Genomic DNA, 286,974 nt, shown 5'->3' on the forward strand with positions numbered 1-286,974 from the left:
GGGAGTGCAGTCAGTTGTAGTGTTTCCCAGGAACTTTTATCAGGCTGCTCTGCTTCAATGTTATCATAGGCGATCCCAAAAAGGGTAGAAAATGATGTGAGAAAGCTTGCTGGTGAAAGGGAATTACTTGGTTATAAAATTGAAGGCTGACCTTTACTTCCAGAGCAGCAGAGGCTATCACAATACTCAGCTGGGTGAAAAGCAGCAAATAATGCATCAATAATGTAAATGATTTGCCTTGAGGAAAAGGTAGCCTTAATGGTTCATCCCAAACAGCAGGCTTCAGACCCTCTCTGCTATTCCTCCAGTTGTGGATGCGTAAAAAGAAAGTTCTGTGAAAATATAGGAAGTAGCAGAACGGATGGAACTGCTAGGAAAATGAGAGCACAAAACGCCACAAGGATTGGTATGGTTCTGTGTAAAGCCCTCGTGTACCTGCATCTCAAAAAGGCCACCAGATAAACAGTGGGCTGGCAGGTTCAGCAGTGTGTGGTGAGCACGGCTGTCTGTGTTTTGCTGGCTTGGCGTGTTCCAAGCTGGCTCTTCTAGGAAATTATCCAACCTTATGGGCTGGGTTGCAAGTCAGAGTTAAAATATAAGCTTAACTGCTCCGTGGGGAGAGATGTGGTAGGATCTGATGGATCCCAGAGTAAAGTTCAGCACACGCTTGTCACTTCCCTGTGTGTTGTGCAAAGTACAGGTCTGCTCCTACGGGTGAAAAGCGCTGTTACCTTGCATCATGAGTTGTACAAGCCAAAGGTCTTCATTTCCTTTTAGGCTTTTCAATTAGCGGTGCTTAGTTCCCGATGAATTTAATTACAGGCAAAATAATTAGTGCTATTAGCGAAACTTAGTGTTGAAAATACAAAATGCATAGCTGATGAGTTACCAGCTCTGGTAAGAAAATCTCAAGAGGAAGGGGGGCACTTCTCAGTGCAAGGAGGTGCAGCTGTGTCAGTAGGTGTGTGAGTCCACGAGAGTGTGTGTGACAGCAGGACTAAGTGTGCATGAGCAAACAGCCACGTGGGAGGTGTGTGTGAGGGTAGAGTCATCAGTACGAGTGCGTACTTGTGAGTGTAAGCATGCACGAGTGTGAGCCAACATGCAGGTGGGTGTGTATTTTAACAATATTTTTCAGGAAGTTGAAGATTTAAGTGAGAATTTATCACCTTTCCTTTTTGTGCTTTGCAGCCATGCTCGTGGAGAAGTAGCTGTCACTCCCCTGCATCCCCTGTGCATCCGCAGTCTGTTTTTTCCCCTGCTACCATTCCACGGGGAGTGTGTGGAGACTGAGCCTTCTCATGAAACCATCACAAGAACATTTCTGGTTTGGAGACTGTTTCCCTGATCTTTCTCGACATTCCACAGTGTGAAGCAATCCCCCTTTTGTCCATGCTGCTTCTGGTTACGCTGGAGTGAAACATGCATATTTGTCAGCGCTGCTCTACAGATGTCCACAGTATTTACAGGTTTGGAAGTCGGAAATAAAACAAGGGGATACATTGGTGTGCTCGTCAAAACAATCAGACGGGAGGTGTGTGTTTCCTCACACTGGAAAAAAGGAATGGTATTTAGCAAAAAGCATTACTGGTGTCTTTGTTGGACCCCTATATTATCCTGTTCCTGAAAAACTTGCTGAGGAAATGTGAATGTTACAATAAGGGGAGGATATGGCTTGTTCCATCCTGCATTGGTTTGGACCCTGGCCATCAGGAAACATTTTGTCTACATCAGAGATGAAACACTTACTCTTTAGTAGTAGCGTGAGCAAGAGGTGCAAATACTCTGGAGCAAGGGCACTTTATTACAGAACAGGAACCCATCCCAACTCTTCCTTTCTTTGAAGCTTTAAAAGGGGACTTCTGCAAGAGGTGTCAGAGGGAACTTGCATGTTTTGTATTGACCTGTATAAACCCTAGCTAAACATACAATAGTTTAGAAGTAGTTTCATGCTTTCCGTCACAGGTTGCACTTTATCAACCACAGTTCTTTATTCTTTGTCTTTTTTAATACTGCACTGCAAATATCTGTCCTTACCTCAAAAGCAAAGAAATGTCACAAAAATCAGACTGGGTAAGAACGTATGAAGGAGTGTTGCCTGTAATTTGCTTGTCTCTGCCAAGGTGGGTGTTTAGAAAATGAAAATGCAGACTTGTACCTACTGCAGAGGAATAGACATAAATCATAATTCAAGACTGTTCTAACGAAGTGAGCTGTCCTGGAGCAGGCCAGTTGCATAGCTTGAGCTTTATTTCAACAGACAATCTGTACAGACACGTGCTTTGATATCTAGCTGTTAATTTTATTGGATATCAGCTTTGGATGGGAAGTTGTAGTCGACCTCAATGGTCTGTTTCTTGAGATGCAGGAAATGTTGGGAGCAAGCACCATGCTGGAAACGAAAACCAGAAGCTTTCATTCTGAAATGGTTGGTACAGCTTGAAAGTGCAAAAACTGCACCGTGACCCAATGCCTTTGTGCTTCCTAGACTCGCTTAGCTGCAAGCTGCTTACCTTTCTGGTGTTTATGCTGGAATAAGAGGTACCTAATGCCATGTACCTCTGTGGGACTTGCTGCAGCTGCTGGAAATGTTTACAGAAAGGTGCAGGTGGGAGGGTTTGTCAGACAGACTGACCTGCAAAAATAGATCAGGACAGCAACATTTCTGGGCTTTATTTCACTTTCTCTTATTTCTCCTGACCTAACTTTCCCAGCATTGCCCTTCCAAATTCAAATGTTCCCCCAACAAAAATGTAAAACGCAACGTAGGAGATGTAAGAGCTTCTGTCAGCGTGTCTGAACGCTCCCCGCAGTTGTTCCTTGTCTCACAACGCCGCGGTTAGATAATGCCCATTTGGCAGGCTGGTGAGCCGAAGCCAAGGCAAACTGGTTTGCCTAAGCAAACCCTGTCTGTTGTAATACTGTTATCAAACTCTTTCAACAAGCCTGCTACTGCAAGGGTACAGCTTCATCTAGGAAATGGTTCAGGTTCAGTTGTCTCATTAGCAGAGGATGACAAGCCTTAAACAGCAACAATTCCTTTTCTTCTGTTCTTCTCTAGCTTGTCTGAGCCTTTCCTCAAAACTTCTCGTGCAAAGGGACATGTGCAGCCCCTGCCAGTCCCCCCCGAGAGACATCCTTCCCCCGGCTACAGCAAAGGACGTGGGTGCCATATATTGAGTGAAATTGCTGTCCTTGCAGAGATAGAAACACGTATTGCTGCTTATCTCCTCCCCATGGCAATAGTATTTCCTGAGGCTTTAAGGAGCTTTACCAATTGAAATGACCAGATAAAGGTGTTGGATTTATTTATTTATTTTTAAGATACTCGAATACAGCCTTCAGGCCTCATTGTAGCATCCTAAGGCAAAACTACTTAAATTAATGACTCTGGTCATCGGGTTCCTCACAGGACCCAAGTTCTAGGCAAGAACTGATGTTTTCCATGCATCAAAATGTTAGTAGTTAGTAGGGTTAGTAGTAACTGCCATCAGATTATTTAATTGTTTGAGGGTTTGCAAAGCCAGTAGAGATACTGGCACCAGATTTTTGCAAATCCTCTTTCACAGCAATAGCCCAAAGCTTTTATTCCTAGCGCTTAATGATTACAGGGCAGCGTACAGCTTAAGCATGGGCTTCATAAAATAAAAAAGCTTTCAATATAAGCTCCACCTCTGTCATTGCATCTGTCTGCCTTTTGCCATTAGGCAGGCACGGGGTTTGTCTGTCAAGCCCTTTATTTGCAAAGGTGCAAGCCATGCTCTAGCAGTGCCCTCAGGTTTCCATGTGTGGGCCATTCTGTGAGCACTTCGTTGAGAGCATAAGACAGCATCCGTTCTCTATTAACGAATTAATGGTTCCCAATGAGTTGCAGAGTTTTCATTGTTACAAAAGTGCATTTTGGCCCTTACTGACTTGGCCCAGGTCACTGGCTGCAATGTGAAGTGGTGAAATAACTGCATGCTTGTGTAAGGAGGGGGAAAAAAGGAAAAGAAATGCCACAGTGGAAAAATGGGTTTGGTGATTATGCTCAGAAAGGATCCTGCCTTCTTAAAAGTAGGGCGTTTGAAATGAGATTCAAAGGTGATGAGGATTTCTGAAGTCATTTAGGGCTCAGGGGGAGTTTCTGGAAGAGCTGGTGGGAAGCTGGATGCCCGTGCTCTGGTCTCAGCCACATGCTACCTACCGTGTGGGGTGCTTGTCAGAGGCTGGTTGAACTCTAGGGTTTGCTGCAAATCGCCTGTATGGAGGTGTGGGAAGAAGCCTTGTCAAACTGCATTACGATACGTGCTGTTACAGAAACAGCTTCAGCTTTTTGCTTTATGGTTCTTTATTTTTTTCCTATGAATCCAAGGTGATAATAACTTCTGAGACCACATGTAAGTGATTCCAGACTTTCAGGGAATGTTTTAGTTATCTGTGAGATCAACCCTGTTAATTTTGGTGCAAAGAGAAAGTGAGTAAAGCTTAATTTCCATTAAAATCAGATTAAAGAAGAATTCTTTAAATGCTTTCGGCTAAAGCCCTCTGCAGCTGTCAGGCTACATTGCCATTTTCCTTTGAAAGCTGTGTGGTGACTGCAGAGTTTATGAATCTGGTATTTAAATTTTTTTTCTAAGTTATACAGTTGAGACCAGGATTAGGTCTGACTATTCCAAAATCTGGAATTTGTGATAGCAATAATTTTAGGAAAGGGAAATAAAAATCTTGGCCTTTTAGTGAAAGCTGTAAGAACTTACTGAATACATACTCAAAGACATCCAAATAATTCTCTAAAAGCCTTGGAAGATGATAGCTGTTGTTTCCTGTATTTGTGGGGGAGGTGAAAAAAGTCCACTTCTGTCTTTTGAAGAAGCTACTAAAGTCTCTTAACCAAAGACAGAGATAGTGATGATCATTATTGCATGTTCTTTGCTGCTTTAGGAAGTGTAGTAGTCAGGAACTACATTTATAATACTTCATTGCATGGCTGGCCATTTTATAAGACTAGAGTATTAATCTTTATGCAGGTTTTGAATCTCAGGATATATTTTTTAAAGAAAAAAATACTTTTCTCACTTGCACCTTGCAGAATTTAAAAGGCTTTTAATATCAGATAGGAGATAGGCATTTTACTTCAAAATCTAATGACCAAGAATTATTGTCAGATTTGTTTCTAATTATGTGAGACTAGGAAGGACAGGATGACCTTGGTACCAGAGTACGAACAAATAGCTGGAGGAGCTACCTTTTCATTAGTTCGGTATTTAAATAAGTAGTTTCCCACAGGTCAAAGATTCAGCTAGGTACCTCTGGGGGTTGCCAAAATGTTGCAGGTGGAATCATCCATCGATTTTAGCTGAACAAAGCAAAGATAATTTTGTTCTTAGGCTCTGCTTTAAATGAAAGCAGAGAAAAATATCAAATACAAAAATATTATATACAAAATTAAGATCAGGCTTAATGCTACTGTGATGTGATTCCTGACTTGGGTGAGGAATTTCTGCTCTTCCAAAGGGCTATGCACTATGCTAATGGAAGTAGTATTTATACTATTTTTTTTTTCCCTGAAATGTTTGGGATTTAGTTAAAATACGTAGCGAAAATTTTTTCCACTTTATAGTGGAAAACTTTTTTTTTTATTACTTTTCCACTTTCCAAGCTTTAGAAAGCTTTAAGGAGTCACTAGACCACTCTGTACTTTCACCACACACAAGCATAAACTTAAATACTTGCTGCACTGTGTCACAGGTAGTGTGTCACAGGCAGAATTAGTCTTTGACACTCCACTGAAGTGCCAGGCTTTCACCCGTACGGTCTTCTGTATCTTTCAGCTACTCTACAGTGAGTTTCTGAAGCAAAGGCCTACTATTTCTTAATATTACATTTATAGTTAGAAAAAAAGTAATTAATGTTGATACTCCGTTTGCAAATGCTTCAACACTGCTTGAGCGATGCTTTTAATTAGGGTGAGTGCTGTAATTCTTTATCACCTGATGTGTCACTGCTTCATCGCAGAGGAATGACCGTGGATCCTGAGAAGCTTTGCTGACCAGGCGATTCCTCTGACACCTTGGAAGGTAAGTGGTGTTCATGATATATTCTGCATACACATGCTTGGGTGCATAAACCTGGCTCTGACAGAATTGCAGGTAGATTTGGTAGGATTCCTCTGGTGGGTGAGGAGTATCCGTGAAGACAGGGTTTGTAACGAGGCCAGGACTGCGTGGTGTGCTGATGAGTACTCCTCCCTGAAGCTTCCCAGGAGGTGTGTATGTGAACACACGCTACTTCTCTCCTCCCACACACACATGAACTCTATCTCCAGTTGTTCAGGTGCATTGCAACACGTATTAATGACGTTAGCTTCTTTTTGTTGGGTGCTGACTGCTGCTGTCTTACCTGAAAAGTCTTCCACTGACCTCGGAGATCACTTTTATTAAAACAATATTCAGTTTTGTCCTCCAGATGTAAAATAATAAACTAAATAATAAAATAACAAAGTAAATTGTGAAATAACAAAGTAAATAAGAAATGCAAGCAGTAAGTCCCTTCGAATAATGTGCCAGTACTCTGCTCTTCCATCACTGTCGTTCCTAAGCCTGAGATTTACCAACTAAAGCATCTTGGCAAGGATTTCAAGCATTTTAAATCAATTCTGCTGCTTCCAGAGCATCCATTAGTTAAAATCTTGAATTTGAATCATTGACCCTTAACCTGATAACCAGTTTTTCTAATGTCCTCCAGGAAACACATTGTGTGCTTAACTTCCCTTGTGGAAACTACAAAAAAAAAATGTGTACCAGAATACAAGGATTAAGGGCCAAGCCATGATAGAATTAGACTTGCACAGGGGCATGAAAACTGCCTCACTGAATGCATTTGGTTTGAGCATTGCTTCTCAGCATTGTGTACTGTGTGATTATGAACAAACGTATGACAGAAGAAATTGTTCCTTTTTCTTCAGGGTAGAGTATCTCCATTGACTTGCAACGCTTGGAGACCTGAGAAGCCACGTTGCTGATGAACCCGGGGTTACTACGAGACTACAGGAAGCCTCAGGCAGTTAGCTCATGCTGGAAAGGAATATCAGATTGTGCTGGTGAGGGCTGGGATTGTCCACAGGGCTGCAGGGTTTGGGGCAGCTGGGAGAAGTCCCTGTAGCCTTTTTCTCAACAACCTGATAAAGATCGCTGTGGAAGTCTCATACTGTATAGGATTGCTATGACTGTTTCTGGTTTTGTTTTCTTTTAATCCTTCAATAAAGGGCAATTCCGGTGAGCAGTCAATATGAAGATTTATCATCCTCTGTCTTTAGATGTCTGATTAAGCATGACTTGCTGTGATTGGGATTTCAAGCACCTAATTTGCCAGAAGTCTTCCCAATTACCTCAATTACCTTTACCCAAGGAATGATTGCTATTTCCAGGTACGCATCCTGTTGTCCACAGTTTCTCCCTCGGGTTTTTCTGGCATCGTTCTTACATTAATTGCCCTTACCAATGCATACTGTAGGCTATAAACTATCCCGTGGTGCCTCCCGATCATGTTGCAGCACTGACACACCTTCTGCTTGTGTTTTCTAACTTTTCTGCTTCTACTCCATTTGAGTGGAAGCTTCTTTTTATTTAAAGCCTTCAAATGACAAAAATCGTGCATGTCTTCAGTTGAGCACAGTCATTCCTATCCAAAACCATTTCATACAATTTCCTCTCTACGCAAGCAATCTATAAAAAGTTATACGGAAAAGAAAAATTATCACAATATTTACAGTAAAACCAGTAGTAAAATATATTCAATTGTTTATGTTCTTAGGTTTCCTGGTCCAACAGCTCTTCTAGACATAATTTGCTTGAAGAAAATTGGGGTAAATATAAGAAATTTTTTATGAATTTCAAATGTGTGCCCTGTCATGCTATGCCATAGAGATGTTATTTAAATTGTGCAGGGAATACCTAATTCTCTGTGCCAAGATCTGTAATAGTGTTTTGGCTTTTAGTGCCTAAATTCTCGCTTTCTGAAACAGGACCTGGGTCCTAAGAAATTAACCGAAGAGAAGATTTTACTTGCACTTGTACCTACTAGTGTTTTTTCTTTGTTCGTTGTTGGTTTTGGTTGTTGGCTTTTTTTTTTCTCTTTTGGTTTGCAAAGGGGAACTTTCTTATGTTTGAGCTTAAATGTAACTCATACGTAGCTGAAACTATTGTGTAGATTTTAAGAGCTATATATAAACCTCACCCAGTGAAAACACATGATCTATTGCATAACAGTGAAACAATAAAAACAACCATGGCCCATTTATCGTTTTCATTCATTACCAACACTGATATCCCATTTTTTCCTGAAAGAACTTCACAATGAATTATTAATAACAACATACTACTGAATAAACATCTGTAGATGTAAGCAGTTGGTATTTAAGCTTGAATAAACAGAGCAAGCAAAATGAGTATTAATAACAAAATTCAAAATTAACAAGAAAAGGCATTGTGAGACTAATGGAGGAAGTTGTAGTGAAAATTCAACTCGGCATGTTTTTGAGGAAATAAGACTTGTTTTGGAGTAAAAAAGAACCTGTCTCCCTCTGCTGGTTTTAGGGGGAAAAAATTTGTAAAACAAAACAAAACAAAACGAAGAAAACAACAAAGATAAAACTAGCTAAAACTTTGATGCAAATTACCAAAGCAACTTAAAACCGTTGCTTTTAAGTAAGTAATAGTCACCTCGAGAACATTAGATCTGTCTTGGTTACTGAAGACTGGTAGATCTGTGTAGCAGTCACTCTCTTAAACCTAATGGATTCTAAGTATATTTTAAAATTATAATTTAAGATTAATTTTAACTGTTTAGCTCCTAAGTCAAACATCACTGAATGCTATAGCTTTCCTGAAAAGCAGCCTAACATTGGAGTCATAAACATAGATGAATAACTTTCAATTCCTGCATAGTCTTAGTGTGTATCACAGTTAAGCTTTTTTCTTTCAAACTTGAGTTCCTAAGCTGCTCCATACGTGTAAGTCACAGGCCATAAGGCCTTTGAGGGCCACATTCCCGAGAACAGGTAGAGCCCCAAGCACAGCTTGCCAGCTATAACTGCATGGGGCTTCCTTGAATTGCACAAGCCCTGTGATGTTGAGGCTGGCAGCTTTGGGATGGGTGCTGGGCACCAGCCCCAAATGCATCTGTGGGGTCCCCCACTGCTCCAGCAGGCAGCAAGGAGCCCTGATGGAGTGAATTTCATGTTGCAGTCCCCACCCTGATGAACAAATGTTTGGGAATTTCCTTGGAATACATGTTTGGGGATTTCCTGCACAAAGTAAGCACCATATTCTGGTACTTGTCACCGTGTTTGCAAAGAGGTTTTTGTCCTTGGCATAACGTGCTCCATCTTCCTATTTTCAGAGGAAACATATTTGTCCTGCTAAAATCCCTGTGCTCTTACTAGCAATGTCTCATTCACAAAAAGGATGCTCTAACAATAGGCATCAAGTTTATTGCTTCCAATTAGTACAGGGCGAGTGGCAATTCCAGTAGTTAAATTAAGGCATTCATCTGTTAAATTTGGAAGGCTTACATAAAATGTGTTTCAGGCTGAGAGGAAAATTAAGGCATTTTTTCTTCTCAGAGTTTTTATTTTTAACTTCCAGATGTTACCTTCACCAAAACACTTATTTGTTGTTGCTTTTGGTTGGGTATAGCTGTGCTTTTAATCTGGGTCTACATCAAGCTTTCTTGTACCCTAAGTATTGTTTTAAAAGGCATCTGCCAGCTGCAGTTTATGAGATTGCCAGTTAATCCCAGTATTAGTATGGTTATTTACACAGGGTGATTTGTTTTTCTGCATGTGTTACATTGGAATTATTTTGTGAAGTTTGAGTATTAGCGGTACTGAGCACAGCACTTTGTCCAAACATTTAAACAAATTCTCTCATGTTTCTTCTGCCTCTAATTTACAATTTAAATGTCAGTAAAAACACTACTCCATAAAATTATATGGATTTCTTAGTGCTCATCCATCTTCAATACACTTTTTTTTTTTTTTTCCACGAGATGTATTTCTACAAGGTGTTTCCTGAGAACTCCTGGTGCAGTTGCAATGCTTGGTGGCTGTCTCAGCCACCACAGAGAGTAAGGAGGCAGCGAGGCTGCTGAGACACGCACCTCGCGCGCTGCTCTGACAGCAACACGTCAGTGACTTCCTGTGTAAGTCATATTTGGGAGCTGGCGTCATGTTTTCATGCGGTAATGTGTAACTTGTAATTACCCGTTCGTAAGGCAGTCTGCAGGCTATGTCATTGTTCCCTGTATTGACTCCGCTGGAGTCAGCGCCATTCTGCTCCGAAGCTGGGCTTTGATGCCAAGCAGTTCTCTCTTGAAGCAGAACCATTTTGGCTCCCCATTAGTAAAGGCTTGTTGGCATTGGGTATAGAGATGCTGTTTCCAAAAGCTGGGTGGTACTGCTTCTAGACCATACCTGGTAATTGGTGTACATTTAATGAGAATGTCACTGAGAAACTATGAAAGCAGAGGCAAGAATATTGGTGTTGCAGTTGCTCTTCAGTGCAAGGGGTGAAAGCTAAGGAAGGAATAGCATATTCAGTTTGAACTTAGTGTGATAAAAGGAAATTGGTGCCTATTTAACACGAAGTACCTTAAGAATATTTTGCAAGAATGACATCACTAAAAAGGGTGGGCTTAAATTATTAAAATCCATGCTAAATAGCAGGAAAAATTCCTGGCAAGAAGGAAATAATTTCTAAGGGAAAGTCCCAGAAGGTTCTAGTTATCATGGGACTTGTAGGCAAGCACGAAAATGGCCTTCTACGATTGTGCATTAATCAGCAGAACGAACCAAATCATCTTTCCTTTCTCAGCTTCTGGTTCACATTTGACCCGCTTGTGCTGTCACACATTGACCAATATTATGGTGGTGGTTGGTCAACCAAATAGTCATGGTCTCGTTGGAATTTGGGGGGACGATAGCTGTCTTTTATTCAAGCCAAGCAGATTAACACGCCTTTGTTTAGTGATGGGTGAAATATAGAAAAATGGTTGTGCCGGGACTAAACCCCGTGGCCAGTGACTAGGAAGTGAAATCCAGGGTGGTTTCCTTTTTGGAGAAGAAAGCAGCGAACACACCACAGGTTCTGCTTTGTACCAGGAGGTGCTGGCCCATCAGTAAGAAAGGCACTCATGCCCTAAAAAGTGACCTTCTAAATGTCATTTATTAGAGCCAACACTACACAGAAAGGGAGGATAGCATAATCTCACCTCCCTTTCGAAGGTGGAAAACCTCATTTGTGCAGCAGAATGAGCCCATGTGCAGCGTGCTGTGCAGACCCTCCTCACAGGAAAGGGTTTCCCATGTCAGTCTTTATAGGATTGTCTTACAAGAAAGCAACTTTTCAAGGACAGACCGCTGCCTAGCAGGAAATCTGCACCTTGGGAGCCAAGCAGATGTCTCCTGTTGGTGGTTTGGTGTTCGCAAAGCGGGATTTTGTGCTCATTGATAGCAAATAGCGGTCTGCTATTAGAAAGCGTCGGTTTCTTTTCTGAAGAACCGACAGCCTGAAACTTCCTCGATGGCTTAAATGGCAGTAAGAACTTCGTTAATCTGCCTAATTAAGGATTCACGGTATGATGCTCCTACAGGAACATCCTTTGAGTTAACACTTCCCAGTGCTGGCCTCGCAAGGGCTTTGCTGGTGCCCGGTCAGGATTTCCCCTACAGAAGATGCTTGGATTTGGAAGCGACAGGGTTTAACTATAATCGCGTGGAAAATGGCAGTCGGGGACGTGCTTGGGGCTCGGCCTCATCAATTCCTTTTCGGCTGCTGCTTCTGCTTTAGGCGCTGTTTGGCACCGTCTGCGGCTCGTCCCCACAGGGGACGAAATGGCGGGGGGGGGGAGGGAGGGAGGCGGCCCGGATGTGAGCGCATGGCGGGCGGGAGGGAAGGAGGGAGGAGCGGGGAATGGGGAGGGCCGCAGGGGAGGCAGGCAGGGAGCCGAGCAGGGAGGGAAGGAGCGGAGGAAGGAGCGGAGGGCGGCTGCGAGCCCGGCGGCGGGCGGCAGGAAGCGGAATGGCCGCGGCCGCGGGGCGGCGGCGCTGCGAGGTAGGCGCCGCGTGTGGGGACGGGGCCCCGCGGGGGTCGCGGCTCCCACACCCTCGGCCTCCGGGGAAGCTCCGGGACCCCTCCGGGAACCCTCCGGGGAGCCTCTGGGGAAGCCTCCGGGGAGCCTCCGGGGGAGGTGAAGGCGACGCCGCGGTGCCTCGGGGGGCTGCCGGGGGGGAGCCCCCCGCCTTCAGCCAAAAAGCCGAGGGAGGCTCGGGCAAATCTGCTGAGAATATGTGGAAGGTGGGAGGGAGCTGTGGAGAGGGTAAAGCCAAGGGGAGAAGGCGAATAAAGCCTTTGGAGGCAAGTGGCCTTGTGTTGAGAAGTCCATAAAGTGACCACAGCCTGTGCCTTCGCGGTGCTGCGCGCCCCTCGGTGATCTTTCACCTGAAGGTGGCTGTTGGTCTAAAAAAATACACATCCAAAGTCTCAAAAAGACTCGAAAACTTTCTTTCTTCCTGCTTGTTTATGGAAGTAAACTCCTCCTGCTTGATCACGGTTGTAGTAATCCCGCTTTGAAGACTTGAAGTTCCTCTTTCCTTGGGGAGCGTTGCTTGAGGCCAGCCAGGCTCCTCAGGACAGATGCACGAGTACGCGTTGGTGACCCCGATGCTCTTATTTATTTGTCCCTGCTGTGTAGCTGGAGAGACTTGAATTAAAACTTTGCTGACAAACATGAAAATGCTGAGATGGTGTTTTCTTGTTGCTGGTTTGTTTTGGTGTTGTTGGACCAAACCAGGCTAGAATAGGACTAGCTAGAAAAAACTAATCCCATGGAGAGCTTGAATTTGAGCAGAGCAGGGTTGCACATTGTGTGTTTTAAAAGTCGTGATCAATGTGAAGGGCGTCCTGTGGAAGCTTTAAGAAAGGAAAATGAAGTAGCATTGGTTGGTAGGGCACTGTGAGGATAACATGAGTAAAATTCATAACACAGCGTGTGTTTGGAGGTCAGCCGTGATGATGTTAAGATAGAGCTCTTTCACTTTTATTTTCAAGCACTGCATCTCAGTGTCTGCAGTTAGTGTAGAAATAACCGCGGGGTGGATTTGTTTATTTTTAGAGTAATGCAACCAATTGAAAAATGAATGAGAGCGGTACAAACGTAAATCGCTTGCTTCACAGGAACATAACTGTAAAAATGTTCGTGTGATGGGGATGTGACGTGTAATTACTTACCAGAAGCAGAGTTCAGTTTTTATCGGCCATGGTCAATAACATCAGTCATCTCCCGGAGCATTCATCCAGCCCTTTGTGCATGGAGAGGCTGCTGGGGTGTCGGTTTCTGCAGAAGAATGCAGAAGCTGTTTCCAGACTGGGCAAGTAAGTGAAGGAGGAAATGTTTTTAAGCACGCCAGTAATGGTGAACCTCATTTATTCTATAAGTGATTTTGAATAAAATGCTTTCCTCAAAGGTCACATTTAAAAAAAAAAAAAAAAAAAAAGTTATGAGAAGTGCTGCTTTGATCTCTACTTTTCAGTAGAAATGCAGTCTGCAGTTGTTTAGAGTAAATTCAGTTTGTTCCAAGTGGTGGTCACTCAGGAATGCTTTCATTCAGAAATTGAAGGAGAGAGAGAGATGCCTGCGCATATTGTGTACCTCCTAGTTTTTAGGTGCTTGGTGTTAAAATTCTGACACCCCTTTTGTCAATCCATTTAAAAAAATGAAAAATGGGACACTCGGGTGGTGTTGAGACTGTCGCTTGTTCTGATCTACAGGTTGGTTAGCACAGGATAACCTGGAAGAAACAACTTAGTCTGCACAGAGGTTGCAGTTGGTAGGTCTCAGTGCTGCTGGTGATGTTAGGAGTTGTCAAAGATGCATCAAGAACAGGTTGGTGATAGCTGATCTGCTCTCCTGCTCAGGTTGATGACAGTGTTGAGTTACAAGGTAGGTGGTCCGAGCCCGACGTGCAGTTGGACAAATTCCTGGAGGAAGAACCCATCACGGTTGTTAAATATTAGACAAGTTAACTGAGGAATTCCTTCAGCAGAGTATTAGTGGAGACTGGAGGAGGATTTTGAGGAAACGTCATTGCTTGCTTGTCCTGGTTTAACTTTTTTTCACCTATGCCCTTCTGAAACCACCCAGAGACAAGTTAAGGACGAGATGAACCTGTGGCCTGACCCAGTGTAGCCGTCCTGTTACTTTTCTACTAGTGCGCTGTAGTGGATTTTGTTTATTTTTTAAAAAGCTCTTTGCTTCAAATAATCTCATAAGCATTTTAATATGTAAAGCTAAGAGGTCCATGTAAACAGTGCATTTGTTTTGTCAGTAATTAACAAGTGTTTAATACTTCCATGCATACCAGGTTGGTGACTGAGAAGCATCTGCTGGTTGTAACTGAAACTGTGCAAGTTTCCTGCCCAAGGGGAGACTTGTCTGCTGGAGCAAGTGGTAGAAATAATTCGGCTACTGCAGCAGAATTGCATTTGTTAGGCCAGCAGGTTGGTGCTAGTACAGTGATGCAGAGGTAAGCCTAGGACAGAGCCGCGGTGACATGGGTTTCTCTCCATATTTTGTTAATGGTTTTGGTATGTTAAAGGAATATCCTGTGCACTGATGCAGAGCCAGCGAACAGAATAACAGGATAGGAACTTTGCAGGGGAGTTTTCTCCCTAAATAATAGCTACTGAACTTCGCATCGTGAACTTCCTGCATTTTGCTGCATTTTTGGATGTTTTGTGAAAGTAGGAGGATATTTGGAGGGCTTACTTCAGGCATATAAATTAAGAAACTTTTTTTTTTTTTTAACTCTGTGTTGTAAAGCTGTACGTGGCTCTATGGTGTTTGGGCATCTTTTTTCAAGTAATTGGATGGCACAAACATTTCTTTCCTCTTTTACCCTGTCCTTCCCACCCCTAGAGACTTTGTATAGAGGATATTTGGCTTCTTCAAACCACTGCTACGAGGGTTAGTGGAAGTGCTTCTACAGGTGGATGCTGGGGATGGTTTGTCGTGCCCCACTGTGAGCAGGCCTGTGCTTTATGAATAACTTAAACTTTGTGCTTCCTGAGCACTCTTCTCATAACTGACCCTATTTTGAGCAGGAGGTTGAGGTAGGGACCATCTGAGGCCCTCTGCAATCTGAATTGCTCTATGCTGCTTTGAAAGGGATGCTTTGAAGTAAAATTACTTTGCAAATCGTGGATTACTGGGCGAATTATTCAGGTGGGGAATCCAAGTATTTGGGGCGCTGGCATTGCTTAAAAGGAAGCTATACCTTAAACCAGCAGCTCATGCTGACTCCGTGTGGAGTATTTTGCATCATGTGTGGGTTTCCAGGTGTGCTTTGAAAAGAGAGACATGGAAAAGCGTGTGAAAAATATGGGTGAACTGGAGAAAAAAGTGCAACTTGGTTGAAAAGCAAAAGAGTCAGTAAAAAGTTTTTAAAAACAAACTTCTGAAATAAGCAGAGGGGGTGGGTATGAAAGCATTATTCTGCAAGGAGCAACATTGCAACAGAACCAAAATTCTTAGCCTTTGTCAAACAATGCTGGTAATAGGCTTGGCTGTGAGGGATGGAAAAAATCTTGGCCAAGTGCATCGGAGTGAAATCGCCTGGGATGCCATCGGTTTCATTACTGCTTTTTCTGGTATCTGCATTCAGCAAATGCTGTGCAGCAGGAGCGGGATTGCAGGTGTGGTGGCAGGGAGCTGGGAACGAAAATACGGAGATGTAGGAGGTGGTTCTACAGCCAGTGAAAGCAACGTCATGTTTCTTGTTGATTTGTGCCTTCAGCTGGCTGGCTTTAAGGGCATCTCGAGGTGATTTGAGTATTTATAAAGATTCTTCTGGTGATAAATCTTCCATGTCCCGTATCATGAGCTCACGCTGCCGTTGTCTCCAGCTGCAGCACCCACTGTTGGCTGCGTTGGGTGGCACGTTTTTATGTAACTTATGCACAATAATTGAATTCTCTTTAAGACCTGTAACTCTTCAACAGACAGCTGAAATGGTTATTGGGTTCAGAACTGGAAGGGAGGAGTGTGACAGCACAGACATTTACGGGAAGCTGGCAGATGTGCTGGACCCAATCTGCAGGTACCTACTGGTGGAGTGGGTTGCAGCGGCTGAGGGTGCAGGCCACTGGTTTGAGAAGGGGAAGAAAAACTTTGTGGCAGCAGAAAACCCGTGCAGGTAGCTACAGCTGCCTGAAATGTGCTGAAATTTGGCTGGACCACTGTGCTGGACTCTTTCTTGGAGCGCTGTCTGGGAAAGTTGATCCAAGATCAAGATTCTGCATTTAGAAAGTTTGCCCTATCGAGAGTCTTTGCACAGTGGCGTGGATGAAAATAGTTTGAAGTCGTGGAGTTCCTAAGTGTTCCTATAAACACTGAAGCAGCTGAGGCTGGGGTTTTTGGGAAACTTGTTGCCAGTACCAAAAGTCCTTGAAGTATTCCTGGAAGTTTCTGGTTCTGGTATTAGAAACACCCTATTCTTATCCAGCTCTCAAAATCAGAAGCTTTGTGATGAAATTGTACTTCCTGGATGTAAATGAGTTTTTAAAATCTCAGCTAAGAGGCGCAGTTGTTGGTCTCAGTACAGCTGGTGAGGTGTTTAGAGGCTCTCATGGACGACTCGAGTGAAATAGGAAAGTGCTGGGTCAGAGTTTGCATCCAATTAAACTTGTACCTTTATTTAAACTAGTGGAAGTGGCTTCAAAAATTCTATAGGTACGATCTGAACTGAGATGGATTTGACCTTTCAGTTAACTGTTAATCTCATCCATGAGGAGGTATCTTCTCATTTGGCTACGAGTGTGTTAAAGAAGCTGTTGAGTGTCAATGGAAAGGTAGCAGGATAGAAGAGTAGCTGAAACATGAACCTTTCGCTGCTTGTGCACACGTTATTGAACAGCTTGCAATCTAAATCTAAAAGTATTTAAAAAGAAAAAAAGGACTTACTGTCTGAAAGGATTGTTGTGGAACTTGCATGGCTGTCAGCAAATTCTTTACAATTTGTTTGCCATAATTTATTTGCATTTCTTAGCAGGTGTAGCTGCAGTCCATTAAGTTCTTCCAAATTGAAACAGAAAAGGTAAATGAGTGGATTGATGCTGGAAGCATTTTATGACTTTAAGCAGCTGCTGTTTATATATATATATGTAAAATTTATTTACTTATTCTGCAAGAAGATGGGTCTGATTATATCCTTATTGCTTAGGTTATTTGACCTTTCTAACAAGTAACTTGTTCCCGTACTGTGTGGAGAGTGATGATGTAAAAGGAAGGAGTATAAGCTCAGGGCAGGAGTGATAAACCACGTAATAGCAACGTTGTGCTCGGTGCACAGACCATCACGCAGCTGAAGAATCTGTTTATTTCCTAATTTACAAGATACCTGGGAATAATTATTTTATTAGATGCATGGAGGGGTAAACAGTCATACCCCAGCTTAATGCATATTCCAGAGTTAAAGTATCTGCTTCGTTGGTTGCTGCGTGAATGTGAATTAAAATAAAGCCTTTGTTCTCTCAAGCATTGCTGGGATGATTTCTCTGCTTCTTCTGTCTCTTCTGTTTTCACTTCATGCGTGGTGATGACATTGTCAGGATCTCTTCTCTGCTAACGTTTTGTCCTAGTTCCTTCGAGCCTCTTTCTGCCCCCCTCCGAAATGCACACACTGCCTTGGCAAGCCTGTAAGTAACCCATCTGACTTACTTGACGAAGTATGGGTGCAGTTTTCTCTCTTAGTAGCAATCTGAATGCACCTGGCAGGGAGGCTTTTGAATGACCAAGTTCCTGTGTGTTTTTTTTTCTTGCTAAGGAGTTTTCCTGCTGTGGCAAATGCCTGGCTATGAATTCCTTTCCAGCTGACTAGTACTTTCCGTAGTATATTACTCCTGTCTTATTTTGCAGAAGTTTCCCCTGCTATCCCACAAAACTGCTACCATCTCTGGTATGCAGGCAAGATAGGTTAATTTTTAAGTTAGCTGTTCTTCAGGATCAGGCAAATGCCTTACATCTATTTATTTATTTTTTTAACAGGGAGTCACTGTGAAAATTGGGCTTGTTTGGAGGAAGCTCTGCCTACAATATGTGAAGGCTTTACTTTATAAGGAATTTAGGAAATGGTCTGACATGTTATCGTTGCTTCTGTATTTAGTGCTGGAACTCCAGGGAGTTTTTGAACTGATTTGTGATGGCTATAAAGTGTCTCTTAAGGGTGAATTGCAAGTAGTATGAACTCTGTGCTTGTTTAGCACTAGAACAAATTACAAATAGCTTGCTAAAAACAAACAAACAAAACTTGATTGGCTTTCATTTGCTTTTTTTGTTTTTGAGGAGAAAATCGTTGTGCAACTCAGCTGAAGTAGAGGAGAATGTTAATGTGGGCAGGAGCAGATGGTGAGATTACCTCTGCTCCAGGTGCTGGGATTTGTCTCTAATGAAATGGTCCTTGCTTATTAAGGTAGGAAACTGAGTTAGACTCTCCGAGTCTCTCTCCTGGTGAAGTTGTGACATCCCCTACATCATTCTCATCATTTTTCTTACCAAAAAATCTTCAAATTCCTCATTAGAAAGACCTGCTTCCTGGTTCATTTTTGTACGTGTGCTGGAGTGGTCCGCAGGTAAATGTATTCTGTTTTTATGTAAGCCTCTGCAAGTGAGAATCTGCTCTAAAATTAATTTTCATCCCGTTCAGAGGCTTTGATATGAAGGAGATTGTCAGACGTCTGCTGCTGCTTGGCTCTTGTTTATGAAGTTTTGCTGCTGTACACTTGATAAGCGTTGTGCTGTTAAATAAGTTTGCATGGCAATAAACGGGTACATGGCTGAGCAAACGGACATTGCACTCTGAACACAAGCACTCAAAACTGCGACCGAGGAATTGTTGCTTTTAGGGAAACTCAGCCTGACGCGAGCCAGAGAAAGGCCTGTGGATTTCTGCTTTCCTGCAGCTGGTGGAAAACTTCCGGCAAATACTGCTTCGAGGTACCCTGTCTCTCTGCAAGAGAGGGATTTGCCTTCAGTCAGGAAGCCGTAAGAAGTCATAAATCAGCTGTTGAGGTTTTTAGACCTCCTTGTAAAGAGACATTGGAGCAGACAGTATTGATCAGTGACCACTAGGGCCAGGCAGGCGTGGTGATGTTACACAAAGTGTGGATGCGTGTGTTTTGCTGCAAATTTTGGGAAAAGCAAGGCGTGGAGGGGATTGTTTTATTGCTTTCAAACTTCCATTGGAATCCCTCCAGGCGTTCCTAGGTTTTTGGTTTAGTTTTGGGAAGCGTTTGACCCGTTCCTTAAGGATTTCGAAAGAGCATTGTGCCTTTGAAGGTGAGAACCTCTTTTTGCTTAGAACCTCTTTTCTTACCGTGGCTTAAAATAGAGCGTGCCGTAGTTGAGATGAGAACAATCTTGACTCTAAGGATTACTTTCAGGTCTTTCGATGCCTCCCAGTTGGTGCAAGCTCCCACGACTTCTCACAGCGTCGCTCAGGGATCCCTTTCCCACCTCTGGGATTTGAACCGAAACCTTCGGAGTGTCTGGGGAGTTCCTGCTGGTGGTGCGGGTGAAATTTGCCCTTCTCCTTTTAAGTGTTGGAGAAGTTTACATTTTGCTTTCTGTCTGCCTTTGAATTTACATGGCTGCAAATTCAGAAGTTCAAAGCGAAGCTCATCTTTTTATGGGAAAATGTTAACCGAGACGCCGTGTCATTAGCATTTAAAGTAGGCTTGCCTTTATTTTAATGATCCTCAAGTCTAGGGAGCTTTTCTTCTGATCTTTTATCATGTGATGAATTCACTGCTTAAAACCGGTGTGCAGGATCAGGTCTTGCTAAAACTCTTGCAGTGTTATCAGATGCTTTTAATTTTGAAGTGTTTGAAAGCTGCAGTCTGCTTATCGAGTGGGACAGAGATTTACACACCGGTTTGGTTAAGAATTGTCCTGAGGACAAGGCTCAAATAAAGTGATCAAACTCGAGGGTGTACGTGGTGGCAGAGTCTGCCTTGAAAAAATAAAAGCCCTGTGCAGATTTCTAGATAACAAGCGATGGTCCTAATCTTCAGATCAGCACTCCAGGTTCCTCCCGGTGCAGGCGTGCAATCAAACCGAGGGAAATGCAGCGCTGCCAAGTGAGCTTGTAAAAGAAACGAGCAGTTGTGGAGGGAGTGGGATTCCCTGGGTGTAGGGCGGCTGTGCTGCAGTCGCTGTGCGCCGAGGAATGCGTGTCCGTCTGCTCAAACACTGCCTCGTTGTGAAGGGGAGACGGCCTGGCGAGGAGGGAGATCAAAGCTGTCGAGTTCAGCAGAAAAATAAGGCTTCCTCCTTCGTCAGGAGCCAAAGCTACTGTTCCTGGGTTTATATATAGCTGCTTTGAAGGCCGTACGATCTCGGTGTTTTTTCTCCTTCGGAAAAACGACTCGCTGGTGCTGCTGCAGTTATCAGGCAGCACCAGAGCACGCTGATAATGTGCTGCCGGGTTGTTGCCCAAATAGCTCCCAGTAGGCCTGGAGGCTGCAGAAACTGCCCTTCGTGCTCCCGCTTCTTGCGAAAGCCAGGTAGGAACAGCTGGGGAAACTTCATGAATTGATCAGCACATCATTGTGCTGATTTTGAGCTACGTTGTACACGTTGGTCTTAACCATTTGTTCTGTTTGAGCCTTTCAGTGCTCAGCACCAAAATATTCCTCGTTTCTAGGGGACATCCCAGTGCTTGACCTAGGAGCGTGTTGTAGGCATTACAAATCCAAATGTCTCTCTTGTTTTCGTCACCTTTTTGGTACAGTTTATCTCTAGAGGGTGGTTAGAAGTGGTTTTTGAGGGGTTTGGCCTGAATCAGGCTTCGCTGAAATGTATGTAAGACCTTTTGTGAGGAGGTCTGTCCTTCACAGCACAAGCCACTGCAGTCAAGTAGATGAAACAAAAGCTTGGCCAGAGTCCTCAAGAATTTAAAGAATCTGTTAGAAATCTGCGAAGAGTCTCGCTGTCTGTGCGGCGGGTCGGCAGAAGTGCAGCGTTGTGGTTGAAGCACGTATCTCTGGCCTGATGCAAGGAGAAAAAACTTCTGATGGGTATGAACAGCAAGGGAGTACAATGGCAGCTTTTATCTGTCTTTGCTGCAAATAATTTATTTGTCTTTTACTTGTTTGATTTGCTTGTTGCCTGCCTTAAAGCCACGATGATTTACATTGAGAGGGCACATCTAGTTCAGCGAAACTGTGTTTTACTGAGGATTGCTGTTTGTGTAAGCCTCCTGGCAGAAACTCATTATTCATGATTTCTGTCTCGCTACTTGATATGCGTACGAGCTGCTGCTGGAAGACAGCTTATCTCGTGGAGTCAACGCTAAGCCGGCTGTGTGTGACAGCTGTAGAATACAGCAAAAATAAGAAGGGAAACGAACAAACTTCTTGTGATGGATCTGTTGTAAGGTTGTTTTAATACAGAGGCGTAGATATTGTGGTGGATATGGGGAGTAGTATCATGGTACCAAGCACTAGGGTGGAACTGGAGGAATGTTAGATGGCGTTTTCTTGGAGCTGGCCTTGAGCAAAAGTACCCTTCCAGAATTTCTTCCCTTACATAAGTGAATGACTCTTCCTTCAAGGGGCCATTAAAGCAATTACTTAATGAGCAGCTGCACTTAAATAATTTATCTTGCTTGTCCAAGGAATAGCACTTCATAAGTGCTGTTTGCAGGTTGAGGGGGTAAAGTACAACTCAGTTTTCCAAACGAAGTAAGGTCGTCGAGCATCGTAACCATAAGCATTGTATTCGTGGTACAGGGACCAGTTTGCCAATTCTGTTGTTGTGATACACTGAAATAAACTGGAAGTCCTCCAGATTGTGCTTTGTCACTACTAGCATCTCTGTGGTTTTCAGAACAATTCCTATTTTTCCGGGATTGAAGCTGGCTAAGGGAACAGAATTGCTTCAAATCTGAAGTCCGCTAGGTACCTGAATACGCCTTTTCCTTGTCTGAGGTTTAGTGGTGCAGAAAGAAACTAAGTAATTCTCTACCTACTGGGAAGAGCTAGTAAGAAAAACAGATGCGTCCTTCAAAATGCTAAGGCCGTGAGCTTAATTGTGTGGCTTCTCTTAACTTGGATCAAAAAATCTGTTCTCTTTCAAGATTTTCTGCTCTAGGTTTCTGAATTACATGTGCAACCTTGTAATTTGGTGGTGTATGGCTTAGTAGTTCTCTGCATATGATTTCTTGCATGGTTTTCTAATGTTTCATTTCCTTTGCAGAGCTGCTGAATCTATTCCGAAGCCAAGGGTAGCCGAGCAGTACAAGGGAAGTGTTGCTTCTTTCAATGGACATCTGCTCTCGCGGCATGGCCCAGATATCCAGCAGCAATGGATTTAAACAGCGCTCGTCACCTTCTTTGGCAACTGCAAGGTCAAAAGATGTGGACAAAGAGGAGGCGTTGCAGATGGAAGCTGAGGCATTAGCTAAGATGCAGAAGGAAAGAGGTATAGCTGGTAACAAACAAGCTTTTCATTCGGTAAGCAGCACCAGGCAAACAGCACAGACACACAGCAAACAGGACCACGATCTCATGGTGTTCCCAGAGTCTGATGCCAAGAGAATGGAAGATAAACTCAGTACCATTGACATAGAGAAGCTCACTCATGCAGAGCTAGAGAAACTGCTGCTGGATGACAGTTTTGAAGCTAGTAAAGCCCCCACGTTACCAGTAACTCCTATTTTGAGCCCATCGCTGTCTTCACAATTTTATCTTGGGCCTGCTGGTCAGCGAGGACAGTGGACGCCTGGGATACCAGCACCTGTGACATGCACTTTACCTCCTATTTACCCCTCAGCTTCTTACACAAAACAGACTGGTGTGTTTCAGAACGGATTCCATCCAAGTATGTCCTCCTATCACTCTAGAGAACCTCTTTATCTTGGTCTTCCAAGGCAGTCACAATACATTTCATATCCATTGGCAGCTACTACACCTTTCCATCCACAAGGAAGCCTACCTATATATCCTCCAGTACTTACACCAGAAATGGCAAAAGTGTTTGACAAAATTGCAAGCACCTCGGAGTTTCTGAAAAATGGGAAGTCAAGCACGGACTTAGAAATGACTGCTATAAAGTCTGCAGTTTCCGACCTCCCAGCCTCGGAAAGCTGCAGGGACATCAGTAAATTTGACTGGTTAGATTTGGATCCCCTAAGTAAACCAAAAGTGGACAGTGTAGAGACTTTATATAAGGCAGAGGATGATGGAGAGACGGCTTCAAGTTTGACAGCTGAAGATCCATGGGACGCTGTGTTATTGGAAGAAAAGTTGTTAGTAACGTGTCATCTGGAAAGAAAAATTAATGGGAAATCTGCTGGAGCAACAGTTACAAGGAGCCAGTCCTTAAACATGCGAACGACTCAGCTTGCAAAGTTACAGGGCCAAACATCACAGGTGAGTGAATCAGTGTTTTTAGGTAGTGGTATGATGTTAAATATTAATCACAGTACTTGAAGACACTTTAAGTTCTGTTGTTAAGTATTACTGGGCTTGTGTGTCCAAATAATGTGATGTTACATATGCATACGGATACTCAGAAAATTGAACGTTCCTACTGAACTAAATCCAAAAATAACTGGGATTGTGTGTAATCTTTCCAAATTTACCAGGGAAACTGCTGGTATTCAATGCACTACAGAAAAGAAATAGCCCGTAGAGCAAAGTATTTAAATTACATAAATTCTTAAATTCATGACTGAATCAGACAAGGCTATAAAATAAAGACAGTGAGCTAGATGTTGAGAGCTTTCATCTTGAGCAGGGTTTATCTTAAGGTTTGAATAGCAGGTTTTCCACCTTATATTTCACCTTATATTTGAAGCTGTGGGTTGTTTTTGTTTTTTTTTTTTCTTTTTTTTTCTGTTGTTAGCTTTGACTATACTGCCTTTGTTTTAAAACAGTTCTCTGCTCTCCCACTATGACTTGCAATCTTTCGCAGGACCAGTGTAATTCTCTTTTGTAGGCATAAATCTTTCCTTTCGTGCAGGAATGCTGGAGAGATGGTAACCAAACCTTTTGGATGTGCTGTTGTTGAAGGTGGGATGCCTGATGGGGGCTGTTGGGTCACAAACCCTGTAGCCCTGTGCTGGAAGAGGGAAGGCCTTCTTGGTGTGAGGTTGTTTGCCTTAAGCAGGGCAAAAAGGTCATCTCCGCTTTAGAATCGCGGTCATTTGCATTAAAATTTCAAGATAAAAGTGTCAACACTACCTTTGGTTGTAGTATTCTTCTTTTTGGACAAAGAGCACGTGCAGCTTCTATTTAAATTATATAGCAGTGATAAACAGTCCAGCGATCATAACTTTGTAGGTTGTATCTTCTGCTAATTTGTGCCCTCAAAAGTACGTCCTACCCTATCCCAGTAAGAGTCCAGTCAGTGGCTGCAGATTACTTCATTTTTCTACATTTTTTAATTCCTGTTTTTGCGATAATTCCACCATAAAATAGGATGTAGCTTTATAAAATATTAGTCACCTCACTAGAAAGTGAGTATGAATACTTGTGGGCATTTTTATTATTTTTTTTGGTAGAGAGAGTGCAGAGGCAGAAGGAGAAGTCTTCAGTGGAAAAGTCTACACCCTGGCAAGGGTGGTGGTGGCAGGAAAAATCCCGTTTGGAGAAACTGGCTGGAAGTGGGGGTGGGAGTAAAAGGTTTGTTTGCCTGGTAGATTCAGGCTTGCAGCTGTTTTGAATCTTACGTATTGTCTTTCTAAGTGTTTTTAGCAGACTGGGGGCAAGCTGGAAAACCAACTGCTGCCAGTCAAGGTCGTTTTCCAAATTGCTCCTTTATTTCCCACCCCTCCCACCCCAAACTGGGCCATTTCTTCCCCCCAGGAAAAGGAATATCCACTGGGCTGGAGCTTCATGTCTGAATTTCCATTGAGGTGAAATTGCTGGCTGCTGACTTGGAGTATTTCCTGTTTTTCTGGGCTAGTTGTCAGTGTTCTGGCAGGAGTCTAAGAGAGCCAGTGGAGAAAGACAAAAAAAAGAAAAATAAAAAACTAAACCTTTACTTTTTTTTTTTTCTTTCACATTTTTAAAATGATGTGTGTGAAGATCTCAGGTCTAAGTTTGTTTGTGCTTTTTTTTTTTTTTTTTTGTCTCCCCTCAGTGTTAAGCTTCAGGTGGTTGTCATGTAACTTCTGCCCAGATCGGTGCTTCTGAGGCGCTGTCTGTAGGAGGTAATATCGGAGTGATGGTTGCTGAATGAAATCTTTTTTTCTACCAATTCCCTTTCCCATAAATTCTTTCAAGAGTGTAGGATTTAAAAGGGTCTTCCCTGTTCATCAGGTCCAGTCCCATGCTGTTTACAAATATTATCCAGCTCATCAAATTCTCAAACATGTTTTATTTTCCTGCTGCTACTTCTGATTTAAAGGCTGTTCCAAGCCCTCACTGCTTTTTAGTCATCTGATTTTCATCAGAAAGACATTTATAACTAGTTCCTAGCAAATTTTCTTCTTAACAGGGTGGAACAGCAGCAACTTGAGATGAAGATCCATTTTGGTGTCAACCCTTGCCCCTCAATGTGTTATAAGAAATTTCTGACAGCTTTCAGTGCAGTCTCCTGTGTGGTAGCTTCTTTCCTGTTTTTTCCTTTTTGAAGATGGTTTGTGGGAATTTTAATTCTGTGTATGTACCTTAATGCCTTGTACAGTGGCATGAATAAATTCATCACTGGGAGAAGCATCCTGCTTCATATATTTATTGTGTTTGCTTTATTCATGATGGCATCACATGAGCATATATTGATCCTGTGGTCAGCTAATGTACCTGAATCTTGTTAAGCCAACGTTATGGTATAATATGCCAGTTCTAGTCTGTATTATAATGTTGGCTGGCAAACAAAGCTACAAATTACCAGCAGGGCTGTGTCTGTCTCATGTTTAATGACAAGCCCCTTGACCTGATATCCTTTCCACCTAACCTGTTGCTTTAGCTTGGCATGTGCATCGTCACTTTTTCCATTTTAAGTAACTTTCCTTCTGATGTAGTATGAAGCTGAGCTCTCTAGATAGCCCCTATTTTTGGCAATTCTCTTGTATTTTAACCCATTTCCTCCAGATATGTATTTCCTTCAAAGTACTTTTTGAAGTCTTGTATCCTAACTGAATCACTTTTTTCTTGCATCACCTCATAGTTTCACTGCTCCTTTAACCAAATCTACTAGTCAAAATTTCTAGTCATATATTTTGATTCCACTGTGTACTTAATATCCTAAACCAATAGAAGGATTTGAGTTTTGTTTCGTATTTGGTAAAGTGTCAATGTGCTTGGTATTTGCCCTTTAAATACTTCAGTGCTCATCTCTCTCCTTGCTGAAAGCAGAGGTGTTCTGTCCTAGTGTAGATGTTGTCTTCTCTACCATTCCTCTCCACAGAACCTTTAAGCTTTATATACTTGTGGGATCTAACTTAACTTGACTTTTGGCCATTTACTGAATGGTGGGATTATTTTTTGAATGCTAAGAGAAATTGTATTTGCAGAGCACTTCTATTTTTGCAGGCTGTGCTGATAAGAGGCCTCTGTGTCAGGTAGCTATTTGTTTAGCTTGGCCTGAAGTCCTACCTTCGGAGTTATTTCCTGGCTGCCTGATAGCTTTTGCACCTCTGAAATTTGCTCGTCTAGAACGTAAAGAAATTCACATCCTGCTGGTAGCCCAGGAACCTAGTCACCCACCTTGTGACTTCAGTGGGCTTTAACAAATTTTGTAGTTTACCAAAGCTTGTCTTCCTGACACTATTTTCCAAGAAAATGATCAAAATCAAGTATTGAAATTTAACTAAAGATGCAAGTAGGTATTTAATGTTCTCAAAGGTAAGTAGGAGGTCGTTCCCAACAAGGCCTGTCTGTGATAACTTCAGATCTTTCTCCTCATCCAGATGTGCCCCTGAGGTGAACTATGGATAACCAAATGAACTTTTTTTTCTCTTTGCTCATTATGTTTGAATTTCCTTTTTTTAAGGAATCTCTTTGTGTGGTGCTTTTGTACTCTGGTGTTGAGTTGTCAAGTGCTCTGGGTGCTTCCTTGGTATCCCTGAACTTCTCACAGAAAATCCAACGTTTGTAACAGAAAATGCACTGCTTGTATAGCAGCTGCTGGGTTTGGACCTGGGGAGCTTTGTGCTGAGTTCTGCCCAGCAGTTCCCTGGCTCTTTATCGAGGGTGTTTACCTTTGGCTTGGTGTGTTGGCTTCCTGTTTCCGTGTGGGGCTTTTTGTTGTTATTGTGCGATTGCATAAAGGATACGTGTGCTGAAAACAATAGCACAGGTTTGTCAGCGGTCTTACGCAGTTGGCCAGAAGTTATTTTTGTGTGCTACAACTCATCCATGATGTTAGGACGAAGCTTTCGAAACTTAAGGCCTGCTCCTGAATCTCTTTCCAGGCTTTGTAGCTTTCCTGCTCTTGTCACTTGCCACAGTCCGACTAATGCCCGCTCTCGCAGAATTGATCCTTTTGCTCATAAACCCAACATTTCAGCTGGAATAACAAGATGGAAATGCCATTCAGATGACACGTGTTGGTTGTGTACATGGTCATGTTTAAGTGAATGCTGTAATACGTAAACATGAAGTTGCTGAGCAAAACCCAGTCTACGGGTGGTCCAGGCGTGAGGCCTTACCTCAGCCTGACACGGCTCCGTCAGGTACCTGGTACAGTCTAATGAAATGAGATGCTAAGCTCATGGTGTCAGCTTGTAATAAATAACGCATGTACTGGTTAAGTAGTTGTTCACTATTTCAACTAGTTAATTCCCTTCTAGATGCGTTCTAGTTTGCACCTTTGGGAGCTGCTGGTGGCTCGTGGGGCATAAGGGATTAAAACAGCGCTAATTCGATACCCCTGGATGAGCCCTCAGTTTGTGTTCTGCATGCTGCTTCCCTCCAGGGTATGATTTATCTTTTCCTGCTTTGTAGGAGAAGGCGGTAGTAGTCAGAACTGGTGTGTAATGGTTCTTTGTGGGGCTCCTTGCTGAAGGCTGAATGGCAGAAGTGGAGGAAAAACGTTTGCCTTCCTCATCACGTCCAGCAAAGTGTGGCCAAGTGCCTGTTGTAATTGCTCGCTGCTGAGAGCTCAGGAGCTGTTTTGCTTGCAACTTACTCTTAACTAGTATTGATACTGTCACATAAATCAATTTCTTTAAGGAGCTCTTTAGTTCAGTGAATCTTTACTTTTCAAGTTGATAATGATGCATTTTTTTCACTATGTAAATAGACAAAACTAATAATAAACCCCAGGTATCTGAAATTCTGTCTGCTACATGTGACTTTGTAGGCTTTAGGAATATGTTAGCAGTTATTTAAACACTGTATTTTCTTTGACTTGCAGAAAGACAATGGGACCACTGGTTTGCTGACAGAAAATGCACTTCTCCAAGAAATTGAAGGGCAGAATGAAGAACTGTCAGCTTTCTCTCAAACAGTTACAAAGTAAGAAATTGCTGAAATTAAAGTAACTTTCAGAAGAAGAAAAAGAAGTTAAATAAATCATTATTACTTTTGTGTTGGAAAAATCAAATTCAGTCAGAAGTTTTCAGTTTGACAGGGTCAGTACCAGGTTTTGGGGTTATTTTTGCTTGATGAGGCAGGTTTTTGGTATGTGTTTTTTTTTCCCTCTGCTTGTTCCAGTTTCTCTGGTTTTTATCATGGTTTTCAAAAATGCAACAAAATTCTTAAGGTGTTCAGTAGTATGAAGTTTTCTTGAGTGATCCTGTCTCCTTTTTATTCTTTTGGTCCTATTATCTTCTACAGTTGTAGATTTTCCTCTCATTTTTTTCCTTGTTTTTATAATGCTTATTATTTTTACACTCAAAATATATATATATTTTTTGTATCTGCATAAATCTTTATATCCTTCTATATTACTGTTTTTCAATATAAGTTATTTGGAAAGAACTCTGTCTTTTTCTTTACTGATATACCTCAGCAAATCCTACAACTCAAATGGCTTTCTAAATCTTAAATACCCATTTTTGATTTATTTTTTTTTCTGTTTGGTTGGTTTGGTTTGTTTGTTTTGTTGTTGTTGTTGTTTTTTTGCTTCCACAAGTGGAGCTCTGTAAGAAAAATCTGACAACAACAAATACGAACCCTAAACTTGTTCGTGCTTTGATGGGGTAGTGGAATGTCTTAAATAAGATACCAGGGAAGATAAAAAGCAGTTATCACAGTACTGTCTATTCATTACTAGGTGAACATGTTTTATGTTGTTTGTGTCCTAAAGAACAGCCTTTCCCCTAATTTAAGCCTCTTTATCAAATTCTACGGTTTAATCTGAACTTCTGAGTAGTATTTAGACTTGGACAAATTTAACATGTAAAGAGTTCTTGTGGTCTTTTGTACGTGAAAGAAATTAGCCTTTTTTTTTTTTTAAACTCAGTTTTAGGCAAAAGTTGTAGATTAGCTTTTTCAAAACTGTTTTAGAGCTAAGCTTCTACAGAATCTGGGTATGTCCTGTAAGCGTTGACCTATTAAGTATTTTAAGCTATGTGAAAACCCTGCCTAATTAAAAACTATTTTTTTCCCCTCTAACCACTGACACATAATTATTGTGGGCAGTGTTCTGTTGGGAGTAGAAAAATTAAATGTTTTTGTATATACAGTTTAGGTAAGAGCAATAGGCATTCTTTACTGCTTTGGTTTGAGGTTATTATAATGTTCTTTTGCTTTAGTCATAAACCATTGCAATGCTTTATAAACTTTTTCTATTTACAGATTGAGGACCAAGTTTCCATATGCTGATCAGCAAACAAATCCAGGCTTTGTGCTCAGTCCAATCATGCTGCAAAGAAATATAAGTGGGGAGAGTGCCAGTATCAAGGTTTCTATAGAAATCCAAGGATTCCAGCAACCAGTAACTTTTACATGCGATGGTACGTTTCTACTTTCTGAACTGGAACTTGCTTGTAAGGCTCAGAATGGTGGGCTGAGACTGCACGCCCAGTCTAGGCTTTCAGTTTTTATAATCCCTAGGTCTCAGGTGCGTGGATTGTTTGTGGGGAATGTGGAAAAAGGTAATTGAAGAAAGAACCTACATGTGGGTCACTGCTTCCATCCATCAGAAGATATTTAGAAGCTGACAAAATGAAACGTTTTTTTTAAAAAAGTAAAACAGCCAAACAGGAGCACAGTTCTATCCAAAACGAGGAATATTAAAACCAGCTTTTCTAGGGTTTGACCTAACAAACCAAATTACCTACTTCATGGTAATTTGGGGGGCGGGCAGAGGGGAAATGAGCTGTTAAGTTTCATCAAGTTTGTATTGAAATGTATGCTGGAATGCTGGAATAAAGCTATGTCAGGTTATCTGGAAATTCAGACGAATGGCTGTTGGGAAATGAGAATAAACACTGAAATTATACTAGCTACCATGCGAGTTCAGTATGTACTTATGAACATAAATACTAAAGTAATACTAGCTTGTTGTGCTGCAACTAGCTGGCCAAGTTCCTGGGTAACCAGGCATATTATCTTGGAATGGAACTTTTAGGTTTGCTTTGTACAAAAATTCACATTCTCTGTGCAGTCAACACTGCGCGGCCTGTCTGTATTAAGGCTGTAACTCTGGATGCCATCAGCTTCGGGTAGCTCTTGATGATAACTGATACTGCTAAACAACAAAAAAAAAAACCACTGAGGATCCTGCTGAAAAAATAAAATGCCTCTGTATAGTGTTTTTAGGGAATATCAAAGCATTTAATATTGTTGGCAGATGATTTAAAGATGATCAGAAAGTAGGTAGGGAGGTGTAGGGAGCATTGTGCACTTAAACCTTCTGTGTTAAAACATACAACTTGATGAATAAGGCCATCTTATTAATAAAATAATGCACTTTTCTCATGTAAAAACTGCAAAGCATGTTGCAAATTAGCTGGTTTTGTACTTTTAGTCAAGTGACTACACTGTATCATAATAGGATTGATTCATTTCTGGCAGGCTTTAGAATATACCTTTGTTTGCAGTAAAACGTGAAGATTTCAAACGATGAAATTTAGGAGATTATAAAAGCATAAGTCTTCTATGAGTATAAAAATAAATTTAAATAACGAACAGCTACAACTTGTTGGTGAACTATGCTTAAATTCATTTGCAGTACACCTATATTTAACTTGTAGATGTAATTTCTTTGAACAGTGAGTTCCCCTGTTGAGCTTATAATAATGCAGGCACTTTGCTGGGTGCACGATGACTTGAGTGAAGTGGACATTGGCAGCTATATCCTGAAAGTCTGTGGCCAAGAAGAAGTCTTACAGAAGTAAGCAAACCCTTTTTCATTAATGTTTAACTTCGTACTTTTTCATGGCACAGTTATTGGCAAGTATATTTTTAATGATTAAATGTGTGAGAGCAGAAATCTTCAAAATGTTTTGCACAAAGATCAGAAGTCCTTAGAGTTGCTGTGGTATACAGCAAATTAGGTTCTTAACATCTTCCTAGAAGTCTATTCTAATCTGCCATCTGTTGTGTTGAACACAGTTGTTTTTTTCAGATGCAGATTTCTAGATCTTTTCTATAGATTAATGTTACAGTTTTCAGCTGCTCTTTAAATCCCAACAGTCAGGGGGAAAAAAATCTGCTGACAACTTCTAATCTGAAATAATCTGAATTCTTTCAAAACTAATGGCTTGCAAATCCCCATTGGTTTTCTGGATTTGAATATTTGCTTTCAATGTTAACCATAGTAGTTCAGACCTTTAGCAAAAATGTATTCTAGAACTTCCACAGAAGTGAAAAACTCTATGAAGAAGTATGATGTGGAGACTGATTTACCATTTTCTTATTGTGAGCCCAACAGGTGGCCTTAAATATTCCATGTCAGATCCCTGAGAAACAGTGAATATTTTTGGTGTAAATAACTATTGCTTTCATTTGTTTAACAGTAAGCACTGTGTAGGAAGCCATGAATATATTCAGAACTGTCGGAAGTGGGATACAGAAATTAAACTGCAGCTCGTGACTCACAGCGTAATGTGCAGGGGTCTGGCGCGAACAGTAAGTACCTCCTAAAATGCAGCAGCAGTATAAACCTTGAAGAGTATGGGAGTTTGTGTCAGAGTTGATGGATCCACTTTTCCCCCGTGTCGATGTGTACACCTTTCTTAGGCTACCAGCTAGTTATTTCTTTTTGTCTTTAAGAGACCACTTTGCATCCTTCCCCTTCTGCAGGTATTAGCAATGAGATTTCTAAAACAATGTTAGGAATTATAGGAAGTTGGGAACTGGACTGAATATCTAATATCTTACTGCAGGAAGAAGATGACAGAACACCCATACACCTAACCAAACACCTTTACAAAGTAGAAAAGCCTTTCAGAGAACCTATTATAAGGTAATAATATTATGTGTTTGTTTTTTTTCATTACCAAGCGCACTGCTGAATTTCTGTCTTGAGGTTATGTTACAGTCTTGCAGTGGTGTTCAACAATTATTATTTCTTGCAGGTGTTCTCTTGAAGAGCTTCTTGAAGTCTATCATAAGCAAACTGAAATAGCTCTTAAAAATGAGGTAAGTTCGTTTTAAATTATTGCTGAACCAAAAGTAGTGTGAGAACATTTACAGATAAGATAGTTGGAGGAAATAGACTTTCTTGTCTTGGGGAAACTGTAGACCTGAACAAGCTGTCAGAAATTTGGAATCAAGGATTTTTGCATTGCTTTTCAGTTTTCTTTCTAGCTTTTCTTGCAAAGTAATCATTACCTAATCATCACGACTATCAATGTGTCTTCCAAGTTCTGGAATGCAAAACCTTTTCCTCAAAAATGTTGGAAGAGATTAATTTAGGGAAAAAGGTCTGAATCTTGACTATCAGTTGTTATTCATGAAGGGTATATTGGTATCATAAAAATTTACACAAGTTAGCAGTAATGCTTGTGCACAATGGGAGTTAGAGGTGAAGCTTTTTTGGAACAGCGAAGTTGGTTATGCTTCACGTAAGACTATTGAGTTCATTTAAAATACAATGTCAAAATCAGCGGCTATTTCACTGTATCACAAGTAACCTAAAGCAAGTCAATGTGCAATAATTTGGAGTAATTTCCCAAATGCAAAAGGTAGCTGAAGATGATAACCTACTTTGCTCATTTCTGGAAGGACTGTCTTTGTTTAACTCCTGAGAGTAATGTAAATTGGAGACTGAAACCTCAGCTTCTATAAGAAGTATGTTTCTTAAATGGTTTCTGTAAGGAAGAGTCTTAAAATGAGTGCCTTGGTGGAAATGAAAAACATCGTGAGGAAGTCTGTTTTATTGCCTTTCCAGGAGTGCAGGTCTCAACAAGCTTTTGTCTGCTATTTACATATCCCCTTAATACCATTCAATCATAGGATTTTCTAATGCCTTTGATGATTCACCACATTTTCAGGGACAGTTCTGAACACAGTTTTGCTGTAGAATAATGAGATATTAGTGCTCCTTGAGGTGGTGGTGTTTTTGTTGCTTTGCTCTTGCAGCTGCCTCAGCTTGGTTGTTTAACTGCAATTTCACAGGCTGAGATGAGGAATGCAAAACATCACAATTCAGACTTAGTTTCTACTCTAACCACAAGGTAGTTCCGAAGGTGGGAGATGGATCTTGTAGGTGTTGACTAGGTCCAGATACCAGCAGTTACTGCATTTGATTTTAATACTTCCTGAAGTGAATTTATGTACGTAAATTGCTAATCAAAGAGAAGCAGGGTAAAAGTGATCTACAAATCCCTTGTATTTAGCCTTTGATTTCACATCTGTGGACATATTAAAAGTTAGCTACTGCATTTTTATGAATTTGAGATCCTGTGAGGAAGATAACAGTGGAGACTTCGCTTTTCATGTGCCAAACAGCCATTATCTTCAAAGTGTTAGTTTTCAAAGTAGGCTTAAATATTTGCATTGTTTTCCAACTTTCATGGTTATTTTCAAACCAGGACGAAGTTAATTGTTGCCAGGTAACTGCCAATCCCATTTTTTTTTAATTCAAATGGCTGCTTTGTTATCCATTTGCAGGAATGTTGGAGGAGAAAGTGTGTGTGGGGGGGGGTATAAGGAACCAGTTTACGTCTTAAGAAGAGAATATTACACTAACTGCTCAAAAGTGATTGTGGAAGGTGCCTATACCTTAAGCCTTTTAAAAGTAAAGAGATTTCATTCTGAAGACTTTGCTTATATTAAAAGAAAATCTAAGATTCTTTGGATTTAAATTAGGCATTTTTTATTCTCTCTGAAGAAGAGGAGGAAGGCGATATTAGGAGATTCCAGATAAGTGTACAATTGTGTACAATCTGCCTTCCTTTCCTTCTCCAGGATGGCAGTTTGCCATTGCTTCACCTGTAAGAACTATTTAAGCTTTGTGATATGCAAGGCAACAGTTGGAACAAACATTTTTCAAACAATGTGTTAAAATGAAGTCAAAAAGAGAAATGTTCCATTATGGAAGTTATACTGTAGTGTAAGTGTATCTTGAATCTACCTGGTTAAGAGGGCTGAAATTGAAAAGCTGCTGCTTTAGCATGATTCCTTCCTCACACTAATTGAATATTCTTAAACTATGCTTTTTTTAAACATCATGTGGGAATTTGAGCTTAGTATCTCATTAGACAATACTTACCTGCTTAGAACTTAATGGAAAAATGATTGGAAACCATATGTTTCTAGGGACACCATGCTGGAATCTGTACTAGTCCTGGTTTTATGGCACTGGTAACCGAGCTACAAGAAAATTTTCAGTACTGAGACTTTTTGTTTAACCACATTGTTACATCGTTTTATTTAATTGAGAAGTGGGTCTCATAATAAAATTGTCTTGGCAATTCATTCTAAAAAAAGAAGTTTAAAGAAACACTGGGTTGAACAATTGTGATCAGCTCAATCTGTTCTTTCATACGTTCCTTGTTAGAACCAGCATAAAGCAGTGGATCAATTAATTAAGACTGTCAGAAAAATCTGTTCCACATTGGATGGCGTAGAGACTCCTGCAATAACGGAATCAGTAAAGAAGCTAAGGAGGGCTGTTAATCTTCCAAGGACTAAAAACACCGAGGTAAACTTTTAACACTATAAATTGTGTTCTGAGGTATGCTTTCTAACAGCAATGAATATTACTTCATAATCTCCAGTAGCTGCAAATATTGACAACAGTTCAGTCAGGGTTATGTTTTTGTTTGTGTTTTTTATTTATTTCATTTGGTGACATCAATTTAATTTAACAATTTGCTATTAATGCATTAATCACCTGGTCTTGGAATCCCTTCTTGTTCCAAACAGCAACTTTAACCTAGTTTTACAGTCACAGCAGATGCTGTTAAATCTGACCAGGGAAACTGACAGCTAGCTCATGCTCTCTGAAATCAATGCAGTTACACTTAGATGAGGAATTCACATGTTGTACTTTTTCTGCAGTATTTATATGAATAGTAACAATGTCTTAAAACTCTAGCAGTCCATGTTCCTGCATTCCTGAGCATGTGGGCAAAAATGAAATTTCTCCAGTAGTGCAGAATGTGATAAAACTGGCTTACCACAAGCAGGTGATTTGAGCAGAATTGGCCTCACATCACTTTGCCATAAATTCACTAAAGCAAAAAGTATGCAAATAAAAAAGCTAAGTAGTCTTGTAATGCCATTTCTGCTCTCTTGTTGTCGTATTAGAGAGAGTGGTGATTCCTGTGCTGTTGTTTTTGCTTTTTTTGGCTTCGTCAGTGTAGTGATATATTTGGAATACTGAGCTGAATTTTTGCAAAATGCAGTCTGAATAAATATAGCTGTCACCAGCACTAAAATTCTTGCAGACGAACACAGGAAATTGGTGTAAAAGCCTAGGGAAATACAACATGTATTTCTCCAGTGTTTGTTTTTTTGATAGGAGAAAACTGTACAAATAACTAGACTGCATTGTAAAAATAACTTCCACAAGAAATGCTATCCCAACAGAATTTGAAAAAAGTACCTCTTTATCAGTAAAAACCTTCAATTTTCTTGTGATGAAAACTGGCTTGAATGGCAATGTATATGAAGGATTACTTTCAGAAACCTATCAAAACCTTTTGTAAGATACTGTTTGTGTGTGTTTTTTCTTTAGTAATTGGTTTGTGGGTCAATGTAGTGGCCAAAAATGTAAAAGAAAATAGTAGATTCTCAAGTAGAAAATGACATCTGTAGCACTGTTCCACCAGTGTTCAGCACCTTGCAAAGTACTTGGATTACTTCAAGTGTGGTGGAGACACAGCAGTTCTTCTGAGGGGGGGAAAAAGATGTGATCCCATTACCTCACACCTCTAGATTTATTTTTTTTATTTTAGCAAAATTTTTTGCCAGTTGAAACTTAATGTTGACAAGGTGCTCAGTTAATGCATGGAAGGTGTAAGGAGAGCTTTCATTCTGCAAGTCAAGGAATTCATTACGTTTTGCTTTTAAATCACCAGCTTAGTTTTCATTAAAAGTTTCAGTTGTATCAAAGTTGGGCTTGGCATGAAATCCTTTCTTATTTGAAGGGAGTAAGTTCCCATAATTTGTTTGTCAGCTGTAGACTGCAGTGTCCTTGCTGAGACTAGACACTGCTGTGATACCGTATCATGTTTAGACTTCATTTGAGCAGACCAAGAAGCAAACACGGCAGATAGGGGCAGTACTTACTCCTCGATTTCCTCAGGTTAACTTTCTTTTTAATTCAGAAAACTTACGGTAACTGTGCCTACAAAGATGCCTTAACAAATGCCACAAAACAGCTGTTAGACTTAAATTGTTGGTAATGGAGCTACCAGCTTCTGCTTTCATCTGCAACAGCCCCGAGTTTCCTCTTTACTCGGGGAAGATAGAGTATCCTGAGCAATATTCCAACGTGGCTTGTTTTTTTTTAAAGATCATAAGGGATGTCAGGATAGTTGTGACTTGACAAAACATATGCTTTTGAACTTAGTGTGTGGTTACTACATGATAGGGAAATTTTGACACTGCCAGTTAGCTCTTGAGGAACTGTAATTAAATAAAAGGTATGGTGCATAAACCCAGATATGGCCCTAATTTAGATGTTTTGTAATTTCTGGAGAAGATAGATTTAAGGGCAATGGCAAATGAGTATAGGCTTCTTGTTACTGAAATTTTCTCTAATTTACTGTGTAGGTATCCTTAACATGTGGCGATGACCCTAGCAAGAGTTCATCTGGTGAGTAAAGTTCTTTAATTTTATTTAAAAATTGCTCTAAGGTGGCTATTTTAGGCAGATACACATTGAAGGTAACTTATAAATTAGGTTCACTACAGCCTGAAAGCCCTCTGAAAGTGAGTATAGACCAGTTAACAAGAGCAGTTGAGGCCCTTCTGCAACTCCACATGAATTCGTGTAGCGGCAGTTCGGCAGCAATTTCTCCAAAAGATAAGAGTACGAAGGAAGCATGGACTGCCACGGAGCATCTCCAGTTCACAGTGTTTGCTGCACATGGAATTTTTCCTGGTTGGGTAGCAAAGTAAGTAATTCATTAGCTGTAAAATTCATCCTTTTTTTTTTAAATTTTGTGGAGTTACTTTTTGTTTACTTCTTGTTTATTTTCTTTTCCTTGTTCAGTTATGAAAAATACTACTTGATTTGTTCTCTGACACACAATGGAAAAGATCTGTTCAAACCTGTTCAGTCCAAGAAGGTTGGCACATACAAGAACTTCTTCTACTTGATTAAATGGGATGAACTGTAAGTGATTTTAGAATGCTAACCACCACTCCCTCCACAAAATACTTTGTTTTAGGTAATACCTACCTAGCTGGCTGCTGAGTATGCTAACTGAATCAGCTCTTGCTTCCAAAGTGTTGAAAGAACTATGTGTGAGACTTGAGAGCCAAATCAGAAATATTATTCTGAATGGTATTTTGCCTTGCGTTTTAAAACTGGGAATGGAAATTCTGGACAGGCGCCCCGTGCTAATTTATTTATAGTATACAACTATAATGAGTTGGGAAGGTCATAGCATTCTTTGTAATGGGAACAGCTTGCACTGCTTAAAGAAGGATGAATAAAGCTTGCTTTTAAGCAGTGCTCAGATTATCTAAATGGGGAGGGAAAGCAGCTGACTTTTATTGACATTAATGCTGAATAGTTTTTTGTTCCAAATATGTCACAACAACTTCGTATCTAATTAATAAATCTAATTGAGGATTGTTTCTATAAAGAGATCAGATGCATAAGTACTTAGAGCATCTGTCTATAGTTTATGAGAATGGCTGGATTGAGCTACTAAAGTTAGGGCTCTTTTTATGGGGCAGGGGAAAAGGGTAGGAAAGGAGGAAGCAGAAGGATGCAGAGAAAGAGGATGGCAGGTGATATCTGAGAGGGGAAAACACTTTTCATTATCTACACACAAGTTACTCTTTTTGACTTGGTAGTTACCAGGCAGTCTGCATAACTGAGGTGTCAGATGAGCTCCCATGTTTCCTTATTTCTCTTTCCCTGACTATATTTAAAGGTTAGAGATGGACTCCAATGAATACTCCAGAAGTCTACAGTGACAAATTATTTCAGGCCAGGAATGAAAGTTTCAGGTTCTGGAATACATGCCTCCAGAGAGTACTCTGGCCACTTTTTTTTTTCTTTTTTTTTTTTTTTCTGATACTGCAATGAATTAATTGTCAGGTCTTTTGCTGACAAGTGACAGTGTATTACAGGGAAAGATGTTAAACAGGCTGCTTATAAGGTGCTTAGTACAATTGTGGTCTTTTATATTGTAACTGGCTTAGTAGTGTGCTCTGATACCGCACCAAAATACAATTCAAAAAATTACAGAAAATCACAGAACGCTTTAAGCAGTGAAAACCCTGTAAACAAAAATCAAGTTGTCCAGTGGGGTGTGTGATCTTCAGCTGCTTTCGATGGGATTGCTGGGTTTGTTCTGGTGAATTTAAATTTCAGTAGTTCTTAAGAGGTTAATACATTGGGATGGGAAACTGTTGTCAGCTGCCTCTTCAGTAAGTTCTGAGAGATGAGGAGGCAGCTAACCTGGAATTGTGTGTCCTGGTAGTGAGTAGAGTGGGAAGACTGGTTATGCTGGACTGTGCAGTTCTGAGCAAGGAATGTGATTTAAGAGACAAAGATTAAAGAGGGTTGTTCTACTGCCAATTAAAAAGGGTTGTTCTAAATCTATCTCCAGTGCAGAATTGTAATTTAGTTTTTATAAACTATCGGTGTGGGAGATAGTGGAGTGAACTATAATTGCACGGAAACATTTGTCCTTCCATGTTAATTGCCTTTTTGAAAGCCAAAGGCAGCAACAGATTATATGGATGACAAGCCTGTAATTTACTAACAATTGTTTTTCCTTCTATGTCTGACTTACTTTAATACTTTTATTTTATAGAATAATTTTCCCCATCCAGATTTCACAACTGCCTTTGGAATCAGTCTTATGTCTGACTTTGTTTGGAATTCTGAATCAAAGCAGTGGAAGTTCGCCTGATTCAAATAAGCAGAGAAAGGGCCCAGAAATGTTGGGTCAGGTTTCTCTACCTCTTTTTGATTTTAGGCGGTAAGTATCCAAAATATGGGTAAGTTTGTTAACGTGATTTATTCTGTATAAAGTTTAGTACACCTAACTACAGAAACTGCTTCTCTGCTGCTGAATGTAGCAGGAAGTAACAAAGGTAAGAGTCTTCAACTGTATTGTTATGGAAATAATGCCTTCAGTTAAATTCATGGGGATGGCCCATGGTAGTGTAGGCCAAAAGAGATCAAGGGAGCGACAACAGTTTGTAAGTATGCAGCAGCTGAGGATGTAAGCGCAACACCACCACAAGTGGTCCTTTGAGGAATTAATTCACTGACATTTAGATCTGGATCTGTTGCTGCGGAAGTCAGATGCAGTTAAAGTATCTGCAGGTGTCACCGTCTGCTGAACTGAAAGCCTCCCTTCTGCACTGAGAGAGCCTGGTCTTGATGGGTGGCATCGCGTGAGTTCTGAAAGTGTATCATGTTGGCTAGAGATAGTTCAGTTGGCATTTGGGTATATTTTAGCACATGAAGTGCAGACAGCCGCTTCTCAGCCAATTCATGAGCTATGGTGATAGAGAATGCAATTTGCAAAAGAAAGAATTTGCAGCAAGTGATGGATTCAGCAGGAACAGTGTCTAGTGCAATACAAAAGAGAACTGAATCCTGACAGCAGGTGAATAATGTACTATCCTTCCATGCCACTAGCTAAGGGGGCCTTTTATATTAACACTGTATTAAGATAGGAAAGAATAACTCTTCATCCAGTTCTTTTTGTAGAGCTAAATATGCCAATGGCTCTATCTTGTAACTAAAACACCTTTAATTCAAAGTTTGCAGTATTTCTAAGTACTGTTATTCTTTAGAGGCATCTTTGCCTTGGCTGTAAAATAATCAATGCTGCGTGTTTCTTTAAGTTTACATATACAGCAGCAAAACTGGAGAATTAAATTTGATTAAATATCTTACCTTTTGCATGGATTGATTTTCCTTAATACTCTTAAATTTCTAAGCCCATTAATAGGGTGACAATAAATAAGCCAGCAAGAGAATGGAAATAGTGTTCTAAAATACATGTATCTTTTAAAATACATGTGTAGTTTCTTAGCAGAAATGGCTCATTTAGCCTATTAACCTGTTTGAGTAATAGAGATCACAGGATACTCTGAAGTATCCTTTTGATTCAAAGCTGGGTTTCTTTAAAAAATAAAAATTAAAAATTCTGTTTAATTCTGTTACGCTTCTGGAGTACTTCTAGTTTCAATTGATCTTTCTTCAAATACAGTTGCTGGATCCTGTTAAACTTATATGACTAAGAATGAGAAGCCTACTGTAATGTTCCTCAAATAATGTTCCTGCATTTTCCTGCTCCTTGAAACTTTCATCACTAGGTGATGAATATTCCAAAATGCTAATCATTCTGATGACGTGTGTTTGGAATGGCTTAAAATATCTTTGCTTTGTGGATGAGACAGGAGGCTATAGCAAGTATATTAAACTGGGAAACTATTGAAAAGAACAAGCTGTTCAGTTACACTTTGTGGCATGATCTAGTAATTTTTATTGGCACCACAAACTCCTAGTTAATCAATATTGACATAAATAAAGAACTGTTCTTTAAAACGTATGAATACTAAACCATTTCTTGAAATACACTGAAAGCTTGGCCGTTGAGCAGTCTTTTGAGAGATGTCATTTTCATTTTTAAAGGTGGACAGAAGTCTGCTGTGCTTAGGATTACAATGCTTCTTGCTTTATGAAATACCTTAGTTGTGACTCATTACAGTTGGAAACTACTAACATTGGAAATAAATGGGCAAATATCAATGTCACATGATATGCCCTAGCAGAACCTAGTAATGGGGAAAGTCCAGGCAAGTGATAATTTCTATAATATTCATACGCCTCTATCTTTCTTCTGAGAGGGTAAGGAGGTTCTTGTGTTTAGTTTATTCCTCAGAGGCAGAAGTATTTGTTTTTTCTTTGAGAAGTTGGGAACGCTTAATTTAGCTGGGTCAACCATGTCGGCACCGGATTTTACCTCTGCCTTTTTCAATAACAGCTGTATGCAGGCATACTAAGGGATTTTAAATATAAAACATGTCCAGTGAAAGTTAAAAATGGAAGTGACACTTGATGGACGTGATCCCCTTTTTTAAGCTGATGTTATTTTAATAACTAATACTCCGTTGAAGTAAACAGATTGTGACACTAACACCTGTACATGCTTTTTCTCTCAGATTGCTAACTTGTGGGACAAAGCTCTTGCAACTCTGGACCTCATCGCATCCAAATCATGCATCAGGGACGGCCAGTAAGAAGGGAAATATGGAAAGAATAGTATTGCAGGTTATATATATATGCTTCTGACTTAACCTGACTACATTTTGTGTGAATGTTGTGACTAACTCATACAAGAGTGGTAGTAGGTTGTTTTAGGGAGAGTGTAAATCTTTTCATATATGAAAGCCAGCATAGAATAGCAATTACTATCCTTTAAGGGCAAAGGATGGAAAGCTGTGTTAAATATATTAAACTCAGATACAGAATCACTGTGTTGAAATTGGAGACATTGGAAATGCCTTAATAATACGTGCTATCAGTACTGGGAGAGAAGACCTTTGAAAAGCAATCTGTAGAAACGTGTGCTGAAAGGGGAGTTGTCTAGACCCAAGTGATAGCAATTCCAGTTTCTTCACAGAACATGAATGCCTCTCATTCTCAATTCAATGTCCAAATTTTGGTCCCAAGGGGAGGTGCTTTGTTAGGCATGGCTTAGAAGTCCCAAAATATGGTTAGAGTTGATGGTTTGGTTGATACCACTGGATATGTTTTTTTAATAGTTCCGTGTTTAGGCTAAGCTCTGAGCATCCTCATTTCACTTCAAAGGAGTACTCCAACTACTGCTTTGTACATCACCACAGTTGTCCTACGGTTAAGGACAATTATTCTGTGGAATAATTGAGATGGGGCGGGCAATATTCTGGAAGCAATGCCTGAAAACCGTTACATGTATAGAACTGAAGAGTTTAGATGCCTAAACACTTGATGCTGCTGGAAAGGGGAGCCTCCTGCACAGTTCTTAAGAACTTTTTTTTTTTTTTAGGTTGACTTTCCATCCCATGCTTTTGATATTGAATATAAAATTCCTCAGGCTGCAAAGACTACTGTGCAACATTCCATAGAAACATTAGAGAAACCAATGAGAGAACGTCTCCTCGCCATTCTCGCTAAGGATAACACCATTGGGTATGTTCACCTCTTTGTAGCTATGATCTCTTTGTGCATGACAATTTCACAGCTAGGGTGTGGAATGTTAATTTATGCTTAAGCTTCTTTAATGTGCTTCTAGTGTATTTTGAAGACCTGTGGAGTTCTAGACGAGATTGAATGAAACCTGCAAAATAATGGTGCTGACTTAATAAATTCACTTGTGTTTTCTGTAGCCAGTGTCATAATATTCTCCTGTTAGAAAATTGCTACTCTGCCTGGCTGTTGTATATGCCTATTCCTGCTTGATATTTCTTCAGTTACAAGGGGCAGTGACAATTTCAGCAGTGTCTGTTTATATGCCATGAAAGCATTTCTGGCAGGCAATCCTAGTCATCTGCACCAAACTAGCATGAACGTTTTGGTTTATTTCAGATTGCACTAAAACCTATTCTTGTCCTCTTAAATTTATAACTTTGAACAACTGTTTCCATAACAGTTGAGTCTTGTTTTGCACCTGTTTTAGATTTTTATGGAGGAAATAGCCATTTTACATGTCATTCTATTTTGTGTGCAAGGTTATCTGTACATATACTATGACGAGTAGCACTGGGGATATGCGGGTGATGTTCTGTAACTTGCATTATGACCTAAAATGCTTTTGTCTGCAGGCTGTCAAAAGAAGATAAAGAATTTTTGTGGGAGAAGAGACATTATTGTCATACTCATACTAATAGCTTACCAAAAATACTGGCTAGTGCCCCTCACTGGGACTGGGCAAGTCTTCCAGAAATATATTCGTTACTTCAGCAGTGGCCTCCTTTATCACCCTTAGCTGCACTGGAACTACTTGATTCAAAGTAAGAAAACAAAATAAAGCTTTGTGTGTGTCACACAAATGACTTTTCTTCAGTAGAAGATAAGCTAAATAAAATTTCTCATACCTAACTTTATTCCGATAGGCTTAACCAAGTCATGTAGTCAAGACTAACAGTTACGGTTAGGATTCTGAAATCTAATTTGTAACAGAAAGCAAGGTATATAGCAAAGCTGTCAAGACTGAAATTTTGAGAAGTTGGTATGCTTGTCTTAAACACACCTGTTTGTATCTTACGTAATGCCTTTGAAGCATCTGAAACTTGTAGGCCCTTTGTCGAGCTGTTACAGACTTTATATTGATTCTTTTCTATCTAGCTAATTTTAAAAAAGGAAGTTAAGTCCTACACAAACAGAACAAACTTGATGTGGATTTGTGATGACTTTCTAGGTTTGCTGATCAGGAAGTGCGAAATACAGCTATGAATTGGATAGAGACATTAAGTGATGATGAATTAACAGACTTCCTCCCTCAATTTGTGCAGGTAAGATTTACTGTTTACGCTGAAGTTAGAATTTTTTGCTCTTGAAAATTTGAAGGAGTCCCTGACTACTTGTCATGGAAATGCAACTGCCTACCTCTATAGTTAATAACCTGAATTATTGCATCGGGTGGAAAACAGTTTAAGTAGGTAGCTGCTCTGTGACTGTCGTCTGGATTTGTAGTGGTTCTATAAGTGTGCCAGTCATAAAATGTCTTCATCTAGAAGTAAATCTATATCCCATTTATTTCATTTTCTTTGTATTTAGGCATTGAAATATGAAACTTACCTGGACAGTGCTCTTGTCCAATTTCTTTTGGCACGGGCATTGGGAAGTATCCGAATTGCACACTACCTTTACTGGTAAGATGTTCTCTGTTCCATTGTTCACATATGATGATTATAAGATTACTATTTCAAGAAAAAATGCTGTCTTAATAGCACAGTTCATAACAGTGTTACATCAGATGAAGAGGAGACAAAATCTACATCCTGCTTTTTTCTATGAAGAAACACAGTGCTTCTATGAGGCGCCAATTTCTTGCCTTTTAAAGCACGATACTGATCATATGGGTATATTATGTATATAAAAAGCATCTGTTCGCTAAAATATTTCTATGTTTGACTATTGAATTGTTCGCAGTATTTCCTTGATGAAAATTGAATTTAAATCTGTTATTTCAGGCTTCTTAAGGATACGCTCTATGATTCAAAGTTTGGTGTAAGATATGAGCAAATTCTTGGAGCCTTTTTTTCTGTCTGTGGAAAAGGGCTGAGGGAAGAGCTGGAGAAGCAGACCAGACTGGTTCAGCTTTTTGGAATGGTAGCAGAAAAAGTCAAGCAAACAAGTGTATCAGGTCGACAGGTGTGTAGATTAAATTTTTAATATGCTTTAAGAAGTTTACCTTCAAAGCAGTCCACTCAATTACCTTTTTAGTCTAAGTTCAATCAAATGATATACATATAGGAAGACTATGAATCTGTTGCTCTGCATTGTAGCAAGCTAATGACTTAAAGAAATCAATGTCTTTGTCAAATTTGTTGTCAACTGCAGCATGGCTTTGTGTGAGGTGATAAGGTAAGGAAGAGGGATGCTGTCTGTGTACAGTAAGGTTAGATTTAAATTTAGATTTAAAGCTATTACTGCTGAAGAATGATCCCCTTCTGCAAAAGAATGGGATATCGATGTGATAAGAATGTAAGAGTTTACAGTTTGATAGAGTGGGATGCTATTATCTGATTCAGTTAGAAAATTTTAACAAAAAGCAATATTAGTATCGTACTGCTAAGGATATGCAATTTTTTTAGTAGCCAAAACAATTGTTGGAACTTATATTTGGTATTCCTTTGACACTGGGGAGTTAAAGCAGTGGCTATGGTATATTTTGGGGTAACTTGGTCCAGAATTTTCCTGCAGATGCTCCAGTTAGGAGAATATCAGATGAACTTTTTTTGTCTCTCTCTCTCTCTCTGCAGGCTGCTTTACAAAGTGGTATGGAACGTGTGCAGTCATTTTTCTTGAAGAACAAGTGCCGTTTGCCTCTCAATCCCAGTCTTGTGGCAAAAGAACTGAATATTAAGGTACAGCACATTCATAGTTTGAGTCTTTTTGTCACAATGACACATAGGCAAAGCTTTTACAAATAGGAAAATCAAGTTCTTGAAAGCTCTTTGCACTAGTTGGGGAGGGTTTTATTAAAAATATAGATGGAAGGAGGGAGTAACTTTAGCTAAGAAAAGGCTAAAAGGAAAAAGTAGTAGTTTATTACTACTTCAGACCCTGTCTGCTTTGAGACCAGCAATTCTGGCTGTAGTAAAGTAGAGAAATACTCGAAGTACATGAAAAAAATCTTGTTTGCAGTGGTAATCAAAACAGAAAAGCGAACAATGCTTTTAAATCAATGAGTAACCACAGTGAAATCAGTGCAGCTACCTTTTACTGGTTATGTCCAAGAGATATATTAAATCAAGGAAGGCAAACAATAGCTTTATTTCATTATGAAGATCCAATGAATGATAGTGTAGGAGAAGCATTGTGCGTGACTAGGAACCTAAAGGTCTCTATCGCTGGATTTATTCCTATGTAGAGAGTTCCTTTGCTTTCCTTCTCTATTATATCTATTAATTAAATCAGAAGTATGAACTTGATAGCAGATAACTGAGAATATAGCAAGAGATGCAAATGACCACTTTTTATAATTCAAATTTAAAATACGATAAAATATTTATTCATATTTTACTCACTTTTCAAAATGTATAAAGCATTACTGTTTTGCACTGTCAGCTTTCATACAAGAACTAAACCAATATCAGCTGAAGAGGTCTTTATTCAAAAGAAGCACGTATTCCCCACAATCGCAATGTTAGAAATCTGAATTTTCACAGTGTGTCATTTGTGCTTGTTGTCAGAATGTCTTGTTTTCTGGGCTTGTGGGAGTAGTCCTTTTCGAGTATTAACACTAAATCTACTTGTAGGCGTGTTCTTTCTTCAGCTCTAATGCAGTACCACTGAAAGTTGCACTGATAAATGCAGACCCTCTGGGAGAAGAAATTAATGTGATGTTTAAGGTAGGCCTTATGTGTGTGGTGGAGAGAAAAATGTTAATTGATAACTGATACCATTGAAACAGTGATTAAATTTACTGTAGATCAGTAAGCTTAGTTACTTTGTGAGTTTGCTCCTGTGCATCTAGAAACCATCCCTTCAGCTTAACAATTAGGAACAGATGTCTGAAAATGGTTAATTTTCACTAAACAGCTCATTTTCACAATTGTAAAACTGGAAACTCTCCCCTTAGTGCTGGCGTGACACCATGTAAATGAACACCTCAGAATCTTGAAAGTATCCATGGAACTTCCCTGATAGGCAGGAGAGTATGTATATCACAGATGATATGCACATCTGACATAACTGCTACGAGCTTTCTAAAGCTGCATGGGATAACAGGTAGTGCTTGGAGTTACTGCACTCTTTCAAGGACAAATACAGTTTCCCTTGGAACAGCTATTCCCTAGCATCTTCTCAGAGACAGATCATAAAGCCTTAATGATAAAAAGGAATAAGAAAGGATGTAGTATTTTTGTAAAATTTCTCTAAATATTACAACTTCAAAAGTTAACCAATATTTGAACATGTGGTACAATCTGAAAGTCAGTCTACTGCATGCGAAAATGTTACGTGTAGTTTCTCTTATTAAATCTGTAGCTGTAAGGAAATAAGTAGCATAATGCATTCCTTACTAGAAATGTAAAGCAATCAAAATCTGAAACTTAGTTTTGCTGAAAGCATTTTATGTCTCCACTTAACATTTATATTTCCATTCAAGGTTGGAGAAGATCTGCGACAAGATATGTTGGCTTTACAAATGATTAAGATCATGGATAAGATCTGGCTGCAGGAGGGACTGGATCTACGGATGGTTATCTTCAAATGTCTCTCAACTGGAAAAGATCGAGGTGCAAAACCAGATGCTGTTTATGATCTATAATCCAGTTGTGTCTTCCCTCCTGCCTCTCTCTCCCCCCACACACAACTTTTTGTCATGCTCATAGAGAAAATTTCTACTCAAAGGCAGGCTCAAGAAACGGTGGAAAGCCAAAAGCCTTCTTTACAGGGAACTTCCATACTCAAAAGTAGAGAAAGTTGAATTGTTAGGAATTTCCTGGTGGCTGAGTTGCATTTCAGTTTGTTTCTTCTCTCGAGTCCTGAGGCTTATACATTCTGCTATTGATGAACTGTGATACAAATGAATAAATGTAACAATAAAAGCTTAATGCTTCTGGTGTTCGTACTGCAACACAGGAAACTAATGGTGCCTTGGCAGTCCTGATTCTGGAAGTTAGTTATGGTGAAAGAATGTATTCAAGTCCAAACTGACATTATAAGGTATTTGGAGTCTGCTGAAGTTGAGTCAAGGAGTATTGAAACATGCAAAAAGTAGAAAAATTAAACACTGCATTCATCTTCTAGCCCTCCTGGAATTATTGTGATATGCTTCTCCAAGTTCCTTGGGAATATGAGGCCTTTAGCTTTGAAACTTAAATCACAGACCTTTAAGATTGCCTTGCACCCTGAACGTGCCTTTTGCTAGTTTAGTTGCTAATTCTCTAGAGGTAGCCAGTAGGAAACATATCTTTAAGAGTATGTGTAGAAACATATTTTTTCAGCCAGACCCTAGAACAACGTGATGAAAACTCCCAAATAAAGAAAATAGAAATTCAGGTTTGCAAAACTAAGCAAGAAAGTTCAATTTTTGTAAGACTTTGCTTTTTTTTTCAAGAAACAGATGACATTTCTTCCTACTTTAAGCAATGACTTGATGGCATAGCATGTTACATTTTTGTTGCTGCTCATATTAGTATTCTTAAAGCACGTGAAGGATTAACGTGAAAAATAAAAAAGATGTAAGTTGCAGATTTCCCTGTAGTAGCTCTCACGAGGATAGAAGTAAAATTACTTTAATCACGTCAGTGTTTTCCTTTTATGATCTAGCTATACAAATATTTTTAGTAAATGGTGTCTCCAAAATAAGGCCATATGTAAATCCCACTCTGCCTTATTTCTGAAGCAATAGTCTGGTCTATTTTGATGCTCAACAGCCATTAAAAGTTGTTAGATTGTGTCTGAGAAATGTCAGTATCAACATATTTTACAGTTACAGACCAATACTAGTTTATGTAGTAGAAAGTAAATTACACAGTAATGCTTTCAGTCAGAAAATAATTTGTATGTGCATTGTAGCATCTGAAGCTAGTCGTAAAGCAAGGCTAACCTGGATCTCTACACATGCTTCGTGACATGCCTTGTAAGAAGTCCTTTTTAATTAGAAGTCAGTTTTGAAAGAAGCAAATCTGAACTTATAAAATTCATCACTGTTAAGAGACTTTCTACTAAATGGTGAAAACACGATACAATGTAAGGAGATAATAAATATATTCTGTTCTATTTTACATGAAGGCATGGTAGAACTCGTTCCTGCTTCAGAAACTCTTAGGAAAATTCAAGTGGAATATGGAGTGACGGGTTCTTTTAAAGACAAACCTCTGGCAGAATGGTTGCGGAAATATAATCCTACCGAGGAAGAATATGAAAAGGTAACTTTTTCAGTGTTCTTTTGAAGATCTTTTAAAAGGGATGTATGAATGCTGTTTTCCCATAAATACTTGTTCTCAATTGACTTTTTTTTCCTCTCTCCTTCCCAGGCTTCAGAAAACTTCATTTATTCTTGTGCAGGATGCTGTGTAGCTACTTATGTGTTGGGAATTTGTGACCGCCACAATGATAACATAATGCTTCGAAACACAGGGCATATGTTTCACATCGACTTCGGAAAATTTTTGGGTCACGCACAAATGTTTGGTAGCTTTAAAAGGTATTTTCTGTGGCTAAGCAATGTAGAGAATGAAGTGATTTTTTATAGTATATTTTTATAGGCTTTATAAGCATTAACATTTAAATTCCTGATGAGTGATGTTCTCAGGTAGAAGCCAGTATCTTCCACTTTAACCCCTAAGTTTCCAGAATGCATTCAAACTTGCTTGTAGAGAATGAATTCTGTGAAGTCTTCAGCTTTTTATTTCCATGTTCTACCTCTGGAACTGTTTTAAGCCGAAGCACATAGGTGTATCTTTCAAATAAAATGCTTATTATGTAAATTTTATCAATGAATGAATAATGGAGTGCCAGAAATGTTACATAATCCAAATACCTCTGAGTGTGGAACGAATGAAAACAAACCCTGGCTTCTAATGTAGCAAATGCCAACATTAGAGACAAGAGCGAGCAGCAAGTTCGTCTTTACTACTCCTCTGCATAGGGGAAGATGATTTATATCATCAGTTCAGGTGACAGTATATTCATTGCGTTTTTATCAGTGTGTTATGGTTTCTAGAAATGAGGGACAAAGGGCACTGTAAGGTAACCTGGCTTCCAAGTATTGCTCTGGGCAATCTGTCAGTCCGGTACCGTGTTCATGTGCTGGGAATCAAAGGTGGCAGTAAGCAACTGATTCCCCAACTAGAGGAGTAATGTGGTATTAATGGATTATTTGATACCGAATACCTGGGGGTGGAGGGAAGCAGGAGACAAAGTGAATGGACCTTATAATCAACATGGAAATTCTGTGCTTTTTGGACAGGGATCGGGCTCCTTTTGTGCTAACGTCAGATATGGCTTATGTCATTAACGGTGGTGAAAAACCGACTATTCGCTTCCAGTTGTTTGTGGATCTCTGTTGTCAAGCTTACAATTCAATAAGGAAACATGCAAACCTCTTCCTTAACCTACTTTCCCTGGTAAGCACTGTATCAAATTCAATTGAAACGTGATAGATCTATAATGTTGGCTCATATTACATTCTAAGCTTTTCATGGTGCCAGAACTCTTGCACGTCTTTAGAAACCAGAAATATCAGATGTACTTCTTGGGCAGGCTTTATGTGGTGAATTTCTTTAGGCTCCTTTTTAACTACTTACCTATTCCCTGAGAATTTAAAACTTCAGAAATACCATAAATTACACTGCAAAGCTCTGCTAGGTGCTTTTAACTTAGCAGAGGTAAGACAAGGGAGTAAATGCTGATTGGAAGCGATTGTTTGGCTATATCTGTTAGCATTTAGCAATTTATTGCAGCTTCACTGAAGTTTGAAGGTCTAAGAGTTTTAATTATTTCCACATTAAATTGTTTACTATATTAAAACTGCAAATGGAATTTCCTACAGATGCTTTCTTCTGGATTACCAGAACTAAGTAGTATTCAGGACTTGAAGTATGTCCAGGATGCACTCCAGCCCCAAACAACAGATGCAGAAGCCACCATTTTCTTTACAAGGTACTGGATAAGTGAAAGAACTGAAATAACCACCAGCATCATCCTTCTGATGGGAGCTTCCTGCTCTGGTGAAAATTTATTGAGGATGTTCACAAGCATGTCTGTAGAAGTTGAGTTAGTTGCATCGTACAATCGCAGGATGCCAATCAGTGGACCAGTGAACTGCATAAATAAGACCAGTTTCATACCTGATTAATGCTTGTGCTAAAATACTTGGCATTTATGAGTAACCTCGTGCAAAAGAATGGTTTGGAAGAGTGAGAGCAAGCAATTCTGTTCTGCTGCTTGAGACTTGCATTTTGAACACATCCAAGTTCCTTAATAGCAGCGTGTGTGTTGGGATCCTTGAAATGCGTGCAGTGTAAAGAAGCTTTCCAAAAAGTGCTTCTGTGTGCTGGGGAGGGAAGGATGACACTGCAATATAGCAAGTGGGTGCGTGCATGTAGTATAACTGAGTTGTTGTTTTGTGTTACAAAATGTGTTACTGGAATGTGTTTTAAATACATGGGGGGGAGAGGGGAACAGACTGCAGTAGTATGCACATATTTTTTGTATTTTTTAGCTCATCGGTCAATTTGAATTTAAAAACTCTGTTTCCCTGTCATTAAGAACTTGCTTTTTTATTTTTTCTTAAATACTTAAAATTTGTCTAATTCATTGATAGATCAATTTTGGTGTGTTCTGACATGCGCTTGAGTGTTTGAAGTTGTTTTTTTCTTCTGTAGGTTGATTGAATCCAGTCTAGGAAGCGTTGCCACAAAGTTTAACTTTTTCATTCACAACCTGGCTCAGCTGCGTTTCTCAGGCCTGCCATCCAATGATGAACCCATCCTCTCGTTTTCTGCCAAGACATACTCTCTGAAACAAGACGGCCGGATCAAACACGTGTCTGTGTTTACGTACCAGAAGAGGTATAATCCAGATAAACATTATGTAAGTATGTAGAATCCCTGTGTAGAACATAAAGTTAACTTTCCTTTCTTCATGGGAGCCCATCTGGTGCTGTTTTGGATTTATGGCCCTTGGTTTGGCTGTTGCTGAACACCTCTTGCCCAGTGTCAAGGCTTTCTCTTTTTGACCCTATCCTGCAGCTGCCTCTTGCAGGGAGTGGGCGAGGAGCTGGGAGGGGACACAGCAGCTGCCTGGAGCTGACCAGAGATGTTCCATACCCTGGAATATCATGCTTAGCTTAAAAAATAAAAGGGGAGAAGAGGGGCTGGGGGGTGGGAGAAGAAGTGGGTGGGAAATCATCTTCCAAGGAGGCTGTTGCTTGGAGACTGACTGGGTGTGGGTCTGCATATGGGAGGTGGTGAGAAACAGCATTTGCATCACCTCCTGCCTTTCCACCCCGAGGACTGTCTTTTTGTCTCAACCCGTGAGTCTTCGTACTTCGCTTTTATTCTCTCCCCTGTTCCCACAGTTGGAGTGTGGGAGTCAGCAAGCAGCGGTGTGACTGCTTAGCTGCTGGCCAGGCTAAACCCACAGCTTGGTTGCTAGAGTAGAGATGGGTATTTTTGACATCAAAGAATATTCTTCAAAATGAAGGCACGCCTTGAAAAACATCCAGAAAAAAGCATAAAGGGCAGAAGTAACAGCAAACAGTACAATTCAGGATTTTGATAGACCTGGGTTACACTTTAAGACTTTTATTGGTAATCATACCCCTATGGAGATGTGCAACAATGTTGTTTCCTTCCTTATTATCGTTATTTTTCTGTGGCTGTTTGCTGGCCTAGACTAGTTTAACCCAAATTACTTTTTCCTCAAATTGATTTTAAAAGTGCTGTGCTAATATGGTTACCTGTATCTGTTTCCAAGTTGCCATTCCAAGCTGTGAATGACTTAATCTCCTAGACACCACCTAGGTAAGTTAGAGTAAAGATAAATAATTCAGAGATGAAGAAAAGCTTTGCAGTGAATCACTGTATTACAAATGCATATGAATACTCCTGATCTAAGCCAAGGTAGCCTTTTATTTTCCAGGAAATTGCTAAGGTGATGTAATCTGCTTCTGTTAAAAACAAACAAACAAACAAAAAACCTCCTTTGAATTGGAGGCAGAAGTCATTAGGTTCCTCCATAGTCTGTATCTGTAAATTTTCACAGTAGTTCTGGCTGCATAGGTATATGGCTAGATAAAACCTTGCACTGATCTATTAAAAGTTCGTTCACCTGCTGTACGGTATGAACTTGGAATGAGGCTTCAAAGGGAGAATGCTGACAGCTGAGCTTTAACTACTTTTATCCCACTGTCAGATGTGGACCTACATTATGGGAAAATCACGCGATGTTACTTTGCCTTAGAGTAGGGCTATTAATGATTCTAACTTGAAAATTCAAACAGTGTTACTGAGAAATGTGTGCAGGAGAAAGACGACCATAGTTGGAGGAGTTAATTGTTAAAATACAATCACACAAAGTCAGTTCTGTAACATTACTCCTACTGTCTCTTTTTTTCTGTGTTTCTGACAGATATATGTAGTGAGAGTTTTGAGAGAAGGGCAAGCTGAGCCAACGTTTGTTTTCCGAACATTTGATGAGTTCCAGGAGCTCCACAACAAACTTGGCATTCTCTTTCCTCTCTGGAAGTTACCAGGGTATGTTCCTCACTCACTCATTGCTGTTAGAATGAGCAAAATATAATGCACGGTTTAATATAATACAATGCAGCAAAAAATGATTCCAACTGGGTGGAGGTAAAGATCGCTTCTCAGCAGTTTTGCCTCCGTTTCAAGCTAAGTAGACCTCAGAGATGGCAATTAAGGGAGAAAATTGTCATCTTGAAGTTTTACGGAGGAGAGCCAGAGGACCAACACGGTATCTGTAGTTTGTGATGTATCATTTGTAACAGTTACCTATAAATGTTTCTTTGCCTTTTTAAAACATCATTACCTATAAGCATGCTATGCTTCCACTCACTGTAAAAAGGGATGTTAATGCTTCAGGATGGAAACTGCAGTGACATTTTTACTGTACTAACCTCAAGGAAATTAACTAAAACCTTTATATTGTTCTTCCCGTACAGCTTTCCTAACAAAATGGTCCTGGGAAGAACACACATAAAAGATGTAGCTGCTAAAAGAAAAGTCGAGCTCAACAGCTACATCCAGAGTCTGATGAACAGTTCTTCAGAGGTGTCAGAAGTGAGTTCAAGTAACTTGAGCAAATCCAATGAAAGCTTTCAAATTTTAGTGCTCATTACCATTTAATCTAATATGTAACATTTCTTCCAAATCTAGTGTGATCTTGTCTATACATTTTTCCATCCACTGCTTCGTGATGACAAAGTGGAAGGAATAGACGGAATCGCCAGATCTACAGGTAGGTACTATTTTCAGGGCAGGAGTTGTGATATTTATAAATTGGGTGATGGTAGTATGACACCTTTTTCATGTGGTTTATAAGGAATCTTTTACAATTAACTGCAGTTTTGCCTCCTTGAGAATTTTGTGGAGTTTTCCTTCTTTACAGACGTGCTTGCGTACAGTTTCTAGGAAATGAGAAAGCATACCAAAAATTGCAACAGTATGTGTCATCACTTAGGCTTGCTTGTGGCTTGAATAAATTATTCAAGTTCTTACTCTAAACTTCCAGGTCGGTTCTTACTAGAGAATGCAAAAATCTTTTAAATAATTGGTAAATAATTAGTGTAAATAATTTATGTAGTACTGATGATGATATGCAAATATTACAAAGGGAATAATTATATTTTTTTTCAGATGCAAGTCCATCAAGTCCTACCTCAGGCAAAGTGGGAGGAGAAGTGAAGCTATCCATATCATACAGAAACAGCACCCTCTTCATCATGGTCATGCACATTAAAGATCTGGTAAGTAAGAGGAGATCAGCTCCCTGCCAAAAACTATTCTATTTATTTTTTGTCAGTTACCTTCTTGAACTGGATTGATGTAGAGATGATGGAAGTGTATCTCTTCCTACAAATTCTCCAACTGCTAACCTAAATCAGCTGCTGGTTTTGGCTAGGTTGATGGCTAAGACTAGCAATTTGAAAGTAATCAAATGGGCACGCACTACTTAGTTTTCTAACTTGACTTGGTTTTGGATTGTAGGTTACAGAAGATGGTGCAGATCCAAATCCCTATGTAAAAACTTACTTATTGCCAGACACGCACAAAACATCCAAACGCAAAACCAAAATTTCCCGGAAGACGAGAAATCCAACTTTCAACGAAATGGCAAGTTAAGATTTATGTAACATCTCCCTGTAGTTACAGTCTTCTATTCTAAGCAGTAATTAAAATAATGTCTAAATAAATTTGTGAAGATATATAAATTTGAAAGGAACTTGTTTCAAAAACTTCACCCTGTTTAAAAAATAAAATAAAGCAGAATAGGTAAATGTACTGTTAAAAATGAAATTTCTGACTCTGACTTTGAGGAGTGATGGAGAGAAGTAAAGGAATCTTAAACATTGTCTCCCACCCCTGATTCATTGATTCAGGATGAGGAAAAGAATCAGTTCAGAACTTTTGGCATGTAAAAAGTACTTGCATCTGAAAACGCTGGTCCTCTTAAACGCTTCAGAGCACAAAATAGAATATGCGTGTGCTTCAGCCTAGTCTCTGAGAAACAGACGTACTGCATGGTCATAATGTGCAGTTAAAATGTCAGTGGCTAGGCAGTCAGAAAAAAGGGAGTAATCAGTGTAATTTCATTTGGATAACCAAAACATTCTTGACTTCTTACCCTCTAGCTTGTGTACAGTGGATATAGCATGGAGACTCTGAAACAGAGAGAACTTCAGTTAAGTGTGCTCAGTGCGGAATCATTACGAGAGAACTTCTTCCTGGGTGGAATTACACTCTCTCTAAAGGACTTCAACTTGAGCAAGGAGACTGTTAACTGGTATCGACTAACTGCTGTACCCTATCTATGAACTTTTTCCAGCACCTGAGTAAGAACAGAACAGATGTATTCACTTGTGCTTTGTGCATCTTCCTACTTGAAAACGACTTGTACATGTTAAAACAAGAAACTCTGCATTTCAACAGACATGTTGGACCAACCTTCATGAAGCCTAATTTGAAGGATTTCTAGAAATCCATTGCTGGAATATTCTTATGCAATGTTATCAAAGCATTATTACAAGTCTTTCTTAAGAGCTGCAGGTAAAGGAAGGTGTTTTTAAACCATCCACAACAGTAAGATGAACAGTTTGACCATGCCGGCTGGTTAAACCATAACTTAATCGATAGGCTTGGGGATATAATGCATTTTTGCTTTATAATTTTTTTTGTAATCCGTTTTATGTCATTCACGGCATAATGCTGGAGGATATCAAAGAAACTATGTACGTTTAGGATTACACTCATGCTATTAACTAAACATCACAGAAGCAGTGACGGGTAAAATTTCTGTGGCTTCACACATGCCTGTAGAAATTAAGGTTGAAGGGCTGGAAAAATTCTTTAGCAATGCATTTATTTCCAGATGCATGCTTCTCAAAGATTTATTGGAGCGAGTGCCAATAATGGAAGTTGTAAATAATGGTGCCTTATAATTCAAATGCTTCTCTTTTACCTCATTCCTGGTATTTAAATATGTATACACGTTAACTTTCTGCTCCTTAAAGAGGGGTGACGTTCTCATATTTGATAACTTGCAGATTCTAGTAGAAGTCTTTTCCTGAGATGTGTTAATTACAGATAAAATCACTTATCTTCATAATTAGTGCCACCTAAAATGTTGTACCCCGTCTTCTAGCCATGATCTCCAAAGCCAGTGAAGATTGGCGGAAGATGATGCTGTAGGAAATGCATCCAGCTTCTCAGTGTTTTACAACACTGCAAAATTTCTAGAACTTAAATACAGCAGTGATTAAACGTATAACAGATTTGGACACTAAATTGAAGTGGCACTTGCACCTATGTTACCCGTACCTCCATGTAAATGGTGGCCTCTAGGTAAAAAGCACAACGGATGGGTATTTGCAGGCCAGAAATAAGCGGCATTAACAGAACTTCTTGAGAGGAATTTGGTTGCACTTTTTTTCTCTTTCCATTTGACGGCAACAGTGATTCTCATCCCTGGTAAGAATTCCACTAAAAATATATATATATATGTATAATTTCAAGCAGCCTTAGATCTGAAATATACTGTGATAGCAGAGTATAAATACGACTTACTGTCTCCTGTTAATACCACTGGTTACTTAATTAGGTAGTTTCTGCACTACAGCTATAGGGTTCTTGCTCACCTTACTCGGTGTTTAGGGTGATTGTTCTGTCTAGACAAAGCGATAGAGTAAAGTTGCACACTTTAATGGTAAATGTTGAAGCGTGTTTGAGAAAGGGTGACAGGCTCTCAGCGCTGAGTAGGACTGGAAATAAAACTTATGATGATGAATGAAGACTCGATGCAGGACACAGGACACTAAAAAGCTTGTTCAGAATCGGATTTTATTCCCCTGCTACTGACCAATCTCCCTCCAGTACAGAAGCAAGAAGTAAACTTGAATCTCTTGGTGCCTAAAATAGTCATGGTCCAATCTCTTAGGAGTTATTACAATTAAGAAACTAAGAATATCTTGAATGTTAGAAACTGGGTTGATGCTAATGGACACTAACACCTCCCAACTCCCAGTTTTATTAAGTATCTTCTGCGTATCCTTCATTTAGTACATAGCCTGTAAATAGTATTCTGTGTAACTGACTAGGTATATTATTTCCTGCTCACTTGATGCTTTTGAGACTTACTCCATTCCATCACTAGAATCACGAGTCACTTAAAAAAAAAAAAAACACAGGAAAGTAGACTACTGTTTTTGTGAAACGTTCCCTTGTGAAATACGCCGACAGCAATACGTACTGCCTTTTTCGCAGTGGGCTCCCGAGGAGAGAAAAAAAAAGAAAAAGAAAAAAAAAAAAAGCACAGCGTCTTAACAGCACAAAACACGAATAAACCGTAATTTTAAAACGCTTTATTTTATCGTCGTGTGCTCTCTGGGGGAGGAGCGGGATGGGGGGGGGGGCTGAGGCGGGCGCTGAGGCGGGCGCTGAGGCGGCTTCCGGCGGCCATCGGGCGGGAAGCGCCGCCCCCCCGCGCCGCTCCCTTCTCTTCCGCCGCCGCCATCATGGGTCGCATGCACGCTCCCGGGTGCGGGGCCGGGGTGGCGCTGAGGGGGGACACGGAGGGGCCGTGAGGGGACCGGGGGGGATGGGGAGGGCCGGTGGGGGGCTGCCGGGCGGCGCTGAGCCTGTGCTGTGCTTCCTCCCGCAGAAAGGGCCTGTCCCAGTCGGCGCTGCCCTACCGCCGCAGCGTGCCCACGGTAAGGAGCCCGCGGCTGAGGCGAGGTGGAGGGGTGGGGAGCCCGCCTGACTGATTTCGCTTGAAATTCAGGCTTATTAGCGCGCTGAACTAAAGCAGCGTGAACTTAACTCGCCTCGTTTTGCGAGACGGGGGTGGGGGACGGAAGGATCGGTCTGTGGGGTGTGGAGGGAGCCATGCGCTGAAAAATAGCTCAAAACAGCTCGTCAGAACCGTGAGGCTGGAGCACAGGGAGATAACCGAAAATAAAACACCGTGAAACTGCCTGAAGCAACATCAAGTTGCTTTTCAAGCGTTTGGGTAACGATTGGGATGCTCAGATGCTGTGTTAGCGAAGAACCCTGTGGGTTTTATTTGTTTTCTGAACCGTAATCAACAGCGTTTCCAAATCCATCTTTTCAGTTTCTATTTTATAACTTCACGATGTTAAAAAGGCAGGGGGGTGGAAGAAAAGCTCCTGGGAGCTGTTGTAGCTTGTGGAAGGAGCCGGGATTGCCGAGCTCATTGCTGTTTTTCCTCTAATAACCAGAGAGCAGTGGCTCCATTAGCACAATTTAATGCATAAAAGAATAGAAAAGACAGAGTTTTATCTGGGTAGATCAAGTTCTTTCATGTTCAATTAATTTGTGTACCTCGAATCTGACTTCCACTGATCTCTGTAGGTAGCACAGCAGGGAATGGATGGCTGAAGGGTCCTCAGCTTTGCCTTTCTGCCAAAGGCCCAGTTAAAGAATTCCTTCCTTAACTGGCAGCGATTTTCTCTGTAAATTTGTATTTATGGGTCAGATCTGGCAGCTAATGATAAAACTGCTGTTTGGAGGCAGCATGGGGTATTTTAAACAGTTCCTTTGTTCACCTCTGTCTTTCTCCACCATTTTGGCTAGCACTATGGACTCACAGAATCTAAATAAGTTTCTGTGTCATTAAAAGTGTAATTTCTCAGCTGTTTTCTCAAACATTACAAAATGGTTATTTCCATCACATATCATAGGCATTCATAGAAAGTCTGTGCCTCTGTGCTAATCAGCGTTCATCAGTTGTTGTTCGTTTTTTTCCTAATTTTCTTTAGTGGCTGAAACTTACTTCTGATGACGTGAAGGAGCAGATCTACAAGCTTGCAAAGAAAGGCCTGACTCCCTCACAAATTGGTAAGGTTCATGAATAGCAGCTAAATGTAGGCAAAACACATCTTTCTGACCATGAAAATGTAATAATTACCTCAACGTGGGTTAAATGTATTAAGAAAATACAGGTTTTCTTTGGTGTGTATGTATTCACTGTGTGGATACCTCTGGAAGTATGCAGCGTGTCTCTTTCTTGGAAGAAGCGTATTTGATGAAGCAGCTATTTTTTCAGTCAGAAACTGTGAGGTATCTTTTTAATTTTAGAACCTCTTTAAAAATACTGGTGTGTGCTGTTGGGAAGCTTAGTTTCTGCAGTTTCCCAGTTTCTATTTTGACTTTACTGTTAACTTTTAGCTTAGAGCTCCTGAGCAGAGCGTTCGAATAGAACACGCTTCCTGGCCTCCAGAGGTTTAATTCCAAAGTAGTCCCTGAAATCTTTGTTAACCCCAGAGCAAAGGGTGTTTGCATACCTTGCTTTTACAAGTTCTACTGAAGATCTCCGTGCAGTATTGTAGCACTTACTGTATTACCTGCCTGTGTGTAATGTGTGGATCAATTGCCTGTTACGTGCTCTCTGATAGCATTTCAGCTTCTGTGAGTAGTATTTTGCTCACTCTCTGTATACTGCTGTTCATGGTTTCTACCAGAAAGGTTTAACCGATATTTAGAGAGAACGTTTTTTTGGATGTCTGGTGAAATGGACCTTAAAGTAATAACATCCATTTGGGTAAGGTTTTTCTCTTCAGTGCAGTATGTAAATGTTTGTTTCAGGTGTGATCCTGAGGGATTCTCACGGTGTTGCCCAGGTTCGCTTTGTTACTGGCAACAAAATTTTGAGAATCCTTAAATCAAAGGGACTGGCCCCAGACCTCCCAGAGGATCTTTATCACTTGATCAAGAAAGCTGTTGCTGTTCGCAAGCATCTTGAGAGAAACAGAAAGGTGAGTGCTAATCAAAATAGGAACTCCACTTGTGTTTTGTTTTGTTTTGTTCAAATAATACAGGAGTTCCCTTATCGCTTCTTAGAACAGATTCTAAAACTTTATGCAACCCCGATCCTAGGCACCTAGGGAGAACCCCTCCGCTGTCCTATACCTTGGTTTGGATCACTTTCAACTCTCACATTTTCTGATTTTTCAGTATCACATTAAGCAGGGGTTTATGAATTTACCACACATGATTTTATTTTCTAGGATAAAGATGCCAAGTTCCGCCTGATTCTGATTGAAAGCAGAATCCATCGTCTGGCTCGCTACTACAAGACGAAGAGGGTGCTGCCACCCAACTGGAAGTAGTAAGTCCTCTATTTTATTTACAGTTTTCACTGCAGTCTTCTAGGTCTAGTAAGCAATGTGCTGGGTCTGTTATTGAAAGGATCAAATGCTTTGTAATCTGACATACAGGTAAATCAGCCTGCAAAGAACAGGTGTTTTCATATTTAATAATTGATAAACTCATGGAACTCATTGCTGGGTAAAACAACTGCCACCACACTTGGAAAAAGAATTGTCTCAACAAGCGAAGCCTCTGTGTACTAGACAACTTCTCTAACACTTTACACAAAGTGCACTCTGTTCTTACTGAGATACTTTTATAGTTCATGTTAGTCTGAAAATCTGTTGAGAAATGGATCCGTAGCTGTGGCAACAAGTGATAGTCATTTGTAGTTGTCGTTTCTCTAGGAAAAAATAGCCAACGTTGCAGAATTCTTGTAGAAGCCTTAGGTAAACTTTTCTTTCTGAAGAGGCTGAAGTGCAGCTAGCCAGGTTATTGAAAATGGGGTTTAGTTCTGTTGTCCTATTTGTATTTTAAGAGGAAGGGCAAAGTCTGTCTTTATCCTATATAGAATTTTAAAAGAAGTTGTGATTAAGCTCAGGGCTGGTAGTTAAAGCTTTGAACTGAAGTAGTGGTTTTTGGCGACTGGTTTGTAATAATTGTCCCTGCAATTAATATTTCTCTCTCTCTCTCTCCCCCTCTTTTTCTCTCTTTTTAGTGAATCATCGACAGCTTCTGCCCTGGTCGCATAAGAGCTGGCTATGACTTACTGAAAGAATAAATTCCCATTGACTACGTTTGTGCTGTGTCTCTAAGTGGTTGGTGTCTTACAAAGATGGGGCAGTTTCAGGAAGCTGGAAGTAAATGGGCAGTGCTCAGACTGAAGCACAAGTGTGGTGGTGGTTTCCACGGTGCTGTCCTACATTTGCAAATCTGGGTAGTGGCTGTTGCTGGTCTGGATTCGCCGTAGAGTTTGTGACTGCTAGAACTTGATTTTGGATCTGGTAGATTCAAGTTAGACAAGGAACCTAGCCATTCACAGCAAGTGCATTTTCTTAATATGGTGCCGTTCCTGTGTGTGCCCTGTAGGAAGAACTGGGGAAGGAACCAAGGACAGGAGGAAAAATTGGGAACTTAAAGGTGGAGAGGAAAGAATTGGGGTGATGGAGGGAAACAAAACTGGAAAGGTAGATGGGATCATCGTAGGTTAATGTGGATCCATTCCTCTTGAAGAATGGGTGCAGAAAGCTTAAACAGATGTGGAACAGTTCCTGACAGCTGGGGAAAGAGCGTGCCTCTGTGTGTGTGTCCATTTCAGGGCTCCTTGCCCCGTGGATGCCAGCAGGAACTCCTTTGTGGAATGCAGCTCCCTGGTCCTGGGGCTCCTGGTGCTTCCCTCTGTAGCTGCACTTGCAATAGTTCAGATGTTCTGGGTAACTGCTGGTGTCATTTGTAAGGGATTTTAAAAATCATCTTTGAGGTTTGGGTAAATAGAACCATTTTGCACTCCTCAGAGGTCATGGCTTTGCCGAGGCAGTTCCCCTAAACCCCAAGGGCAGTGGCTGCTCTACAGTCACTCTTACTGGAGTTGTGCCTCCAGGTTCGAGGTAGTTGTGACCCAAGGAGTCAGCTTGCTGCTAAAATGGAGAGGACAGGCTTTTGTCTTTCATAGGAGAAAATTTTAAATGGAGGTTTTACTGAGCTGTTGTGACGGGTACTTAAGTATTGGTGCACTACTTAAATTTTGCCATATTAAAAAGCATTTAAGTAAATTTAAAATAGACATAACATTTTTTTTAGGTGTAGTAACTACTTGCTAAGTTGTAAAAAATGGGGCCCAGTGTCTTTTTGATCCAGTTTCGCAGAAAGACAGGTTTCCTGTACTCTGATCACGAAGCTAAGCTTAATCCCATAGCATTTGGGATTAAGACAGTTTTAAAAGAAGAGCACTGCACTCCAGCTGAACTCTATGAAGCACTGCTGTCTGGTCCATCTTCAAGTTAGATTGCCAGCTTCCACGCTCTGTCAAGGTACCTGCTGTTCTTTCTGCATAACTCGAAATTGGTGAGCTGGAGAAGATCTCTCTGCTTGCAGCTGACATGGCAATACGGGTCAATCTTTTCCTTGCTGTTCATTAGTGGTAACGGCCAGCATTTAAAAAAAGTCCGTAAGCTTTCAGTCAGGTGTTTACAAGTGTGAATTTTTGCTTCAGTATTGTTTTAGAAACGAAAGAGGAGGCAGAGCTGGCAGCACACAAAGCGTCATTTTTCACTACAAGGCAGCACAAGAGCAGCTCTCGCAGAGCTTGGAAGCAGGCAACCTTCCACGAGTCCAAGTACAAACGGCTGTCAGATCCTATTAGTGTAGCAACAGCTTTTCCTAAGAGCCTTTGCTGGGGGTTTTCCTTCAGTGCTCCTGGTGTCTGCCTGCCAGGCTCTTGTAATTATCTCTTAAGTGTTCTGGGGTGTAGTTGCAATAAACTCTGAGAATAGCAAAAAAAAAACCCAAGTGCTGTGGGTCTTTGGGGCTGAGGTACAGCTAACTCCGTCTGCAGTCCCTTCCAGTTCTGACTCTGAACCAGCTCTGTGTAAATAGTTGGAGTACCAGCAGGTGGCACTTTGAAACGCCAGTTTTACAAAGTTTGGTGTTACGAACAGTGCCACCTAGAGATGCGGTGTGAAGGCCAGCAGTCTGCTCACACCGGTGAGCAGGTTGTATTTCATGGTGTAAATGCACACAGTGCCAGGTGACATCGTGGCTTTGAGGGAATGGCGGGGGGGGGTTGTGCCTCCCAGGAGCAGAGGAGAGGGGGAGCACTGTGTAAATGCTGTGCTGTAACATCAGGAGTGAAGTTATAAAGGGGCAGATCCTGGTCCTGCAGAAGATCAAATCCGGGTGTCCAGAATTTGGCATGGGGAGGAGGCAGTCCTGCAGCGTGCCTCCGGGGAGAGGAGCCTGGTGCTGTGGAAACACGAGGTGAGTTCTGAGTTGGGGCTGTCCCAGGGCTTGTGCTCCAGCTGCCAACGTGTCACACGGGTCATGGCTGCGTGGGGGGATGGTGGAGCCTCTCCTGCCCCTCTGGGTGAAGGTACTGTCGCCTCCCTGGGCTGGAGGGATGTAATAGCAGGAATAAACGCAGGTGAAATGCAACAAGCCATCTCTGTCCCGTGGTTAGCTCCAGGCACCTCTCTGGCCCACTCCTACGCAGCAGTCTGGAGTGTTCTGTGGGCTCTGGGCCACGCTGCGTTCTTGCTTCCTCTTGTCAAAAAAAATTGTCAAAAAACCTTCGTGGTTTCTTTTGGCTTGGCTTGAGTTTCACAAGCTGCGTTTGTTTCAGCCTCGTACCTGGCAGCTTTGCTGAATCTTCACCGGTCTTTGTGTCCTGCTGTCTTTTTGCTCTCCCAGCCAGTAGAAATCGGAGCAATTCTGGTTGTCTTCCCTATCCCAGAGTCATTTTTTTCCTGCGTTGTGGCAGCACTTGCCTCAGAAAGGAGCACTCTGTTCTTGTGGGCCTTGGCACACGGCTTGCCCAGCTGCCTTTGCCTCTCTGGTGCTGCGAGGCCTGTCCTCAGGAGAAACAGCTTGCCGGGCCGTGGCGTTTGTGACAGAGGCTGCTTTCCTTTGGCTCAGAAGCAACTGCTTTTGAAGCTTGGCTGCTGAGGCCCCCTGCCCTCTTCCAGAGCTGCTGGTAACTGGCATTATTCGCCATTCCCATGAGTTAGGGAATGGATGGTTTTCCTTCTGAAGCAATCTGTTTCTTCTAGGGGGCATGAAGTTCTTCCCTCTGGTGCCTTTCTTTGGCCTCAGCCTTTGCCTTTCTTTCAATTGTTCCAAGTTTCCGTGCATCGTCTGTGTTCGCCCTGATAATTCTGTAGTTTGTCCTGAAATGGTAAGTCCAGAAGGGTGAGTCTTTATTCCTGTTCTTAAAATAACGTGTGGTTGCCACACACAAATTCTACATTTGCTTTTAGAGAGATTGGGAGGTAACTGTTAAGGATGGGGAAGGGTTAACCCTGGCAGGAGCTTAAGGGAAAGCTTTGATTTGGCCACATCCAGAGGAGTCACTCAGAGCTAATTACTCATTCCTCATTGCGGATTTTGTGACTAGTTTCCTTGTGGATGCAAAAAAATAATAATAAAAATGTCTTACCTCTGTCACTTTTTCTAATCAATAGTTCTGTTTAAAAGTGTTTCTGTGAAAACTAGGCAGCTCTTCTTGTAATAATTTGTTTCAAGTAAGGAAAATTAAATACCGGTTATTCTGGTAAGTCCACTGCTGGAAATAGATTTCTGAACCTGAAAAGGGGGAAAAAAATAGTATCATCCAATACAATCATTACAAGAAAAAAAAATTGTATGGCTGCACGTATATGTTCTACTTTTTCTGGAAACCAGCTTTTCAAGTGTTTGAGTTTCTGCCTGTGAGATTTTTACAGCTTTCAACCCAAAATCACAGCGTGTGAGTTAATCCCAAATAGCCCGGTGTGGGTGAAACATATGTTCTGGTGCTTCTGTGCGAAGGGCTGTGCGTTAACTTTCTGCCACTGTTTTCAGTGTCACTTAAGTTCATGAAAAACAATGTAGTTAAAAAGCAGCGCACGTGTTTCTCCAAGCTCAGGGGCCTGTTTGTCTCCGTGTTCCCATTTAAATAACGAGCAGTAGGGCCCACTGAAATCCCCAAAGGCAGGCTCGGTGCTCCCCCAGCTCTGGGGTAGCTGGTGGTTCTGGTTGAAGCCAGTGTTGCTCCGTGTTCACGCGGTTGTTTTGTTTCCTTTTCAATGCTAGGATCAAGCTAGTGAAAAAATGCGCTCTGTTGCTGGGAAGTCCCTTCAATGCCCGCATCATTTGCATGACAATCGTCGAGCTCCTACCGTGGCAACAGGAAAGGGTTCAGCACTGGTCGCTGCACAAATAGGACGTCTGTGAATGTCCCTGCCTTGCTTCCCCAGGATTTCTAGACATGCTCGCAGCTGGATAAATGGCTTCCCTCAGTCCTCTCCACCGTCTCCTGCTTTTAGGATAATTTTTCCTTCTGGTTAGAAACCCGTAAGCCTTAATATGATCGGTGTTGCTGACTAGCACAAGTTCCTTCTGCCACCACAGTGTGTAGTGAAGACACTGATGGAATAACCAGAGCTGCATCGTTCCCAAGGTTAATGTTAGCAGCACAGCAGCGTGCTCTGGCTGTGAGGGTGAATGGTGGTGCTGTCCTGCAGGATGTGGTCGCTACAGGAGGAGTTGTGGTGGTTTTGGGAGCTCGCTCAGTACTGAGGACAAAAGGAGGCGAGGTACAGACTGTTTCAGCAACCTGCGAGCTGGAGCTAGTGTGGCAAGTAATTGCGTTGGCTGTGCCTGAGGCAAGTGGTGTTCCTACATTAAAAGATCACCTGAGTTTTCTAGTGAGTGCTGGTTTTACAGGCTGATATTTTATTCCCTTTGAGGCTGCTCGCTCAAGACCCCTTTTCAGGTCAGAATTCTCCTTCTTCAGAGCCAAGAAGGGGCTTTCAAGTTTAGTGCAGCTGTCAGGGATCAATCTCTTGTACAGCTCCTTCAAGTTCTTTCTGATGCAGATGAATAATTTCTGCAGATCCTGAGCCCTGTGTTATGCCAGAGCGGGAAGAGGGTGGCTGGCGTTTTGAACTGCAGAAGCTGCTGACTGACTGGGTGAAGTAACCAGTGACAGCCATTAAAAATTGATCAGGTTAAATGAACTTGGGAAGGATCCAAATCCCAGAGCATCAGTTCTGATGGTGAAGGCGTTTGAGATTTGCAGGGAAGAGGATGGAAACACATTTCTCAGTGTAACGTACGCTGTTGGATGCCAGGACACACCACATTCCTTGTGGTATTTCTTGTGGTTTTATTTTTTTTTTTTTAACAATGGAAGAATTGTAGCATCTTTTTCCTTGAAATCAAGCCCACCCCACCTTGCTCAGCTCTGACATTCTTGGAAAAACCAGGGCTCTAAATCAGTGACTCTTCAGATACTGCTAACGTAGCAGCACTTATTTTCTGTGTTGGGCGTTCCATTTAAAACTCAAACTCTTCCTACAGATAAGTCCTTGGGCTTCGCTTCAGTAGTGATTCCTGATAACTTTCTTTGGCAATGAAGTCAGATCTGGGTTCTCCTTGTTTTGGTATTTTGCCATTCAAATCCTTTGTATTCGGAAAGCACGATGAGACTGATATCTGAAATTTGGCTTTTGGTAGCTCCTGTCAACCATGGATCTCCAAAACCTGTATGATTTCCAAATACAGCTGACATCCTGGGATGCAGAGGGAGGTAACTCTGAGTGGTACCAAGTACTATGCTTACCCTATATCGTGTTGCGTAACGTCCAGGACAGCTTTTGGAGGAAGCATTTGGTTTTCTGCAGCTCCCCAGATGTGAGTGCAGCCTCAGTGCTGCTCTAACACCATTTTACCAGTGCCTAGCTCTTGCACCGTGTTTTTGACCCGTGCGTTTCGGTGCTTTGTGTGGGGATGGAGTACTGCTCGCCGTTCCTCACCCTTTGCAGTGAGACAGGCACTAAGCAGAGAAATAGCTTGCCTGGGGGGTCTCAGAACAAGCCATGACGTGGCTTAGTCCTTAGTCCTGCTGTACAGCTCTCTCTTAGCAAACCTCTTAGCAAACATCAGTACCTTCTGCAGCTGTGTAATAAAAATCTGAGGGCCGCAAACTGGTCTAGTGAGAGGCTCTATTTCAGGTAAGGGTACCCATCAGCCTTGCTTCTGATCCGAAGATCAAACTTAACAGGACTGAATACCCTCTTCCAGAAGGCAGCAGTGACAGCGGTGAGCATCAGACAAAACACCACCAATAAAGCAGAAGAGCTGGGGGGTTTCACAGACTTTACGTGGCTGGATTTGATTCAGCTACTGGACTCGGCATGGGAACTTTCACAAGAGCTGCTTCATGGATTGCGGAGTGCTGCATCTGAGCCTTCTGCTTAAGTTTGCATTTACTTCTCGTGGCCAGGAATCTTGTTCTGCTGTCAAACCAGAAACCACAAGCCATTTATCCATTTGGGGGTAGGACAAAATGACTGTCTGGCCAATCACTCAAGGAGCTGGTGAATGACGCTGGTGTAGATTGGTAGCTGGACTTGACTGAATCAGTGCAAACCTCTGTCATGCTGTAAGTTGCTGTCTGTGTTCAGTTCTTTCCCGGCAATCCTGATGTATTTTGCCCTTTCAGTACCTCCTGCCCTCCGTTTTTTTTTTTTCCCCACAAAAAGTCTGGTTCTCTCTGTGCTTTTCTTCAGCATCTCTAGGTGGCATGACCATGCTGCAAATGGAGTCGTGCCAGCAAGGAGTTCTGGTGGCGATGATTTAGCTCAGTGACGGTCCCACAGCCTGGGACCCTGGCAGGGAGCTCACTGCCTTCCTTTGCTGCTCCAGCTGTGGTCCCTCTGGATAAAGCAGATTCAAGCTAACCTTAACTATCACTGCCCATCTTAAATTGCAGGTATCTCTTTGTGGAGGAGGAAGGGGAATCATACTGCCTAGTTTTTTGTTTCCCAAACGCAGGAACGGGCTCTCTCCCAGCTACCAGCATCCAGGCTGGCTCCTGATGATGGGAGCCTTCACGGATCCCATGGCTCAGGAAGTTATTTTTTCAGGATAATTGATCAGTCATTGGTTCTGCTTTTATCTTTTCCCTTCCCTTTGTCTTTTAAATGCCTACCATACTGTTACAGCAGTGTTGTCATCTTTAAAATGATGTTTTTATGAACCACAGGTCTTTCAAAGTTCAAGCTTGCTACAAAAGTGAAATCCAAATGGCACTGTACTGCAGGGAGAATCACGAGCATGTTAGGTAAGGCTGGGGCTTCTGTTCTCACTGCAATAACTCCGGTCACAAGACCTCTCTCTCCAAAGCAGCATCCCTCGATTACCTTGTTGTTACTGCTTATGTTAATAATTCAGTGCGTGGAAGCAACGCCTTACGAGGGACATGGACGCTTTGTGTCCTGACAGGTGCGTTGGACGTGCTGATTTTCAGTTCCCTTGACAGTTCCCTCGAGCATTGAACCAGTTCAGCACTTCCCTCCCCACCTGGAGGAGCGCTATGGCTGGGAGCTTGCGATGGCCAGTGGCTGAAAGGAAGGCCTGAGCCCAGCGTTCCTGTTTGGTGCTTGGCCTCTGCCACACGGTTTTGCCTCGAGCTGGTTGTTTTCGTAGGGTATAAGCTAAGAGCATTTTGGCCCCTATTGTTTAGTTTGTCCTTGGGTTGGCCCGCTCCTAATTACCGCCTGGTTACTATTGCTATTATTCTTGTTTAATGAGATAACCCAAATAATCTCATTTCAGTTTTACAGATCATTAGATCCAGCACACTTATTAATAAGGCACTTGTGAGTTCTTTGCGTCCACTCAGCTGTTTTCAGCCCTCCTCTTACCCTTTGTAAGGAAGGGAAGAGATGTGCCGAGCACTTAGGAGTGGAATACGTTCCTTTAAACTATCAGCACCTGTCACTGCCCGTTGGTTAAACGCCAGCTTTACTTTGTCAGTGGAGGTAGGAAAAACATTTTGCATTGCTGCAGCCCCCTCCTGCTGAGCAGGGTCACCTTCCTCTGCAGACGGGATCGCGCAGCAGGTGCAGGGCCATTTGGCTCCACTGCCAGCAGGATGAGAGGGAGCAGGGACACTCTCGTGCCTGCTTTGCAATGACAATGAGAGGCAGGGAGACACGAGGGGCACCAGCCAGTTGGTTGCTTCCCCACCTTGTAAGCGTTTCGCGAGTCTCCCCAGGGCATGGCAGCCGCAGCTGTGTGCCCCATGCCTCATTTGCTGTTTGTAAGATCCTCGCTGGTGAGACGCGCCTCGGAAGCAGGGAGTGTGGGTCAGGCACAGCTGGCAGGATGGCAGGGAGCACAGGTGCGTGCCCTTGGTTAAAATATTTGCAGTCCTCTGTCACATTTCCCATTCAACGATAGACCCACGCCGTTGACTCAGAACAGCAACCAAGCAGTGAAATGACAAAAGGAGAAAGGTTGGAGAAATCAGCCCTGTTTCATGGTTAAATCAACTGGCACGGGCTGTCTGAGCAGCTGCGGGTGCTTTGATGAGTTGTACCGAGGCTTCTCCCTGCTGTGCGACCTGCGGGTGTCTGTGGCAGAAATGGAAAGAGCTGCTGGAAATGGCTGGGGGCTGGAGGCCTCCATTCACCTGCAGAAGTCTTCAGCTTGGTTAAGTGCTAGCTCTTCAAGGAAATGTTGCCTCGAGGCTTGCTTGATGTTGGGGATGCTTAAGCAGGATTTAGCAGTCTCTCGGCTCTTGTTCCTGTCTTTTCACCACCCTTTCTTTAGTGATGGCAAGGTTACTGATGCAGCAGGGTGCTTGGCTGGAGTGAGAACTCATCATCTGGGAAGAAAAAAAATCATTGTAAAACATGTTGGGGTCAATTCGGTGTGTTTCTCTTCTTCGGCACTCCAAAAAATAGCGTTGACAGAGAGCGGTGCGAAGGTAGGAGCAAATCCCTGCCCAAGGAGAGACGGGGATGGCGTGAGGTTGACTTTCCTGTTTGGTATGGGCATCTGTGTGAGAAGTCTCTTCTTTCCTCAAGATTTGCTACATTGCTGCACAGTTTTTTTTCTCTTAATTAATTTCTTTCAGCTCTGTCAGTGTACAGGATAATTAAATGCTTCAGTATCTTGTCATAAAAATGCCACTTTTCAGAGGAATTGTCTTAATGAGCCTGTTTTTCAGCCTAGCAGAAGCCCATTTATTAGCCCAGTGTGTATTTTTAGAGCGTGGCATTAGTCAGAAAAGCCCGTTAGATCGTTATACAAGTGGCTGAATCAGCAAACTGTATCTGCTGCTACCCTGTCAAAGCAATAACGTGAACATTATCAAAGTGATTAAAAGCCATTCATTCATTTTGCATTTGAGTTGACAAGTTCATTCCTGTCGAGGCACACAGTACGAAGCTGCAAGAAAGGCAATCTGAAAGCTCATCATATATCTCAACCTGAAGATCTACCGGCGTGTGACAGATGCAATCAAAATATGACAATTGAGTGAAATATCGGACGCCTCTGTTCTGCCGCGTGGCAGGTTGTCAGTGGCGGAGCAAAACCAGCCTTAGCCTGGGACACTTTTTTTGTTGAGGACGTGCGTCTTTATGCTGTGACTTTAAAAACAAAGTTGTGTGTGCTTGAATAGGGCTGAAAGTCACCAGCCTTCATCTCTGGGTCATCCTCCTGGAGCTCTGGAGCAGCAGCAGTGCCACTGGTCTTTCCTCGAGGGGTGCTACGGGGTGCATTTGGCTGGTGGGTTCCTCAGCTCCTCAGGCTCCCAGGGTGGCTGTTGAGGGCTGGGTGTTTTAGATGCAGTTCTCGGCCATGGCAGGGGGCTGTTGTTTGTCCAGGGTTGTTCATATTTAGAGGGGAAGGTACAGGAAGGATTGACACTGATGCCGTGACCTTTCTGAAAAAGCAGAGTGGGCAGAAAGGTTCAATTTCTAGGGAGACGGCTCAATTAACTTGTTTGTAACGGGTGCAGGATTTCATTTGCTAAAATGAGGAGGATGGGACCCGTTTGGAACCTCCTTTTCTGAAAAGAGCTCTAAACATTAAATCAAGACCCAGGAACCTCAAGGGCATTTTAATCAGTTTTTAAAGGGAATAGCTCAGCTTCTTTTGGCTAACCAAAAATTTTACAGTAGGAAGTAAAATGAAAAAGAAGTCACAAAACACCTACTGGCTGGAGTGGGAGATTTGCATGCAGCCGTCTGTTTTTCAGGAACAAATGTAAAGCAGCTTTGACTTCTGCAAGTCAAATTATGCCTCAAGGAGGGAAAAGGCAGCGGATGGGAAGCACAAGTCACTCCTTTGTAAAAATCCAACACCTGCTTTCACTGGTGGTCTCACCTACTTTGTGCTGATTGGGATACATGAAGGGATTGATGTCCCCAAGTCCTTTGACAATGATCCACCCAGCTATCGCAGCACCCGTTTGAAGGGTATTCGCCCTTTTAATGGTTATTGTGTGTGCTATGCACAATTGATTCTACCACGATGAAGAAAAAACATGATTTATTTTGGCATTTATAACAGGCAAAGAAAAAGCAGAAAACCTGCTGGTGGGTGTTTATCCAGGGACGAGGTTATCCAGTAGCTTTTCTAGCAGGGAACTGGTGGTGTTTTCAGAGCCCATGAAGATGATGCTCCACAGACACTGGTGGTGATTTAGACAAGTTAGGTACCCAACTGTGAATTGTACACTGGCAATCTCACATTTGTAGGCACATTTCTAGTCATTAGGTGGAGTCTTCCTGCTTAAATGTGTTTGTCCCCTCGTTGGCACTCTCCGAATCAAGAAAATGAATGCTTGAAGCTGTTTACTAAATTATCTTCACTAGCTTGCTAATCTGAATCATGCCTGGGATATGATCATTTGTACTGATTTTAAGGAAGAAAAGGAGGAAGTGGCTGATTTACAAATGAAGTGTAAATTCGAATGATGAGATAGCTGAGGCCTGACAGATAGAACTAAAGATAGTCCTTCATTTTGAGGAGCAAAATCTGAATTTCTGGAAGGCATTGGAAAACTCACAGGAAGACTGTAAGCCTTGGACTGATAAATGCATCCCAGAACATGCTGGAGAAGGGAATTGCAGTAGCACTGCACAAAATCTTGGCATTGATATAGGCATGGGGATGAACAGCTGAATGCTTTGCATCTGAGAAGGCAACGTCTAATGATCTGTCATTGCTTTTCATCTCTTATCTATCAAAAATCTGAGCATTCATTTCTATCGGTGATTTGTTATTGTCTGCACCCTTTGCCAACAGGACTGTGTTACAGCTAAATTGTGGTACGTGGAGCATCAATATTCACTTTAAGCATTTGCCACAAGAGAGCAGTGTTGGTGTGATGTGCTAGGGGAGCGTGAGCCTCTGCTAGCCTAATTCTTCCATCAAAATGTGCATTGAAGTAATGCTAGAGAAGTTCGTATACAGTACGGCAAATCTTCTGGGAGTTCAGCAGGGTTAAGGGATGAAAATGATGTCTGGTGCTTCATTTGAGGTGCTGAGTTTTTTAGAGACGTAATTGAAATGACTGTGGGATCTTTCTTTGTGGAATTTCGAGGAATTGATGTACATTTTTATCGCACTGTGCTGCTAATCCAGAGGTGTTTGCTCCTATGTTCACTGGTGCAAGTCAGTGCAATCAGTGCTGTTTCTATGCTCAGAGTATGATTGCTGATGCACACAGGTTTGTGTACTGTATAGCCAGTTCTTCAGACCCACAGACCTGCTTCTGCCGACTGCACTGCGAGGTTAGATTCCTCCTCCGTGGAACCGCAGAACAGGAGCTCTCTGTGCATACATCCTGGGCATCCATCAGCACCCAGACTTTGCCTCATTTACAGACACTGAAATGAATCAGCTGAACTGCGTGCTGCTGGGGAAACCCAAAACTACTGCTCCTCTGCAGGTGCCCAGGTGCCCCATACACAAACCATTACAGCTGTGCCAGCAGACTCGCTGCTCCCTGCCCCTTTCTGGCTGGGGACCAGAGCTGCAGCACTAACTTTACTGCCAACCTGCCCCATTTTCCAAATTTCTATCAACAGAACTCGATGCAAATTTTTGGAAGCGTGGATACTGCAGTTTCTGAGTTGAAAGCCCGGAGTCTGATTTTAAAACTACCACTGCGACTTGACTTGGAACTGCCAACGATCTAGCCCATGTGACAGAAAAGTTGCTGTCTAAAAATGACAAGGGAAGTATGTGTCAAAATGAGATCCGACTGAAGGTGGGCTGAGAAAGCAGGGAGGATTACCTGAGGATGACAGGTGCCTAATAGATAGATATCTATCTGCTGTCAGCAGATCTTGAAGTACCTCCTGTTGGATGTTGAGGAAAGGGAAATGGCAAATTTGGTTACTGTTCTCTTGCTTTACCTGTTAGTTTTCAGAAGACTGATGTGCAGAGGTAGTCACAGTATGTGCTAGCTTGTCAACAAGGATGAGAGCTGGCATAAAGTCTATCTGAACTGATTAGATGAATTAGTGCATTTCCTAAAGTAGCCAAAACTGAGCATCGTTTTGCCTAAAAATAGTTATCTTTCCTTATCTGAATGTCATGTATCTACTATGCCTTCCACTTCCGAAATGTTATCGCAGCTGCAGTGTCCTGCATCCTAAATTTAGAACCATTCATCCTACTGAATTTTCCACTACAGCACATGGATGCAGAACAGCAGCTTTTTTTAGACAATAAAAAAATAAAAACAAGGTAAGAATAATGTAATGCAGTGCTGCTAAACTGAACTGCCTCTAATTAACCTTCAGCAGCTGCCACTGGCTTGACTTCAGCCCTTCTATTAAGTAATGGCTATACAGAATGGGTAGGGATTTTCCTGGGTCTTGATTGTCAGTGGTGCTTCTGTTTATTTTTTTTTTCCTGGTGTACTTAGGAGTGTCCTTGCCAGCCCTTTTGTAAAACATCGGCTATAGCAAGCGAAGTCACACAGGACACAAACTGTGCTGGCTAACTGCACCTCTGCAGAAGAGGTCAGGCTGTGATGCTGCTTGTTGCTGCAGCTTTGATTTGAACGTGAAGTACACACCTAACATGCAGGGAGATGAGGCCAGGGGTTTCTAGAGCTTTATCAATTTATGGCATTTTATGAACCCTCAGAAGCAGAGGTATTTTTTTTCACCGGTACATGCAGAGGCAAGGACACAATCTACTTTCTTCTATTCATACAGAGTCGCCAGGACAATAGCCCCTGTAATACCTTACACCGATGTATTTTCATATTTTAGGACTTCCCAGAATACCTTTGACTAAGTCCAGGCTTAAATTAAGGGCATGTACTACTTCATAGCTTTCTGCTGTTAAATGCTTGTAAACTTCTCTTTTGTCTTCTGTCTAATCAAAACATCTCCCAGAGGCTGAACCATCTGTTGACAGAGCAGGTGAGTGAGCCTGTATGCTTGATGAGAAGGGTGCCCTTCTGCTGATAAAATGAGCACAGCACTTCATACATTCTGAATTGCTGTCGGGTCCAGCAAATGTTGATTTTGTTGAAAGGTTTTGCTAGTTCTTTTCTGATTACCAGCTAAAGAAAATGGTTTAAAAAAATAAAAACTGTAAAAAATGTGTTATGTAAAGTGTGAATTTATAGAACAAAGTTGCTTTTTCATTCCTGACAAAGGATGCAGAAATCTCAAGGGGCCTGTAGATTAACAGAAAAGTGTTTCTCTGTAATCTTCACCTCTGATTTTCTTTGCAAACTCTGTAAACTCCAGTGACGGCAAGAATCAAGTTCTTTGGCTGGATTCTTCAGGTGACATTGATGGAACACAAAAATCCTATGAATGATGGGAAAAAGAAGGGAAAAAAAAAAGTTATTTCCTGACATTTTGAACATCAGAATGCAGCTCCTCACAGTGGCCAAGCCGAAGCAGCCTTTAGACGCAGCTCTGCAGGGTGAGCAGTGCTCAAAGTGGATTTCATGCTCACGCGTCCTCCTTTGTGTGGCTGAAAAGAGCGGCTCCTGCCCAGCGCGGGGCTCGGATGCCATTCCCAAAGCAGGCTGGCTGCGGGGCCACCCTTCTCCCTGCGCTGCCTGCTCCCAGAGAGACACAATTTTGTAGTCAGCTACAGTTTCAGCGCTGCAAATCCCTTGTTAGAAGAGTTGTCAGAAGTCGGTTTTACAGGGACTGGCCGTAAGAGCTTGCAGGCGCGCTGCGGTTTTGGTTTGCAGGGACTGAATGAGGCTCCCACCCCAGCTGGTTTGTTTGTGCATTCTTTTTAGAATTCAGAATTTGATGTTATTTTTTAAACGTTTCTTCTTATCTTTCAGAAGAAATAGAGAGAGAGAGGTGGATTTGTGCATCTTCCCTCAGAAGCAGTGCAAATTTTGCCTGAAGCCAAACTGTTCTCATCAAAAATGGATTTAATGGTGATCTGCTTTCTGCGGGACCAAATCAGCCTGATGTGTATCTGAGCTCTCTCATTACCTTCTACACCTCCAGACATCACCTCTGACCCTTCTGCTATGTGTCTCTTCACTGACAAACCTGCAATCTCAGCTCTCAGCTTCCTCACCCAAGCTGTGTTCGGTTCTCGTCCCCTAGCTTTTGGGATAAGCCAGTAAAGCCTAGGTCCACGCTGCTGTTTTCGGTTGAGAAGGGCACGGTGCCACTGCTCGACGATTTGGCATTCTTGCAGAGCTCTCTTTTGTAATCATCCAGGGTAACTGTCTGGAAAACAGACTTAGTCATTTCTTACTTAAAAAGCAGCTCAGTCCCTTAACACAGCTACCTCAAACGGTCCTGTGGCAGTTTTGCAGTTAGGGCAATCAGTGGGAATGTTCATTATTTCGTCCTTTATCGTGGTTATGTTTAGTCAGACACTAAATACATACCACGCACTGCAGCTCTGTGGCTCTCTTTGTGCATTGTGTGACCCCATACCTGGACCTTTAATCAGCCTGTGGGAGTGCTCGTGTATCGCACTTCCTGAGATTAAGAACGGGTTTCTGTAAGAGAAAGTGACTCAGGATCAAAGATTAATAATCACCCTTTTGTTACTTTTGCCTTTTGTCCATTTCAGAATAAAAGGCATAGGATACAAGGGGAGGGAAGGTGGAATTTCAGGCAGCACGGTTTATTCCTACTGTATTTTTAGGTTGCTTTAAGTATTTTAGTCAAAAAGCTGAAGGCTGGTGGAAGAAGGACTGCGGGATGCCTGCTTATGACTGGCTCCAAGGGAGGAGTCCAGTTACAACAGAAATGTTCCTGTTCCTAAAGGCAGATCCAGATCTGAACTTCTGCAAAGCTCTGAGATGGGCTTCGGTTCAGGTTTCTCCCCAGTTGTTATTTGCTCTCACAGTGCCTGAGGGCTCCTGGTGAGATCAGGACTTCCTTTCGCTGAATGGTTTATAAGAGAGAGGTTCGCGAGATGAAGAAAAAGGACAGAACCAGCGCGCAGGAGAGGAAACATTATTTTCCTTTGTATATTTGTAAGATGACAACTGAGTCACAGGGTCCCTCTGAAAGTCTATGAAATATTTGGGAACTGAGCTCGGGTGTCCCCAGGTCAGCGTTCCAACACAAGATATCCTTCCTCTGTTTTTCATGGTTGTCGCATGGTTGGGATGAGAGTAGAGCGCAACAAACTCTTGGGAGCTACTCGGGAGCGTTTGGCAGCACTTCCCTGAGCTTCCTTCGGTACGTGTTTTTCTTTGCCCTTAGTCCCTGTTCCCATACGTTGAAATTTCACTGCAGCAAAATTTCAGTGCTCCAATAAGAAAGACATTCTGAAAAATGACAAAGCACAGGCCTCTGCCCGGCCTTTCACCCTGCCAGAATTCATCGGTTTTGTCCTTAGGTAAAGCGCAAACCTGTGAGCTTTTATCAGACAGTGTGCTCTGCTGTGTTGGAGCAGCTCCTAGCAGAAGAATGCTTTTGGCTGTTAGCTTTATCAAATATAATCCTGAATTGAGCATCACTAATTTTCGTGCTTTATTATGCACTTCACAGTTGTTGTTTTTTGTTTTTTGTTTTTTTGAGGCCTTCAGTCATGTTATTTGAAGGTGTAAAGCTTCCAGTTCTTACTGGGGTGGGTGGGGCCTCAAGCGTGTGAACCTGGGGTTTAGAAAACAGCAAGCAAACACAGGCTTCTTTATTAATATTATTTAATCAAAAGCTTCCTGAACTATTGTTGTTTTTTAAGGTCTGACTCAGGCTTGACAGCACGGGGCTGGCAATGCTGTGTTGGATGTCGCTGTGGGAATCGGGGTATGGATCACACTGCAGATATCAGTGGGAATTATGTCCGTGCATCAGAGGGAAAACTTCAAAATGCTAGCAACAGGGACGTTGGTGATCTCCAGTACGTAAAAGGTGCATTGTGTTTCCTTTAAGTGTTCATCTCGCATCGCCCTCGCATCCTCCCAGCCTCAGTGAGGGACAAACTCTCCTTTCCCATAGACCAGAGTAAAGTCAGAGGAGCTGTGCTGAATGTGCATGGAACTTGACCTAGAATACCTGCCAGCATCGTGTCTCCATTAGCACAAGCTATCATCTGAGTGCTGTGTGTGACAGGAACCGTGGGGTTACAGCCTTGCGACAGGGGAACTTTGCATAGAAAAGTTTTAAATAGCGCTAGCCTTTTTTTCCTGCTGCTCCAAACTTTCCCTGGGGCTATTATCATGGATTGTTAGAGCACAATGAATTTGTGTCACGTGTGCCAGCAGGTAAACCTGCTTCATTTCAACAAATTGGCTTCGATGAGCAGCAGTAGCAGGCAGTATCCTTTGCTAACCTTGGAGCTGATGACTATGGAAGCTGTGTGTTCATCTCAGAAGGTGCCTGATAACTCCAAAAGAAGTCATGCCAGCGCCATTAAGCAGAAAGTAAGATCCTGAAGAGACGTTCTGGGAGAGTCATGGGTAGGATCGCTCAGCCCCGCCATCAGTTGTCCCTCCAGTTTTATGTACACGCACCAAAAAGCTCCACGTTACCTCTTCCTCTGACTTGGTGGTGTGGCCATTCAGTCAGCACGTGGCAATGACATCTCCTGACCAGGACAACAGCAGGCCCTGCTCCTTCCCCCAGGGTTTGGAGGAGAGTTTTGTGCTCTCCCCTCCCCAGCACTCACTGACGGAGCCGGCGATGCTCTGATCCTGCTGCCTCTGGAGCTGGGATGCTCTGGGACTTGCCAGAGGTGAGAGCTGGTAGGAGGCTGAGTGCTGCACGGGGGGAAGACTTCAGCAGAGGGCACAATAAATCCACACAGCGAAGTCATCTCATCCAGACGCCAAGTTTTTTCACATAAAACCACTTTCCGTGGACTTGTGAGAAGCTGTACTTCACAACCTCCTTGTTTAGGCAAAGAGGATATAAAAACTAAAGCGAGGAGCGGACCCGGCTCTCCGGACTCTGCTCTGTGAGGATCAGTGTGTTCCTTTAAACACAGATATTGTGAACTCAGGGCATAGGAAACTGGGAAAGCTGCCAGCGCAGGATAGAATGAAGATTAATGCAGGCAGGTCGTAGGCAAGTTTTCCACATTTCCTTCACAGGATGTCAATACATTAAGATTATTTATGAATTTATATAGGATATGATTATAAAGGCTGCCAATAAAAGGCCCTCCTTCCTTGCCTGAGCTGTAGCACTTCTTCTGTTCAGTCTGTGGCTTCTCCTGTACAAAGCTGCTACTGTGCCGAGCCGTGTGCGTTGGGGGAGAATACATTTCTGAAGGGATTATGTTGAAACCGCCCAACTTGTTTCCATTTAGGCTTAGGCTAGATTTAAATTTTGGCTTCTGGATGTGAATAACAAACGCATTGATTTGTGGAATTGCTTCCCGTTCCCAGGAAACGCTTCCAAAAAGTCAAGATGAGATTCTCCTGATTTTTTTTTCTTACACCCTTAATATAGGAGTGAACTCCAGATCTGTCCAGAGACAAACCTGCCCCATTAGGATCAATATTAGCACCTCACGCAGACCATGTCCCAGTTTCTTGTGGATGCTCCAGTTTTACAGTGGTAGCCAATTATGTCGGAGCTGAGCGGTTTGTCCCAGTTTCCCTAAAATAACACGTTGCATTGACAAAGTGCCTATTATCTCAAGTTATTGCAGCATTTTACCAATGACAAAAATATCTCTTAATACCTGTACAAGCCTCTGGGAGGTGGAGGTGGCAATTGGAAAAGGAATAACAGCGACAATATTAACAAGAGACTGAACAGCAAAGCATCATGCTTCGAATTCTTAGAATTAAGAAGTTGGAAGCTATTTGCATTTTTGCAGTGTCCAAAATCAAATGCTGAATCAAAGTCTAGGAGAGCAGAAAATGTTAAGATCCTTTCTTTACATTTGTCAGAAATACCTTAGATTTCAGCACAAAACCCCTCGTGAGCGTTGCCAGGATTCCCTGTGGATTTCTATGACGTCTCCTAGTAAAAAATCCGTTGTTGAGATGCTTTTTAGCTATGGGATTGCTTCACTTTTGGTCGATTTTTACCAGCTTAATAAAAAAGCTACTGTTCTGTCTTGATTTGGAGGACTGTGTCTGCCAAAAGAAAGTTCCTCACAAATTAATTAAAGATTATTTCCTGCTTTGCCTGGCATTCCTCAGTAATAATGCCAGTTTTTTCTTTTTCTTTCCCCAGAGTTCATGCATGACCTTCTCAGTGAAGCTCTGTTGGGGAGGGGGGCGAGGGTCACAAAACAAAACAACCACAATAAGCTCGTCAGAAGTGTATCTTTGACTCAGTGCTGTTCACCATAACGCAGTCCCGGTTTCTTATTTTCTTTCTTCATCGGCGAGACAGGATTACACCCAATCCTCTCCACAGCCTCCCAGTTGCGATGTGCTGGCGTCTCTCCTCTGTATTGTGTTCTGGCAATTATTAGAGGCTGTTAGAGAGATGTGTGTAAGACATTTCAAGTTGTTGAGCTGGCAAATGTTTATTCGAAGTGGCTTTTGATTCCTGAGGAAATTCCAAGGGGGGGTGGATTAGTCCTTTGCTGTTTGCCTTGTGTGTTAATTTTCTGGGGTGATTTTTTTTTTTTTGGGGGGGGGGGAGTGCTGAATATTTATGTCAATGAAACCGTTAGGTTTAAAATGCCACCAAATGTAAATCAAAATGTTTTATGAGGCATGCCGAGTAAACCACGGGCAGCCTTGATAAATAATCCACAGTGCGACCATTCTTGTAGCTAAATTTCCCTCTTGCCCACGCAGGAATTGTGTTATCCCACTTCAGAGATGCTAGCCATTGGAAAAAATTCTTCATTGTTCCACGTCTGCCTCTGGCTCCTGATACCCACCAAGCTCAGTCGGAGTGGGCTTCCACTGGATGGGGTTTGGCCTGAAGATCTGGAGGTAGGAGGCAGGCAAGTGAGATGGGAGTTGTTGAGCAGACGGGGCACTGGCCTCACACTCAGGAGACGGCTTGCCTCTTAAAGTCTGTGACTTTAGCTAAGTTTTGCCACGTCTTCTCTTGCCTTGCTTTTTGTCTTTTTAAAGGCATTACTCTCCTGAGCAGGAAGGCTCTCTTAGCACACGTTTGCATGGCACGGCGTAGAGGCACCTTGGTTCTGGTTAAGGTCTCTAGTGCCACCACAGTTTCTTTCTTGCTTTGTGTTTGCTTCTCTTCCGAGGCGCAGGAGCTTTTGGGTGGCCGGGGCTGTGCCAGCCCTGCTGGGTCATGCGCTCCTCTCTGGGAGGCTCAGCACCCCGGCCATGGAAGCCACACCGAAGCACGTATGTTAGCTAATGTGTAACTAGCTCCTTTTTATTGCTGGTCTTTTTTTTTTTTTCCTTTTCTCCTGCCAGCACTTCAGTGTTTTCGTTTTCTTCTTTGTGCAGAAATACTGGACTTCTTGGATCATTGGATCCAGCCTACTGTTATCACGGGTAGAACAGCATTCAGTCCCTTTCCAAAATCTGACAAGCTCTGTCTTAAAAACAGTTAAAAATATTCCCACTGGAAGGCTGTTTTAAAACCTGCACCTTTCACACTTGTAAGTATGATTTGAGTCTGTGCTTGCGCACCCAGGATGGCAGAGTCCCATACTTGAAGAGGCACCGTGTGACGGAGGGAAGTTTTCCTGCTGGATTTATTTCCCCCCTTTCCTGAAAGCGACACAGCAAAGCAACAAAATATTCTGCAGTTTTTCCAGTTTTATAGCATAGACCAAGCCTTATCTGCAGGTTTCATATCTTGTCCCCGTCGCTACGCTGCTGGCGTGGGCACGTTGACCAGATGAGACCAGCACCAGGCTGTAGCTGTGTGCTCATGGCTTGCCTCAGATGAAGATTGCTTTGCTGTCATAACCGGATCCTGCTCGGTCGTGTGCCTTTGCTCTTGGTCAAAAAAACACATCTGTTTTTTTTTTCTGACTGTCTTAAATAATCTGACATGGCCCTCACAAGAGGAGGGTAACGCTGCTCCAAAGACGTTGCTAAACGCATTTAGTTGCATTGACAATTTATGTGAATAGAAGCCTTAGTAACATTTTACGTTTAAAAAAGAAAAAAAAAAAAAGCCCGTGACCTTTGGTTTGGTATGCATCTGATTTTTCTTGTCCCTTGAAGAAGCCTTTCAGTGCTCGTTGCTTCAGGGAATGGGAAAGCAGGAAGCTGATCCACAGCAGCTTTCCAACAGTGATTTGCTGCCTCTTTAGATGACGGCAGCTTTCACTGAGAGACTTTCCTGCAGGAGCTCAAAATTAGGTTCTGGGAATGACATTTCTACTTAAGCAAATAACGAGACGAGAGGATTTTCAAATTGCAAAACAAATTCATGACACGTAAAACCAGCAAAAATCAAGGAACACCAAAAAGCTGCCTAAATCCCTGCAGTGTTAGGCAGGAGCTACCTTTCTTGTCCTGCTCCCCCATGCCTGTCTGAAAGAGCTTTCCTCATTTCTCGCTCTGTACCTGCTCTTTGCTCTCGGGTCATGAGGCACCCCTGGGGAGACATGATTACAAATATTTGCGCTCACTGTATACTGACATACATTGCACCGGTCGCTTCAGACAGCTCGGCTTGGGTATGAATTTGAGGAGGCTGCATCCCAGCCTCCTAGGAGAGTGGGAAGTCCTAGTGCCCTTTTTTTATGTCCTTACTAGGGAGACAATGGAGAGGGAGACACGGGTGCTGGAGGCACCTCTAGGCCCCTGTGCTGGCAGGGTGACTCAATAACTTCAGTGGCTGTAGGTACGTAAGTTCAAGATGCACTTAAATGTCTGCAGGACTGGCTGTAATTTTAGTTGTCCTGACAATAAATTTGGAAGGACTGGGTCATGCTGGGTGTTGAGACGACAGATAACTCCCTTTGGTCCAATCTCTCCATGTGCTTGGGTCACTAACGTGATGAATTACTATTATTTAGAAGAGTTTGAGATTTACTGTTGGAACGTGCTGCGTGTTACGTGCTCCTGCTACTGGCAGTATTGGGTACAGGCACGTTCTGGAGATCCATGCCAAATCATTGCCTTTTATTTAAGCAGCCAAATTGATCTTATCTTTGTCTCCCTGCCTATCTGTTTAATCACGCTGATGTTCTTCACAGTTTCTGCATGTTTCCAAAATATTTTAAAGGATGGGATATTGAGATACTTCCGTCACAGCGGTCATGGTGTTCCCGCCCCTCAAGGAATTAAAATGAAGGTGGTGATTATTTTTTAATTCGTGTCTCCTTCATCTAGAGCACTTTGAATACAAGTCTCTGAAAATGCCATGCATACTTTAATATGCATTTACAGTGTAATTCAACAGTAAGTACTCACAAGAAATTGTATGTCTGTCACAGCTGTGGTGCAATTGAGAATTGTATTGGGCTGTTTACGGCAATTTATCCTGCATACTGGGAATGCTGGAGTGTACTGGTTGTCTGCATGCCTGGCTTTTATTCTGGGCTGATGCAGAATTAATTACAGCTGCTGACTATCTATGTGAAGTTGTCATCCCTTGAGAATACGAGAATCACACTGGGGCAAAAACTTAAAATGAAGACTGAAAGGTCAAGGTGTTGGCACTGGAGTTTGCAACAATCTGCGTAACTCTGCGGGTAGAATCAAAACCTTCAGTGATCCAAGTGCAAAAACCAGTGACTCCCAAAGAAAATCGTTAGACATAGTCTTCTTGCAAACTGGAATTGATAAAATGTAATCTTAGGCTACCACACATTTTAATTAATGCCTCTGTCAGATGGATGGTGTGGTGGTTTCTATAAATCCTATTTGCATATACAGCACTGCCAGAGGAGTTGGTGTCATCGAGAATTCCGGTCATCTTTCTCCTTCCCAGCAGAACAGTCTTCACAGTGACCCCTAATATTCAGATTATATTTCAGCCAAACTACTTTCCATGCTTGGCTAATGACAAAAAATGATATTTGACTTTAAAGTTGGCTATTTAAAAAAAAAAAAAAAAAGAGTTTTATATTTGTATTTACCCATGCGGCTAAGATACAGCAGGAACTATGTATGAGGGAAGTCAGAGCAGCTATAAAAAATTCACCATTTACAGGTGTAAGAAAGACAAATTAATATTCAGAAAAGTAAAATTATAGCCAAAGTTTTGCCTTTCCTGAGTTCTCATTTACTGTCCAGAGCACAAATTCCCATAATGTAGAAAAAAAATGCTTGAGAAATAGATGGTTAATGTGGGAAGAAAGACTACTTAATTCCACACTGTTTATTGTACCTGATGTACCTCTTTTTGTACTAAAACCTGCTCTTACAAAGTCTTAGTCTGCCTCTACAATTAATGGAACTATTCATCATCATAATTACCATTATGTCAACTTTTATTACCGGGAATAATATGTAATTATCACAGTGTACGGATAACGTTAAAAAAAAAGTTTAAGAGAATTACTATTTTGGAAGTCTTCATTTCTCCAGCAGACATACAAGTGCTTAAAATTGCCCAGAGCATCTTTAGCAGACGCAGCGGTACTGCAACAGTGGGCAAGAGAACTGCATCTTCGTACAGGTCCTGCCTGGAAATGAGAGCATCTTGTTTGCCATTTCTGCAGACAGAAGTCGGTGGCATGTAATGCACTTTCAGAAGTGTCTGTTTCAGAAAGCTGGTCTCCTAAGGAGAGCCATGGCTGGGCAAGAATCGGCAGCTGACTTCGTTAGTGTGCCAAGGTGGGCCGAAAGAGCTCAGCTGTCCTGGTGTGCCAGCGCTCTTCTCTTAATGTCATTGATAGTGATAAAAGTGCTGAAATTCACAAAGCATTGAGAAGAGCTCCAGGCCATATCAGTAAGACAGTTACTGTCTTTAGAAATGAAGGAAAGCTGTTCCCAAAGGCAGTGATAGAGCTGTTTAACCTCGTTGGTAATTCTCACAGCTGTTCTTTAAGACATGCCATGGCATTGCCCCCGATGGGGAAAATAAGGGTGGAATGGGATGAAAATAAGAAAAGAGACCACGTTACCCAACCTCTTTCTCTGTGCACTTCAGAGAGGACTCGGTTGGAAGGAAGCACACGTAGCCTTTCAGGCGGATGGGATGGTAGCAGAGGGCTTTCCTCGCCTGTGAAGTAAAATACCCTTCAAATGCACATGCTCACGAGCTTCGGTGGCTTTTCTGAACCAGTAATCTACCCTCCTTCATTCATTGTAAAGGCTGTAATGTTTTGCATTTAGAGAGTGCATTTCAGCCAGAGCTTTACAAATAGTTGTTAAGCCCTGAAACACTGCTCTGGAATAGATGAATAAATTATATGGGGAAAGGAATCATTAGAAACCAGTGTTGTTTTGTCAAATGGTGTACAGTTTTCATGTAACCAAGGACTTAAGTGCAGCAAGTCCTTGACACCTATTTTCACTTTCCTATATGAATATTCATTTGGCCTAAGTTAACATTTCATCCCCGCATCTTACCAGGATTCAAATTCATCCTCCTCTAATGGAAGCTGTGCTGTTGCACTGCTGCAGACAATGGTTGGCATCAAATAAAATTGCTCTTTGTTCCACAACCATGGTTAGGATTCAGTGGTTAATCAGATGCTGACAGCAAACACTCAGGGCTTCCTTTACATCCACGTGACGATACAAAAGACAATTGATATGTGGCTAACATGAGACTAACTCTTGACATTCCAGGCAAAGTGGGTTTTGTCAATATACCAATACACAGCTTGTCATTACACGTCTCCTTATTTTGAGCTGTATTTCTTTCCCCTGGTGTGAAACTGTTGTGTACTGAATGCTTGTACAGATACATCTTACATTCTGCAAGTAGTCTTATGCTTGGCAAGTGCTACAGTTGATTCTCAACATCTTTCCAGGATGTTAAAACCCATAGAAAGGATGCTTCCAGGGACATATGGTGGGCTTTTAAAGAGTTTCTCCTACATATCCACCCCAAATCTGACCCACTTTGTTAATCGCCAGGTGCTTCCCATTACATTAGCATCGACTTGAATGAAAAAAGTTGAGTCGGGGTGCTAGTGCCCTTTTTGCTAGTCTTGTCACCAAAGCTGATGTTTGAAGGACTGGAGCTGGAGCTGTACTTGATGCTGCCTGGTCTCAGATGCTTGCTGAGCCCAGGGTAAAAGCCTGAAACATCCTAACTCTCCTTGTGACTGCTTTATGTGAGGTAGGATACCTTTTGTTCCTGAGCCTGATTTACAATCTCAGAACCATCTTAGAAAAACACTCTCAAAATAACAACTGGAAACAATAAAGCTGATTTCCCATGCACCAAACTTTGATTATTTTCAAGAGTTTATAGGACAGCACCTTCATTAACAGCGGCTGTTTGTCTGCAGTCCTGGTGGAGGTAATGCTGATAAAAAATAGGATTTTTAATGTTTTTATCTGATTTGCTTTAGCAGCAACAACAGCTTCAAAAGCAGGGTTAATTGTAAGAATGACCTTCAGTTGAGGCATTTCTTTGGAAATTAGTCTGAAAGTGGAGAGAATGGCCTGAAGTGAAAATGTTAGCTTGTTTTGTCTCTGGAAATACCTCAGCCTGCTGCTGCCGTTACTGCAGCAAAGCTGTACCCTCCGCTTGGGAATCAGCATGTCCCTGACAGATTTGCATACAGTGGAAGAGTGGTTGTGATGTTTTCTCAAAAAAGTCTTTGTTTTCACCATGCCTTTGCCAAATCTGAGCCAGACACGTGTCATGTGAGGACTCATTTATGTATTTAAGAAGAGTGCTGCTTTTACACTGTTGCCATGGGACAGCTATGGCAGGAAAGGAGCAAAACACCCACGTAATTATTGTTGACAGAATACAGTTCCAATTTTATCAAGTGTAACCCCTGTGTGGTATGTTGTTAAGGCAGCCATCAACGTCTCAGTGAATGAAATACTCATTTGCAGAGTATGCAGTGCCCAAAAGAAGCGTACAGTGGTTATGCTTGAAAAACAGAACGTGTGAAAGACATCAGCTTGACTGAGATGACAGGGGAGTAATTATTGCTAAATCTCTGAAGAACAATTAGAGTTGTTCTTTTTATTAAATTTTTTGTAATGATTGACATAGAAACTGAATGAATCAATATGCAAATCCAGATTACGCTGACCTGAGAAGATGCTGCAGAAGATGATACTTTGCAAAATCATCTGTGGAAAAATTACAGAGCTGAGCCAAAAGCCTAAATTTATCATTTTGTGAACTGCTTTTTTTTTTTTTTTTGTATTTAATCTGCTTAGCTACTATTTAAATTAGATTTCAGGGGACTGTGTAATTAAGAAGTGGGATATAATTCATCATTTGTAGAGATTACATCCGTCAGATATCTAAATAATAGAGGTTATTTATAACGGTGTCTTATAACAGCCAGAGAGGTTTTTAGCTATTATTCGATAACAATGGGAAGATGTCAAAGTATAAAACTGATTCAGGTATAACAATATTCCAGTTGTTAGGATGTAACTTGCTGAAACACCTAATTCTTTCTCCTTAATTGCATGGTAACTTACTTCGGTGATTAAAAGGAAATCTATTTCGGGTGGGTTTTATTGAAAATACATGTACGAGCACATTTATGTGTATTTCATAGATGTATGGAACAATCTTAGTCCCTCAGAAAGGGAATATCAAATAAAAATGAATAATTTGTTGAAAGGTGACACAGCAGTAAATAAAAAAACATTAAATTACTTGTAATTTGTGTAAAATATGGAGTTCACTAAACATCTTTTTTGTTCGAATTGAGCCTGCATTGCTTATCTCTTTCCACAGGTATATTTTAAAAAGAGAGAATGGAAAGGTGTGACATGTACAAATGCAGTAAATTACTGAACAGCGTTTTGCAGCCTGCTGACCTGTAAAGCACTGAGGCACCAGGTCTATTTTGGTCCTTTCTGCGGAAGGCCACCTACACAGGCTCTAGAGGAGTGGAGAAGGTATGAGTGCTGAAAAAAGCACCTTTTCTTTAATACCTTGATTGGTGGAGGTTCAGGAGCTCTTCTCAAAAACTCACAGAAAGCTTTTCTGGTTTAAAAGTTACTGTTTTAAGCGATTTCTATTTAAAAATTTTGAATTCTCTGAAACTGTGCTGTGTCACCAGCATCAGCAGGCAGCCTTCCTACTTTGGGATGCAAACAGATGTCTCCAGACAGAGCAGCACCACTGTGCTGTGGAAAACGTCCTCTCCCAAACCCAGGTTAACCTCCCAGCCTCCTCCTGGGACTCCCTGGTGAGGCCATTGCCCTTAAACTAGGGGGGAGAAAAGTTTTATTTCTGTCTCACCCTGTTTTGGGCTAGGGAGGAGATAACGGTTAAGGAAAGATACGTAGGAGTCGATTTAGGGAACCCTGCAATATTTGGGGTAGGGGGAAGATGGGAGACCTCTCCTGGATTTTATTTCTGGTTCATTTGTGTTTAAACTATGCTTTTCTGTTACTATAGCTACTGGCTCTGTCATGCTCACACAGAGATGCTTTATCACATTGCCTTTAGAAACTGACCAATTGCTGTTCCAAACCATCAAAGCCCGGGGTGAAGGGGATCTAGCTGCTTAGCAGAGAACTGGAAAACCACGGAAGGACCAGAGTCCAGCATAGGGAGAGAAAAAAAAAAAATGGGTGCAGAGGATTGGCAAAAAGTCATGGTTGCTAGGCTTGTAACAGAAAGATGGAAGAAACAGAAAAGAAGTAGGGTATTGGGAAATCTGTGATGGAGTATTTACAAGGTGAGAAAAATCATGAACTGGGAGATCTCAGCGAGAAGAGATTCTCTGCCAGGCAAAACTCATTTAGAAAGAGGGCTGAGACCTCGGTGAGTTATGAGCCTGCTGAGAAAAGAACATTTCTGGAAAGATTGGGCAGAAGACACTAAAACTGAATTTTGTCCGGAGATTTGTGTGGGGTTTGTTATTGAGGGGACTCCAGGGAGGGGTCTTGAGTCTTACAGCGCAGATGAGAAACAAACTTCAGGAAGGAGCCTGGATATTGAATTTGGTGACGTTTAGTTTCTTTAGAAAACAAGTCAGAATGAAGACTGCAAAAAGGCAAATACGGTAATGGCAGCTGCCAGAGGTCCTGGAAAAGGGTAATGCCAGCCAGGAGCTATTACACAGGGTGGAGGGCTTGAAGCTGGGAAAAAAGCTTTGACCAAGAAGAGAAAAGAGAGGTCACTAATTCTGGGGAAAGGAGCAGGAGGAAAGTGCATAGTCAGTGAGGAAATTTGAGAAAATTCAATAGTTGGATTTCAAATTCTAAGCTCTTACTCTTAGATGGTGAGTTAGAGATGTCCATCTTCTATTTCATCCCATTTCTTACAAAAGGATCTCCTCTTCACACCCATGTGCACATGGCTGTGGGATGACACATGTGAAACCGGCTTCAGGTCTCTGCTTTGAAAAAAAAAAAAACAAACGTTGACAGACACAGACGTGTAAATGTTGAACTGAGTGTTTCTCAGCGTTGTCAGGCCTACAGCACCCTTTGCCAAAGAAAGTAAGAAAAAGACCCTGAACTGCTCATTATAAATCTTGTTTAAATCTCTGGAAATGATCCTGTACTTTGACATGTAATTGTTCTTTCGTGTTTTTAATGTATTTCTCCCTTCTACAAATAACTCGAACACTGTGCACCCTGATAGCTATAGGCACCTGTGCTATTTTGGAATGATATGTAGACAAAACTCTGACTGTTTTTAGTTTAATTATTGATTATGAAATATAACTTATTAGTTCAAGGATTCTAGGCATGAGGTATGTAAATTATTGGGACTTCGGGAATTGAAAAAGAGAAAAATATTGAAGAGAACTGATAGGACCGCGTTAAATATAGTAACTATAAAAGTTTGTGTGACAGAAAACTGTAAATTGACATAGTCATTAGGCAATGTATTCATTCATTTTTGCTTTCACATGCATTTCTGTGCATTTCAGGGGACAAGCTTAACTTGGTTCCTGAAATAAAAATCTTCTAGGCAATAGGGTATTCAGCAGAGTAAAGTAATTGGATATATATTCAGATATTAGCGTCTAAAAGGTAAATCAGCTGGATAAAAATGAAGATTTGTATGGGAAACACAAACAGGTAGAATTATTTTGAAGTTACCTTCTGGATTCCACAAAGGTGCTTTTAGCATGAACACAATTCTAAACACTGACAGTACTTGGGAATGGAAAACCATCTGACTAAAAACAGTTACCTTGTTTTTTGATGTTTTGTTTTACTCCTGGGAATGTTCAGCATGTTTTGGAAGGAGAAGTTCGGATTTGTTATGCAGCACGAGTGTTGCCTTCTCAATGTCATTTTCCCATCTGTCTTGCTCAGCAGTGTTACAGACTCAGCTGATCCGTGTGTGCAGTCATCAGTCAGCTCATACTGCGTAGAGATACAGTAAGCCTGAATAATACCCTTGTGCAACGCCTGTCGTGCTCCATAATGTTCTCAAAGGAAACGCAGTTACAATCTGAGCTTGTTTATATTCTTTCCAGTGGCCAGGAAAATGAATAATTCCTTTTTCCGTATTTGGAATTCCCTCAATAATAGATTTTACATTATTTAATCTTCTTTGCTTTATGAGCTCTATTTATCTTCTGGCACTCTTGCCTGACACTAGTCCCATGGAAATTTAGGGTAACCTCTTAATCTATTGCAAGGGAAGCAGGCTCTAAAAATCTTCCCTTTGCTAATATTTGCCATCACTTTCCCCATGGCATAAATTGCACTGTCCACAAAGTGCAAAAGATCTGTTTCATTTAATATCAGTGATCACAAAAAGATGAAATGCAATCCATCGGTGACAATACCTTTCTGTTTCTCTTCAACATTTATTTGGAATTGCAATTATTAATATCTTTTTGAAACGGAGTGCTTTCTAATATCCTTCATGAAAAGGCCACCATTATCATTTTGCTTTGGATAGTGGTTTTGGATATATATTAATCCTGTCCTGAAAAATACTTAGGCTGGAAACAGGCAACATCTTGCAGATGTTCTGCCTGACTTTCGTCCATACCTTCTGACTCTTGCCACCCCTTCCTTGTGTCCAGCTCTTTTATTTTCTGTGGATCATGTGGTTACCACATGTTCTTTCTGTAAGCTCGGAAGCCACTTGATAACAATGCTCTTCAGTAGGCAGCAGGTGATGAAAATTTTTTTACGTCCACTTATTTCTAAAAAACTTCTCATTTTGAATCAGCTTCTGTTTTCCTGGAAAGGTAGGCTAAGAGGGATCTTGTGAGATCATCTGCTCATCCTGATCTGGAAAACAACAACAACAAACAATAATACTTAGAATCTCTCTGACAGAAATTTTGTCTGGACCAGCCTTTAAAAACTGGTGCTAAAGGGAATATCATGACATATTCCTACTTAATCTGTTTTATTGAAAACTACATTTGGGAAATTTTCTTTGTAGTACCTATCTTCAAATTTATCCTCGTATAAATCAAGATAATTAATTTTCACCCCGAAATGGGTCAACAGGGAATACAATTGAATGATATGTATTTAAAAAAAAATTACTATATTTTTATTTTGGAAAAAAAAGGTATTTTTGTTTTCTTATTTGCTTCTCATACCTAATAGGGTAGTATTTTGTCTGTGTTTAATGTAAATATTTTTTAATTGGCCATCTTCTTGATGAAAACAATTTTTGTATCTCGGACTTGAAAAAATAAACAAACTGTCAGCATGCTTGATCTTTTTCTTTATGGTATTCTGTAGTCATATGGCATGGCATGGGTTCTAACTTTGCATGACCTTTTTTGATTTTTCGGGTTATTGAAGAGCCCCATTGATGTCACTACTATTTTTATTCTGCACTGAGATACCAACATTAGGTAATCAGTGGCAAACGTTCTCCTTTTTTCTTTATAATTCTTTTTGAAGAGACCCTACCAGGAAGTGCCTTTAAGTGTTTGAAGCCTACCATTTCTGTGGGTTCCAACTTGTAATAATCAGGGACCTCAGCATGTTTCCTTGAGCTGCCTAGAGATAGGCAAAGCTGGTATTCTTATTGTGCTATTTTTGGGATCATTAATGCTGTTATCAGGGATGACTTTCCCGTGCTGTTTGAGAGTTTAACAGTGAAGTTGTTTTCCTTAATTTGAATGAACAAACCTGATCTGTTCCTTAGTGAAGTTCCTCCATCAGCTGACACAGTGTTGCAATGTTGGCAAAACAGTATCAGAAATGTTCCTGGAGTACCAGTTTGCCAAAATTCCTCCAAGATCTTTCACATTTTCCCTATTGTCTGATTAACATATTCTTCTACCTGTAAGAACTTAGGTTTTGATTTCTGGTCTCTTAAGCAATTGTCACCTCTGGATGGAAATTTCGCTGCACAATCTTGAAGAACAATTCACTTGCACACCCTATATTTGAGTGTAATGAGAAAAAGAATTGGGCATGCTGCTCCAAAATGGTCTTCCAAATTAATCTTTATCACTACGTAACTTATTGTCATTTTAATTCTCAGCTGTCATGAGCAGAGCTGGCAAATCATGCTAAAAGGCACGTTATACATTTTACAACACGGGTCGTGAGCTTTCTTAATCGGAATTCATTAATTTGAATTCATTGCTTCTCAAATGCTCTGCTTCTGTCTGGCCTCTCACCTTTCAGAGGTTGTCTTTGTCCTTTAAAAAATGTTCAGACCATGAAAAAGCCTGAAAAAGCCATAACTAGAAGGTTTTTCTATGTATTTTAGCTCACTTCAGTTAAGTTTTCCCAAAACAGCAGCAGCTCTTGACCTCTAAGACCATTCAATTATGCTCAATTTTTAGAAAAAATAGAAAATAGATCATTAGAGTACACAGCCAACTGTGTGAAATCCAGCTGTGATTCTATAACCTCCTAGACACTGGATCTAACCGTGACTGATGGAAATCATACTTCCAGATTTTTTTGGTTGGAGATTCTTGCAAAAAGCATTTCCAGTGTTATTTCTAGAATTGTCTGTATATTTTGTTGAGAAGTTATATGAAGGGTTGAAAAAGTGCAGGAAAATATGCTGACCTCAGTGGGACAGGGGAAATAATATAGAACTGGGAAAAAAACAAAACAGAAATGAGAGTGAGATATTGGTGATCAGTAAAGGTGGATTGTAAAGCAAAGGGCTGAAAAGAAAGGAAAAGGATGCTCATATTTGGTTGTTTGATTTTATCCTGGAAGTAGCAAAGTGTAGATAAAGATTTTGGTGCACCTTTTTTAAATATATTACTGTCCTCCCTAGGCAAAAGAAACTTAACAAAAACCGAGAAAGTTTTTCTTAGGATGCAGACAAAACAAATAACCTAGTAATGCGTTCAGATGGAGCTGCCAAATGTGGGTTCAAACCCACAGTACTTGGGGACATGAACTCCTTTGGTTATCCAGTTATCAACAAAGGGAACCTAGAAACTTAACTTTTATTAGACTCTAGATCTTGTTGAATAGCACATTTCATTCCCATTACCTGAATTCCTGATACTGTGGCCTGAAACTCCTGATTTAACTCTGAATAACTTATTCCAGACAAGATACAAGAGCAATAAATGATATGTAAAAGAAAATAAAAGTGGCTGAGGTCAGCCAGGGACAACTGAAACTAGAGCTTTAGCACCAGCTATAAACAGGAAAAACAGTCAAAAAAAAAATAATCAGATGAATTTGATAAACTTATTAATGAATGATGGAGGCATTCTTTCTCCACTGCTCTAAGTCATAAACCTGTCTCCTGATGATGAACGAAATGCAGGTTAGCTTGCGAACTTTTATAAATTTAGATTGTTTTCATCTTGATCTTAATTTTAGAATAGAGCTCTGCATGTTACTACAATAGAACACAGCTTTTAGACGCTGCATTTATCTGAAATTAACTGAGGTATGTATTCTAATGCTGCAGGCACTATGATAGATCAGCTCAAGATTTGGTAATATGACAAGGGTCACAAATTGATAAAAGGGAGCTTTGAACTTGATGCAAAGAAAGAATCTGCTAAATTTAATGTTGGCCCTGCATAAATTGGACTCTTCCATTGTCAGCACTGAGGGGAATCAATGAAATCGGAGCTGGGTTCAAAGCAACCAAAAGGAGGCGATTCTGCATACACACTTCAGGTAAGGTGAGCATCGGGAAGAGTTCGCCACTGGCTGTTTTGGATGTGGGCTCTAGGGTAGTCTGGACACATTCACAGGAGAGATCCATTTGGCCAAAGGGTGGTGGAATTACCTGCTAACTTTAATGAGTTCACACAGCTGACAGAGAATGAAATACTTGCTCCATGGCATCAGGATACATTAATCTCTCCAGAGCAGGAGATTCTTCTCTCTTCTGTGCAGATTTCGCATGTAATGACGCTAAGCAGCTAGTATTTGATTTACTGTATAATTGCATGAGAACCCAACTTACCGCAGGTACTTTGTGATGTGATAATTCACTTCTAATATCATGGGGCTTCAAGGAAAAGCAGCACAGAAGCTTTAGTTTTGGAAGCTGCGATCAAAACCGTGACGGGGTAAGGGGCCAGAAGTCATCCTCTGCTGCTTTGTGGTCAGGCAGGAGCAGTGGGAATTCTGTCAATTGTTGGAAGACGGGAAAATTGAGAAAGAGTTAGATGATAGCGTAACGTCAAGGAAGTTACTAGGATAGCGTGATGTCTGTAGAGGTTAGAAACACTTCAGCAGCTGCGAAACCCTGCTAGATTTCCACAAAATCCCCACCAAACCCGCGAGGCGGGGCGCAGCCCCCCCTCCCCGCATTGCTGCCGCTTTCCACACCTCCCTTTAACGCTTTTTGGCTCTTTAGGAGCCGAAAAAGCTCCTGCGCGTTGCTGAAACCAGCACTTTCCCCCTTGTTTCTTGACACCTCACCCGGCTTCCCCCTCACAGCCGCCGGGCGCGGCGCTGACCGCGGCCACTTCCCCAGCCACCTGCGCGCCGCTCCCTGCCGCCCCTCACGCCTCGCAGGCGCTCCCCTCAGCCCTTCATCCCCTCAGGGTGGCCCTTCTCCTCCTCCTCCTCCTCCTGCTGCTGCTGCCGGGGCCGGGCCGTGCCTCCGGCGGCCGCGGGGGCGCTGCCGGGCGCTGCGCGTCCCGCACCCCCTCCTCTCCTCTCCTCTCCCCTCCTCCTGGCCGGCCGGCGAAGATGGCGGCGGCGGTGGGGCGGGAGGCGCTGCCCCAGCACTGGTCCTACGGCGTCTGCAGGGACGGCCGCGTCTTCTTCATCGAGTGAGGGGGCGGCGGGAGGGAGGGACAGGGACGGGGATGGGAACGGGGACGGGGAGAAGGCGGGGAGGAGCAGCCCGCTGCTAACAGGTGCGTCTTGTCCGCTTCTCCCCCCCCCCTTTCCCTTCCCCGCAGCGACCTGACCCGCAGCACCACCTGGCTGCACCCGCGCACCGGGGAGCCCGTCAACTCCGGACACATGATCCGCTCAGGTGGGTCCTTCCTCCTCCTCCTCCTCCTCCTCCTCCTCTGCTTCCCACTGCGAGGAGCCCAGCCCTCACCCCTCTTCCCTTTTTTATTTATTTATTTTTTTTTCTCTCGCTGCCTCCCGCAGACCTGCCCCGCGGCTGGGAGGAGGGCTTCTCTGAGGAGGGCGCCAGCTACTTCATCGAGTGAGTGAGGCGGCGGGGGCGCGACCCTCCCCTCCCCACCCCATCGCATCCGCCCCATAACGTCCCAACCCAGCCCAACTCACCCCATCCCCACCCGGGGGGCTCTCCTCAGCCCTCAGGGGGCGACCCGAGCCCGGCACTGAGCGGCAACAGGTTGTGTGTGTGTGTGTGTGTGTGTGTGTCCCGCTGCCCGCCCGGGGCTTTGTTCGCTGAGATCTGCTGTAGGAAACGGGGTGCTGCAGGGAGCCTCCTTGGGAAAGGCAAACGCCACCTTACAAGTGCGTGTGCTGAGGTGAAAGTCGGGGTTTTTGGTCAAGTTGAAGTAAAACGCGGAGGCGCTGTGGGGAAGCGGGTGTGTGGCACCTGCGGTGCCTCAGCGTCTCCCTTGGGAAGGCTCAAAGGGAGAGGAGCTCCAGGAAACTGGCCCGAACGGGCTGGAAAATGCTCGGAGAGCCTCGCTGCTTCGCTAATCCAGGCCACCCGTGTGGCAGAGGTTTGGTTGTGATAAGCCAGAGCGTGCCCCGAAAGCCGTGACAAGCCCGTGGCTTACAGCGAAGGTCAAACTTCGAAACCGCCCTGTGCCGGGAGCAGGAGGGGTTGGCCGACCAAAAGCACCTGGAATACCTCCAGTGGTGGGATGTTTGTCAAACAGCAGCCCGGGGGATCCAAAAACACTCATCCACGAAGCAGGAAAGCGCCGGGCAGCGCCTGTGTGGCTGCCCCGAGGAGCCCTCAGGGTGGCGGGTGGTTAGGTTTGCCCTCAGCTTGTGCATGTGAGATAGCAGCACGGCACCGGGGCGGCCGCTCTTACCCTGCAGGCAATGCCTGGTGCCTCGAAAGCAACGAATTAAAAGTCCTCCTGGTCCCACAGGTGGCCGGTGGAACCCTAAATCACGGTACCTGTCCAGGCTGTCAGTGCAGTGTAAACACATCCTTCACTTCAAATACAGAAGCACAAGCTCCTGCTTCTCAGGAATACGCCCATTTGTTTCTCTGTCCCGTCCAAAAGTTTACTCAGGCAATTTTTAGATCGGCTTATGGTTCCTTTTCCCAGCTGCTCTGTTTGGAAGAGTGTTCTTGTATCTTGTTTGTCAGGCAATTACAAAACTTTTAATTTCGGATCCATTAAATTATGCTCACGTGCAGTCGTTGTCGTAACTTGCGCTAATAGCATTCTTTAGCTTGAGGAGGAATCGCTGCGGGTAATGAAATAGGGAAAGGAGCGTGTATTTTAGAGATAAATGAAAGCTGAAGTTGGTCCTCTGCAGTCAAGAAAATGTTTTGTGAGGGGCAGTAGCAATTTTTGGCAGAAATGAGTGCATCGCTGCTATTTCAGACCAACGATTCACCTGACGCAGTATCCTTGTCAGCAGTGATACTTCCCCCAGGACAGCTCCAGCCTCTCTGTTTCCATCTCAGAGTGGAATTTCTCTGGATTTTTTTTTTTACGTGGACGTGTTGAGTTCCTCTTTTGCTTGTGTAAGCATCAGCATCCTTATACAGGGATTTCCACAGTTCATTGCTCTGTGCGTTCCTACTATGTTGCTTCCAGGTGATGAGTTCTCAGCTTACAGAAAAGGTTACTGGTCCCTAAACGCATGATTTCACATCATGCTATTATCCCATTTCCTGGCATTCCAGTCCACAAAACCCACGGGCTCTTCTTTATCCAGTTCTCTGTATCCTGATAGTTTGCAGTTTGGTGTCATCCACAGAAATTTCATGAGCACGTACTTAACTCTCACTCCTTGATTACTAATTAAATGAATGGGTCTAGGAGGAGTGCTACAAGTAACCACTCTCTCCCGTGACAGTTTCCACTTCGGTGCAACTTGTTGTAACTTCCTCATTGATCCATTCCTGTTTTGAACGATTTCCTGTGGGACGTGTTGCTAAACATTTAAATACACGTAGGCTAACTTCACTTTTATAACTAATTCCTGGCGCATTAGTAGTCAAAATGCCAGACAAACTGTTGGATGTGAGCTGTCTTTCATTTTAAAAATCAACAATTTCTGCGTCCGTTTACTTCCACGTGTTTCTTCTTTCCTTCAGTACTCTGGACAGTCTCAAAACATCACGTAGTAAAACAAAGGCTTATAATTATAAGCTGGTCAAGTTTAATGAAACCAGTTAAGCTGCTTCTCCCCTTTCCCCATGCTGGGAGCTCTGAAATTTCCAGAACTCCACTTCTGATGGGTAGGAGCTTTCTGAATCGATGTGCTCTGGTTTATAATCTGTTTTTTGTTTGTTTTGTACCAGTGCTGTTTGATAGTTTAGCAGCTGTCCTGTACATTGGGGTGGGGGAAAGGGGGCTGTTTTCCCTTTGGTTATTTATAGAAGATGTTTGTATGAAACTGCATGCCTTCTTAGCCTTGTTTTGCTCATCTAAGCACGCCAGGTTCTTTGTCCAGTCCCCTAAAAAGGGCTCTCCGTCTGGTGAATTAGCTGTGGTCCTTCTCTTGTGGTGTGAAGTCATCCTTGCTGCATGTGCGTGAGCTGAGTTGTATACCGGAATGAGCTTTTGTGAGTCTCAAACAACAAAAGTGCTTTCTTGGCTTTACAAATTTCTCAGCTTTCTGTGTTTGAGCTTGCTTGCCTTTTCGGGGCAGACACCCACACTGACAGCACATATGAATGCTGCCAACTGACTGATGCATCTAGAGCCTTCCTTTCCTTTTCTGCTTTTACTTTTAGGACTGTAATTTCTGTTGGGAAGTCATGTATGAAGCTTCATGCTAGTTCTTCCCGGAGCTGCACATCCAGGTCTTCCTGAATGCCTGTACTGAGTGTTTTCCAGGTTTTCTTGATAGTGGCAAGCCCTGTCGGGGTAGTCCTGCCTTTTATATTGGAATCACTAAATCATCAAATAAATGACGTGTACACTGATCTTTCTGAATCTCCATGTGGTAGTTTCAGTAAAATCACACTTTTGCAGTTTATTTGCAACTTTTACAGCTTGCCCTAAGGAGAAAATGGGATAACTTTATGCAGCTTTGTGTCTTTCTGTATACATCACCTCAATGTCTTTGCTAATCAAATAGTCATGGCATGCTCAGCTCTGCTCAGTACAGGTACCTGTTATGAAAGTTGGCAATTTTGTCACCTTTGCCTGAACTGTGAGACTTTTTTTTTGTCTGCATGACTTATTTCCTCTTTCCTTTGGATGGCAAGAATGTATGAAAAACAACAATTTAACTTTTTTTTTAATTTTATTTTTAACCCCAGAACCAGAGTATTCAATTTGCTTGGCTTGCATTACTTTTTCACCTCTCTCTTTGTCCTGTTTTGTTTTCTCTGCTGGTGTTTCTGAAATATGTTGTGCGTGTTGGGCAACTGCTTTATGCTGGAGTTGCTACAGAAAGAACACTGTTGAATATAAATGGGATTGAATGACGATTTACAACCCTTGCTAGGGTTGTTTCAGGTGGCTGGGTTGCTGATGTGAAGCATGGCCAGCAGGTGCTTTTGGGGAAGGAGTTGTGACATGCAGGGAAAAATATAGGTGATAGAAACGCAGCACATGTATGCATTATAGTTCAAGCTTTTGTTTCAATTTGCTTGTTGTCTTTTTCTGATCACCCAAAAGACTTTGGGAAGTTGAGAAGCACTGAAAATCTAGAATCCCTTTTTGTTACTTTCTTACAGTTTTGAAAGATTGAGATGTCTATGGATGGAACAGGATCTGCCACTGTTAATAGCTAGCAGACTTGTATTAAAATATGTTTAAAAAGCATACTGCAAGCTGTGGAGGTTGTTCTAGGCTGCTAAAATAATACTGCATGTCACAAAGGTAATACTGCATTCAAAGCGTAGCTTGAAGTTAGGCACAAGCACGTGGAAATCAGCACTTAAATAACCGAAGTTAGCCCTTTGACTGCTGAAATCAGTTTTGAGGTGTATCCAATTTGGGATCTTCCTCAGGTAGCAGTGGATGTACAAGAGACAAAAATTTTAAGGGCCATTGTTCATAGCAGAAGTCTGTAACTGTTTGCATAATGAGCCTCTTTTTTTTTTTTTTTTTTTTTTTTAAGCTTTTATCGTGTATAGAAAGGTACCCGGTATGTGGTTTCAAGCATTTGGACGTATTAAAAAGGGGAATTGGTGAGCACCCAGCTGAAGCCTGTGTTTGTAGCTGTGGTTCTGTTCTCCAAACGCATCCGTTCAGGTACCTTGTCACTGGAAACCGTCCCGGAGCCTGGGTTTGCTTCATGTGGGCTGTAGATGATACCCAGGTGATGATTATTTAATCGTAGAAGGCGGGAGGGGAAGAGACCATCTGGAGGGAGTTCAGCCGTTGTGATTATCTGAGAAGATTGTTTTATAAGCTCATTAATAAATGCACCCAACGTGTTTCTTTTGCCCTACAGAAGTTGATGTCTTCCCAGTTCCTAGCAGAATGTCAAAGGCTGCTGCTTTTTAGGGGCTGTCTAGGTGGGCTAAGGCGCTACTTACTGCACGGATGCCATGGCCAGCTCTAAATGCGTTTGTTTGTTTTTTTTCTTACCATGTTTCCTGTGGTGGCTATTGCTATTGAAGTAGAAGGTCCTGGGGCACTTAACTCCTGTGCGGAGGAGCAGTGACATCCCTCGTGATGAGATCTTTGAAACAGAAGATGTTCTTTGTGGTTTGTGGACCCGTGCTTACGTTAAAGGTTTTAATTAGCATGTAAGTACAGAGCGGTGTGAAATCCACCTGCGAGGAGCTGGCCAGGGTGAAGCACCTCGCTCTGTCCTTGCTCTGCGTTGCCAGTTTGAGTTGCGTGGAGCTCCTGGAGTGGACTGGGAATGCTGTAGCTGGGACCCCCTGCTCACTTACCCAACCAAAGCGTGAGTTGCCACCACCATTAGAGCATTGGAGGGTAGGCTCTGGCAAAGCGAAGGGGCTGTGCGTGTTCTGAAGTGTTGTGGAGAAGCTTTTGTGGAAGGAAAAGTCTGGTTCCACATCACCAGCTGAGGCTCTGGTTCGGATAAACCTTGGTAAGGAGTGTGTGCAGCTCTCTGTAGGTCACGAGCAGCTCCTAGAGCTCAGAGTTGCTCTTGAGGGGACTGGACCTCATTGGAGTAATTTGTATATGGGAGGAGAAACAGAGCATAAATTTACAAGTGGAAGAAAAAAGCTAGAACTGGGTTTTGCTGTGGAATGTGAGGGTAGGAAAAGCTGTCCCATCCTGCACCTCTGCAGGAGCAGAGACGGTCTTCAGCGGCCTCTGCTGGCTCACTGGCAGGGAAAACTTCCAGGTGAGGGTGGACCCGTGGTGGCTTTTGTGATATTTTTGTTTTGTTTTAAATTTATGATTGGAAAAGTGATCTGTTCGGACAGTGAGGCAAAAAAAGACCTGTATAAAAAAGGAAATTGTATTGCTTGCAACTGTTCCTCTGTATCCTGTTGTCCTTTGCTCTCCAGCTCCCAGCTTGATCATGCAGCTAGTTTTATTAAACTGTGTTCTCCTGGGTGGGGAACAAGACAAAGGACTGCTGGACCTGCTGGGTGTTCCCAGAGGAACATCGTGTGCGTTCCTGGGGGGGCAAGGAGTGGACGGGGGAGGCCCCAGGGTTTGTTTGTTTTTAAACAAGGCTGCACCAGAGCTGCCTGGCTGGGTTTGGCCAGCACCGTTTGCCCTTCTTCCAAAAGCCACGCTCAGTTGTGGGGAAAACTGAATGTTGGCTACCTGAGGACACCAGCAAGACCTCCTTTAAATGACATTTCCAGCGTAATTCCCACTTAGCCAAGATGTTGTTTTGGGGTAGAGTGCTTCTGACAGGTAAAGTTTGTCTAGGAAGCAGAGGGATGTTCTTTTGTCCTGGTTGGGGTTGTTTGACTGATTGTTGTAGCTCAGAAAGCAGGTTAAGATTTGGCTCTCCAGAGCTGCTGGCATCCTCATTACTTGTGAAATCATTCTTCTAAAATCCCTGCCTATTTTGGCACGCGTTCAGCTCCTTTAGCATGAATCTGTCAAAACCAAACTTGAATCATTCAGCCTGATTCCTGCATCAGGATCCACTTCTGCACTTGCTGAGCCTGTGGGCACCTGAAGACGTGCATGTGTTTGAGGTAGGTTGCAGGGAGGCTTTCAGTGCTTCAGAAAGTCTCACTAAAACCTAAAGACTAAAAATAAACACAATTGTAACATGTAGGTTTAGCTTTAGCCTTAAAAAACATGTTTTTGTCATCTTGTGCTACATTTTAGACTGCTGTTAGAAGGGTGTAGTATGTCTGCTGCATCGGGCGAGGAAATAGGGGATCTATCCAACGCTTCTAATTTTGTTCAGTTACTCAGTTTGCCATCATCTCAAACATTTCCATTTCATTGGTGCAGACTAAGTGTACTGCTTTAGCATTGTTATGCTGCATCCCCGTGAGGACCAGCTGGAGTGATGTAGTGTCAGGTGTCCTTACCATCATGCCTGATGCTCTCCAATATGACTCTACGTTCAAATTCACTGCTAAATCTAATTTGCTTTGACTCTGCCTTCCAGATGTGCTTTTTAATTTCTTTTATGACCTTGGCTTGGATAATGATAAAAGATGGGGCTACAACCTCATTTTATTTGTAGCTTAATTGTCTTTTCCTGCAGCATTGTTAGACAGTTCTAAACCTTCTGCTTTGAGACATTGTCCTGAGAAGCAAATTTCTAATTAAAGAAGTTAGAAACCAAAAAGAATCTGGTTAAGCTCCCAACCCATCTTTTTTTGGGTATCTGCCACGTAGTACTTGGCAAGAACATCACTGACTTGCCTAGACAGGTGCAAAAGCTTGTTGCCAGTAGGTAGTAGCTAGGTGCTTTTCTTCCTGAAGGTTTCTTCCTTTACGCCTTTGTTTTCCTTGTTGCCTATCTGTATCTGATGGATTTATCTGTAGCTTTTGAAAAAAATACAACCACAAATGCCAAAAAGTTTTGAATGAGTTTTGGATACACTGCTGAAACGAAGGCTTTGAGTAATACTAAATCATATTTACAATGCTGTGTCAAGCCAAGACATTCATCATTACTCTGTATTCACTTCCTAGAGGCCAAATATCCTGACCTGAGAAGAGAGCACTGAGCACTCCCTAAACATGCATCGGTGTTGCAACACGCAGGTGATTTACCAGCAGCTCTGTTTAGACCGGGACTGTCAAATATGACTAAGCAGCAAAGCTGCCCATAAGTTTCTGCTTTATTTTATCAGAAAAAAATGTAGGGCTACCGGCTTTTTGCGAGCCACATATTTCTTTCAAAGTGTCATGGTTTCACAGCAGGCTCCAAACTGGCCAAATGCTTGAGCAGGAACTTGCTTTTCACTGCAGTGTTTCTCTGCCCTTTTTCTGGGTGGAAGGCTGACTCATTTTGGTGACTTCAGATGTTGGTGTTAACATCACAGAGAGCACAGAAAAGCTGGAGGGACTGTCTGTTTATCAGCCTGTGTAGATCAGAAGTCAAAAGGCCAATGTATTATTATTATTATTTTTTTTAATAGGTATTAAAAGGTGCTTTTTTAAGGTGTTTTAGATGTGGGCTCTGCGGGTTAATTTCGTAGTGCTCAAGTCCAATGCCTACTTTGGATCAAAGGGAAGGAAAATGGGACTTATCCAAATACTTAGAATAAGAATTTTTCTATTTTATCAGTGCCTGCACTAACTGTACTACTGAGTGTGGCTCACTATATGTCGTTTTCACCGACTGGGAAAGCAGCATTAATATTTTCTTCATATTTTTCTGACTGGGAGTCATAACATCAGCTGTTTGTATGGGGAGATGAGACTAACAAAATCTTGTCATAAAGAGTTGTTCCGCAGTGGATGTGGTGGTTCAAAATCTTGTTGAATTGCCTACACTGAATTAAAATTAAAAGCTGCAAAATAGCAAAACCCACTTTTATTAGCTGACAGGTCCCAGTTAGTTGGTACTCATTGTTGCCATGTCAGAATATCAGCCCTTGTAAACATCACTGATTTTTTTTAACTGTTCTTAAGGATTTTTTTTTTTAATTTTGTAAAAAGAGTTTCTATTATCTATATCCCATTTTTATGTGTTTTTTTTGTTTTTTTTTTTTTGTTTTTTTTTTTTTGCTTGTTTTCCAGTTAAAATGTTCTTCCAGTTAGGACAATGGTCTTGTCAAGTGGCTTAGGACAAAGTTTTGTTATCCTTCCTTGCAAATCTTTGGAGATGAAGCTCTTTAAGTGCTACTTTTGTGCTTTTCTTTTTTATCATGGGAGTCCTTGAATATCTGAAACTTTTTCAGGGAGTGATGAGACTTATTCCTTCAACACTGTGCGTGTTGTCTCAGTGTTTAGTTTTGAGTAGGCTGATCCCCTTCCTTTTGCTGATCCAGTTAGTTGTGGAGTGAGTCTCAGTTCAAGTTCATTTATATTATATATTTATATTTTTATATTTATATATATATTTATAAATAAATTTTTTAAAGACCAGTGACTTATTTTTACTTGTCTCGTGTGAAATCACCCTATGAAACTATTTTAATAAATAGGTTACAGGCATCAAATCAGGCTTTGATGCACTTGTTTGACAGTGTACTCAGTTCTCAGTTAAAATGCGAAGTGGTTCATCTTTACTCATCAAGTGTTAATATCAAAGGTTTACTCTTTAGGGTCTCTACCTTGTTTGTTTTGCTCTTAAAGCTGAGTTGAGTGGGGGAAAGACAAGTGAATTACTGAGCTGTCTGGCAGTGCCATGTGATGAAGCCAGTACTCGTGTATTTGACCATCACGTTTGTGGCATGTTCTTCAGTTCTTCTTTAAAGTGGCTTCAGGGAAAAAAAAGACAAAACAGCCATCACCTAAGCAACTTTCTGCAGCTTTTGCTGCATCAGTATTGCTTGTAAGGAATCCCAGTGGTTTATTGTTTCTGTAGATGCAGCAGGCAGCTCTTGTGCTTGGCATGCTCGTCGTTTCACTGGTCACATCTGTGGTTCTGGTAGCTTGAGAACAAATTCTTGCCTGGTGGACAGGATGCGAAATGGAATGGTGTGAGAGGGTTGGAAAGCTTTCTTTTGCAATAGCTGCAAATAACCAGTTCTATGGTATTGATAAATAAAGAGGGCTGAAGAGAGAAACCACGGGGGAAGTTGAAGTTTCTTTATGAGAATAACGTGACTTTTCTATTCCCTCACAACAAAAGCAGCAGTCACAGGGAAAGGATCTACAGATGCCAACAGGAGTCCAATTTTTACAGCTCGTCTTCCTTGACAGACCTAATTAGGGAACTGCAGTTAGCACTTTAAGGGGTGTCTGATTACCAGCGTGCTCCTCCTGTGGCTCTGTGGTAGGAAGACAGCAGAAGTTCAAGAAGAAGGTGATGTAGAAGTTGAATTAAGCGCTGCCTGAAACCTTTTTTTAAAAAAAGCAGATGCAGATTGTGTTTTTAAGTGATGTAAGGAATAAAGCAACAAGACTTTTTTGAATTATTAATGTACAGAAGAGAATTTTGTTTGTGTAGGGAGATGAGAAGGCTTGGAGATTTGTTGAGGCTGTCACACAGCTCTTTCCAGAGTGGTTTCTGTAACTATGATGAGGTACGTTGTAAATAAGCCTATTACATTTTTATGTGGGCGTAGGAAAAAATACATTTTTATTGTTAATGGCCTGTTAGCGAGTATTATGTTTGTTTCCTGTAGAAAGAAATTTTCAGATGGCTTATTCTTGATGAATTTTCAAGATTTACATGATTAGAAGCACAATAGGAAGCTCTATTAATGGGCTGAATAAACTGTGATGACTCCAAAACTGGGCAATGCAGACAGTCAGATTAGGAATAAAGTTCAATGTGGACAATTGTTTTTTTTTTGTTTTTTTTTTTTTTAAGTTAATGCTAAATTAACCTTTTGTCATTTCATCTCACCTTTAGGAGTTGTGGTACTGATAACGAACATGTTTTCCACCTGTTATCAGGTCTGCTTAATGGTTTTGGGTGAAACCAATTGAGACAAACATGCTGAGAATGCTGTTCTTAGGGAATTTCAGCATTTTGTAAAACACATAGGTGAAAAGATAAAATAAGGACAATTTTATGCTTGATTAATTTAACCAAGTTCTTCAGTATTCTGTCACAAGGTTTCTTGGTTCTGCAGATACGTAGAAATCTGCCGACCTGTGCAAATATATCAAAACTTACACTTCTGTTGTATTACTTATTTCGGTGTTTTGTTCACTCAGCTCAGCAGCTTCCATGCCAATTAACTTGACGTCCCATTTACTTGGGCTGCTGAAGTTTGCAGCGAAAATGCTAAATTGGTGTACGAGGCTTGTTTACCAGGGAGGTGACTGGAATTTGGAAGAAGGTAGGAATTCGGAGTGCCAGTCTGTGAAGAGTGCCCATGTGAAGATTTAGAGTAGAACAGCAGTGTTAAAAAAAAGCCTTTGTGTTGCCAGCTGGTTTGAAGGTAGTTAACCTGTTCTTCCAAAGTTTTGGGGTCGAGCCCTGTTCAAAAGGTATGAAATAAATGGTTAGGAAAGATTCGGACCTGCCATGTAGGAATGGATTTGTGTACAAGCAACCAACCTGCCTGGAAGCTTTTAACTGCTTGTGAGGTAGACAAAAACAGTTTCTGTCTAATAATCAAAGAAACTTCTTTTTTGTGCAAAGTGGGGTCTAACATGTAGCATTAGGTGCAACTTCTGACTTCAGAAGTGAAATTACTTCCAGCTGTTATCCTTACCCTTCTTAACAACTGGAGTAGCTTTCTTTATTTGTAGTTGTTTGTGTGTCACATTTTGGATTTTTCTGAATATAGTATAAGAAATCTTTCAGAGGTTATTTCATGCTGCACCCGTGTTTCCAGAAATGAATGTTTGGTGATCTGGAGTAGAGGTCCCAAAACAGCTTAAGTCATGGCAACAGATATGTGGGTCCCACTTGAATTTCATTTCTGAGTTGAGCCGAAATAAATCGTTTCTTATGGCTACATTACAGAAATAGGCTTGGGAATTTCTTGATCGACTCTTTATGAATGCCTCAGATCACGGTAAGCAGTAGATCTTGATGTCATGTTCTAATTTCAGACTGCTTTTAATCTCAGTCTGTGAATTTGTTCTTCTGTTCCTACCTGGTAATAAATTGCAAAAAGAACAGGAATGGAATTGTTTTCCCATAGTTTTTCTCAGCTTCTGCCATAGCTGTTGACTAAATTAGCTGAATAAGAAGAGGAAATATTTTCTCTGTGCCTGCCAGGAAACTAAAGCATTAAACAAACTTTGCAAAGTAGCACAGAGGTACAAGAATTATTTTATCACCATGTGTTATGGGCAAGTTAAATTAACTCATTAAAATGTGAAGTTTCTGATAGTGTAGGAAAGATTTGTGCAGTATTGTTGTGCTTAAAGAATCCTAACTGCATACATTTTGGACAGCTCTTGATCACATCAGGCTCTTGAAAGCAAGCCTTTGTGCTTCGTTTGCTATTAGGGGAAAAAAAACAACAACACAAAACCAACCAAACACAAACCCAGAATTTTAAATTCTGCATGTATGAAAACTAAAAATCATGTGACTTATTTTTTTCTTCATGTTATTCCATCTAAGATAGCAAATGCATTTATAATGGCTTCCGTTCTTTAAGAAAGATGCAGAGCTCTGATCTTGGAAAATTTAAACAGTGAAATTATTTTCACTACCTAATCAGGTGGTGTTTAAATGTGGTTATGTTAAAATACATTTATGACGATGTACTTAACCTCCTCCTCATCCTTTAAAGAAAGTATTCTTCAGAAAGCTCAAGCAGGTCCAAGACTCTAAGGATTTGTGTAGTGAAAGCTTTTTTTGTATCTCATACTAGGAAAATCTTCTGAGAAGTGAGTGCTTGCCATCTTTGTAGAACAAGATCATCAAAAAACACCGCTTATTGAGACAAACGGGTTTAAGGAAATGTTTGTGTTTTGGGTATTTTTCTTGATGCTGATGAAAAAAAAAAAAGATCCCAAAGCTTTGGTAAACCGTAGGAAGAATTCTGTCTGTCTTATCTTTTTTCCTATTTCAGCTGTTAGAAGGTCAGTAAACTTCTAGCTTGTAGAGTTGTCCTGTAAATTTTCCTTTGTTGTTCACCAACCTGATATTCACATAGACTCGGGCAACTCTTGGAGCATTTATTTAAGCTGATAAACCATGAGGATGGATACTTGCTTCTCAACAGGTGGTTAGAGGGGAAGGAGTTTACACCCAATCTGAAATGCCAGGGCAGAGGAATGGCCTTTTAAGTTTTCTAGCTCTAGATTGTCCCTCCGCCCTGCCTTCCCCAGAGGTGTTAAGAAGCAGTTTCTACAGGGCATGAAAAACAGGTTTATATTTAGGTAATGCTTCTCTTTTTTAAAAAAAAAAAAAAGAGGTAAAAAATAAGATAAATCAAGCAGCGCGGTGCTGAGCTGATGGGTGGTATGGGCTGAATGCTTGTTGCCGGATGTACCAGGAAAACTGCTTGAAGAGGAAGCCGTGCGAAGCTGCAGCACCACGGATCAGAGTCTGAGGTGTGGCTTCACAGCTGTTTCGAGGCAATAAGGAAACTCGGTGATTTCTTTTTCTCTTCTTTCCTGACCCAGACCACTCCTTTTATATGGGCGTGCGTGCGTGTGCGTGAGTTCCTTACATTCCGCAAGCAATGAAGGGGAGAGAGCTAAAACTGTATGAAAGGCTTTGGCTTTGGTAGCTTGGGGTTTTGACCAGGTAACTGTTTTTTTTCCTATGGGATGGTTTTACTCAGTGTCTGGTTGTTAACACTTCCTTTCAGGTAGCAGGACTGCGATGTAGAAAACAGACACAAGCTAGGATAGCTGTGAAAGAGAATATTGGTTTATTGATTTCAAAAGGGTGGAAAAAATCGATTAATCTCGGAAACAAAAGAGCTGTTGAACTTGTACACCTAGAAGAGCGCGGCTTCGTGATTCTTGATCCTTGTCTCTTTGAGAATCTTTCCCAAAAATGCAGCATGAGCACAGTGATCAGAACCACCCTGAGACCTTCAGATCCCCGGTGTGGGCGTGCTGGGTTGGTACGTGGTCTCCCCATTCTCCTGCAGAGCTCCTGACCCCTCGGAGGAGCTTTGCAGTGTGCTCAGCGGGCTTTGTGCCCCGGAACCTGCTTGTGTGCTCCGTGTCAGCCGTGTGCGTTTGTGTGTTTCCATGACCACTGCTTCAGTGGATCTGTGATTTGGGCTGGGAGGCGCTCCCGGGCTGCAGCAGGACACGAGGCAGCCCGCTGAACAGTGCACGCATCCCGCTCCTTGCACCACAGCTCCACACAAACCAGCTCAAAGAAAATGCTTGGTGATGCTTGTCCAATTGCTTTTTTTTTTTTAATTTTTTTATTTTTACGTCCATGGTCTACTAAAGTAACAAAGTAATTTTGCTGATGTTTAAGTAAAAACTTTATTACAAACATTTTTTAATAAGTATTTTTAGAAGGGGTTTTCCCCTCTCAGGCTTGCCCCTTCGCTCATCCTTTCCACTGAGCAGTGCTGCGTGTGGCTTCTCGAGGGTGGTCGGGGGAAATACGACCATGGTCTGAGTTGTCACAAATTCCCTGGCAGCTGAAATCTGGTGCTCCTGTGCTGACGAGCAGGGAGGAACAGAGCAGCACCTTTGGCAGCTGACTGCCCCCATAGGAGCAGGGCTGTGGAAAGGGGCTGCTGGTGACTTCTCTCAGCAATAATCCGGCGTGCTGCCAAGCGTGGGAGGACAGGAGGAGACCCCTCTTCAGATAAAGGACCTGAGGCCTGCCCGGTCACTCCTGTCTTGCAGAGAAGCCAGTTTCCTTTCAGGAATCCGTCAAAGGAGCAGTGCTCAGCTCCCAGAGCAGCTTTCCCAAGGAGTTTGGTTATCCTTAGATTTACAGGAGGGACCAGATGCTCCTGCTACTTACAGTAACATTCTAAAGAACCATGTAGAGAAACCAAGTTCAACCATTTCTTCAGACTCTAGACAATGTCTGCAGTTGAAGCTGAGTTTTTTACATGCTTTCCTATTTCATTTTAGCTTCAAAACAAGACCTGAGAAATACGTGCTCGTTTTAAACTGTTCTTTGCAAGAATCGAGTACAAACTCTGCAGGCTTCTGCTGGGCCACAAGAGGGCATTTTTGGTGCCAACGCTGCTGCTGCTAAGGAATAAATGTGCTTTTAAATGTCTCACTTTGGGTGGATTCTAGAAAAATAGAATTGACACGATGCTGCTTTTCTCCAGGCTTCTTAGTTTCTTAACTAAAAAGGAATAGTTCGAGGTCTTTGTACTCCTAGTTAGCGTTGAATTGGTCAGTGCTTTTTGTAATTACATCAAGCCTAAGTATTCAGAGGAGGTTCTTTTAGATTCTGTCTTCTGTGCCCGGTTAATAAATAAGTGATTAAATAAATGATCTGCCAGGTGGCGATGACAAAGAATTAAATGGGACGTGGAGAAAATAGGATGCTGTGGGTCTTTCTGCAACAAGTAACTTCAGTAAGGTGATTCAGTGTGGACAATTGTGCTCAATCTGAGTTGGAGAGCTTATCCAACGTGAAACCCCTTGGGTTCTGTGCATCCCTTAGGAAATATGGCAGTGAGGAAGGGCGCAGAAGGCAGATGAATTGTTCTGGCGGGTTGGATTTGTTATGCCAGCACAACTAATCTGCAGGGGCTTTCCGATCTCACTGAGCATAATTGTGGTAGGATTTAGCTTGTTTGTTTTTTTTAAATGTGTTGATTTAAGCCTTGCAAACCATTGCTCATGCTCTGGGGCTGGTGGGAAGGCATTTACAAATACTACAAAAACAACAGCGGAAATGTGAGGCAACAAGTCTGTCTGCAGCTAAACACAGATAGGTTTAACAGAGCTTTTGCTCAACCAAATTCACAAGGGAAGTGAAACAAACAAACAACGCCCCTCCTATGCATCAACCCATGCATTATTAGTCTCAAAGCTTTAAAGTGTTCTACAGGCAGACGTGATATTTATTTTCAATGTCCATGAAAATTAAGTTACAGGAAGACCTTCAGCTATCGCTGGCGTTTTTTACTGTTGAGCTGGCATTCTGAAATACACAGGGTCACGAACCCAATTCATTCTGAAGTTGTGCCTCCAAAAGTCAGTGGTCAACCTGGACAGACCGGAGAGCTGGGCGATCACCAACCACATGAAGTTTAACAAAGGCAAGTGCTGGGTCCTGCATTTGGGATGGGGCAGCCCTGGCTGTACGCACAGGTTGGGCGATGAGACGCTGGAGAGCAGCCCCGCAGAGAGGGGCTGAATGAAGCTTCTGAATGCTTCTTCTGGAGGGGTCCATTGGCACTAATAATTTTCTTCCATCAGCTGAATAACACGGTTGCTAACTTTTAATAACGCTATTCTGTAAGATTTGCCATGGTCCATTATGAAAAGCATTCGTTCTCCTGCTGATGTGGTTCTCTCTTGGGATTTTATTTTATCGCGCTGTATATTTTTCCTGAAATTTATGTGCTTTTGCACTCGGCGTGCCTGCTTTTGTAGCTTGCTTGCATATAATGAGATTATTTCTTTGCTTGTTTTATTCCTAAGAAAACCTACTTTATTGGCTTAAAAAAAAAAAAAGAAGTATGTGAAAACACTGTTGTAATGTACGTGCTTTGCAAAAAGAAATAGCAAACTGGATGCGTGCTGAGAGCAAGGCTGTCCTGAACAGCATGTTCAGCCGGACCGTGCCTTCTGACAGCTCCACTCGGAGGCTGCTGCGGGATGTTAATCCCCTTGGAACGAGCAAGTGCGTGTGCTGGTGTGGCTCGCCGTGTTTACTCCCTGGGAACAATGTTGTAGTCATTAGGAAGAATTTATTAATGCTAGAGTGGTGATTGCAAACATTTGGTGTATTCCTCGTTTCCCGGTTTTGGATCTTTTTGCCTTGGTTCTGCACAGAGGTGCAAAAAGAGCCGGTTCTGAATTAACGCTGGGTTCTTTGCACAGTGTTAGGGGCAACGATAGGAAACACAGAAAGCTGCTGCAGATTGGGGTTTGCCACGTGCTTTTAAAGAAAATGTGTCTGAATAAAAGTGAGTAAAGGCTAATCAGTGCTTGGCTTCCTGGATTCTTAAAGCGTGTTCGTGGAAGAAGTGCTGTCGTAATTGGCACCGAGTAATTATCATTTTGACAGTGTTAATTGAGGCTTTGCTTGCATTACTCACAGAATCTGTGTTGTCCCCCTGTACAAATTCTGCTAGAAACTGGTGCTAAACTGCAGGGGAGGTTGGTGGAGGTCCAGAGCCGTACACCTCTGCAACAGATGTCCGTGCCCACACACAGACGCGTGGCTCGGATCTCAGGCTGCCAATGAAGCTCTCCGTCAGCAGCCCTTCTGCTCTCAGTCTCGGGCTGGGAACGATGACAAGTTGTGCTCGCTGTATTTAAAAACAAACATACCTTCCCTCTTCCCACACACGTGCGTGTGGGAATGACAGGGCTTCCCATCAGCATCGGCGTAGAACTAGAGGATTTGTATCCGTACACGTGAGGAAAAACCACGTGGGGTTTGTAGAAAGTGAGGCACCTTCCCTTCTGGGATTACTGTATCACTTCTGGTGGGAAATAAAATAGGGGAGCCACCAAAATAATCAATATGGCCTTACAGGACATAACAAGCACGCCTGCTTTGTGGTTTAAAGCCAGGGCCAGGTCCTGGGCACGTTCATTCGGCCATGATGTACGTGTTGCTACTTGCGGTGCTCTTCAATATATCATGTGCTGCTCTTTTATTGCAGACAAAATTGTTCGGTGTACAGAGCAGAGTGCCTCACCAAAGGCATTGTACTTTAATAAAATCCTCTATATGTGACATTCCAGGGTTTTGAGAAGGAGGAAGCAGGGGAAAATAATTGTATTTGCCCTGGACAAAAATAGCCTTTTGACTTGAGTTCCGTGTCTTTATTCCTTACAATGTATCAGTGGCTTCCAATTCCTGCGCTTAGAGTAGCTGAACAATTAATAACAGCATGTATATCAAAGCTTTGCTTGTTTACAAAGTCTCTCCTACAAATATTTAATAAACAGAATAAGGAAATGTTTAACACCATATTATTTATGATATTTGGCACAAAATAAGGTGTCTGTGCTGTCTGTACACGAGGTGTATGTACGGTGACAGATAAGGGCAGTTGCATTTGCTGGCCTATTTCCTTGATGGTTGCAGTGGGGTGTGCTGCTATCTTCGACTATAATGGCTGGTGTCTTGGTTCGTTAATGAATATCAACATTTTTTGGTGGTGATTCAGCTGACGAGATGACCTCAGCGGTGCCTTTTTAGAAAATGGAATTTTTTCATCAGTTAATGTTCAAACTTGTCGTGTGTTTTCTGGCACTTCTTTAGGCCTCTTGTAGCAGACTTGTTGCTTTGGGCACGAGGCTTTGCCAGGTCTGCACGGCTGTTACTGTAGCTGAGATGTTGTGTGCCCACAGCTTCAGCTGCATCACGTCAATGTAATTAACTCTCATTATGCGTGCCTCGTAAGTTCCATTCAGTTATCCGAGCTGTAATCATCTGAAAAAGCAGGGGAGATGCTGTTGTGTTCTGCAGCCACGCAGAAGAAACGCAGGAATGTGTAAACAGCGCTCTGGTTTGTGCTGGGCAGTGCTGGAGCTCGGCAGGCAGCACGGCAGCCTCCAGGACAAGGACACCGAGAGTCTTGCAACGAAGACAAAGGTGTTGGTAAGCCACAAGAGTATTGACCATGGCCACATGTAGAAGGAAACACAGAGGGAAGTGCTTCACAGTAGAGGAACTGAAGGTACTGGATTGTTTTATATTAATTCTGTAGATAGAGGTGCATCCGTTGCTCCTACAGTGATTGCCGAAACAGCCCTCTCTTGAACCAGAAGTCAAAGTTGGCAGTTCAAGAGCTCTGTGTGTTGCCTGTAAGCAAGGTACTGATCTTGAAACGATGCTCTTCAGACCCCACCACCCTTCTCACCAGCGTTGCAAAGCCGGTGAGTTCTCCATGCCTACAATGTTTATCCAGGATGTGTGTGTCATCCTTTCGGATATTTCTGACCCAGTACACGTCAGTAGTGAGTACTAGTGACTATATGGACAGAAAGAAGGAAAAAATGGCGTGGGAAACAGAGCAAAACTTTTAAGAAGTATATGTTTGTTTGCTTGCACACTAGAGATTAGCATACTTGAATGAAGTGCTGAATAAAAATTAAAGGTTTTATTCTGTTATTTTCTATCCCATGCCTTGACTTTTTCTAGAAACTGTTTCCATTCTCTGAGGCAAGCCCACAATCTCTCTCCCTTTTCCTTTTAACGAGCTTTTAGTTATATTCTTCAAAGTAAGCTGAGCGTGCTGATGGTTGTGAGAATTCCTAAGTGAAGTTTTAAGCAGTGGAGAGTGAGGAAGGACAAACAATGTTCTGCTGAAGTGAAAAAACTAAATTTATTGAAAATTAATGTATTTATAATTGCATAAACATCAGGCATGTTGCAGATTCATTTCTGTGCGTTGTCACACTCTTGACATGCATTTCTACTGCAGTTTAACTCTTGAGGTGTTTGAAGGAATGTATTAAAACTGGGAAAACTCGACTCTCAGAGTTCTATATTTTAAAATTGAATGTTTTTATGAAGGAAACATCATTTCTGCCTGTACAGAAAATATCTTATCTTAACATAGACAAGCATTTAGTAAAAGAGTTATGTTTTTAGGCTCTGTGGAAGTTGTAGCAAGTCCTTTGAGTGCCAGTGTACAGCTTTGGATTTCTGTAAAAGTCCTTAATGAATGGAATAAGTGACAAAAGTTGTTTTTAAGACAGTTGTCCACATAGCTTTCTGTCCATTTTTAACTAAGCTTTGAAAAAATGTTATTTGTGCTTGTTAAGATGTTTTTATGCATCTCTGAAAATGGGAAACTAAAGTGAAAAGCAGTTTGTAAGGTAATGTTTATTATCAGATGGAGTACTTGTTACTCTCTGTGTTGCTTCCCCCTGTCACAGCCTACAGATTTCTCTTCTCCATCCCCAGTATTTTGATTAGTAATGTTTTAAAATTGTCACTCTGAAGAGCTAGTTATGGTTGGTGATGCTTTCCCTTCATGTGGTGACTAAGTAATTTTTTTTCAACTTTGGAGTACGAGTACGACCAACTACTTTAAATGGTCTGGGTGATTTTGTTACAGATAGAATCAAGTAGTCAAATTACTACTCAGTGTATTCTCCCCATGTATGTGTGTGTGGGAGTTGTATACTGTCTAATGCCTTCCTTTTTAAAATGATTTCCATATCTAATCTAGCGCGAGCTGCAGTCCTGCCTTAGAAAATGGTTCAGTGCTTCTTTGCTAGGCGTTCTTCTGATATTAATTCAACCTTTTAAATGAGCTTTGAGATTTGGCAGAGCTTAGTGTTCAGTGTCTCCTTCCTTCCTTTATGTTGCTGGCTATTCCCAACGTAATCGGATCCTGAAGGTAACTGGCCGATCTCACTTACACTCTCCAGTATCTCTATAACCCTCCTCAACAGCATCATTTGGTTGGCAAAGTAGTCTGCTGCAGCATTTCCTCAGTTGCATTTAATCTACAGACGTGCACATTTATTTATTTTCAAATGTTTATACCGTATATATAGCTGTTGATTTAATAACTCATTAAGTTTAAATGAATAATTAAAAGCGGGCAAGTTTTAGAAGAGAGAAGCTTCCCGGTGCTGAGTGAATGCTGTGTGGCTGTATCTGTCAGAATAAACACTGCGCGACCTGAGGGGACTCAACAGTACGCTGGTCTTGGCTGAAGAGCATTTGGCTGTTGATTTAATAAATTATTTTGGTATTTAATATTTCAGCTTATACATCTCTTCATTGCAGTCTGAGAATAAACAACTTTGGTAGAATACTTATTTATGTTTGTTTCTGCATTTCAGGACAGGTTTGCATACATGTGTATGTATATAAAGCCTGTTAGTACAGATAGATTAAAAATGTAAATGGAGAAGGTTAAGGATAAATTTGATCCAGTCTTGAAGCCATGAGCTAGAAATCGTGCACTTTTTCTCTTTTTGTCCAGCTGTAGACATCTGTAGCATAGAGATGGTCGCTTTCAGGTTCATTTGTGGGCAGCAGAAGAAAGGCATTTCTGGGGCAAGTTCGTCTGTCTTAAAGTGTCTACTCTATAAAATAGATAAATTGTTCTTCCCAATTCCCTTTCCTCCCTCTGTGAAGTGCAGTGCATGAGTGGCTCAGCTACTGACGTGCAGAGCTGTACAGGTAAATCCCCTGCTCTGTCTTAGGTGAAAACTGAAGGTGCAGCTGCTTTCTACCAACTTCTGCAGCCAGTGCAGGTACAGGGCTAGCAAAGTCACGTACTGCTCTCACTGTTCTGGGTAAACAGCTTTTCTTTCCCAAATGCTTTCAACGAACCTCCTAAAATTGGTACCCACTCGTCAATTCTGGGGCTTGTTGAGTTGGGTCCGGAGAGGAGACCTTCATCCTTGTTTTAGCCAGTGCTTGCAGCTTCCCCTTGCCATGGGACTGATGGAGGAACGAGTATTTATGAAAGAACATAGTAGTGTTGGCCATTTACAATTCATGTTATTCTTTCAAAGCAAGTGTTTGCTTCTGTGTTGTAACATTTCCTATTCTTTTCTTATTCAGCTAAGATACTCTCTGGGATTAATCAAAGTTTTGATTCTAAACAGATTGAGATATCTTGCTGGTTTTCAGTGGTTGGGTTGGCTCTAAAATGCATTTTGCCTGCATACAATTAGGCTCTTCAATGAAGTCCCCGCTTTTGCTTCTCATTTATGATAATAGCTGTTGTGACCTTTCAAATTCCAAAGCAGTGGCAAAATACTGTCAGCACAGCGAAGTGAAAGATGAGGAACAAGAGTGACTGCGGTCAGAAAATCCATGAAGAAAGCATTGGGAGTAGTACAGTACCTATTTTGAAAGCAAGATGATGATAAAGCTCTTTTGTAAAGCATATGGGGAGAAGAAACAAGGCTTTTGGAAACAACTGCCCTTGAGTTGTTTTATACTTTTGGTTTCTCTTCTTGCTAAGCCTGCTCTCCTCATCCCACCAGAAGCGTGTGCGTGGTGTTTTATGAGGAGCTTTAAATGGTGCCCTGAAAAAAAATCTTGTTGCTTCTAAAAACTTGGCAGGAATTTCTTTCTTGTGGTGCTGTTTTTATTAAGGGGATGCTATGTGCTTGGGCCACCAGACAGAGGGCTATTTATATCCAGCACGTGGAAGTGTCAAAGGAATTAATATGCTCCAGTTTCTCAGCATTCCTATAGAAGCAAAGGACAAAAATAGTAAATGACGTGCTTTTGCCACTCCAGGTCATTAAAGGTACAATCTCAAGCTTGCTGACTTTGGTGGGCTTTGGAGTATTGTATGACTGAGTTATGGACGCCGATTAATTCAACTTCTCCACCATCATTAGAGGAGAAAGGTGTGAAGTCCCATCCTGGCTGCTGTGGGTGAGAAGAAGGCAGACAAGCTAGCAAGTCTCAGGACGGACTCAAACTGGTCTAAAACTGAGCTGTCAGTGAAGGGGATGCTAACGTTTCCTTTACAGCCTGATGCTCCAGCTCACTTCTTTGATCTAGGTGAAAACTAAATCCTCTGAGAGGTGAGTTTCAGCCGAATCATTTGCTCCTCACCTCACTGGAGAGCTGCACAAGCCCCAGTGGGGGTGCTGAGCAAGCACTGGAGGCAGGACCGCTCTTTTCAGTAGCGATGGGACCTTTGGTGGACTCGAGCCCTTCACAAAATGCCCATTTAGTGCGAGTGCACGGCAGGTGAGAATTAAGTAGCAGAGATTTAGAGTACCCAAGAGACTAGGCGTTCCTTGAGGTTTGGCAGCTGTCCTTGAACAGCTGCTTTATATACTTCCCATTTGAAGCCATTAATTTGATTATCTTTTTACACTCGTTTTCTGAAATATCTCTTGCCTAACCATAGCTTTTTACACCTGTCGCATCACTGAGCCAAACTGAAATAGTTTCAAGTAAATAAAAACAATGTAGAAGTAAAACAAAATAGTTTACCTGTGAAAGCCTACCTTGGTTTTCATGTGAGCTTTGAAATTAATTTGGTATGGCAAAAATCCTCTGACAGATATAGGAAAAATTAACCATTTTTTAAGTGACATTTATGTTTATGAGAAGAGCTTTAAGCTCTTGAGTGTTTTTTTGTGTTGTTTTTTTTTTTTTTTTTTTAATAAATGGGCACTTTACAAATGCTTTCAGTTAATGGATTCCTTGTGCAGTTTTGAATACAGATATGCATGGTTTCAAAATAGCTTAGGCTTTAAAGTACCATTTACAGAGTCTGATTGTTATGTAAGGATGCTCAGACACTCCGCCTAGGTCACTGATGGGTTCGGATCCGTAGTTTGGGTTACAGGCTTCCCTGCAGAGAGATGTGGTAGTGCTGGTGTTCGATTTTTTGCTCCCTTTGAGATTGGGAAACTGAGTTTGTTTCTTCTAGAACTTTGCAAAATGCCAAACCATTGTTTCGGTGTGGAGAGGGTTACTTCTGTGAAAGTTGGATGTTTTGGTCCTTTCTCCCAAACAAGAAATACAAAGGGACACTGAGATCTCCAGCCGTGGTGGGTGTCTGTGGTTGCTGCAGGGACACCACGTACATTCCTTCCCGTGGAATGCACTTGGCGTGGCATTTCACAAAATGGGCTGCCAAACAGCTTCAGACAAGAGCAGCTTATTTCCAGGGATGGCCATCCTGCGAGGCGACACGTCTTTCCTACAGCTGGAGAGAAGGGTGTGCTTCTAGGTATCCCGGCAAGCAGGAGGATTGCCTGGCTGTGCGCGGTTCCTGGTGAGCAAACTGGAGGGATTTCTCTGCACGTGTACCAAGGATTGGTTTGGGTTTGTTAAATATTTCTGTAGTCACGTTGAAAATCGCAGGTAATTTGCAGTCTGCTGCAGTCTGCTTCTTATGCTAATACAATTCTGTTTGCAGGGGTGTAAGAGGGAAGCCTGTTGTTGGGTTTATTGATCTTTGGGGTATCGACAAGCTGCAAAATAGTTTTCACAGATGGCAAAACAAACTCGGGTGTCTAAGGTAAGGTGGTGAATTTGGATGATCTACTTCTGTAACTCAGTGAAATCCAACAAGGAGCATAGGTTTTGTCACTTGTAGTTGCAGAAAAAATCTTACCAGAACACTTGGTAAGGAGCTGCATCTGACAAAGCCTGCCTGTTTTCCTGTTTGGGGAGGGAGAGTTGGTATTTATCTCCAGAAAGAAACCCCTTGGGTTGCGTGAGGTGCTGACTGTGGCCTGTGATCACTGGGAGATTACAAACTAAGCTCCATGGTGTCGGTTGTGAGGATCTGTAAGTGATACAGTACTGTTTAATGTAAAAGTTTGTGATTTTTCTTTTTTTTTTTTTATAGGACAGACTGCCTAAAAATGTGTCTATCATGCACTCCATTTCTTCCTCACTAAAGCATCAGATTTTAATAAAGGCAAGATCAAAACGATGTTTGGTTAGCCCCTTTCTGACGAGGGGCTAGGATTTTCAATATTACAAAAAATAGTTCAGCAAGAATAAAGTTACAGAAGCGAATTAGATACTCAAATTTAGACAAAAATATACTTACAGATTTGGCAGTGAAGCAGAGTATAAAAATAGATGTTTCTGGATACGTTTTACAGAATGTGTTTAAGCCAAGAAAATTTCTTGATGACTGTGTGAATTGGAGTGGTAGATGGTTATATATGGCCTCAAGTGTTCTTCAGACATCGAGAGAACAGCAGTACTGAAATAAAGTGTAATAAAATTCTTATCTGAGCCCGTTTTAGAGAGACATCCTATTTTACAAGTAGAAATAACTTTGACATCTTCGTGCATCAAAGGGCTCACTCTTTCAGATAGGTCACGAGCATTAATGCTTCTGACAAAGTCTTCTTTTGCATGTTCTGGATTCAGAAGAAGATGGGTTCTCTGGATTTTTAAAGGATTGCCAAATGTTCTGGAGCTGGAGAAGCTGAATTTCTCAGGGTCTGCTGATATTAGTGGCATGGTGTTTTGAAATAGTCTTTTTTTTTTTTTTTTCCTTTTCTTTACTGAGTTCCATTTCTATGGAAACAGATACACTGTAAGATGCTTGTAGAGAGGTACTTAAAATTGCCAAGTAGTAATAGCAGCATCTGAAGAAAAGATGGAGGTAGCTAAATTAAGCACTCCTTTAACTTTCTTGTGTTAACACAGGATGTTGCAGCCTTGTTGATTCTTGTTTGATTCTTAGTTTCATTTGCCATCCCCTCGTTCCTGTACCCAGTTATGTTCTCTGAGCTGCGGAGTTGGGAATAATCTTGGTGAGACGGTGGGTAGCAGAGGACTGTAAGCCTCTGGAGCCAGTAGAAGAGCTACGAGACTGCAAATATAACTGCAGGGCTAAATATTTTAACCAGAGAACCAAAGCCACCTGGAGTCATTGTGCAGGAGGCTTGGCAGGGACATTGGTGTGCATGTTGTGCTCGTAGCTAGCTAAAAAGTTTTCCAGGAAAATAATAATATTAATTTTTAAAAGCTCTGAAACTACATTTTAATTGAGAATGCAAAAAAGTTAATGAGACTATTGTAATCAGTTATACCTGGCTCAAACTTCTAAGTCCTTTAAACTTTTAAGTCCTTGATACTATTGAGGCTTCTGACCACATTATCAAAAGATAATTGAATCCTTATTCATGTTGATGCTAATGCAGGCACATGTCAGATATGCTGTCGGTAACTCTGCTTTCTATCAGCGTATTGATTGTAATAACCTCTTTGCTTCCACTTGAAATTTTTCTCGGAGCATGAGCTCGTGGCTTTCCTGCAGCACCGTAGAAGACAAAAGCAAATAAAAATACTGTGGTTCCGTCACCGCTTTCTTCTTGCCTCGCTAATTAATATTCTGATTGCTTGTTTTAAGTGATGACTGCCAATGGCATTTGTTGGTAATTTGAGTGAGAAATGAAGTCAAGGAGCAGCTTCATGACAAAAAGATGGTTTACTCCTTGCAAGGTGTGCTGTGAGCTTACATGGTTCTTTTTTCATAATCTTGCCTGTCATGAAAACAGTGAGTGAGCAGTACTAGACCTATGCGGCTGAGCTTCACCAAACGGATTGGATGCTCATGTAAATTGCTTTTATATTATTTCCCTGAGCCATGTCAGTGACAGCTTTCAGACTTGGATTCAGTATTGCTTTGCTATTTCAGAAACGTTGCGGGAGGGCTATTTGGCAGAGAAGATGGAGTTTCATGGCCACGTTACTCACCAATCTTCAATCAACAATAAATACTTTTAAAGGGTTTGGGCTTGAGAATTATCACTCTTCAGCCTTTGATGTACAATACAGGTGTCTGCAGTAATAGCTGGCATTCACTGATAAAGGCCAACATCCAACCCCATACGTGAAAGGCTGACTGTAGTCCATGGATAAGTCCAAGTAATAAATTTTGCCGTAGAAACTTGGTCCTAGATATGCTGTCCTTTAGAGAGCAGAGCCTGTTTATTCATCTTTAAAACAACCCAGCAGTTGCCAGTCCTTTCTAAAATTTATCCAGTCTGCTTCATTGAGCAAACGCAAGAAAAAGGTTTCTTTGTTAGGGACTGGGGTATTTAGTTTTCCTTATTGATTAAGCTGTTTCATGTTATCTCGAGAGAAAAATCTTCCAATTTTCTTAAACTGTTCATGTCAATGGAAAATTTTTGCCTTTTAAGGATTATTTGAGATGCTCTTTGTAAGATCTGACAGCAATGTTTGAAATACTCGCGGGTTGATCGCAACTTGAAATAACAATTAAAAAATTGGGGTTACCAGTGGCCTTCAGTAGCCTGTAAGTGGGTGGCTGGGTGATGTTACTATCTGAAAAGCGAAGCTTCTTGCTCTGTCTCTTAGGGTTTAATTCAAATCTTGGAATTGATTTGATTTCAGAAATTATTATGCCATTTCTTGAGCCTTCTCAGATCCCTTGTACTGGCTCACTCAGACAACGCAAAGACAGACACGGAGAAGCTGCAGTGGAAAGGTTAGAAAGGCTATTGAACTCCTTTTGGCATCCCTTGGCTCCTCTACCAAGTGGAGGAATGGCTCTAGCTGGGCTTCTGCATGAAGTGAAGCAGGTTCGCGCTCCTGCATGTGATTCTTAGGATTCCCGTGTTGATAGCTTGCCATTTTCTAAGCAGGGCACAGGCACAGCGGTGTATTTAAACTCCTACAGAAGGCAACTTTTCAACAAAAGGAAACAGATTTTGCAGAACGCAGTATGGCTATGCACTAATAAAATACTTTAAAAATACTTCACCCTTTCACTTAAGCTTTTATCCTGCCTGAGCTTGCTCACGCTGGCTAAATAGGATGCTGCTGCTGCTGCATCTCAGCTCGCAGTAAGGTCGTGTGGTGTTCCTGCTTTGAGTAGTTTGGAGCAATATAACCAGAACTCAGGAAAAAAAAAATCTTCGTTTTGATCTATTTCTGCTAAAGCTGTTTTAACAGAAGTGCCTGAAGTAAATGAACGTTATCCCTTTCCCGGTAAACGCTGGGTCCGGTCACTTCTTCCCACGGGCTGCCTGTTCGTTTTGTTACGGCGCTGCCTGGCTGAGGTCTGGCAGCTGGGAAGGCGCTTACGGGACTCCTGTCATTCCCCGCTGACCTCGGGGGTACGTGGGGTGGTGGTGTAGAAGACTGTGCTAGAAGCAAAGCCACGACCATCTGGCGTATCTGATGGCTCTTGGTTCAAACCCACTAAAATCGCAGCTGGGTTCCTCTCCCTGCACTTACCAGTCCCGTAATACATTTAGAGAAGTTTTGTGGCTTCAGAGGTGCAAGAGGATCCAAAATATTTATCTCCTTAATGAACAGTCACGAGTTCTTTGCGTGAGCAGCGTTATGAAGTACGAGTACCTACACGAGGTCGCTTTTGCTTCTGGTATTTGCAGGCGAGAGGCTGGTGGCTGCAGGCACCTACTGGCTCAGTCGAGCTCTCTGATTTTCACCACATCACTTGAACTCCCTCGTGGACTGATTACCTGGCATCTGTTTTGTTTTGTTTTCCCTTGGAAGGGCGAGGGTGTTTGTTTGTTTCCATTTTCCTCTACCTGCCAGATTGTGTTAGAACAGCATTCCCAACATTGCTTTGTTTCTAAGCCCTGGCTTGTACCGACGAGTGGCAATCTAGCATCTGTTGGGCTCCTGCCATCCCTGCTGTCTGAGGGAGGCAATTTTCCCTCCTCTGCTATTTGTGTTGGTTGGTTTGTTTTCAGACAGAGCAGCCCTACACCCTACAAAATACGGGGCTGAACGAGGTGCGTGTTAATGCTTGTCTTCAGCGTGCAGTGCATCGACCACAGCCCGTTGGACCCGATGCCACTTGGGGTCACACCAGGTACACCAAGTCCCACCGAGCCCTTCTTCCTACATGCTCCTGTTTAGGAGCATCTTCCTACATGCTTAGCATCTTCCTACATGCTCCTGTTTAGACATTTTCTAAACCTGGATGATCTTGAGTGGCGCATGATCTGCGCCATTAACCGTGGGTGTTTCAGCAAGACTTGGAGACTCTTTAAAACATTTCCATGACCTTTCAGGCAATACCTGCCGTGATGTACATTGAGTTTTTGTCTTTTTCTCTTCCATGTCCAATGCTAGGGTGCCTGCTGCTTCCAGAGTTGGATGTACATTAGGTGTCATCTCTGCATTTATCTAGTTCAGTTGTTAGCTCGTGCTTTGGATCTAATTTTGAATGTTTTTCCCTTGCTTTGTAAGCCTGTACATTTCTTTACTTAAAGTTGTTTGAATTACGTCCTTCATATGGAACTCTTTGTTCGATAAGTAACAAAATTTTGTTTGTGCAATATTAGTTACATGCTTCCACCTCTATTTAAAAAAAAATAAAAAGCAACAACAATGAAACACTCTGCTAATCTGTAACAGTGGGATGTAAGACTGGAAGAAAAATAACTTGGGAATGAAAGTTTGTCTTGCTCAGTTCACTTTTTTACCAGATTTTTTTTCCCCTCAAGCTGTCGTGCAGTTACTCCTGTGTCTTTTAAGTTGACTTTAGGCTCTCAACATGGCCATGACTATTTCATTACATGTTTGAAGAATTGCTTTGTTGAAAGTGGTGGAAGTTGTGGTTTCTAATAGCTTCTGGGTAATTATTTTATATAGCCTCAACTGACCTCATCACGTTTCTTAAACCAAACATTACTTAAGAGTCCTGCAGTTTGTTGTTCCTTTACTATTACATTGCCATTATTACATAGTAATACACGCAAATGGATGTCGCACAGAGTTTTAAACCTAATAAATTTCCTTTTAGATGAAGAGCTTGGCTTTTTCCTCTACCCTGTTCTGGTTCTGGCTGCTTGTAATGAGGCAATCCTTTTCTGGAGCTCCAGCTGTTCCCAGCTTGTGCTGCTCATCGAAAAACCCTGCTAGCAGAGGAAATGTGGTAAAGCCCTGCTTCTGTCTTGGCCAGGCTAGGTGCACGGGGAGGAAGAAAAGGTGAGGTTTCTGGAGGAATAATAATTCTGTTAGAAACCATAAACGTTCAGGAGATGGGCTTTGACTTTACAGCTACTTTGATGTGGTAAGTGTCTGTTTGCTATGCAGTGAGTATAGTGCCTAAAAACAAGGATGCTGCTGGTTTGTTTTAATCTTCTTATTGTAAACCCTCAAATTAAGATAGGGTCAGTCTTTCCATTCAGCGTAATCTGAGTCTGATTTGAGAAGATTTGAGAAAATTGTTGTTACCCACCCTTCTTACCATAGCGGAGGTAGAGTTGCCAAGACGTGGTTAAGAAGAGTCTAACTACATCCAGAAAACCTTGGTTACTGCTTTTGGCTGGTGGTGGTGTGCACGCACATTGCTGGGCTCTGTCCTGAAGCACCGTGCCACTGGGGCTGCCAAGGCATGCAGGGTGCACTACACCAAAACAAACTGCACGTTAACCTTCTAGCGTATCTGTTCCGCATTTTGTGGGTTAAAGGGAGTAAGGAATAAATAAAGATGCACTTCTGATGTTCTGCGTAGGTGTTCTCAAAGAGAAAAGAGTGAAGGGCTTAGTGCACTTCTAAAGGCTGTGTACAGGGACAAATCTCTTGCAGCTGAGCAGGAGGCGGTGATGGCATTGCTCTCGGGCTTTTGGCACTCCTTAATACCTGTCTGCTCTCTGCTGAGAGCTGACTGTCCCCGTGGGTCTGCCACATAGAGGCATTACGTGGTCCCTTCCTAACCTGGGCTGGCAGTGGTCTGCACTACCTTATGCTCTCCAGCATAGTTTTCAAAAATCAAGATGATTTCGATGCAGCCATGCCTGCATTGCAGCACAGTCTGAAAAATGCGAGAACAAACAAAACTTCTTGGAAATCTTTTCTTTGCAAGAGTTTCATAGACCTTGAGTGAAGCCTCAGCTCCGGGATTCAGGCTGCCGCGTAGATCCTGCAGTTGTCGTCGACTTTTCAAAATGCAGTATGGAAACGATACACAGCCTGAGCATATGGGGTAGGTGCATAAACTTGTATATCGCTTGTATAAGTGCTCATTAGCGTGCTACTTCTTGAAAAATTATCTGTGTGATGTAGTATAATTCTCCTATGAAACTCTGGGGACCAAATAAGACTGGGAAGTAGCGTAGGAATGCTGATGTGAAGGGGGTGGAAATGAACAGCAGCAATGGCTCGCTCCAGAGCAGCTGGGATCTCCCTGTTTTGTACGAATAGCAATGAGCATTGTCACTTAGCCCTTGATCAGAATGGGTTGTGCTGCCATCATGAGGAAACTCATTACAAGTAGCTGCTTCTACAATGCCGTTCTCGTTCATCATTTAAACGGTTTTAAGACAAGACTGGTGAAGCTCCTTCAAGTTTCCTTGAGTATGCCTACAGAATTAAAAGCATATCTTGGATAATTAAATTACTTAAAAAAAAAAAAATCTTTAAAAATATTTCAAGCACCAGGATTTGGAAAATACAGGGTAAAATGTAACAGTGAATCTGGGCAGCTCTGGTGGTTGGGTTTCTGCACTTCTGGTGATTTTTTTTTTTTTTTTTAAGATATCCAGTGAAGCCTGCAATATACTTTTCTTCTGAAATTTTGAAGAAAAAAGCATAGGACACCTTCTGTAGCATTCTGGATCCATTATGCTGCTTTTAGCCTGCAAAGAAGGAAAAATCATATAAAATAACCCATCATTTATGATGTGAAGCTTATGACGTATGTTTAATCTGAACAACCACTTGGAAGCTCCTGTAATGGGATTACAGTGTCTCTCTCTATGTTAGATGTCAAAATTTGTTGGACCAAAGATAAACTGGGAATGACTTTGTCTTTAGGAAGTTTTTCACAAAACTGACTCAGGAATAAATCAAAATTTCAAGTCTTGTGTAGGATCTTAGAGAGTAATAGCTTACAGGTCCTCTGGTATTCCCTCTGCAATTTCTCTATAGCACCAAATGTTTACCATGTGTGTGGGAAACGTTACCTTGGGTCTAAAGAAGTCCTTTGGGCGGTTTTTTGTTTGTTTTTAAGTATTTCTAGAGCCATGAGCATGTTGAGTTTCTTGCATAATTTTTCTTTCTTTGCCAAAAGCAGGAAACTTATGCAAGCTTTTCACGAGGCTTCATGTGGCTTCAAAGGCTTTCTCTATGCAGAAAAGCAGTTCAGCTTGTTGGTGCTTCCTTCTTCTACATTCTTTTCTGGATGACATAGCCAAATTGGAAAACAGGTCCAAAAATCATCACGTGCCTCTTATCTGTGGTCTTGTTCTTTTCTCTTGAAGGGACATCAGTATCACGGATGCCATAGTTTAATGTTCCCTTCTATTAACTTATAAAGCATAAAAGCTGATGCAGTTGTATTGCTTTTTTCAGCATCCTAGTTTGAAGACTAATCTATCTCCCTTTCCTCCTTTTTAAGTGAGAAAACCACTGAAGTGTAATAGAGCAGCCTTGAAGTACATTTGAGATTTTTAATTTGTTGAATTTAAATGCTGGGGGAAAAGAGTGCTCACTCGTTTGAGGCAGAAGTGGTTCTACTCTGTGTGATTTCGGTAGTGTATTTATCAACCATTCCCTTTTAGAATTAAAAATTGACGTTAAAACAATGTGTACTTCTAGGTAAGGAGACGATTATGGTTTTTGAAGAATGGTAAAAATGCAAACTTCTAGGCAAAACAGCTTTGTTTTTTGCAAATGCCCGAATATGATGAGCAGACTTGATGTGGCAAATGGATCCCAACTTCTGAAGGTGTCAGGGACAGAAGCAGCAGCAAAGAAATCATCATGGAGATGACAAGGAACGTCTGAAAAGGGAGCAGAACAGAAATGAGTGAGTGACCAGGATGGGGAGGCTGTGACAGGGAGAGCTGGGAGCCTCTAGGGTGGGAAGTGGGTGCTTGAATATCTAAAATAAACGGATAGGGCAATCTAAAAAATATCTCTTAGCAGGTGTATTCATGAAAAATTCCTATAGGCAAAAAAAATAAAATAAAATTCCTTGCAGTCAGGGCTTGTGGGAATTGATTTTTCTGATAGCTCAGTGTGGAGAAAGCATCTGCAGCATCTTCTGAGAAGTGGCTGGAAGGATGGGAAACCAAGATTTCAGCAGTCGCATGTAGCTGGGGCACCGCAGGAAGAAATTCCTCCTCTTCCACCTCGTGCAGTTTGTGGGAATGAACAATGTGGGAACCGGTGTCAGGTTGTGCAGGTAACCAGTGAGACTTTTGTATGAAGTAGGAGAGCGAGAGCCTGTCAGCACCGTGCAGCCGAGGTGGAGCAGCTCCCTTCTGACATTGCTCTGAGCCCTTTGTGTGCCTGTTTCTATTTTTAATGCACCCCTAGGAAGGCCCGTCTGGGACGTGTTTGCGGATGGAACATTATGTAAATCTCATCTCAAAGCACAAATAAGGTACCGTTGGCTAATTAACATGATGATTCCAGCTTAAAATAGCTTATACTAAGCAGAGAGCGGTATTAGCTTGCAAACTTCACGAGCACCTGCAGTGAAACGTAGAGTAATTAAAAACAAGTGTTGAGCTATGATGGACTGTGGCTTTCCTAGATCCTGTCATCTGGTCGGTGTCAATGCAGCCCCTTGCGTGGCCTTTACTCCTGGAACCGCTTCTTTGCATGGATTTGCAAATCTCATTTATTAGGTAAATCAGAAGAAATGGGCGTATTTCCAAACCTTGAAGTTTTTGATCCTGCATTGACGAGGAAAATAAAAGCTTGGAGCAAAGTTTAATTTCTCACATGCATATTTGGTGACCTGGAAGGGAAACAGAAGCCTTGCAGTTCCCCAAATTTTTATCGTTTCCCTTAAGAAAAAGAGCATGGTAGTTTTGCCTTGTATTTTTTTACATCGCATTTTATTGCAGTCAAAAGAACTTAATTTTAAAAAATAAACTGTCTGTGAATATAGCAAATATATGCTTATGCTATAAAGACAGACCTCTTTCAATTTTATATTGAAAAATTTTATCCTGTGCAGGCCCCTTGCCCACTTCAGCTCCTAAACCTGGTAAGCACGGCGCACGTGAGAGAGAGGCCGTGCTCTGCACCTGCAGCATAACAACTACACTCACACTGAACACATCTCCTTCGCTGTGATGGGACTGGCAGAGAGCGTGGTGAGCCTCTTGGAGGAAGCGGGCTGCAGAATGTGTAATATCACACAAACAACTTCTTTGAGAAAAAAGGCACAACTTTTCTGGCAGCTGGGTGTAGTAGGAAGAGCTCTAAGGCAAATTTAATAGAAGCAGCGTGGCCTACTCCAATTAGCGTGAAACACTCAGTTATTATTTTAATGCCGGGTGTTGCTGAGACAGAAGAACTCGGCTACCAAGAGCAGTTTGGGTGAGTCTTTTGGTTGGTCTGTGAGGAAGTTTGTTCCAGAAGATTTAGGAGCAGGTTGAAGTGATCGGAGCAGTCCTGAAGGCAGCTTTAAAACAAAGTGTAACAACTCCTGATAATGTAGTTCTTTAAAGTAGGAGTCAGTGGGACATGTCAGGGCTCTTTCAACAAATCGAATACCTTGCAAAATTGAAGAGATTTTGGATTCGTGTCTGAGGAGAAATTTACAGATTCAACCCACCCGTCCCCAAGTGCTCCTGTTTCAGAAGAACACGCGCTGAAATTGTGCCTGCAAGAACTGTTTCTGCTCTGCCTAGAGGAATTGATCCAAGGTGGGATATTTTCTTCAGAGATGGTATTTAATTTGGCTTTGCATAACAAGATGATTAACTTGTTCTAGATGGGATGAAACCCAGAAAGCGATCGTCTGCAAATGTAGTTTGGCAAAGCTGCTGTCATCGCTGCAAGAGAAGTGTGAACGAGGCCTAACGTAACACATCCAAATAATGCAACTCTCCTAAAACATCCACTGCCAGGGGTTGGCAGCTATCTGGGGTATAGTATCTTGATCATAGTTTGTTTGGTATTGAACTTAATTTCCTTTCTCTTGAAACAGAAAGCGGATCTCCAGCAGGGAGTGGTTCTACCAGCAGTGCAAAATCAACTAACATGACACGCACAGATTTATCTTGAGCTGATCACGTTCCGTTTCTCTTAACCTACAGCACCAAGGCACCTTTAGTCCGCTGCCTGTGTGCTGCTGGCCTGCTAGGAGGAGACAGCGAGGGCAATGAGGTGGGCAGCCTCTGCCCTGGGCTTCGTCCCTCCCCTTTCTTTCTTCCCTAGGCAGAAGGAGGGCAGTGGCGGCATTAATGAGTTTTTCAGCAAATGGGGAGAGAGGAGGCACGGTCCTTTTTAATGACCGTGCTTCGCTTTTGAATCCTTTTGAATGCTTCTGCTTAATCATGAGCATGGTTAATGGCTGACTGAAGCTGATGGTCTGTAAACACTGCTATGCAAAAATATTATCTTAGGTATGTGTTGGTGTTCAGCCCTTGCAAATAGCTTGTAATGCTCTGTTTGAAACCCTCTGTTTTTTCCTGCGTTTTGTGTGCTGAATGCCTCAGATAACGCCTGGGGTTTGCACCGCTCTCTTGCGAGCCCTTTGGGCTTTTCCATGCTGTCACTTTAAAAGCACGGTGTTGATTCAGTGCCACGTTTTCCAAAGTTTGTTTTGTGATTAGTTGTGATTAGAATACCTGCCTGGGAGCTGAGTGCTGCTATCTGAAATAGTTGGGGCGATGAGTGCTGGGCACTCCTGGCGCACGCTGCTAGTGCCCGGTCTCTGCCTGTGCTCACTTTCCACCCCGTGAAGGACCCCGACACGAGGGGTAGGATCGTTTCTCCATCATTGTGGACTTTGCCTTCAAATCGATGATTGCTTCTTATCAAAGTGAATAAATATTGTCATTGTTTCAAAAAGTTTAAGTAGATTTTATTAGGAGGGATGAAGATTGGAAGTATTTGTAATGCCTTCTGAAGTCATTAGGTTGCTCTAGCAGTCGGAAGCTGAGCTATGAATGAAATCAGGCCTTATCTCAGAAAATATCTAGCTCTTTCTGACAGTGGGAAGTCAGAGATGTTGTTTTTCAGGTTTGAGTCTACTTTTTTGTGTTTTTATCCTTTTAGTTCTTAAGAAGGAAAATGAAGCTTTTTTGATGAAGCATCCGAGGTTCCTGAGGTTTTGTAAGCATGAATCATTTCCTAGGCTTGAGGAGATGATCCAGACATAATCAATTATTTTATTTGTGTATGCACGTCAGCGTATGGCTTAAGGGACATCCTGGCTGTGTGCTTTATTTTTGCATTTTGTGTCCTCGCCAAGCATATGCCTTTCTTCTTTTGCACACAGCCACCCAAGCTTGGAAGGTAGGTGCCTGCAGGTATTTCATTGTTTGGCTTTCCATAAATCCCAGTTCTCGCACAGCTCTGTGCAGCCTATTCGGTCCTTAACAGCCTGACTGTGATTAAAATGTGTATTGTATGTTGTATGATTTCATGCTTAAGCTTAGTTTCTTCCATTTCAAGGTAGTGTACGATAATGGAAACCAAAATAGCATAACTGAATTAAAAGGATTCCTTAGCATTATTTTTTTTTCCTGAGATCAAAGTGACATATGCCAAAGTTAAATAAATAAAATAAGTTCTGACGCCAGTACAGAATGGGGAGTTTAAACAGCTGAATGTTTAAAAAGACTAGTGTGAATATTTGAGATTCAGAGGAGGGAATAGATTTATCTTGTTCAGTCTGTAGTGCCCAGTTGCCATTTAGAGGCACGTGAATTCACCTAGCAAATGGAAAAGTTAGGCTAAGCAAATGAAAATTCTTGAGTGTACCGAATAAATAAAAGTACAGTAAGAAGCACCACCTGCCTAATTAAGCAAATGAAATATTTCTACAAGGAGGCTGGGGTGACAAAAGCTTGATTAAAACTTCTTGCACAGCATTTCTGTCTTCTAAGCGAAAGGCAGCTCCCTGCCTGTAGCAGTCCAGGTGTGCCTGTGGGGACAAGTAAGTAGAACCGAACGATGTGTTTGGTGTCTTTCTTTTTTACTGCTCAGATTGTAATGTATTAAGACAACAGTTACAAACAAACACTTAACCTTGGACTGATTTAAATATGGAGTTCTCCATTTTTTTTTTGCGGGTTTAGTGATGAATTTGCTATCCATCCCATGTCTGAGCTTGAATTTTTTTCATTCCATAGCGACCTTGAACTGATTTGAATATGCTGGAGTCAATACTAAAAATAGTTTATCGAGAATATTTCAGATTACTTGCAACAGTGATATTGACAGAATGCAAGCCAGCTCTGGCTTAGACGCCTTAATTAGGAGGGCTTATTTTGGAAGTGCTTTCATTTATCACCCTGACCTCAGGAGTTTGTACACCCTACGCTCTCTTTCTACTCTTGCACTTTTGAGCCATGCCGAATTAAAGAAATTTCAGACTTTGAAGCGAAACACCAGTGCTTCATTTGTCTCCGTAAGACTTCTCCGTGAGCTGGTATTTCATCCGAACGATTGTCAAGGCATTAGCCACAGCTGATTTGTTGGTAAGAATTATGAATAGGTCATCCGTATAGCTATGAATTTACCGGGGCTGTTGCCATAAAATTCCTTGCAGATACAAAGGATGCTGTGTGACAGTTCTCTGGTTTACAGGACTTTGTCTGGTTTACCCTGAAGCCCAAAGATAGACTCGGCCCGCCTTATTTGCAGTCCTGGGAGAGGCGCAGTAGATGCCCTGCAGCTCCGTGCAGGGGTAGCAAAGCAACGTTTGGATGCCATTAGGCAGGCATCTGGTTAGTGGGTATTAATGAGGGGTGTAGCTGTTGGAGAGACAAACTTAGTGCGTTCTGGTAGCTCAAATAAATTAAAATTCATGTGGGTCATGGGAGAGGGAAACCAGGGGCTCTCTTCTAAATGACAAGTTATTTTAAAACCCGCTGTAATATCAGCGTTCTGGCTCCTACATATGTTCCTGGTGGCTCTATTTACTTAATCACTTCAGTGCAATTTGCATGCATCCGTACTCGATTAAATATTACATTTCCTGTTAGCTTTTATTAGAAATCTGTTCCTTTAAAGTTTCTTTCTGTCTCATTTTTTTTTGTAATTCAATTATTTTCCTTGGTTTTCTGTTCAGTGTTTTAATGTCACCTGGAGGCAGGTTTTCATCTCGACCCAGTATAACTCATTTTTATGTAAGAATCCCATTTCAGGTGCTGGTTTATTTATTTATTTATGTATATATGTGTATATAATAATGCCTTCAGAAATGTGTGGTTGTTATTTAGGAGAGTTATTTGCGATGTAAGAATCAGGAATTAGTTCGTGCAGCACGAGAATGGGATTGGATTCTGTCATTCTCTTGGAACAGAAATGTGGGATACCTGCTATGAATCTGCAGCACACAGGATTTACACTCTTTCTTTTTTAAATGTAGAGCCCAGAAAATGCAGTGCTCGCTCCCAAATTGTGTTTGAAGATGCTCAGTACCTGGTGCGTGTCTTAAAAATCTTTGCCACCGGAGCTGGCACAGATCGGTCAATTTTGGTGAAGTTCTGCCAGGAGCGGGCTGGGGCTCTGCTTTGCTTTGGGCCACCTGAGGGGTTTTTGTTCATTTTTGCTGGCTTTATTTTGGAACTCTCTCCCCTTTTTCTGGGCAGCCGCGGTGCTGGCTCAGATTCTCAGCCTTGCAGCGCCGAGAGCCCCGGCTTTCAGGCGCGGGAGTGCTGCAGCCTTCCCGTGCCAGGCTGCTGCGCCCGACCTGAGCTCCCCGCGGCGCATTGCGGGCGGCAGCCCCCGGGCTCGGTGCGGTGCCGAGTCCTTCAGCCACCTCCTCCCAAGGCCAGGCTGAACAGACGGGGCTGATGAAATGCTGTGTCACCGGTGCCTGCTGCTGCAGCTGTGAAGCCCTGACCCTCTCGCTTTCCAGCAGCAGCTGCAGGCTGTCTGTTCTGCTCTGAGGGCTGGTAACCAGCAAGGCTGCGTGGCCAGGCGGTGGTGAATGGCTCCTTAGGGACATGGCTTTAGTGACACTGGGGGTACGGTGATGGCTGGGCCAGGTGATCTGGGATCTTTTCCAGCCTCACTGATGCTGTGCTCCTCCGCAGCGTGAGTGGTGCAGGGGCAGCTGAAAGCTGAGCCCTGTTCCAGGCTCTCACAGCTAGAAAATGAAGTTTGGGAACACGTTTTTCCCTCTTTAAACTGTGTGAAAGGAATAAAAAAGTGGGCATTTTGCCCGAGAGGCTTCATTATCAGCAGCCTTTCCTTTCCCAGCTGGTGCTGGGCTCCTCCTCTGCTGCTGGCTGGGGGGAGCGAAGACAAGCTCGTGGGGATAGGTGACGGGGGGCTGCGTGCTGTCTGGGGACTCCTCAAACTCGTGTGTTGTTTCTGTGCTAGTATTTGCTCGCAGGCAGTGGAGTGTTCATCTCGTGCCAAGGAAGGAGTAAATTTCTCATTTTTTTTAGTACTTTTCCATCTGATCTCTAGCCTTTCAATGGCTAACACGGGGCCAGCTGTGAATCTAAGGCTCCTTCTAAAGGAGATTTCACTTATTTTTATGTCAGGAGAGATGCCAAGGTTGTGTTCCAGTTTGAGAAAGCGGCTTTACACTCCATGCTTCCTTCTAAAAATAAACAACAAATGGCCAAGCTTGAGAAACTAAGAGGATATCCTTGCTTTCCTTACGAATTTTGCCTCTCGAGTCAGTTCTGCATCGCGATCACTGGGCATACTCGGGGAACAGCAGCATACGGACAGGGAGGGTATGGAGAAATCAAGGGGAACCTCCTGTTTCTTTGCGAAGACCACAAAGTAGCTGTTCAGCCAGCTGTTGCTTGCTCTCTGACCTCTGGATGTTGGCGTAAAGATGTTGCTGGGCAACATCTATGCCGGGCTGCAAATACCTTTAGTTGAGTTATTTCAACAAGAAGTTAGGAGTCCAGAGCTGCGTTCCCATTGAACCCACTGGTCTGCCTCAGGAAGAAGAGAAAGCCGTGTTTCGGGATGAGTTTGGGGTTTTGGGCCATAGTGTCCTTCATCAGTTCTGAATTTACTGTTCTTCTGCAGTGTTGGTGAATGTTTCCCTATCACTGTGCTTTGTACAGAAAGGGAAAAAAATGATCCATTCTGTCTTTTAAGTACCATTCATTATATCAGATATCTTTGTAATATTTTCTTTGTAAGGGTTTTTCTAATTTCAAACTCTGTGTAAGGGTTTTTCCTACATTTCCTTTAATATTTTTTTCGTCTATTTTAGTGTCTGTAATATATTTCTTATCAGATGGGGAAAATATGGAATAAAACAGTTTGTCCGGGGGTAAATTAGTCATTTATGATATTGGCGTTACAATAATTTCTGCGTGACACTTCATTCAGCTTTTTCACAAATCTGACCATTTTATATGCCTTTTGATATATCGCCACATAACTGCGTGCGGCGTGTCGAGGTTTGATGAAGCTTCTGATCTAGATTTTATGAAGTTAATTTAGATTCCAGTAATGAGGTTAGTTTCAGTTTCTCCTTCAATCTGCCTTTTCAAATTGCAATAATTTGGTCGGTTTACCAAGGATGGCACTTGTCTGAAGTACCAGAAACCAGTCGCGACCTTTTTAATGTGTTTTTTTTTTTCTTATATTTATTTTTTTAATCGAGTACTTCCTCTCCTCCAGTCTTTCAGACTGTCCCTGCTTTTTTAGCTGCAGTCACACCTCAGTTCTTGCATTGCAGCCATTTTCGCCCAGCAGCATTAAATGCTGCAGCGGGTGAGGGCTCCCAGCTGTAACCCAGCTGCACGTGCCAAGAAGCCAAAGGGGCAGCTGGTAATTGTGGGTATCACTCTCCGGAGGTTTTCCCTGTGGTCTTCACCAGTTTTTCTCATCTCCCCTCCCTGCTTCCTCTTGTGCCACACATTCCCTTCCCGTTTCCCAATTGCCAGCTGCTGTGTGATGCTTACAAATGGCTTCTGCTCCTGGAAATTCAGTTTTGCCTGCCTATTTGCCTCCAATATTGCCATGTTTAAATGCTACTTAATGCTGTCCACCTACTTAAAAAGTAGGTTCTACTGTGTTTTAAAATGTAAACGGCTTTTATATTGAAATAGAAATCTCAGCCCAAAAACGCTTCTGTTGTGTCGGAGCTAGGAGGAGGGGACGAAAAGAAACCTCTGTTCCCAAGATTCCCACGCATCTTTTCCCGCAAATACAACAGCTGTATTATCCCTTCATAACACTTTAATCAAGGGATTTCAGTACTTAATTACAAAAAAATGCAGCCTCCCATCATTCCTCTGCTGTCAGCGAGGATTTTCCTTATTGTGTGGACAAGCCGGGCATTCGGTGGCACGGTGACTCCTGCGGGGTGGCGTAGCCGGTCGGGGGCACGTCCTTCTTCAGGAGCTGGCTTGATGTTACCCTGCTGGTCAGCTGGCAAAGCAAATGGACACCCCCTGAAATCCTGCTTGGGGCTACCAAAAGCTATTCTGAGATGAGAAATTCTGGCTGACGGCATTAATGCTGGCATTATTGCTGCTAAGCAGGCACTGAATGAGTGGAGAAGAGAGAAACCGAAGCGCTTCGGGATGGGGCAGCTGGCGGCAGCCTTGCACAGGGGTGCAGCAGGACGGCTTGGTGGCAGTGGTTTGTATTCGTTCTCCCAGGGAAGAAGTTTTCAGAAGGAAGTTCCCAGTTTCCAGAAGGCCTGTTTGTGAAATGCAAATACTGTGTTAAAAAAAGTAGAGTGCCCTTTTTTACACCTTGACAAATACTGGTTAGCAATGGAAAGCATCACAGCGCTGTTCCAACCCTATGAAAATAGCGGGGTTACACAAAACAAGAAACTGAATGTTTCACTGAGATCAGATTTACTTTAAAATTTCAGGCACATTTAGGGTAGGAGAACCAGTTCCCATTCCTCTGTGCCAGACTGTAGAAGTTACCTAGAACGGTGACAGATTTTTGCGCCGTTTTCCTAACAACTGAGATATTTATTGGAAACTTGTGACAAACCAAGTGAAACTGGTTCGGTCTGAGAACGTAAATAATGTGTCGTGGTGAGGATGTATTAAATGCCCCTTGTTCATGATCTCCCATGCACTTAGCACAGATAACAAAACAGATTTTAAACCCGTCCTATATAATGTGTTGCCAAAAGTTAGCAAGCCTTCATGTGAGGGCAGTGCATGCCTTCCCTGCTCCAGGAGCTGTGCAGGTAGGTAATCATGTAATTCTCTTTGGCATTCGCCATGCACTAGGCTGCTGTGGCTCCTCACACATCTTCCTGCTTGTTAATTGTCTTTGCCCTTCCTGAGGAAGTCATGCACAAAATCAACTTTCATGTCGCTTAGTGCTGTATATCAAAAGAAATCTTGCTTTTGATTTTTTTTTTTATTTGAACTGTGGTAAAACAGTAGGGAAACGCATGCACAGAATTTTATTTCTGCATTCGGTAGCTTAAGTAATGTGGTTTAAGATCCCAGCTCCCATCCTTCCCGTGGTCAAGGGGCTGGCGGGATCGTCCTTTATTAGCAGGGGGACGCTCGGTGTGCTTTTCCTGATGCCTGTGAAGTGCAGAAACGCAGGCTGATGTTGCTCCGAAAACAATGGGACGCATCGCTTCACGCATTTCACTGAAAATCGCAGAAGAAATCCTTGGCGCTGAGCTGAAGGTCACGGATCTGCATTTCCAAGGGAATTCTTACCCAGGCAGTGCTCCTCGTTAGCTGATAGAGGGATTTGCGGCGGTGGCACCAAGTTGTGCTGCCTGCTGGCCGCCCGCCAGCGCGGGGCTGCTGCTGCTGCCCGAAACGCCTTGCAGCTCCGGCTGCCTTGCAGCTCCGGCTGCTTTGCTCCAACGCAGGCAGCTGCGTGAGGGTGGGTTTGGAGTACGTGATGTCACGAGGGTGTTGGCTCCGAGGAATTGCACGGCCGAGGAAGCAGTTGGATCCGCAGGCAGGATTTCTCAGCCCTTCGAAGGCGCCTGGGGTTTTCTTTTGAGTCAGCTTTTGGGCAGAGGCGCGGATGGCTGCGAGCACGTGTGGGTTTTTGGTGAGGGCTTGACATGTGGAATACAGAAGGGAATTAAGCGGATACGAGACCTGAAGGCGATGTCGAGTCAGTCTGGGTTTTCAAACTCTCTTCCTCCACCAGGATATCCATTCTACCAGGTGTCATGCAGGTATGTCGCGTCTTACATTGCACTGTCAGTGCTCTGGCATATGAATCTGTAGCAGATTGTCAAGATATTTGTGCTCCCGTCTGTTTGCTGTCTGAAAAAAAAAAAAAAAAAAAAAAAAGAAAAGAAAAGGAAGCAGACAAATAAGGTGCTGAAAAATACAAATGCATTTTGAAGTGCTTTGTGCTGGACTTTGTAACCAGGGTGGCATTTATTTCAAGCCAGTATTTTCTTATGTCTAAACGTACTGAATGTTTTGGGAGTTTTTTCTGACTGGGAGAATGAAGTTGTAACCTTGGAGATTTTGAAAGTGAGTTATGTATGCTGATTGCTCAGGCATTTGCTAGGAACTGGGCATCTACGTTGCTGAGAATCAGAAATTACGCAGGTTTCTAGAAAACATGAATCATTTTAAGTGTTCTCCTGCAGAATGGTGAAAAGTGAATAAACAGAGGGCTTAGCTGTCATTATGCTTTTAAGACCACAGTTCACAAAATGTATGCACGTGTGGACAGGTGCTAAATAATGCCAGTGTTATGATAAAGCTTAACCACGCAGGGGTCTTGCTGCTGTAGCTTTTTGATTCTGAAACAAAAACCTTTCCTGCCAAGGGTGCTAGAGAGCAGGGGTTGGCTTCTCACCGTGAAATTGCCCTGCCCGCCCTGGAAGACTGTAATGTTGCATAATAATGAGGGGGAATGTGTTACAATACTTCTTTGGCTGGGAGGTCTGGGGTTTCTGGCACACCTTGGTGCTGGAATGTGGTCTCTGTTTATTGTGTCTCAGCCTGGAGTCCTGCCTCCCCTGCTGCAACAACAGCAGAGGGAGGGGAAAGAAAATCTGAGTCGGAGCAGGAGTTTTGCTCTATTACTCACCTTTCTGCAATGCATGTGAAGAGCAGGGTCAGAGAATGAGTTAATGATTAACGTGTTCGTATGCGGAGACTGTACCTGGCAAATAATCCCTGTAAACCGTAGAATATGCGGCGGCGTGGGTTAGCTTTGTAAGGCTGGAGTGATAAAGAGTCCTTGGTGAGCAGAAGCAACAGCAGTGCTGCAAATCCTTCATTTAACCACCTTTCTGTGCGTTTCTTGGAATAAAGTCCTGCACTCGCTTGCTGATTTATCTCCTTGCAGCACTGCTAGGTTGCCTGGTCAAAGGTGCCAGCAGGGTTTTATTGAAACCAGAGTTAGCCATTTAAGGTCAACCCCAGTGACTGCTCGTGCCTGCTGTTCTTTGGCCTAACTATGGAGGATGCTGAAGTCTAGCTTTTTTCTTCCTTTTTTTTTTTTTTTTCCTTGTCCTTTTTATGATAATAGGCATGAATAAGCCAGAAACAGGCATTCAGTCAATGGCAGCTGCTGTGAAAGCCTTCTCTTCCCAGCAATACGGTAGATGCTCAGTCAAAGTGCTTGCATTTTCGGTTCTGCTCTGTGAGATCGAGATGAGAGTAGCCTGCCAGCCAGCTCCTTGGTTTCCACAGCTACCTTCAGGACAGGACGAGGGCCTGGGAGTGAGCTCCGAGTCCTCACCTCCATCGCGAAAAGACAGAAACTGAAGCTACCCAACTTTTGTCTCCCTGTTGTTTACCTGCATTTTGAGTTTTTAATTTGCTCCTCCCTCTTTCTGGCATGGCTTTTAAATAGTCATTCTGCATTTCAGTGAAGCTGGCGTTTGATAATGTTCAGATAAGATGATTTCTGTGATATGCAACAGAGATGATTCAATCCTGTTTCATGTATGTGGAATCGCATGGATTTATTTGTTTTCATCACTGGGTTATCCTTCAGCAGAGGCCTGGAGAAGCTCTGTCTTCATGAAACTTTGTCTTTTGTGTAGACAAGCTTTGTTTTCGAGAGGTGTTGGGAATTAGTTACGTTTCCTGTTGCACATAAGGAGTGATGGCATTGGTATGATACTTGTGACACCCGTGCAGTGCAGAACTGGGGTTTCTGAAGAACATTTCCATGTTTCAGGAAAAAAAAAAAAAAAGCATTTATATTGAGTTTAACGTAATCTTCTTGATTCTTTCATGGCACGACATAAGAGAGCTGAACTGGACAGCAGCTGTAGAAAATATTTCGCGTGACTGAAAAACTTCCGCAAGGAACTAATCTTACTTTATAGATTTGCTGTTTAATATAGAAAATATTACAAAGAAAATATTGCCACCTACGATTGCTGTAGCTTTTAAAGAAACAAAGCAATTACTGAGCTTCCTTTGTAGCATAATCTGACAAGCTTAGTGGAGCTAAAATCTCTGAGAAATAACGAGGTCAGGCAAAGAGCAATCAAGAATAAAGTGAAGGACAAAAATTATATTAAAATATTTGCTTGCTTGGTGGCATGAACCAAGCTCCTGGGTAACTATTTAATGCAACTGCTCTGAATGTTTGGAAGCATGCATGCATCTGACCAGGATTTACAGTTGCATTTTCTTGGAATAATTAAATCAGTTCAGCAAAACTTCCTCTATTTTTTGTTCTTTGCTTGTGCAGAGCCATTCCCTTTCCCTGTAGGAGGAATAGGAGTTGAAAGGGGAGGGCAAAGTTATTGACAAAATAAATGCAAGAACATGGTGTGCTACATTCTAGCTGGCTGCAGAAGCTGTTTCCCCATAGAATTTGATTTTTATATATGCCTACGGTACCAGCAGCTTTCCTACTGGAGAGAGGGAGATGGGTGGCTGCTTTTTAGGTAGCTAATCCTTCTTTAGGACTTGGAAAGAACTGATGAAGAAAGCTGGTGCTGCTCACACTAGCTATCTCATTCACGTCAAAAAAGAAAGGTTAAATTCACATTTGAGAGGTAATAAAGTATGAAGAAGAAAGTTTGATATATTGTACGCTCTACAGTATTTAAAATGCAGGCAGGCTATTTCTATATTAAAGCGGTTTAAATATTATATAGGTGCTTTGCAGGCAAGTCTAAAGATTGCTTTTAAACAAATCACACCAAACCAAACCAAAAAAAAAATTTCCAAGGAGCCCTGTGATTAGGATGTCAGCAGTTACTTGGGCTTGACAGAACAAACAACGCATTAAAAAGCTTCACGTAATAAAAAGTAACTCATTAAGCAAGATTGAACTTGAAAAAGAGTTTTGCTTGCAGGGAATAAATCTTAAGTACAGGCTGCTCTCTGAGAAGACAAGATAGTAGGAAAACTTAAAGACGTGGCAGGTTGCAAGATCACCACCTCTAACTTTTGTCCGGGAGATACAAGCACAAAACTGGGAGCAGGAGATGGTGATTAAGGGACGGGCTGCAGCTCCTGTACCACTTTCAAGTGCTTCCTTTGAAAAGTGCTGCAAGGTAAGAGTGTTTTTCTTATAAAATGGCTTTGTTATGGGAAGTCTCTTCTCTCTTCTTCATCTCCTGCTCCCCGTTTTTTCCCCTAGTATATTTTATTCACTTCTTTTAATCGTCCCTCTGCTGTCAGATCTCAATGGGAAATGAAAACCCTTAGCTCCTTGCCAGTGGCCGGCAGGTCGATGATCCCAAATGCGGCTCCCTTGTGATCTACAGGACGGACCTGGAAACTGCAAGGGTCTTGATGCTGTACCAGTGTTGAACTGGGCACCTGCAAGCCTGTTTGCAGCGGAAGGCTGCTGGTTTCACCTCTGTTGCAGTGTCCTGGGTCCTGCCTTCCGTGGGCATGCCTGTCACTTGCTCAACCCGCGTTACTTTCTGGCTCCTCAGGTCTCTTTCCACATTCCTAGCGTGGCTCCGGTTACACTTGGCGGTAAGGGTGTAATCAGCTGAATGCGGCTGCAGATTGCAACAATTCATTATAAAGCCTTCTGTCAGAAAAGAGGAACTCTGAAGGAAAATGGGAGCATTATAATAATGCCATCTGGTAGCCTCCTTAAAAGAAGGCAACAGTGTAAGCTGCATGTGATTCAACGTAATAGCTCTGGTTTTAATTCTTACTTTCTGAATTAATTCTTACTGAAACTTTGAATATTCTTTGTATTTATTTTGTGATATCTGGTATTTCAGGCTCTTGTGCACAGAAGTGCAATGGTAATTCTTCTAATGACATTGATATTTGGCCAGCAGAACCAGTTACAACAAGTTCTGTGTTACTTCTTCTAACAGCTATTTCCTAGCATATCCTTCAGTACATATATATATATTAAAAAAAATCTAGTGTAAAGAGAATGTCTTGAGATTCTGATGTAACGTTCTTTATTTTCATTATTCTGGGGGATTTAAGCATGGAAAGGCAGTTTATTTCTTGAAAAAAAATTGGAAAATTTCTCTGTAGGTGCAGATATCTACCACCTTGTTCTTCGGAATGATACCGGCTGTTCCGAATTCTGTTCAGTTCTTCTCTTCTTTCCAGTAACATTTCTATCTCAGCAGTTGACTGATTTACTTACAGAACTGAGCTAAGGAATTGCAGTTCTCACTTCAATAGCACGCTTCCCAGGAGTTACACTGTGATTACTTCTCTTAGAGGAGAAAACTGCCTGGGTACCTCTTGGGTACCTTGCAGGGATGCGCCCTGAGCTTTTCTGAGATTTACTTGGTGTGTTCAGGGGTCCTTAAGCAGCAAAATGAACATCAAAGAGCCGTCCTACAAAGCTGAGAGTTTATGCTCTTAATACATTATTTTTGAACCTAAATATTGAAACTGACATTGAGCGTGTTTTGGAAACTGCATCTGGAGAGAAGTGACCAGTACGAATCAAGGAGACGCTGACTTGTGATAAGCATACAATTTAAAAGATGGTCCTTGAAGAGTCCTGCTTCGTGCGGCACTCCAGTTGGTCGTTAGGGAAATGTGAAGTGTAGGCTTTGGTTGCAGTTTGGTTTGGAGTTGAAGCACTGGTAGAACATTTCTGAGGCATAAATTTGCAAGTTTCTTCCTTGTGCAAATTCCAAGCTTCTTATTAAATCAGAAACGAGGACATTGCAGTAGTTAAATGTGTTATTTTTAAAACAATTAACCATAGGAACATTATTACCAATGTAGCGATTTGTGTTTAAACTTTAATAAGTGTCAGCTAATATTTGCATTATAACAAATTGTTAAATACAGATAGTATCTATTCAAATAAGGCATAGATTATATTTAGTCTCACTTTTTATGCTGTTATTTTGACAGGTGTCTGATATACGACATTGTTAATCCAGTTTTGTGAGTCCCGCAATTCATTTGAAGGACGTTTTCCTGCAGAAAATAAGTGTAAATTCGAGCACTCACTAAATGGATACTTACGCATTCCCTTTTTAGATATTTTTTGTCAAAAATAGCCTACTGCTTTCTCATGCGCTGAGGAGAAATCCGTAAATTAAAGACACTTGAAGCAGACGGTCAGTGCTGTCGACACGCAAATGTGCAAATGCCTCTGTACCCTGAAGAGAGGACTGCAATGCAGATAATACCGATGCTGCTAACGTTTTTAAAATTTACATCAGGTTTTCAGCTCTCTCAGTGGTTTCATTTATTCATAACTTTAGGTAAGGAATAATAATCCGCTGAAGACGTGCCATGGTAGCGGGGAGGTTTGTGGTGGCTGAGAGTGTGACCTGATGTGGGGAGGTGCCAGGCAGTCCATCATCGTGCCCAAGGTTGTTCCTGCTTCCCCAGTACGTCTGCCTCAGATATGACTTGCCCCAAGTGAACAAACAGACTTCTGGCAGAAATTAAGACCCGGGTCATTTCCAGACATCTCTCTGCATTAGTCCTCTTTCCTTGGAAACTCTTGGGTGCTTTACTGTTACGTTTTGCTCGCTGTGACATTCGTGATGTTAGTTGTGTGTTCCCTGTGTCTATCACCGTCTTTGGATGGGGTAAATCCTCCCTCCTGTTTTTACTCCCCAAATTCCAACCGTGCCCGCACGTCGCTGCCCCTTTCTTTGCTGAAGTTGTGTCCCTGTTTCCGAAGGATTTACAGAGCCTCCTGGTAGAGGCCTGATCGCTCTGCTGGGTGATTGCAGCTTCTCCATGCTCTCCAGCACTCCCTCCCTACCCTCTTCTCCTTATTCCCATGCGAGTAATCCCCATTTTACCTGCTGCTTTAACTGCATCACCCATTTTAGAAAATCCGTTTCTTGGCTCTCCTGTTATACAGCATCAAGTTGAAGCTTGTCTTCCTTGCTTTAAAGACATGTCATTAGCTCTGTCCCTACTCTGCTTTCTTGCCAGGTTACTCCCTCCCTTTAAGTCTATTCAAATGGGGCTGTAGTAAAAATGATTTTTACATTTGTCTGCTGTTGGGTAGGTAAGACTTCTAGACTTGCAGTATACCATGGTCTGTGGTACTTGTAACTCTCGGTGTGTAAGAGTAATTATTCACTTATTACTGTTCTGAAAAGTTAATTAGCTTTTGTCTTTCTCAGCCAGATTTGTTTTTTACTGATTTCCTTTCCCTCCTCCTCTCCCCTTACAGGTAAAAGCTCGAATGTTCCCCTTCATTTTCTTACAGCCTTTCTGTTCCATTGCTCGAAAAGATGCCTGAGGGAAAATAAGAGACAATGTTAGAGCTTTGCCTGTCATTGCGAAGTCTTTTAGTTCTGCCTCTGATTTCTGTTGGCATGATGCAAGGGAAGATGGGTTCCAGGTGATGTCAGAGATCAAGAAACATTTTTTCTCAAGGCTTTCTCCATGGCAAGTTGCTCACACTATTGAAAAGAGTCCGTGGGTGTACATGGATTAGAGAAACGAATGTATATTATTTTGCAGGTCAACTGGCTTTTAATGAGAATGATTTTCAGATGTGTTGGCTGGGTGCCCCTCTGCTTTATCTCTGGGCTGGTGTGAGCTGCTGTGGGATGTCTGAAGAGCGGTAACGATTTTGGTGTTGCTTTTGGGCAGGGAAAGATGCAGGCAAATTGTTGTTCAGATCCCGACCACAAAGAAAATCACGTGGCAAGCTTGCAAGCAGATTTATTTTCTCCCTTCGTTGTGTTACCATAGGTGGATAATAAATCTCGTAAAATGCAGAATATTCAGTATGTGGCCTGTGTCAACTTGTAATCCTAAAATCTTGGCTCACATTTCAGAATTGTTCAAATTGACGAAAAGCAGCCCTGATCTATTAATACCTGCCGAGAGCCTTTTGTTTTCCTTCACTGGCAGAATGTTTTTCTTTTATGGATTTATCGCGTCTGTCTTTCAGGTCTGCCTTATTTCCATGTGCTGAAAACGTTAGACAAATCTGCAGTAGATTTGCTAATGTAAACTTTTCTATCGCTATGCACCGTGGCCCTTAATTTCACTCCATTGTGCTTTCTCTCTCTGTTTTTTCTGCCCACTCTCACCCCGCTGGGTCATGGTTTTGCTGTATTTCAGATGCTAAAAGCTCCTAGAGACAAGCCCCTTCTTTTTAAGCATGAGCTGTTCACAAACCCTCAGTTGCTTAAATGTCATAATTTTGCAGGTTTTAAACCCAAATTTTCCTGAAGCCTAAGCTGTTGGATGTTTGCAAGTAGTAAGTTTGGGTAGTTTACATAGGAAGTTTCTTTCAAATCATTGCAGCATGTGGCTTACCAATATTAGCATCCATTAATGGTCTGGCATCCTTCTGTATTCACCTGAAACCTAGGTAGAGTGTGGTTTCTCCAGGTTCACAAGCATACCCCCATAACCTCTGTTTTTTTATTATGACTGGGAATTTCCAGAAGTTAGAAGTGTTACAGATGTGCTGTAAGTGGTGGCTTTTCTTCTCTACATCAGTCCTGGATGGGCCAGGAGCTGCCAAGCGTTTGAAGCAATGCTCTTGCCCTGCTAGTTAGTCCTGTTAGTAAGTAGTAAGTAGTAAGTTAGTAAGTGGTGCTATTTTTTTTTTAAAGCCAAGGAAGTGTAGTTCCAATAGACGAACCCATTCTCTGCTGTGTTATTTTTAAACTATTGCATCTTGCTGGTTGTTTTTCCAGTTGTGCATGCCCACGTGTTGTTTGTTTCTCTTGACAGTTTATTCAGCTTCTCATTGCATCACGCCGAGCGTGTTAAGCCCGGTTTAATATGGAAGTGGAGATCTGCAAGTGTTAGGACATGCCTTGGACCCCAGCCATACATGTTGATGTACTTCATAACAGCCTGACGAAACATTGGCAGCTTTGACTGTAGCCCAGCTGGCAGCACTGTGTGTTGTGCAGGGGTTTGTGATTTGAGATTAGAAGTTTGGGTTAGTTTTCAAAGAAAGGTTTCCCTTTCTGGACAGCGTAAAGCTATTAATACACTGCCCAGCCTTCCCTTAAATAATAATAAAAAAAAAAAGTACCTGGGACCACGCTGTTAAGATCTGATGCTCTGAATTCTGCAGCTGACAGTGTCCATCCTTAAAAGTTGGATGTCCAACCTTAGTACTAAGGCCGTAGTTCTTGAAACATCACCCTTTGTGTCCAAATAGCATCTGTTGCTTCCTTTCTGCTGTTGATTTATTCTGAATTCACAGTCGTCATGATAGGGTTCAGATTCATCCTGTGCACGTCTTGCTGTGTTCTTGTATGGGCAATTCTCATCTATGCAGGATCTGAGGAAGTTTTCTTTTATAAAGAAAGGGCAGAAAGTGAAACAGGAGACACCTTTAAGACTGGGCTGACTTCGCAGTCCTTGTATCAGATGTCTGTACAGCTGCGGCATGGCCTTGAATGAATATTTTCAGAAAATATCCCATGTAACGTCCTTGCAGGGCACTGGTGCTTTGCAGAGGTGAAGTATGTTTCAGAGATTGTGCAGTCTTCTTCACTGCCCTTCGGGATCTCTAAGTTGCAGTGCGGATATATGGAAACACATAGAAGTTGAATCTGGCAGTAAATGTCTGTGTGGTCATCTGGTCAATCACTAGGAGCTCTCCTACAGAGAGGATCTTCAGGTTAACTCCTTGAGGATTTCTTTTTGTTTGTTTGTTTTCTTTGATTAGTAACAAGAAAACTATTTTTTTTTAAACTACAGTTTATTGTGACTCTACAGGCAAAAAGGACTTCTACAGGAAAAAGAGGGAAGCGAATAGTATGTCTGGATAAATGTTTGAGGCAAATAATTTTGTGATGTAAACAAGTGAATACTTCTTTCTTTAAATCTGAGATACACTAAGTACAGAACACACCTTAAAAACGTGGCATTTCTCTGTTTGCTACTTTGAAAGACCTGGTTATAATTTTAACTTGGAGCTTACTTTAACCAAAATTATAACTCATGCTGCAGTTTTGCACCCTTTTAAATCGAGTATTTGTAATTTGCTCAAATATACTCTTTGCCTTGTATAACCTATCCCAATGTTAGTGAATTTGGAAGTTCTTCGGGAATACCAGGTAATGATTGAAATCGTTTCCGTAACCCTTGGGCCAGAGGTAGGTAGCCTGGTTAATATTCATATCACTGGCATCTGGAAGCTGTTGTTTCTGAGACACTGCTCCTTTCCCGTAGTCAAACTAGCATTTTGCTTTCTGACACCACAGAAGTTTCATCTTCTGTCCGTAGTACAAATTGCAGCATTTATACGATCAGATGGATTGCCAAATGTAAGGGCTTTAGAAGTGAAATCCCCTCCTGGCACATTTTTTTAGTTTAATATTACGAATGTGTATTGGAAGTTGATACTAGCTTCCATCACTTTGTACTTTTATCGGTAAACTTTAAAATTTAAAGAATCTGACTTAAAAGTGAGGCAGAGCACAAATACAGTCCACTATTGTTAGTAGATGAGCTCTGTTCCCTGGAGCCCAGGAGAGCTGAAGGTTACAGGAACCAAATCCCTCTTCTTACACCATCTGCGTGTCCTGCAGCCAGTAGATGTTAAAATGGGAGTCCAGGTGCTGAAGATAGCCAGCAAAATGTTTAGAATGATTTAAGCTAATAATGAAGAGTTGGCAGGATGGAAGAGTTATTCCTCTATTTCAGATGTGGCTTTTGGGAATGCTTCATTTTCAGTTAGGTAAAGGTACAGTAAATCTCGCTGGAACTAAGAGCACCAGTTTCTCACCTGGCTTGTAATGCTGCTGGTTAAGCCTTAAACAGGAACAAATTTTAGTATCAACAGGAAAATACAGCTATGAAATATGTGTATAAATCTCATTACTTTTAGTACCACTCTAATGGCTACAGATAGCTCTAATGCCAGTATCACAATGTGGATTTTTCATCTTGAATTCTAGCTTTGCTTATCTGTTATGCTAGAAAATCTTACCCATTGTTGAAGTGAAATGTCCTATATCTAGCAGATTTGGTATCGCATAACACAAGTAACTTGTGCATCTATGTATTTCTTCCTGATAGAGCCTGCTATGAGTGATAAGCTGTTAGATAAATAGCAAATTCTGACACTTCTTTAAAAGGCTTGGATTTCTCAAGTGATACTGGCAACTTGTATCACTGGAGGCTTTTGTGGTAAGGATTGATTACATTAATATTTCATAAAACCCTCTATCCAGGTGCTATATGCTAGTGATTTACTGTCCTTACCAGCCCCGTTTGGATTCAAGATACTGATTTCAATAATCCCATTAGTCCCCCAGAGTTATTTGGTCCCTGTAGGAAATTTGATTTAAATCAGTGCTCATGATAAAGACTTCACAGCTTTTGACCACCATAGCATGATGGGTTTAAACAAAGTAAATACAGGTTATTAGTGCTATAGATTTATATTTATATCATTTTCTTTTTAATCACCATACGTGGCAGAGTTTGTGTGTGTGTGTACTGATTGAGAACATTCTCCCTGTAGAAGCCTCTAAATTGCGTGGATAAAGTTGTGTCACGACTTGCCTTTGTTAAATGTGCATTTCAGAAAGGCAGTCGGTGCTCAGCATTGTTTGGTCATGACTTGGAAAAATATGCAGAAATAAAGGGCTTTGACTCACTACCACTTCTTGCCCTCAAAATAATAAGTCATTTAACACTAACTCTACACAGAAGGACATTTATAGTAGAAAAATAGGTTTGTGTTTTCTGAGAGTAGTCAAGTCTACTCTTTGTCCTTTCTACTGGATCGAGGCCTTTCTACTTCACTAAGTATCCTTGGAGAATACAGGATGACAATAGACACGATGTCCTTGATCAAGAATTTCAGGTGAGTAGAAATCCAATTTGTAGAAATTAAATACCGAGACTGGGAATTATTTATTAAGTACTGTATGTAGCAGCAGTAGACCATTCGGCACGCACTGTGTTTTTTTCCACCTGTGCCTCTTCTTTTAGTGGTTTAGATCACTTCCTGCACAGAAATTGTTGAGCTGCTAGCTCTAGACAGATTTGAGGCTTCTGAAATACTTCTGAAGTACTTTGTTCAGTGTGACATTTTCAGTAAGTTTGGCCAGCTTCATTAAGTATTTATGGTATTAATGAAACTGTATTTAATTTGGAGTGCAATTCTTCCAACACTGAGTTTAATGCTGCCTTCCAAAATTTTAAGTTTCCTTTCATCCTTTTTACTTTTTTAAGACCAGTACTTAATTTGTCTTTCTCCACATAATACCATCTTTTCCTTGATATGAAGATCTTTCTCACTGTGTTGCAAATGAGGTTTTGTTCTCCACGTTGAACTGGAAACCTCTCAGTATTAAAGCTTCCCAAGCATTCTCCTTGGATGTTGGTTTTGGAACTTTTTCCCTGGCTGACTCTTCTAGGTTGAATGTAGATTTCCTACTCAGGACATCCTGTAATATCAGAATAAGGAACTTTTCTTTATTCCTCTACACATTTGTTCTGTTGGTGTTTTTTTGTTTTTTTTTTTGTGTGCGTGTGTGTTACAGTTCATCATGATGTTGGTAATCCACACTCCAAGTTTTCATTTAGGCTTCATGTCCTGGGACATAGGAGATCATTCTCATTTGTTGTGCCTTATTCTTCTGTGAACTTTTTTATTTTATTTGTTCAAGCATGGGATTTAAAATGTCATCTATTCACATATTCTGTGAAGACTCCTATTGTATTATTGATACGTATGTTCTGGATGAATTTATTTGCATAACCTAAACTTCCATGCCTAGTGGTCCATTTTTTTCCTTGTGCCATAAGCCAGCATCCTTAATATTAAAAGGAAGGAGTTTTTGTCATTGTGGCTGGGAAATCTAACTGCATTTCCAATTGATTCATATCCCTTATTTGGCTACGATAAAATTTCTGAGCAAAGTGATTACTCTGAAATCTATCCAAATACAATTTTTCTGCCATTTTGGATTTTAGTGTATGTATTCTTCTATTGCATGAGTTTCTTTTTTCACATTTCCTGATATGACATTTCCTGATGGATGGGTATCAAAAGAGGAATGATCTCTTTGCTCAGATATCCAACCTGATGTTCCAAATGTGCTGTAACTAAGGGCAAACTGCGATTATCAAGCTGTATCCATTTGCCAGCTGGTTGGAGAAAAACATTGCTATGTGGTTACACTAAATAACTCCTGTGGTCTGTGTGTTGTAGTAGCATCAGGAAGAATTACCACCAAGTGTTCCTCTTTTTATCGTCTCATGCATTTTTATCAGGGAACTGAAAATGTTTTCTGATCCCCAGGCTCGTTTCTGCACCCTGTGACTAATGAATGGCCTTGCGATGTTTCAGAATCTGCAGGATCAGAAACACGATTATTCTTCTCAAAACAGCATGCAGAATACTATTTAAACAAAACCAAAACCCAGTCACTTAAAAGAACATTGTCTTTATTTTCCTCCAAGACTAAAATCTTGTATGCTGTTGGGAGCAGCTGGAAAAGAGATGAGAAACCACGTCTGCAGCTTTGCCTACAGGTTTTTGCAGTTAACTCTCTGGGATGAGACTTGGCTAAGCCAGTCCCTGACAAATATCTGAGATTCCCCACTGAGGTGACTTGCAAAACTCACTCTGCACTTACGTGGAGAGAGTTCCAATGGCCATCTTATAACCCGTGCTCACAAATGTAGCTGGGAAATAGCAAGGGTTAAATATAAATGTAGGAAAAAAATGTAAAGATGCGTGAGGGAAGACTCGTTCTTGAAATCTTAAGTTGGTATCTGTACTTCTTTAGAGGAGAACTTTGTTGCACTCGAGGTGTCAGCAGAATGAATGGCAGTAATTAAAATTCCCGTTATCTTCTCCAGGGGAGCAGAGGGGCTTGCTGTCGTCACAGGGACAGCTGAGCGACAGCTCCGAGCTGAGCAATTGCTGCTCAGAGCTCTGGCATTGACGTTTGTGATCTTTCAGAGGGACAAATGGAATTTCAGTATTGGGCTTTCAGAACATCTTTCTTGAACCTGATCTTTTTGTATGAGGAAGTACTGTCTAGATGACTTTAATTCAGAAGCTTCTTTTAAATAACCGTGTGAACTATCATTGCTAGTGGCTGTTTCTCGGTCTGCTTTCATCAGAAGGACCAAATTCCTGGAAGTGCCACCTGGTACTGTTAGAATTTTCAATGTCCCACGAGTCCTTTATATTGATTTTTTTTTTTTTTCCTCTCTAACACTCTTTCCTTTCACAGCATGGCTATGGAAGCATTTTATCCTAGACGATGCATGTCCTATGCCTGCACGTACAGTCTGTGTATATAATGTTACTGCATTTCTGTGATGTGTCATGTGTTCCAGGTGGCAAGTTTTAATGGACCATTTGTCATGGAGTAGTGTTGGATTATAAAAACTTCACTGCGTGTACGAATGTTTTATAAATTCATTTTTGTAGGATTTTGCTGGAAAAGTTGCCTTAGGGTTGTGCTTGCTTTTAGAAGCCTGAAGAGTTTCTGCAAATCCCATTTCCGAATAGTGGACGTTTCCCATTTAGTGAGAAGAGCTGTATTCTTGATTTTGCAGTCTCTATGTGACTTTTTACCTCCGTTAATACCATGATTTTAAGAATGGCAAGGAAGTAAAACGTGCAAGTTGTAAGGGTGCCTGTAAACTGTGCTTTGCCTTAGATAGTGCTGTGCTAACAAGGGCCTTGGTCTCACATGTGGAGCAGGAACCTGCTTACATGCACCCTGTATTTCCAACTTCAAATTGGGATTATTTTCTTAAATTCTGGGAGTTGTTTCAGGAAAAAATATTTTAAATATAGCTTGCATTTCAAATGCACAGAATGTAGTGACATCAGGTTAGTTCAGGATCCCTTGAAATAAGAACTGCACGTGATCGTTGTGGTGCCTGGCTGCCTGACTTTGTGGTCTTCTAAATGCTGGCAAGCACAAATTAACTCACAGGACTTTCTGATATCTCAGTAGCTTATTAAGTATTAAGACGAATTTCGGGTCTGTTGGATTTTAACTCCTCCTTTCTGCCTTGATAGTGCTCTTTGGCTTCATGTGTCTTCCTCCTGTGTCTGGTCTCACAACGAAAACCTCAAGTACGTGCACTTGTGCATACACATGCATGCCCACGTGCTCACTCTTTAAAACTGTGTGCACGTCTATATTTATATAATAGTACAAGTAAATATTTATTAAATCAGTATTACACGTAAATATGTATTAATTATTAAATATTTATGTAAATATTGTTTATTGTTAGTAAAAAGCAGCAGGAAAAGGGAGTCATTTTAATTTTCTTTTTTGGCCACGTTAGTTCAGGAAACCCAGTTAGCTGTGCTTTAAGCAGACTGTGAACTGGAACAACATGAGAGCTAAAGGACTGCCGTGTGTGTCGAGGAAAGGTCTTCAAGAATATGCTGTGGAATTTTCTTCACAACTATGAATTCAGTCAAATTTGGTCAGACTTCTCTTAGTGATTGTGAAGCATCTTGGATCTGAGCTGTCGTTCTACCCTCGGTAAGCCCTGCCAGATTTCTCTCTGGTTGCCAAGGAATAAGTGAAGGAAGGGTGTTCGAAGTACTCGTCTGTTTGTGTCTAGTATGGACCTTCATGAGCTCAGTGATTTAGAGTAAATTCTCACATGAAAAGCGATGTTTAAAAATGAGGCCCAATACATTAAGAGCACTGAAGTATTTTTTCCCTTTATTGCAATCTATAAAAGTCATTGTTTCCTATGTGTTTTAGAAGGAGACTTTCATTTTCTAAGGTTATCTCTCTGTTTTGATCATCCTGGGAGAATATTTAAGTATTGATTTTTTAAGATGTCTTTTTACAAAAATCCTTCACATACAGACGAAAGGAGAGGTGCTGCTTTGTCCGTTGATCCTAGTGGTGCAAACGCTGGGCAATGCGAGTTGTCCTCTTCAGTGTTTGTAAATTAAGCTTTTAATCAGTTTTTAGATTGTAGAAGGTACGTGAAATTTCCTTTTTCCATGTTCCATTTTTACTGTTCTGTTTGTCTCTTAAGTACTTTAAATGGTATCAGTGCTGTAATTTAGGCTTTCAAATGGCACTTCTAGCAGGTCGCAGCTATGCAAAGGACATCATTGTGCTGTGTTGTAGAAGCCTCGCTGTTCCCTGGAACTTGTGGCTTCTGTCAATGCCTGATTTTGTCCTTACTGATGAAGGTAATATGGTTTCTGGTTAATCTTTTAAACATGGTGTTGTTGTTTGTTTTTACAGCTGTTTTGTACATGTGTTTCATTTGCTTACTAGCAAAACCTGCGCTCAAACTATAGACATAGGATGTGGTAAAATTAGTGTTGAGTTGTTCTAGTGTGCAGAGTCATTTCTAGACATTTTAATTGAAATAACGTATGGTGTACTGGTTCAGAAAAAATAATGGGTGATGTTAGGCTTCTTGTCTTGGAGAAAGAGAAAAAAAATGTGTACAGAAGTTTGTCACTTAAAGAGACAAATGGAAGGAAAGATTTCAAAACAAGGCTCCTTTTAACATGGGGAATATATGCGGGATGAAGCACGCCTGTTTTTTGATCCCATCAGGAGGTGATGCAGTCTTTGCTTTTCACATAAAACACCCATATTTCCCATCAGATAGTGCTATTACCCCACCTCCTTCATCAGTCCTCTGTAGGAAAACATGCTTTTTGCCAGTTAAAATAAATGCAAATACTCATTGGACAAAAGCATACACAAGCCAAGAAAAGTTGGCATCTTCTAAGTTCTACCATAGTCCGTAGTTTGCTACTTGCATTGTAGTAATTCTGAACTTATGATCTGGAGGTGTTATCTACTCTAATTCATGTGTTTGAGGACGTGTAAGTAACTTAGGTGGGTTCAGTTGTAATACCCTTTATTCATGCTTTTTAGAAGGACGGGCTGTTGAAGTTTGCTGTAGTTGAGAAATTCTACAATGGAAGTCCTGAGATGCTTTAATACGGTTTTCCCTCTGTGGTCATTACGAACTTCCAGCAACAAGGAAAAAAAAAAAAAAAAGGTATTTCTGACAAAAGTGAAGGAAACAGACAAGGGAAGGGAAACTGTGCAAGAGCAATGTTATTCTGTCACTCAAGGGCCTGCATTCTCTTTATCTTTGTGTGTTTTGGTGCCAGCTTGTTACAGACGCCTGATAGCTTCCTGTGAATGAAGACTGGGGAAAGGTGGTGTAAAATATTCTTTAGAAAGCTTGATATGGATGCGTCTTGAACTTCAGCTGTTTTTTTGGGAGATAAAATACATCTGTGCAGTCTGTCTGAGCCTAATTCAGGATTTCTGTCGTGCTCACAGTGGTATGACAGACTAGCTGAACTAAAAGGAGTGCAAAGGGAAAATCCTGCTTGGAGGTGAAGAGTGTACAGAGAATGGGGGTGGGGGAGCCTGGAGCAATACGTGCACAGCATTGTTACGATATTTGGAGATACCAGTGTATGAAGCTTCTCATTTACAAAATAATACAGCAAATGCAGGCTCTCAGAAAATGAAACAGGAAAAGTTTTCTAAACATCTATTGTGTGACGGAGGTTGCAATAGAATCAGCATTGTAAAGACTGAATTGAGAATCCCTTTTTAATTATTTCCTGAGAAATCTGCTAATTGATACCGCTGAGACTTAATTTGTAGAAAAAACTGCTGTTAATGCCCCACATTCAGAGCTCTGAACATCTTCGTTTTAGAAAGTGTTCTCCATTTGGAATCTCATAGGCCAGTCAATTTTTGATTCTTGAATTTAGGGCTGTGTACGGGTCGTGATTATTGACGTTGTGTAATTATACATGCATATAACAGACGTGGTTGTAATACGATTATAATGCAGTTATAATGCTAGTTATTGTGTGAAGAAGAGGACAGGATATTTCTTTGGTGAGCCGGAATAACCTGTACTCCAGCCCCAGGGAACAGCTGGGATCAGAAGATAACATCTCACGGGTGGAGGCTTAGGACACAAGGAAAATCCCCGTAGCGCTTACATAACTTTTTGTAGTTGCTGGAATTTGGCTGCCTGTGGTTTGCCTTAGGAAAAGGCCCGTGGCTTGTGCTGTGTGTACTGCGTTGTCACGTGCCTGTTGAAGGACGATGTGCAATTTCTTGCCAGTCCCATTATTTTTACTGAACGCAAACTGAATGTGATGGGTAGAAGTGAAATGTGTGGCCTCCACCTTATCAATAAGCTGCTTGTGGTGCTAGAGCAGTGTAATGCTGTAATTATCTTATGGATTGAGGTAGTTTGTGATCTGCAAGTACTTTTAAAGAAGTATGTAAGATGACATGAGAAATAATGTATGTTTCAGGTGTTTCCAGTGCCCTTTTTATATATTTCCACCAAATACATGGACGTGTCAATTCTACAGGCATGTAGGGGGGTTGAGTTGTATAAACTGTCAGTGCAACTTAATGGAAAAACAGTCCTTTAAAAAGTTGGTTATTCCCTTGTATGTACTTATTGGTTGGCTTATTATTGATTTCATGAAAGGCTTTCCTGAAGTTTTTCCCTCTTCTGTTGGTAAGCAGTTGGAAGACTGGCTTCAGGCACAGACCTTTGATACGTGCCACTTGGCATTAGATGAAGGTTCTGTGCTTCCAAAAATAGTTGGCGTTGTGTATCATCTATGTGAATTTTCCTCTCTGCTTAAGAATCTGCTCTGGACTGTAGCAAGAAATAACCTTAAGATGGAATTTCGATCCTTAGGTGCATGATCCTGTGGGTTGGGTACGGTCACTTGGTTAAAATGCTGTGCCTCTTCTTTCTTCTCTCCTTCCTTCAGATAAACTTCCAGGGAAGGCTGCTAACAAACATAACGTGATTCCTGGTCCTGCTGTCGAGGCTATTTTTGGTTCCCCCCCCATGAGTGTTCCCTGTACAATACAGGAGCTGGTCTCACAGTCCACAGCAGCGTGTCGCCGCAGCTCGCTTGGTGCAGCGGGGTGCTTGGGGTCTTCTGCCCATGGGGGGACTCGGGGTTCCCTCAGCTGATGGGGAGTACTCGCAGGCTATCACTGCTAACAGCTAATAGTAAAATATTTCTATCTAAGTCATGGGAATCCAGGTTCAGTAACATAGCTCTTTACAATGTCTGCTAAAGAGTAAGCTATCTGTGGTTTCCTAATGGAAGTAGGAGTGTGCGTTGGAGTCTGGATGGATGAAGGTGGATCCCTTTCAGTTGCATCGCAGAAGGTGAGATTGTGAGGCTTTTTATTTCTCCCCTCCCCTTTCTAAATTTTCTTGTCCTTCACTGCAGAGCATGCTGACTAATCAAGAACATTACTACTCAAACTTCAATCAATTATATTGCTAATTTTCTTTGAACTGTATTATTTAAAAGAAAAATATTGAGAGCTGCTGTAGTCTGTCCCTAAAATGTGATTGACTCCTTCCAAACAGTACTACGCAACTTTGGTGGTAGGGGTTTTCTCTTTTTACTTTTTCTCACAGTAATTCTCATCTGTCATTTTCTAAAGCATCAACAGAATAGCTTTCATGTCTATCTGCTTGTTCTCAGGCAGATAAAATTAGCATTCATGTCAATATAAATATGTGAGAGTGCAGACGGGAAGGTATGTAGGACCAGAAATTCCAAGGTGTCAGAAAGTTTGAGTTGCTTTTTCTTACTGTCCTGAGAACACAGCAGCTTACTCTGCAACCTGTTTGTGTCAAAGGAATGCAAAATATGCAGATGGTATTTGCAGAATTTGAGAGCTGTCTGAAAACAGTTCAGTTCAGAGGTATTAAAACTTAAAGTAACGATGTATAATATGTATAACATGCAAGTCCCAGAATGCTGGGCATAAAACAGAGATGTCTGCATCACACAGGATGAGAAGAATTCATTATCTTATTTTTCCTAGAGAGAGCCTCGTTATTCAGAAGCAGGGCATTTTCTGGCCTTTTATTCTGACTTGACATTAGTTTGCATTAGAATGTAGTTGTCTTTACAGTGCTGTACTTCGAGATGAATGAATATTGCCACTCATTGCTTTTGGAATTTAATTTACTGTATTAACATGGCTAATTTAGATTCTTAGATTGTTTTAAAGAAGTTGACAGCACCAAGAAGACAGTGTGTGATACCACAAAAGCAAACATTCAGAGGCATCTTAGGCTCAACGTGATGTTTTGGTGCAGTTACTTTTAAGTCATACGTGCGTGAATTAAGTTAACAGTGACTGGGAAGGAAGTAATGGAGCAGAAAGATTTTGCTGAAGTAGTCCTGGAAAGGTAATCTTTGTGGATTTAATTTTGGAAACTTGCATACAAAGGTGCAAGTTTCAGATGGCGTTGTTGCTTGAGTTTTGTAGAACCTCTCTGGCAATTTAATCATGACAAATAACTTTTAAATTTGCTTTCTGGTTATTACAATGCATTAGGCTTTATTGTATTTGTACAGAGTTGTATTCTACTGCACAGTGTTTTACCTCATAGCTCTGATAAAGTACGCTAGAGGAAAAAAAAGCAATAATCTTCTTCCTGCATCCATACACCTAGTACTGAAAATAAAAAGGATATCAACAGATAGCTGAAATCCTGCCTTCATACTAAGGAAGGCTTTGTGATGGCTACAAATATTATAAGGAAGAAACTTCCATGCACTGGAAGAGATTTGCTGTCGATCAGTGAACAGTTTAACTTGGAAGACAGTAATGTGGCGTGTTCAGTCGATGCAGCATTTCCAGTCTGACTGACCTCTGAGGTTTGCTGGAATTATTTGGGAAGGCCGAGGTAGTCCTTTTTGCTGTTGAAAACAATGAATGATTTTTGCATTTCTGTCCTGTGCCCAGAAAGCTGCAAACGAGGTTAAGACTCTAAACTGGTAGGCACTTGTCTGTCTTCTCAGGGTCTTAAATGTTAATAAAACAGTGATTTTGCAGAAATAGGATTACTCAAGGTCATACAAGAAATCTGCTTCAGAGCTAAGATCTGAATCCCGATCTTTTGAATCCTGATGTGGTAGTGCCCAGACCATTAACTTTTTTCTGTTACGGATCCAGAAAAACTTCCTGCACTAAAGATTTTTACAGACATAGATACTTCTTCCTCTCTTCTTGTGGCAGAAACACACTTCTGTGTAAAGGACAGACTCCGAAGTCCTGCTCCAGTGTCCAAAATAACTGAAGTGCCATCACTCAATGAATTCCAATTGTTTCAACTTTCTAATGCAAAGTGAATTTAGCCATTAAGCAGAACCACTCTGTGAGTCAGCGATGACTCAGAAACTGCCACTCTGAAGTTTTTCTCTTTTCTGTGCTCCTTGCAGATTGATTTTTTTTAAATTTTGTTTTATTAGTGTTACTAAAATGTCTAAAGTAAAAAGCAGAGAAACTTAAGTACGTCTTATGGAGTTAAAGCTAAACAAAATTGATTACAGTGTGGCACACCTTCCCAGAACGTGGAAATAGCTTTGGTTTCCATTGCAGTAGTGTCCGATATAGTTTTAAAGAAGACGGGAAGATCCTAAGAGTAACTGAGAAAATTGTTGCAATGTTAGTGTCTGGAGGTGCTTTAGTTGTACGCAGTTTTCATTATGTAATGTATACAGTGAATCTTCTTTTGAAAATAATTGAAGTGCTAAATTATATACCTCAGCAATTTTTATAATGTGTGTTTGCTGTAGTTAGTAAATTAAAATGCGACTGAAACACTGAAAGCTTGAAAAGGTACCGTGCTGCTTGCAGTCCTCTTGATCAAATGTATATGCATATAATGTATATATAATGTTCATTGTGTTGCCTTTTTTTTTCTTTCTTTTTTTCATTTTAGAGCTTAGGTATGAATAAAACCATTTTTGCTGCAGTGCTGGCCTGGACTTACCTGGTGTGTGGAGCGCTCAGTTCTGGCACGGCTCAGTCAGGTGCTTTGGAGCACTTCAATCTTAATGCATTTTAACGGGGACAAAGCCTTTTTAATTCCCCAAATAGCGAAGGGTTATTTAATAACTGTATTTTTGAGAGGTAACTAAGTTTTCCCTAAGTGGAAGATGTACAGCTTTCTAAGTCGTTCAGTCATTGTAAGTGTCGTTAAATAATTACCCAAAGAACAAACATTTCACGTCGAGTTACTTCACCTTCCTAGCTGCCAAGTTTCAGTCACATGCTTGACAGAGGCTTACTTGGCATCGAGCGGAGTTAACGCAGGATCTGAAAAAGTTTTTTGGAATTTCTTTCGATCCCTAATCCTGCCCAGCTCTCCCTGTCCTCACCCCAGGCCTCGTCAGCAGCGTGAGAGCTTGCTCGCTGCCAGCTTCCCTCGCCTCAGCTGCGGGCCGGTTTGGGGAAGTGGCGGGGAGCTTGTCCTTGCCGGGTGAGGGTGAGAGGCTGTTCCAGCCTCACCGGTGGCAATGCTCTAGGTCTTTTGGCCACAGTCTTATGTCAGGGCATGTTTCTTTGATGTTCAGCCGTGCAAGCTCTCCTGTGGAGCTCTAAGGCAGTGAAGGTCCTGGGGATACAGCTGCAGGAGTTGTACTCCCTGAGGATTTACCACACCAGCTTTGTCTTGGTGGCGAGGGAGGGCTCGGCTGCGGGTTCAGCATGGTAGAGCTATAGGACAAGAACCAGACAAGAGACTGCTCAAGTGGTGCAGGAGGAATGTAGCTGATAGCTCCGCTATATTTAGTGACGTGCTAAGAGCTGTTGGGTTTTGCTGTGGCCTTGCTCCCCGAACCAAAGTCAAGGAGCTTGATTTTGTGTCTCCTCCGCCAGTTTTTCTTTTGGCTGTTACATTTGGCTGTTGATTTCCAGGCTTATTGTGAAAGGTTGTAGTTGCTTCATCCTTCCAGTTAATTTGAAAAATAATAGCACTGTTCATGTATTTAAGGAAGGATTTTTCATCTTTCCCAATGGGATAATGTGGTTTCACACAGAGTCTAATTCAGAGCTGATTGTAAAGATGCATGCTGTCCCCAAATGACATTGCTACCAACAAAGCGTGTCGACATTGGTTGATATAAACGTAAGCTCCTTACCACTGCATACAAAACCAACAAAGTAGTTTTTAAAATGTCTTTGCCAGACAAATCTTTGAGACTGAAAGAGCACAAATGTTTCTTTCTACATTGCTTGTGCTATTTTTCTTAGCCACTAGCTCTTCTTGTTGGCATCACCTTTGTCTTCTAGGGACTTACTCAGAGCTGGCTGTTTGGGCACCATTGGTGTGTCTGCTTAGAGGCGTTAAGAAAATCCAAATGTCTTCCACTGCTGCCTTGTTTTCAGTGCCACTCTTCTCACATCTGTCCTTTTTGTATTTTATTGTAATGTTTTATTCTCAAATTTTCACCTTCTGATAGTGCAATGTGAGTGTTGATTCAAGAAATTAAACACAATGTCATTATACAAGAGCTTTCATATTTGATTTACATTTGATCCACATACATAGACATAAAATATCCTAACTTCAGCACCGTTACATTATGCCAATAATATAAATCATTATTAACTTGTTATAGGTTATATTGTGACTCAACGTGCTTCGATTACATAGCAGTTGAGGAGGAAACACTGCTTGACCAAAAATAAGTCATTCTCTTTCTTTGGATTTATTTTGTTGGTTTATGTTTAGTAAAGGAAATTCTGGCATTGCATACACCAAAATAGTTCATTTTCAAAACAATTTGCTTGGGTTTCTGCATCAAATAAAGTGGTGAGTATTAAAAACAGAAAAGTTGTACAGAGTTCAGAACTGTTTAGTATGTTGTTGTAATTCCTTTTACTAATGCTACTTTATTGGTTTGTTGGTTGTATAAAGTTTTATCTAGCATTAGTATGTATATCTTACCATATTTTCCATCGTGTAAATGCCATAAAGAATTTAATTCCATGGCAATATTTCTGTGATTACTTGGAAGTGTCTCAGAATTTCTCTGCTTGTCTGACTGGGAGCCATTGAGCATTTCAACATCTCCGTAAGGATGAGTTTTGGTCTAGGTTATTTTTTTGACTTCATTTTACTGAATTCCTGTGAACTGATAGACCTATAAATCTTTTTTTAATGCCAAAGAGCTTTTGTTGAATTAAAAATAAATTTCTGGGTAATTTTATAAACTCTGTATAACCTAAAAAGAAAATCTTCCACGTCTGTTTTACGATTTTAATTCCTAAAATATTAATCTGGGATTAGTTTTAGGCCATGAAACATAATGTGTCTCTCGCTACGCAGTGGGGGATATATTTGAGTAACGGTATGATGGAAACATTTGGGTAAATAACATTTTAGTACAGTTTTATCAGCTTTATAGCCTTGGCTTCAGAACCATTTTCTATGAGGCATGAAAGACCATGATTAATACACAGTAACTTGTCATACTGTACCGACTGACTGGAATTTGTGTGCGTGGAGTGTTTTTTTTTCTAAAACGGTATTACTCTTTGACAAGGCACCCCTTTTTGTCATGCTTGAAGCCGCATTGCCCAGCGGTGGCAGCTCTGAAGTGCTTTTCTCTTATGGCCACCAGGACCCCTGCCCACATGGGCCTGCTGCAGGCCAGGCTTCGGCCCTCACCGCCCCAGCTCATGAGCCTTTGGTCGGTATAAATCCAGAGACATTCGGCTCTGGGTTAAAACAGGATCATGTATGACTTGTGCCAGTGGTCTGTGAATTGATACTAAAGTCATGTCTTTCGTATGTCAGAGCTTTTCATTTCTGGGTGTGCCAGGCCTGTGGAGAGCGGGCCTGACAGAATTCGTCAGTTTGCCCTTGGTACCTGAGGAAGTTCTTTTGTTCTTTTATTACCAGTCTTCTCCCAGGCAAAAGCTTGATGTTAAGGGCCTTGCAGGAGTACTGAGGTCCTCTTTATACTTAAGATTTGATAGGGGAAAAATACTTCTCCAAATGCATTTACGTCTGGAGGAGATGCAGCATGTTTAATCCACCTGTGAGATGAGTGAGGAACTCCTTTAAAGCAGCCAAGAGTTAAACCAAAGGAAGGAACTTCATTGCTGTCATTTTTCACTTTGTGGCTTAAGCCTGTCCTTACAGTATATGTATAGAGTCCGAAGCTTTTCCGAATTAACCGCCAGACACGCTGGAACAGCTTGTTGCTAATGAAGGCACTTTCTGAAGTGCATGTGCTGATGAACACCACCAGCCAACCCACAAGAATAGGTGTGTGCTGTGAGAATTGTGGTTTGTTCCTATTAAACTGTACTCCAGGGAACGTGACGCTCATATCCTTGTTTATTCTTCCGCCTGATGTCTGAAGGAGCTGGAGTTTGTAGGATTGCCTTTCATGCCTCGAGAGGACTGTCAAGTGGCAGAGAACAGGGGTAGGGATGGAGAAGGGAGTGAGACAAAGCCATGAGCATTTGGTATGTCCTTAACTACAGGAAAACCTTCGGCAGGGACGTGTGCCCTACTAGATAAAAAGCATGCAGCCACAGGAACCCAGGCTGAATAAATTCTCATCTTTCATGGAATTTGTATTAGAGGAAATTAAATGGACTCAAATAGGTGTCAGCTGTGAGGTCAGACCAGCTTGCTCAGCTCTTTCTGAGTTCTGGGGTTGAGAAATTCCAAGGGCAGAGACTGCGCAGCCCATGTGGGCAACCATGTCAGTGCCCTGCCATCTGCTCCATCCATCCTTGTATCCTTCAGGTAAAAAAGTGTAGCCTGAACTTCTTTCGGTTCAATGTATGCCTGTTTTCTCCTGCTCTTCTGTCAGGCCCTGCTGTGAAGAGCCTTCTCACCAGCTCCTTGCAGAAGGCCACTGGTGGGTCCCCTTGAAGCTATCTTTCTCCAGGCTGAACAAGCCTGGCTCCCTCGGCTTCTCCTTGCAGGTCAGGTGCTCCTGAACATCTTGCTGCTCCTCCGCTAAATTTGCTTCGGTTCATTGTTGTCTTTCCTGTAGTGGGGTTGAGAATTGAACGCAGTGGGCTGTATCTTTGAGAGAAGTTCATCGATAACAGCTATAATTCTTTAATCCTGTTCTGAACTCTTGTGATTGTGTAAGAAAACAGTATTTGGGTAAAGCTTTGTTCTTCTGATACAGGTTATGGATAAAGTGCTTCCATGCTATGGAGGGAGGAGAAGGGCAATGTCTTTCTGCAGTCTGTCAGAGGTCACACACAGCAGCCAAGCAAGGTCTCTTAATCTGCAGTGCTGTCCTCTGACGATTGCTTAGTCACATTATGCATTAAAATCAATATATCAGAAGTGTGCAAGACTTAAGCTGAAATCTTCATTCAACATTAAAAACCTGGTAAAGAGCAACCTGAGTTGCTCTCTACGTGTTTCTTTTATTGCGGAAGGATTGGTTTATAGCAGCATTTTGTGTATAACTATTCTACAGCTTGGCTACTGTAATACAATTGTGTCATGTCTGTATAGTTTTCTTCTGTATGGCAGTCTATCAGGAAAATACTGCTTCATGTATGGTATAGAATTGACTAGTGATAAAAGGTGCTGCTTCCCTGTCCCGTCAATGACCCCAGTGCAAAACAAACAAGCAAACAACAACAAAAAAACAAATCCATGCTTCCCAAAAATATTTGATTAAAAGAATACTTGCCTCCTAAGTGAGCATCCATTTTCAGAGTTCCTGAATCTAATTGGACCATAGGGACCATTTGTAGGAAGGAGGGATAAAAATTAAACCCAGAGGAGCCAGTCATCTACATCATTGAAGAAACAGCTGCGCCAGCATTGGAGATGATGACCGGGAGAAATACATTTATATATATTTGTATAGATCAATATTCATCTCTTAGATACACATTTATATGCACGTATGTTTGTGTATGTGTATGCATTCAAATATATGTATGCATATATCATTGTTACATGTATTTAACTGCTGAACCTACTCCTGTTTCCATTTCAGACTGTCAGAATTGGCATAGATGTTCACATGGTTTCCGTAAAGTACTGTACAAGCAGTTAGGTCTGCTGCTCACATTGCGATATTGGTGACATTTCATTGTCACTCATTATCCAAACTCTTTTCTTCAGGTCACAAGGTTCCAAATTCTTTTAGATGTTTTTGAAGGTACTACATTTTGTTTGTGGAGACATCACCTGACTAACTTCAAATACTTGAGTGGGAAAGAAAGCAAGGAACAGTCCTAAGTGAGTTACAAGCCTGTATTATTAAGATGATGTGATATAATAAGGTGGTCTTTTGCTTTTCTAATTTTATTTTGGTATGATCAAAGATTTATTTTTTTTCAGCTGAAATTTTTAAGGCAAGGAGTGTAGTTTTTCTTAAACTGGGAAAGTAAGGAAATAAAATCAGATTTGACTTTTCAGGAATGCCCCTTTTTCTGAGGATTTTCTTCTCTTAAAAACTTTAACTAGCATACTTTTTTTCAAATACGAAGAAAAGTGTGAACAAGTGATACAATCTGATGTCATGCATCCCCTTATCTGTCTTTGGGCTTTTCTGTTGGTTGTAGTCGCAGACAGAGCTGCTCGAGCTAGTTACAGAACTCTGTTCTGACTAAAAGCTTGTGATGTTCTAAGGAGGATATGAGATTTGAGACAATCACATCTACTCTGATTCTTACCTAAAAGTTAATGGGCTAAGATGTTAGATAAACTATCCTATGATTCTACAGGAGAGGGTGATGGTTTTGACCTTATTAAATCTACTGGACACTGATTTCAGTGGAGCAAGGATTCTACTGCTACTCTGAAGAGGCACCTAGCTATTTTAAACTAAAATCCTGAAAATATGTTTGTGGTGTGCGTCTAGCTTGTAGTAGTGGGTACTATTAGTATTGATTAAAAATCTTCTAAATTATGTCAGTATTACACTGTGTTTTTCTTAGAAACATATTCTTGACAGCACTTCTGTGGCCCCGATTTTCTTGGAATATCTTAGATATTCTTCCCAACCAATGCTCAAAGCTGAAATGAAAATACAAACAGAAACCCCTCAGCAATGCTTAAGCTGTTTTGACGCTATTTGTGTATTTCAGCAATACGTTGTGAAGGAAAGCAACCCATACCTGAGTGGTTGCCTGGCTAGATGCAAGCACTTGATCCTTTTGGAGAACTCACTCTCACTGCAGACCAGAAGCTCTTCACCACTCAAGCTTTTCTGTCTGCTGCCCTCCCAGCAGGGTCTCCCTTAGAAGCAGAGGTGCTCACCCCAAAGTCTCACCGCCATTTGGGACTTTCAGCGTGAAGTTGTTGGTGCTTGTCTGCTCTTGAAGCGTAACGGAGTCAGCCAGCAGCAGAAGTAAATACCATAGAAATGGCTCGTAATCATTTATAGAGCAGTCCACCCAATGACAGCATGATTACTTCTGCAATCTGTGCGTTTGTTGTTAAGGTGAGGAGGTAGACTCGATCAGGAGTTGATTTACACGTTTCAAGATTCATCTGTCTGGGCATTTAAATGGCTCTAGAGGCAATATATAAACTTGCTTGACTTCAAATGCAAGGTCATCAACGTAAGTCATGGCCAAAAGTTAATTATTAAAATCTGGCTTCGCTTCAAATACAAAATGAACCGAAAGATAAAAATAGGTGAAGTTGTGCTGATTATCAGTGAGTGAGGAAAAGGGCCTGCCTTTGTGACTTACACTGCAGGACTGGGGACTGTATTGCAGTTGTGAGGTTTTTCAGTATTTAAATTGGTTAAATTTCAGGATACTACAGGTTACGTTAGTGCAAACAAACAGGAGGCAATGCTAAATTGGCAGACTCGTTTAATCAGTAATACTGGAGAAATCTTGTAGGCTGTACTCTGACGGCAAGCAGCGAGGTGTCAGCAAAGGCTATGGGGCTGGCACGCTCCCACCCCCCAGGAGGAAGATAAATGGCATTTAGGATGCAGGAGGTTAGCTGCTTCCAGCCCGTAGCCCAGGGCCAGCTTGGAGGTTATGTGGGGTGTTCAAGCAGCCAGCTTGCAAATGGGGCTAATATTAGCCAGGTGAGTGAGGGGTGGATGTCACTTGAAGGCTCACTTGTTGTGCCCGTTACACACGGTAGATTTCTGAACAAGAGAAACTCTGCAGTTGCCATTCAAAGGAAATACAGGTGGTATTTCTGCTAAGCCAATGGCTGAAAAACACGAGCACGAGAAGTACTGTGAGCTAAGTCTAAAAAACTAATGCCACTTCGGGATTTCTTTATTTCATTCTAATCAGAGAGGCTGATATGCCTGGGCTGCATCTATTTAAACACCAAAGGTTCACAGGGACTGTGAGATCTGGATGCTATTTGCAGAGAGTGACAGACCAGAATAACTTGGGTGGGAAGGAACCTCAGGACCCCTTCAGATCCGGCCCCTCCTGTGCAGAGCAGCTTCACAGACAGAAGCAACCTCGAAGTCTGATGAGCTTGCTCGGGGCCTTCTCTGGCCACGTTTTGAGCATTTCCAAGGAGGGAGATTCCACAGCCTCGCTAGGCAACCTCCTCCAGTGTCTGACTGCTCTCATTGTGGGCAAAAATCGCCCTGCTCTCTAATTCCTTGGTGCAAGGCATTAGCCATCTGTTGTATGGATTGTTTTGAACGGTATTGCTTATTCTTTATGAGTCCTGTGAGGCAAAACATTTAAATTCTCACTTTTCAGATTCAAATAAAGCCCTGTGTTCCGCAGAACTGCCTGTGGTGCTGCTTCTCTCCTCCTAGCCAAGTGCTGCGTACTGAACTTGCAGGTTTGCAGGAAGTTTTGGCCTGGTATGTGTCTTTGTCCGTGAAATTGCTAACTGTGCTTTCTCTAGGAACATATCTGTGCTTCTCTTTCTGTGCTCTTCCCCTTCAAAATGGAAAACTCCTCCAAAATGCAGCTGCTCAAACACTGAAGAGGTGTTTGCTTTCTGGCTGAAACCTTTATCATTAGCAAGTAGTATTTAGCCTATTACTAATGAACTTGCTCTGTAATTACAGCAACAGAACCGATTCCTATTCCAAAGGCCTGGAGAATTTATTTCATGGGAAATAACAGAAGATTTGTAAAAGTACGAGGCTGGTATAATGGATAACTTCATTTCCCAAATGGCCCCGGAGCACTTCTGGAATAGAGTCCTTTTTCTTAGTCGTAATTACAGAGTTATTAATGACTAAAAGCCTGCAGATGAAAACTTGTTGACAGTTTGTCAGCCTCTGGAGAATGAAGCTGACAAAGTGCTTTCACTCTTAGGGCTGACAGTGTAATTGCGTTTCTGGTTGTACTCCTAGCCTGCGTATCAAAGGTTAAACAGACTGCTCCGGTCCTGATTTGAAAGGAAGTGCTTTCGGCTTAAAACTGCTTGGACTGTGTGATGAAAAGGGAACTTTGTTGTTACTGTTACCGTTTATTTATTAATTTCTTTGAAAACAGCTGCAAGTCCATATTCCTTTCTTGGGATGTATTCCCAGACCTAGAATACAAACCGAGGTTGAAGTGCTGCCTCTTCAGAAAACCATGCTTCTCCATCCTCTCGGGAGAAAAAGACCGTGGCTGCTTTGTAGGTATTTGCACAGGCAGATTGGAAGAGGGGTGAAAGGTTTCCAGTACAGACAGCATCCTCTGCCGCTCGTGGTTTGCACGAGACTTTGTGAGAGCAAGTATCAGTAAGGACTGAGAGAAGACTCAACTGCATCTTTTTTTAATCCAGGCATGTCCCGAGCTATTGACATTTGAATGTTATGTTTGCGTGAGCTGTGTGATTTTCAGCTGTCCTGTGTGCTGTAGAAAGGCTGTAACCTTTTGGGAATTTATTTTGAAACCCGAGAATACCTAAGGAAGTATATACCCTATTCTCTTTCTGGGTGGACATCCTGCTGTGCTGGACCACCAGGTCAAATCTGTAAGACCTGAAATAGCTGGTCATTACAGGAGTCCAAACTTTAAAATAGAAGAACAGAGAAGTATTTATTTCTGAATCTTTGAGGTATAAATCACTCAACAGCCTTATTTTTTATAGTTTTGTTTCATTGTTTTTGGTAACATTTTGCTGCATTTGATGGGAAGTCTACTTTGGGATATTGTTCACCTAAACATTGTTAACTACTAGCATGGAAATTCAGAACATTAAATAAGTGAAGTGCCTCATTACTTGCTCAGTCTAAGGCTCCCTAGCAGTGAGTCAGTCACAGTCTTTGTAATTAGGAATTAAGATCTTAAATATCATATTTCTTTAAGATTTGTAATTTGTATATGGCCCTGCTTTGGGAGGTGGAAAGACAACCTGAAATAAACTTTCTTCACTCCACATTTTGGCATTATATGAGTACAGTTATACAGGTAGATAAAGTAATTGCCTTTAATGGACAGTAATAATTTATAAAGGGTGTTAAAACAGATAGTAGTCTGAGGGGGGGGAAGGTTGATTAAAAAACAATTTTAATTCAACTCAGCTGCAATACTAAGTTATGTTGCTTTATATAGGCTGTGTATCTAAACAGTTAAAGTTAAACATAATCTTATGTGTAGAGGTACAAAGAAAAAGCACTGATGATATACTAAGGAGGAAAACAACATTTAATAAATGGCTTCCACAAAACATCTCTCAGTGATCTCATTAAATATTTACAAATCGTGTGGGACTGTGAACTGTCCAGCAGCATTTTAACTTATTTGACCAGTTTGCTGGGTGAAATTTACAGAAATATGAATCCATAATTTATGTTGTGTAGATTTTATGTTAGTGTCTAAATAACACAGTAATAGTTGGGTATAAATAATCATAAATTCAAGTGTGTCTCCCTAGCTAGGCTTTGTAACTAGTTTACTTTTAAAACATTAACCTCCTTAATAATTAAAAGGTGTAGTATGCCACTGGCAGTCAACAAGAATGCAGCAAGAAGCTTGAAAAGTACCTAAGAGATACATTAGAGTGGCAGAAGCTAAACGTCAATATAAAACATTCCGCCTTTTTAGGTATCATTGGTATATTTTACTGAGTTTAGCACTTCAATATTAATTTTTTTTTCTTATTTTTTCTTTTTGTTTTCCTTTCAGCCATAATCAGCAGACCACGTCATTTAGACATCCTGTGACAGGACAGGTTTCTCCAGAAAATATTGAATTTATTTTGCATGAAGAGTAAGTAGTTCTATACCTATGGCAAGAGATCTAAAATGATAACACATTTAATCACGGTGGTTTAGTAGTTTGACAATTCTGCTGGTACTGTAGCAAAAATGTCATACAGCTTGATGCTTAAAAATGTAATTCTCATGGAGATAGTAGCGTGGTTTTGAGTCTAGCACTGTTCCGCATAAGGGCTGGAGAGGAAAACTCTACCAGTTCTTTATTTAAAGAAAAAGAAAAGAGAGGCATTTAAATAGGATGTTTACATAAACTGTCATTGTTTATGTGTCACATGTAACAAAGCTTTCACATGTCTTTCCAGGAAACTGAAAGGTTTGTACTGAAACTGAAATATACGGAAATATCACTATTTTATGTTGTAATTCATTGCGTTTCTTACGTTTTAGTTTTTCTATGTTGATTGTGTCTTGGGGCTGTTTTTTATTCAAAAATTTTTGTTCATTCATTCTTCAATTTATTCTAAAGCAATAAAATCACCTATATTTCCAATGTATTTCCTACTTCTGTCATCCATGCTGCATGTTAGGTTGGAATAGGTAGGAGATCCTGGAATCCCTCCTGTAACTGGATGGCTGGGTATCCCTTCAGTGCTACGTCACTTCTAAAACTACCCCAAAAAGCAAGAGGCAGAGGACAACACCAGATCTCTTTCCCTGTTCCCCCTTCATCTTACAACACTGCTTCAGCAGCCTCCAGCCCTCACGTGCCCCTCTTCACACATGACAGGGCTCAGACACCATGTTGCAACACCCTGCACGTGGTGGTTTGTATGGTTGCCCTCATGATTTTGAGCGCTTTATATTTCAAATTACGTGGCATTTTAATCCGTTTTGCATTTAATTTAAAGCAGTATTGTATTAAGGGTGGTGAGGTGGTATTGAATCCACAGGCCTAGAGAAGGGCCTCATGAGGCTCCCAGGAGATTGAGCCTTTTGTGGCAGTGCCTTCTGCTGTGGGCCTGGAGAGGAAAGAAGAGCACGACGGTACAGCTTTCTGCTCAGGGCTTCTGATACAGCCCTGAGAAGAGCCTGGTTTAATGGTTTTTAAAAAAAACCAAGCACTATACAAGCTTCTCTCCCAAAAGCCCAAAGCAAATCCAAGAGCCAATCCTATGTTAAGGCCCATGCTAAGAACCAGCACAAGGTAGGATGATGGCCACGTTTTGCTGTGATTAGGTGTAAAGAGCATGGAAATGCTGCTGAGCCAGAGGTTCAGCACTGAACACCCCCCCATGTTCAGTGATATGTGTGTGGCTTGCTGCTTGGGTGGGGGGTGGCTCGTTACAGGCATGCACATGAGCTGTTCCCAGTCATTTAGCGAGGAGAACAGGAGCAAATCTCCAAAGCAATACAGACAACAGCCACTGTCCATCTGTGTTCTGGCTTCCAGCCATTAATAGATCTTTAATCTGCTGGACGGTTTCAATCAGATTTAGGATGGAGAAAATTCATACACATGTCAAGGGAAATAGGTGTTTGGACAGAAGTCCTTGGAGTGCTTCCCCGAGTTAAACACACTTCATTGGGTTGTTTCTGGTTTTGTAATCATGGTAGCAGAAAAAATGCTGTAAGAATTGAAAAACTAACTGGCTGATGGCACGTGGCTTTATTGATCTTCTGTATCTATCAGAAGCATTTTTAGAAGAGAAATTGAGGTGTTTATTGGGAGGGCAAACAGATGAGCAGGCATAACTTGTCACCTGCAGACTCCAATTACTCATACTGAGATGATATCAGAAGCGAAAAAAAATAATCTTGCAATGCAGTAGAATTACTAGAGACACGTGGGTTTTATTCCAAGTGAAGAGGGAATGGCTGGAGGGATATAGAGGGGGGTGTTTGTAGTAACTGCTCAGGAAACAGTCTTTGCAAGAACATTGTTCTGAGCTTTGTTATTGACCCGAAGTACAAACAGAATGTTTTGAACATTAGATATTTTTAATACACCAGTTAAAATTGCTCAAAGGATAGCATTAAGTGCCTGAGGTGCTCTGATTTCCTTAGTTTTGTACTTCTGCTTGCAGCAGTGTAGGTTCTATACAGACGTGTTTGTTGCCATCACATCTGAGTTTCTGGCAGATGACACTGTTGACATAGGTGGATGTCTCTGCTGAAAGCAAGGGAGCTGTCAGCACCTCCCGGTCTTTAGATGTAGGAATTGCAGTGGGGCTGTGTGACGCTTTTTGTTCTTTTCTGTCAGGCATCCAGGACTTGTACGGAATCCGTGTTGTAGGTTGTATGTTCATTTGGCATCAGTTTGGTAGATCGTATCCTGTAATGAAATGAATTTCACAAACAGGACGCAGTTGAAAAAGGTAGTCCCTGGGTTTGCATGATCTGTGGAAACTGCTTCCATTGTAAGATCCTTTGGACCAAGAATACTCTTTTTCAGTCAAGCATTCTGTCTGAAGGAGCAGCTCTCTTAAGGGTTTCTTCTACATCAATTTCTTCTTCAGTGCTGTTGTGACGTGATTTATTACTTAAAGGTTGATTTTAATTTCAGATTAGGGTCAAAGCCAGGAGCTGATGGGACTAGTGGGGAGACCTAGGCACAAGCTTGTTCAAGCTGCAACAAACACATCTGTTAAGAGGACGCATTTAACATCAGGAAAGTAATTTACAGTAATCTAGAGATGATGAATGTATGGCCTGTTCAGGCCATTTCTTACCCGGGAAGCAATGTACTGGGAAAAAGATTCGAAAAGAAGAGTTTTGGGAAACGGTGAATGATTTCATCCTAATGTACTTATGATCGGTTATGAACCAGAAACCCTTGCCTCACTTGATCAAATGAGATTAAAAAAGCCCAGAAAGCCATCTGTACCTTGGGCTGCCCCAAAAGCAGTGTGGCCAGCGGGGCGAGGGAGGGGATTCTGCCCCTCTGCTCTGCTCCTGTGGGACCCCACCTGGAGCCCTGCATTCAGCTCTGGGGTTTAGTTTTCTATCGTTTTTCTATAAATAGCAGTTCTGAACTGTATGCAGGAAGGAATAAGCAGGCACTTATAGGGACGTATATAGTTGCATCTGTTGCTAAACACTAGTAGTTGTGTATTAGAAATGTTACAGTATCTTTGTGATAGCGTTATGCTTGCAAATGAGAAAACAGCACATTAAAAAGGATAAAACTTCAACCTAAATGTAGAAATACAGAAAATACGTTCTGTATTTAATGCAATTACTGTTAGCCTTTTTTGCCTCTTTTTTGTGCACCTGATAAAGCCTGTGGATTATCTCTGGAGAGAGAGACATCCTATTTTTTCTATTGCATATGGTTACTATAGCAGCAAAAATATCAGGTGGATAGGCAGGAGGAAACCTAAGCAGCCCCAAAATAAACATCTGGCATGTTTACGTGTATAGAAATACAAAGACAGTTAATTTTTATCTAACTGAATAGGAGATTTAGTAGTATGAGAGCTAGATGAACATGATGTTATTTTGTTCCAACAAAATAAACTTTTTAAGTCGTTGGTACGAACGTGGATCTTTTTAGTCGACTAATCTTTATGATCCTTTAGAGAAAAGGAATTGCTTCTCTCATGAGTATCGCATTTTTGATACGGACTACTGGTGTAAAATCCTTTTTATCCTTTTTTTTTTTTTTTTTTAAATAAACTAAATATTGGCCACGTGATTCTTTTAGGTAGTAAAATGTGTTTTCTTTAGACATCCCAGCATGGCTTAAGTAGAGCAGGGAGTTGCTAGACAGGAGATATATTATGTCGAGAGTTACTTTCAAGTATTTCAGAAAGATTTACAAGGGACTGGAGCACCGAATGCACGCGCTGCCATTTTGTGTGTGTATGCACGCCCCTGGGGGAAGCAGCAAGAAAACTGTCCAGAACACAGAGAAAACCCAGCGCTCTGAAGACAAAATGCAGTATCTTGAATAACAAACATTATGAAACGTATTTGGTAATAGTGATTCTGACCTAATGCTTCTGAATGCAGAGGGTTAATGCTTTATTTGCTTATTGGTGAAGATGAATCTGTAAATACTGTTAAGATGGTCTTAACTCCATTAAGCATGCTGGGCTGTTGCAGGTAATTTGGATATTCTCCGTTTTTTTCTTTGCAATTTAAAACAGACTGAGAATATCAATTAGCTATTAAGAGACTTGAGCTTGAGTTTGGTTTAATGCAAATCTGTTACAGGATTTTATAAGTGAAATGTTGCGTTTGAATATTTTAAATTCATTGTCAATGCTGTTTTGTGTTTTCTGTTACATCTCAGATACAAAAAGGTCGGATCAACAGTGTTTGCTACCAAAGGCTTTGTTTTAGGGGAATTATAATGTTTTTGTTTTTTTTTCCTGTTTCAGTCGACTTAATGTTCCTTGTGCTGGCTATGTGAGTTCTTCCATGGCAACAACCTTGCTCTTTTATTGTTTATTTATTTTTTAATTCTGTTCTTTTTCCAGTTGAAGTTCATCGTTAATCTTGGTACTGCTAACAAATGAGAGCTTTGTTTATTGACAGTGATTGTTTTCAGTGAGAAGTGGAAGAGAAATCATCAAATAGCAAAATTATCAGTTCTTTGAAATTGTGCACTTGTTGTCCTGTATTGCACCGCAGTTTTCTGGTAGTGCTAGTGATTTTCTGATAAATCTCATTAAATGTGTAAAGCTTGTCTTTGTAGTTCTGAACCTTGTTCTGTTACTCCTTTTTTTTTTTTTTTTTATATCTACACAAAGCTTGACCTACAGTAAAACAGCATCTTGTTGAACAGTGGGCATATTTCAATTTGAGTTTATCTACTCTGATTTGTAATTAAAGGCATTCCTCTGGGGTAGTTTTTTTTCCATATTAATGTTTTTTATTGCAAAAATTAATTCCTAATGTGTTAAAACTTTAGTTTTTATTCTTCGTTGTTCTCTTTCCTGAGACAATTGGTGTGCTCTCTCTCTCTATGAAATAGCTACTCTATAAAATGAAGAAACATCATCTATGCAGATTTACATTTACACACATTAAGTGACTCTCCTACCCAATAGCTTGTGGGGTGGGAATTGTAGAGAATCTAGAGGAGATACTAGGAAAAGGCAAGTACCTTGCTTTTGCAAGAAAAATGCAGACAGTGTAGCTTCGTGTTTACTACCTGTTCTGAAAGTTTATAGAGCAGGTGATAAGAAGACTGGCTGATAACAGAAAGCGTGGTCAGGCTGCATTATATGTGGGAGCTGTCTTAATCCACTCCTTGCTGTGATTGGGGATTCCTAAAGCTGGTAAATGCTAAAATAGGGAGCCTGGTCCCTAGGAGGTAAGACAGATTGGCTCAAACTGAGGTGATGCAGCTATCACAAATTGGGGACTGGTCTGGGACTTGTGGGACTTGCTGTGGTTTGTTCTCGTATCTGGGACCTGAATTTACGTACAAAAGCTAGAAAGAGAGAATTTAGGCCAGGTAAGTGATGCGTAAGGGAAATGGGATTAAAGTTGTGGTATTGCTTCCTGGCAAGCTTAATTTAAACTGTGGTCACAAATGGAAAAATGTGCTTCCTCTGACATAACTCTAAATGCTTTTGGAGAGGTAACTGCTCAGGTTTCAACTGAGAGAGAGCAGTGGTGGCAAGCACCTCGTCCTCCTCAGTTAAGCCATGCATTGGTCTGCTACAGCCAGCAACCTCTCTGGTCTTCTGAGCGAGACCACTCCCAGTTACTGGTCTGTGCCACATTCAGAATTGGGTGGAATTTTAGTGGCAGCAGCAAGAATGCTCGGTGTGGTTTGGATCATGTTTTGGTTTGGTTTAGTTTTGTTCATTTGTTTTATTTGACATAAATGCTTCAGCAACTTACTGAAAGGCAAAAAGGAGTTGATTTGTTAACAGTGTTTTTGGGTGTGATTGTATCGATACCTCCTAATTGATCTGATGTTTCTCAAAGGTAATTTACTAAACAGCTCTTAATGATTTTTGAAAATACCACCTGTTGATTTAATTCACAAGCTTGGCTGCTGAGAATTACGCTAACAGTCCGCATGTGCAATTCCCCAAAAGTCTGTACTTGCATTTGTCCTCTCGTTCCTCCATCTGGGCAGCTGTACTGAACTCTTACTTGTTGAACAGGTTCCTACAGTAGGATTCATCTCACTGTGATTTAAATGGGTATCTCTATCTGAGCTACTTATCTCGATTTCTTGTATCCTCGTATGACTTGGAGGCTATTTCTAACAATATCTGCCATGAGTTGAATCATTTCCCTTAAAAGATGTTCTTATTTTAACAATTCATATTGTAGTGTGGCTTGTATTTTGGGCAGAATGGAAGGTCAAACATCAGGGTATCCACACTTTTAGTTTAAACAATAAATCTGTAATTGCAAAGTGTGCTGACTCCTAGCCCTCCCTTCCCACTACTGTCTCTTCCACACGTCTGTGGCCAAACCTCTAGACTGGGCACAGTTCAGTTTCTGTGCAGGAGCATTACCTCCTGAGTGCTCTTTGTTGTATCTCGATTCTCTGTTGGGTTTGCAATTTGGGAGGTTTCTGCCTCCCGATACATTGGCAAAGACTAATTACCAGATGTCACTGACAGAATCTGCTTGAAAAATACCTGAAATCAAAAGAGTAGGGGTAATGCAATGGAAGTGGGAAATGGGAAATGTTTGCCTTGTGTTTGACTAGCCCGTCATTCATTTGCTCACTGTGAGTCTTAAATATAAAAAGGCAAAGCTCAGTGTTCAAAAACCGATGTGCTTTAGAGTATCTGTTTGTTTTTGTTTTCTAGACTAAATTCACCTATGTCCAAGCAACAAATAAACCAAAGACCTTCAAGCATGGTCAGCGAATCATCCACTGCAGTAACGATGTCTGCTGTTGATACAAAGCCTGGTTCTAAGGTAAGGGAAACAGACTGTTGTTTGAACCTGATGAACTTCTCTTGCTTTAAGGCCAATGCTGTTTTAGTGTTGATTTTAATCGCTCCATGAATTAAACCAGAAGACTAGGACTTAACAAGGTACTTGTGCATTTGAGTTTACTGTTTTTATGCTCACTGTCTTTTTTTTTTTTTTTAATGCCAGCATTAGAGAGAAAAGGTTCATTTTTTCACTCTTAAAAATTGATTAACTTAATGGGGACCTGGTACTCTGCTTAGAGATGAGGAATTTTTCCAGTGATGCAGTTGGCTTTAACTTATTTTTAATCACACTTTTGCCAGTAAGAGTGCACCCTTGTCACCTGCTCCTGCTGCTTTCCTTTGTCATGTAATTGCACTGATCTAATCAGGCTTTGCAAAACACAGAGAACGGTAATGATGATGACTGGATACAACTTAGAGGCCCACCCATGAGAAAGAACTAATTCACAGGAAACATGAGAACTGCACAGCTAAATGTGATAGTAATGCTCTTTCCATCACAACTTGGAGAATATCCAGAATCTCCTCCCAAAACTTCAGCTGATCTCTTTCTGGTCTCTGCTGTTATGTTGTTTGCTGTCCAGCAGAACTGTGCCAGTGTGTGCTCCTGCCAGGCTGCTAGATGTGACATTCTTTTAAATACTCTGCAGCTTTAGACTTCAAGTAGACATCTCAGAGAGGACTTGCTTGTACTTTCCTTCTCCACCAAATTTGTTTATATGAGATCCATCCAGCTGTGGACCCTTGATAAATACTTTACTGGAGTTTTAATTAGGATAGAGATCCATAGTCTTTCTCATATACACTTTGGTTCATCACTGCATGTGTTTCCAAGCTTGAAAACACTCCCCATGTTCTGTAGAGTCAGAAAGAGATCTGTTAAATTCCTTCACAAGCTACCATATCAGAATTTATTCAAGTTAACCAGCACCAAGAACTGTAAAGTGAATAACCGGTGTCTTCCATCTTGATGTTGTTTTGTAGCATTCCAAGAGTAGATTTTAAGAACCTTTCCTCTATTTTCTAAATGTTTTCTTCCATGAATTCTATAATCATTCTTTCTGAAGAGCGAGTTCCCAGACACAGATCTGGGAGACAAGCATGAAGCCTGAGGTACATTCTGTTTGTTGTGGCAAGTTCCCGCAGCTACCCATAGCTAGTTATTACCTTGCATGAAATGCTTTCACTGTTTTGTCCTGCAAATGCTATCACAAAACTGACACTGTGTAGGTGTAGGGTTGGAATCCTGGCCAAATTCAAACTGATTTTTATAGAGAGCTATGTGCACTGGAATTGTACCAAATCTGAAAGTGTAGGAGCAGGTACAGGGCTTTCAGCTTGATTCTTCTGCAAAAAGCTGACAGCTAACAATTGGTGTGTTTGGGGTGGAGAGAGAAGGTAGGCTGCCAGCTGCATGATAGATTTGTCATTCTCGGTTCAAGATGAAAGAACCAAAGCCTGCTGGCTTGCTTGCTGCAGTATTCAAGTCTGAACTTGGACTGAATAAAACTTCTGAAATAAGAAGTGATTGTTTGGAAAGAGAATTTCACAGGCACTCTCCAACAGTGTCAGTTGCACGCTGCACAAGGAAAGGAGAGCATTGGAAACAAAACAAACAAAACCGCTACCAACTAAAACTAAGGCTTCTGCTTATTAACCTCTCATTCTGTTTTACTGATATACATAGAAATCAATTATCCCTCATTTTCCAAGACACCTAAGATGGGCAGTTGCCGAAATGTGCGTAGATTCTTGGGGTGGGCCTCACCACTTACGTGCTGGCACTGTCTGAATAAGTCGTCTCAAGACTGCATTTAGACCGCTGCAGTCATTACAGATGGGGATTTTCACCCATTATGAACCATGTTAAAAGTCATTCATACTGATTATGAATAAAGGATGTGGAGAAATAATGGTCTGGTTCAGTTCGAGAATAATTTGGAATTTAGTCTTTCTAAAGCATCTAACAGTGTGAATGGAAGCTTGCAAATGTTACTGTGTTCCCCTGTACTTTGATCCCTTCCAACTGAAATATTCTGTTCTGTATATCACTGGAGTGTTGTATGATGATGTGTCCTGTCGTCTGGTCCAGACGTTGCCTGACAGGCAGAAGCAGTACACTCAGGTATCTTTATGATACCATCCCTTGCATGTGACAGATGTGTTCATTTTCCAGAGCTGCTGTTTGTCTGCAGCTGAGGCAACATCACAACTGGTCGATTCCCTGACCTGTTGAGAGATGAGAACAAATGAGGCACTGCAGGGACGTGGTGGGAGGGAGACAGGGCCTGGATCCGGACAGCTCCTCCCTTGCAGGGATCGGGTGCAGCTGTAAGGGTGGTTTGTGCCCCTCAGGTTCCTGAAGCAGTTGCAGTAGCAAACTGTGCTGAGGCTGGAAAAGAATAGGCAGATCAGTTATGAGGTTCTTGCTGTTTTTTTTTTCACAGACTAGTAGGCTTTCCCGTCTTGTTTTTGAACTCATTTTGCCACTGTGAGTCAAAACCAAGGTTGCAGTAATGCAAACCATTATGCAGCCCTCATGTTTGCCACTTACTGCCATCTAGGTCTCTTCCTTAGCAGTCACGCTGCATCTTCTCCTTTTGTTTGCAGGGTCAAAGTCCAAGCATGTTATTAAACTGCTGATGTTATTTGAATTTAAACAGGAAAAACAAATGAACAAAAAACGAGCAACAAAGAGCAAGATTAGGATTCATGCATACAAAGTTCTGTGTGTGTAAGACTTGAGCCACGTTGCAGAGAGAGACTTGCATGTAGTGCACTCAGAAATACTTGCCAAGTGTGATCAAACTGCAGCAGTTCTGCCTTTCAGACTCGAGCCACACCAGCCTAGCACTGATATGTTGATGAGAGTGGGAAATTGACTTTGCTGTGTTGTAAATATTATTGTCTATTTACTTGCCCTTGAGAATGCTATAAATGCTTTGTTACTGTGTAATGAATTACTGCAGTGAAGTTATTTAAAACCTGAAGTGTGTGTCAGCGCAGTTTCAAAAACACTGCTTTGTTCTACTTCCTTACAGGTAGTGAAGACTGGGAGCAAAGTTCATAGCTTTGGAAAGAGGGAGCAAGCTATCAGAAGGAACCCCAATGTTCCTGTTATAGTAAGAGGCTGGCTACACAAACAGGTAAGTATGTGATCATCTGTTTGCGTCCATATGCAATCATCAAGTAGAAGCTAGCACCTTTCAGACCACTGAAAAAGCAGAAGCTGGAATGGTGGTGGTGGTGGGAACACTCCTGGGCTTCTGTACTGAGGGGCTTGTGCTCAGCAAGTACCAGAACTAAGATTTACATGCAGGTTTGATTCAGAAGAGGAAACAAGGATAAACGGACACAGTTATCCTGGTTAAATGCCGAGGCTGTAACTTTGTTGTCCAATTCCGGTTATTCTGCCTGTTTTATCCCACCTGCTTGTTGCTGTGCTGATTTCAGCCTCCCTCAGAACACACCACTAACCTGAGGTTGGCTACGAAGGTCACCAGTTTGCTCACACCCTTATACCCTAGATCAAAGGCTCAATTCCAACCCATTTGCATTTTGTTCTCCAGAAGCAGGAGGGAGAAGATGAAGGGAGAGACAGGGACCCATTCCCCACACACTCTGTCACCAAGGCCAGTGTCCAAGCAATGAGGGGATTATAGAATTTCTTTCAACACACAGAATTTTAAAGCTGATGCATCTTGAACTCCTGAGCTAGCGAAAGCACGTCCTTGAGTGCAAAAAGTAAAGAAATCTGGGTGTTCTATGAGAGGATTTCCCTGCTTTTAATTCGGCACTCAGTGTCTACCAGATCGTTATCGGAGATTTAGCTGCTAAATTAAGGAATGAGTAGGAGAAAGCTGAAATCTAAGGCTTAAAGTTATGATTCTAGATACAAAGGAAATTTAAATTGCTGACAGCCATTCACTTCCTCCTGTGTGGAGGTCTGTCTTCCATGATCAGCTCTGTTGACATCCGCTATCTGAGTCCATTAGTTTTAAGGACAGAACTGGAGGTCAGACACTATGTGTGTTGGCAGCATTGCGGCATGAAAAAAGAAAGGAAATAAAGTCCTTGCATACTTAATATGACTGCAAAAGGAAGGAAAATAAATTGTATGTCCCATGTTCCTCAGCTATTTCCTCCTGTCTGCCTACCTCTACTTGCAAGCGCTTAAACACCGAAGATGCTTTCTATACTGTTGGTGTCATCAAAGCCTACTTCAGTTTAATGAGTTGTACTTGCTGACGTTACAGTTTGGCAATTTTACAAGCTTCTAAAATTAATTTCAATGTAAATATTACTCATTTTGACAAGGTGATGTATATTATACGGAGAGAGATATATCTCTACAGGCATATTGAATTATACTTCATTAAAGTTTGCACATTATGCACCCTGTATTATTTCATAAGGAACATTTGATTAAATTACATTTTGAGCAAGGGTAACATATGGGAAATTGACTGTAGAATTACAGGAGATCATTGTCTGAAATGTGAGGTCATACTTCACAGCTGTGTAGTGACTTTCATCTTGGTGCACGGGCAATCTTTGTTGGAGCTTGTGCCATCAGGATGCATACATTTGTTTCTTTATTGTGGGACAAAGCTGTCTAGTAAAAATATTAATTGATTGTGTATAAGGTTAATCCGAATGCTATGTGGAGGCGAGTTTAATTACTTAATGAAAGTCAGCAGTTTGAATATTCTAAGCTGATTATTTTATAGTTGGATGTTTCGGCTCTTATTCTGTGCCTCTTATGTATGTAATATTTCACTAAAATATAAAATGCATATTTTTGCAGTTAGTACCACATGCAGATGTCTGGTAAGCTACTCACTGATAGAGCATTGCATGATAAACTGTTATTCTCGTTAGGTGAAAAGTCTGTCACCTTTCTTGCATTTCAGGATAGCTCTGGTATGCGATTATGGAAAAGACGATGGTTTGTGCTTGCTGATTATTGTTTGTTTTACTACAAAGGTGAGTAGATAATAATAGCTCGTTTGAGTTAGTCTGTTAACAGTTTACCTCCTCAAATCACACTGCAATTGAATTTTTCAGACATATTGAGGTGTTCTGAGATGCATCATGAAACAATGACTTACCTGTCCGTCTTCAGTGTGCGACAAATTTCAAGGCAGGGCTGGGGACTAAGTGGGTGCTGTATGATCTTTTGTCACGCAACTTGTCTTTGGTACATGCCAAGATTTACATTACAAAATATTTGGCAGCAATTCCTGTGTAAGATTTTTCTTATCCCTGTTCTGTGTACCTACTTAATTGTGATTGCATACTTGATTTTGGGAATGCACTTTGGCCCTATCAGGGCAGCTTTAATCCAAGGGATAATATAAGAGAGAGAAACCCAGAAGCCTGCATTTCTACCAAAAAAGGCTAGATGTAGTCTTCCTCTGAATAGGAATAATGGCATAATGGTTACATAAGGTTATTTGGAAGTTTTGAATGTTGTATATAGCATGTTACAATTTTTGGAAAGCATTGTAGAATGTGGAGCTCAAATTCATGTTTGTAGGCACAGCACTTCTCCTGCTGATTGCTTTAGAGCCAGTGGTAATAGAGGTTTCTTAATTATAGTAATTAGGCTCCATGTAGAATGCTAAATGGAAGGTCTATTGTGTTACACAGCCTATCAGAGTTCATTTGTCAAAATAAGCTTTATTCAGGAAGTGTGTTCTTTTGTGTAAACCAACAGAAAACAAAACAAAGTAAAACAAAAAAATAAAAAAAAAAATCCAAAATGTCAATATTACTTTCTTAAAAATAAAACATTTTTCTGAATTATTACTGTTGAGTTGTAAGAAAATTGAGACTTCAGGAAGAGCCCTGTCCAACCTCCTGGTCAAATCTGGGCCCGAAAAAAGAGGTCAGACCAATTTGCTCAGGGGTTAATCCTGTCGCACACTGAAAACCTCCAAGGATGGAGATGGCAAAGCCTCCCTGGTCAGCCTGTTTCATTGCTGCTTTGTCCTCACGGAGAAATTTCTTCTCCTTATATGCAGTCTGAGCTGCTTTTCTTTCACCTTCACGCCTGCTGCCTGTTGTCCCTCTGTAGTACGCCACTGTGTGTCCATAAATGTATTTATTACCCTATTGAAAAGTGCAATTAATTAGATTTTTTTTTTTCTTTTTACTTTACAGACAGCAGGGAAGAATCTGTGTTGGGTAGCATACCATTGCCCAGTTATGTAATATCTCCAGTTGGACCTGAAGATCGCATAAATCGCAAATTTTCCTTCAAGGTACAGTTAAAAAAGCCTTATTACCTCATCATATTTTAAAATACTCATTTGCATTAGAAAAGATACCATTGTAAGCAGAAGCATCTGCTTTCCTATATGTTTTAATTTATTTTTGAAAAGCAGACAGGTTTATTGATGGGCTATTGAAATGTCACATAGCGGTTTTGTTAGTTATAAATGGATTTTCATATATCTGTTACTATGTAAGTGTCTTCAGAGCTTAATTATGAGGCTGTGAGTAAGGAGACTGTTTCTAAAATTAGAAATTAATGCTGAGAAGTTGTTCCAGTACTCTTTTTTCATATTGAAAGAAAAGTTGACTTTTTTTTTCTTTATGGGATACTTAACCTTGTAGCAGACTGATGGCCTTTTTTTTTGATAATAAAATAACCAGCTCAGTTTTCACAGTAGAAAATGACAATACCTTGGCTTTTGACATATAATTTCCTCCTTTCAAGGAAAGAAAGAGTAACCAATTTATTCTCCTTTTTTATTTGGGAGCAATAATTGTCCTAAGTGACAATGAGTAATTTTCTAAGGTACAAATACTCTTGTTTGAGACAGCTCACATTTTTTTTCCCCATGTAATTGTATCGTTTACAGTTCTATTCATTGTTATAAAAAACTAGGAAAACGTAATAAAATATGCATTCCTTCATGACAGTGGAAAAACCTGCCTCTCCTACTGATTGTTTGAGCTGCAGCACTCAGACAAAGTTTAGAAATGTCCGCGTTTGTTTGCAAATTTAAATTATACTGATACTTGGAGCAGAACCTGGTCTTATAGCTAGCAAAAAAACTACTACTAGTAAAAAAAAGAAACAAATGAAAACTCAGTTTTCAGTCGGGTATAGGTTGAGATATAGAAGAAAACTGTTTAAATCTTTGCTGAAATTACAAAGAATGTCTTCTCGGTTTACACTTCTCTATGCTTCTGTTGTGTTTTGGTTCTTGGGGTGTTTTAAAGTCACAGACTGTCCTTTGTTGCATTAGGATTTATTTTGAAATGGGTAATGGCTTGAAATGTATTAAACAAATATTAACCTGGGAGATGTGTTTTAAAAAAGACCTGGTGCTCTTTATGGAAATATTTGTTATACTTTCTCAAATACATTGAATGTGAGATAGCAGGACCAGCTACAAAAGAACCTTTGTTGAAAAAATCAGTTCACTCTAATATTTATTAAGTGTGATTCATGAAGTTTGTTTCCAAGCCTTTTCTTAGGCAGAAGCAGGTACTGAAAAAGAAGGGTCCAAAGTATATTTAGGCTTCTACATGTCTTAGCGTAGGCTGGGGAAGGAGATGAAGAAACTAGCAATAGGATCTACTTAAACCATGTTGCTTTGGTGTTTTAAAAATATCTTTTTAATTTCATGGAAGGATGTTTGCAAATGTTCAAGTGCACATTAGGATTGTTAACCAGTTTAAGACATCAGTGATAAAAGGAAAAGAAGCCTGGTGCATGGATGTGTATGTACGTACACCCACACATATATACATGCACACATACACATATTTTTGTATATGAACGTCCATATGCACACGTAGTTCCTATGTGACCTGTTCTGTAGTCACTGCTGCCTCTCTCTTCCTGCAGAACAGAGCCCATGGTTGTGATCGTGGTTAAACATTTCAGAAGCAGTTGCAAGTTTTCTGAGTTCTGAATATTATACCCATACAAGCTCTACTACGTCTTTAATCTGAATCTTCTCTGAAAATTAGCACGAGCCAGTAACCTGGAATTTTCAGTGTAAGGTTGTCTGTAAAAAGTTGACAGAGAAATAAGGAGTTGTTGGTAAAACAAATTCTATGCTAGAAAACTGGTATAAAAAGTCCACATCATACACTTCAGGTTTGGAAGTTCATTGGGCCAGTCTTGACTCTGCTTGAGGTGTTTGATGATTGACTGCAGGCTTGACATTGCAGTTTCATGCTTTTAGAACCAGCTCCTAGGGCCGTAGGAGGATTTTGTGTGGTTCCTGTCACCAAGACCCAATCCAACGCTGGCGGCAGCGGCTGTGGGTGCAGCGGGGCAGGAGCCGGGCCGTGCTGGCATTCCAGCACTCACCAGCCATTACCTTTATCTAATCTGCTTCGATAGCTGGAGCATGGATGGACATTCTGTCTCGCAGTGTAGCACAGCCAGAAATAGAAAACACGAGAAGATGAAGCCCAAAATAAAGATAGGACTTTTTCACTTGTAAGTCCTGAATGAGGAGGAGAATGCGCCACGTCGCTTCTTGCATTTGGCCTGTCATTTACTCCAGCTGTTGTAAGCTGTTTGGTACCACAGAGGCCTCCATTTTCAATGTTTTTTTTATGTAGCAGTGACTTTTTAAAGCCAGGTAAGCAGTCAAACTCTGAACGTTTTATTTTGTAAAACTAAAAGCAGGAAATTTACTTAGCAAACACATAGATGCTTTTTGTATGATTCAGTTAGAAGACTGTTTGCAACATACATGCTTAGTAGGATATATGCTAAGCCCTGTAACAGATAAAATGCACCCTGTTGATATTCTCAAACTTGTGTTCCTTCCATCACCTCCTAAAGTCCAGTTTAGGATTTTTTTAAAAGCTTGACAGCGACAGGCCTATAGAATAGCGTATGGGCTGTTCAAATCCCATCAAGACTGAAGTGGAGGAGTTCGCATATTAAATCGTTTTGTTTAGAAACTGTGCTTCTTTGTCCTTGACAACCTTTTCCCATTGTTCATTTGTCCCAAGCAAAGTCCTGTGATTAGCTACAAGCTACTCACCGTAAGCTGTGCCTTTAGGCTGTAAGATCTTGGCTGCACATTTACTTCTGCAGCTAACACGGGTATTTAATGAACTGCTCTATTTCTTCATATAGTAATTTTGTGCTGATGCAGATGTGAGGGATCACGAATCCTTTGTCTGGGCTGTACTGTGAAAAAGGGTGCACAACATTAATATATGACTGAAAATACTCCCCGTGACAGAGAATTTACTGTACTTAGTGTCACCGTTGTAAACAGTATTAGCAATTTATGGACGTTAAAGTCATTGCAGTCTCTTCAGAAGCCTCACTGTCCTCAGTTAAGATTATTTTAATTGCAGTCTCTTCAGAAGCCACACTATCCTCAGTTAAGATTATTTTAATTGATCTTGTGTGTTAAAAATATGAGAGAATACTCAAAGTAAATTCATTAAAAAAAATCTGACTTTGATATAAATTGAGAAAATTGGAAGGCGTATTTGTGTCTGCTGTAAGAAAAGCAAGAAAACTTCAAGAAAGCCATTGTATGCAAGTATTTATATATAAAGTTGTATTGTTTTTAAACATCTTTTCGTTATTGATACTGAAGACATACTGATGCAAGTATCTGTTCATTGCTTAGTCCTGATGGCACCGGGACAGACTTACTTATTTGCCTGTGATCTCACTGCTTTTCTTAAAAAATAATAAAAAAAATATTTTATTCCTTTGTGTTCTCACCACCATTTTTGGTTCCTTAGGCTCCCATATTACTTACAGAGCTTCAGTGGGTCTGGGGAGTCATTTAAGAATTTGAAAGAGAGGAGGGAAGGTACCAGCATCCAGAAGTTCTGAAAAAGCTCGGTATTACTTGAGGGGGAAAGACAAGTTAGACTATAGTGTGTTGTGTTTATAGCAAAGGGACAGAGTATTGTTCCAATTTTTGTTCATAAATGCTTTGTAAATATCAAACTTCAGAAGAAGGGTGGGTTTCTGGTATTGTATAGCTTATTGGGAGCACTAAACTTGAAGGTTGCAATTATTATAAAGTAGTTCCTTTCTCTGTTCAGTAAACTCTGCCTTTTCTCCGGTAGGAATTTTAAATTAATGGGAGTGAACATAACAGCTGTAGACTTTAGCTATTGCTTACCTTTATTACTACAGTCTTTTGTTAAATATTTTCTTTGGATACATGAATCTTTATGCAATTTAAACTTGTTTAACTTTTTGTCCTTGTCTTGTTCTATCAATATGCTCTTGGGGTTTACACTCCATTTCTCCTTCTGTGCATTATGGGAGAGAGACTGCTTCTCTTCTCAATCTATCCACATTAAGGCATCTGAATGCATGAATAGGTACCAATATTATTTTTTCCCTGTTGTGTATGTGTGCGCATGTGCTGTGTTTTTGGCTTTTTTTGTATGCTGTAGCCATCCTAATAGCTTTTGCTTGAAAAACAAACAAAACCCCACCAGCTTCTGTGTCTGCTAGCAGTGACAGCTACAGGACGTTAGCACAAAGTGGCTTTCTTGCATATTAGACATGCTGCTAATAAATAACTACAAGGTATATGGATTTCCCTTTAACTGGTTTTATACATGAGAAACTTCCGAATGTCAGGTTTGTTGATAATAAAAGACCATCTCCATTACCCCTTCTGAAGCTATGAATGTTTATAGCTCCGATAGCTTCAGTCTCTTGGGAATGGTGCAACATGCCTTGTGTTTTTATTCCCTTTTACCTGTAGCCTCTTAGGCAATGCTTTCAGCCGTGTTCATCATTCACCACTGAAAGAGAAGGTGAAAGGCACACTGAGCATGTTGATCAGGACATACAGGTGAATTAAACCCGTTTCTTGATGCGGTATGCAGGCTGCACGGTTAGTTATCCAAGGTTGTGCTGCTTTCTTTTTTAATACAGCAGGTGAACAACCAATGGAAGGCTAAGGTCCTGCTGCATTACCCGCAGTGGGGCATATGCAGTCTGCTTTTGGCAGAAGTTGATTCACGTCCATATTCTAGCATCTTCTGCCATAGACTCAACATGGTGCGTATAGGCACGCTGTAGTCAGAAGATCTGGTTTTAAAGTTACTGATTTCTGTTACAGCTCTTGCCCTGGACACTGCTCATAAATCACAGTGAATTAAATTCTTCTAAACCATATTTGTTTCTGTAGTAGTTTCAAGGTCAATAAAAGAAAAAAAAAAGACAGACCCCCAGCAGCAAAGAAAACTGAAAACCCAATAAACTCAAAGAGTCGAACACAAAAACAAACCCTTTGATTCCTAAAATCCTTTGATTCCTAAATATGCAACTGATCAGAGCTATTATTTCACATATGTAAATCCTGCTTTGCTGTGTTAAGGTAGATGATGGTGGGAAGGAAAACACCCCCTTGCATTGAGTTGTCAGCCAGTGCTGGTAGGAAGCAGAGGAAAGTCCGTGCAGGAGAGCCTTGGAGTTGTATCAGCCCTTCCTCTTCCTCCTCCTCCTTCTGGCTGGCTCTTGGGCTGCAGTCTCAGCCTTGCCTCTGTGAGCACAGTGGCATTCCAGAGAAAACTCCGTACTGCCAGAGTTTTCAAAAGAAATTTCCATGCTTAAGACCTGCAGCAGAGAGGCCACATCGCACACGTTTTGTAAGAACAGGATGCAGTAGAAAGGGAGTCAATTTTCTGCAAACGTTAAAGCTGTAAGAACAAGCAAATATTTTGCTTGTCAAAATTGTTGGTAAGACTCTCTAAGATTACAATATTAGTGTAAACAGCTGAAAATACATCTTTTAGGGAAGGCTTCAACAGATTAAATAAGCCTGGGTTTTGGCAAAACTATTGCTGTTTCCAAATCCAGCTGTGTTGTAGAGAAGTTTTTAATTTGCCATAAGGAAAGGGAGGAGATTTCATCAAAATACAAGGAGCAGTTCTTTAGGGAAAGCTCATGAAATATGCTTAACCTTCAAAAGAAGATGTATCCTCATAAAAAGCTTGAGAGAAGTTTTTTTCCTTTTAAAAACAAACCAAACGCCTGCCTCAGCAGTGTTTTGTGCCACTGGCTTTCGTATGTGACAGCAGTCTTAGTTTTACCGAAAGCAGTTTAAATTATTAATTTAGTTTTAATATTGTTACAAGAGCTTTCATGTTGAATATACTCGCTTCAGTTTTTTTTTTGCAAAGAAGGAAACGAGTCTTTTCCTACCAATTGTAAGGTAAGAAGGAGGAAATATTAGTCCTGAAGCACTTCACGGAAGGATTTAGTAGTATCTATACTATCACTTAGACAAAGGTGGGTAAGATTTGATTAAATTCAACTGGCCTGGAGTTATAAAGACGTTTCAGTTTGAATATTTTTTTGAGCGTGACATTAATGCATTAATAAATGTATTATGCTTATAGAGGAAATTTTGAATACCTCTAGTTTTCTAGGTGTGTTGGTCTGAGGAGGTGGTTGGCAGTATTTGAGGCACTTTGATAACCCCATCAGTACTACTAACTTGCAGTAAGACTTGTGATTTTGCAGCTAATGTATAGAGGCTCAAGTGCACACTAATTTAACTGAAAGATCTTAACGTGCATTATAATCAGGTCTTAAGTAAGCATTTTAATTGCTTGAATTTGTAAAGTTTTTGTCTGCGTTTTGTCTGACTAAATTGCTTTATGAAATGAGCTGGGAAAATTCACTCACTCACACATGTCTCAGTGAGAATTAATTTGTTTTGTACGGTATTTATGGTAAATGAAACACAGCAGCTAAGAGAAAACGAAAAGCTGAAAATTCCTACTCTGAAAAACAGAAGTGCCGTTGGAGTTGGCTGCACAACTGCCAGATGTGGCAGGTTAATAATTTTACCCTAAATTCAAGAAACAGTCAGAGAATCTTGAAAATTGTATTTATTTATTCATTTTTAAGGTATCAGGAAAAGTTGCAATAAACTTTCTGGGAAGAAAAATGGAAGTGACGTCTGATTCCGATTTCTTTTATTTCTGTTCTTTATTTTGGTGACAGGCTGTTCATACAGGAATGCGGGCATATATTTATAATAAGAATTCTGTTATTGGCTCTCAGGCAGAGCATTCAGGGATGCGGACATACTACTTCAGTGCAGATACCCAGGAGGATATGAATGGCTGGATCCGGGCTATGAACCAAGCTGCTCTCATGCAAACACGCTCTTCACTGAAGAGGCAAGTTCAACACACCAATTCCTAGCTTAAAAGCAAACTAATTCTGCTCAAACTCAGAATGATGATGATTTCTCAAAGCGGTATTTGTAAACATGTGCTATGAAACTTATTCCAGTTTTAAAGAAATAGTTCTGTTTAGTTTACTGTCTGCAATGATTTCTCCCTGTTGCAAATCAGGTAGCTAACAGTTAATTAAGGCTGGCGTTCAGTATTTATTTTCACATACAAACTATATGCCCACATGGAATGACAGATTTATTTTTATATATATATGTGTGTATATTTAGGGAAATTCAGTTAAAGGATTACAAATTTTCTTAGCAAATTCATGCACCTGCAACAGCCAAGTGACAGCCTGAAGGAAAGTAAATGTGAGGGAAATGACAGAAGGGTAAAGAGTTGTTTCAAACGAGTGGTTGGAACAAGGATCAATTGCTGTTGTGCAGGAGAAGCATGTTAAAGTTGGGGAAACTGCAAATGCATGGTTAAAGATAGCGACTAATTTATCCATGTATTAACTGCTGGTTTTTGGCTTACTTTGGTGGCCTTTTGTACTTGTAAGAGTTTTACGTTTCCTTGGTGTAGAAAAAAGCACCGTTAAAAAAGGAGGATGTCCTTTTGGTGCATTGTTCCTAACCAGTGCTTGAAGCAAACACATTCGGCTGTGCCTTCGTGTGCTTCCAGTTATTCCTTTTTATTAAACTGGATGTAGCCTTCTCGATGGTTTGACTTTGGGAATGTGATTCTTTCCCTAAAACCCCTTGTGAAAGAAGTCTCTGTACTGTGAGGTAGCCCAGCTTTTAACCCTTGGGGCTCTGCGAATTAAAATGTCAGGGTGCAGTTTCTCAGAGCGTCTTGCTGGAGTGATTGCTTCTGGTAAATTTAATCTAATACAAGCAGAGATCCAGGATCTCTTCCAGACTTTTGCATTCTATATGAGTTTGTGTTAGGGTTTTCTGGGTTTAATTTTAACTTCAAATAATATGTAACCTGCTACTTGTTCTTCTTTATCTTCTTTATAAGGATAGGAGTACTTGGAGAAAAAAAAAAAAAAGTCAAGGAAGCCTGGCAAGTTAGATGTACTGCTATAGTGTCCTTGGTCCTAGTGGACTGTTCACTTTGAGACACTAAATAGACTAAAGATAAAATATTTGTTTGTGGTGCATGCTTGCGTGGAATCCACCTCCTGTAAAGCTTTAAAGAAACTGAACTTAGTTTCAGAGAAAATGAGGCACTACCCACAATGATACTATTAAATTGAAGCTTGTAGCTATAAGTAGATGAACAAAATTGCAAATGAAGTGTGTTATGTGTCAAAAGCAACATAAAGCTCTTAGGACTGTAATACGTTTGGTATCAAGGATTCTGATACGGAATTTTTCAGATATTTAGATGATAAGGCAAATTAGTAAACTAGTGTGTATGGCATCTCTTTGGGGCAATGTAGGTGTAACTTTTTACATTTTGTTTTTTAGGAATTGCAAAATTACAAAGTTAGAGATTCCCTAGACAGTGATTGTATTGACTCAAGTGTAGATGTTCTGTTTTCGTGGCCAGAAATAGCTAGTCCTTAGGACATCTATGAAGATATGAAATACTTTTTTGACTTTGAAATATGTACTTGGCAGTTCATTTTCTGTTTTTTGGCTTCCAGTGCTTCCAATGATTGGAAGATGACTTTTTTTTTTTTTTTTTTTTTTTTTACAGTTGTATGTACACAATATTATGAAAGCTCAACACTTTTCATACAGTCTTAATATTTTCAGTCATTTTTACAGATGCATATAAATGATTCGTGCTTACTTGCTAGCACTGTAAAAGTAGCTTTTGTCTGACTGGGATAACAGCTAGAGTTTTGGTGACCATATTTATCTTAGCATACTTCAGTTGGATTCATCACAGCCTGGAGAAGGTGCTTTAGTAGCTATCTTTTCTAAAATACTAACAAGACGACATCAACTTCTGACAATTAAGCAGTGTTCATTACCAACACTTTCTTTTTTTTTTTTTTTTTTCCCTCTCAGGGAAAATGAAAAAGTGGATCAGCAGGCTGTTCCCCAGGTCAATCACGTGGATGCCTGTAAAGTGTGTGTGAAGTCAGAGAGTACGGATACAAAAGAAAACTATCAAAAATCTACTGAAATGCTTGGTTATGATAAGCGTGAAGAAACGAGAAGAGAAAAAGAGGAGGAGGAGCGTTATATTCTCAGAAAAGAAGCTCTGGACACTAAGAAGGGAAAGGCTAAGCATGCGTTAACAGAAGTTGATTCATTATTTCCAGATTTAACGAATGCACCGCGGTCTCAAGCAGCTCAGCCTCTGCCCGTTGAGAAGAATGGAACGCTTCCGAGTTCATTAAGTATGAGTGCTGGCCTAGTGGAGCAGAATGGTACCGGCTCATATAAAAGAGGGTTTGTTCCCAGAACAAATCCAGATAAACAGATTCAAAGAAAAAGTAATATGGCTCAAGTGGAGCACTGGGTAAAAGTCCAAAAAGGAGATACAAAAAGGTTAGTAACAAGCCCGTCTTTAAATGGACTGCCAGACAGAATGTTCTGAAATTAAAGGAGGATGCATTTGGAATTATGCTTTGTGCAAATTGGAACAATATTTTACAGAGACAATACATTACAAAACTTGCTTTCTCCTTCCCCAGTACAGAAAGGTATTTTTCAGGTGTTTATCTCATGAGAAAGTCAATATGGGATTGGCTAATCAAATTCCTTCAGTGTTGTCACTACATTGCAAATAGAAGAAGTGAGATTAGAGTGCTACTTTTTTTTTTTTTTAATGTTTTAATCACCATAGATGCTTAAAACCTTTTAAAATTTGCTAACGCAAGGGAGGCAGAAAGTGAAGTGGAGCCCTCAGTTACCTCTTACTCAAAAACAACTCAAAAATGTAAACTCTAGATAATCATTCCTCCTAAAAGTAAAAACTAAAGAGCACTGTTTTTATTTTTTCTGCTGCTCCTCTTCCCAACATCCATTCACTTCTATACATAATGTGACTGCATTCAAAGTCACCATGTGTGCATCACGTACTGAAAGGTCTCTGGATATTCATTTAATTAATTAAGAGGTCCTAGGATGTTCCCATGGTCTCCAGGATTCTCTTTTCCCTTTTCAGTCCCTGAAAATTACATAAATCTTACCAGGAGCTGGAATGCATGCCGGAATGCTTTTGTAATTTGAAAATCTCATAATTGCTTTGCTTTCAAAACGTGCAGCCAGATTATGAAGCAGTTTGAGAGAATGAAGTGATGTCTCTGTGCGCCTGGTGTCACCTTGGGTCAAGTGGCAGGAAAGGCAGCTGCGCTCTCTGCTGAGCACGAGGGTTTTTCAGATGTGGGTAGCTGGCTGAGTTAGTACCTTACAGATTTGCTAAAATCTAATTGTAACGTAGAACAATGGGAGACGTTAATGAGGTTTTTAGGAGGAATTTTTTTTTATTTTTTTTTAATGCTTCTTGAAGCTAACATTTCTCACCGTAGACACAGTGAGAAATTTAAGGTTAATTCTGGTTAAGGTTTAAGGCTCATTCTGTTTGGAAAACCTTTGCTGAGGTTTTTCACATCACAAATAGAGGCAGTGAGCACGCTTGACTTATACCTAAAGAAGTGCTCTTTTCTTCCTGATTACTTGTGCCAGTAAATGAGCTTCAGGCGTAGCGTCAAGGTAGTGCTGTTGCAGGTGCCAGCCTTTGCTCTAGGTAGGAGCAGCTCCCTCAGCTGCCAAGTATGCAGCGAAACCTCCCAATAGTTAGCTAACTGCAGTGCTGTAACCAAAATCTAACTACAAGTGTATGTTAGTTATTTGCTTCTTACCTTAAGAACTTTCTTCATGTTCTGTTCTAGCTCAGGTGACCTTGTTTTTCTCGTCTTCCCCTGACAAAGGCTTTCTTTGCATTCGGAGTGAATTGCATGCTGCCTTTCCAAGGAGCAATGGCTCAGGCTTTGAAATGGCACCTTCTCCCAACCTGCTGAGGCTGTTGCAGTGCACTTAACTGGTAGATAAAAGTGATATGATCGTGTCAGCTGTGCTATTGATTTCGGGATATGGACATTTAAAGTAGAGATGATCATTTGATTGACTTTCCCTTTTCATTTTAGTATGAGCGGAGCACTCACTTTCTTGTTGCTCCATGGTTATTCCACCTGAAATGCTACAAACAAAGAACCGCTTAGGATGGAGAAGCCTTTAAATTTGGAAGACAGTATGAGTACAGTTTTTCTCCTGGCTCAGGTGTATAAAGATGTGCCAGCAAGTGGGTTACGACAAGAAAGAGCTCTTTCAGCGAGTTGCCTCACACAAATGTAGCAGTAGTTTGTATGATTATTTGCCCGCATTACACCCTTTTTATAGGCATTTAGATCTCTCCAATAAGTATTTTACTTTCTCTTTTTGTAAAGCACTCGGCACTGTTTGCTAACTAGCAAATGTCAGCTGTCAGGCACTGGGGAGATTCGTCTCTCTGAGACAGCTCACTGCTGGATGCACTGCGGGCCAGGGGAGCCACTTAAACCCTCTGCTCTCAGCAGAGGGGAGTAGCTACTTCAGAAAGGTTCATCTCAGCCTTTGAGAGAAATCTAGAGCCTGGAAGGCAGCTTGAAGGGAATTTCAAGTATTTAAAGGTTGGGACCATCTGCCAGCAGCTGTCCAGAAATTATTTGTCTTTGATCTGGTTTCAGTGCCTGGATAGGCACAGTGAATGCACGGTTTATTCACACTAACCAAAAAAATCAGTCTGATAAAAGTCAGTCAAATATTTTCCCAGCTAAATAATGTCGTGTTGAGGAATTTCCTTTCTTGCAAATACAGTGTTAAACATATTTATTTTCCTACCATGCAGAAATCTTCCTGAGTTGGATAGGAAGAGACTTTACTTGCCTTTGTTAGCTTCTGTGTGTTGCCAGGAATGGACATCATGTTTCCAATAATTGCATTTGTTTTCTTTTGAACAATTAACTGCTCTCTCTACAATACCTTGTGTGTAGCTGCTCACCATTGCAGGTCCTGAATGACTTTTGTGGTAAATAATCATATGGCATAGGCCATTTTTTTCACTCTTCACCGTCTGCTTTCCTTTTTATATTCATTATACCTCATCATTTAAAAGAGGGAGAGTCTCAGGAACATCTGCTTCTGTTCATTTTCCTCTTGATTTCTGAGAAAAGCAAGTGTCCACAGTTCACTAGGGCCTGATTGGAGTCATTCGGGATGCTGTCCCTTTCCTGTTCTAGATATTGGCACGTTGTCATAGTGGCTGTTTTTCCATAACACAAATTACTTTTAAGGGTCCGAAACCTCGTGTGGTAGGAGGTGCCACTCAATTGCAGCCTGTTGTTTTAGCTGGAGGCTTCTCCTTACTTCATACACGGAGGAATTGCAACCTGCCTGTACCTAGGCAATAGCATCAAAGTTTCCTGGCTTTCCCTGGGCGATGTAATTTCTATGTTCATGTAAACAAAGCACGAAGTGTGTAAGATGCTCATTCTGCAATGGGTGAGATTGCTTCCTTTCTTGAAGGGAATTGTTTGTGATGAGCGTGGATTTGTGCTTCGCAAACTGCACCACCTGGTGGTGAACAGACTTCCAGAAAAAATGCATATTCATTTACAGATCGCTCTTTAAATCTTACAATGATGCCTTTCTTCGCGTTCTTCGCGCTTTTTTTGGTCTAAGTACTGGTAATCATCTGTCCCTTAAGATTATTTCTAGTAGGTCCTTCTAGGGCAGACACTAAATGAATGGCCTCTGCTTAGAGGTATTATTATCAGTCCGCAAATACAATGTAGTATTTTTGTGCAGGGTCGATTTCATCAATATTACTTTGTTAATGTTGCTGTAAGTTCCTTTTTAAAGGAATCCTGTGTGGTGTTTCCTGTAGCTGATGTTATTAGAGGCTTTATTTTGTTTTATTTTAATCACCCACTCTTGCTCACCAATATATGCTTAATTTTTACCCTTCCCCCCATCCCTTTGCAGCCTTGCTTCTGATCAGACTCTTACCCGTCAGGGCCCCAATCCACCTTTTCCTGAGAACTATCACACTTTGCCAAAGAATACCAGGCAGCCTTCAGGGAGCTCACCGCCGCCACCAAACCGCAACTTGCCGAGTGACTACAAGTACGCACAAGACCGTGTTAGCCACTTGAAGATGTCCCAGGAGGAAAGGAAAGCAAATAAGGACGGAACTGTTTGGCAGCTCTATGAGTGGCAGCAGAGACAGCAATTTAAGCATGGCAGCCCCACTGCCCCGCTGTACGTAGGCTCTTCGGATTTTATGGATCGGGGTAAGTCAAAAAGTTCGCTGGATGTCCCACGCTCGATATCCGTTCCGCCCTCTCCATCTGATATTCCTCCACCTGGGCCACCGAAAGGCTTTCCCCCAAGGAGACCACACACTCCCGCAGAAAGGCTTACAGTTAAACCACCTGATGAGAGGCAGACTGCAGACAGCCCCTTCTCTGGATCCCCCAGGAAGATACGAAGTCACGCTGTAAAGGTTTGTATGCAGTATAACAATAATTTCAAACTACTTTACATGTAGCATCATGAATTATTTCATTTAGTAATTCATTTAGTAATTCACATTGCGTCCTGCCTTGTGTATGAAAGATGGTGCAAGTTGTAAGGGTTAATAGAATGAGCAGTTTTCTCCTAAAATTCATGTCTTTGGGATCATTTCAGATTTATTAATTTGCCTTTCCAAACAACAAATACTTGTGGCACATCACATGGATTTGGAATATTGTTATTCAAAAGCTGGAGATTTACATGTGTGTCTATAAAACATGCACATTATAGAATTTTAATTTATAGAGTACATAGGCAAGAATATAAAAGACAGCAGGGTGAACTCTTCCTTGATTGTATACTTATGGCTGTGGTCTGAAGTGTTTGCCGTATCTACTTTCTCTTAACCTTTTGCTAGTGTAGTTAGTCTTGGAGCTGATTGAGTTTTTAGTTATTAGTTTTTAGTCATACTTTCTCATACATTTGATGGTTTATGCCCTTTGTGGACTTGATAGCACTGGGCTAACCAAAGTCAAATTCATAGAATCATAGAATATCCTGAGTTGGAAGGGACCCTTAAGGATCATCAAGTCCAACTCTTGACACCGCAATTGTGTTGGTCTGAAACGTTAACCTCCTGCAGAATTGCAGAGCAGTTGATTGTACTCACTAAACTCTTATCTGGAGGTTTTCTAACTCAGTACTCCACGTGGCTCTCCTTGCCTGAGGAAATTAGGGAAATTCAGGATTCAATCAATGTAGAACTTGCCTTGGTAGCTTTTACACCGGAATAAGTGGGAATGAAAGCCTCTGTATTCAGCCAATTCTTTAACTTCATCCGTGGGCTCAGCTGGGGAAAGTATTTGCAGAGTCTTGCACATGCACATCCAGCGTGGCTGTTCAGGACCATGAACTGAGGTTGCATGCCAGCTTCATGGACAGCTGAGATTTTTCCTAGTAGATGCTGTGTAGCTGTCAGATGTCTTTCAGCATCTCTAGATTTATAACATTCTGTCAGAGAATGAAGTAGTCCGGTGATGTGCAGCACTGAAAATTATTGCTATTTTTGTAACTCCTGATTATGTTATACCAGGCATTGGTTTCTCCACATGTAAGTTGAAGCAGCATTACATCCCTTATGAAGGAATGTGCAGAAGGCTCTTCCCTTCCTGTGTAATGTAGCTGCATAAATTTTACTCACAGAATAAAACGTTTTTATGTCACATTGGTTTTACCAATGTATGAAAACAAAATCTTCGTTGTCTGTAAAACTTTTCCATAGACATTTCTGGAGAAAAACACTCATGTTCATGTAAACACACAGCATCAATTTATATTTAAATGCATGTGTCCACAGAAATCTGTGGTGCTTCCCCCTCCCTGGCATGCTTTACTTAATTCTATTCAGTTACACCTTAAAAAAAAGGGGGGGAGGGTTGGGGCAGAACAAAACAGCATACAGTAAAATTCAGAGGAACAAAAATAAATCATCAGACGTTTAGTCTGTGTTGAAGATAACCGAAGAGTTTGAGGAAAAGATGAAAGAATGGATGTGAAGCAGGTTTTTGTGTTATAAGCAGAAAGAGGCGTATCAAATGTGATTATTTAATAAAACCTGGTATTAATGGGACCCATTGCCACAAGGTGTCACTCACGTCAGGAGCTTAGCGTGGAGAACTGTTCCGTGGCTAAAGGAGGGCATTCACAGTTGTTACTGTCTGGAGTACAAGCCTGCTATTTAAGGGCATCAGCCAGGCTGATTTCTCTGGGAGACATTACGTGTGTGTGTGTGTTTGTGTGCGAGACATTTTATGAATATATATATTTTTTAACTCGCTGAAAAGCACTTTGCACAAGCTTCTGAAGTATCTTGCGCTGCCAGAATCCACTGCTCTGTCCAGCATCGCAGGTCCTAAGCCGGTTGCATTTGTTCTTTTATAAGTTCTTAATCCTCAAGGATCTGGCTGGCCCATGAATGTTCCCTGATCTAAGCATGGCTTGAGTTCAAACAGAAAATTTCTGGCAGAGGTGCATATCTTCTGAATTTCCCCTCAAGTGTAGCATACCTCTCACCTGAGACAATCCTCACAGTTCTGCCTGTGGCTTCTTACAGAGCTCAGCTCACGCTGATCGACGCTCCATGCCAGCTATGGGCTACATGACCCATACTGTGAGCGCGCCCAGCTTGCATGGCAAGTCGGTAAGTTGAAAGAGCAATTTCTTCTCCTTTTTTTTTTTTTTTTTTGGTCATCCTAATATCGTAAATTTTTAAAATTCTGCTGATTCCATAGTGGTTATTTTTATTAGCTTAAACATAAATAGCCTGAATCTGAAACTTGATCTTAGCCAACCTGTAGGAATAATAAAGCCTGTAGGAATTTTGCTGGTACTCCCAATGAGAATGGGAGCGAGCTGTCTGTTATTACAGGATTCCACTTTTATTATGTTTATTTGACCAAATGTGAAGTTAATGAAATAATTGCTTAATCATGTCAAGTAACTGCTTTCTGGGCACTGAGGTGAAAAATGTAATTACAGTTACTCTCCCTGAAGACTGCTAATTTCCTCTTTACAATGTGTCTAAATACCTGCAGCCTGAAGAGCTAACATTGCTTCTCATTCGATTAAGGAGACATCAGGCTAAGTTGGCTAGTATACGAAATTACACAATCGCACAATTGCTGCAGCACTTGCCAACTAATTCCACCTATCAGGTCAGCTGCTGCTTGGCTCTTCTGTGCTCTCTGACATTTTGTGACTCTGCAAATGCTTCGTCGGTGGCATGCTCGAGTCTGTGCTTTCTTGCCCATTCTTCGGAGCTCTACAGTTCCCAGGTTGTTTGCAGTTTTTCTTTGCTGCTGTACTCGCTCTGAGATAAGCATTTTAAGCTACAGGGTGCCAGTGCATCTGCTACAAAGTGTTACGTGTCCTTCCTCTTTATATTATTTCTGAAAATGCTGCATCTTCAGAAATGTGGGTTAAAAGACTATGCTCACTCGGAGGCAAAACCATTTCTTTGTGCTGCTTTCATGATGGGATTGGCTCCTTGTCCTACATGCTGTGTCACCTGCAAGTCGAAACGCATCAGCCAGTTTGTACATCCATACGAGCTTGTAACTGTGTCAGTTCTGCAGGTGAACATTAGCTCATAAAAAGTTTGTGGGCATCTTGAGTCATAAACAAAGCAAACAGTGCTCTTGATTGCACTGATGTTTGAAACGTTACTGTGAGATGAAAAAATGTACTTGTCGAGCTCTTTGGCCTGTATTAGAGCTGCAAAAATAGGGATAAAACATTTGTAATTGGTGGAGGCCGTGTATTGGCCTAAACTTGAAGGCTTTTTATTTTTAAATTTGGAAAAGTTTATTTTCTCTACTTACCCTCACCTACAGAACAATTTCACTAAGGTGGGCTATAACAACAGGGATTTCTCCTTAAAAATGGGCATACTTTCTAGCCAAGTCCTCAGCCAGATTTGCAAGGATATTGGACATAATTGTAAGTGAACACCTCTGAAGAAATGCAAATGTGATGTAGTGATTTTATGGCAAACAACAAAATGTTTTCTTTCCTTCTTTAAATACACAGTCTGATTGGTTCAAAACTTGAATAAGGTATAGTTGTATATTTCTTTTATTCTGAAGTTTAATGAATCAAGGATATAAAATTATAACATACAACAGTTTCAGCAAAAAAGTAGGAATTTTGGCTAATGAAAAATCAATTTGCAACAGTTAAGTTTTACTTTGTTACGTGTTGCAAATACCCCTTATATCAAAAAAAGAAAAAAGAAGAAATAATTCTGTTACGACTCGTAGGCACGCTTTTCATTAAGTGACTCTCATGAAGATGTTGCTAGATGAACGTAACCATAGCATTAAGCTGACAGCAGCTAGGAGTTAGCCACTGAGAAATAAGGACCAAGTTGAATGCTATCACTTAACAAGTGAAGTGGTTTCTCCAATCACGAGTGAGATCTTACTCAGTATTTTATTAATGAAGCATATTTCTTATATTCCTTAAATAAAAGAATGAATATCTAACAATATAACATGTGCTCAGACGTATTCCAATGATTTGATACATAGAGGCATCTGAGAGGCATTTAGAGGCATTTATATCTGACATTCAGTTAGGTAAAGTCTTCTCCCGAAGGGACATACTGTGTTGGAGGACAACCCCATAAGTTCTTTGAAGAAGGGATAGTCAGCAAAAAAAGTCTTGAAAAAATAACTTTTGAAAATCTCTTGTTTAAGGTAGCTATGTGCCTTGGTGGAGCTGGAGGATTCAAATCCATATCTTCAGAGGGTGGGCGTGAGGTAGTAACGTACTCAGGAAATATTTTGCCCATCTTTCAGCTGTAAATAGCAATATGCTGGTGGAGCAAATATGCTTTTCATGTACTTCCTACTCTGTTATTTTGGTTCCTCTTTCATCATTTTCGTATACATAGCCAATCCAAGTATTCTGAATTATTTTTCAAACCTTCAAATATATTGTTTTTTTTTTTTTCTATATAATTACCTCAAGGCTGATGACACTTATATCCAGCTGAAAAAGGATTTGGAGTATTTGGATCTGAAGGTAAGACTTTATGAGTCTACTTCTATTGTCTTTAACCCAGCAACGTTTTATGTATTGTCTTTGTTCCTTCAGGTTTTCAAATCACTTTGGGTCCAGAGACAGAAACTCTGTCTTTTGCCATCACTTTTGTGCTTAAAATGTTGAGTGTGTTCATATTAGTGGCTTTAGAACTAATGTGCAAACTCAAAAAATACAGGTGCTTCAGTTTGTAGGTAGAACTTGTATTATTGCTACTCCAGATGAATGGTATTTTGTGGGTTTAGAGAAACCAGATAAAAAAATAGATTCAAAATGCTTTTTTGCTGTAGCATTAGAACCAATATGAAGTCAACTCCTCTAAGCTAAAATAAGCTGTTTTTTCAATTCAGCTGTTCCCTTTAAATCTACTTGAGCTTTTTCCTTGTTTTTAAAATATCCTGTATTTATAAGCTCTTACTTCTTTGGGGTGAAAATGTGGTGATTAATTGGCACCTTTCATTTATTTTCATGTTATTATAGCTAAGAGATATAAAATCTATCTATTTACCCATGCACAAATATGTTTGTGTAATATTAAGTCATCTTTCCTAATAATAACAAAATACAGTACTGAGCATCAAAACATCCATCTAAACTGAATTAGGTGTTCCATATCTGGTACACCTGATCTTTGGCAATTCAAAAGCAAATTTAGATTTACTAATACCAGGTTTTGAAGGAGAAAAAAACCAAAAACAAAAAAACAAACAACAACAAACTGCATAATCATTTTGCTTAGTGAAGCAGTCTACCACTTTCCATGCTGTTTAGCATGTCTCACCCTATATAAATCCTATGGTGTTTCTGCAAATCAAGGTGGAGTGAAATGAGACACCTTATTATTATCCGTACTGTTTGTATGCCCGTGGTTCTCCCTGATGCCGAGGGAGCACGGTGGATGTGCCACTAGTAAGCTACCTGGACCAGTGTTGCATGAATTTCCACCAACCAAAAGCAGCCAGAAAGAATAATGTATGGGGACAACCTGCTCTTTCTGTGGAAAGATAATGTTAGTTCGAACTCCCTTATGAAAAATCTTGACAGCCAAAGTGTCGAGTGTGGTTCTGCAAGAGCGATCTGGTTTTTCAAGGTGGTCTTGTCTTTCTCAGTTAAATATCCTCAAGCTCGGAAGAAGAATAACCTTCTTTCAGTTGTGGGCCAGAAATGTGAAATTCAGGTCAGGGTGCTGAGAGATTAAAGAGACCTTGTGAAAATTGAGGAGGCATCTTTGTTGTGCTTCAATTTGTGTTTTGCTGCTTAATAGAAATTACTGAAGAGAGACTTTGTTTAGCAGCATGAGGAAAACAGAGTGCTCGATGAAACAAAGCAAATTACATATTGATTTGGTAAAGGTGGAATATGGCAAATTCACAGTTAATATACGTGGTATCTTGCATTTAAGACAGTGAAGGCTTAGATATAATGCCTTTTATTTCAAGTCTGTCTTTTGAGTTCATTGGGCTTTGAGTTAGCCCCACTCTGATTAAACAATTTCAAATAGGATTAAAGACTTTGGAACTGAAGCTAAACATTTTTTTAACTTCATCCATTATCTCTGAAGATACTTCTTCTTAGAGGTTTTGAAATATAACTCTTCAACAAGGAGTAGTTATTAAACATATAATTAACTGCATAATTCATGCCACAGTATTAAAACAGATTGCAGTAACTGGTTACATGGTATTTAGTAATTTGTCATAACTCAGATGTTTTGTCCTCAGAGAAGCGTTCTTATCCTTACTTTATCAGTCTATTTTTGAGTATTATTTAAAAGCTTTAAAGTGTTAAGAAATATTTTGATGTTGATACCACCGTGGTATTGTTCAGCATTACAGTGCATTGTCCTGACGGTTGTCTAAATGAAATAGATGAACTTGACAAATATTAATCAATTTCAATATTTTTCTCCTGCAAGCAAGATACTTCTGACATTTAAAAAGGATAAAGAATAAACCAATGACTCTCTATTCCTTTTCACTCATTAAAAAGAGGTATATGGGGCATGAAAGAGATGTTGTGTCTCTATGCTATATATATAAGCATGCCTTTTCTGCAAATGGATTTCCACAGTGATGTGTTACAGCTTTTTCCATCCCAAAAACGGAGGTGAAAAAGTGCGAGCCTGTATTAGAAAAGCAGTAAGGAATAGTAAGGGATAGAAAAATACATTTTCCTACAAGCTTCTGTGTGAAACAGAAACAGGGAAGGAGGCCTGAAGAGGTAGAGCAAAGTTTGTGCTGTTAGGTATAAATCGTGCAACCAATTTAAGCAAATCTGGGGCCCTCTCAGTGGTTTAGCAGTGGTCCTGCTTCGTTCTTCTGCAGTCACACTCTAATATCCGAAGCTGTTTTGTTTCTGCTGCAGCTGAAAGAGGCTGCTAATGCAAGGTTGTGCCACGCGGGTAATATTTGTAACGGGAGTAGTGGTAAGTGTGATTGGAGGGACTTGGGTCACTAAGGTCTGAACTGGGTTGCTCCAGTTAGCAGCACGGAGTTCATGGTGCAGGCGTTACGGTGCGTTACACACCAGAAAACGTCTTGCTGTGAGTCCTGGAGCTTCTTAAGCTGCAGCTGGACAACTCTGAATCAATCCTAGGTTGTGCTGTGTGTTTATACGTGTGCTTTGTGAAAGGGAAGAAGTCTTAGGGTTGAAGACAACCTGTCCAAAATATAACAAGATAGATAAATAGCCAGTTACAGCTTCTGTGATGGGAGATTAAATAGATCCTAAACCTTGAGGATGTGTGTGGAAGGAGAGCATGAGATTGCTGCTGCTCATGGAGTTTTGTGTGCTAAGGTTGTGTTTCTTTGATCTGTAACAAGTTGTTACTACACTTTTGTTTGAAACAGATAGAAAATAACGGACCTCTGATCAACATGATTTACAAAGTGCTGAAGAACTCAGCACAGGGGTTACTTTCCAGTATACATGTAAGACTGCTTGCATCTGAACTGCGCTCATCCCATTGCTTTTCAACTTAGCAGTCGATGTTTACATATTCTGGCTTTTACAGGTGTCTTGGAGTAAACAGTAGAGCTTTCTGTGAGATTTTCTTCCTTTTTTTTTTTTTTTTTCTTTTTGGTTTCTCCCCGCCTCCCCACTTTGCAGTCTGTATGCAAAGTTATGGCTGACTTTGGTTTCATTTTATCATGGTTTGAAAATGGTTGTGTCAAGCAGCGACTCCTCTGTGCAGTTCTGAAAATGTGAAAGCATGCTGAATCGTCATTATGTCCTCATGTTCACTGCTTGAAACTTAGCAAAATCCTTACAGCTGTGATTATGTAATTTTAAATATCCCCCAAATCTGTAGACTATGTCTTTGTGTTAATTTCATGGCTTTGAAAAAGGCTTTTGCATCCTGTTAATTTGCAGGTAATTAAATGTGCAAAATTAATATTTGGACATGCTAAAGTTCTGTTTCTATGCAATTATTTCTTACTGTTATACATAGGAGTTAGTATTTAAATCATTTCCTTAATGCCTTTAAAAGACGGGGGTTTCTTAGATAAAGCATAACACTGTTGAAGATGAAAATGTTTGAAAATGGAAATGTTTCTTGAGAGATAGTAAATGCTTTTGATTTTGGTAGTGGGGAAGTAGCAGACGTGTAACTTTCCCCACGTGAAATCCCACGATAAGTATGTGAAGGGAGACCACAGCTGGAGGAGAGGAGACCTTAAACATAAATGAACGTAATCTTCTGTCTTAAATGTAGTTTCTTTGCAACTATTATCTGCAGCTGTCAAACTTCATGCACCATGTTAAAGGAGAAACTGAGGTTGTATCAAAGATTTATTTAGACTTGCAGTAAAATTCAATTATTTTAAAGAAAGGTAGTGTGATCCTGTAGGACCCTGGTAGCTTGATCAGTAAACTGTGTCGCTTGAAATCTGTACCAGAGTCAGCAAATGGCAAACGGCCCCTTCTCTCCCACTAAAAAAAAATAAGTAAAACAAAATAAAACCACCACAAACAACAACAACAACAACAAAAACTTTTGGTTTTATATTATTGAGTACAATAATTAGGTGAACATATATTCATAAATCCTTTCCTGTATGAAAGAATACAAGATATACGAGCGCTATACTGAACGCCAGCTGTTTCTTTCATAAGATAATATTTGCTTTAACAAAATATAAAAGTGTTCTAATTGAGTACCATTTAGCCTTTTGATTTTAAAGCTCAAAAACCCATGTGATTTGTGAGCTGTATTCTGTGACAATCCTCTTAGCCTTATTTATTCGCCAAAAGGGTCGAATATAAACAGTGGAAGTAATAAACTTTTCTGCGGGGATAGACATACCTTTCTTTTAAGATTGCTGGAAGTATCATATAGTATAGTTCCTGTACTGATGTAAAAACTGCGTTACGTGAGAAGATGATAATCTCACCAGAAATGGCATATGGAAGCAGTGATTTATGGAATGAGAGATTTGGTATGTTATAAGCATGTCAAAATAGATTAATTACATTTAAATTCCACCCTAGCACTCTTTTAGCAGTCTATCTTTAATAAAATTCACCTTGTACTATGGAAGAGACTGTCCTTTGTAGAATGAAACAGTTACCAGAAAGATATATTCTTAGTCATTAATTAATGCTGTTATTCTTGCAATCACACATTTAAAGGAGCTATTCAGGTCCTTCGGGTTCAAGAAAGGTATTAAAGGTGAACAGTTAAAACTCTGAGGTTTTTCAGGAACAGGACCGTTGTAACCATAGACAGAGGGGATTATGCTAATTTGTACAGAATTTTAAGCTATTCTAAGAGTAATTAAATAACCTAATATACCTAATAATCCTTTCTGATTACCTCCCTGAAAAAATAGTGGCATTTTTGAAAAGCCTTGTATCCAAAATTTTGTCTATCTCTGTTGATAAACTTGAATATTCAACAAAACTTTTTTTTTTTTTTTTTTTCATTGCTGAAGCATAGTGAAGTTTTAGTTTGAAACAAATTTCTCAGATCTTTAAAAACTTTTCCTCTTAGGTGACAGGGCGTGACACATTAAAAGAACGAAGTACAAAACCTGTCAAGATTGCAGAAAGTGATATTGATGTAAGTATCAAATACCATTTTGGAACCTCTTGCATTGTTTTGGCTATTTGTACTGTTAAATGTAAATTGTTAATTTCTTATGTTTGTTGGGGTAAGTTATTGTTAGTGGAGGCTGTTCTTCTTTTTAGAAATTTAATATTATTATATTAATTTAATATTATATGTAATATATGAATGATTTTATTTTAAGGTCAAGCTGAGCATTTTCTGTGAGCAGGACAGAATTCTGCAGGACTTGGAGGACAAAATAAGAGCTCTGAAGGAAAATAAAGTGAGTAGATGAAAAATCGTTATAAACTACAGAATTGCAAACAAAAAATCAAATTACTGGATGCTCTTTGCATTGCAGTATTTTTCTTTGTATATATAAATATATAAGGAAAAATACAATGTTACATAATGTAAGGATTGAGTTACGTTGTTTTAGAAAATGAGTTTTTGTAAGTGAATGTTTTAAAACTACATATATTTCATTTTCTGGCATTTTTCAAAAATTGGGGTGCATACACATTTCTGTATACTTCTGCTTAATGCCTCAATACGCCTGTGGTGGGAGGCAGAATCACGTTTCATTTGCACTTCTTCCCACCTGCGCAAACATTGTTTGCGTTAACAGCAGCGTCCTTCTGTGTGCGAGCAAGAGCCATACTGAACACTCTCTGTAACTTGTATGGTCTTTATTTAAAGAAAAAAAAAAAGAAAAAACGAGCTACTGATCTGTAGTGATTTGAGACTTATGCTTGTTTATCGATAGTATGGTGAGCCTTATTCTGAGGTTTATGACTGAAATGCTGGAATATTTTCTGTGACAAGTTTAGTTGGAACCCTCCTTCTTTCCTCCATGCCCATTCAGGTCAAAAGTGGAGCTGTGAACAGTAACAAATGTTTTTTTTTTTTTTTTTTTTGTACAGGTTTGGCTATCAAAGCAGATATAGTGGAAAATACCAGAGAATTTTGGTTATAGTGATTAATTAAAGCTCTTGCAGCTTTTCATTCACATCCTAGTCTCCACAATAGGAGGTCAATGCTAACGTAGTGGCTTAGAGGAAATACTGTGGGCATGAAAAACAGCTGTTGTATTCACACAGGTAATTTAGTCAAGTTTGCTGTAAATGCTTACTGCTGCCTGCTTCTCTGTTAGGATCAGCTGGAGTCAGTTTTGGAGGTTTTACACAGGCAGATGGAACAGTACAAAGACCAACCACAGCATGCAGAAAAAATTTCCTACCAGCAGAGACTTTTGCAAGAGGACCTCATACATATTCGGGCTGAAATATCCAAAGTTTCGACGGTATGTGGTTTTGGTTGTTTCAAGGAAACAGTAACTAAAATGCCAGTTAAACTGTATTTTTCCCTTTGGATGGGGAAATTAAGTCCTATTCTGAACGGATTTTGTTAAAGTACAGGACGCTAAATCAGAACAATTTAAACTACGTCTCTAGCTTTCCTCTTCAATGCACCCATCTCGTTCTGCCCTCCCCACCCCCAAAAAGTGCTTGAAGATTTCTTTATAGTTCTGCCATTCATGGACGGGGCTTAAACTGCAAATCTTTCAGGTAGCCCTTTTCGCAGTGGAAATACAAGCATGATTCCATGGTATTTTTCCAAGGGAAAAGGGCTTGGAAATGTCTGTTTATATTTCAGTCAAAATGTACTGTTAATATTATGACTTAATCGAAACATTTAAAAGCAAAAATATTTGTAAGAATTGGCTGTGAAAGAGAACATTTTAAGCCTGGGTGTTATGCACTCACTGTATTATTCTTATATCTTAATGAATGTGGGATCATCTCTTTGTAAGATTGTTTCTAGAACGCCTTTTCTACAGTAAGATCTGAACATTAAGATGCCAGTAGTATTTAAACGTATTTAAATACTATTTAAAAAGTATTTAAATATAAAATATATTTTTTTTATCTCTTCAGCAATCCTCAGTATATCTTATACCAGAGTATCTGTCCGAGACTCCTATTAAATTCTGTGAACCTTTTGCATCCAAAACATCATTTGGCAAAGTATTGCACAGAACTGTTCCCGACTGTGTGGACAGCCACTTGATTTGTTTAGAGCCTGACTCACGCTTGTTTGATGTGGTAGACCCATATTGTTGTGTGAGAAAGGATGGGGAACGGCCAGTCAATTTCTCTGTGCAACTCAGGGTTTTGTAAACCTCCATTATTTCTCCCCCTCAAGTCCCGAGTTATGTCTTTGCCAGACTACAGAGAAAAACAAACAAACAAAAACCCTACTCCATCCCTCCTTACATAGAAACTACTCCAGACTTCAGATTTTTTGCAGGCCTGGGGCAGGAGGCAGGCTGTGGTGCCAGGGGTGTTGGAAGTAGTCTAAGTAACGTAAGGATGATTAGGATAGCTTTATTTTCCAAGTATCTGCTTGTTTATTTGCTTATAATGACATTGCAGTGCAGTCAGTAGAGCTTTTAAAGAATATCCTGCTTTGTGTTTCATAATATGAATTCTGGTTTAGGTGACTGTTTGAATTCTAATTGCAAATTTATTTTAAATAGAGGGGGAAGGTTCAAGGAAATAGAACTGGAGTAGACTTTCTTCCTTCATAGCATGGTAGAGTCAGTTCAAGTGTTAAACACCAGTTTTATGCTTAAGAAATGGATAGAGTGATATCCAGGTTTATCATAACATTGCATTAGAATATTTCATTTGTCATTAGGAAATGGAAAATGCCTGGAATGAATATCTGAAACTAGAAAACGATGTGAGCCAGCTGAAAAAAGCCTTACAGGAACAGATGAATAGTTCTTTGGTATCTCAGGTGAGTCTGTTTCCCAACGCTGGCTTGCTTGTGAGAAGATTTTATCTGAACTTGAAAGCTATCATCTCGTAAGAGAACCTCTGCAATTTTTGCACTGTATTCATCTGTCATGTCTTAAGTTTGCAAAGTTCAGAAATGGTAACAGCATAGCTGCACAGTAACTAGCTATCTTCCAGCCTAATAGTTTCTCATGAGTCGTCTCTGCAAATTTGTCATTATTTTATTATGTTTTTATTACATGCTGACATCTCGACATTGATAACGTATTTAATTTATAAGACTGTGCAGGACTTCTTAGTCTTCCATTTATTTGATCTGACATTGGCTTCTTTATCCATTTTTAAGAACCTCAGCCTCTAGCTTGTTATTGTAGTTACTTGTTCTTTGTCATGTTCTTCTGCTTATGGGAGACTTACCTCTGCGGCTTGTTTTGTGAAGTGGAATAAGTGTTTAAAAGCCATCAGTAATTGAAAGGCATCTCAGTTTTAAATCAGTTCTTCTGTTTTGAATCTTACCAAGAAGCTTTGTTTGAAGCTAAGCTATTCTGCTTGCTGAACTGGATGTGGTGTATGAGGTTATTTCTACATACCTGCTAACAACTGATGATTTTTTTCACAGAGAAAGGAATACAGTCCAGATTGCTTTTCCTGTGTCAAAGCAGAATAGTTTTATTTTAAAGCACAAGGAACAAGCTCAATGTATATAACTTGGTTAACTCTTACTCTACTTTTCCAAGTATTCTGGAATAAAACAGCTCTCTAGTTGAGTTTTTAACTGTATATATTTGCAACAAACATCGGGTCAGATGTGAGTTAGTCTGGTTTTGCCATTAATGTATAAACCTATATCAGAACAAAAGATGTGTAAAACCTTTTTAGATTTCGTCCATCTTAAAATTCCATTTTCAGCCACTTTTCATTTTGGGGTGTGTTTGTGCTTAGTTTTTGGAGCCAGAGCGTTACACGTTTCAGATCAGCTGTAGAATACATCCCTCCAAAAAATCCCAGGAGTAGAATAAGATCATCCCTGTATGAAGTCATTTTGATTAGCAAAGGGAAATTACAGGTTTACATGGAATATACTTTAAAAAAGTACTTTAACAAACAGTTTTCAGTTCTGCATTGAACGTGCTTAAAATACTGGCTGTATGGCATGTGACTTAGCAGTACACGTGGAAGGGAAAATGGCTTGCACTGAAAAAAATGTGAACTTAGTTTAACATCTCATATCATGTACATACATGCATACACATGCATGCACACAGACCTACACATGGGACGTGTTTTATGTGTCTATACTTAAATATGTACATGCACATTTAAATATATGCAGAGATAAGTTTGTCTTTGGCTAAGACTTTAAAAAATGTTTCTGAATATCCATTTTGGAGATACTAAGGGGAGCTGATTTTTCTGGAAAGTACAGAATATTATTAAAATCACAGTCTTTCAAAGCAGGCTGATTTTTAAGTGCCCATAATCACTGGGGTCTTTAGGTGTCTGCCCAAGCGTGCGTAGGTTCAAGACTATTTACCTAGTATTTTACAATAGCATTAAATACATGTTGTACTTAAAAACAACAACAACAAAAAGCAAACAAAACCACACACACACACACAAAAGCAACAAACCAAGTCAAACCAAACCAAACAAACCAAAAAAAAACAACCCACAACACCACACACACAAAAAAGCCTGTAGTCTTCATGGAATATTACTGAAAAATCAATAAAATTGCAGGCTCAAGCTGCCATAGGAAATGGCTAATACTATTTTTATATATCATTAATTAAGAGGTAAAAATCTAAATGGTTTGAGCAGCTTGGTTGAAGTAAATCTTGCTTTCAAGATTGTAGCTTCATTGTCTTTGGCTTAAGGGTTGGGATCTGGTCATGCTGAAATTAACTTTGAAGTTCTATTTTGTCAGTGATGACTTCTCAGTTGTTAAGTGTTTCTGCTCTGGTTTTATAAATCATGCTAAATTATGCTTCTGTGTGAAGGAAGTTAGAGAAATTAATTTCTCTCTCCAAGCTAACTTTTCATGCTTGCCCATAAAGTATATTTATACCCTCTGGTAAACAGCAGTCCTGGTTTTCATAATTTAAAAATAAATTCATCTGTTTATCTTTTGGACTTATTCCATTTTTGGTTTAAAATATTGTCTTCACATAAAGAGTTAAGTAACGGGAAGAAATAATATTAAAAGATCTTTTTTTTTTTGTATATTACTGATCCAACATTTTTCTGAGTGGTTTCAGAAAAAGAATTTTTTGTATGTGTGTGTTGTTTTTTGTGACCAATCTTGAGGTTTGATTATTGTAAATCCATCATTTTGTGCCTTGTGGGATGATTAATCTCAGAAAAATGAAATGAAATTTGTAAATTTATGGTTTTCTTCCTGACAATCTTTCAAGATATGTCCCATCTATCGAGTGAGTTTACTACAGGCAAATAACGTTCTCCATCATTTAAATGTTGGTGTTCTTGGCACCCTGTTTCCTGATCTGTTACTTTGCTGGACATATTTTCTAATGTAAGACAGAAAGTAGAAAGCAATTGATACGTTTTCCCTAGTTCTACGAGGTTTAAGAGCTTTTACTGAAGTTTTTCTCTTTCAGGTTTATAGGATTAATTAGCGGTTATTTTGCAGCTCCTGGCAAGTGATGGATTTCTGGGGTTCTTAAGGAGTTTGTATGCAATTCCTGACTAAAGTGTTGCAGTGCCTTCAGCTTTCGTTATAAAACCACAAGGAAAACAATATCATTAAGTTTATTCTTAATGCCCATTTTTGAAGGAAGATTTATCAGGCATTAATTCCATAGAAAATAATAATGGCTTACCATAAAGTATCAAGATTACTCCCAACCTGGGGAAAAAAATAAAAACCCACAAACAGAGGGGAAAACAGCTATTTATGGTGATTGCAATAAATGCATGGCTGAAGTGGTGGCTTCAGCAGCCAGGGCTTCCAGCCACAAGATAGAGTCAGGGGCAGGATCCGGACTGTGGACAAAGCTTCCCGGTCTTGCCTGTGGGAAGGAATCAGTAGAGCAAGTAGGGTACCAGATGGGACTGAATCCTGGGAGAACAGAGGGATGTTGTTTCAATCTGTAACACATCATGTCCAGTAGTTTGTAACACTGCCTTATCAGCCTGAAAGGTGTTCGAAAGATGTGAGAATTTAATTTGGGGTCAAATTAAAAGGTTCCGTAAGCTCACTGTATGTAGAACATTAAATTAGGTTTTTGCAGTCTGAATAATGATGTAGGGAATAGTATGGTGATGTCTCATTCCCTATCTATTCTCTAGAAAGTCGTCCCTGACTCAGAAAATGCTCTAAATGTTATGGGCCTACGTGTGAGATATGTTGGTTGAGGTGGTTTGTTTGTTTGTTAAATGTTAAAATAAACATTTAACCCGTTTCTAGACTCCTAGGTTCTCATGTAAGTTCTGGAAAATTAGTTTGGTTCTGGTATCAAAAACAGGATAACCCCATTATAAATTAAAATGGGTTTTATATGTATATATATCTTCTCTTTTATTATAAACAATCAGGAGAAAGCACAAATACAAAAAGACTTGTGGAGGATTGAAGATGTTACGGCTGGCTTGAGTGCAAATAAAGCAAATTACAAAACCATAGTAGACTCTATCAAGAATCCAGGTAAGGAGAACATAAATAAAATGTTAGAAATATACAAATGCTGGTGAATCTTTGGGTCTGTGGGAATTGTCTAGAAATACGTTCTAACGCAGAAAATGCAGGTAATTCTGCACTGTAGCAGAAATCTCTGTAGCTTGAGCACATTATCTTGGTGTTTCTTCGATTGAGGTCTTAAAATGTTTTTCATTTGGTTTAACATACTAAAATGTAACAAGCCATAGAAAGGCAACAACAACAATAATAATACTAGTGGGGTAAGCTGTGCAAGATGCAAGAAGAGCTTCTCTCACATAACAAGCTCATACCATAGCAGTATCCACATTGCATCCCGTCCAGGAGCTCCTCTCTGCACTCATCTGCTGTTTTTCCCTTGGATGCTGCCCAGCTGCCCTTGCCATAGTTACCTTCCCCCTCCCTCTTCAGGCAGGTGTTTGGTGGGCAGAGCAACAACATCAGCTATGGAAAAGAGGAAGGGAAAGTGTGTGTGGTCTGCATTTCAATTGCTTTATTATATTTCAAAGAAAAGACCTGACACACTGGGATAGCAAGAGGCTGTTAATGCCTCCTGTAAACTCACTTCATACTTAAAGTATCTTTGCTTACCTTGTATGCACAGAGATAAAATTGTTCTTAGATGGTGAGATTTTATTTTATTTGAGGTATGGCTATTGTGCTTAGCTGTGTCTAGATCTAGAGGCATCTTAAGGAATCTGTTGAGTGGGGCCATATCCAGCTGGTGAACTGCCTGCATGTGACTCGCGGGCTTTTCCTTCCTTCTCACCCTCTCTCCATTGCCAGGGGATTTCACTGACTGATATTAAAGTGTAGGCTTTTATTTTTAGCCTGAAGGGCATGTTTGATCCTCACCAAGAAAACGTTGCCCATCCTATAATCTGCCAATCATAGATTTTTGTATTCAAAAAAAAAAAAAAAAGCAAACAAACCATTTGTGTTGAAAATAACATGCAGTGTTAAGGCTGTTTTTTAAAGCCTAAGGATGTTAATTTCTATTCCTATGAACACAGTTGATAGCTACAAGAAGCACACATGTAACAGTGTCTAACATCTGTGCATATTTCTCCCCTAGAGAGAAAAACAGTGCCTTCATTTTCTCAGTCTACAGTGCCTTCCTTACCAGCTTCTCTCACAACCGTGGATAGCAAACCCTCCATTCCACAGAGCCCTCCGCCCAGCCTGGTCAAACCTTCTTTGGAGGTTAGGCTGTATCCACAGCCTTATTTCCAGGCCAGAACGCAGCACCAAGCACCGCAGCTGAAGAAAATCGAGCCGCCTCTTCAGTCACCAGTTAGGCTAAAGCCAAAGGTTGTAAGTACTGCTGTTGTGAGACTCCTTCACCACTGTTTCCATTTGCTTCTGGCTGAAACACTGAAAGCTTTCATGGTTACTAAGTGCACACAGTGTGGAGGCACAACAAGGAGACGCTTAAGGGGTTTGTAATGAAACTGAGCTATAACAAATAGAGGAGAATGTCTCTAACTGGGAGGTTTATGCACAGGGGCCGTATACTGCTGTACAGCATACCAAGGCAGAGCCTTCCTTGCTCTTCTTTGGAAATGCTTTTTGGTTGATTGGTTGTTAGCTTTCTTGGGTCTCGTTTGCTTTTAACACCTCAAGACCTGGAGGACAGTGAAGAGCATGCTAAAGCAGTCATAAATAACTCATGCAATGTAATGAAATTTCAGACAGTTTATGCCAGACGGTTTGCAGACTGTTTGCCAAATACCTGTGTTTTCCCGTTACCAGGAAGATGAAGCACCACCCCGACCTCCTCTCCCTCAGTTATACAGTCCTGAAGATCAGCCACCAGCCGTTCCACCTCTCCCAAGAGAAGCCACTGTCATCAGGCACACGTCGGTGCGGGGCCTGAAACGGCAGTCAGATGAAAGAAAGAGAGACAGAGAACTAGGACAGTATGTAAATGGAGATTATAGGGTGAGCACTCACAGATTTATAAGCCTGCACTTTAAGATTGTGTGAACCTATAATGCAAGATACTGTTTTGTAACAAAGAGACAGAGAATGGATCTATGCTGTATAGTAAGGGCAGAGAGATTCACTAATCCGTAAACAAAACCTACTGGGATTTGTTTTAAGACTATTAAGACTTGCTGTCTGTGATTCCATTTGAGCCAGTAAGTATTTTTCCACACAGGTAGAGCTGCGTTCATATGTGAGTGAGCCAGAACTAGCAACGATAGGCGGTGACCTCAGCCAACCTGCCAGCGGTTTAATAAGCTCTGATAGTGGATACCAGACATTACCTACCCGTGGTAAGCCAGGATTTTACATGGCTGATTTGTAACGGTGCTTTCTGTATAGGAGCTTTACTCTCCTAGGATTTTCTGGAAGTGGTCTTTATTTTAAGATCATTATTTTTCGGTTAACTGTGTAATGCTATGGAATTCTAGAAATTTTATGTTTCTTAATGGTGCCATTATAGATAACCAGCCTTTTACAAAGCAGCTTCATATATAATGCTTTAAAAAAATAGCAAAACGTGAAGTTAGCTGTTAGAATGTCTCCTGTATTCAGAATTATTCTTCGTCATAATTTCTGTATTGTATTTACAAAGTCAAGTATTTTTTAAACACTTTAATTGCCTGTGAAAGTTAATTAAATGGAAGTGCTAAAGAATAATAACATAATGCCATCAAACACTACACACGACTTGCCACTACGTTCGGCTGTGCTACAGTTCTGTAATAGTTTAACAAATGAGGATAGAGAGGATATTTCGGAAAAAGGGGTACATTTTTTATTTATTTTCTTCTTGTTTCTTACCCCTCTAGCTGCAAATGTTGTTGAGATTTTACTTTCTTCACAGATATCTTCATTCTGTCTGTCATTTAGTTTTAAAGCATTCTCTTTTTCTTTATGAAGGTTTATCTGGATCAACTTCCAGATTGCACCAATCATCTACCATTTCATCATATGCAACGCTTCGAAGGGATAGGTCCAAGGTAAGTTTTAATTGAATGCCTGAAAGCAAATGCTTGGATCGTTCAAAACATTCGTAAGCCCAGACTATATTTTGCCTAGCAGGAGATAGGTTTCTAATAGCGTGGGAGAGAACCCAACACCTGCGATCTAATCAAATTTTTCTCACTTTCTTAAATGAATCAGGAAGTAGACAGACAGTGTATTGCATTTGTAATAGATTTATAAAGCAAAGTTTAGAATCAAAAATCACCACTACTAATAGAAATTTAAGAGTTTAAATATGCAAATTAATACAAAGTAATAGAGCAAAATCATCTTAATTTAGTAATAAGGCAGGAGAAAGTTATTTTTTGTATACTACTTATGAACTATTGATTCCCACACATGTTTTGTGTGCCTTGTGCCTTCTTCAGGAGAGACCAAAGAGTGCCTTGGAACGTTTATACTCTGGAGACCACCAAAGAGGCAAGATGAGTGCAGAGGAGCAACTAGAAAGAATGAAACGACATCAGAAGGCGTTAGTTCGGGAACGCAAGAGAACTCTTAGCCAAGGAGAAAGGCAGTCTGTTTCATCTCGGTCTTTCGTCAGGCCCATTTCTGCAGACATAGGCTCAGTATGTTAGATATGCCTTAAAAGGACTAAGCTAAAAATATCTTTGGATTTTTTTTCCTAGCAAGCACTTTCACTTGAGCGTGTGTGATGCTTCTAGTCTAATTAAATTAGTATTATACAGTATAAAATGAGGTCAGAGAGCGTGAGTAACAGATGATCATTTTTTACTAGTAGTTAACAGTATATGTAGCAGGTTCAGCAGGTAAGTTGGTCAGAGGTTAGTGTGCTGAGTGGAGATGAGAGTATATAGGAGTGATTCCGGAGACATGGTTTTGTTTTTTATTGGAATTGTATTTAGAAAGTGTAAGAAGCTTGTATGGTTTTAAAACTGCTTCATAATGGAATGGGCCTTTTAGAATGTTCTTATTCTCCAAGGTTATTTTTTCTTTTAAATTCATAAATTAGGCTGCAAGATAGTAATGTTAATATCGGGCCATGCAGTTTGTATATTTGTTTGGTTGGTTTTTGTGTGTGTGTGTGTTTGGTTTTGGTTATTGTGTTTTTTTTTTTGTTTATTTTTTTTTTTTAAAGTGAAATGAATAATCAGTTTTGAAACCTAATAACACTTATTAGAAAATTTTCTAAGAGCGAATGTCTTTCAGTTGGCACAAATTCTTCTTTAAAACTCAGAATGTAGAATATTCTAATAAGGCTCAAATTCAAGCTGCTGAAGAAAAGGACTTCTGTTGCATTCTGAGATTAAATGCTGTACAGAATATAAGTTTGTAGTTATATGGTTTGGATACTAACCAAAGCAATTCTAATTGGTGAAGCTACCCAGTTTCTCACTTGGTGCTAAACCAAGATTGTACTGTAATTGCACTTATGCTGTAGTCTTTTAATTTATTTTTCATTTGGTCCACTAGAGCTTTAGAATGATCACCTTGTTTTACCTAATTCATTGCACAAGATCTCTTGCTTTTAGATTTGTCACTCATCATACCTAATGCCTCTTTTTTTTTTCTTTTGTTTGCTTGTTTTTAATTTGCAAAATTTTGTAGTTATTTTACAATTTCTAACTGGACTACTCAATTTTTACCAGGCTTAATTGCATTTAGTACGTGTGTGTCAATTGCTAGCATTTAAAAAACCCTATAATATTCAGCCTTTCATTCCCACCGCTCAGTAACACACTTTTACAGCCAATTATTTATATTTACTTTCCCAGTAAATGAGTGCACTACTTGGAGACATTCATCTATTTTGTCTTCTATTTTGCAATCACAAATTTATTAAAGATAGTGCATAATATTTGGGAATTGTAGAACTATAGGAGAACTGTTACTTTCATATTTTAATTAGAACTAAATCAGAGCTTCTAATATTTCCTGAGTCTAACATAACATACACGAGCTGAATTTAAACATTTTTGTGACACTCCTTATTAACATTTGTGGCAAATACTTTGTCTATAAATTTGGGTGCCATCTTAGTCTTTTTCCTTGCTGTGAAGAATTGAAATTGAATTCAGCCCTAGCAGTGTTCTGTAGAGGTCATCTCTTGTACCTACGGGGCTTCAACACGCAAAAAGCATGTTTGATAGCACAATTACTTACAGCATTGCAATTATTTAGCAGCCAAAATGGCAAACAGTTAAATGTATAATTGAAATGCTGCTCAGTATGTAACATTTGCTTTAAACATACATTGTATATGTAACTCGAATTTTTAATTGGTCAGCTCGCAAATGTAGAATGACGTTTTAAGTATTGATCACAGTACATGAATTCATTTGTTATATAAAATGCCTTTTTAATGTAAAAGTTGCAACATCAAAGCCAATAAAAACTCTGCTTTGTAATAATGGTTTGATGTTTTTCTTAATTACATTTAATAATTTGAAAATGATAATGTGTATTTGAAATATATGATGTCAATCAGGCCTGGTTTGAATATGAGTAGAATAAGAAGTTTGGAGTATTAGAATGAGAAAAAACATTTCTTCTCTTTTGAATTCTGGAAAAAAAAAATCTTAATTTTTGAGATGTAATTGACTTTTAGCTATTTAACTTTTTAAATACATATGGAAGACATTTTTTGAGTGAAGATTGAGAGCTTGTGCATGAATAGGTTTCAAGTAGATTTCATAGTGCAGGTAGTGGAATGGAGGATAAGGACTTCAAATAGAGCTCAAAATTCAACCAAAACAAGCTAGACATTTGTAATAGGAACGTTAGACATGTTCTTAATAAATATAATGACATGTTCTCCTGTTGATAGCCTCAGATACTTGAGGAGATAATTTGGTCGTTGATTTTGTCCCTTTTCTTTCTCACTGCTTTTAATACAGTGTTTCAGCTCTGTATGGTAAAGTTGCTGAGATGGAATGGTGCTGCAGCAGAACTTAGTTTTTTGATACTTATGAACAAAAATGTGTTGGTAGGGTTTTTAAGTGTGAGTTTATATGCAGCTGTATTGTAGCTGTGAAGGGGCTACTATGCAATAATTTGGGAACTCTAAAAGATGCTGTTTAATTTAAATATGCTCTGAATTTATTATTGCTCAGCCTTTCTCTTGTAAAGGCAATATGAAAGATTTTTAATCTTTGCAGGTAACTAGTTGAACACAATGGCTTTAAGCAAAGTCATAAGAGCTTAGAAGTTACGAAAATTACTACGAATTCAAGACAAGTTAAGGCTAGTATGCAAAATACCAACTTTAATCACCAAGTCTTTTTCTAGCATACAATTTACGAATTGCAATTATCGATCTGCAGCATAAATGTCCTTTCTGTGGGGCCATTCAAGTTCACACAGCATTGCCTGGTTGGTTATAATGCCTAGGGCAAGGCTGTCACTCCACAGATTCACTTGTACTGACATCTGTGCTTCCATGGATGTTGGTGCTAGTGCCATGTTAATCAGCATATGTGGATTGTGGTTATTATATTTGTTAGAATTTAATACAGCTGAACATTGTCTGTAGAATTCAACACCACTCTGAAATCCATGCAGCACAGCTAGAGATCAAATCTCACAGCCAAATGTTCCAGGAAATGCAGTAGCGTATTCGTTTTCCTGTCAGTTAAGGAGTTTGCTCTGTGGATTCTTTCAGCAATATAGCATTTGCAGCCGTAGTTATGTACATTGCTAAATGGTGAATTTGTCAGTATGGTTGAATGCTATTAATTGTTTTGTATCTATTACCAGTGGAAACGAGAGCAAGAATTTGATTTGCAGCTACTTGAGAGGGCCATTCGTGGAGAAGACAAGGATGAAAATGAATGGCTAAAAGTTCAGCCAATAGCAGTAACAGTAACAGAGACAGACCTGGAGCCTCAAGACTATGATTTAGATATCAGCAGAGAGGTAACACTCGTTATGTGCTTCCTTTCTATCTCTTCCATCTCCCAACATATTAACCTTTCTCTAAGTTCTAGGTAGTGAATTCTTGTCTTTTGTTTCAAAAATGAGCCACAAGTTCCAACAAAAAGGAGTCATTTGGGTATTGAAGCATATTTATGGCCTGGCTCCTAGGGTTTCTGTAAGGTTTGTGTTTGTATGGTGTTCTAGTGGAGAGAACAAACTGAAAGGTTGGCTTTACTGTCTGAAACACATCATGCCTTATACAGAAAAAGTTATTAAGTTAGGCAATGTTATGTAAAAATTAGGGGGGTAAAAATAATGAGACGGCAACATGAAGAGTATTTAAGAAACTGCTAGGAAGTAGAAGTTCGTTCCACAGAATGTTACTCTTCATTTGATCTGGCTAAACATATTAGAGAAGAGGGAGCACTGCTTTATCCTGGTCAGAACAGAAAAAGCTTTTTTGGTGGCTTTCCAAGTGATTTTGTGTTCTGGACACGAGGTTTGTTTCCACTCCACTAACTGAGTTAAGTATTTGTTTGAAATGCGATTGAGCCATCTGGTGGAAAGGAAAGAGTAGAACAAGTGGAAAGATAGAAGCATGCATTGTGTAAAATGCCATGATAGATGGAAAGTCGATGAAATTGTTAATGATACTTAGACTAGTAAGCACCTCTACTCTGCTTAAAGCAGCTGCCAGTGTGCCATTTAGGGAGACATTTTTAAGAGGATGAACGTGAGACATTATCTGTTGATCGCTCTGTACAAATGCGTCATTCATTAATCTTTCAATATGTTCTACAGAAAATGTAGTGCTCCTGTAAACTTCAGAAATACAATAAATGCTCTTACTGCATTGCCTTTCCTTGTTGCACTCTATTAAAATCTTTTCCAGAAGGCCTTCAGGGCTTCTTGACTCACTACATCCAAACTAGCACCTCCAGCCTAAGATAGGACACGTTTGTGTGTAGGCATTTTTGTCTACATACATACAGGCATACCTGAGAGTGACTGAAATGGGCCTGAAGATCTGGATTTAAAGCTTCTTTCTCAGGTTACCCATGTTGTCCTTTTCCATTTCATTTACCTGTCCTCTTCACCTGACTACTTCCGTACCTCATAAGGCAAGGTACTCAGTTGTGTCTTTACGGGCACCATTTAAAACTTTGAATTTTGGAAACTCATGGCCTTATGAGTGTTTTACAGAAATCCAGTGGGGATGGGGAGGGATAGTTCTCCTTTTATCACTCTTGTTTATCCATGCATTTGCTGTTTGTGCATTTTGAAAGTAGTCTGTTCTACTAAGCATTCATTTTCTAAGTCCATTTCATGTTCTGAGCATTCATTTTCAATGTCTATTTGTAAACTGAATTTTCATTAGGTGGTTTAGAAGCAAAATTTTTCTGCAAAGAAACTGATCCTGACAACAACTTCTTGCTAGCTTTTGTGCAATCGGTTCGGTTATTAAAATTTTCAGTCTACGTAATTGTGTGTATTCAACATGTTGTAATTGTGTGTATTCAACATGTTGTTAAATGCCCGGTGTAATTGTATTTCTGGGTCAGTTCCCTAGACAACTTTTGAACACCTAAGGTTTCAAAATCTAGAGTCAAGGAATTTCCAGCAATGATTATAAACTGTTGGTTTGGGGATTTTTTTTTTCTTTTCTGCTGCTCACAGAGAAAGATAGTGTGGTTTGAAAAGAGTGGTACCCTGGATTAAAACTTCAGGTGATGTCTCCTTTCAGTTATAGGAAATCCTCACTGGCATAACACAAATATTTTCCAGTGTTCTTTTAAAAAGTCTGTCCATTCACTCTTGTATACGGTTTCTTCTTTCTAGTGCAGCAACTTGAGGTAGTGCCTTACTTTGGGCTCTAAACTGAGCTGAAGAAAAGGTTACCTATTGATTCTAATTTCTTTTGTAATCCCCTTTAATATTTGTTTGATCTATCTTCTAAAGGAAGGAAAAAGACACTGTTAAAAGGGCATCAGCTTATGTCCAAAGGGAATGTTTAGCACTGGCTACGTGTACTGGCTGTGAAGACCTCTGCTGTATTGTTTCTACTGTGTTCTCACATTGAGGAGAATATATCTCAAAGTTTAAGTCCTTGTTATTAAAACTTGATGCTTGCTTTCTTTCCACAGCTTTCAAAACCTGAGAAGGTTGCAATTCCAGAACGCTATGTTGAATTGGAGCCAGAAGAACCTCTTTCTACAGAAGAACTGGCAGCAAGGCAGCGTAAAGCAGAGAAGATAAAGAGTATTCTTACTAAATCGAGGTCAGTTATTTTTCAGATCATATACGTAGTTTGGTGTTAAACATTGGAATCTGACTTTATGTAACAGTCAATTTCCTGTTCAATTTAGTTATCTGAGTGTGGTGGCTTTTTTTTTAATCTAAGTGTGGTGGAAAATGCATACAGTGTAATATACTTAGTACACTTAGAGATCCTGTATAGAACAGGATACAGGAGAGAGAATAATGACAGGTTTTGTATATGTCCATTTTCTTGTTCAGAGCATCCTAAAATAGGAGTGAATCTTTACCAAATGGCTAGTAGATGAGGGTGAGGAGGAAGGAAAGGCACAGAGCAGAATATAAATCAATGTGAGAGCAAGCTTCTGTTGTCTGCAGAGAGGTGGAGTTCTAAAATAACTCTTTTGGATACTTAGAGCTAATGTAGAGTCAGCTGAAATGTTCAGTTTCAATAATTTGGTTACCTCAGATGCCTGCAAATATAGTTTTGTTGTAAGATTGTAGAATTGTCTGCATCTGAGGACCACCAGGTTACATCTCTTCCTCTGAGCTCTAACAAGAAATTTTATTAACAACTTCAAATAAATAGCATTTTTATAGTGCTTTCATGTAAACAACCCATTTACAAAGGACTTTCAGATGTACTTGAGAGATGCAGATATTGTGACTGAATTTGTAATGGCTGCAACATTTGTCTTTGCTGTGGTCATTTACATACAATATCTAACACTACTTCAAAGAACTTCAATGAAATACGGAGTTTGATGTGTGAGATCCGAAACTTGCTGTATGTATTGAAGCTTGTTCTCATCTGCAGAGTGGATTTTTCTTTATCTTTGTAAATGTTAATGTTGTTTTGCACTTTCCTGCTAGTATGCACAATCTACAGCCTGCTATTGCCCAGGACAAGCACAACTCAGTTGATTTAGATTCACAGCTGCAAGAGCAGGAACGCATCATTACCATATCATACGCTTTGGCTTCTGAAGCCTCTCAGAGGAGCAAGGAGGTAGCAGGTAATACTTAGTTATTTACAAAATAACAGCTATTTCTTACTTGCTTCTAAAGTTGTGTGTGGTTGTTGCTGAACTTCTGGCAAAAGAGAGAATTTTAGCCATTCACATTCAAAATAGTGAGAAGTGTGTATAGGTAACAAATTCAGAGAAGCTAAAGGTTTACATTGAGTAGTGTCTGGTATTCAGTGAACAGGGAGAATGGGAGAAAATAGTGTGATCAGAAAGTTCAGAACTTGGAAACTCGCTGTTACTAATAGCACAAAGAACATTTTCTTTGAATGCGAACTATATCTGAAGTGAGCTATATCTGTAATCACTTTTAAAAGTAAAATGGTTGATGATGTATAAAATGAAGGGAAATTATTTATTTTTAACAGAAAGATTCAGTAGCCTGATGATTGAAACTACAGTATAATCATTTGCAGCTTGAGCTATGTAACAACAGGCTGAAAAAGACATTGTAAAATGGGTATTGGTATGTTTCTGTCTGGTGACCAAGATTAGAGATCAGAGCAAGACAACCATGCATGAATTCTGCTTGATGCCTGGAAATCAGTAGACCCTCTGTAATATGTTATTAAAGATGACAATTTCACTCTTGATTGCTTTATAGTTGAAATAAGTTAAAAAAAAAAAAAAAAGTTAACAGATTTGTATGGCATATTAATACATTAATACATACAGCAGCTATTCTAGCAAGTACTTGACCAGCCATTTATAACTTCCACAGTTCACTGTTCCAGCGGAGAGTGGAAATAATGGAAGCTTTAACTATGATGGAGAAAAAATATGCACGTTCCTCAGCTGAAGTTGTCAGTTTAAACATATGGTACTTGCCACAGAAGCTTTCAAGGCTTTTCCCTTAAAGACAGATTATTTCAGTACTCAGATGCGTACCACACATCTGGAGTAACAGACTGTGGATTGAGTGTGGCTGCATACTCAGATGTGGTGTGCAGCGAAATCTAAGGGGAATGTGATTTTTTCAGAGGAAAGGATGCATTTTCAGGTTATCAAACTCGAGATTTTGGAGGGGTTCTGTGAGAAATTAACAGACTTGAAGGAATAATAAGGATTCACTGAGGAGGCTAGTTATTATAAATAAACACAATTGGAAGGTGTTGGGAGCATTTCAGGGAAAACCTCTTGGAACTTCAGGCGTCTCTGCCTAGAAACAGCTTCTCCTCAGGCTGTCTGGTCCCAGTTTGAGTAAGCAGGTCCTCAGTACTGTAACGCTGACTTGCACGCTTTGGTCATGGAGCAGGACTTTGTGTTTGCGAGGTAGGAACCAACACAGCATTTTGCCACCTGAGTTTTGGCTGCTTCTGGGAAAAGATGGCACCAAAACTAAGACCAGCAAGGGTGAGCACAGTCCTTTCTTGAAATTATTCCCATGTCCGTACAGCAAGAGCAGAGAGGCTGCCATAGGAAACAGTCTTCATGTGGACAGATAACATACTTCTTGGTGTGCGTGAGGGTGCAGTAATGGCACGGCACTGAAATCTGTTTGATCTGTTTGTATTTTATAGTTAACGTCATAGTTGTGAGGTAGCTTGTAATAGCTATGTAGCACAATAGCTATGTAAAAGCAATTTTTTGCTTTTACGTTTTAAAGTTTTTATGATAATTATTTCAAAGTGAGATTAACACATATTCTGGGGTATCTACCTAAAATCTGCTTAATTCTTTACTTCTCCCTAAAAAGAGAATTAAAATGTGTCTTCCCTGAAATGTTTAACTGCTGCTTGAAAAATACATTTGCAGTCAGTTGTGAGAAGTTTGTTTTAATATTAGCTTAATACCTTTGTGAAGCATAGCACCCGGCTTATTTTTCTTTCAGACACTTAACAAACAAAACCAAAAAAAGTTAGGTAATAGTAAAGGAATTGATTGTTAAGGAAGTCCTCATGTTTCCATCTGTGCCCAGTTTTCTTTACCACATTTCTACCTCAAAGACTCATTTCTTACACAATGATTGCAAATATTACTTTCTCATTTAAAAGCAAACAAGAATGAAAATGTGGATAATTCTTAAAAAAAAAAAAAAAAAAAAAAAGTGGTTAAAAAAGAAAATTATGTAACATGTTGAGCATCTGATGGCACATTCTGATTTATTTTAATTTTACAGATACCTTCACATTCTTATTTTTGTAGTTTGAATTTAAAATATGTATTGCCAAAGTTGCTTCTTGTTGATGAAGCGGACTGTATCTGAAAATCCAACCCTAAATGTCCAGATCTAGTAAAAAAGATTTGCTTTGAAATAACTAAAGCTTAACTTTTCCTATTTTATTTTTGTAAAGCAGATAACTTGTGTTAGGAAGCTGTGATAATATAAATCACTTTTAATAGAAATTGTGCATTTATCTAACTCCTGTAGTGCAGCATGTTGAAAATCTGCCTTGTAAACAGAAATCATGCCAAGAGTCTGAAAGATTAAAGTCTTTCTTAAAGTACATGTCTCAAGAAGTCAGTTCCCAGTATCTCTCTGTTTTTTTGGAAACAGGTCTACCTCTGGCCTTCCAAAATGAAAAGGCAGAATTTAAGATTGAGTTTCAGTCTCTGTAGTTTCAAGATTGTCTTCTAACCATTGCTCCACTTTATAAACAAGTATACTTACAATGTTGTATTTTTTTTTTTTATTCTGATATTTCAAATGTATTTTTCATGCTCTGTAGTAAGAAAAATGTTTATATGCATCTATATTTGTGTGTGTGTGATTTTCTATATAGCACCTTTATATCTGTTTTTTGGCATGTAACAAATGAAATGTTGAGAGCCTGTACAATTGCAGGAAAATCTTGAAACCAAGTTAGTAAATTTGGGTGCTATTCCAGAACTGTGATGTTAAAAGCAGAATTTGATTAAGATAGTCAGTATCATGTGCCTTAATAGTTAAGGCAACTAATAGAAAAAAATAGCAAGTAGAAATGTCGTTTAAATTGTGTTCCATGTAACTAAAATAATGTAACACCTCATTGCTGTTGCTAATCGGGTTTCCTATCCTCGTGGTAGAAAATTGAGGTGGCTCTGTTTTGATACGGATGTTTGATTGTGCAGCCTAATTGGTGTATGTGATCCCTTCTAGCTCAGCAGTTGACCTTTCCACCTAAAGTACCCTCACCTTCTGTACCACAGCCACCTCACTCCCCCTTAAGCAATGGATTTCACTACACATTTGTTTAAACACCTTAAAAGTAAGAACTAACTGCTCTTGGCATGTCTGATTTGCCATTGTATCTTTGCTGTGGCTTGCTGAATTTTAACAAGTTTTACTAAAATCGGATCCAAATGAACGCATGCATCCTTTTTCAGAAACCTTTCATTCCTGTGTAACAAATATTGCTACTAATAAGCTAACGTGTGGGCTAATCAAGTCTTCAAATGACTGCTGGAGCTTTACAGATAAGAAACTTCCATAATCTTACCGTGGTGAAGGAAGGAGACATCTCTGCTCTTGGTAGCATGGGGCCAGATTTTCAGCCGCAGTTTGCCCTCCCATGGCTGGCGTTGGCTACAGCTGGCCCGTGTAGGGCTGTTTGCCTGCACGTGGCATGTATGTTTGCTTCACGAGAGAATCCAACGTGCAAACAAAGTTGTGTAAGCAGGGGGGTTCATTTTTGGGGCTGATGTCCAAAAAGCACATGGACTCAAATCCGAGTCTTAATTGAGGTGAGCTGAAAATTTGGCCCTACGTAACTAATTCTGCAATAGTGTTGGACTGTTTTGTGCCTTGGGTGTGTTTTTCACTGAATTGTGCTAACAGAAGAATTAATTTTTGTCTCTGATTAGGTAATTTTGACGTTTCAAGTATTCAGTTAATTTTGTTGCCCTTATAAAGAAGCGGGGATCATCTCTTCCCAGTAGTATTTACGGTGTTTTCCCTATTTCAAATAGGGAAATGTAAATATTATGATACTTGCCTGCTAGAAGTGCCCTAGTTGTAGCACTCACCGTGTGTCCCTGGTTCCCTTTGAAATTATGTTCATCCTTCCGATTTCCTTTGGCCAAATTTTATTGCCTGATGCTGGACAAAGTCATCAAAACACAGGTGAAGCAGATTGATTGAGTGAACACCTCAAGTGGTGTTTATCTTCAGTGAATCTGAAAACAAAGGTATTTAAAGTAAGAGTCAAATACCTGTAAAAAAAAATATAAAAATGTAAATAAAAGAGCCCCTTTGGGCCTTTCATGAATGTTTCCAGAGACCTGTCTTCAGAAAGGCCTGGGATAAAAGCTACACACAGAGCAAGAGAGAACGTGCGCAGGCATTTGGAGCACATATCCCGAGCTTGGCAGAAATAGCTGGTTTTGTCCTGGTGCAGTTTATCTTTCTGAGAACTAAATCCTCAGAAAGAGAACTAAATTCTACCTTTGCTATATCTGAGTAACATTTGACAACTAGTGAATATGCTATTTGGTTATCACTATTTGTGACATGGCATCTTTGCACATGGATAGGGTACCCGTGTTTGGCCTCACGAACCCAAAAACACAGTGTGGTGCCAGGATATTGTTTGATGTGAGCAGGGGTTGGGCAGGGTGACTTTCCAACCTCTTCAGCCTCAACCATTCTGTGACTGCAGGCAGACTTAACGCATGTTGTATGTCTGTATAAGCATACATACATACACGTGGATGTGGAAAATTGCTAGGCAAGTAACTGCAATAACCAGCAATATGCAGGGGACCCAAGAGCTTGAGCTTGCGCTCGGCGATGCCGTGTGATAGCTGTTTGCTTAATGTGTCTCTATTAATTGTTCATTCTGTCAAACTGCAGGAGGCTTTGACACAAAAGTACATTTCCTGAAAGCGCTTGCTGCTCGGCGTCGGTTTGCTCGCTTTCATGTCTAACCGTGTTTCGTTTTACTTCACGCCAGCCAAAGCAGTAAGCGAGCACTGACGTAAGACTCAAAGCAAATCCCACCTACTGACACCGCAGAGAAGAAAGAGGAGGTTCGTTACCTGCTTTCTGTGGAGATGCTCATCGGCTGATCATGCCTTCTGTTGGAAATACGTTCAGAGAATAATGGGGGGATTTTCTATGAAAATGAAGAGAATTGCAAAGCATTTTATTCTGAATTCAGCTTAGTTCAGACTTTTTTTATATGAATAAATGGCACTTTTAATAAACTCTGTAAAATACTGACAATGTATTTTTAGAACAGAATGTATTTTAGAAATTGTTTAAATCAAGGGCTGCATTCATTTTAAGAGGAACTACTTAGGTAGTTGTTACAGGATGCTGTTACTTCCCCCTCAGGCTCAGATGCACAATGTAAAGTTTCATGAAAAAGATGAAAATTGAACAATCTTAGATGCACATCCATAGGGTATGGGTACAGCTAACTCAAGTGAGAGGTTTAATGAAAGGGTGTTTCGGATCGAATATTTTTGTAGAGTTAATCACCCACCCTTTTGCCCATGAAATGATATTTTGCAAGGAACTTTTAGTTTGATTTTCTAAATATTAATAAATATTAATAACCACTGTATAGATGAAATTTTCCGTGAAAGCCATAATGATAACCAGTTTTATCTCCTGTCTGCTTTCTTGATTGCGTATGATTAACTTGGTGGTATCGATATACAGTCTGGTAGGTTGCTCTTGACAGTAGTAACAAACAGCTAACAAATTATATATATTTTTTGAAAGTTGAGATGTGGAAGAAGAAAACTTTAAATTACAAAATGTGAAGCAATAAAAAATAGGGCATGCCATTTCACTAGAAAATATATTTTTTCTTTTGATTTATTTTTTTTTCAGTAAACAGTATAGTACGATGTATTGACTACTATTTATCCTGGAAACGGTAAAACTAACGTAACGTGGCACCTGCTAATTTTGTACGTAAGTTCTTCTGGTGCTTTACTTTGCCAAACTTTGAAATTCAGTGTTTTACGTACTTACAGGGCAAAGGGTGAGGTGGTTATATACGGAGAAAATACGATTAAATGAATGGCTGCAACTGCTTTACTTGAAGAAAACAAAACAGAACTGAGTGCAAGATCTGCAAAAATTGCCCAATACTGCGTAATGGTTAGTTGAGTTCAGCTCTAGATGAGAAATGGCTGAGAAATACTTCTGCAGTATTTTGTGAAACCACTAACTTGTTTATTTGCTATATCCAAGTGATAGATATAGTCCCCTGGAAACTGACTGACCTTCAAGTTTCAGATTTTGACAGAAATCATATTATATTAACACTGTACTCTGAAATACTCTTAAAAATATGTATTTAGCTAATGTAATCTATTTTACCTCAATACTGCCAGTATCAACTTCAAAGCCTTTTGCCAAAATAATGATTTATTTTTGCCTTTATAAAAAGTTTTGAAAGCATAAATGACTATTTTGCAAGAAAACATTAATTTAAATAAAATGTAACAGTTTGGAAAATGGTATATGTACAGATTAAAATATTAACATAACTGCCTCCTTTCGCCTCTGTTTTATCTGCTCTCTTACCAGCATCCTTCCAGTTGGAAATCCAGAGTTGCTCGTGTTGCTGCCACGTTTTGCTCTTCTTTGGTTCAAATCCCATTGAAGCTCCCAGATTTTGCACTTGTATTGTTAGGATGTGAGTCAAGTTCCCCCCTACATAAAAGCTTCATTTTTTTAAGAAATGTTTCTTACCATCTGATTAAATCTGTTTATTCTTGAATAGAAAGATAGTTCAGGGTAGTGACGTAAATACAACTACTACGATGCTGTCCTGTCTGTTTTGCAGATGTGTGTTTGTCTGACACTTCCTTGGTCCTTTAGTGAAATGAAGTACTAGAAGTAACTCCCACGTAATCACTCACTCATCACCTAAACGTGGAGGTGAAGGTGGCATTGGCCACAGAGCTGCCTGGTGGTCACTGGCCCTGCAGATTGCACTTAGCTACTGACCAATGCTGATTTCTGCTGTAACTCAGGTGACAAGAGTTTGGTGGAGGCCACTGGAAATGTTTGCTTTATACTTGCAGGAGTATTTCTGTGGCTTAGCATCGACTCTGTGACCTCAAGAGCAGGCATGTAACAAGGGGAGTCGCTGAGCTCCAGGCCCACGAAGCAGAACTCAGAGTTGAGCTGCTTAGGACGTGCTCCTCCTGTTTCTCAGACACTGGGGCTGGAAGCACAAAGGAGCCTTTGACCACATGTTTTGTGGTTGAGTGAAGCTGCATTCTTTCTCCAGAAGCTTTGTTATGCAGGCTGGAAGAGGACGGGGCTGTGGCTGGTGGGTGAGGAGCGCAGTCCTCTAGTGAAGGGGAAAGGCTGCGGGCAATTTTGCTCTGCAGGTTGCAGGAGATGTTCCTCTTCTTTCCTTCAGTCGTGCACACCAAATCTGCTTACTCAAGCTTGCATGAAAGAGGAGGATTTTGCCCTAAATGGCTATACCATGAATGTTTGCAGTGAGATGAGCCTCTCTAAAGATTTTGCTCTGTGTCCGCAGCAAATTCCATACTTTGAGGGGGGAAAGAAAAAAAAAAAGTTAAGCTGATTTTCTTCTAAAACTTTTTATTAAATAAAACTTTTTTATTAAATATGTGAAATGTTATTCTTCAGTGACTATCCTTTTACAGGGATGGGTGTAGTCCTTAAATAATTACAGCTAAGTTTCATTTGTATCCAGTGTTTGCTTTGGGACGATTTCCTTTTTCAGTTCTGTTTCCATCAAAATGTTATTTTGTAGGTCTTCTGATATCAAGACTAGAAAACATGATGACTACTTGCAGACTACTGTTCAATATCATTTCAGTCAGAAGGTAACGCTTTTCCTCTGCCTATTAAGAAGCTTAAGTGTAATTAGAATTAAACAGAAGTGTAAGTAGAAAGCAGTTCTTTTGAAGTTACTGTTTTCTAGCTAGTGTTTTGTGATGTTAGACTAAGCAAAAATTATGCAGAGTGCATTCTTTCCCCTTCTACGTTTTCAATTTCTTATACTAACATTATTAGTGTTTCATTTATTACACGGCTGGGTTTATAACACTGCCTAATAGTTCTAAGTAGCACAGCTTTCACCTGTCTGAACCTGTGTGACACCCCCTCGGCCCCCCAGTTTTTCACCTTGTATGTGTGGATAGGCTGTTAGGAAATCCTGCTGAGCTGTTCCTGCCTTTGTATGAGCATATGGAGCTGTGTGTGTGGAAGGGCCGGGCAGTGACTGTACTTGGAGGCATCCAGACTGTTTTGGGACAAAACCAAACCAAAACAAACACACTTTCGCTAGAGAGAGATTTTTCAGGAAACAACCGTATTGAGGGATGCTACTCTGGAAAGTTGTGTATAGCTGTAACTAAAAGGTACTGAAAGATACCCACCCCTAAGCTTGTGCATTGCTATTTCAAAAAAATTGCCAAAGGTCAAATGAGGTGGCCTGAGGCTCCCCCTTGGGAGGGCAGGTTGGTGCTGGGCACAGGCAGAGCACACCCAGCACGATCACAGGGGCGTTTTGGCACCAGCCTCCCTTGCCCATCCCATTTCCAGTCCTTGAAATCTGTGTATTTATTTCATATTGTTGGGTTTTGCTCTCTGTATAACCGCACGTTTCCCACGTGTCTCAGCAATTAACTTCTGGATGTGATACGAAGGAAAGCCTGGATTTACTGAGTGTCAAAACGTGGGAGATACGGAAGGCACGATCTGATGTTACTCCTCTGATTTATGTCTGTCTTCGGGTATTTTAAAGTGTTTGCTTGTGGTGTGTGTGTGTATGCCTTGCGTAGTTATAAAAAGAACAAAGATGAGCACAGGAAAGACATGAAAACCAGCTCTATTTTCCACACCTAGTAAACATTCCCATTGGTTATTTGGCTGTATTCAAAAGGCTAAGACTTTTATTGCTCTACTAGCAAAAGCAACCTTTCTTCATAGTGGAGCAGTACAAAGAAAGAGCACAAAAAGTACACACATCACAGTGCCTGAAATTCTGTTTGAACAAGTGTATTGATTGGGTCTGACCCCTTTACATTTTTTTTTTTTTCCATTATTTGAAAAGGTGCATCTAACTGTGGCTGAATTGAACCAACGGAGATGAACTTTCCATGAAAACTTCTTGAGATATTTCTTTAGTTCAAAGCTTTGGAATTTTAAAGAGCATTTTTAATACAAGTCTGTCGAGGTATTCTGTGCAACAACCATACTTTGAATGTAAAACTACAGGTGTACCGAAAGGGAAGGTAAAATTACAAAGCTTACTGTGATATTACGGGGAGGTGACAGAATAACTCGGAGTGCTAATTATAAAAGAAAATAAAACCAGAAGGCATTGCATATGCACACAGTTGTGCCCTGCTTACCTGTTATTTACTTGTAAGTGTTCCCGGTTGCTTTACAGAGTGTAAAACAGCCTGCAGACAAAACATTATGAATTAGCTTTTTTTTGTTTTGTTTTGTTTTTCAGCCAGCAATTATTGATGAAACTGTTATAAGATGTAAGCTTAAAGAATTATGTGATTTTTTTTTTTCCTCTTCCCACTGAAAGAAACCTTTTACCAGGAGCTAAGCATAAGAAAGCACTGCAGGATGAAAGAAATTAAGAAAACAAGGGTGAGTAGTGAGTTGTAGGAAATAATGGCAGAGACACGTCTGCAAACAAGACTAAGAGGTGAGAGAGGGGAACAGCCTGGTGGTTTGGAGGGAGATACCTGGAAAAAGCTTGAAGGAGCTGCAATACATTGGCTGTTGCAAGGTGTGGTGCTGCGGTAGTCTCAGGCTGGGCATGTTTTCATCTCCAGAGCCAGAATGGAGAAAAGCCTTCATGTTGTTTCCTGGTTCATCTCTTGATACACGAGAGGCTTTTTGGAAACGCTGGCTGATGGGTTATGCAAGATGCAACCCGGGTGGAGTGAAGCAGTTGGCTTTTTAGTTGCACTGAGCTGTACCGTGCTGGGGGGAAAGCTAGCTGACTGCAGAAACACCACTTCAAATTCTGTGTGTCTCCTTGTATTGTCTCTGGTTTTGGGTTTTCTGGCCACTCGTTCATGCTGAGCAGTTTGTCGGTGTCCTTGCTCTGCTTCTTCCACACAGGGCCTTTGAGGATCTTCTTCTCCCCCCCCCCCACCACAGAGCAGGGTTTTGTCTTCTGCCCCGCAGAGGTTTGCGGTGGCTTTGTGCATGTGTCTACGTGGTGCTCCCATTTCTCTTTTTTTTTTTTTTTTTTACTTGGGCTTTGTGTAGTGTGGCTTCTTCAGTTCACTACTGAGTAAATTGGATCTTTTTTTTCTCTCCTCTATCACGTATTGACTTCTTATGTTAAGATTGTCACTTTTTTAACAAAAAAATACTCTTCCGAAAGAGAGGTGCTGATGGCATCCTTACAAACAGTTCACAATCACTAGATTTTAGTGGCTGAGAAGAAGGGGACTTGGCCCCAAACATTTGAGGATCAAAGCTTCACCTGCATTTGGTGCAATTCATTTAGCAATAAATCTGTGGGTGAACAGAAAAGGTTCAGATTGTCTAACTTTTTTTCTGCAGTCTTGACTATGGCTTGATACACCTGTGATGAGCACACGTCCTTCAGTGGTTTAAGAGAATTTCCCTGTAGGTCAAGGTGGGCGGTAGTGTAAAAGCTCAAAGTGAGGAAGTTGTTTTTATATGAGCTCTTGTATTGCTTGACTGATGATATAAAAAAAACTCTCTTCTATTAGATGTTAGTTTCCATTCTTCTGGTCTTTTTTTTTTTTCTTCTTTTTCTTTCTTTTTTTTTTTTTTTTTTCTCTGTACTAGATCTTCCCGGGCTATGGACACCATAAATGGTACTGGATTTAGACAGATAACAGCACAAATTGTTGGTGCGATCTCATTCTGCACCTGCACTTCAAACCCATGTCAAATGAGATTAAATCACTGAGCACTTTGCTTCTTTAATGCTGTGCAAAAAGTGAGGAAACTTTTATTTCTCCATCATGATACTGAACACCTGTGTACTACTCAGATATTTTGCTCAGGAAAAAGTGTACTTGAGGTGACAGTCTTAAAAAACAAAGCCAACTTCCACTTGTCCCTTCAGTGAGGGTACCTTGACACATGTCCCTTCTCTTAATCCCCTGACAGTTTCCAAGAGACCGATGGAAATAACTGTGCCAGGCTTTGATTATGAGGTATCGCACTGCCACTTATTCTCTTTGTCTCCTGCAGTTTACAGAGGCAGCTTCAGTGCATAATTTAATCCCTGTTCGGGGGACTGTAGTAAATCCACAGAGATTTCTGCCAGCCGTCCTCTCTGACATCAGAACAACATGTGCACATCATCTTTGATGTGAATTCCCCAACCAGCGCCTCAGAAGGACCTATAGCTTTGAAGCTGGCCTATAAATTGTGCTTTCAGGAATCAAGTTGTCAGCCTCCTCTTCGGGAAAAAAAGGAGAGTAAACTGTAAAGCAGCTGCATAAAGCTACAGGGCACCTTACAGATCAGGTTTCCTTGGCCTTGAAGAATCCCTGTAAGTTGGTGAGAAGACAGAGCCCTTTCTACTTGGCTCAGAAGCATCCTGGTTTGTGAGTGCAGGGCCTTGTGGGCAGCAGGGCTGTGATGGTGCTCATCGTGAGGGGCTCCCTGCTGCAGGGCAGGTGGAGGGGGAATGGGAACGGGCACACGGCTTCTTCCCAGCTGCTCGGGTGTTCTCGGTCCTCGAGAGCCAGATGCTGGGCCTACACCTGCATTAACCTTCGTGTCAGTGTGGGTTAGAGACTGCACCAGCTGTGGTGGTCGCTCTGTGGCAGATCTTCCTTCAGTTGTTTCCAAAGGCCTCTGCCAGTATGGGCAGACTTCTGCCTTTCTACTGAGATAGTCTTGGAGTTGAGGAATTTCAGTGGCCAAATCTTGTCTGATTGGCCTCTTTGATTCGGGATCTGTGTGCGTGTTCTGCTGTCATCTTTGGGAGCAATTCCCACCTCAGCCTGAAAAGGCAGAGAACTAACTACAGAAGCAGCCAAAACACAACCTCGATTTTCATCTCAGTTCCCTCTCTGCTGGGAGCTGGAAGTGTTCTGCTGCTCTAAGTCTCTCATCCTGGTGCTTTTATACCAAATACTGCTAAATCTGACTGTTGAGATAAAAATTGCAGTATTTACACCAAACTAAACCATCTTTTCTCAGCATGTAAGGAATCGCTTAGAGGTGCTGATTCGCAGATGGAAGTGCAGGTGCTGACATAACGTGTGTCACCCAGCAATGGGCATGGTTGTGTTCTGAGCAGGTTCGTCTTGGCTCAGCATTAGAAATGTTTTGCCCCAAACCCCATCAGATGTTCGCTGTATTACTGTCTGTGTGCTTCAGGAATGGAGGCGACGCTGTGCTGGCTCTTCCTGGCAACAGCTTTTATCAGAAATGCTTAATTTTGGCTTACTTTTTATTCTTTGGTGATCTATTCATTTGTATTTGGGACTGATGCCTAAATCTTAGTATGCCCTTCCTTCAAGGCTAGTGGGAAAGCAGCAGGGCCTGCAGGGGTGGATTCCCTCACTTCCCGAGTCCCTGTCTAGATGCATGGTGGTGTTAAGGCACAAGATCCCTGTGGATGCTGAGCAGCTGCAGAAGAAAAGGTTGCAGCCTGCCCTTTAATTTTGTGATTGCACTCCACGTGAGGCAATAAATAGTAGGTAGCAGCCAAATCTAAAAGAATTTAGAAGTGAAATGTTGGTTTAAATGTAGCCAGAGTGTCCAAATAGGAGGAAACTGATCTCAGGCTGATAAGGAGAGTTAATCAATCAGCTCGACTGGAGGATGGAGGGGAGAGCGTGACCTAGGCAGACAGCCTCACTGGTCTGGTTTCTGTCTTGAGGATCTCACAGAAATGGGACACGTCTGGGCTGGCACTTTTGATACAGCCTCTTCTGCGATGAGGTTGCTCAGTGAAAAAAAAATCCAAAATTGAGAAAAAATCCCAAAGATATGGTAACAACATGGGTGTTCCTACACTTGTATTCCCTAGCATCTTTCTCCAATTTCTTATCTCTGTTAATTTAGGCCTTGGCCAAAGTTGCATCTTGATGAAGATATGAAAGGCTTCTGTGAAAATAGGTTGTCTGCAAAGTTGTCTATATAGTGGGAGTTCAAAGCCTGCATTCAAATAGAAATAACAGATCTTCAACTTGTCTGCTTGTCTTAGGCATGTTAAGTGTCTTAGACGTTAGCTGCTCCATCATTAGGAAAATTAAGTCATGGAGAGGTTTTCTTAACCGTGTACAAGCAACTTTAATTTCTGTCTACACATTAGAATCTTGGAATAGTGGGAAAAAAAAAAGAATCCATACAAGTCAAGTACAAATCTCTGAACTTGAGTGGCTGCTGCTCAAAATTGTTCTTAAAAGTTAATGACTTAAAAAATTGGGATTAAGCACAACTATAGTGAAATAGCTACCTTAAACTTTTTATTTACAGTCGTATTGCTTTTATCTTTTCCATAATGTATCTTAGTCCAAGTCCTCCCCCAACAATTGATGCTGCACTGTTTATGTTTTATTCAGTAACCCTATATGATAGCACGTACTGTTGCTTTCGTGTAAGCCATGTGGCTTGCAAATTTTATCTGCATGTAATAAATAGCATACAGAAATGGAAAACTCCCCACACGCATCTGGAGTGTTTCTTAAAACACTATTGTAAAAGAATGAAGCTGCGCTACACGTACGGGTGTGCTGTTCTGTTCTCCCAGCAAAGAGGCAGTTCGTTCATTCATGAGGAAATTAAGTTCTGTTATTTTACTGATAACTTTAGTATGATAAGCTATACATTTGCAAAGGAACGGCTACACTTAATTCTTCTTGGAAGGAGTTACCAGAAGTCCTGACTCTTTATGCACATCAGCTTAACTTGCAAGGTACAACCTTTTTGTGGTAATTTACATAGACATCCAAACGATGTGTGTATGGCAAGGGAAGGAAGAAAGGCTCGCGTGAAACTCTGTACTCTATATATTAAAGAGCTAAATGATTTTCATATTCTTTTTATTATTAAATTATATTTTCTCTTCCAAAGTAAAGTGATTTCTTCAGGCGGTGTTATTAAAAATAACAGCTTAGTGTTATAACCAGGTGCCAATCATTCAAAATCTTTTTTTTTTTCTAGTGAAAGTTATAAAGGACTACAAATTACCCTCCCTGCAGTTTATTTTCCCCATCCTTATTATAAACTGAAAAAAAGAAGCAACCCATCTCCTATTGTATAAAGGATTTCAAACCATCTTTTCCCAACAGCTGTTGTAGGACTTCAGATGGATAGTGATTAATGCTGCTACAAAAGTGAGCGATTTCTGTTCTTAGCCCTGTCAACACTAGCATCTCTAGACAAAATCATTGTTTAAAGCTCTAGCACATCACAAAACAGTGCTGATATTGGTATTTTACAACTACTGCAACATCCAATAATTCACATGTAATCTTATAGTTAAAAATTCAAGACTAGGGTGCTAACTGAAGAAGCCACTAAGAGGAATTTTCCTTTTCTGGCATGAAATAAAGGGAAGGGTAGTTTAGATAACATATAGTACAGATTGGGCAGGAACAAAAAGAATTTATTTCTTCATCCAGTATTTTATACACTTTACAAAAACCAGGATTCTCACTGTGCCCATAAAAACATTATCCATGGCAACTGAAAGCAACTACTACTTTTGTCATCTAACAGGGTCTTTTTAAAATCATAATACAAAGATTTGTGCTGTAGCAGTCCTCCACTTCGCACTGTAACAATAAGGCTTACTGTACTTTAAATACGAAGCTGTTACATCTGCAGTTATGAACCACTAGCTTTAACAAACATCATCTTATAATTGCTTTTTGCTTCTTTTTTGTTTTCTGGAACCTCAGCTTCATCATGCTTCTCAGCAGCTTGCAGCTCCTCTGCAGACTCGTCTTGCTCTGACTCAGAGCCACTTTCGGAGTCGTCTGAACTCTCGTGTTCAGAGGAGTGTCCAGCTGCCTCTTCTTCACCCTCCTGAAACTAGAAGTTCAGATTATGAGACAGAGAAACCTTAGTTTCCTGGCAACTCCATCGCGGCTCTTAGATGTGCCCAGTGAGAACGTTGTGCTAAAAGGCTCCTTTCCTATCAGTTCTGAAGCGGGCTAGCTTGCTACCCACAGGTCTTTGATATACAAATTATTAGACAGAAAGGAACCCCACAGGACTGCTTAACAGGACTGACTGCAATAGCCAAAGATTCTTCGGCCACTTTCCTATTTAGTTACAGCAGAAACCCTAAAGACTGCATTAAATGAGCTTGAAAAGTTTCAGTTTCCATCGCTTCAGTGATTCTTTACTTTTGTGCATAGGGTACACGACACTTAAATGCTTGTCAGGGAATGAGACATGCTGACACTAACTGATAGATCATCAAGACTTCTGATGATTAGTCATGACTGATCTTTGAAAATAAATTTAGCACAGCATTACAAAGCAGCGTTAGGAGTGCTGAAGTAATCCAATGCTACTGCTAAAAGGAATGATCCAAAAGTTGAATTTTGTTCATGCACCTAAGGAGCAATGCGTCCATGTTTGAATATTAAGAACTCGAAGCATGAGTTGTTTTACTCTCTCTGAAAACATTATCCATGTTTTCATGCCATAATAGGTGCCAACAGGAGGAAAAAAAAAAAGACATGTCAACTGGCAAATAAGGACAGCTTCCTAATAACCCAATGTGCTTGTTCCTTTTTTTTTTTGGTCACATTCCTCTTTCTACTCATCCCTATGCAATCGCTTGCAAGTACAAGACCAGGTGGGTGTCACCCCACGGAAGGCCACATTTCCCTCATCTGACCCCTCTATTTCTGTTTAGTTTTCAGGGCCATGGGGAGGTATGCACCTCACAGCAGCAAGAAGCCAAAATAGATTAATTAGCTCTCTGTGACAATGCAGATGGTTACGCACACTCCCTCCTTTTGTGTGTTCCGTGACAACACTCATTTGATATATTTGCAACTTTGTCCTAATCGGTCTTGCCTACCATGGAGTACGTCATCGCACTGCTCAGAACAATGGAAAGCATCCATCATTTCCAGGCACCTACACGGCTGCAACAGCGCACACAAATAAGGGTCAAGTGACTCCAGCCAGTTTCTCGTTTAACCCAAACTGTGCAAGTTCAACACCATGCATGGTTATCAGGTTTTTAACCCATGGCTCATCTTGTCTTCCTGAAGCGACAGCTAAATCATTAGAGAAATAATTAAACTTACTACCTCACTGAAACCAAGTCCACAATGGCGCCGGTTTCGTCCAGACATGGTGCTGTCCATGCTCTGTTGGTACTGCGACTCCAGTTCTTCATTCATTTTCTTGTCTTCTTCCCCTGCATGTCCAGTGTACTTTGGTTATGGTTCATTCAAATTAACAAAGACATCAAATTACACAAAGTCACCAGGTTTTTCAAAGCTTATCACAATATAGGTGAAAAAGTTTAGATTTAGCCACCTTCCTTAGAAACTACCAGATTACTGTACAAAAATGTGTTAGTTACAAACTGCAATTAGTACATTGCATTAGCAATTAGACCATTACCACGCTTGTTTATCGAGCTGCATCTGAAATTATTTCATGCAGCCTGAACTATCAGGAGCAGTTACTTTTTACTCTTGCCCACCTTTAGGAATTAGCAGGAAAACTGATCTAATTAACAGAACACGAGCTACTACTTCTACACGCCCTTTACTACCATTTGCTTGTGTAAGTAAATCAAGGAGCACTTCTACTGGGGGGAAAAATATGATCCGAAATAGTTGAGTATCCTCTGTTCTTGTGAAAAGTTGAAACCTCTAAATCTTCCCCCCAAAAAGGCCTACAACACTAGTTTTTAACCTGTATCACTGTAAACCACGGATGTATTACAAACTTTTCCTTGTTTAGACGGTAGAGTCATCTGTTACTCTAGAAGGAGGAAAACCTTATGTTGGAACAGGAAGTAAAGTGTTAAGAAAATAGCTGCCATGATTTTTTTTTTGTGGAAAAGCAGCACTTCTTGCTAATAACAGTGCAGTTCTGAGTATTTATGATTCCTTAAGAAGCAGCATCCTAGGAAATTCAGGTCCCAGGAGGTGATTCACAGTCACTCTGCAGGCTAATAGCAGAGCCTGGAAACAATCCCCAGGCTTCCTTTGGTGTTTTGGCCTGCACATCACTTTTCATCAACTGAAAAATGACTTGTGGGGCGTATCAGGTACCAATAAGCTTTCTGAACCTCTTGACGGTTGCTCTTCTATACAGCTTTATTACAGCTTCTGTCAGACTTTCCAGCCCAGCTTCGTTTCGGTGTACTTTGAGCGAGTCTGATAAGGAGCTATATGTTACATAACATCAAGTCAGTGCTAATTCCAAGATGACCTTGCATATCCTCCCTTCTTCTATTTTGTGCTTTAAGGCAGAGATATTTCCATTCAGTGGGTAATCAGGTTGGAGGAGAAATCAACCCTGTTTTTCTGTTGTTCTCTCCCCCCAACACACACACTGAGTTAGGGGTGTGGATATCCACACCTGGCAGCACGGAAGCAGCGTGATGCTGCTGGGTACTAAAAGCAGGAATATTTCACTTTCTTATTGTGATAAGAAACTACAACAAGGACCCGTAGAGCCTGGCTTACATGCGTTTCCCTGACCACCAGGTCCTTTATTGACCCTGGCCTTCAGAAGGCCAAAAAACCCGAGGAATCCCCAACTGTGCAGCCGGCTCTGCCCTCACCCCCAGCCCCAAACCTGCCCCTGTGGCACTGACCTGTCCTGAAGTGCGATGTGGAGCGGTGGTCCCCGATGACGAGGCGCCCGGTGTGCTCCTTCTGCGGACAGACCGCGCGGGGGGGCTGGGGGCGCTGCCAGGCACCGCCAGCCCTGCCCAATCTCATTTTTTATTTTTTATTTTTTTATTTTATTTTTTTGCCGGCCTCACCTTGGCGGCGCCCATCAGCCGCAGGAACTTCTGCTTGCGCTCCTCGTTGCCCAGGTCGGCCGCCTCCCAGCTGCTGGAGCCCTGCGGGGGGGAGCACAGGCTGGTTGCGCCCACCCCAGCCCAACCCCATCCCGATCCCAGTCCCAATCCCGCCCCCGCTCCCCGTTACATCGGGCGAGGCCGCTCGCTTGAGGCCGTGCTGAGGCTGCGAGTCCCGCGCCGAGCTCATGGCCGCGGCCGCCGCCACCGCCGCCTTCCTGAGGGAGCCGCTCCGCACCCACCCCGCCGGGTCGCGGCCGCGCGGGGGGAGCTGGGAAATGTAGTTCTCCGCGCTACCCGCACTGCGCGGAGCCTGGTAGGAAGGACTACAACCCCCAGAAGCCTCCGCGGCGGCGGGGACGGCCCCGCGCGCTGATTGGCGGAGGGGATGCGAGGCGGGACGGTGGTGCCCGGCTCTGAGGCGCGGCGCCCCGCCCCCCGCTCTGGGACCGCCTCAGGCGCCGCCTCAGCGCCTCAGCCCGCTGTTACACGCCCCCCTCGGCTTTAATAGCCAGATGGCTCGCCCAGAGCTGTGGCAGAGCAGCCAGAGTTAAAGCTGTTGGGTTACAGCTTCTCGACACTAGGCTGAAACAAACCGCCCCGGCTGAGAGCAGCCGTGAATGTGCTCAGCCCCGCTGTAGCCTCCCTCACGCCCGGTGCAAAACGAGTGCTTGCGATTTTCCTGTGCAGCGTCTTGTTTCAGTAGGTTCAGCCACAAACTTTTCATCTACCCTCAAATACCCTCAAATGCGTACCTGTACCTTCAGATCTCCTCACACGCATACAGCACAGGGGGTCGGGACGCGCCCCTCACCCACCGCCCTGCTCAGCAGTTGGGGTGAGCCTGGACTTATTTTTGACTTGCAGAGATCTGAGCTGAGTTTCATTGCATCTAATTGTCTTCAGCAGTTTGTTTTTGCTTGGTTTCTTCTATTCCCGAGTTGTGATTCACACTTTTGTTGTTTTTCTTTGTCACCGCAACAGTGAAACATTTCAGGCTTGAGGCAGTAAGTCTGCCCCCTCAGCCCTCTATCTATCTCTGTGCTAGATCAAGGAAATTTGGGGATTTTGAAGGTTAGAAACAAGGCAGGATGAAGTAGGCTATGACTGCAAACACCACGTGCAGTCACCTGCAGGGCAAAGGGATGTGGACCACACTGTAGAGACTGACTACAGGTGAAGAGCCTGTAACACGCGGTGTAAAGATGCTGACGGACAACTTATCTCATAAAGGGTGCTCAATTCCTTGCAAGTGGATGAAAAGTTCCTACAGAAGCCTATAGGGCTTCTACATTTAGGCTTCTGCTCTGAACTCTCTGTGAGAGGATTCTCTATGCTTAGACGATGACCTGCTCTCAGTTCAGATGGTCTTTATGAATATCTTCTTTGCAGAGGAGGAAAAATAGAGGAGGTTAAAAATGTGTCATTACAATGCACTGTTTGTCCCTTTGTTTGAGTATGGCATTTAAAATATTTGGTCGTTTTGATATTTTTTAACATCTTTCCTGAGCCTTGTTACTCAGATGTCACCCATCATTCCTTTGTAGGACTGAAGTACAGTGAAAGAAGAGTTGATAAGAACATATTCTGGAAGATGGAGCACCAAAACTCAGCAGATCTAGTAACATAGAGAAGTGCTGATAGAGCCCTGCCACTCCTGGGTAGGTAGATTTAGTTACAGATATTTGTAGATTGTCATTATTTTCAATTTTTTTTTTTAATCCAAAACAACACTAGGATAGTAATATTTAAATTAATGTTCACGTATATTGTACCACCTGAGTGTGCAAAATCAAACAGAAAGGCACAGCTGTTACGCCTGTTTTCTAAAACTTCCATAATTGTTGTTTGACAATGATAAAGAGCAGAAGGGAGCATTAATATGAGAGAATGTTGTATTTACAACTTTAACATCATTTTAATGTATCTCAGTATATAATTATATAATGACTGTAATTGTGGCTTAATTGAAATTCTGGTACTTCTTTAATAAACGATTTCTCATGGAAGGGGTGCAAAATGTAAAAAATAACATCACTATCAGTATTTTTTTTTGTAGTATCTAGCAGCATTTTTAGTCTGTTAATAGGAATTGTGATTATCTAATACTAGTGAAATTGTATCTTTTCCGTTTTTTTTAGTTAAGTTTTTATTATGGTTTGTGTGCTTCTATGCTTAAAAGACCTATTCCTTAAGAAAAACAAGTGCGAAATTTGAACTTCATGGTTGTGGTTTCCTTACGGGACAAACGGAGAAGGATTGCCATTGGAAAAAAAGGTGCAAGAAAATCAGGCTTTGCTAAAGTTGAAATGAGTTTTTTTAATTGGGTCCAAGTTGTGGGTTACAGTTAACTTCAGGTTCTTTTCAGGATGACTGAAATATACAATTCTTTATATGGCTGCAATGGTTTGGTGTTTTGTTTACATTTTGAATAAGATGTGCTAATAACAGAACTAATAAGTAAGGGGATTTTAGAAATATTTGTCTTCCTTATCTTATTGCTCTTTTGGAATAAAAATGCTCTGGTTTTGCAGAAAAGTGTTACCTGAATTAAAAAAAAAAAGACAAATATATCCCTAGTATTATATGGCGTACGTCTACATATGGGGGAACTTAAAATGGAGTAATCAGGCTGCCAGCAAAAATGTGAATTGTCTCGGTAGAAGACTGATCATGCAAAGGTTTCATTTATCTTTATGGAGATATTACAGATAATTCTAAGGATGTGTGAGTAAGGAGCTAGATTTAATTCCAGTAATAATAGAAAACAGTAAGAAAGGGCAGAGTTAAGAAAATCCTGTCATGCTAAAATCCAGTGTTGCATTTGCTGTAGTCTTTGAACAACTGAAAAATATAATCATTCACAGGATAACAAGACAGATTGGCTTTTAACAAGAAGCATGACTTGAGTGTGTGTGAGACTGTTTTAGTATATAAACAAAACAATGGTAAGGATGCGGGGCAACATTTGTGTGAATTTTACACAGTTCTTTACATAGTCCCTCGGAAGAGACTATCTGGAAATTAGCGTTCCAGTCACCGGAGCTAAGGTTTTGCCGTGGAGTAGAAACTGGCTGTGATGCAGAAATCAACTGTCTGTCCGTCCATATAGCTAAGGAACAGTAGGGAGGAGTGAAAAGGCTTCTGCTTGGAATGGTAAACAGAGAGAGGCAGATGATACAGCGAGAGTGTGATGGGGTGTAATGACCAGTAAGATGACAAAGTTATTCACTGTTACGTACAGTTACCATCTCGGGCTTTTCTGTGTAACTCTGCTTTGGTGGTGAGTCTCTGGATGGGAACCATCTTTGGGGGTGGAGGGAAGCCAGCCCTATTACAGGAAAAAAACTACCTCAATGAAGATTTTCTGCACCAGTCCAATTCTAAGTTTTGAACCTCAGCGATAAAAACTTCCAGGCAGACAACAACTTAGGATAGCTAGGTATGGGAAAGCAGAAGCTTAACTAGGTCTGGCAGAAGTAGTTTTATCTTTGAAGAATCTGATGTACAATCTTTGGAAAAAAAAAAAAATATATATATATATATGTATATATATACATATATATATATTTGAGATGTCTGTGTCGAGGTAGGGTAGATTAAAGCACAGCTAGGTCTGACAGCCAGAAGGCTTTTTTCATTGTGTGATGTGATAAGGATGTCTTTGCCGTGCAGTCATTGACTGAGCTGCAGTAATGAGACAGGACAGACCTGGCTTGGTTGCAGAGCCGAATCTTCTCCTGTAATGGTCCTGGCTCTGCCCAAGAACAAGTGGCCTTTGGCATATCTCACCTTTCTGCTTTATCTACAAAATGCAGACAATATATCTCATTTCCAGCCTTTCGATTTAATTAATGGTTGCACAGTCTGTTCAAAGCAATGTGTAAGTGCTAAATATTAGCTACAGTGTAATTGGACTACTGTAATTTATAATGTGCTAACTGACTTTGGCATATAAAATAGGATCAACCTCTTCTCAAGTGCTGTAGAATTTTTAATTGTTACTAATGAACTTCTGATATTCAAAGTACCTATCACTGTGAGACAGGGAATGCTGCCAGGATTTGTCTGTAGGAAAGCTTAGCAAGGCAACCACTGATTTTTTTTAAGCTTGAAATAAAAAAAAAGTACATATCATATGTACACACACACGCCTACATTAAGTGCACAGTTTAAATTACATTCCCTTTTAACAGAAAGCTCTATTTCTTTTTAAATGGAAACAGGACATTGCCCTCGCGTTTCAAAAATGTTTCATCTCTTTCAGCATATATTAAGATTAAAATGCTTCTTGATTTCTAACCCGCTTTGCTTAGTAGTTGTCAGTGCAATATATAGAGGTTACCACCGAGAAGAGTGGAAAATATTCTGTATATCACTGGAGGTGGGGAAAGATTTTATTTTTGTTTTTTAATTGAAATCTGACTTACGCAACATACTTATTCAGTACATTTTAGTGTCATGATGTCTGCCAAAAATTCAATTCCAAGCTCTTGCTAAGTTTTGTTTTAAGGAGTTGGGAAGAAGGAGAGACAAGCTAAGAGCAAAAAAGAGACGTCAACAAAAGGATTGCTGAGAAGGGAGCATCAGTTGAGGGAAGGCAGTCATAGCTGTTAACATTTAAAAAGCCCTTTCAAGGCCTAACAAAATAAAGGATAGAGATGTCCTCATCCTGAAATGGCTTTTATATTTCTGAACCTGTTATAAAAGCTTTTCTTAGAACACTTCCTTTCTAAAAACAAAATAGTTTCTGTCGTAAACAAGACAGGCAGCACATCAATACAAAGACTATCTTCACTTACTTTTATTTCTACTCTAGCAGAGCAGGCCATTATTCAATACCACAGCAAAAAGAATTGTTGCCCCTGTTTAACAAATGACGAAAACAAAGAATGAAGAAATTATGTCCTTGAACCTAGCACTGTGCAGGCTTCCACTACTATTGTATGTATTAGGCTTTGTTCTCAGCACAAAGATTTAAAAATCCCCATTTTTAACATGATAAAAGGTAAGTTAGTCCAGCTTTCTCTGGGTACAGTCCTGGTGGAGACAGGACCCAGGTAGGTTTTATATCTGTGTAGCCAGTCAAGGCCAGGCGTATATCTCTTACTTGGAGTTGATTTGAACAAGCTACATCAAAATAAGAAAACATAGTGCTTTGCTTCCACTAAGATTTTACATCCTATTAGACTGACTGGGCTTCATTGTTTACCACTGTAAACAATGCATAGTGCTAGAATAATGTACCCAAGTAAAAAAATATATATATATATTTTAATTGCAATGAAGATATAGCCTTATATATATCACTTCTTTTTCTTCTTTTGTGCTTGCTAACACATAAAAGCACTAATAAAGACAAGGCATTTTGCAGAAAGCATCTGCCAAATTCAGTTATTCTGCTGTGAGTCTGAATGATGGGACAAAATCTTCAGCATTATCAAAATGAATTGTTTTTGTTTAGAGTGAAAACTCAGTAGTTCCTCTGTTTGATGTATCTTTTGTTTCATCCATCTGTAGTAAAGCAGAATACTTCAAGGAAAATTGAAAAACCTCATGGGAATCTAACATTTCCATCTGTTTCTATTAGGGAATTTAAATTATTGGGTAATTTGAAAATGGCATGGACAAACCACGCCTTTACATACTTCAGTGAAAATTCTCTGGAAAAGGTTGAACAAAATCAACATTGTACTTTTTTGAGTCATGTAGCGCTGTGAAAGCCAAAGTCTCTGAAGTCAGTTGAAAGTTGTCTGCATACAGAATTTGTCTTTTTATATAATTATTCCTCTTCCTAATACCTTTGAATCTTTTACTGTATGGGCAAAGAGAAACTAGAAAGAAATGTAATTGGTAGGGGAGAAACCGTGGCTCTGCATGCTCTCCTTCCTCACCCTGTGTGACTGTAGTAGTTGCTCCTCCTTAGGGTCAGTAACATTTGTGGACCAGTCAGTAGAAAGGTACAAAAAATAACACCAGCTATCTTTATATGTATAATTTTAATTCAATACAAAATGACTTGGAAAAGATTCTAAAGGTTTGAAAAAAGGGGTGCGTTAAAGCTCTGATATATTTGCATAGCTCCCGAGTCAGAGTCCTTTTTGAAAAGAAATGTTTCTGTTTGACTTTCATGCTCAGGGGAACACACAGGCTTTTCATATGCACCCAACGTCCAAATAAACTTTGAAGATTGACAATAATCTGCTTCTCCATGTTAGAGCTTCACCACAGTACTGTCTGTGGCCACTGCATCGCTTTTTTTTTTTCCTCCTGCAAAAGTCTTTTCATTAATTTGTGTCCCAATTGTGTTAGCTCCACATATGTGCTCATTCACTACCCTTCTTATTCACAGGAGCCTGTAAGTTGCATCAGGTTGATTGCAGCCAGTTTGTCTGTGTTTTGGTGACTTGTGCTACTTCACGTGTAGACAGCCTGTCTCCTTGGCAGCGCTGAGGTTTGCTACTGTAAGATTTTCACTGTACGAAAAGACATACAAATAGATAATTGCTCTTTCACTTTGTCCGTGTACCGGGCCCATGGATTATTAATTGGGTATCAGTCACAGCCTGTTGGTTTTGAGTGACTGTAATAAATACAAAAATAAAAGTGAAATTCATTACCCTCTTTTACCTGCTTAACACCAACATCTTATTTCTTCCATCAGGTCTTTAAAATTAATGTAGTGAACTTTTCAAGCTATACACAGTATTAATAAACTATAAACTATCTGTCAACTTTGCCAAGAACCTACTGTGCATTCTGCCTTACGCTGCAGCTGACTTTAACATTTTGGAATGCATTCTCTTATAATAAACAACATTAAGTTGCAGGTGCAGGACTGCAGCAATTTATGTACATTTTGACTTTGAGCGTAGGAATTTGTAGCCCAGGGATCAGGGTATTTTTAAGTGTTTGAAATAATAAATCTTAAATTAACCTAGGCATGAAAGATTATGCCCTTCTTTATGTCATGATGTTTATGATAGGCCTGAGACTGTAGTGGTATCCTGCCTAGAAAGCAGCTTTACATCATGACACAGGCACAATGTGCCAGGAAGAAAAATACGCTTTTCTACTGACTTTAGGCCATTGTCCTTGTTTTCTCTGGGGACATACCAGGTGCCTTTTCCTATTTTAAATAATTCGTTATTCCTAAAGCATTTGGGAAGGCTTTGTAAAAATACCCCATATGATGCTGTTAATTTACTAGAAGTACGTTTGGTACAGAAGACTGAGTTGTTTTGTTTGTTTGAGTGGAAGGCTGAAAAAAAGCAAATGTAAGGCTGTATGCTGGCCCTAAATAGCTTAGTGAATGCCTCGAGTGTGGTACTAAGAAATACCTCGGTCTAAGGCACTGTCAAAAGTGGTAGGTGTCTCTCACAAACCCATGTGTATCTCAGAAGCATAGAATCGTGTAGGCTGGAGGGGATGGCCAGAGCTTGTCTTGTCCTGCCTCCTGCCCAACGCAGGCCCCATTTCAGCAGGTTGCCCAGGCCACCTCCTGCCAGGTTGGGAGTATCTCCAAGGATGGCGATGCCACGTTGTTTCTTGGCAGCCTGGCCTAATGTTTGACCACCCTCAATGGTATTTTTTTTCCTTTCTATTGAATTGGAATTTCGCATAATTACCCTTGCATCCCATTGCCTCTTGTCATTTCACGGTGCACCTCTGTGAGGATCCGTGTTTCATCCTCCCTGCTCTCTCTCGTTCAGCAGTTGCAGGCAGCAATAAACTCTCCCTTTCGTCAGCTGTTCCCCAGGCAGTGAAGACCCAGCTATCTCGGCTCCTCCTTGTATGTCTTACCGATCGCCTCGGTGCCTGCGCTGATGTGCTCCACTCTTTCAACATCTTTCTTCAACTGGGGAGAGCAGAGCCGGAGATGCTGCTCCCGATGCAGTCTGACAAGTGCCAGGAAGAGGGGAGTTGTCAGGTCCCTCAGGCTGCCAGCAGTGTTTCTGGTAAAACAGCCCAGGGTGCTGTTGGCCTTCCTTGCTGCCAGGGCGCACTGCTGGTTCACGATGAACTCGAACTCGTTGTCCACAGGAACCTCCAGGTTTTTTTTTTCTTGCAAATAGGCTTTCTAGCCAGTTGGCCCCCAGCCTGTCCTGCTGCGTGGGGTTATTCTATCTCAGATGCAGGGCTCTGCATCTTAATGTATTGAATTAAAATTATAGAATTCAACGTATTGGATTATAATTTTGTGCTAGTGAGAACTAATAGCTTTGAGTTTGCCATTGGGGAATAGCAGTGGCATACTCTCAGCATAGGCTAAATAATGCAGAATTGTGCATAACGACTCTCATTTGTGGATAATCAGTTTAACAAAATCACCTAAAGCTGCTAATATATCAGGTGCATCCTGGGATAAATAAATTACAGAAATCATAATAAATTGCCAAAGAAGGGAAAATGAGTTGTTTCCGGAAAGGAGGTGTTTTTTTTTTTTTTTTTTTTAGACTATCAGTGCTTTGATTTTGTTGTGTAGATTTATGTATCAAGTGAGCTAAGCTAATTTAAAAGCAAAACCAATACTATTTTTGGGTTATTCTGTTTATCGATCAAGTAAATATTTAATTTTTCTTTTTAGATTACAGAGTGTGGAATGTTTTCGTTAAAGAAGGAGTTTGAAACATACTTTATTCTGAGGATATTGAGATACTGTTTAATATTCACCAGTATTTTCATTGTATATCAAATAGTTTTCATTCAATGGCTGTTCATTACTAGTGTGCTTTCACGTCTATGTAAATTCCCAAACTAAAAGCTAATTTAGGATTTTTTTTTTTTGTATTTTATGTCAAATTTTCTTATAGAAACATCTGGTTCTCTCTTAAGAATTTTAGGATTATGTGAGTACTTTGGTGGTTAACAAGTGTTGTTGTTTTGTTTTTTGTTTTTTGCCAGTCATAATAAAGGTAGCTTTCTTTGTGTTGCCAGCAGACCCCCTTAAAGATAACCCAAGTCTTTACTTATGCTTTTCCCTCACTGTTAATTCACCTTCCCTTTTTAAGAGTCCTGGAATTTGTCAGAATTGAATTTTGGGGGATGAATTCAACTTCTCTTTGCCCATGGTCTATTGCAGCTTTCTCAAAAGGTCTGTATGTCCGCGATGTTAGGAAAATCTGGTGTCTTGTAAATGAAGCCTCAGAAGCTGAAGACTCTCAGCTAGAAGATATTACAGAGAAAAGCAGCATTTCTGGTGCTGCCTATGATTTTCAGAAGATGACCCCCTTTGTTAATGAGGCATGCAATCCTATTTGGCATGGGTCAGAGGTAGGACGATCTTCTTGCAGGTGAAATGTCGTTTGCCGCATTTTGCAGAGTATTAGCCTGAACCTATATTTGGTTGGCACCTGTGCTCCAAAACTGGCATCCCACCTTGTGAGAAGGCAGGATGCCACTCTGACAGATGGGGAGGAATGCAAGCATGCCAGCAAAGCAGTGTATGCATCAAGGGGTCACATTTCTCTCCAGGAATGTTGAAATACCGGTACATGCAGAGCTTCTGTATCTGAGGCACACGTGTTTCTTGGCAAGGACCAAAGTTCCTGCTGAATATCTTGGCACTGTACGTAAGGAAGCTTAGTGAATTTTCATGGCTTTCATGGGGTTTCTACACCATGGGAGCCTACATATAATTTCTGCTAAGAATGGCCCTGTGAATATAAACAGAAGAGGGAATATCTCTTGCAAATTATTCTTTCTTATTAATAGATTAAGAACTGTTAAAATGCCATCATAGCTTTCATGGATGATGATTCTTTTGATTAGTTAATGGTTGGTTTATCCTGGTCTGAGAGCAATAGAACGTGTGGTTTGGCAATCAACCCTAAGTGAGAATATCACAGCTTAAACTTCTACCATTTCTTTTCTATAATATCTTTTATTTTAACTTAAAAGTAAATTATGGAATCCCCTCACACTTTTGTACTTCATCAATAATTTTTTTCCCGTGTTCCCCAAAATGATATAATGTATTAAAATTAACTCTAGGGCACTCCTTTCTTTTGCCGAAGGTAATTCTGAATGGTTTATTTCAATGTTTTTACTTTTTTTTTTTTTTCTCCAGAATTACTGTAAAGCTTTTCTATTTCATCCATTACAGCACAGTGTTTTTCACATTTGAATAGCTGCATCAACATGAATCCTTTATAAGGACCTTAAAAACAAACTTTGCCAAGTCCCAGAATACAGAAGCTAATTCACATCCCAATACTCAGCTGCCTCATGAATAAAGGAGAGTCTGTGCCTGACACTTTGAAGCTGTAGCTGTTAAACCATACAGACTATTTACCTCAATAAATCATTATAAGAAACTAAGGTACAATTATACCCACAGAGAAATAGAATTCAAAACACTGATTTATGTGGTTCAGTGCCTGTTCCCTTTTCCATCATGTTTTGAATTTTATGCATGTTTGTCATCTTTGGCTGCTTCCATGTATCTTTAAACTAATGGGTCTTGCTTTTTTAACATTCCTCATTAGGTTTGTTATTTTACTTTGACATACAGACATGATTTGCACGCTGTACAAAGTTTTGCATTTAAAATTAACTATCTAATTTCTTATGGTATAGTGCAAAAATGGAAAATGTGAGTAATTTGTTTAAACTAACCTATAGCCCTCTCTGGTTAATTTGTGACCATCTAAGCTGAAATTCCATATTATAAATATATATATATATTTTGGTGCTTATTTGTGGGATCTGGAGAAAGATTAGCATACAAAGGAGTGTATCATTGTACTTTTAATAATGTTCATACTTATCTAGAGGGCTGGCACAAAGAGATGGGCGACATGCGAATTTACAATTGCAGTTAGTTCCTCCCTTTCTTTCTCCCTTGAAGAGACAAAATGAAACTAAAAGACAAAAATGAAGCAAAATGAAAGCTCTGGCTCAGAGGAAGGAATGGCACTGAAACTGACAAATAATTCCATATGAAATGGCAGAAGTAAGGTAAATATATCTAGCAAGTGGAGTTTGCGACCAGCCACAGACTCTGTTAGGCCACCCAAGCCTTGAAGAGGATGAATGAGCACGCAGTGTTGTCCTCTAGAGCAACAGGGTGGGAAGTGATTTAATAACCAATAAATGTTCCTTAATAAAACTTCAGAAAGTTTCAAAATATTTAAATTGAGATTTTGAATATGAACAATGGTAAATATACTGCAGTTCCAAAAGCCTCATGCCGTGCTAATAACTTTGAGAGCTCTTGGATCTAAACAATACTGAATGAGGGTATATCATGCAACCTTCCTGGTCTTGAAGTTGTTTCTGTTATTGAGAGGGAGTTATAAATCCATTGTTATTTCAGAAGGGATATGAGACAAGAAAGTTTTTAGATTGTGTATCACATCTGGACACCTAGTTAAAAACATATCTGTTTAAGACAAGTTTGACCATTTCAGACAGCTTTTGCTTCACAGTGGACATCAGAAACTAGAGGGGAAAACCCTAAATGCTTATCTGTAAGTGTTTCTATGTTTTTGTTACCTTATGCTAAATTTCACAAGAGCTTCAATTCGGACATGAATATGCATATATAAAGTGTATAATGCTCATATGATAGCCATTATAAATAACATACAAAAACCAAAAATATGAGTAACAGCACACAACCTTTTGCATCCACCGTGTCATTCACATACACATCTAACTCTTATGCTTCTGTGTGTGTTTGCATCTCTGAATCTACAGGCATTTTGTGAGGAAACAATATTGTACCTAAAAGTTTCCATATATAAACAACGTTATCTATCCATAATTGAAAACTCATCTAGGATATTCCATGTCCTGTTGCCCAATATTCTGGAATCCTAAACTTCCCAAGTTTTTCCCAAGCTTCAGGAAAATTGGTGACTAGCTAGGAAAAAGAGAGTGATCCCAAGTGTTCCTCTGTACTGGTGGGAATGAAGCAGGCGTGCAGCAGGACCTGCAGCCAGCCAGCCAGGCAGCTTGTCATCGTTTCTGTCCGAAATGCGTGCTGCGTGGTGCCCTGCTGAGTACCCAGCTGCATGCCCTGGTGAAGGGCTGAAAGGAACCAGAGCTCCTGGTATTGCCGCGGTCAGGGGAAACTGGAGGGGGAGGTCACAGGAGATACAAGCAGAAAATGGAAGTTATTGTGGTCAGACCCATGGGAGCGTGACAGCGTGCAGATCTGGTAACTCCTCTCTGAACCTTTCCGTTTCTTACAGAGCAATTTGTTCATTAAAACTATTTACATCTGTTGAAATTCTGCTAATGAAACTGCATTTTGTAGGAGCTTTGTAGTACCTAAATATTTGTTGTTTACCCCCCCCATCCCCATGCTTAGTGCCCCAGAATGGAGGTTCCTGCTCATTTATAAAAACATTAATGCCATCAATAATTAAAATCTCTTATCAGATATTTCCATTTAATAAAATTTATCATTATTTAATATTTCACATTACTATGTGATAGCACTGGCTCTGAACTATGAAAATGAAGAGGCATTACATACTGCAAAATGCTGAAATCTCATCCTTAATTTAAAGAAATTCTGGGACATTTTCAACACTTTCTGAAATTTTAAATATTTACTAGGATTTGGTAGATAACCTGGCATCTTCAGCCTCTCATTTCCTAGGCAACAAATATAAATACGTACATACAAATGCTATTTAAAAGCGTTCAAAGTTAGTGGTTGTTTGCCACGTAAATGGAAACACCATCTCAGCCATTGGGATGACACAGAAACTGAGGGAAATGCATCTCCTAGTACTCATTCCATTTTCTCTTCCACTAGAGACTCGTGTATCTGGAACTTTCCTTCAGCACTAAAATGGTACACATCAAAAATAATAGTGTCTTACTTCCTAATGAAATCTCTTCCCAAAACTTCTGAGGAGCATCTGCTCTTTCAGGTTTATGTTTTGTCCTAAACACAGGTTCTAGAGAAGTGTAAGTGCTTTGGCTACATACTAGGTTTACTGAAATAGTTGTGCAGGTGTCACCTGGATGGGGCTGCAGCTCCAGTAGCAGGAAAGGGCCACGTCTTTCTTCCATAACACGAGGAACTTCACACGTAGAAAACAGTTTTAGGTCTCATCACAGTACAGGGCCTGAGCTGATTAAGTTAAATCAGCATAGTTAAGCATAACGTTTATATGTAGACAAATCTCAAGCATTGCATGAACACAAATAGACTTGCATGGTTTACAAAACAGCCTGTTAGTTGCAGCCTCTCACACAAATAGGGTGAAAAGTTTTTAAATAAACTTAATGAGATAATGATGCAACTCTGGCAGTGCTAAGGAGGGCAAGATATGTCCCAGGAAAGCCCTGTGAATCCTAACCTGGGGCACCTGAACCAATTTGGTGATGTTACTGTAGCACACTTTTTTAATGGCTTGTTTGCAAAAAGGGGTAGGAGTAAGGAGGCACAGTCTTCTGCAGGTTTTTTGTTACTTTTCTTCTAATGGCACATGCCTTTCAGTCACCAAAACTTCAAGTTCAAACAAAAGGTCTTTAATTTTAGCAATGATTTTTCAGAACATCCCAGGATTACATATAATAGATAGTGTGTATAGCAAGAACAAACAAAACATCAATAATAACCTTCTAGCATGGCTTTATCTGGGTGTACTGAATTACAAGGAAAACAGTTCTGGATTTTTTCTGAAGTCTTATGGTCACAGATTGCATGTTTAAAAGTGAAAAAGGAGTAGCCAGACAAAGAAACAACATAAAAAGCCTTAAGTTTGCGTGAGGTACACTATGCTGAAATCGTGGCCTCAAATCAATAAGGAACCCTTTATCTGTCACATACTGAGGGATTATAGACTCAACATTTTCGAAGATGTGTTTGAATAGCATTGACATCAAAACCTTCTGAAAACTCCAGGTGGATTACGCACTGTGTACTGTTTGTATCTGTAAGTATAAGCAGCTGAACAGCTGTTTCAGGCTTATCTGTGCTGCAGTTTTCAAGTATGCTATGCTTATTTCTTAGGAAATAATTAGTAAGGAGCAGTGCAGTGTTTATGTTGGTGGAGTGGTTAAGGCATAAGGATTCAAGAAGTCAGGGTTTTCCTTGCAGTTATGCTACAGACATTCTTTGTGAATGGGCTCAATTAAGGCCTCCTTCTATAGCTCTGTTTCTCTATAGGTGCAGTGGAGATGGTACTTACAGCGTGTGATGGGGTATTACTTACTGTATTGTTGCTGAAAAGTGCACACATTTACTTTTAAAGGTACAATATAGCAGCTTTAGGTGGTGGGATTTGGAAAATATTTCATAGCAGGCAAAGCCACTCTTCCAAAAAAGTAGTCTCGGAAAAACAAGCAGTTATAGCTTTCAGTAATCTCGGCTTGGTGAATCTGAAAACCACATGGAGGGCACTTTGCTTAAGCAGTTGTAATTTAGATGTACCAATATAGGCTGATCTCTCCATTTTAAACTGTTGAAACAAGCTTGTTTTGCTGTGAAGATGCTGAACACCTCAGTGCAACAGCTGTTTATCTGAGGAGGAGTTGTGAGTTATGCAACATACCTTAGGACGTTTAGAAAATCGTTTATTAGATAAGTTCTTACCACAAATTCTGGGATTTAAGAAAGGCAATAGACCCAAATGTGTACTAGAGACAAAAACAAACAAAAAACAACCCCCCAAACGTGAAAACAGAAGGGAGGGAAAAAGACTGTAATGAACAAGTCATTGGACTGTATCTCACATGTTATAAACTCAGAGAAAAGCTTAATATTAGATTTAGAAGATACCCATACAAGAAAGCTTCTTGGAGTCTGCACATTGTCCCATCAATTATTTTAAGTGTTTCAACCTGCTGCTCCATACCGATGCCCAGCTCTCTTTAAATGTGGAGAAATGAGGGGGCTGGCCTTTTAAAAATGAATCAGATAATCAGTATCAATTACCTCCTTGATATTTATGAGGAAAATGTTGTTGTTTATTGGGAAAAAAATTAATAACTGAGTGTGTGTGGGGTGGTACTTCTACCATGATGCTTACACTATTCCTAAAATTAGCTTTATGTTTGCATTCAAGTGACATGCATTAGCAAAAAGACTGTCAATGGCAGCAATCTAGTTAATATAAATCAGGAGAACTGTGGATGAGTGAAAGTGAAGAGCCGAAGATCTGCTTTTGTTTGACAAGTCTATGCACTTTATTTCATAAGCTTGCTTTCTGTATTTAAACAAACATCCAGAGCATTCTTCTGGAGTGCTACCGAGAAATAGGACATTTAGTTCTGTTTTACAGTGATGAGGCTTTTTTTAAATTTTTTTTATTTAAATCCAAATTTCATCAAGTTTATGTCAGAACAAGTAAAAACGTTTTGTTTTGAGGACTGATAAAATTCAAGCACCCTTCACTTGTGATCAGGCTTTAGGAGGTAAATTTTTAGCATGTCCACAGCTGCGCAAGAGGAGCTTACTTGGAACTGTTTGTTGTTCTGCTTGTTGCTTTAGGCAACAAAACCAACCAAATCTCTGCAGGATAAAACAAAGAATAAAACATGCAATAATTTGGTGATAGACAAATTGCCGCTCTGGATAAATATGCCTGCAGAAATACAGCTTAAGAATAAGGACAGGTTAAACTGAAAATGAAATCTTACCTTTGGTTGAAAGGTGGTTCTGAATTTCCAGGCAGGGGAAGCAAGCATGGCCCTGTGACTTCTTCCAGGGCATCGGTGCCTCTAGTACTACGCAGAGCTCCGCAGAATATGTTCTCTGCTAAACAGCATTCCCATTATTTTAATCTATTATTTTGTGAAAACCTGGCCTCAAAAGCAGTTAGATGATACCCATGCGAGTTGGAAGCAGAGCAAAGGTGTTGGTCAGAGACTCTGGAGGCCAGAAGGGAAGTTTTGCCTGAAGTCATGTTAAGGCATGGTGCTAGAGATGGAGGTGGGCTTTTTCTTTTCCAAAGAAAAGCCTGAACAAATGGCTCATTAACAGGTCATGACTGTGGTCAAAATTTTCTTTCAAATATTTTGATTTAATCCAGAAGTACAGATATATATGTCTGTCTGTATGCTATAAATGTACTGGTCTTCGTGTGTCGCTGTGCATGTAAATATACGTACGTACACGCGTATGGATGGTTAAGAATGTGAAGGCATGTACTCTCCTATGGTTATTATACCGTAATGGAACGATGTACGTTTGAGCTCTTGGATTTCTTGTTAGGTGAGTGGGTGAGCTAAGAATTAGGAACGTCATGAGGAGATGGGGATAACGCTAGCAATTAATTTCCCCAGTCATACTTGTGTAATTATATTCTAAGATGGCAAAGGAAAGTTTCAGGTGACAGTTTCTTCCTTTACTCACTAGAGGAAAACTTGTTGCTTCGAGCCTTCTTCCATAGACCTTGAGTGAAAGTCTCACTTTCACTCAAGCAAGCAAGTAAGGGACAAGCTCACATTGTGGTCTTGACAGGTGATGCTTGAAACTTGCTGTTTAGCATGTTAATTTTAATTTGAAGATTTTAATTAGAAGAAGAGCATAGAGGTCCTAAATATCTTGCTTGTCTTGCTCTGAGTTTTAATAATTCGTGAGTTTGGCGGAAAGGCAAGGAAAGCCTCGTGTATGCAGATACCAAGGAAGGAATTCTGTGTTAGAAGGCAGCATGAGATCTGGTGTAATATTTAGCTGTGCCGTGGTCTTCCCATGTGAGTAGGAAATGCTTACTTTCAGCTCTACAATCTGTATTTTTATTTATGTGCTACATTCTTTCTTCTCTTTTCTGTCACTGTTCAGGACAGAATCTCCCATTTACTGTGTATCTCCTGTCTATATAAGTAGTGTCTGATATATTGGGATGCAGTTGGGGGTCTCAGTATTATCAAAATGACAGAATTTTGTAACACAGTTAAAAATGATTTTTTTTTTTTTTTTTTTTTTTTTTTTTGTGTAGGGGACGTTCAAATGGGTTGCCAATGTTGAACTATTGAGCAATTGAACAGAGATAACAGTTACATACATAATGAAATTAACATGAAGTTGAAGTCCATTCTTATGTTTGGTGGTTTTGTTGTTTGAAACTTACATTGTTCTTGGATAGCAATATAATTAATTTCATTTTATTTGTAATGAAGCTAATATTTGCGGTGTTATTAAAGAAACAATTGTTTTTGAAATACTTGAATGTTTTTGTTGCTGAAAAATAGGTAAGGAATTTCAAATATAAGGTTACTGATTACTGATTTTGAAGTATGTGATAATACACTGAAGTAAACTAAAACTGCAACAAGTAAGGTGAATGTTATTGTGTAACTTCTTTTTTGCAGTCCAGTTCAATGAAGTCTCTGTGCAATAGATACTTTGAAGCAAGAGAGAAAGTCATTAATAGCGAAATTCTTTGCCTGATTTATAGATCAACTTTCCAACTAGTTCATAAACTTCTGGTAAAGAAAAATTGTCTTTTTTTTTTCTTTTTTTTAATGCTAATATAATAAAGTGCGGTGCCCACCAGAATTATGCATAACTGATATTTTTGTATGTTATGAGAAGCAGATTGGAACCATAACAATTTCCATTTGAACATGTAAATATGCAACTACTGTATTTTTAAAATCACTTTAAAATTGTGAGAGACCAGGAGGCAATCTGTAACTACAAGTAATTTAGTTAAGAAGTCAGAACTTCAAATGTTCAAACTTATAATTCTTGAGAAATGTACACTGTGTACACATACTTGAAAGCACTTTTAATAGTTGTGCAGGGAAAGATACTTAAGCCTAGTACAGGACAGCATGCCTGAAAAGTGAACCTTCAGTGCAGTATCGTTTTAAGTTTACATGTTACGTTACCAATAAGCAACCTAGCTAATATTTGTGCATTGTAATTAATCGATTTGTACATCCTGGTGACAGTTTAGGATGGAGGACTTTGTTTTTTTCTTTGTTGTCTAGGGATTTAGCCTTTTTACGTCTTTCCACAGGAGTATCTAAATGTTAAGAGTGAGTTGAACATAGCTTCAGTTTGTTTAAAAACAATAAAATTAAATACAACCTTGGTATCTGGCATCTTGGCATACTGATTATCTACTTCACAGTTTTTATAATGCAATTTATACCTGCTGCACTCATAAGCATTTGCAAATCTTTACTTTCTAAGATTTTATTTTTTATTATTTTTTTAAGACTTGCCTTTTTTGTGTGAGTGTACCAAAATGTCAAATCAAGAAACATCATATTTAGTGTATTAGAGGAGGTGAGTGATGATCCATCAGACTTTAAAAGATCGTCGATTCACCCATGAATTCTCCTAATGGCTGCCATTTGATAAAGAGGCCATTTGGTATCAAGATCCTGAAGGGAGACCAGTGATCTCCCCTCAGCAGTGACGTTGTTTAAAAATGTCAGGTAGGAAATGTGGGTTGGTTTTGGAATACTTTGTGTGATCTAGTAATTTCGGGTGGGTACTTCCTAATGGTGTTATTGCAATGTTTTCTGCATGCATGCCGTAATTAAAAATAAAAGTGTGATAAAATTAAAAATAAAGTGTGACGGTAGGACAGTGAGGAGGTGTGCTGGAGTGGGTACTCCTGTGGTACACAGCATGGGGAACTGCAAAACCTTGCCTGAAGCATCCAAAGTGAAGGAAGCAGTTCCAGGCTTTCTTCAAAGGTACACAGCTGCAATCTCTGGACTCTGTGATGGCTTAGACAAGAGGTATAGTTTGTACATTAAAATCATTAAAATACTGTAGATAGGAAAGACATTCTGTGGTTTTTATATTCTTATTCATATCTTTTACTATCTTTCCACTAAGATGAAACTGTGCCTTTTTTTTTTTTTTTTAAAAAAAAAAAAAAAGTGTCCTGTCTCCGTGACAAATTCCTTTAGGAAAAATGGTCAGATGCTGAATCTAATTAAGTCTAGCCACTAAGTGTGGTTGAATCCTCAAGCTGTGCTCCTACAGGCAGTTTAAGCAAAACTGACTTGATCTGCTTGACAAATGAGAACTCCGTTGTGAGGACTGCTACCAAATCTGCATAAAGAAAACAGGCTGGAAAGGCATGGGAATTGCAGGTGGTTTTGCATTCGTATCATCAAAGTCCATGTTTCCTTTTCCCACTTTCAGAGATGCTGTCCTATTCTCCTGGTGGCTGTATATTTTCCCTTCCCAGGATGCTTTCTGCTCGCTAACCAAAATAAATAAAAAAATAAAAAAATAAAAAAATAAATTGGATTAAGTCAACTAAACTTTGTTTTTATGGCCTCTCCCAGGACAGGCCAGTAAGCAAAGCTTCATAAGGCTGCTTCCTTTCCTCTCCTCTCCTCAACATCTGTACATAGGTCCAAGGAAAGTCACACATGAAAAGGCTTCAGGGAAACTTTCATTTCTAGAAAACTGTAATCCTAGAATTCTCCAAATCTGTATCCTTTACGCTCTTTCCCCAATATTCTACTGCCATTCTCCAGAAGCAGGCGTTTTTATCCCATCTTGTGTTCAAATCTTTGTGTTCACCTTTAATGTACCTTGACCCTTGTAGTGAACGTTCTGAAATCTTTTTACGCTGTCATATGATTAATACAGAGTTACTAATTCCTTAGTTTTCAGGGGAGGACCTAGAGCATTTGTAATTCAGTACAGGAAAATACTACAACAGTGAGAGCACAAATGGATATGTAAATGCAGCTTTAACCTACGTAGGTGTAGAGACCTCTCTGCTCATCGATATGTATTCTTGGGACCAGAGGTTTCAGGACGCTAAGCGTCACTTTGGTGTCTGTTACAGTCCTTCATTCTGGGCCTTTGTGGCAAGTCAGGTGGTCAATAGCATTTTTTTTTTATTATTTTCATATGTGTTTTCCTCTAAATCGGTGATAGGTTTTAGCTTCCTTCCAACTAGTACAGGCTGCAGATAGAAAAACGAAACCTACTAACTAATACCTGTTTATTTACATACCTTGCATACATAAACTAATGAAATACCTCAGTGGTCTGAGCCAGTCTCCATGTAATTGGCTTACTGATCTAATCAAAGTTATTTTCAAAGAGCTTGTTCTCCTTCAGGAGTTAACATGCCAATCCTTTATAGCTTCCCTTCGGCTTTTGTCTACTTCCAATGCTTTAAGAAAATTTCTCTCTTGCAGAGATTTTGATATTTTTCTTAGCATTGCTACCATAGCCACCATAGGAGATGTTGCTTTTTTATTTACAGTGAATGCAATACTAGAAATCTTCTTGTTGTTGATGTTATTTCCCCATAAATAAAGATTTTTCTCCTTTCTTCTAAATTCATTTTTCCAGCACTTGATCACATCTTACATAGTGGCCGCTGCAAACTTAAGCTAGGGTAAATTTGTTTGTACTGAAAAGCTATACATCCTGAAATAACAAAAGCTTCACATTTCTGTGTTTGCGGGCAGGCAGAGTTAAGATCCCTGCGTAGAGAAAAGAAGTCCTGTCTTGAGCACCATTAATTTTCTAAATGCTGGCTTTTGGCTTCTCAGTCTCAGGCTTTTCCAGTCTTTCTGAAGCTGTCTCTGCCTTATCTTCTCATCTCAGTGATGAGTGCATTGCACACATTTGTTTTGGTTATCTAAAAAATAGTCTGTGGAATAATATGTCCTATAATGATGGTGTTACGGAGTCCTGCAAACTATAAGGAATGCTTTCTGAAGTCACTGCTAACGTCTTCCTGTCAGCCCCAAACTACACAATGACAGCTTAGAAAGTGGAAACTCACTGAAAAGTGTGGTCTGTATTGCTCCAGGACTTGAGTCAGGAATGATTTGTCCTTGCTTAGTACATTCTACAGAAACAGTGCTAGACAACTTTAAGACCATGGTGTTTTTTCTTGTTTCTTGTCTCATTCGGTGTATAAGTAAGCTTCCTGATTTTATTTGTTGTTTTTCTTTGGCATCTTGGTGATTCAGACTCCGTATACTTACTCATTCTATCACAGTGTTTTCAAAAAAAAAAAAAGTGCAGAGGTTTTAGAGGAAGCTTGTAAGTGGTCAGGCTGGCTCTGGCTCCGGGTCCATCACAGCTGGAGTTGATCTAAGTTTGGGCTGCTTTGTCGTCTCCTCTATTGCCTCTGGCTCTGTGTTTCCACCTTCTCCATTGTGCTGGCACTAGCCCTAGTGTGATCATTCTGTGAATTGCTCCTTGGAGCAGATCTGGTTGAAAGGTTTTTTTTGTTTGGTCTCTTTTTTTCTTTTTTTCTCTTCACTGCTGTGGGGTTAGCTTCCAGACAAGTCACCTCCCTGAACTGGCTCCTGCGCGCTTGTGTGGGTGTTAGTGCTGATGCAAGGGAAAGAATAGAAATGCTTAGTTGGTACAGAAAGGATGGGAGGCAGCACTGTGTCAACTGACTGTTTGTCTGTTTAATGGGCCACAGGATCGCATCCTCAGGCTGTGGTTCCACTCTTCTTTTAAGCTCACAGCAGTGGCATGATCTCCACACCAGCACCCAGACACTCAGCTCTGTCTCCCATTGTGCCAGCACTGTTTTTTTTGTAGCTGCTTCCTCATCACAACAGCCCCTCTCCCCTAGCCCAGAGCTGTTTCTTCAGCTGACTTAAGATGGTAGTAGGATGGGAGCGATGAAGGTGATCTCTCTGATGCCAGCCAGTAAGCCACATAAGTAACCATGGAACTGCAGCTTGTGAAGTACAGAGATTACATTTTACAAAGGAAACCAGTCTGCTTAGTCTTGATATTACTTTCAAGAAGGCTTTTCTTGAACAGAAGATTGTTCCCCCCACCTTCTCCTTCAACACACAACTCCCAGTTCAAGTCTTTTTGCAGGCACTTGTAGGTCTGTGTCGATGTACAGCCCTGCTCTGACATCTCTCATATTCCAAAAGTTTTTGATGTGTTTTTATGCAGAGAATACAGAAAACAATAGGGTTAAGAGAAGGAGTGATTGAATCAACTTTCATTGAAATGTTCATAAATGGTGAGACTAGACAAGGGCTGCAATAGTCTTGCAAGATAGAATTCATCTCAACTGCTGTAGTCACTAAAAGATAGCTTTCGCCTAAATTAATTGTTTCGAAGTCCTTCTTCAGGGGAAAGGGGCAGACTCCTCCAGTGGCCAGTTTTTCCTTTTCTACATCAGTTTCTTATGGGCAAAGCAGGGCAATTCTGAAACATGTCATGGAGATACCTCTCTGCATGTATGTATTTGATTATAAAGGAATTCTACACAATTAGCTTAGACTAGACAGCTACTTTTAATTTCCTGAAGTTATACGAGTTATAATTGAGTCTCAATGTTAGTTTATCATACGCACAATTTTTTTCCACCCTTAAGTGCAGAAAACCTTTGTAAGACCAGCAGCTTTTTTGTATTAAGAAACTTAAATTATTTCATCAACTTATCAGCTACTCTTTACATAGACAGAATTACATCCACTTTAAAGAAGCTCTGAATTTTTGTGAAGTGTAGTGATTCAACCCAGAAAGAATTTTTAAGCAAACATCTGAGAAATCACATTATTTCTGAATTTTTCATTCAAAAATCTGAACATCATGCTGGAAACTTCATTATAGGTTGGAAATAACTTGGTTATTGAACACAGGGCTGTTTATTTTGTCCAGTAAGTATGTTCACGAAATTTTGGTAAATTTTTGAAGTCAAATAGCAAATTTGAAAGTAGCATAAAGCTCTACCTGGCTAATAATATGACATGCTCTGCATAACTGTAGTGTAAAAAAAAAAAAAAAAAAAGTCTTCAAATCTTAAGGAGTAATATCTCTGCATCTTAAGGGCAAGAGTCTAAATCTGAATGTAAGTATAAAAGCTGGAAAAGATTGAACATATGTTATTTCCCACCAGCACAATATTAAATGCAATTATTTTCTTTCTGCTAAAATCTTGAATATATCTTGCAACACAACCTCAAAGAGTCCCCTGCTGCTGTTGATTATAGTGAATCCCACTTCCTGCCACCCAGTAAGTCTTTGCAATTTTCTCTTTTTCGCCACCCTGTGGAGATAAATAATGTATATTAATGTGAAAATATCAACAGTAAAATCCCTTAATATTCTCCACAAAATAAAACTTCTCTCTAAATCAAAGGATTCCTATCTTTCATTAATTTCTTGAGCAAAAAGAAACAAGTTCCTCATGTAAAGGCTTTGAAAAGTTTGAATCCCACTCTTAGAAAACAAGTGTGCCAAACGCACTATAGGAGAGGACTGGGCATTTCAGAACCTGAAATTCAAGAATTGAAAAAAAAGATTCAGTATGGGATACTACATTTAAAGCACCAATTTTAGTCTTTTCCTATCTCCCTTTTTCACTGAATTGGCCTTAACAAATCCTTATGTGACGCAGAACCTTAGAAAGCATGTCTGCATTTTTTAGGCGTTGCTACCTGTGCCAAACACAACGATTATGCAGGATATATTATAGAATTTTCATCATTTGTGGTCACAATAGATGTGTGCATTCAAGCCTAATACGTTGTTAATTCCGTGCTGAACTCTCCCTAGTTTTGTACATTGCAAACCATAACATGACAATTTTTCCTTACAGCTGTGAGATCTAGAAAGGACAGGAAAAGCAAAAGCAGAAGCTGTGACCCCTTGAAAATATCTTTACAATCCACTCTGGGTTTCAATGCTTAAATGGAAAATTACCACACTAATAATACTTTATACTTTCTGATCATAAGAGTTGGGGATTTGAGGGTGGTGGTGCTGACCATACTAATTGTAAAGTGCTCTCCTTTTGCTCACCATAATTTTGTTATTTTGTTTAAAATTCTAACTTCCACGAGCATGGGCTCCTTTGCTGAAGACTGTGAACATGTTAAAAAATGAAAAGGAAAGGGGAAAGGAAAAAAAAAAAAAAGAAACCTTAGTCACAGACATTTTAGATGTCTGAGAAATCTAACCAGTCCGTATTATTAAAATGCCATCAAATTAAAATCATGGCAAAATCCTGAGACAGAGGCAAATCGTGGCCCCCTTGCCCAGGGTTGTGGCAGGCCAGAAGTCAAGGAGGCAACCAGGAGTATAATTTCTGGGGGAAGCAGGGGAGGGAGAAGGGATGGTACCTGCCGTATCTCAGGGCTGAGGAAGCTGGCAGTGCTGAAAACAGGCAGTTACACGTTGCATTGTGTTGGCTGCTACACGATTTGGCATTAGTGCGGGCTCTTACAGACCGAGGCAGAAGTTTCCTCCTTTTGTCCCCATCTCCCCTACCAATAACTGCTTCTGAGAAGGTATTTTCCCCAGGGTGTTCTTTAAAAGGTATACAAAATATTTTCAATAATGCCTTGCTGTTAGATTTCTGTGTAAATAATTTGTGTTATTTATAATTTGTGTAAAAATCCATCTAAATCAGGAAGACTGTTTGCTACTTTCTGCCCCAATTCTGTAAACATTGATATTCATGTTTAGTTTAAACCATAAGCAGTCCCCATTTGGGTGAAGTTAAGTATGGCTGTATCTGCAAATTGGGAACTTGACCTACTTTGCATATCATTATATATGTAGCATAATTTTACTCCAAGAGAGTAGCCTATAGATGGGAATTCTGAGTTGTTTTAGAGTCCATCAAAGAAATTAAATCTGGCCAACTAATATGAATTAAATATTGTTGTGCTTCAGTGCAATATATTCATTTATAACAGAGTAAATAGTAGGAAGAACATAAGCATTAACAGGAATTGGAATTTATTCAGTGTCTGAGGTAAAATAAAAACCAGCTTGGATGGTGGTAACTCACAGGTGATTTATGAGTATCTCTTACGATTAGAACTAAAGTGTTTTTTTTTTTTTTTTTTTTTGAAATTTTTTATATGGCACAAAGAGGTTTTTGTTTGTTTTGAAAATGTAGATGCGATAAGATAGGCAACATTTTTAATGTTAGGTTGGCTGTGCATCCTCTTGCTTCTATTAGGCCATGATAATAGCAATAGCTAAAGAATCCTGCCGTAGAATGTGATGTAGGACTTCAAGGATGTGAAGTCTGAGCCTCATTACTAACTTGTATGAGTATTTTTACACGTTATCTATTCCATTAAGCTAGTTCCTGATACTGCAGAAGTTTATATGCCTAGAATTATACAGAGTGAATAATTCTATTAGAGTAAATTGGACTACCACAAATGTGTGAAGTGAAACGTGCATGTGAGTCTTTGCAGGACTGGGACTTTTAATGGTGCTCTCGTTACACATAAATATAATTGATGTGAGCAGTCTTTTATGAATTACGTTTCCCAACAAAGAAATAGGATAAGAAGATGAAAAGTCCAGAAAGGATAGGCCCCAGCTTTTCAGAGACAGATGCCTACATTTGCATGCATCTGATATAAGCAGATAGGGATCTGTCTAAATCGAGCTTGAGGCATGCATTCTTTGAATTTTTTTTTTTTTTTTTTTTGCTCAAGTGACTTGGTGTAAGTGACTTGTTCAAAAACACTCTGTAGGTTTGTAGCACAGCCAGGAATAGAACCCACATCTCCTGACTCACACTTGTAGACCAGACTTCTTCTGTAATTTGTGTGAAAAGTGAATTTGCCATATTTTGATAGGAGAGTGAAGTGGTTCGTATTATTGCTACCATCCAGTGTTCCGTAATTTCCTTGCTATGATGACATTCGGTGAAGGTGTAGAATTGAATGTGGGCTTATCCTGTGTGGATGCAGAGCATCTGGCTGATACAGACAAATGGTTTGCCACCAAAAAGAAAAACTTGGAACTGTAGATTTTTAATGCACAGATCTTGTGCTGTTGCAGTGTTAAGAAGTCCTTGTTGTTATGAATGTGCATTATGAGTATATTGTACACAGTCCTGGTATGCAAATGTGTAGCATTCAGAGAAGTGAAATAATTCTGTGTTATTATTATCTTTGTAAATTGCATCTTAAGAGTTTGCTGAGGACTTTATGACGGCAGTTTTCTATAGTCACAGCCATACAGCACAAAGTGTTTCTTTCATTATTAACAATAACTGAGCCAATGAAAATGCTTTTAAATATACACCAGACAAGCAGTTATCCAGCTCTTCCTTCTTACCATCCACAAACCATCTTTTAGCATCTTATAAACCAGCATGTAAAATAGCTTTGTAAACATCTGCTTTTCATTGTTAATTGTCAGGGAAAACTAGAGATTTAAATGCTTTTGTAGCATTCCTTAATCCTATCAGAAAGGATAGCTCTAGATGCTTCTCCTTTCTCGCTTCAGATAGCTTCTTTAGGCTGCTGTTTTGTTTTTTTTTTTTTTTTTTTGCTTTTGCTTTCCTTTTTTTTTTCTTTTCTTTGGTTTTGTTTTCAATATTGGTAGTTTCCATCTACTTACAAACAGCTTGTTTCATGTCTCAGTTTGAAAGGTCTTGCATATTCTACTCTATGTGACAACTCCGTAAATTTAAACAAAATATACTGTGTAATTATTGATTACTGTGTAAAACGTGTTGAAAACCTACATTCTTTCTCACTAGGATCTGCTCAGCATTTTCTTTCATGTATAAACTATTGGATTAGGTATTGTATCTTATATATGCAATACAAAACCAAGACTATATGCTGATGCTTTCCTGTAACAGTAAAAAAAATAAAAAATAAAAAAAAAATCATACCACTAAAACACAATTATTTAAAAAAAAAGCAAAACAACAACAACAACAACAAGAAAAACATTGCCTTTATTTTGGTTAGCTTTTCTGTTCTAATAATCAAGTCATTAATGTCAGTTGAGTGTGTCTGGCAATAATTTACTTAAGGTAGCATTCATAACACACAGTAGCTGCATTATACAGGAAAAATAAATCTATTCATGTTACATTTCCTACCTTTTAAAGCTTTTTTTTTATTATTATTGTATTTGGTTCTGGATTTGTAACATTTGACTTTTTGCTTCTTACACACATAAAGGGACCATTCATGGTTTAAAACTGTTTAATATTTTATATTTCTTAGAGGAATAAATCTTTTTTTTTTCTTTTTTTTTTTTCTTTTTTTTTCCCGTATTTTGTCAAATCTGCTTCATTGGGAAATGATACTATTTTCAATCAGAGTTTGAATGTTTCTGTCTTTTCTCTTTTAACTTCAGTGGTTTTGAAGTGAAAGTCTACTAGTCTACATAACTAGTTTCTCCAGCTATGTGCTGAATTACAGTTTTAACAATATTTAGATTTCTTCCTGTTTTCTTAATTAAATAATAGTTTAAGGGAACTGTTACCTATTCATATTTTTATTCCTGCTTTTCAATATTTACTTCAATAACTTCTTAAAAAAAAAAATTGTTACACAGACCTCAGCATCACTGCATGTAAAAATAATTGAAATGACATATTGTTGCAGTTTCTATGACAACCATATCATGATGGCGATGCTCTCAAAAATTTATAAACTGCGATTTCAACTATGCTAATACTGAGCAGAGTTAACATTTATTTACTTAGTATTCTTGTTAGAATTAAGATTTCAATACTTCATTAAATAAAAGAGAGAACAAGGTGTATTTTGGTGTTTTTCGTTTGCTTGATGTTGGTGTCTTTGTACAGGAGTTCTAATTTTTATAAGAACATTTAAAAAAATCTAACTGTACTATATGCAATGCTGATGAAGAGCTTATGCAATCAGACAAAGAAAATATATATCATCAGTCACAAACTTTTAAATACGACATTCCAAAATAACTCCTACACCGTAATCCACCTTAATTGAGTTACAAATAGCCTTGTTTTGCTAGTGGATTATTTAAAGCCCATTTATTCCTATTTCTTTTGTCTTAGATGCTAAACCACAAATGTTTGTGACACGAGAGTACCGATTCACTTTCATAAATAAAGTCACAAGCATAAGAGTCTGTATGACCAGGCACAGAATTATAAACCGCCTTAAAATATCTGCATAGATTACCACTTTATTTTATTGTAAATGTTAAAAAGCCTTTGCCTGGTAGCTTGAATTATTTTTTCCGTATTAAATACATACCTTCAGTATAATCATGCTATTCCATCAATCCGCAGGCTTTTTAGAAGTTAGCTGATTTTAACAGTTTGACAGGGAACTCTATTACTCAGGCAACACTCACATTGGAATCAATGAGTGTTTTACTTGAGTAAAAAATTTAGGACCAATGTAAGATGCCTTATTCAAGTTACTTCATAATTACGGACTGCAGTGACTTAAAAAATGGTGAGTTTTGCTCTAAAAATATAGTTATTTTATTCAGTTTAACTTACACATATTAGAAAAGTGTGTTTTATATTCCAAATTCATGATTCTCGTGTAGAAGACTTATTGATCATTGATTCAAATAGGAAATAAAACACCTTTCTCTTCCAGTCATTTGTCTTAGGAAGATTCCAAAGCAGTCAAGTCACATTTACTTTACTTCAGTCTTAAATTTGATATTATGTTGGAAAAAAAAAATCATATAATTGAATGTTCACATATGTTGAGATCATGTCGCATTTTAGTTTTTAACAGTCTGAATAGTTTCAGCAGTTTCTGCCCAGTGGTCCCAGTTCAGTAAGCTATATTTAAACATGTTTTGAAAGATTTATACAGTGCTTTGCTTCTTAGTCAACTTTGGTGCGAGAAGTTACTACTGCCTATTTTGGTTAGAAAATGTGAGGTGTTCTTAGGGGTGATCAAAGAGAGGAGACAGCCATAGTGCCCATTCAGTGTGCCACCAGCTTCATAAGCGTTGTGCGAAATGGGACCGTCCAAAACAACTTCGTACCCCAAAATTTCTTTGTAGTCATCTTCACCTTTTTTCTTGATATTTTCTAAACCATTTCTCCATTTTGGCATGGTCATCTTGACCCTCATGACCAGAAGCATGCACTTCACATGCACAGCATTTGGGCTTGTGGGTGAAACAATTGACAATGCCACAGGCCTACAAGTTTAGGCTGGATTATCACAAAATCACAGGAACATCTTAAAACCGATGCAGTTTAGAAGGGCACGGCAGTAGTGATATAAAACACAAAATCATTGGCCTACCCTGAGCACTTTTATTTCTGTTCATGCGGCATACGTATGTGGCTTAGTGGCAATGCATTTGTTTGTCATGTGGGCCAGTCCCCAGGTCAAAGACAGCTTTGTGTATTTATTCTGGCCTTTGGGGTTTTTTGGTTTTTACATAGTATCTTGTTTGTAACATGTTAGTTAGGTCAGGAACTTTAAAAATCGTGCTTTGTTGTTGGGATTTTTTTTTTTTGATGTACAAAAAAATAAACTGATAGGTACAGTGCTAGACTATAGAATTGATACCTCTCCAGCTGAATTCCAGCAGGCACTGTCAGGATCGGACGTAGCCAGTAAGGAGAAGAAAAGCCCCGTGGTGCACTGATAACCCCTTACAGTAGCCCGCAGGGACTGCAATAATCACGGTGAGCCAAGGCTTCTCTGTGAATGAGATTCTAGGGAAAAATATTCAGCAGCCTGCACATTCGTATCGTGACCTACGATTTGCTCGGGGCTGTAATACAAAATAGGAGCAGCGTGGGCTGTAAGGGGTCTTGTAGCGTGCGTGCCCTCCCAGCTCCTCAAACGTGGGGGGCACGGAGGTGCCAGTATTTGTCTGTCTGTCCTTCCTCCTTCACAAAGCACAGCCCGTGAGCCTTGAGGCTGGGGACTCTGGTCCAGCAGGGGCCCCCCAGGTGTGTGCTCGGGGCAGAGGTGCCTTGGTGTGAGTGCCGTGCTCGCTGCTCGTATCATCTGGGTGGCCCTGACTTGCTTCTGAAAGGGACTTTTGATGTGATCGTTCATCTTGAAGTGCTTTTTTATATGATAACAGCGTTCTGTGGTCATAATGGTATACTGAGGTGGCAGTAGAAAAATTATCAAGGTGACAACTAGACGAGTCCTGCTGTTAGCTGAAACACCCAGACTGGGAAGAGCAAATGCTTTTCGGTGGAAGAAGCACCTTCCCCACACAGTTACCTGCACCACTGCTTCTCTTGCTTTACTCCATACCTGCACAGGGCCAGGTATGCAATCCTCCTGTCATTTCTAACCACATCTGAATGTACCTGCCTCTTTTTTTTTTCTTTTTTAACTTGTCAGCGTTCTCCAGATTCAGAGCAGCGCTTGGTTTGCCGGTGCAACTTGTGGCCAAGAGTTGGGTGACGGGGCTGCCGCGGGGCCCCCCGCCGCGCTGGGGGGGCAGCCGCGTCCCCCTGCTGGCAGTGCCCCGGGAGGGTCCCTGCGGGCCCTCAGCCTTTTGGTGGCGGTGGGGACGGCATCACCGTGTCCGGCCGCTCAGCCGCTGCCACGGCTCCCGTGTGCCTGGAGAGTGCCTCAGCCCCCCTGCGCTGAGCCCTGCCACAGCGGGAGGCGCTGTCCGTGGGGCACAGCAGCCCCTTGTTTTTTACAAAAATCCCCCTTCTGTTGCAAAAAAAAAGAATCAAACGTAGGTGATAAACTTAGGCTCTGACCTGCGAGCACCCGGAGGGCTGGGGAAGCCCCGGCCCCGGGCGAAGCCCCGCAGCGCTCCCCGGCGCCGGGAGCCGCCCCGCACCAGCGGCCGGGGGTGGCGGGGAGCAGCGCGGGGGGACGCGGGGCGGCCGGCTCGGGAGAACTCCTCCTTCTCCTTCCTTCTCCTTCTCCTTCTCCTTCTCCTTCTCCTTCTCCTTCTCCTTCTCCTTCTCCTTCTCCTTCTTTCTCCTTCTCCTTCTCCTTCTCCTTCTCCTTCTCCTTCTCCTTCTCCTTCTCCTTCTCCTTCTCCTTCTTTCTCCTTCTCCTTCTCCTTCTCCTTCCATTCCGCCCCCTTCCCTCCCTCCCGCGGCCCCGCGCGTTGCCGGGCCCGGCGGCGCTCCCCCCGCGGAGCCGCCCGGCCGCCGGCAGCGGGCTGCGCGCTGACTTTCGCGCTGCCGCTGTTTGTTTTGCTTCGCCAAGTGCTAATCCGAGAGCTCCTTGGCAGGCGGCTGCTCTCGCTGCTGTATGTGCGCTGGCCTCACGGTGGCGTTTGAAGCACGTAAACAAAGCCCGAGCGAGCGGAGAGGCAAGCGTGTTTGCTAGTTTACCTTTATTAGAATAACAGTTCCGTTAATGTTTTGGAGAAATCAAACCTGCCTGTGCAAGCGGCTCAGGCGGCGGAGATGCGCTGCCCGGCGTCGGGGGAAGGTGCTCGCATCTTCCCGGCCGGCGCGGAGCCGCGCAGAGGTAGAGCGAGAGCGCGCCTCGTCCTGCCGGCAAGGTCTCACCTGGGGCTGTTTTTCTTCCCCTTCTCTCTCTCCTCCCCTAGCCCCCCAAGAGAAGTTTACAAAGAATGTGATTGAAAGTGCAAAGCAGCAGATGCCGACGTTAAACTCCGGCTTGATTTGAGTGTAACGATCTGAGGAGACGCAGCCCTGAGCCGCCGCCCTCATTAATCCCGAAGCATGCCCCTGGGAGCCGAGTTCCCCGGCGAGAATAAACCCAATATAGAGTCATCTTACCTCCGAGCCGGGAGCGCAGCGTTAGAGGTAGGAGAGGGCAGAGCGCGGCTCTCCGCCGGCCCAGCCCGGCCGCTCTGTGGCAGGGCTCCGGCAGCGCTGCCGCCTGCCCAGCTGGGATCCGCTCCCCAGCGTGCTCCCCCCGCCCCCCGGCAGGCAGTCCCCAAACTCAGCCCAGCGCGAATCCCGAAGTCGGGGGCAGCGTTTCGAGTCAATCCTCGCTGGTGCAAATCCCCCGTGGCTTCTCTCCGCCAGAGCGTGGAACAGACTTGCCGGTTAGCCTGAGTTTTTGTCAGGCTTTCTTGGCAATCTGGGAGCAGGTAAGGCGGCTGCTGGCTGCCAGCGATTCCCGCTGCACTTGCAGAGAGCAGCAGAAGCCGGTGGAAGTGGGAGTGTGGTCTGCTCTTCATTAGGGAGGGGGGAACGGACCCTGGAGGTGATGCGGTGAAACACTTCTACTTCCTTGCATTGTGTTTGTTACAGATCACGGGCGCTGTGCTTTTATAACATTCACTTCAAGCATTCTCAAAGCCAACCGGAATAAGTTCTGATCCTCCCCTTTAGTTTACATTGGGGTTGTCAAAGGATTAAATAAATGAAACTTTATTTGACCGTGGAGTTTACAGACCCTGGGATCCCTGCGCGCTCTGGCCTTATTCTAATTCTATAGCGGTAATTACCCTTCGTTTCTTTAAGTGCAATAGATTTATTGCCTTAGAGACTATGCACAGTTTGATTGAATTATTCATTTTTTTTTCTTTGGTGTAGACTGCATCTGGGGACTGATGTGACGTGTAGATTTTTTTTTTTTTCAGGAACAAAGGGAATGTGGAAATGAAAGAGAGAGGGAGAGAGAGGCTGGCAGATGTGATGAGATGCGGTGAAGGTGTATCCAGCTTGGCACTCCCACTCCTCTCTTCTCCTCTCATTGCAGCCCTGGGTGACTCTCAGGCTAACACAAACAGCTTTTCTTCCGCAGCCTGCCCTCTGTCACTGTAAGTACAACAGCCTTCTCTTATCAGCATGCAAATTCCAGCCACTCACTACCTTAGCCTGGTGTTTGCACTTTAGATTTACAGAGGGGACCTTTAAAATGAACTTTCCGAGACAGGAAGGGGTTTTCATATTAAACTTGCTTTTATTTTCTTTGTAAAAGTTTATGTGTTTTTTCCATTTTTCTCTTTTTTTTTTTTTTAATATATTTTTTTTTATTTTTTTGGAACGGGGGAGGGGGGGACTGGGGAGGTTGTTGCTGCGGCTTTTTGCTTTACTGTCAAGATGATGCACAGTTTCAAATGAAATTAAAGTCTCCTTGATCCTGTTTCTGCCAGGACAATACACTGTGTTGGCAGATGACGCTCTAAAGAATTCAGAGGTTTTTGTTTTCAGTCAGATCTTTAGCTTTGGGCGTTACAAAATGCAAACGTCCCCTAAATTTTGAGGAGATCGCCAGAGGTTCTGGTTCTAGGGGAGCTCGCATCAGCTGATGGGGCTGCTTGTGAAAAAACGTGCAGTGATCTGCTTTTATCTTGTCTAGCAAAACTTTCTCCCAATCGGATGATGAGGCTTTAACTTCTTTTCCTTTAGCTTTCTCTCAGATGCTGTTGATTATTTTGCAAAAGTTTCTCTGAACATCTTTAACGTGCCTGTGAAAAGTCTTCATTGTCGGGGAGTGTCAGGAGAGGGAATTTTGAAACGTGCCTGTTAATTGCCCGGCATTAACTGGGGAGAGGGGGGAGTTTAGAATTGTGTGAATGACTTTTAAGGCGGAATTTCTTGCTCTTTGAATCAAAACTTCAGAGACTGTTCCACCAACTCTACAGGAGTTGTAGGTTTGTTCATCTGTTTAAAGACGGGCTGTGTAAAACTTAACGCACGGACAGGTTGCTTTGCTTGTTGAACATCGCTTTACTTTTGTGTATTTAATGAGAGAGACGGCGCAAAATGCGCTGACAGCTGCGAACAGGTAAGTGCCCCGACGTGAACCGAGAGGCTCCGATTCCTTCCCGCTGCGGGGACCCAGAGCAGCCCAGCAGCCCCCAACATCTGCCCGCGCTGGCTGCTCTGGCTGTCTTTACCCTTCCTGAAGAAAAAGCTAGAGAAGTAACTTAAAATGCAGTCTAGTCTCTAAGCGCATGGCAACGCTAGAAGTAAAAGCGTTTTCTTGTTTCTCTGCACGTGTGTACGTATCTGCACGGCGGATGTTCCCTTATGCAAACAAAGAGGGAAACGCAATTATTCCTGTGCAGCGCACATACACGCAGATTTGCATACAATGCCCACGGAGTCCTCGTTTTCTACCGCGGAGAAGTTGAAGCGCTCTGGCAGTGTGCGCTGCATCTGGAACTTAATTGATCACACAGGGGAAGCAACAAGCTAGAGAGTATTACTCGCGCTCCGCCTGGGAATGCGGGCGCATCCCTGCGCTGTCCTGCCCCAGCTGAGTGTCATTCCCTGCACGGGATTTTCGGGAGTGCAGAGGGATGCTCCTCTCATTTGGACCTAGGTGGGCGGTTAATTTTTTTCTGATGCCTTCATTATCTCTTGTCCCATTACCGCCTCGTACTTTATAAGTTGTTCGAAGGAGGAGGCTGCATTTGAGGATGTAGGTGTTTTTTTTTTTTTTTTTTTCTTCTGTTTTTCTTGAAAGAAAAACACTTCCAGCAATAAATTGGTGGGGTAGTGAACTCGGATAGGACGGGTCGTCCTTGTGTTCTGCTTACATCTGCTTCCTTGCAGAACTCATTTTTTTTGTGCGCCAAAGCCACTAGTTATGCGTAAAGTCAGGTTGTTTCCTTTACTTGCAGCAGGTCGAAATGTATTACAAGGAAAGTGTTACTGACCTATCGCAGGAATTCTTACAATTAAAGACTAAAAACCACGTAGCGATATCTGGAAGGGAAGCTGCTTCCTGTTGTTAAATCCATACCTTAGATAACTGCAGCAAGATGAATAGTTTGAATTAGCTGAACGCAGGTGAATACACACTCAGCAGCTGCAGTCGAACAATTTACCCTGTCTCCGAATTACAGGTTTTTAGCATCTTTCATTAAAATTGAAAGAATGCATGGAAATTAGCTGCTATGCCCTCAGCCAGCTAATTTGACGGTAAAGCCTTCCTAGATAAATTTCAAGTTCTGTTTCAAGGTGTTTGTTGCTTGCCGGGTAAGACTCGATTGCTCCTGTTATCGCAGCGGAATCGCCACAAATACTTTATGAACTAGGTCCGTTATTCCACGAGCTTCTGACTTAAAACTTATTTTCCCTGGACTGGACTAGAGAGGGACGATGGTACGGCGGGTAGCAAGGTAGAGGCTGCAGCGTGCCCGACTCTCGTCGTGCTTTGAGTTTTACAGCTGGGGAACAAAATGAAACGGAGCCAGAGCAGATCAGTTCTGTGCCATCACGTCGCTGCTCGATTTTCAGCACGTCCTTAGAAAGCAAGGTTCATTTGCGGGAGGGCTGAGCAGACCTCTGGCTCTAACCTATTCTGCACATTTCTACTTGAGAGAGGAGGGAAGCGAAATGAGGCTTTCTCCTCGTCTTTTTGGCCTCTATAAGTTAGGAAGCTATTTTAAAATTAAAAAGTTTCTCTGTTACTAACTGTTCCAGGCGCCTTCTGGAAAATGGGGAGAAAGTGCCAAAAATACAGAGATGAATCAACAACTTCTCTCTCTCTCTCATTTTGTGGGCTTGAGGTTGCTTTCCGCACTCCCATCTTAACAACAGTTTAGCCTAGGTGTGAATAATATCAAAAGAGGGAGACGCTGGCTTTGCAGCGCTGTTTGCCCACCTGATCTGCGGGCCCCTGCCAGTTTGAAAGGCTCTTTTATGTTTACCTTTGGCATGTAAAAACACAGGGGAGAGACTTGCTGGGCTTTGCATTACTCCGTGCCTTCGGTTGATTCTCTCCTCAGAGTTTTCCCCGTCTTTCTCCCGGATTTCCCCCCCCCCTCCCCTCCCAATTAGCACTTCCAGAGGAGCGTGAGTTCCTAAATTGGCGTTCCCGTCCCTGTCTGTTGCCTTTAGCTAAGGGAGAGGGAGGGAGATGTGCGTGGTGCCGCTGCTGAAAGCTCGCCCAGCTGCGGCTCCAGCCGTGCCCGTGCCCGGCCCGGGGGTGCCCGTGCCCGGCTTCCCCCGCCCCGGGGCCGCCTCCCCGGGGGGAGCGGGCTGGCGGCTCCGGCCGCCTTCTCCGTGCTCCCGTCCCGTGTGCTCCCGGAGCCAGCCCCCCCCTCGGCTGGGCTTCACCCTCTGTTTCATCTGCTTTTTCCCCCGAGCGGGCTGCTCAGAGCCCCGCTCAGCAGCTGTCAGTCAGCGCTCCTCCAGCGCCTTCCTCCTGCGTCCCCGCCGGCCCAGCCCGCGTCCTGCGGACCGGCTCCCCCCCCCCTCCTTACCCCCCCCCCTCCCGCCCCCTTCTTCTTCTTTTCTTTCTGTCCGGCCGTCTGTCCGTCCTCTCCTCCTCCGGGAGGCTCGGCGGCGTGTGCCCGCCTCCCTGCCCGGCCGGGGGGCGCCGGGGGGGCCGCGCCGGGAGCTCCGCGCCGCTCGCCCCGCGCAGCCCCGGCCCCGCAGCGGCTCCCCCGGCCCCCCCCGGCCGCCCTCCCCCTCTTCCGGCCCCCGGCCGCCTCCCCCTCCCCGCCCTCGCCCCCCCCCTCCGCCCGGTAACTTTCTGGTACCTTTCCTCACCACTCCGGGCAATCAGTGGTCATTAGAGGAGAGAGGTTTTAGGTTTCATTTGTCTAATAGCAATGTGAGTGGTGATAGCTTCTCGGGGATGCGGCTGGCAGCCTGGGGTGATTTCACTTTCTGTTTTGTGCTCACTTTCTCTGCAGTTGTTGCTTTCCCCGCTCACTCGCTCTGAGCCTCCCTCTCCCTCTCTGCCTTTCCCTCTCTCTCTCTCTCTCTCTCCCTCTCTCTCTCTCTCTGTGTTGTCTCATCTTGCCTGTGCTGTCTGGGCGGGGGAGCCCTGCCTCCTTTTGCCTTCCTCAGATCAATGCCCTGGCCACTCACTTTCTGATGTTGCACGACGGGAAATGCTTTGAATACTTACGACATGGCCGCTCACATTGATTGCCAAGATTGACAGCAGTAACCATCGCCTTCACTTGTTTCAGGAGGAAAAAAAAATAATAATGAACCTGATTGTAACCAAATCTCCAGGCAACCCATCCGCAAACTTCTAACGATCGGGATCCTGCACATCCATGGCCCGGAGAAACACCAGCAGACTCTAGTTTTTTTCTTTTATTTTACCGAATTACTACCCATTTATTCTCCCTTCCCTCCCCCCTTTCACCTCCTGCTCTCTCTCTCTTTTTTTTTTTTTTTTTTTAAATGAAAATTACCGAAGCGCGTTGCAAAAAAAAAAGGAGGCTCTCCCAGTGCTTTGTGCCACACTGGATCCCGAGGAGGTAACCAGGAAAAAAAAGCCCTATTGTGTTGTATACCTGTTGTTTGCTGTGGTGTGTAGTGCTGCGTTGCTTGGTGGCGGCGGTGGTGGTTTAATGGGTTTTCGCTGGATTTATGTCGCTTTGCAGGAGAGAATCCGGTTCCCCCTGCGCTGTCTTTAATGGGTTGTTAGTTGCAATTGAGTAAAGGAGCAGCGTCCGGAGGTAGATGTGTTGTTTAGCTTTTAACGTTGCTGAATTCACCCCTTCCCCCCGCCTCCCCCTGCACGATTATTTACTTTTGTACCACGAGGTTTTTTTTTTCCCCCCTTTATTTTTTCTTTTTCCCCCTTAGGAAAAAGTAGTTATAGTCTCGTCCCCGGGAGAGTTTCCGGGGCTGTTTGAATCCCGAGGTTTCAGAGACATTAAGGGACCTCAGTGCCTCGAAATCACAACACTTTCTCATCCTCCCCGAGTAGAGTTTATTTTAAAATGTAGTGACAGATCAGCGCTGTATTTTAAGATCACCCACGGCAGGCGAACACATGGTGCTGGGAAGATATTGTACGTAAGGAACTAACACGAGAGGGAGAAAGAGAGAGAGAGAGGAAAAATAAAATCCGAAATAAATCTTTGAGAGCAGAGCGCTGCTGTCACTGCTCCCAAGTGTTGGCGTGGGCTTCTCTTCGCGGCTCACCCCGAAAGACGCGGGCTGGAGCAAGGCGAAAGGAGCTTAGTGGTGCTTTTAAATTCTCCGTTAAGTTCGAGGTGGGTGACTGCTTTGAAGTTGGCCACAAATGAGTGCTGTGCGCGGAGCGGGGAACCCTACAAAGCTCCGGGACCCGCCGGCGGCGATGCCGGGTTCGGCCACAGCGGGGCACTGTCCCGAGGAGCTGCGCTTCTGCGGCGGCGCCTTATCTCTCCAAGCAGGGGGCTTGGATAAAGTTATACGGAAAACTTTAAAATTGATATCGCACCCGAATTCGTGATACACGAGGGAGGAGGGGGGGGGGGAGCAGTCCATCATCTGCGAGCTCTGTCTGCACCCGGAGAAGGGGCGATGTGTGCCGCTTTGTGGCAACGTTCGGCTTGGGATTTCTTGCTGCCGTAGCTCTTTGCCGGAGGTCATGCAAATCGACCTTAAAAGAATGCATAAGCCATAAATTAAAATAAACCCTTAGCCAGAGGCTGATCCATAAGTAGACAATACCTAACCTGGACAAAACGGCTTCCTTTGCGAGCTGAAAAAAAGAATAGTGCCTAAACTAAATGCGAAGTAAGTTTCCAGGAAGTATTTCACTTATTATTATTACTCTTCTTCTTCTTCTTCTTTTAAAACGAAGCAGTGACAGTTGCGAGAGCACAGCGCAGCTGGTTGTAGACAGTGCTGTAGGATCCGAGGAAGGCAAGGTGTGTCTGGCGGAGAGCTTGCTCGTTTCCTGGCTTTCCCTGCCTCCGAAGCTGTTTGTTTTTTGATCGGGGATAAGCAGCCTCTTTAACCGTATAAGCAATGTAATGTTTTATCTCGAATAACGCTCAAGAGTTTACGAACAGATCTGGCTTGCCTGCAAATGTCACATGCGCGCACACAAGCTGCGCCTGTGGCTAGGAGTCTCAGGGCTTGTTGTTTTTTCCCGCAGTTTTTGACAATTGTTCCATTCACGATCCTGAAAGGACTCATCAGTGGGAGCTAATGAGCGCGCCTCCGCGGCTCGCCCTGGCGCGGGAGGAGCGGGCACCGCTCGTGTAATGCATGCACGGGGGGACCGCCGGCGGCAGCCGGCCGGGGAAGGCAGAGGCGCGATGCGAGCAGGAGCAGGGAGGAGCAGGGAGCAGGAGCAGGGAGCAGGAGCAGGTACCTCCCGGCGGCCGCTCGGCACCGGCTGCCCCTCTGCCCCCGGCTCCCGCTCCGCTGCCTCCCGGCGCTCCCCAGCAGCGCGCAGTTAACCCGCTTTGCAGCAGGGGCTGCGTGCTGCCGCAGAGCAGGGCCTTGAGGTCACTCGGAGGCACTGATCATATCGATTTGATTGCTGGCTTTGCTCTCGGCAGGCCGTTTCGCACCGCGTTTTTTTTTTTTTTTCTTCTTTTCTCTATTTTTTTTTTTTTTTAAGGACGGGAAGGAGGGAAAGTGGCAACGTGAGGAGACAATTAGTGTTGTGTCTGAGGGTCGGGAGGTTGCGGGGAAAGCCAGCGTGTTGGGAGCCTGGGGACGACAGATTACTTCTGTCCTAGGGGTGTTTCCCAAAAACACAGCCGGCGAAACTTTCTGTGATAAAGTAATATATCTTCGCCTGCTGTTTGGAGATAAGGTATATGTTTATTAAGCTAATTTAAATAGCCTGCGGCACATGAGCGGCACTTTGTTCCTGCTGGTTTCTTTTTCCCTCATTTTAACACTTTTGGTGTTTCCATCCTCAGCACTGCTGCTGATCGTGAGGGCAAGAGAAGAGTTTCATCCAGTCCTCAATAGGATTTCAAGTCCTAAAATTAACGAATTTCCCTTTCTGTATTCGTGTAATGGAGTAATTTTGAAACCTGTTTTGAGACTTCTACTTGACTTGACTTGTTTTATTGACGTGCTTGTGCCCACTCATTTAATTAAGCCATTATACCATAAAGTAAATAATAAGAATGAATGTGAGATATGTGCGTGCAGTCTGCCATTATATACAAATATTTCCCTGGAAAAGACACTTTAAAAACTTTTTTCAGCACACCGTGAGCTCTTTGGCAAAATCTCACTGCAGGTTTTTGCTCTGAGCCAGGATATTTCGCGTGTTTCTCTTCTCGCAATGTTATACGCGCTCTCTACTCGGAATATAAACAGCGAGCGTACCTAGCTGCTCATTCTAGTAAAACTAAGAAATAATCTATTTATAGTGAGTACATTTAAAGGAAAATCATGAGGTCATTTGGAGTATGCTGCAGTTTGAAGTAGCTCGACACCTGGCACAAACCACATACGCGTTTTCTTCAGACTCTGCGCTATCCATAACTTTTCCTTATAATACATTCTTGTGTTAAGTGAGAAAGGCTGTTTGTAAAACAATCCCCTGGCTGGTTCCAGTGTTGGGTGAAGCTGATCCTGTAATGGCATTTTGTTTTGAACAGTTGCTGTAGTTGAAGTTCCCTCATAAGGTAAGGTGGCACTAGGTCTGAAAGGAGGTCCAAATGCCACATTTATAATTAGACTGCCAATTCAGCACATTGTATCTATTGCTATACAGGGATATACTGCTGTGTCTGGTCTCTCAATAGACTGTATTCAGAATTAGCCAATTCAACCGCTTCAACTTCGGAGTCAAATTTAGAATAGGCAATGAGAGAAGGAAAGAAAGAAAACAATAATGCTTTCTTTTTTCCTCGGCTAGCTATTAAAAGCCAAAGAATATACGGAAACCGAAGCAGGCACACACAGCGCCCGGTCCCAAGCGCAGCCGGGCAGCCTCGCCTGCAGCCCGCTCCCAGGCGCGCTCCGCCGGGGGGAGGGGAGGGGAAGGGGAAGGGGAAGGGAAGCGAATGGAAGGGAAAGGAAAAGGGAAGGGGAAGGGGAAGGAGAGCCCCGGCCGCCGCCGCCGGGCCCCGGAGGCGCTCGGCCCTGCCCCGGCCGGCGGGAGGGGCCCGGCTGCCCCGCAGCAGCGCCCCGGCCCCCGGCGGCGCCCCCCCGGGCTCCCGGAGCCCCGCGGGGGTTGGGGGGCCCGCGGCACCCCGCGGCTCCCAGGGCAGCCGGACTGCGGCTGCTGGCGGCTCCCCGCGCTGCCCCGGCTGTGCTGCTCCTGGCCCCTTGGCTCCTGTCATGCCTCTCGCTTCGCTCCCTGCGATCGCCCCGGCCTCCTCCCCCAGAACTTTAATTCATTCTGCGCCGGGAGTGCGAGAGGCCCGCTGCTCTGCAAGCTCGCATCCTCTGCTAAACGCATTATTTTCTCTCTCCTCCTTCCAGTTCCACACCGCTTGGGTACTGCTGCGAGCCCTAGCTGGGCTGCCTCGAAGCTCGCTTCGTTCCCTGCTGTGTCGCAGGGTGCAAACTAGTGGCATGTCTGCTGCACGTAGCGGGAGGGGAGCGAGACGGACGGCTGCCTCCCCCTCCTCCTCACTGCTTCTCTGCTCAACTTATGTAACGCTCCGCTTCTTTTTTTCCTGCTTCACGTTTACACGCTGATGAAAGCGGGAAGAGGAACAGAGTGGAGCCCGTCTGTTTCCTTCGTTAGGTCATCAGTGCCTGACCTGTAGGAAGTAGTAACTGATGTCCAAAGTTAGTTGCCTCGCCTGCACGTTGATTTTGTTCCCAAGCGGGCACTGCCAGTGCTTGTTCCCTAGCTGGTGGTTTTTAATACGTGGCCAACAATTGCTAGTGGTCACTTCCAGCTGAACTTCTTTTGCACAGTGGGGAAAAAATCCCTTCAGACATGTTTTTGCATCTTTGATCATATTTTTAGTCGAAAGTATCCGTGTATGTCTGCTGTTCTTAAAGGCCTTGAAATATCTCGTGGTAATAGAGGCCCGAGCTTGGCATGATGATAGCAAAAACAAATATTTTGTTCTCAGTGGGCATTAGAAAGTTTCTTTAGTCACGACCTTATGTCTGCTAAACGCTGTAATCACCTTGGGAGATATCACTTCAGGAAGCATATCCATTAATCTTTTACACTTGGTTTGATTTCCCCCTTAAAAGTGTATGGATCGCACTTAAAAGGCTTCAGTCTATTTATTTATTTATTTAATGGAACAAAACTTACTAAAGGAAGAGAAGCAGCGATGCTCTTTTCTCTATACCCCATACAATGGGGTGATGTATATTTCTCTTTCCATAGTGTGACTTGCAAGATCAGCGGGCTTGTTTGGCAGAGGTGGTGTGTAATGACTAACGTTTTAAAAGTTATGTAAATAGGGGTGTTTGTGTATATATAAGCTATGTCAACTGAAGTGATACAGCGACATATTTTTAAAACATTTCAGTTAATATAGTAAATCAAGGAGACAGGGCTTTGAAACATTTCTACATGATGAACCTGCGAGCGAAGTACCGCTGTATGATGTGTTCGGTAGTTCACATATAGCTTATTCGTCAAGTAGCAGCAAAACACAAAGGTGCATGTTTCAAGTTTTTGCCATAGTAAGCTGATTTCTATTTGTCTGTTTTCACTGCCTTTCTGTGTGTTTTTTATATATGCATTTTTATTTTTATTTTTTTTAATTTTTATTTTTTGCCTTAGGTAGAACAGCAAGGATGGGAGCTTTAGGGGACTTCTTACCAAAACATAGAAACCTTTTATTTTCTATAAGCTATTCAAAAAATTTTAGACGCACAATTCTGTAGCAGTATTTGTTGATGTATCATTGCAAGCTGTGATACCATATTTTAAAAACAACAAAATACGTTAAGATCTTATCACTAGTAAGTCTGTGTACTAGGTTGGTGTGATGTCTATGTGAAATACGTGTATATTTATTTAGATATAGTTCTGTGCTGAAGGGAGAGAGCTGATAGACGGATTTGCTGGAAAGCGGCCGATTTCTACAGTGATAAAACTGGATAATTACATGTTCCCAAAGCCTATTCAGCACAGAAGTAGGTGTTCTTTTAAAACATTATTCTGTGGCAACAACAAATATTTGTGACATCATTGTAAGAGATTTCCTGCCAATTTTTAGTTTACTGTCTTTCAGAAAGTCTAGAGTTCTTTGGCACTGGTGAAACTGCTGCACATACCCATCGTATATTCAAGTATTCAGCGAAGTTTTAAATAATTCTCTTTCAATTAGTACAACAGGAACCTGAAAAATGGATTTTCTCTTAAAGAAACAAGAATCAGTACATAGACATTTCTTTCCTCCTCTTGTATATTTTAAAATCCTCATATCAGTTTTATGTTTACTGTTTTGTCTCCTTAAATTAAGAAGAAAGAAAACAGTAGCATGAGTTTGAAAATCATTGCTTGGAAATTATTTTAATCAAATATTTCTTGAGCTTTGTGAATTGGCAGAGTAATATAAAATTAGATGCATTGGTAAACTAGGTTAATCGGAGTCATCCATTTGTAGTGGAGAATAAATATCAATCAATTGATTTTTTTTTTCTTTTTCTTTTTTTTTTGAAGTCGGGTGAAACATTCCATCAAGTTAATGTGTTTAAGAGTATCATATCAGGCACAGACAGGTACTAGAAGTGATAAAAAACAGATAACTTGCAACAAAATGATTTACAGATGGGTCATTATCTTCTGTACAGAGGTTACGCAGATCATATTCTTTATAAAAAGAGAATGTAATTCTGTAGAGCTAGGAGAATTATCTAAATAGGTCTGAATATTTAATGTTTTCTGAGCAACTGGTAGAATTTGTCAAAGCAAAAAATTTCAGCCTTCTTGCAGACAGCATATTAATATGAAATACGGAGAAGTACTGCTTTTGTATTTTAAATATTCCTTATGTGTTTATTTTACCTATTTGATAAAGTAAAGCTTGGGAAACATTTTCCTTCTTTCCATGTGAACCTCATTGCTTACCTTTAAAATATACAGAAACTTGTTATGTCCAAATTAAAACAAAAAGGCTGGAAAGTTGCATATTAGGGATTTATCAGATTTTAGGGCCTATTTCATGCAGTGAATGCCCAAGCTGCATTTTTTCTATAGGCAGTAAGATGGGAAGTCATTTAAATATCGTCTTCTTTTTTTTCTTGAGCGAGACAGAAAGGTGTAGTCAATTGTTTCTCCAGTCTCTGGTAGACTGACATGAGGCAACAGGAAACTCTAAAACCTCAGAGGTGCGTGCAGTATTGATTTGATTCCTAACTGTAAATCCTTCTTATCATTGCTCGAAATATCTAACTTTACACCAATATTATCCATTCTTTTTATAGTGACACCATGCTTAGTAAAAAACTTCTAAGCACTGAGGTCAGGTGTTGAGATTGGATTCTAGTTTATTTTTTATGAATCAGATAAAGATTTCTGTGCATGAGACCGTATGTGAAGATGAGAGAACAAGAACATTTCCATATCAAAGGCAATATATCTGAGGCTGCATAGTAATTAAAATGCAGTGGTTTGGACTCTGTGCACTAGCACTTACGCAGAGCGTTGTTGGGACCTTGTGCAGCATGCAGGCGGTTGTCTCTTGCATACTTCTAGAAATATACTTATAATTTTGTACAAACATTTATGCCAGTCCACACTTTTCTGTGGATAATTTGTATTTCATCCAAACCATTCAAAGTAGAAGTTATTTTTTGAGCAACCCCCTCATTATGGCTTTTGTGCATCAACTATTTTTATTCTGGTTGTTTGTATTTCTTCTTACCAGAATGATGGCTTGTTTATAGTCATTTTTTTTTGTGTGTGTGTGTGCGCGCGCTTCTCTAAGACCCCTTCCATATACCACTGAAATTTTACTACTTGCTTGAAATATCTTTTATTGGAAACAAAAATGATGATATCTTTCAGATTTACTGAAGATAGCATGATTTCCTATGTACCATACTTTATGGCAAATTAAATGCATGTGCTGGAACGTAATCTTTTTAATGATACGGTATCTATTTACTAATTCCAACTAACTGTTACACAACATAATGAGAATTAATACATTCCTCCAAAGACCTGCTGATGGAGTGTGGGGGGGAATCAGCCAAAAATATTGCAGGGTGCTCCCTATCTGGATACTCTGTTTTTGGAATGAATGTGACTTTAATTCCAGAGTAGATCGCCCCGGTGAGGAGCTGTTCCGAAAGGGCTGCTGTTGAATTGTTTACTTCATAAACTGTATTGGTCAGTGTCCCAGTGCGGAGGAGGCAGTAAGTGCTGCAAATTTCCTCATTACTCATAGATCCTTGTTCTACAGAGCGTCTATCTGTTAATGCTCCAGAACTATCGAGGTGAAGCTTTTGGAGTCTTCATATTTAAACAGATGTTTGTACTGTGAAAGTATTGCATTCAGGTAACCATGCAATCTCACTTCATTTTACCTAGTTTTAGATTACATTTGGTGTATGAATACATGGGTACTTTGAGCTGTAATACCACACTTTCAGATGATGTTCTGCATGCTTTTTACATCTGTATTGTTGTTGTGGATGGGCTTGTTAAGCTGAGATCCTGACCATTTGTGGTTAGTAAAAACCCATGGTATTTTTGCACAAGTAGGGGGGTTAACCTCAATGTCATGGCCTAATTCCAGCCAAGATAGGATGTATTTGCCCATCTACATTCTTCTTATAGTTTTAACCGTCTCAGTTAATCCTCATTTCCTCTCCTAAATGCAGTAGAGTAGCGTGCTAAGGACGTTGCTGCATTTTGCCTCAGAAGTACCAAATCCAAATACTGAAGTAATATGTGGAACTAGATAATCATGTTTTGGGAGCTTTCTGAATAAGAAGGGTTTCATGTGCCTGACTGCCTTATTGCTATTAGAGTGAACATTTTGCAGGATTTAATCCACACAGCGTTTGAATCTTGAGTTATTTAAGAGGAATATTTTAGACACACAGAGACATTCTCAGCAGCATAAGCCAGCGTAACTCCATTTACTTAAGTTGAAGGGTTCCATTTTACTCCAGCCATGAGTGCACACCTTAGGACATGACTGAGTTCCTCCTGAATTCAACCGAAAGATCATTCTGTGACTGTGAAGGGAGGCAGGGGTTGCATCTGAAGATATTGCACTGAATCCAGTGTGGAAAGTAACTTGTTTTGGTTTCAGTTAGGGTGGAGTCAGGTTCACCTACATGATGATGTTACGGCTTTCAGCTGACATTAACAGGAATTCATCTCATGTAAACTATGTACTAGATCATCTGTCTCTCCATATCTACTTTTCCAAGCAGGACTTCTGCTATAGTATGTGCAGTGCGTGGGCATTCTGTCTGTTGACTTCCTGTAACTGTGGAGGCTGTGCCAATGCATTTTCTTTTTTTCTTTCCATCACAGCTGATTTGTTGAGGGCACACTATCTTCCTTTCATTTTTTTTTTTTTTTTCTACTGCTGAGGGACTCATGTAGGTCACTACATTAAGAATGTACTTTACTCAACCTTTACTGCAAGTATATGGTAGGTGTGCACATGACATTTTTTAATGTACACAAGTAGGCATGTTTAGGCATGTTTCAACATATTTTTAGTAGTATTTTTGTTACGGTATCTATATCTATTCTCATAGCTTGCCCAAAATGTCAGTGATGAATTCTAGTAAAACTCTGTCATGCTTTTCTGATTCCATAGGCTTTAGTTCCATTTATACTGCCTGTTTAGGCTATGTCAAAATTATGGTACTTTTGATATTTCTTTCTGAAAGTAACAGCGAACTCTCTTCATTTATTTCAAAACAAGTTAGATATGATCAGCTTTTCATCATGATTTCATGGGCTGTAAGGTGGTTAACTGGTGTTGGGTTGGAATGAGGGCGACCTAGGCTGCGAGGAGCAGGTTTAGAGACGTGTAATGAGATGGAAAAATGTGAAACTGAAGAGAGGTCAGGAAAGAAACATATTGCCACCTTATGTTCTAGAAAAAGGAGTAAGGTAAAACTTCCTCCTTTCTGCTGAACAGTAGGACAACAGATTTTTTTTTTTTTTTTGTATTTTTCTTAATGGTATTTTTTATGTGTTTTGATTGCTCTCAGAGTACTCCAAGTTACAAAACTGTCAGCATACCTTCCTGAGAGGAAAGGAGCATTCCCATGCTGGAGGATCTGCCTACACTGGGAGTGCTGAATGGGCAATCCCTTTGATACCTCAAGGCAGAAGTCTGAGCTAATGCTGGCTATTCTGGTATCTGGGTACCTTGGACTTGGAGAGCAGATGCCCTTCTAATTCAAAGTTATATATTGTTGCTGCAGATAAATAAATCACAGACTTGCTGTATTCTTCAAAAATGGCTTACACAGTTTGGAGGTAGATTAGATTGTGCTTTTTAATGCCCTTGGACATCTGCACCATATACACAATGCTCCTGGGGGATGGCAAGTTTCAAGCAGCCCCCGTTAGGTGCAGCAGTGTCTGGCTTTTCATCCCTTGCTGCCTCTGTATGCAAACTCCTACAGGCATGGCCAAGCCATTGCAGGCTCGTCTCTATGCTCACCCACAGTGCTCACCCTCAATTTCCAGGCACAGTGTGAGTATTCAAGCAGTTACATGGGCCTGTCTTTCCAGCTTTGCAGATCTTCCTTCAGCCTTTGCAGAAAGCCTGGAGAAGTCTTTTCTTTCCTTGCTTGTATTCAAAGCCTTTTCTCATGATTCCACTTTTTTTTTTTTTTCTCCTTTACTCAGTGAAAACTCTCCATATTATTTTAAACATCATTATTGGCTCTGAAAGGTAATGATTCAATCTGTAATGTTTATTTTAAGAATGTAACAAAAACTCTTATCAGTGATTTTAGTGGAAATAATGCCATGTATTGTATGGGGTGAGTGGGTGTGTCCACTAACAGTTGATATTAAAACACCATTGCATGGCAGGCTGATGGGAATGGGATCAAATTACAGACCTGAGGTCAAGATGATGCCCTAAAAATAAAAGGCTTTGAATCTTTTGAGCGTTATACAGTGTTTCCTCCCACCCCCAGGGAAAGGAGAAAAAAAAAAAAAAGGAGGGAGAAGGTAGATGAAAGAAAAATTGAAAAGTAAAAAAGAAAATTGAAGAGTAATGCCTGAAAATTAGGTTTAATTCCTGATTTTCTAATTTATGGAGTCCTGCCTTGGACAGGCTGAATTCAGGTGCAAATGTTAAGGCATAAACTGTTTCTTCTTCTACTTCTGATGTCTTTTATTTTATGAAAGTGACACAGAAATGACTAGGATAACAAACATTAAGAGAAAAACCCAACCCCAAATTGTGTTTGATTACTGTGTTCCTTTTGTGGAAGACTTTCCATTTCATTATTTCAGCGTGGGATGATTAGATAAAGGTGAATACTTGTTTCCCGTCAGACTGTTAAAGCATGGCTCCCACATGATACTTCCTGTCTTTCTTATATTGTCTCTTTAGTATCAATAGCAACTAGATGCAAATCAGCATGGCATCTGCTAGTTTGTTTTCAACTGACCGGGCTAAACAGCAGATATGGAATTTATCACCAGGAGGCTGTGACCTCATCACAGACAAGTGGCATTCCCACAAGTAGGTAATGAAGCACCCCTATTGAGTGTAGCTAAAGTCCAGATCCTCAGTAGAGTTATTACATATTCAATTTAAAAAGCTCTCCCTAACTTTAAAGCTGTCCCTTGATTTTTTTTTTTTTTTATATGTTATTTAAAATCCACTCACTGTTGTGGCTGGAACAGCAGCTGTTGCTGGTCTCTGCTGATGCCACACTGTGCTGAACTGGGCCTTCCTGAGAGTGTGTGGGAGAAAAAGAAGGGATGAAAAAAACAAAGGGAGAGGAAGAGGAGGGGAAGGGATATGAAAGGACAAAGGTGGGAGGGAAGAGTGAATGCGTTGAACTGAATAATAACTGCGATTCTCTTACTGCGGTTGAGCGTGCATAGAGAATTTCTAAAATCAGTATTTGGTGATAGGTTAATACATTTATATGGTTACAACTTCTCTGTATATCTGGTGTAACGCTGTCTTTCAAAGAAGATAGCATGCATTGATCAAAGAAGTCCTCCTTAGTGCTTACTGAAGACTAGGCCCATATTTGTTTTCTGTAGCTCATAAAGTTGTTCGCAACAAATACTTTGAAACGCACATTACATCTCTTTGCTCTCTGAGAAAAGGAAGGTTCAAGTGGACCAGTTTGGTCATTCTTG

The 286,974-nt window shown here is 40.9% G+C and overlaps 5 protein-coding genes and 2 long non-coding RNA genes across 44 annotated transcripts in view; 4 read left to right on the forward strand and 3 right to left on the reverse strand.

Moving 5' to 3' along the window:
* Window positions 1-1,191: 1,191 nt before the first annotated feature.
* Window positions 1,192-57,843, forward strand: PIK3C2A (phosphatidylinositol-4-phosphate 3-kinase catalytic subunit type 2 alpha). Of its 4 annotated transcripts, XM_068685167.1 has the most exons (36): window positions 1,192-1,469; window positions 5,998-6,059; window positions 6,947-7,408; window positions 7,795-7,846; window positions 22,291-23,465; window positions 28,399-28,499; window positions 29,784-29,941; window positions 31,203-31,323; window positions 31,949-32,060; window positions 32,318-32,397; window positions 32,510-32,573; window positions 34,936-35,079; window positions 37,158-37,200; window positions 37,288-37,501; window positions 37,600-37,722; window positions 39,380-39,547; window positions 41,748-41,856; window positions 42,614-42,756; window positions 43,389-43,577; window positions 43,985-44,078; window positions 44,344-44,438; window positions 44,760-44,940; window positions 45,552-45,656; window positions 46,551-46,643; window positions 47,402-47,531; window positions 49,033-49,169; window positions 49,278-49,447; window positions 50,213-50,369; window positions 50,795-50,904; window positions 51,630-51,837; window positions 53,377-53,501; window positions 53,930-54,047; window positions 54,144-54,225; window positions 54,624-54,733; window positions 54,975-55,100; window positions 55,619-57,843. In XM_068685167.1, exons 5-36 carry the CDS (start codon window positions 22,356-22,358, stop codon window positions 55,799-55,801), a joined length of 5,103 nt encoding a protein of 1,700 aa, XP_068541268.1. In that variant the 5' UTR covers window positions 1,192-1,469; window positions 5,998-6,059; window positions 6,947-7,408; window positions 7,795-7,846; window positions 22,291-22,355; the 3' UTR covers window positions 55,802-57,843. The 4 variants fall into 4 exon arrangements, with proteins under 4 accessions (XP_068541268.1, XP_068541267.1, XP_068541269.1 ...); XM_068685166.1 differs by lacking the exons at window positions 1,192-1,469; window positions 5,998-6,059; window positions 6,947-7,408; window positions 7,795-7,846 and adding an exon at window positions 11,935-12,092; XM_068685168.1 differs by lacking the exons at window positions 1,192-1,469; window positions 5,998-6,059; window positions 6,947-7,408; window positions 7,795-7,846 and adding an exon at window positions 18,518-18,665.
* Window positions 57,844-57,909: 66 nt separating this feature from the next.
* Window positions 57,910-61,389, forward strand: RPS13 (ribosomal protein S13). Its single transcript, XM_068685191.1, has 6 exons — window positions 57,910-58,020; window positions 58,144-58,192; window positions 59,261-59,339; window positions 60,087-60,256; window positions 60,509-60,609; window positions 61,309-61,389. The coding sequence occupies exons 1-6, from the start codon at window positions 57,998-58,000 to the stop codon at window positions 61,340-61,342; spliced, it is 456 nt and encodes a 151-aa protein (XP_068541292.1). The 5' UTR covers window positions 57,910-57,997; the 3' UTR covers window positions 61,343-61,389.
* Window positions 61,390-83,862: 22,473 nt separating this feature from the next.
* Window positions 83,863-94,526, reverse strand: LOC137857943 (uncharacterized). Of its 7 annotated transcripts, none has more exons than XR_011097403.1 (4): window positions 93,896-94,493; window positions 89,705-90,762; window positions 88,773-88,898; window positions 83,863-84,619 (listed from the first exon to the last, which is right to left on the reverse strand). It is a non-coding gene; the product is annotated as an uncharacterized lncRNA (long non-coding RNA). The 7 variants fall into 7 exon arrangements; XR_011097408.1 differs by lacking the exon at window positions 83,863-84,619 and having other exon boundaries at window positions 88,496-88,898; window positions 93,896-94,059; window positions 94,416-94,526; XR_011097404.1 differs by lacking the exon at window positions 83,863-84,619 and having other exon boundaries at window positions 88,496-88,898; window positions 93,896-94,059; window positions 94,357-94,492.
* PLEKHA7 (pleckstrin homology domain containing A7) lies at window positions 94,501-227,014 on the forward strand. 15 transcript variants are annotated; one of them, XM_068685176.1, is made up of 28 exons: window positions 94,501-94,712; window positions 94,845-94,921; window positions 95,044-95,101; window positions 167,684-167,767; window positions 174,501-174,612; window positions 177,674-177,778; window positions 179,546-179,618; window positions 180,798-180,898; window positions 187,615-187,793; window positions 189,818-190,303; window positions 193,781-194,300; window positions 196,425-196,511; window positions 198,842-198,895; window positions 203,907-203,975; window positions 204,166-204,246; window positions 205,117-205,266; window positions 206,664-206,765; window positions 210,320-210,428; window positions 211,516-211,754; window positions 212,193-212,381; window positions 212,602-212,719; window positions 213,330-213,409; window positions 213,803-214,003; window positions 217,152-217,310; window positions 219,455-219,588; window positions 220,440-220,582; window positions 223,671-223,779; window positions 225,463-227,014. In XM_068685176.1, exons 1-27 carry the CDS (start codon window positions 94,630-94,632, stop codon window positions 223,766-223,768), a joined length of 3,891 nt encoding a protein of 1,296 aa, XP_068541277.1. In that variant the 5' UTR covers window positions 94,501-94,629; the 3' UTR covers window positions 223,769-223,779; window positions 225,463-227,014. The 15 variants fall into 15 exon arrangements, with proteins under 15 accessions (XP_068541277.1, XP_068541289.1, XP_068541279.1 ...); XM_068685188.1 differs by having other exon boundaries at window positions 187,675-187,793; XM_068685178.1 differs by lacking the exon at window positions 167,684-167,767.
* Window positions 227,015-235,065: 8,051 nt separating this feature from the next.
* Window positions 235,066-238,778, reverse strand: C5H11orf58 (chromosome 5 C11orf58 homolog). Its single transcript, XM_068685213.1, has 5 exons — window positions 238,619-238,778; window positions 238,450-238,530; window positions 238,279-238,339; window positions 236,753-236,862; window positions 235,066-235,514 (listed from the first exon to the last, which is right to left on the reverse strand). Exons 1-5 carry the CDS (start codon window positions 238,676-238,678, stop codon window positions 235,308-235,310), a joined length of 519 nt encoding a protein of 172 aa, XP_068541314.1. The 5' UTR covers window positions 238,679-238,778; the 3' UTR covers window positions 235,066-235,307.
* Window positions 238,779-269,469: 30,691 nt separating this feature from the next.
* Window positions 269,470-286,974, forward strand: part of SOX6 (SRY-box transcription factor 6) — a 380,820-nt gene continuing 363,315 nt past the window's right edge. For 6 of the 15 annotated variants that reach the window (XM_068685208.1, XM_068685193.1, XM_068685201.1 and 3 more), the window contains exons 1-2: window positions 269,951-270,163; window positions 270,659-270,838. The gene's annotated coding sequence lies outside the window, so the exon portion shown is untranslated. Of the gene's footprint in view, window positions 269,874-269,950; window positions 270,164-270,313; window positions 270,516-270,658; window positions 270,839-274,936; window positions 275,252-276,365; window positions 276,504-277,063; window positions 277,083-286,974 lie in introns of those variants that run through there. The other 9 variants (XM_068685209.1, XM_068685196.1, XM_068685204.1 and 6 more) reach the window with 5 other exon arrangements.
* On the reverse strand, window positions 270,861-276,294 carry LOC137857948 (uncharacterized). The gene is made up of 3 exons (XR_011097410.1): window positions 275,288-276,294; window positions 274,517-274,944; window positions 270,861-273,199 (listed from the first exon to the last, which is right to left on the reverse strand). It is a non-coding gene; the product is annotated as an uncharacterized lncRNA (long non-coding RNA).

Source organism: Anas acuta, chromosome 5, assembly GCF_963932015.1.
Source record: "Anas acuta chromosome 5, bAnaAcu1.1, whole genome shotgun sequence".
NCBI classification, from domain to species: domain Eukaryota; kingdom Metazoa; phylum Chordata; class Aves; order Anseriformes; family Anatidae; genus Anas; species Anas acuta.

Coding starts and splice junctions, on each gene's coding strand:
- PIK3C2A (XM_068685167.1), top strand. CDS start 22,356: ATGGACATCTGCTCTCGCGGCATGGCCCAGATATCCAGCAGCAATGGA. Junction 31,324..31,948: donor CAAGAAGAAGTCTTACAGAA/GTAAGCAAACCC, acceptor TTTGTTTAACAG/TAAGCACTGTGTAGGAAGCC. Junction 54,734..54,974: donor TCATGCACATTAAAGATCTG/GTAAGTAAGAGG, acceptor TTTGGATTGTAG/GTTACAGAAGATGGTGCAGA.
- RPS13 (XM_068685191.1), top strand. CDS start 57,998: ATGGGTCGCATGCACGCTCCCGG. Junction 58,193..59,260: donor ACCGCCGCAGCGTGCCCACG/GTAAGGAGCCCG, acceptor AATTTTCTTTAG/TGGCTGAAACTTACTTCTGA. Junction 60,257..60,508: donor ATCTTGAGAGAAACAGAAAG/GTGAGTGCTAAT, acceptor TTTATTTTCTAG/GATAAAGATGCCAAGTTCCG.
- PLEKHA7 (XM_068685176.1), top strand. CDS start 94,630: ATGGCGGCGGCGGTGGGGCGGGAGGCGCTGCCCCAGCACTGGTCCTAC. Junction 167,768..174,500: donor GAATTTATTTTGCATGAAGA/GTAAGTAGTTCT, acceptor TTTGTTTTCTAG/ACTAAATTCACCTATGTCCA. Junction 214,004..217,151: donor TTTCTGCAGACATAGGCTCA/GTATGTTAGATA, acceptor ATCTATTACCAG/TGGAAACGAGAGCAAGAATT.
- C5H11orf58 (XM_068685213.1), bottom strand. CDS start 238,678: ATGAGCTCGGCGCGGGACTCGCAGCCTCAGCACGGCCTCAAGCGAGCG. Junction 238,531..238,618: donor AGCGAGCGGCCTCGCCCGAT/GTAACGGGGAGC, acceptor TCCCCCCCGCAG/GGCTCCAGCAGCTGGGAGGC. Junction 235,515..236,752: donor GTGGACTTGGTTTCAGTGAG/GTAGTAAGTTTA, acceptor CTGAACTTCTAG/TTTCAGGAGGGTGAAGAAGA.